The sequence below is a fragment of the Lutjanus erythropterus genome, chromosome 21 (genome assembly GCF_056507025.1).
Source record: "Lutjanus erythropterus isolate fLutEry1 chromosome 21, fLutEry1.hap2, whole genome shotgun sequence".
Lineage (NCBI taxonomy): Eukaryota > Metazoa > Chordata > Actinopteri > Lutjaniformes > Lutjanidae > Lutjanus > Lutjanus erythropterus.
Genome location: NC_139337.1, coordinates 4,254,264 through 4,542,621, shown reverse-complemented (window position 1 = coordinate 4,542,621; position 288,358 = coordinate 4,254,264). Strand labels below are relative to the sequence as shown.

The 288,358-nt window shown below is 38.6% G+C and overlaps 3 protein-coding genes across 5 annotated transcripts; 2 read left to right on the top strand and 1 right to left on the bottom strand.

The window, feature by feature from the left end:
- Positions 1-89,625: 89,625 nt before the first annotated feature.
- Positions 89,626-190,783, top strand: hecw1a (HECT, C2 and WW domain containing E3 ubiquitin protein ligase 1a). Of its 2 annotated transcripts, XM_084746952.1 has the most exons (30): positions 89,626-89,792; positions 105,780-105,837; positions 112,722-113,043; positions 117,676-117,783; positions 124,405-124,499; positions 134,828-134,903; positions 139,728-139,897; positions 155,972-156,114; positions 156,468-156,568; positions 158,017-159,008; positions 160,462-161,035; positions 168,888-168,986; positions 174,094-174,247; positions 176,459-176,562; positions 176,774-176,880; positions 178,289-178,474; positions 179,350-179,484; positions 179,607-179,721; positions 179,820-179,916; positions 180,331-180,414; positions 180,581-180,687; positions 184,333-184,447; positions 185,310-185,423; positions 185,682-185,834; positions 187,064-187,162; positions 187,360-187,489; positions 187,637-187,783; positions 188,002-188,116; positions 188,362-188,560; positions 189,997-190,783. In XM_084746952.1, exons 2-30 carry the CDS (start codon positions 105,811-105,813, stop codon positions 190,106-190,108), a joined length of 4,980 nt encoding a protein of 1,659 aa, XP_084603078.1. In that variant the 5' UTR covers positions 89,626-89,792; positions 105,780-105,810; the 3' UTR covers positions 190,109-190,783. The 2 variants fall into 2 exon arrangements, with proteins under 2 accessions (XP_084603078.1, XP_084603079.1); XM_084746953.1 differs by lacking the exon at positions 168,888-168,986.
- Positions 190,784-201,253: 10,470 nt separating this feature from the next.
- Positions 201,254-209,175, bottom strand: LOC146307215 (uncharacterized). Of its 2 annotated transcripts, XM_084747697.1 has the most exons (11): positions 208,855-209,175; positions 207,480-207,932; positions 207,037-207,376; positions 206,661-206,943; positions 205,740-205,970; positions 205,557-205,648; positions 204,636-204,740; positions 203,511-203,704; positions 203,255-203,419; positions 202,932-203,176; positions 201,254-201,732 (listed from the first exon to the last, which is right to left on the bottom strand). In XM_084747697.1, the coding sequence occupies exons 2-11, from the start codon at positions 207,482-207,484 to the stop codon at positions 201,389-201,391; spliced, it is 2,004 nt and encodes a 667-aa protein (XP_084603823.1). In that variant the 5' UTR covers positions 207,485-207,932; positions 208,855-209,175; the 3' UTR covers positions 201,254-201,388. The 2 variants fall into 2 exon arrangements, with proteins under 2 accessions (XP_084603823.1, XP_084603822.1); XM_084747696.1 differs by lacking the exon at positions 208,855-209,175 and having other exon boundaries at positions 205,740-205,973; positions 207,480-207,591.
- Positions 209,176-215,266: 6,091 nt separating this feature from the next.
- Positions 215,267-260,757, top strand: stk17a (serine/threonine kinase 17a). Its single transcript, XM_084747619.1, has 7 exons — positions 215,267-215,747; positions 237,293-237,505; positions 256,384-256,531; positions 257,592-257,718; positions 257,814-257,862; positions 258,096-258,275; positions 259,773-260,757. Exons 1-7 carry the CDS (start codon positions 215,557-215,559, stop codon positions 260,149-260,151), a joined length of 1,287 nt encoding a protein of 428 aa, XP_084603745.1. The 5' UTR covers positions 215,267-215,556; the 3' UTR covers positions 260,152-260,757.
- Positions 260,758-288,358: the final 27,601 nt, after the last annotated feature.

Here is a 288,358-nt window from a genome sequence, read left to right as displayed (position 1 = left end):
TGGCAATAAAAATACTTTGAGAGATTTAGGTAATAAAATATATTGGTTAGAGCCAAGCAGTAAAACTACTTGGTTAGGTGTAGGCAATAAAGCAACTTGGCTAGGCTTAGGCACAAAGAGATTGGTTAGCATTTTAAGTTACTCAAAACTTAAAATAACACTATATTTACTTTTTGTTCCACGCAGGAATAAGGCCCCAGTCTCCTGGGTGAAAGTCCTGTGTCCAACCACCCTACCTCCTCTGAATGTGGACAGTCTCACTCCTCATACCTCTCCTGTCATACTTACTTCATCCACTTGTGGGCGCCGCCTAAATCTATAATAAACTGACATATCAGTTGGAATAAGCTGCTTGCACTTTCAACCAACACACACGTCTTTCTGGTGAGAACAGGTTGCATTCTCTTGGCCTTACACTCAGCATGTCTTGAGACACCTCTGCGCACATCAAAACATCTCAGCCCTCCGGTGTGGCAGTTACTTGTTCTATGTGTGTTTTACCTCTTCACGCAGGTCGTGACCCGAGTCATACTTCTCTCTGTCGCTACACAGCAACACTCTTCAAACATCAAGTGTAAGGAAGATAAGCAACTGTTTTTCTGCTGCAGGTCACAACTGAGGGCTTCGCCTTTCAGAAGACCTACAAGGTGGCGGGTCATATTGCCCCTGAGAGGGCAGTGATTTTGAGCCATAACCAGGGGTTTTGCCTCATTGCCTGAACTTTACAGGAGTGGAAGACATCTGCTTGGCTGTGTAGTAGAAAATGCCCTAGTGGGGAATAAGGATTTTGAAATTAAATCAGAGGAAGAGCCTGTTTAAGGAGTGACAGCCCCAAAACAATATGCTACATGCTACAAAAACACAGGGACAGATGTGTCCACGATGGGGCTGTTTTTCATGGCTTAAGCAAAACCAAAATCATAGAGGGTGATCATCGTTTACAAAGATGCCAAAATTAGACCATGTAAAATACAAATATCATACACAATCATACAAATCAACAAACAAAATTAGCTTAAAACTGTTACATGAGCTATAAGAGTATTCAGTTTTAGGTCAGACTGCAAGAGATTCTGAGCCTGGAAACCAGATGAATCTGCCCCTGTTCCATTCGGATAGATCTCCACCAGCCTTGGATCCCGTCGAGCCAATCGCAACGGTTTATTTCGTATGGGGAGGGTTATATACAATGACTGAGGAGTGTCACTGGTCCAGATTTGACAAGTCACATGTCACACATTTTGCTGCTCTGATTTGTTGTGGACTTCCTGAAACTTACAAGTGGAGAGTACTGGCAGCGTCAGACTTAGATGACCTTAATTCCGTTACGTAACTCACATGACATTACGCAACATTTACATTGTAAAACAGTATAAACTACTTGGTTAGGTTTAGGCAATAAAACTACTCGATTAAGTTTAAGCACAAAATTACAAACTGTCAAACTAGACGGTGCTGATCAAATACGAATCAAGATTCTGTTACAGCATTGCCTATTTCTCTTCTAAAATGTTTTCAGGAACATATTTTAGTGTACTGCTTAGCTGTAATTACAAGGAAGACTAATGCAATCATGTGCTCTGCTTGGAACCAAGCATCGCTATGTCACATGTTTAATTGCTCTGATAGGTTGTAGGTCACGTTTCATTACTCTGATTGGTCATCGGTCCATCCAAAGTTGGCTTCACCTCTCAGCTGTGGTGATTAAACCTTAACTGTTTTGTCTTTAAAAGACAGATTCTGTGATCCTTTGTGGTACTGTCAATACATGTCAAGGCTTCACCCATGTCTTAGAGTGTAATGGGACATTCTGACTACACTGTTAAGAAAATTAAGCTGAGTAGTGGGCCATGCAGTGGTTTTTACCACTGTCATGTGATGGCTCTGTGTAGCTGAGTGTGTGTGTGTGTGTGTGTTTGTGTGTGTGTTTGTAGCTATACCACTTAATTAGCCGTGATAATTAATCGCGAGAAGAGGCTGTTACCACACTGCAACCTTCCTGTGCTGAGAGGGCATTGTACAACTACACATGGACATACTCCACACACACATGCAGGTGCACACACTCACACACTGCAGAGGAGTGAAATTACACACCAACTGATATTAGCCTGCACAGATAACACCACTTAAAAAAACTGTTTGCTGGTCAGTATAAACATCTGTAATTATAATAATAATAGTTCACAAACAGCCGTGTGTGTATGTGTGTGTTTGTGTGCATGAGGGCCTGCAGCTGTTAGTATGGATGTTAATCGTTGCCCTGACAACAATGGACACCATAATCATTTCTTTCTTTCTGATATGACAAACAGTGTTGGTTTTTCTGAACAGTGTGCCAACACACTGACAGCTGAGCTATTCTTAGCACTCGTGGGGTGAAAGGTTTGGCATCACAGCGGTACAACAGTAAACACCATGAGGTCAGTGAAATCAGCCGACTCTACAGCCTGAATGTGCTCAACAATGGCACTCTGTTTATGAAATTATGTAGCATCTTGTCGCTGACACTTTGACCTCAGAGTGGTGGTTCAGAGAGACCAGTGAAATTGAAAAAAAAAATCCTCCTGGGAGAATGCAGATGTGGGTATTTACTGTCTGTAAGTGCAAATTATGGCCTGCTGGTGGCACCAAAGAGGCAAAATTTATTCTCTGAGGACCATGACTATCTACAGTAAATTCTAATTAAGTCTGTTAGTCAGATGGTGTAAGTGATGCTAAAAGGTAAAGCTCAACTACATACTCACGTATGCAATCATACAGAGTAAGACGTACAGTGAGATTCTCTCTCTGCATTTAACCCATCCTATTATTAGGAGCAGTGGGCTGCCACTGTCAGTCATTACACAAGAGGACGTGCTTTAAAATATGGAAGCCCATTTCTGCCACTGAAACAAAAATATCCCTATGGTAAGTCATATTTATAAGATAAAAAAGTCATAATTGTTAGATAAACAGTCAAAATGAGGAGATAAAAAGTAGGGATGCACCGGTATCGATACCAGCATCAGGTATTGCTCTGATACTGTACTCGTACTCATAAAACTACTTTTATACCTGTCTCAAGTCCCTCGACACAAGCAACCATCTAGAGATCCAACATGACATAGAGCTCAAGAAGGTTGTTGATGTTTACCCTCTTTCTTGGTCGTGCCGTCATTATCAGCTCGTGGTCCTCAATATCATCCACTAATGACCGCAATGTCTGTAAAATCCCATGTAAGTTCATGTAAAGCTGAAATAAATGCATAGAGTGCACCTGTAGACCACAGCCAGTGGTCCAATAAGTCCCAGCAGGTGTAAACTAGTTGAATGCCTTGACTAATTAATCCAAAGATCAAGATAAAAAAAAACCCTGCCACCAGTCTGTAACTACCTTTTCTTGATAATAAGCTGCTACACTTTCTTTTTTGTGTTCTCTTCTTTATTCTCCTGTCAGTCTTCACTAAAACAGCCTGACAGCACAGTACACCCAACTTCAGTCTTTGGGGTTCACAGCAGGCTCAACAAAACTGTTGCACACACTCATACCTGTCCCCCCTAAACAATGGCAGGTAGGAACTAATTATGTCTTAGACAAGAGAGACATGAAGAAGAAACTTAAATACTACACATGTAAATGTGTCATTAAAATATTAGTTAAGTAAGTATTTTAAATGATAATGAAATAATTATCATATAACAGTAAACTTAATTCTGCAAGTCCATCATGTTGTAGAATTATTGCTTCTGAAATGTACACTGTAAACTGCAGCTTAATAAGGAATGCAAATTAGAAAAGTAACTTTCTACAAATAACCCAAAAATGTAATGTGTATAGTAAGTGACACTATCAGCAGGAAACAGCAACAACAACTGTTACATTTAAAAAGTGAAGAACATCTAAAACATGTTTTTACAGTTATTGTAAGAACTGTAAGGGCGTTATTAAGTACTTGTATTGGTACTCAGTATCAGCCGGCACCCAAATGTAAGTACTTGTACTTGGTCTGAAAAAAGTGCATTCTTAATAAAAAGTCAAAATTATTAGATAAAAAGTCAAAATTATGACTTTGTCACAATTATGATTATTTATCTCATAATTTTGTCTTTTTTATTTTAATAATTATGACTTGCAATGGAGATATTTTTTTCTTTCAGTTGTGGTAATGGGCCTCCATATTAAAGTGACAGGGTACAGAGAAAGTAAAAGATATGGTTTTTGCTAGTGTTATCTCTGGTTCCACAAAAACACACTGGGTCTGACTAATAACTGGAAGACAATCAGCCATGCCATTAGAACTCCTACGTAATGACACCTAGTTTACTGTTCCAGCAAGTAGGCCAGCACTTACTAACAACCTAGCAACAGAGACGGTTTCTCCTCCCTGTTGAGTCAGCAACCGACATGAGCTAAAATTAATGTTTTCCATACTGAACAAATACCAGGCATACAAAGAAAAGGCTACTGTGTCTGCACACATCACATGTACTTTTAAGCAAGTGGCATGTCACAGACTCACCGGGACACAGCTGATGGAGGAGCTGAATGGAGTTTCTGTGTGTGAAACACAGAAATTAATAATTCTATAAGTCTAAACTTTCCAAATGTCCCACATTCCATATTAGTTGGCGTTGTATTAAATCTGACTGCACCATAAATTATATTGAAGAAAATAATTATTCAAGATGTTGAAATTTAGGCTGTGATTAGCCCGTCCAATTTAGTTCAAATTGTCCTTTTCATGATGTTCTTTTACCTTTAACTTTCAATCAAAACTGGATGTCCATGAAAGGGACGTCCATGAAAGTTGTCTTTTCAGTTACATGAAAAAGGTGCCTTTTTCACATTTTTCACTTTCAAACAAAATCAAACATTTCTTAGACGACTGAAAAAGCTGTTTTTCAAGGTCTTTTCAGACAGATTTTGTTGGGTGGGAAGTTTCACGTCTGTGTTAAAATCAAGTTATGACTCAGAGGACGGTACCACAGAAAGTGTTTTTCTCTTATGGCTTTGTCCTGCTAAATGCTCATATCTTTTACAGATCATATCCTGTCTTTTCACCATTGTTAAAATACTGTACGGAACAATGAGTGAAATTAAAGAGGAACACAGTGAATATTTAATACCTCAGCTCCTCCGTAATGTTAGTCTCCAACCCCAAAAAAACAATCACTGAACTAACAGCAAGGATCTAAGACCTTCACCTTCTATAACAGCATAAATTATCCCACCATCAAACTTTATTCTTCAAAATCATTTTTTCATTCTTTCAGTTTGGGATTTTTTTTTTAACCACGACACAATTTAAAGAGTAATTAAACTTTAAATCAGCACTGAAGTTACAAAAAAACAGCAGCTTTTTCACTCTTAGAAATAAAGGTGCTAACTAGAACCATGGAGGATTCTGCCCTTTCTGCCCTGGTAGAACCCTTTATGAAGGTAGACAATTCTGCCTGGAACCCAACATAAAAATTTACACCTAGAATCATCTTGACAGGTTTAACGCAAAAACCCCTATGAGAGGTTATACAAAGAACCCCTCTGTGGTGTAATGGTTCCACCTAGAACCCTCTCCTCTATTAAGAATCTTTCCATCTTCTTACACTCTCAAAGATAAGGGTTCCAAAAGGGCTCTTTCTAAAGGGCTGTGGTTCTACCCAGAACCGTTTCTGAAATGGAAGAACCTTTTTTTGACAAAAGGGTTTGTCAAGGATTTTAATGTAAGACTAAGCTTTCATCTAAGGAATGTTTTTTTTGAAAAAAATAAAGTTCTTCAGGGACTTGAGGAAAAGTTTTGCCCCATTCAAGTTCTTTGTACCATAATATCAAAGGGTTCTTGAATGAACAAAGAAAAATGATTGTCATAGAACCAAGAACCTCTGAGTGTGTTCTAGATATAACCCTTGCAATATCAAAGGGTCCTTGATAGAATCTCATGGGTGGGTTCTAGATAAAACCCTTTGAATTTAAAAAGGTTTCTGGAAGAACCCTGCGAGTGTGGTCTAGGTAGAATGCTTGGAATATAAAAGAGTTCTTGATAGAACCTTGTGTGTGGGTTCCAAATAAAACCCTTGGAATCTAAAAAGGTTCCCAGTAGAACCCGGTGAATGTGGTCTACATAAAACCCTTGAAATATAAAAGAGTTCTTGATAGAACCTTGTTGGTTCTAGATATAATCCTTGGAATCTAAAAAGGTTCCTGGTAGAACTCTGTGAGTATGGACTAGATAAAACCCTTGGAGTATAAAGGGGTTCTTGATAGAATCTTGTGGGCAGGTCCTAGATAAAACCTTATGTAAATATATATAAAAGGGTTTTCAGTGGAATCCCCTGGATTGATTTGTGTTTGCACCCTTAGAAGGTGGAAAGGTTCTGGATAGAACCCCCAGAGAGGGTTCTGACTGGAGCTCTGACTGGGTGTTCTAAGTGAAGCCTTTCACAGATGTTTCCAGGTATAACCCTTGGTATGATGGGTTCTAGGTAGACCTATATGAAAGGGCTTCCTCATCAACTTCTACCAGGAACCGCAAAGAGTTCTTCAGCTTGTTCCCATAACACATTTTGGTCCTTGGTAGTTAGCACCTGTATTTCTAAGAGAGTAGAAGCCTTTGTTTTTGAAATTCACTGTGCTGCCCACTCTGGCCCCGCCTGTATTCATCACTCTGACATGAAATAGATAGAAATCTGATCAGAGAACACAAAGCACCGACCCCACCCTTTATTCTGTCACTCAGTCACCATTTTTCAGCTGTGTGTAGTGGGTGGAGACGTTCTGAAACAGTGGAGTGTAATTACTCTTAAACAAGACAGGAACATGTAACCAGATCCATCTCGCAAACACTCAACCCCTGTACCAGCTTTTAAAACCAGCTGTGATCAAAGATGCTTTATCCACACACACACACACACACACACACGCGCGAAAAGTCTGGAATAAGATCTGCTTTCATATCAGAGCCAGCACCTCTCTTTCACACTTCAAACACACACAGCAGCTTCAAGGACTGAGGCATGTTACCTAATTCATTTAATTCAAACATGCCCCATCTAAGCTCTTCCAGCTTTGTTGTGAGTCTTGATCTTGAGGCTGCTTTGTTAGCCGACTTAACATTTAATTCTCAGGTAGAACACAAATCTTTCAATGCTTTTTCAAGTTTGGGATCATGATCTACTGTACTGCTAGCCGGCAAAATGTAGGCCTAAGTATTACAACGTCAAAAAAACTCACTCAGTGCTGTGTGACAAATGTTAGCCTGCTCTATGTTTCACACTCTTTGTCTGTACAATAAATGTAAAGCTACGTCCAGCAGCTGCATCCAGTCAGCATAGCTTAGCATCAAAATTAGAAATGAGGAAAACAGTTAGCCTGCCTTTGTCTGAAGGGTCATTTTTTCCCCAAGACTGTTCCACTACAGTTGGGCCTCCTGTTCTGTGGTTGGCTGGTACTACTGTGCTCTGATTGACCATGAGTGTGACTGTAGACTGGCACTTGAGAGTTTTATCAAGGCAGTTGTAGTAGATGATTTTTAACATTTTTTTAGAGTTACTTGACTCATCATTTTCAGTTTTCAGTTAGGTTGAGTCACAAAAACAAAGCTTGGGAAGATTTACGAAAAATAATGATTTATGGTTAAAATAAACCCTTTGACAACATTAGAAAGGTTTCCTGGCAATGTTGTCATGCAACAGGCATGAGCCAGTCACAACTCAGAAGTTGTAGCCAATCACAGCATAGCAGGGCAGGACTAGGTGGGACAAGTTTTGGGGGGAAAAAATGACCAACAGTCTTGAGACTCGACTTGACGAAATCAAAAAAGACTTGCAACTTGGCTTGGAATTTAACACCAATGACTTGTGACTTCACTTGGATTTGAAAATCCTTGATACCTTCCCCCAAGTCCAAAGATTAAAAAGTCTGTTATTTAAAAAATGTGAATCCATAAATCATTTAATTTCCCTTCATTTCCTCAACTAACGTCAACACTATTCATTATCAGCAAATCAACACTTAATTCCTAAGCTCCACTTTGTTGAAACCAGTCTCACAGCATCCAGTCAGACAGCAGGAGGGAAACAGGAAGAACAATATGTCATCGAGCTCCAGTTGGAAAAAAATTAATCATCTCGTGCAAAAACTGCACGGTGGTCAACAAGAAAATACAGAGACACAACTTCCAACTTCATTTGACAACTGAAGTTGCATAATGAACAGCAACATAGTTAGCAAGCTAATGCTCAGCTAACACCAGCTTAACAGCAAAGTTTCCATGTAAATCAATGAGGCTGAGGCTGAAAACTCACTGTTACATTATGACTTCGTTTGGACTTGAAACTCAAAAGTTTCATTCTTGGGAAGTGACTTGGGACTTGAGTGCAAAGACTTGAGACTTACTTGTGATTTGCAAAACAATGACTTGGCCCAACCTCTGCTTCTTAACATGCTGTTTGATCTGTACTGAAAACAAAGAGTAAAAGTGATACATTGCTTTTTGTAGAGGGTTGTGTGTCCTTTTTGGCAAACATTGGTTAAAACCAAAACCAAACAAAGCTTAAGTGCACTAATAGAATTAAAAGAAAGTGGTTCCAGTTATCATCAAACAACAAATCCCATTTAATATGCAACATTTTAGATTGGCTAATAACAGCTGTAGTTTGTTTGTTGCTATATAGCAATGATTAGCATGCTACCACACTAAAGTAGAATAGTGAACATGGTAAATACACGCCTCACATCAGCATGTTAGCATTTAGCATGAAGCAACCAAATGTGATTTGGGGGCGACTTGCTTCCCACATCACCCATCATGCATCACTTGACCTTGTGGGCAGACAGCACAGCAGTATATTAGTAAGAGGTGTGTTTTTAGATTTCTGCCTGAAAAAAAAAAAAAAACTTTGTTTACATTTCCAAAACATAATTTGTTTATTTCACCCCCATCATCCACCTCCTGATATAACAGTGTGGGTTAGGGAGGTGTAGGTGGAGGCCAGCAGTCAGCTCCATAACTCACTAAAGCTCCATGTTTGCTAACCCACAGAAACTTTTTAGGCATCTGATCAAATTAAATCTCTTTTGTAACTAAACAACCCTCTTATTCTGTTTTACTCAGAAAAGCTTCACATAGGGATAAAAAGACATAACTACTGTGTCTTTAATGTTTTTCATCAAATTGTCATAATGGATGTCACAGTCTTAGTTTAGGTCCTGGGTGTCCAAGAGGGGGTCTGCAGCCCCTAGGAGGTCGTCAGAGTTACTGAAGGGGGGTCTTACAAGATCCATTGAGCGTGTAGCTGCTGTGGAGCTTTTAATCATATCACCTGATCTTTATCAGCTGTCAGATTGTCACATTGTCAAGGAATTGTAAATTTTATTTATTTATTTTTGTTAAAAAGCACTTTAAGGACCACTTGTGCATATTAGCTCAACGTATCTGGTTCAAAGGTCATTTCTGATCTTCACAAATCCCATCAGACATTCTCCCCACAGTCTGTTTGTAACTGTGATGATCTTCATAATGCACAGGAATGAGAGGATGGGCATGAGCATGAAGAAGTCAATGAAAAATGATAATCTGAACATCAATAACTCTGATGAAGATCATGTAATATGATAAAAAGCTCCAGAACAGCTCTGAAATGAACTACATGGTTCAATTACCCAAACTGTCTGCTGTAGTTTTGCTATATCACACTTCTCCTGTGTAATTTCTGGTGTGCTCACTCTGAGTCTGACTTATCCAGATCATCTGCATAACCTGTTAACTTCTTTACAACCTGTCTGATCCTGTCTGATCGTCTCTCCAGCTTCTCAGTTTCCAGATCTCAGCAGTTACCTCAATGAGTGCAATGTTATCACCAATGATAACTATAATGTCCAAAACTACAAAAATAAGACTCAAATTGTAAACAAGCTTTGTTGCACAATTAATGATAATTTTAATAATGATTTATTGATGTAAACCAAAATTAAATAGTTAAATTTGAAGTTGTTTGGCATGGAGATGTTTACTTACCAAAATTAAAACAAATAAATAATAAATCAGAATGCAATCAAAGTGTAAGAGGGTGAAAAACCACTGACTTTTTGCTTGTCTGTATTCCTTAATAAAACATTACATTGTTTGCTAGTTGGCTAAAAAGTTCACAAAATGTTACATTGTTTGCTAGTTAGCTAAAAAGCTAACAAAACGTGACTTTGTTTGCTTGCTAGCCAAACAGTAAAAAAAAATATTACATTGTTAGCTAGCTAAAAAGGTAACAAAATGTTGCATTGTTTGCTAGTCAAATCATATAAGATTAAAAAACACACGTCACAATGCAGAAAAAAAAGAGACTGGCAGCCATTTTAAAAGTTAAACTTTCTCAAGTGTAAGTTTAAAGGTAATTTGCTAGATCGCATTTTGAATTGGAGTTTAAATATTTTGTGCAACAGAATTCGATTTAAAGGAGAAATCTGTAATATATTTACTGTAATAAATCATAAAATGGCTGTGATACGTCATCAGAGACCAAGCAAACATGTTAAGTTGAAACACTCACTTGAAGTTTATACTCCAGGCCAGAATAATTGTTTATGTTTGCCCATGTCATTTTAATTAGTTCAATTAAGTTCAAATTAATGCTGAATGTTCACTAAAGGAGTAAGTGTTTGTTTGTGAGTCATAAGAAATCATTAATAATCTTGTAGAAGGCATAGGTGTTTATAACAATTAAACTGAGCAAAATGTTACCAGAGCCTGGTAGGTAGTGAGATGTTGTGTATTTTCATGGCAGTGGGGTTTTGTTTTCAGGATAACAGCCTTAGCTTTACATTGACAGACAATTGATAGTGATAAACAGATGATCAACTTGCAGCGGAGTACTTGTCTTTGCTTGTTATTGTCAGTTTACAATGTTGTGTGTATCCTGCGCCCCTGCAGCACTCCTGCAGCCTGCAGAGCTTCAGGGCAGGGTTAAACAACTTGCTTCATGATTTCAACTTATTTAATATACAGTCTATGGCTCCAACTTTTTGCACACCCAATTACTACATATTACTACATATTTGGAATAAAAACTAGTTTGAGTTTAGAAGTTTGGTGCACCATAATTTAAAGTTAAACAATGATTTAATCAGGTTTAAAAATGAATTCTCGTTGGCGCAACCCAGTCTAAATCTCTCTTTTTCTAATTATTCCACTTATGCATGTAAGTACTCATTTGAAATGTTGAAGTGTGGACTGTAATGTCAGTGTGCAGCAATAATCTACTGTTAGTCAGAGCAGTTACAGCTACTGCATTCACAGACGGCATAAACGGGGTTACAGACTTTTATAGAGGTGAAGCTGGAGGATGACAGAACCTGAGCCTCCACTTCCTGTGATTAATAAGTGATTTCAGATGAATCACTGCAGTTTGTCCTTGAACTTCACCTCAGCACATTATAACTGGTCTGTTCAGATTACATAACTGATACAGTGGCATTGATCTTTAATGATTAGACAGACTGTAGTGTCATGCACAGACATACGCTTTATTCATTACTGTAGAATTGATCAGTGCTATGGAGGCTTTTATGAGATGACCTTAACCTTAATAGATTTTCATGTGGTATTTTGATTGGATTCCATGCATGTTTTGTCACTATTAATTGTGCAGCAAATATTGAATGTTTGTGTCATGAAAGTGGGCAATCTCCAGGAAGGTGAATACAGATGGAATATCTGTTATTGGCAGATACAGCACAAGAAAATATCAGTATCACCTTCAAAAGCCGTACAAGTCCAGCTTTAATTCCCTGAGCTTTTTGGCGGACCGAGGCTTGCTCCACAGCGATGTCTCCAGGGATGTGTTCGGTTTACAGTATGTCAAAACAGTTGCTCACTCAATCAAAAGCATCCCAGGTCATCCCAGTGTCTTTGGTTTTCTCTCACAGCCTCCTAGCTCCATCTATTGACTGTGAGCATCACAGGTTGGGCAGGTGGGGATCAAAGAGTCTGATCACAGACGAGCACATCAAGCATCCCAGAATGGGAAATCAGTCCGACTGGAACTGGATTTAAATTCTCAGAGTGATGCATATTTTGTTCTCTGATTAGGCCTAAGAGTGTTTTTTTTTTTTCATTATTATTCTAAACTTTCTTAACGTAAGAAATGACTCCTTTCTCTGAGGAGCTGCAGACGATGGAGGTCAGGCAAAGACATTCTGTGGAAGAAGAAATGGTTTAAAAGTACATTATAATACAATATCATAATATAAAACATTTTTGGGAATTGGGACAAAACCACATTTTGAGTGGGTTTTGATTTTTACTCTTCATTTATGCTGGACAGTATATTCTATAAGATCAAACTCTCTGCTATTAAACGTTGTAATGAGACAACCTACTGAATAAATTTTTTATTAGATTTTTCATCTGACAGAGTTGATGTCTGAGGGTGTGAACAAAATAGTCATAGGGCTTTCTAATATCAATATTATTTATTGAATTTGTCAAAAAAATATATATAAAGTTTACCAATGTTTGAGCAGCATCCCTGCCTTTTTTAACCTAGGAAGTGAGACAGGGGTCCTTAGGGTATAGCTAACCCTTTTTATGCCTGATTAAATCGTGTTTTTGTAAAAAATCTGACAGAGCTGATAGAAATCTGGCACACAACTTTAAAGTAGGGATGTTCCTGGTGAATAATTTCCCTGTCGATTAAACGCAAAACTTAATTCAGACTAGTAGACTAGTCTAACACTTAGAAAACACTCAGGAAGCAATTAAAATTAAGCATAATTTATTAATTTATGTTAAACTGTCTGAAAAAATACTGCGTATTGGGAGCGATTCAAAGCTGTTAATCAGTCTACAATCGTCACATCGTATTTTAAATGCTGGTGAAATGTGATACCTTTCTCTATGAAATAAAACAGTTAGCTGTCATTGTGTGTGTGAAAAAAATATTAATAAACAGTTGAACCGACTAGTATTTCTGGTGCCAACTAGTGAGGGTGGCATCGTTTAATTGAAAAGTGGAATAATCGTGCACATCCCTCCTTTGAAGGGCCAGCATTTTCATAAAAAAAAAAAAAATCAATTTTAAGACAAAGATGATCATAAAATTACATTTTACACCCATGTCATCAGTAGGAATTGTTAGATGTAGATTTTGAAGGCTTATAACACATTTTTAAATTACTTGAAGTTGTGAATTCTTGTCTGGGACAAGGATGTTTTCTGGCACAAAATTACATATATTTCATATACAATAAATCCTCAGAGAATACATTTTCACCAAAGGAATCAAAGTGTTGGTATTAATACTTTTAAAGTTTTTTTGGTAAGACATGGTTTGTCTCAAGTCTCTGCAATGGGTGATTCAAAACTAAACCTGAATTGAGGCTGTGACTTTCTGTGGGATTCTAATGAGAAATCAAAGTCCTTTCAACCTCATGCTCTTTGGCAAAAAAATGTGGCTTTGCAGCAGTAATGAGTTTGGTCTGTCCAACAAACAATTTATGTTTCAGGGCAGGAAAATAGTCCAAAGTGGCCAAACATTCAGTCAGAGTGACATATTATTAGCTCTACCTGCAGACCAAAACGTTTCATCAATTTAACTCTTATCTTGGTTGGTGTTTCGAGTGGAGTCTTAACCTGTTGGCGCTGCCAGGCAGAGACATTCCAGGAGATTAAGGATGATTTGGGAACACTTAATGATGAGGAGATTCATCAAACATAATTTGACAAAAACAGAATCATTTTATCAAATGACTATTATTGAGTCTAATCATTTATCTGTGACATTCAGTGGGTGCACTGGTTTAACAGTGTACTGTGACAACCGTACATTATTATTACAATACACAGTCATACAAAGCAAAGCATGTGAAATATATTATAATATACATATTATTGTTTTAGCTAGCTAGTAGTTAATTTTAGCTCAAAAATGGAGTCTGCTAGCTTCAACAAACAACAGGCACCACAACACAAAGTCTAAAATCAAAGCTAACTTCACTGCAAAGCATATGAAATATATTGTGATAGCGTTGTTTTAAATGGCTAATGCTACCTAACATTGACTTGAATATTAACACGGACAATAATAATTGAGTAATAATTGCTTGCTTGCATTTCTAAAAGTTCAACATCAAATCTTAGTTGCATATCAGAGAGATGTGTTCATATTGGGGTTTTTTCGGTTGCTTTTTTATATCCAGACTGACAGAAACATGTGGCTGACAGGGCTATAAAGCTCAAATACAGCATTTTATTCAAGTTCAGAGGTTTCAGCTTAGATCAGATCTCCTGTTTTGGAGGCGAAATATCTGTCATAAAATATAAAACCCTGTCAGAACCAGCAGCTTCAGCAGGGGAGGGAGGAAGACAGAGACTTTATTGAGCTACCACTGCCTCTAATAGTAAATATTACAAAGAAAAATGCAACTTTGTGAGCGATTTCGGCCCGTTTAATTTGTTTTATAACTAATTTGTCACTATGCGTAAAAATCTCTTTGGGAAAGTGTTTTCTTCATGAAGTCTGTTCCCAAATCCTTCTCCACAAAGGCATGTAGTAAAGTCTTCATTGGATGCTGATGGACAGATATAGAGTTTTGATGATGACAGAGAGGCTGCTGAACTGAAGTTGCACTCCAGCAGCTAACATTACACACACCACTTGTTTGAAAATCACAGATCTGACACCAAATTCACACTCAATAATTATCCACAGGCGTAAAACATCACATGAAATCTGCCCATGACCCTGTGATAATAACCCACACATGTTCAAATCATTCATGGTACGCATGTCACTGGAGGAAAAGAAAGCCAGACACACACACACACACACACACACACACACACATTTGAAGTTACAGACGACAGGACTTGAGATTTTGATTGGATTTGATGTATATTTCATTGCAGCATTAGAAATTTCTCTCTTGGGGGAGCTAGCCTCCCTGTGGTTCCCTCGTAATTCAAACAGAGCTGAAGTTAATATGACGCTTCAACAGCTTCTTCCAAAGTTGCTGTTTTTCAGGACAAGATTCCTTCTACTATCTGTCTCAGCGAGAAGAACAAGCCTGCGAAACACAAAGATAGAATCTGGTTCTAAAGAGACTTTAACTTTGGAAGACGTCCCTTTGATTTGACAAACTCAGTCAGCTGAAGCCTCATATTAGCTTCTGCTGAAGTTTAGAATGAGGACAGACTGTGGATTTTGTCTCTCGATCCATGAGACAAAATCACCCACACTGACAGCTCTTTAGGAAAAAGATTCTCTGCAGCCTTTTTGGACAGGAGTGTTACCATGCATGCAAGTACACACTCGACGTCAACTTCATTAGGTACACCTGTTCAGCTGCTCATTAACACAAATATCTAATCAGCAAATCACATGCCACCAACTCAGTGCATTTAGGCATGTAGACATGGTCAAGACAACCAGCTGAAGTTCAAACTGAGCATCAGAATGTGGAAGAAAAGTGATTTATGTGACTTTGAACATGGCATGGTTGTTGGTGTCAGACAGCCCACAACCATCTCTAAGGATTACACAGAATGGTCCAAAAAAGAGAAAATATCCAGTGAGCGGCAGTTCTCTGGGAGAAAACGCCTTGTTGATGTCAGAGGTCAGAGGAGAATGCCCAGACTGGTTCGAGATGATAGAAATACAACAATAACACAAATACCCACTTGTTACAACCAAGGTATGTAGAAGATCATCTCTGAACACACAACACATCAAACCTTGAAGCAGATGGACTACAGCAGCAGAAGACCACACCACGTGTCACTCCTGTCAGCTAAGAACAGGAAACTGAGGTTACAATTCACACAGGCTCACCAACACTGGACAATAAAAGATTGGAAAAACGTTGCCTGGTCTGATGAGTCTTGATTTCTGCTGCAACATTCAGATGGTCGGGTCAGAATTTGGTGTAAACAACAGGCTGCTGCTGGTGGTGTCATGGTGTGGGGGATATTTTCCTGGAACACTTTGGGCCCTTTAGAGCATTATTTAAACACCACAGTCTACCTGAGTATTGTTGCTGACCATGTCCATCCCTTTATGACCACAGTGTACACATCTTCTGATGACTACTTCCAGCAGGATAACACACCATGTTACAAAGCTCAGATCATCTCAAACTGTTTCTTGAATATGACAGTGAGTTCACTGTACTCCAGTGGCCTCCACAGTCACCAGACCTCAGTCAAATAGAGAACCTTTGGGATGTGGTGGAACAGGAGATTCACATCATGGATGTTCAGCCGACAAATCTGCAGCAACTGTGTGATGCTTTCATGTCAGTATGGACCAAAATCTCTGAGGAATGTTTCCAGAACCTTGTTGAATCTATGCCACGAAGAATTAAGGCAGTTCTGAAGGCAAATCTGCATAAAATGCTGCCTTTAAATCTAACAAAGTCTGCATGATGTTCTGTTCATGTCGGTGCATATCAAACATATACGCTGATACCAATCTAGACAAATGTAGCTGTGATTAGAACTTTAATCAGGTCTGAAAAGTTGAGCCCGAAAAGGCTTAAGTCCTACAAAATTTTCAGCCCAAACCCAATTACAGCCAGACATTTTTCTTAACAAGCTTCCCTCCTATGTACCAAACAGAAGGAGTTGGCAGTAACAGGGACAATACATGTAGGGAATTGGAATTGGCAACAACAACATTGGGGAGGAAAAAAATACTGCCACTTCCACTGATAACAGTAATAATAATAATACTGTCCAAACCCGATGTAAGCTCATGAAATATGTGAGAAATACGGCCTGAGCCCAATATTGTTCTGATATATTGGTCTGGCTTTAATATAAAGACCAACATATTAGACACATATACTTGAATAAAAGATAATATACAGAGTGCACTCATTAAAAAAATCTGTCATATTTCAGAGCTTTATTTGATAATAGATCAATTAAGTTTTACTTGATCAATTAAAATCTTAACAACCAATTAAATGATCACTGATTAATCATTATCATCCCTAATTTTTATATACTCCAAACAGTCAGTAAACTACAATATGTTGTCATAATTTCAACTTTGCCTGTTTGACTGTCTCTCTCTGAGGACTGGTCCTCCTCTTGCTCAAAGTAAGTGTAGGATGCTTCATAAATTAGTCTCAAGTCCAAGTGCTCTCAGTCTTAACTTTGAGCACTGTTCCTTGGTGGGATCCTGAGACATTTGATAAATAACAGGCCCAGAGCGGCTGACATTTACCTCTATTTGTTCAAGTTCAAATAAAACTCTTCCTCTCGCTTGCTTTTTTTTGGTCTCCTCTCCTCTCGTGGCGGTATATGCAGATGAGAGTGTCCAATAACTGGACTCTGAGGAAGCGGCTGTTCATTCTACTGATTAGGTTGATAAAAATTTAGCACGGCGTCACTTGAACACACCGTAAAGATTTTATTTGACACTTGCTAGGTGAATTTATAAACATGTATATCAGCAGTTACGGTGGTGGCCGGCGCCAGTACACCTTTTCAATTACAACTCGCTGTTTAACGACGCTGCAAACGCGGACGCCGTAAAGTGGCCAACATAAGTGTTAAGCATGAATTAGGAAGTTGTACTGTTGTTGTAAAAACTGAGTGCTTCCAGAGAATACAAAACGCAGCAATGCAGCAGCTCTCAAGCTGCAATTTTAGGTTGAATTTTAGGCGTTTTCACCAAACAGGCTGTCAGTTGACTGTATGCTGCGTTAAATATGTGAACAAAGTGAATAGAGGATGTTATGGAGATGGGGAAGGTTGAGTAAACATACTTTTCCTATTCGAGCCAGCGGCGAGGCCTCGGGCAAAAGAGCAATGGCAAACCAGCTTCTATCACTTCCTCTCTGCTTCCCACAGGTTGTCACTTTTGTTTCATTTTTCACACTTTCTAAAGTGTACTTTTTATACTTTATACCTTGAGATAAACACCCCAGTATTAAAACTGAGAGTTCTCGAGAACACTGTGCAAAATAAAGGCCAATGAGAAAAGTGTTGAAAGTTGGTTTTTCGGAGTGAGGAGTTGTAAACGACTAAAGAAAGACTTCAGCCTCTCTAACAGGGCACACAGGGAGAGCAGTTAGCGAGCTGAATCAATATTAAAGCTTTATGCCCCGGGAGCAGAGGGAGGAGAGGAGAGCAGAGACGGCTACAGGAGGAGGAGGAGGAGGAGGAGGAGGAGGAGGAGGAGGAGCTGGTGATTCATCAGGAGCAGATCCCTTTCTTGGGTTGGATGACTTTTAAGGACTTCCCTCTGCTCTGCTCCTTGGGAAAGCACAGCAGCTGTCTGCACCATAACCTCCCATCACGAGCTGTGTGAGTCTGTGTGTGTGTGTGTGTGTGTGTGTGTGTGTGTGAGTGAGTCCTCTCACAGTTGTCTCCACTCTGATGAAATTTGCTCACTTCAGCATTTATTAGCGAAGCAGAAAACTTCTATAGAGCATCTGAAAATGGTTCTTTAAAGTGAAGAGAACCCTTATATGGTGTAACAGTTCCACTTTTCTGCACCATTCCACTTTCTAAGGATGCTATCTAGGTTTGATCTAGAACCTACACAACAGAGTGTTCTATTAAGTACTTGTTTTATATTCTAAGGGCTTTATCTAAAACACACAGCCAGTGGGTTCTACACAGAACCTTTTTGATATTTCAATGTTTTTTATCTAGAACCCTCCCAGGGGGTTCTATCAATAACTCTTTTATATTCTAAGGGTTTTACCTACAACCAATCCAAGGGGTTCTACCAACAGCATTTCTATACTCCAAGGGTTTTATCTACCACACAATCACAGGGTTCTACTGAGAGAGCTTTGTATATTACAAGGTTTTTATCTAGAACCCAACCAAGAGTTCTACTGAGAAGCTTTTTATATAATAATGAAATGAACCATTGATGTAAGAGATTTTCAAGGATTTCAACAATCCCTGAAGGTCTCTTTCTTCCAAAAGAGGTTCTTTGGATTAAACAGGTTCTTAATGCAACCCTCAATTGTCTTAAAAAGAACCCTTGACAAACCCTTTCTTCAGAAACAAATGGTTCTGGTTAGAACCTCACTCCTTCACAAAGAACCCTTTTGAAACCCTTATTTCTAAGAGCACACCTTTAACTTTCCCCTGCAATGTTTTATAATTACCTAGTGCCAATGAAACGTATCTGTCAGGTTTCCCTCAGTAAAAATCCATTAGCTCTACCTTAACAATTCACTTCCCTGCACTTGTTTCCCACCTATAATTTATTGGGTGTTGTTTCACATCAGCAGTTCCTCAGCTAATGAGCTGCTGCTCTGATTGGCAGGAATCCTAGAGGCCCAGCTCCTTCACTGTCAGGCCCTTTTCTTAACCCAGAGGCCTTCTCCCTGATCCCTGATCCCCAGCCCTTTATTAGAGAGTGCCACTCCATATGAAAGGAAAACACTTTTGATATTCTAGCACAGACCAACAGAGACTGCTAACAATTACTGTGTGTGTATCCAAAGCCTGATCCAGCTCCATTGTTGTCTAAAAGCTATTAAAAACTCATCAGCAAGCCACATTGTTGCGCTGGGCGACCTGTTCCTTCATTACTTTGAACACTGGAGTTAAAGGTCAACTTCAGTACCCTCTTTCCCCATATTGTTAAGCAACTAATAGGGACAGTTGGCCCAGTTGGTCCTGAAAGTCCTTGTTTTTGCCACTAACAGGCTCAGATTGTTACTCTAAGTGTCTGACAACATTATGTAGTCCCTCCGGGAAGTTGTGATTGCAACAGTTCATGCAAATTCAACCAGTCCTCGTGAGTTCAGTGCAGCCTTGCAATTTTGCCCAAACTCTGCAACTATTCCGCAAATTTGACCAATCATGGTAGTTTCCACTACAAGCTCCACCACTCATAGCAGCCCCCTGCGCAAACATCATAAATGTACATCTCAGTGAAGAAACTTTGTTTTCTTTTTCACTATATTTTTGTATTTAGATTTTTTTTATTTTGTCATGGGAACTGGAAAGAACACACATTGATACTGACATTTATAAATGTTCTGTGTGCTTTTAATTTATAATATTGTGCTGTTTTGACTGAGTCTGAGCTCCAAAAAGAATATACCCAGATGCACTTTACACAAAAACAGATTTTGTTCGAATTTTTGTAAACCTGAGGCTTTTTGGTGAGGTTGCTGTGAATACTCCGAACAGAGTGTGGTTTTATTCTCCCTGCAACAAGTTGCCTATGATTTTTAATGAATTATAAAAAAAAAATTTTTTTTTTTAGAAAAGCTGTTGTCAATTCAGACACAAGAGGACACAACAATTCCAAAAAAGGCTCACGAAATCCTGGAGGTACTGATGGAAAGTATCGCTACAGAGATGGGCCTTTTTGCTCAAGAGTAAGATACCCTACCCCAACTGAAATCAATTGGAAGCACGATGCTCGGTCTAGCAACTTTATTGGACATGTCCAGACATATTTGAGCCACCAGAGCCAAAGGACGGTGACAGGATGGTATTTTATTTTCTTCTGTGTTGGGTTCTTGGAACTGAAGTGAGCTGAAGTGAACTGCTGGGCTGAAGTGGACTGAGGGAGACTCTGAAGCACAAAGCCATGGCTACGTAGTTCTCAGTCTTTTCACATGTCTTCTGCAACTATTTTGTAACAACTTTATTCCTTTATACAGACTTTAATAGATTTTGGTAATGATTTTGCTCTGAATTGTTTCTCTCTGTGTGTAGCATAAAGGGACAAAAAAAAAAATCAATTTTGTTACACAACCGTAAAATGACCATAAAATGAACCCTTGAACCCCTTGAATATAATGACCACTACATGCGGTGCTTGAAAAGAGGCAGAGTGATTAGAGACAAAGCTTCACTGTATTCCAAGGCTACAAAATAATGTTTCATTCCTGCAAATATTTCTTTCCATTCCTGTTTCCTCTGTTCATCAGCGACCAGAACATTCATCCCATTACAGCCTTTTTAGCTTTTTCCCCGCCAGCGTTTTTTCAAAACAGTTGCCAGCCAGTGCCAGCATTTTTAACAAAGGTCACTGATTTTTCAACACGCACAGAAAATTCAGTTCTATGAATATGTTAACATGAATATATCAAATGAAAGAAGAGGTCTGATAGTTTCCGACACACAAAAAAGTTTTATTCTAGCTTCATTCATTTTTTATTTTTTATTTATGGCATCAAGACACTGAAAAAAATGATATTTTATTTTATTTATTTTTTTTTCATCACAATTATGTGTGTGATATCACTGTCACTAGTGCGGCTAACATTAGCTGCTGTGGAAGTCTGGCGACTTAGCAGCCTTGCTCTATGCCTGGGTCACGGTGCTCTCTGTCCCATGGATCTGCAGCTGAGCACCAATGTATTTCATGCTACATACTGTAATATGATCTTCCTCTGCTGTTGCTGAATTGCAGCAGTTCTCTTCTTCTTCAATTGACAAATTTTTGTCAGATCCATCACAGTGTCCCCAACCACCTGGCAATGAAAACCGCATTGAAAATCTCGTCCTTAGCAGGTAAGGAGTTCAGGAGCCACATGTAGCTCTTTAAGCCCCTCTCCTGTGGCTCACTGTGGCTTTGGCAAAAATTATTATTAATATTTTACTACAATTTTCATTTATCATTGCTGTAGGTCTACACTAAAAATTAACAAGTTTGAGAACTCAAACTTTCAAAGCAACATATTGATATAGATTTTAGAGTTTCAAGCCCAACTCAATCTTATGTTGCGATAATTAACTTTTCTTTTAGAACCCCCAAAAAGCTGTAATCATTGAATAATTTCAAGTGGAAGTGAATTCTTTCATTGTCCATCACTGCTTATCCTTGAAGGGTCACAGGGGAGCTGGAGCCTATCCCAGCTGACACTGGACGAGAGGCGGGGTTCACCCTGGACAAGTCACCAATTCATCACAGGGCTGACACATAGAGGGACAACCACTCACACTCACATTCACGCCTACAATTTAGAGTCACCAATTAACTTATTGCGTTAAATGTGTGGGTGGGAGGAAGCCGGAGTACCTGGAGAGAACCCACGTGGACACGAGGAGAAGATGCAAACTCTGCACACAAAGGCCCTGCTCCAGCCACAAACGCCCCAGGGCCTCAGCCAGCTGGGGGATTCAAACTCAGGAGGCGTCAGTGCTCCCCACTGCACCACTGTTTCCATCACCTGGAACAGGGTAAATCTGGACTCATCAGACCACATGACCTTTTTCCATTGATCCACAGTCCAATCTTTATGCTCCCTATCAAACTGAAGCCTTTTTTCTGATTATCCTCACTGATAAGTGGTTTTCTTAAGACTACACAGCTGTTTAGTCCCAATCCCTTGACTTCTCTTCACATTGTGTGTGGAAATGCTCTTACTTTCACTATTAACCATAACTGTGAGTTCTACTGTTGATTTTTTATGATCTGATGTCAACAAACATTTCAGTGATCGATATCGATCATTAAGGATTTTTTTCTGACCACATTTCTTCCTTGAAGATGATGGTTCTCCACTATCCTTCCAAGTTTTAATAATGTGTTGGACAGTTCTTAACACAGTTTTAATAGTTTCATCAATCTCCTTAGTTGTTTTCTTTGCTTGATGCAGGTCAATAATTTGACTCTTCTGAAACAGAGTAACATCTTTTCCTCGACCACAGGATATGTCTTCTGACATGGTTGTTTAAGAAATGAGAAGCTCCTCACTGCATCAGATAGATTTCACTAACTTGTTACCAGCTGAAACATATTAATCACTGCAGAAATTATCCAATGGAAGGATCTGAACTATTTGATTAATCAAATCCAGGTAGTGGTAGTGTATGTAGCCTATACACCAAAAAACATTTTATCAAATAAAATCATAACCTACATCTATGCCTACATGGCTTTTCCTCTAAATATTGACAGTGGCTCATCTTCAGTCTCCATAATAGATAGTTTTAGCTAGCTTTGTGACCCCTTTAACTCTAATAAAAGCAGATTCTTACTCTTTCTCCTTCAAATGTTTATGTTCCCCTCCCTTTCCTCGCTTCTTTCAAGTCACTTTGAGGACACAAGCGGTAGCAAGCACAGACAGAGACAGACAAATGGAACGCACCCCGGAAGCTGCTTAACATGCCTTCTTCAACTTGCCCTGGGCACGCCTCCTCGAGGGATCCCCCGCTGCCATCTTAAGTGGCGTTCCATTACTCTGAAAACTCTAGCGAATTTTTGAGATCAAGCCTTCAAGGGCAGAGCGGGAATGCTTTGTGATTTCCTCTGCACAACGCACCACGGGAGATCAAGTGATAAGTAGGCACGAGTAAACAAACAAGGTTTCAAGGTTTTAGACTTAAGTAAATAACTCATCTGCTAAATAGTACAGGGTACATCGTATTATTCTTCATTATTTCTTAATTCCAATGCATACCTAAATGTAAGTGCATTATGTTCTAAATCCTCTGCTCCCTTCAGACGCAGCTCCTCCTGCTCTCTGAGTAACATCACACATGACTGCTACTGAAACAAAGTGCAGAAGGTGAAAGGAGGACACGGTAAACAACTAAATGCAGCTTATGCAGTGGTGTCAGTGAAGTGAATGTCTTTATTTCATATTAAGATTCAGTTTGACGTGTGGATTTCTTTAAAAGTGGGCACTGCAGCTTTCAACTGTTGCATGACAAAGCATCAAGACATGAGTGGCAAAAAAAAAGAGAACGTGTAAAAATGATGCATTTAAATCCCGTGTCAGTGTTGAGGACAAATGCTTACATAGCTGTCCACCATCCCAGCAATCTTTAATGTCAAGATGCTTCCATCACTGAGCAAAAAAGAGTTAGCACAGAGTTAAAAGAAAAGTCTCTGTTGTTAATAATCATGACCCTGTTAACCTGTTAGGGGGCCAAAGGGCCACAATTTGCTGCTCCCTATACATTCAACACGTTCTCACTCCCAACTCATCAAATACAGGAGCTTGGTCAGCAGCTCAACACTTAAAAGTATGACGGTGCAGGTAACCCTCTAGTGTAGGCCTGGCTAATATAGCTGAAAAAACCAATCATGATAGTGAAGTCTCATATAGGTCAATATCAGTAATTATGGATCATGTGTTGTGTACTTGAAGGGGTGGAAACAGCTAAAGTGACAAAATTAATTTGTTATATTCTCACTGGACCATATAGCCAAAATAAAATATCTCAATATTTTTTGACTAAATACCTCAATATTGACATTGTTTCAGTAGTGTAGGTTTTATTGGTGCTTTCACAAAAAATATTAGCCCAATTAGATTTTCTGATCAGGAATCATAAATATAATGATTAAGTGGGTAAAAACAAATTACAGAGCAGGTAGAAACAGTTTGGTAAATCCAGGAAATCACATTACAATATAATATTTAAACATTGCCAAGACCTACTCTAGTGTTAGTTTTGAATGTGCAATTAGAAATAACAATTATGCAACTCCTGTGTATACTTTCAAAATAAGGGTACAACAATTACTTGTAAGTTTAGGCAACAAAACTACTTGGATAGGTTTTGGAAAAAACGCTGGTTTGTGTTCAAATATGTGTCTTCATGTATATAATGTTACTTACGTTACATTACATTACATTACATGTTACATACATTATGTTGCATACATTACACACAGTACTTTACATAGAATACATGAGTGATGTTACGCTACATAATTTAGAACAAAGGAACACTTCAAACATCTATTTGATGAGATGGGCGCAAAGGAGAGTGGCAAGTTGACCAGCAAGTTCCAACTGTCAGGACTCAACTGTCTAACTAATCTAATAGTAAGCACCAAACGCTGCAAAACATTGTAAATATCAGTCCTCTCTAAAAATAGTCTCTGAGTGAAGACAGCATGTCTCTTTTTTAAAGGTTCTGCTTTTTGTCTTTTTTGGACAGAACAACTGAAGAGCAGAGAAGAAAAGGGGGTAGAGAGTGGAGGATGAGACGCAGCAAAGGGCCGCAGGTGGGAGTCGAACGGGCAGCCACTGCAGGGGACTGACAGCCTCTGTACATGGGGTGTACACTTACCAACCAAACATAGACTAAATACCTTTTATTAAATTACCTCAAAGTTACAGGTCAATATAGTGGGAAGTTCCATATTAAATTCCTTCCAAGTCTTCACTACAGATATGAGTGTGGACAGACATGGATGTAAACTGTAACTTGACTGATGGGTAAAGACAAACTTCTGTGAGGCAGTAATTCTATTTTTTGACACTGACAGTTGACTTTCACTCTTCTTAACTGGCCACTAGGGGCCGCAAGTGATCAACAACTGCTTCAGTTTGAAATCTTGTTTCAGCTCGGAACAACGTATGTGGAGGTCATGTTAAGGTTGGCAGGACTTTCTCTAATCTCAGCTGTTTGCATCTGGCAGTTGTGGTGGCATTGCAGTAGGTGCTTCACCATCTGTTGCCTTGTGAGGATCTGCACTCTACTGAGTGACCTCTCCTAGTTAGTTGTCTTTTTACCAGAAATAATTGCTTGATGTTTCACATTGTCTGTTATGTTAGGTTGTGGGGCTTTTATAGTGCTGGGGGAAGATGGCGCCGAGCCCTTTTCAGGTCTGCCCAAAAAATCCTGAACAACAGTCTTAGTCCACAACACAGGACTACATAGTTCTCTGTCTTTTCATGTTTTCAGCAACTATTTTCTAACATGTATAATAAGAAGAAAATCTCACACAGACATTAAAATGAATTGGTGCATGTAAACACCACCCTATTAAACCACATCACATGTAAACATTTAATCCAAGATCTTCCATCAGAGAGATTTCAATCAGAATGAAGAAATATTGTCCATGCTGACATGGCCAGTGACACAGAAGTGTAGAGAAGGCAACATTTGAAAAGATGTAAATTGTAAAGTGTAAACATTGCTTTACACTAATCATCTGTGACAGACATTTTTCATGTTTGTGTCAAACACAAACACCAATCTGAATGTGACAGACACACACACACAAACACTCCTACGCATAGTTAGTCACTGCTACATGTATTTTGTGCAGCTTTCTGTGCTTCTAGTGGTAATATAGCAGGTTGCATTGTGGGTACATGCCCTCCACCCATGTCATTTCCACACCAAGCAAATTATTCTAATATGGGAGCGTGAAATTATCCCTTTAGGGAGAAACTGCATGTACTCAATCAACCTTGCTAAGACAGCAGAGAAGCAGGCTGACCCTGTGTGTGTGTGTGTGTGTGTGTGTGTGTGTGTGTGTGTGTGTGTGTGTGTGTGTGTGTGCGTGCGTGCATGTGTATCCCTCAGGTTTTCAGCTCTAGCCTCCTCATCCATCCTCACCAACCATCAAACAAAATACACATCAAGCTGAGATGCTGCTCTTGTCTAAGAGGGATGTTTTTTTGGAAGGCTTCAACAGTTAAGGGGACACTCCAGTAATTTAGTACTGAACATCCATAAAGCTGTGAGACTCACAAGAGACAGATAAAAAAGGTCAAAATCGATATATCGCAGGCAAAGATCTGCACTTTTAGTCACGAGTATGGGCCACATTCCAAAAGACTTAAACTTTTCATAAAGCAACTGGATAGAATATTTTGTTGGAAGCTGCCTGTCTGGTAAATACCCACATTTCAATACTCCAGTCACCAGGCTGAAGATGACATTCAGTTCAACTTTGTTAATGATGAACTATAGGTAGAGTAAAACTGAGAAAACATTAAATTATACACCAAACATGCTACAGTGTATTATTTCAAATGTATAATGTAAAGTTAACATAGACATGTGTAAACATGTAGAATGAAATCCAGTATCAACTTGTATCCACATGAGAGGAGCAACAAACAAGATAAAAACTAACTAAAGTTAGTAAGGTTCATCATGTAGCTAAACTATGTATGCTGGAAATAATAAATCACACCTAGCTTACCAGCTAATATCAGTCAATTCAAATTCATCCTCATGCAATCAGATATAAAAATGTTGTCCAAACTTAAAATGCAGAAGTACAAAAGTAGTTATGGCTTGACAAAGAAGGTTTGCTTGCTGCTAGCACCCCTGGGCTTTGTCAGCTAGCTTAGCGTTAGCTGCACAACTAACCAAGCTAACTGAGCTAGTTGGCAGTTTGCTAATTTAGCAACATGTAAAGTTATCACGATGTTCAGGAGAACATCAGGAAACTGGGTAAATGACCTTGGTACTGTATTCCCTGATGGTTTTATAGGCTGTGTTTAATCCCGGTGCGGCCGTGTTTACTAGGAGTCTGCCGAGCCTGGCATTGTTGCCAGCTAATGGCAGCTAATTTAGCTGAAACTCTGCAGAGTTAAAGTTGATCAGCCAGAGAACATAAGAAGAAGAATGTATTTTCACAATAAAATATGATCCACTGTCACCCAAGTCAATGAATAAAGTCATTATGTTGTGTTTTACAGCAACAATCAGTGACTCCTGGCCCCAAACCAATCATATGCTCAGTAAGCTAATGTTAGCTAGCTGCTGAAGCAGTTCACTGTATGCTTCATGCACAATCTGCTGTCACATGCCACTTTCCCCAAAGTGAATGAAGTGATCCTATGTATTAAGTATTTACCAATACTTGAGATAAATTTCAGAATGCAAAGTTTAACCATTTATTTTATTAATTTGTTACTTCAAATTCCCAACCTTTATTGAAGTGCAGTGGTAGGTCACTGAAGTACCTGTTTCATAATGTAATATTGATCTCAGCTTCACTGCTCAGCCATGTGATGTGTTTCAGTCAGCGTTGTGAACTTGAAAACCTCGAAAAAGGCAAAAGGCTTTGATGAGAAATATGCTCGTTTGTGTCTTTATTTAGCTGTTAATGTCATGTGGCAGGGCAACCTTTCTCTGCCACCCTCCACTAATGTGAGAAATGAACAATCTTGTCTTAATGAACATCCTGAACAAACTCTGGTTTGACTGATGCGGTTTTTCAAAGTCTGATACTTTTGAAATGAGACTGCCAGTAGTTGTTAGAAGAAAACGACTTGACTTGTGTAGAATCTCATCAAAATTTCCAATAAGAATCAATTCAAGTTAACAGCCCCGAACACACAAGCACTGATCAATTGTGCTGTGATGTAAGAGTCAAACTGTGTCTTCATCAGAGCTCTAATCAAAGCATAATACCAATTCCATCCACATGAGCTCATAGCCACAGTGAAACATTTTACCCAACCATGAACGTGTGTCTACAATATGTCAGGCACTGAAGCAGAGGAAGCAAAATTACACACATTCTTTACTGCAGTAGAAGTACAGATACTTGTGTAAAAAAGGACTCATTATTCAAGTAAAAGTGAAAGAGTACTGGCTCTGAAATGTACAAAGTATAAATGTAAATAGTAGCCCTCTGAGTGACATTTCTACTGACTGCTTCTTCATGTAATGTCTTTCATGTCGTTTTTGTCTTTTCATGTCTTTTACATCTTTTTGTTGTATGTCTTTTCAGTCCCTCCAGGAAGTTGCGACGTTGCAATCGAAACAATTCATGCAAATTCAGCTAATCCCTGTAAACTCTGCACGACCTTGCAATTTTGTCCAATCACCGTAACTCTTCTGCAAATATAACCAATCATTGTAGTTTTCTGCAAGTTCCAGCAATCACAGCAGTTCTCCAAGCTAAAATCATACATGTACATCTCAATGAACCAACTCACAGGTTAGTAATTGACATTTATCATTGATCTATGTACCTATATTTTTTTTGTATATTTTTATGCTGGTTTTGAGTTAGCTCCTTTGTGGAATACCCCCATTTACTTTTAAAGCATATTTTGCTATAAGTTTTGTGATCTTGAGCCTTTTTTGTGAGGTTAGAACACTCAGAACACAGTGTGGTTTAATTCTCCCTGGAACAAGTTGCCTTTGATTTTAATTACACTATACTATACAATAATTATCCAAAATTATATATAAAAAATTATAATTATTTTATTTTAATTATCTTTTTGCTTATGCAATTTTCACTTGTTCCTGCAATTTCTTTGCAAATACACCTGAAAATATTGCAACATGCATTGCAGTTTTTTAGAAAAGCTGCCATGAAATAACGCATTTTGGGCGGCAACCATCCCCCGAGAAGCCTGTGAAATCCTGGACGGACTGTCTTTTATGTCATTTTCATTTTGTTATGTCCTTTACATCATGTTGGCTTTGTAATGTCTTTAACAAAGTTTTTTTTCTTCCTGCATTGTTTTTGTCTTGTTACATCTTTCTCATGGTGTTTACGTTTTTTATGGTTTTTGTCTTGTTACAATTTTACATGGCTTTCATCTAATGTATTTTATGTTGTTTTCATCTTATTACATTGTATTTGTCTTGTTTTATGACATTATTGTCTTGTTATGTTTTTTTTGTTACGTCTTTTACATAGTTTTTGCCTTGTTACGGCTGTTGAGTGTGATTTGCGATAATTGTGGAAGGCGTAGGACAATGATGACAAATAAAAAATCAATAATTCCCCTCCAATGCATTACAACTACAGTAAGAAGCCTGTAAAAATATAACAAGTAGCGAGTCCAGACATTTGAGTTTAAATGTCAGGACTAAAAGTAAAAGTTGAGGCTATAGGACATGTGATATACTCGTGTGTCAGTCTCTTTGTCAACATATAATGTCAAGGTGCCTTTGAATGAGGCTCCCATCTGCCCGGGGAGGAGAGCACATTTAGTCTGTTTCATCTCCATAAAGATAGAGAGGATGTGGAATTTGCTTCCACAACAGGGTTGGTACTGCTGTCACAGCACTGCAGATCTCATCCTGCCCAAATGTGGAAAACCTCCCCTTTAAAAGCTGTTTTATTCACGGCGGGAGATCTCCCCCACCGACCTGGTCAGCGTGAACGTTCCACCTTAAGCCTTTTTGAGCGAGGCACAGCAGTGCTCAGCGGATCAGGTAATCATTATGGAGCAAATGGACTCAGCTCTTAATTATTAGGGAGGATTTTAACTTCTTCAACTGTGATTTTTCTTCCCAAAGTCTCCCTTATATAGCTTTAAAGTTAGAAAAACATTTCCCCACATAACAAAATGCAGTGCCAAAATGAGACCCTGTACTGTCAACACATGATCACTTTCATCTAATCAAATACAGCAGCTTGGTCAGAGGTCCTACCCTTCAAATTATGATGCAGTAGAAATCCCTCTATTGTTGGTTTTTCTAATGCTGGGCCCCGCTATTGAGTTAGCAATAATAAATATGCAACATCTGTTTGCAATTTCAAAACAAAGGAACAAAAACCACTTGGTTAGGTTTAGAAAAAAATCATACTTCGGGGCTGAAGTTTTTGAAGACATATCTAATTGCAATTATTTTCACTGCTATTGCAATTGCGATATTGCAATGATTTGTGATATTAGAGGAAGGGATCATTTCCACATCATTATGTTCATTTTCATTAAAAAAGATATTAAAAAGATTATGGTGTGTTTTATTCAACAAAGATGTTTTCTGAAGTCTAGAGAGCGATGTGTTGGCCAGCACAGGTCTGCAGCACCACTATATTTAATTTAAAATGGTATTTTGACACACATTTCTTTAACACATATTGCATATCCTACAGTTAAAATTGAAGTAGACTGTACTGTGATTTCAATACAATTTCGATTAATTGGTCAACCCCATCAAAGTTTGAGTTAAAATATGTACAAATGTAACTTAAGTAAGTTAACATATGAGTTAGGTTTAATATGTTACATAAGTAGTAAGTAATGTTATACAAGTATGAAACATTTTATTTGCTAAAATATTAAAACTTTTCTTTTTTTTTCATTTGATGTATGGGCTGTACTATTTTGGGAATGTAAGATTCACTTTAGGCCTAGAACAATTAGTGAAAATTAAAATGATAAAAAAAAACAAAAAAAAAACTTTTATTCATTTCTATTGATGTTTTTGTCAAAGAGTTATTCCATCAAACTGTCGTTGCTGCTTCTATGTTCAGGATTTTTTGGCCAGACCTGACATTTGGCTCAGTGATGTGCCAGGGCCACCAAGCTCCAACGAACCAACAAAAGAACGACACCGCCTCCCCCTTCCCTCACGCTCCCTAATGGGCGGTTACAGACGCACCTCCAGCAGTTCACTTCAACTCTCTTCAGTTCAACAACAACCCAACACAGGCCTTAAAAACATACCATCCTGTCACCGTCCTCTGGCTCTGGTGGCTCAAACATGTCTGGACATGTCCAATAAAGCTGCTAGACGGAGTGTCCATGTTTGAGGTCCTTTTTATGTCATAGTGGTGTTTGACCCTGAGACAGCCAATCAGACACGCCCCCAGTGTTTCAGAGAAAACTGATCATTTCTTCATTACATGGGGCCATAATTGTATATACTTTAAGATTTTGTTTAATCATTCCAGTTGCAGTGGCTGTGAGTGACAAACTCAGAACCCACATTTATTGTTGCTTTGCACAGTTTTTAAGTTGTTTATGCCACTTGCATCATGTGACTTATGTAACATAATATACGTATTCAACTAAGTAGTTTTGCTGCCGAAACCTAACCAAAATGTGGCAGTTTCATAATATTAACCATGTGTTCAACATCACGTGACTTATGTCAGGTGTTTATCATACCTAATATGTGATGCTGCATGTCGGTGGTACTCTGTATGCTTTTATATAACGTTGTGGGCCTCTTCGGTCATTTATATAATAGAATTTGCAGTTCTAACCTCCCGGCAAATATAAGTCCTATATTCACTGTTGTAGCTCTGGCTTTGGTCCGAGGGGAGCTGAAGATTCATGTAATGATTCTCTATAGTTTCATCACTCCGAGTGACCCCTTTCACATTGTCACACTGTTCTGATACACTGTTATTGTGAATTTATCGATTATAGCCGCTTTATTCCCGTGTGTATGGTTTGAATCATATAAGAACTGCACTGTTTTGTGCTGTGTCCTTGTTAGAGCTGCTGTATACACACATACAGCCACAGACAACTGGATGTGTGAAAGCATATTTAGCCAATAAATCCTGATGCTAATTTTCATTCCCTCGCTAAATAGTGGTTACATTACAATACAAAACGTCATTAATTGCCTCATTTGTCAGTTCGTGGATCACCTTGTGTGGCCTCACAGAGTCAAAGCCCATATTTCTCAGCTGTCCTCCTAATTATGTGTTTGTAATAAGGGGCACTGCGCTGATGGAAAGAGGTTTTTGTCATTCTTTTTCCATTCTTTGTTCTTTTTCACTTGCACATGTCACTTCCACTCTCTTATATCGTATGTCAGTCACAGCCCATAATGTCACCTCACTGCAGGGACAATTCAGGTTCCATCGGGTTCATTTTGGCCCGTTCTGTCAGGAAATCAACTGAATCAGTCGTTTTAGAAAATAGCAGCACTTTTCTTTGCTGCGTGAAGCATGGACTTCTATATTCATTTCTACTTCCAATAATACACTCTATTGTTCCAAGAAAATGGGAAATGAGGGGGGTGACGGTGGAAGAGAAGAGCACACACTACCAGGAACCAGCAGGAGGAAGACTCTGCTGCACGATTTAATGGATTATTATATGTGGTTCACTACGGAAAAGTCATTTGCTGCTTTTACATGCATAGTACAGCCTGATTGAAGTGAATAATAGCAAATTAAAGCAGTTTGACTGACGCATTTACATGGCTGGATATGACCTAATTTCCTTATTTCACCTCTGAGTTTGAACAATTTGTTAAGTATTCAGGCTCATAGCATCTCTAACAGTGAGTATAGAATGGCCAGTTTAACATTTAAATTCTGTGGAACGGAAATTCTGAACACATTATATGTTTTACAGAACAGTCGCTGAAAACACGTGAAAGGACTGAAAACTATGTAGTACTGAATTGTGGAGTTAGACCATTAAACTGTTGTTCACAATTTCTGTGTTCAAGATTTTTTGGGCGGCCCTGAACGGCTCTGTGAGTTACCAGAGCCATGGTCTCCCAACAGTCCATCAGCCCCATGAACCACCTCTTCCTCCCTAACAGCTGGTTACAAACTGACTCTCTCAGTCCAAATCAGTCCAGCAGTTCACTTCAGCTCACTTCAGTTCCAACAGCCTGACACAGAAGAAAAAAAATATCATCCTGTCACCATCATCATGTCTGAGCATGTCCAAAAAAGACAATTCTAATTACTGATATCTCTAGCTCATTTCTCAACAGTCAAAATTTTAACTATTGATGTTTGCAATTCACTTATTACTCTTAGAAATGTTTGTTAGAGAATTGCTTTTATAATAGGGATATCATGAATGTGATCCTAAATATTTAAAATGCAGTCCTGGCAAGTAATTGTTGATTTCTTGGCCTGCAATTAAGTAAGACTGTAATTTCAGATATGTAAAAATGTATTTCAAATATCAGATATACAATTATAACTAGTGAAAACTGATTTGTACTCGTCAGAGTTATACGAATGCATATATGAAATTGTTGCTATATCTGACATATTAGAAATGCAATTGTTGACATCTAAAATAGTGAATTACATTTCCATTAGTCATAACACTCGTTCAACCTGTGAAGTTTTAATTGTAGATATTTGTAAATGCTATTCTTAGTTGTGAAAAGGGAATAACTGATATCAGTAATTGGATTAAGTGTATCTGTTCATTGGATTTGACATGTCAAAATGTAATTTCTGTGTTTGAAAATATACTTGTAATATGTCAAAACTGTTTTACAGATATCTTAAATTAACATTTAACTAGTCAAAATAACATTTTGACATGTCGAAACGTCATTTCCACAAGTCAAAACTAAATGTAGAAGAATCTGACAAATGTATATGAGTCCATGCGTCCATCCTTTCCGTCTGTCTGTCACAGATTTTTGTTTGCGCGATAACTTTTGAACAGGTGGACAGATTTGCACCAAATCTTGTGTACTAACACTCTATAACAGGTACATGAACTGATTAAATTTTTGAGACCAACGCTTTCGAGATGGCCGCAAAATAGCCGCCTGACAGACCTGTCTCTAAAAACACACTTATGCCAATAACTTGGTCAATTTTAAAGCTTTTTTATATTTGACTTTGATATATTTTTGAATAACTATGTTGGATACTATTAGGTAATAAAGGTAATAGCTCTTTCCTTGCAATCTTTTCTCATTAACTGTATACTATATCAATAGAGCCATAATTCTCAAACTCCTGGGACACTTGCAAATAGGATTTATAATGAATCAATGGTTTCAATCAGGTGTAGGGAACACAAAAAGTCATAGTTGTATGAAACTGTTGCAGGCGGAGGCATTAGAATCGACTTCTAACCATTTTCATTGGCATATGAAACTCCACTTTGCTGTTCAATCTGTGCATAAATTGCTCACAAGGTAAGGCACACAGAGGTAATATTTAGTCTCTTTATTAATCTTGGATATGTTTTGGGCATAACATGAATGAAATCAATCAGAGTCATAATCCATTCCCTTTAAGAGCCAGGTGTGCCTGCCTCTGACGCATTTCTGCTTAAATGATGGATTCAGTAATTTAGAGAGGTGAACAGAGACGGTGAAATGAGCCACTGTATTTCACTGTATGAACTGTGGCTGTGTGTGACCTCTTGGTTGTGTAGACGAACACAAAACATGATCAGATCCTGACGATCCTGTCAGGATTATACAATCAATGAAACTACAGGGGCAGTGGATGTCGTTCATTTCCAGCCCAGCATCACTCCAGAAGCATGTCAGATGAGAGATGGAAGAAAGAGCAGAGGAAGAAATGGAGGTATCGATAAGAGTTACCAGGATTCTGCTGTTTCATCAGATTCCTCTGACAGCGAAGCAGAGACAGAGGATGGAGGTCCAGGAGTGGACTCTGCTGGTCATCCACTCCTGACCTGTTTCTCACAGATGATATCCTGCAACTCATCATGAACATGGCGAACTTACAGGGGAGACGTCCACCAGCAATGGGAGGGACCTCAATGCCACGGACCTCGGCCAGTGCATACCACTCCCCAAGAGAGAGCCTGCAGAGCCTGTGGGATGACCAAACCGGGCAGGCGGTCTTCTGAGCCACAATGACCCACAGAATATTTAGCCAAACATGACAGGCTGACAAGACCAAGGTGGAAGGGGGGACAAGGTGGCTGCTGTCCGGATGTTATGGGACAAGTGGACCCATTGCCTCCCTATGCTACTCAACCCGGCAACATCTGTGTGGATGAACAGCTTGTGCTGTTCAAAGACGGCTGCAGGTTTCGGCAATCTGGGTCACCAGAACTTTTGCAACATCACGGACAAAGCAGCTGGAGGTCCTGCTGAGGTGGGCCAAGGGAAGGGGCCGGTCCTGGAGATGACTGAGGGGCTCCATGGCCACATCGTGACGTGTGATACTTTTTTAACATCACATGCTGTGGTGGAGGAGCTGCTGAAAAGGAAAATGGTCCTCAGGACCACAACAAGCCGGAGCTTCCCCCACACCTGCTTCAGACACAGAAAGGCAGGGTCTTCTCCCATTTTGGGTTCGCCAGGACCCACACCACTGTCTTCCCCACAAACGGGGGGAAAATGTGCTCCTCACCTGCTCAAAACACAGAGAGCTGGAGGTCAATGATGAGGAGAAGAGAAAGTCTTTTATAATTCAGCATTTCTATAAAGAAATTATTTTTCTTTTAATACAAAAAAAATGAATCATTTATTTATGCATGATAGGAAAAAAAATGTATTTATTCTTTTGTTGAACATGTTTGTGCTGTGGACTGCAGTGAATCCCTCATGGCATCACAAGAAAACTTGCAGGAGAAAGCTTTTCCTTGCAGAGCTGGAGAAACGCCTAGTACCCCCTCAGATGGGCCAAAGACACATACCAGTCACTGCCGCCATGGTGGAGACTGTCCAGCAACAAGACAGAGATGAAGACTGAGACCCAGCACAAAAAAGAGGAGGCAAAGGGACTTTTGCAAGGAGAAGAGAAAAGCTGCCAAAGCCTGCTGCAGGTGTGGGAAGCACATTTGCAAAAAAAACACACTTCCACCATTTGCCACTCCTACTGCCCCTGAACACCCACTCTCACATATGCGTACACATCACAGAGTTCTGTTGTGAATGATGAAAATTTTGGATTTTGTTCAATGACTATTTCTCTTTTTCAAAGTGATATTGGTTTTTTGCTTTATTTCTAGAACAAAATAAGGTAATACAGTATTAGAAGACAAAAACTGAATGGTAATAAGATCATTTGTAACAATAATAATAATAATAATAATAAACAGTAATAGACTTTAAGTTGGACTATATATCAAGATTATTTAATTTGTAAAACTGCAGAAAAAATAATAATGTATCAAAATCAATGCTGTTGCTCATCATTGATATATCCCACTGGGCTGTGAAATCCAAAAAGAGAAAATCCCCCCTGAAGCATATGAGAGATTAATTCAACAGGTACCAAACTGGCATTTAAAGGGTTTAAGTCCTGAACATAAATGTATCTTTAGTACTTATGTTGGTTAAAAATAATTAACTCAGTCAAAGTGGGAAATAATGTTATATATATATTATATATTATATAATATATATATTATATAAAATCTTTTTTTTTTCGTGGTGAAGGTGTGTAACATAACAATTTGTAACGTGAAGTGTAAGAGTTAAAGTGGTGTCCAAGATTTCTGTCAGCTTCGTCATATTTTTACAAAAACATGATTTGAACAAGCACAGTCAGTTTTTTTACTTTTTGACAAATTAATTTAATAATATTTCTATCATGTGTGTCTCCACCATAACATGTCAATTCTGTAGTCTTTCTAAATCAAAGCTAAATAAGAATTATGGTTCAAAAATGTGTAGCAACTTTAAAAAAAAAATCAAATGTCAGCTTGCTACGACTCTGCTGTGAAATGAAAACATTTTACATTACATTAACATTTTATCAACTCCGTAAGACGTCAACCTCATCAGATATTTCATCTGGTGGAGGTGATGTCTACATTTAATAAGAAATTTAATCACTAGAACGTTGGTCTGATATAAGGTTTCATACTAAAAGTTTTATTTTAAAAAAAAAATCTAAACCCCCTTTGTTCCACTGTCTTGTATTGTAGTGACTAGTGCCTCAGTCATTCCCTCTCTGTGCCCTTTATGCCTCATCACACACTATATAACTTTGGTGGACAGGTCACAACAAGTGCGTAACATCTTACACCTCTAAGTCACACACCACTGAACTGGATCATATTTTAGGGAGAAAATGTTTTCTGGTTGTCCTTGTGATGTCGTCTGTCACCTCTGCCTCAAATCTTGGTGATTTACAGTTTCCTGATGGACAGTTAGATAAACTACTGTGAACTGTAGCTGATATTGGCTAATTAGCTCAGTTAGCCGTACTGCCTAGATGAGATGCTCAGAGCGCCGTGGCAGTGCTAGTGTTTACCAAAGGTGACGGCATATTAACTCAAGTAAGAATAAGCATAAAGTAAAAGTCACTCTCTGAAGGACATTTCTTCTGGCTGTTTCTGTGCAAAGCTAACTGATCCTCATGTCTTCTCTGTCATCTTGTTTTGTCTTTTCCGTAGTTGTCATCTTGCTTCATCTGTTGTGTGGGATATTTCCTGATGGATAACCAAGAAATCATCTTTTCCACGTGTTACTGTCGCATCCATTTAGGTTGGAGTTTATGTCCAGACGGAGGCACGTAATGATGCAAAATAAAAACAATCATTTAATAATTAATTTAATAAATAATGTAACAATATTTCCCCTAAAATGCATTAAAAGTAACAAGCCTGTTTTGAAAACATACAGAGAAGAAAGTACAGATGTTTTGTGTTAAAAATTAGGGCGTGAAAGTCAAAAGTTGTCAGAAAAATAAATACTAAAGTACGAGACGGATACTTGAAAACTCTACTCAATTTAGAACTTTAATCGGGCCTGAAAAGTTGAGCCCTAAAAGACCCAAGCCCGACAAAATTTCATCCCAACCCAACCCGAACCCGAGATTTTTGTCAATAAGCTTCCCTCTATGTACCAAACAATAGGAGTTGGCAGTGACATGGACAATACATGGAGGAATTTTTAACTGGCGACGACAAAATTGGGAAGAAAAATGAAGAAAAAAAAACCCACTAATAACAACAATAAATATGATAATAATAATAAATCCCAAACCCGACATAAGCCTATGAAATATATGAGAAACATGGATCGACCCGACCCAAACCCATTGGACGCAGATCTCAAGCCCATGTACAGTAACCAAGTCCAGGGGACCTGGACCCAAAATATGCTAGCGGAGAGTGGCACGTCAATGGGCACCGGAACCGGAGTTTGGTGAGCAGGCAATGGAGCTGGACTCAGTCTTTACAGACATCATGGCAGAAGTGAAGAGACCAAAGAGGACATTGACAGAGCTAAGGTAAGAAGGGAAAAAGAGAGTGACAAAGAGGCCGCCGGACAAAAGAGTGTCAGACTGGCTTTTAGTTGTTGGCAAGAGCTTCGTGAAATAAACGGCTGACAGACAGAAGGCGAGTCATCCTTCTTGCTGCTGGATTAGTCAGCAATATTAGTAGCTTGCTATGTCTTGTAGTGTTGGATTTGCTTGATATGTAAACACAACAAATGCACATGTACAGCTGTTCATATTTATGATGGTGGAGCATAAGTGAACTGCACTCTGAACCTGGAGGCATCAAATCACAAACAAATACCGAATCTTACATAATGTTGCATTAAAGGTGTGCTGAGATTCAAGCCGGACAGACAGGCTTCATTAAAACACTTGAAACTACACGAAAATAGATGAGAACTCAGAGGCAGATTGTTGATTTAATCACCCAAAGCTTGTGGAAGGCTTCTGAGAGGAGGAGGCAGCTGATAGAAGAAGTGAATCAAAGAGAATGCATTTGTGATCAGAGATAAAAATCCCCCATATTAACATTTGAGTGACAAGCCCAGGGTAAACACAAGATCAAGGCAATATTCAAAGGCGGCAAATATTAAAAATTCACCACACGTAGTAAGTCATGTTTGACAACAACATAAGGAATTAAATAAGAGAACTCAGAAAATTGTCAATAGATGTGTTGGGGGAGGTGAGAAGCAAAACAAATCCACTGTGTTGGGTTCAGAACTCACCTCAGAACTACTGAGAACATGAGAAATGAGGGTACTTTATGCTGTAGACTCAGGAAATGGCCCACTGGCACAGGGCAACATCTTAATGGAACGGTGAGAGTCAGACACTCAAGGAATTTGGAGTTCTTGCTGCTGCGAGAGCTAAAATAAGTTGAACCATTATTGATTTCTGCAAAACTGGAGGAATGCTCGGAAATGCATGAAAATATCTCAATTCAGAAGCACATTTACAAGCCAAAGTCAAATGAAAATAAGGCTGTAACCTAGGGTTGGGAGAGGTTGTTGGTTAGCTGGCAAGCTATACTGAGGAAGCTAACTAACAGCAGCCCACACAAAAGAAACACTGCTGCCACCAGTGTAACCAAGAATGATGGGTTTCTCTAACTAGGGAGGGTCAACAAGAAAATAATACACAGGACACTGGGACACAGAGACATGACATTAGTGCATTGAGTTTTGAGTCTTGATCAAGTCATAATCTAACAGCTACTTAGCTTGTATATTACCACACTATGTTTATATTGGCCTTGACTTACTACTCTTTGTGTAGCTTCAAATATCAAACAGAGTTTGAATTTGTTGTGTCTCCATCTGTCATTTTAAATGTGCACATTTGCATCCTGCAATTCATTTTCTGTTGACCACCTCGTAGTTTCTGTAGATAAACAAAATTATCTTTGTTATTTTTTTCAAACTGGAGCTCAGAAATATGACATTAGTTCTTCATGTTTCTCTCCTACTTATCTAGATGCTATTGAATTGGTTCAAACAAAGTGGACCTGAGCAATTAACTGTTGACTTAGTTTATTCAGTAAGTTAAGGGAAATGAATTTATTTGTAATACTTTGTAATGTCTTTTTTTAATCCTTGGTTTTGAAGAAAGGTGTTATTTATTTTCAAGCCAAAAAGTTTTAGTCCAAGTCAAGTCACAAGCAATTATTTTATGGTTTGGTCAAATCGATTTTAAAGTCATTACATTTGCAACTGGAATCTGAATCTAAGCACGATGGTGACCTTAAAAAGCGATTAATGGCAGTTTGAGCAATCATAAGCATGAGTAGGGTTTTCTAAGACCCTGGACATTTGATCTAATACATGCCATTGATCATGAAAATAACTATGACAAAAAACTCCATGAGTTTAAACACATAATATATAAATTCTGCCCCTAGGGGCCCCTCTCATATTAAAGAAATTGTAAAAAGGACTCAGTTCGACAACATTGCGAAGTGGTGTGGGATCACAAGTTGTTATTTTCACTTTTAAAAAACCACCACCGCTGTCAGAAATCATCTTCATGGAGGAGTTATCATCAAAGTTTTATTCACGTTACATGTAGTCACATGTGCAGACTTCCTTCAAATGTATCTTGTGTTGTCCGACAAGTTATAGCGACTAGTAACTAGCTAGCAGGAAATGTTGTGTTACCTTGAGTAAGTTACGTATTTCTCCAGGTTTGACCATTACTGGAAACATCTGACATAATACACAACTCAAGAATATAAATATATGTCTTGCGTGTTTAATTTTAATATTGAAATGGTACATATAGCTTTAAAGAGTTGAGTAGTTCTGTACTTTCTCATTTACCTTAGTGTGTCATTGGAAACTCCACACATACAACATGACTAAGCAACACCAACTTTTCCATCTTCCCTCCCGTCAGCTCATGGTGGAATCCTCTTGCATTAGTTCCAGTGAGGGCTGGCACCTCATCAACACTGCTGGACACACCAGCGCCAAATCAGTTTTAGGTTGGATAAGTCCTTTCCTCAAGGGGCTCCAAATCCACTGAGTCATATCTCTTGTTTGGATTGCAAGAGCTGCACAGGTGCCAGGGGGACAAGCTGGAGACAGGGTGGATACAGTAAGTCTGTCAGGGCCGCTGTGGCTTTGGGGTCAGATAGGGTTAGTTTGAGCTTGTTTGAGATACAGCTGAAAATAGATCTTTTTGAATTAACATTCTTGTTCTGAGGACTTTGACAACGCGGGAAATGAAAAGCTTGTGTTTCTCCCATTCACCTAGAGGACACTAGACAGCAGAGGTGATGAGATTCCACACATTCTGTACTTAAGTAGAAGAACAGATATGTGTGAGAAAAAGAAATGCTCACAAAAGTAGAAGCACTAATTCAACTTCTTGAATCAAATAAAAATGGAAAAGTACAGGCTCTGAAGGATATTTCTTAGCTATCCTGGAGCAAAACTAACTGAACCTTTTTCTGTCATCCGTCTCTTATCGTTCTCATCTTGTTGTCTTTTACGTAGGTTTTAGGGTTGTTGCGTCTTTTTCGTTTTTTATGTTTAGTTTTTCATCTTGTTGCGTCTTTTTTGTCTTCATGCATCACTTCTATTTTGCCTTTTACATAGTTTTTGTGTTGTTATGCCTGTCTTGCGTGACATGCACTGATACACCATGGAATGGTCTTTTTAATGCGTTATTGTTCCATCCATTTAGTCTGAAATCCCTTGTTAGGGTCTTAATGTTTGGAAGGCAGCGCATAGTGCATTAAAACTAAAGTAATGAGCCTGCTTTGATAATGGAAGGGTAGAAAGTACAGATATTTGTGCTAACATGTAGGGAGTAAATGTAAAAAGTTGTCATGAAAATAAATACTCAAGTAAAGGACAGATACCTGAAAATTCTACTTAAGTAAGGTAATTAAGTATTTGTAAAAAGTTACTTACTGTAGTGATCTGTAACTGCAGGTTAAGTGAGTCACAGCTAATGATGTCATCAGTAAGCACCTGTCTCTAAGGTAAACTAGCCTGTACTGCTAATAAATTAGTAAAGTAAAACTCATGACACTGGAGTTATGAGTCTCTCATAACTTTATATAAAATATGGTCAGACTGACGTGATGCCAGTTTGAGAGACAACCTTGACCAACCTTGAATCCACCTGACAGTCATTCACAGACAGTTGATGGAAACGGCGAATGTCACTGAAATGAAATGCCTCGTTTAAACTCTAAAAATTAGAAAATAGTCTTTGCAAACCCAATTTATGGTCATTCGCCTGTCTCCTTGACAACCACAGTGAGTGGTTACGCTCAGCAATCCTCTGAGGATAGCCATTCCCAGTCAGAGGAAGGAAATTGGGACGGAGATCAAAGTATATATTGGTGGCAAATACAATAGCGTTTTATATACGAAATATTAAGATGAAAAAATTTAGATGAAACATTAATGACCCCTGTAGGGAAATCAGGCTGCCACTGTCCAATTCATTGGTGCAGGTTGTGAAGAGAAACCTGATATGGCAAAACTTCAATGAGAGTTTTACTGCTGGCCAGAAGCGAGCAATATAATATGAACAGGTCAGGGAACATCTACCTCCTTCTTTGTTTCCATTCTTAGATCCACACTCACACTAATACTGTCAGACCGTCAGAGTGCTAAGATGCTTTTTAATATTCTTGTATAAACCCACGAGAGACACCTTTCCACTACATAAAGATATCCACCATTTAAAACAAGTGATACTTGTTCAGAAAGGTCGCGCATGTTTGCTTCCAGTAGACCGTCCATGGAATTACTCGCACGCTTACTCACTCCAGTCTGCTGAGCTTCTTCACATTCATGAAATACTGACCAGCAGCTCATTAATGAAATCACCAAGAGATGAAACGCACCGGTGGCATCATTATCACTAACAGTCTTGCAGATATACCATATTTTGAGATGGGTTTGATCTTTTAAAATATTTTTTCTCAGCATAATTGATGAGTAAAAATCAAACTTGTAATGGACAGATTTTCTCTCTGATGGAGCTGATACATTTTTTTCATTTCACAGCATAGTCATAGTGAGCAGTCATTTTATTTTTTCAAAGTTGCTCAGAGTTGTATTAATGCTAATCAAAATACACATTTTTAAACCATAATTCTTATTTAGCTTTGATTTACAAGGACTACGAAATTGACATGTTATGGAGAGACATCTGATAGCGGTATTACTTCAGGAATTTGTTGAAATAAAAAAAAAAAAGTTTATCAGTGCTTGAGCAGTATTCCCACCTTTGTTAAACCAGGAAGTGAGACAGGGGTCCTTAGGGTATAGCTAACCCTTTTTATGCCTGATTAAATCAAGATTGTTTCTTTTATTTTTCCCTTTAGGGGGCAGGGAGATTTGTGAAAATCTGACAAAACTGATAGAAATCTGGGACACAATTTTAAAGGGCCAACACTTTCATAAATAATTGGTTTTAAAACAAAGATGATTATAATAGAATATCTTTAGACCTATGTTATCAGTAGGTATTGTTAGGTTTTTTTTTTATTAAGGAAGACCAAAACATTTCTTAAATTACATATATTTTATATCTATATATAAAAATAATTAGAGAATACATTTTCATGAAAAATTGGAAAGAAAAAGTTGTTATTGATATTTTTTTTTTAAAGGCATGATTCGTCCCAGTACTCAATAATGGCGGATATACAGTATATCCTGAATAGTGCCAAGTGGAACAGAAAGCATTTTTGTATGCAGTGCCAAACAGCCCATCTGACTCAGTCATATATTAACACACTCTTCACTACAGCTATTTTCACTTAACACAGAGGAATTGTGTTTAGAGTTGTGGCAACAGCTGGATGTGATTTATTTTTCTAAGTTCTTAAGGTTGTCCAGCAATGTGACCCGGGCCCTCCCACACAACCTAAACAACCATACATAATAGACTGCCAGGTAAGCAACAAGAGAATTAAAGAAATTAAAAAGAATCAAATAAAAAATGAGCATAAATACCCCACAAACTGATATAATTTAAAATACTAGCTCAGGTGTGCAGGAGGTGGACCCCAATAGCTTGGCTAAAGTTCAGCTAATTCACTCTTGGCTGAGGCCCGGGGGAACCAAACCACATGCCAACCACTTGCCTACAATAAAACAAAATAACATGAAAAGAAATAATCCTAAGCAAACAAACTAATGAAATAAGAATGTGGAGGCAGTGGAGACTTTACATGGAGACTTAAACAGCTGGAGGCTTAACGTGTGGAAACAAAACAGCAGTTGTGCCAGCGGGTGGAGGACAGGGAAAGGGCCCAGTCTACATATGCCTGCAAAGCGCATGAAAACACTAAAATGACCAATTTAGCAGCTACGCTTGAATTAACAGTAATGCAACCCCATGTACACCGCAGAGCAGAGGCACAGACGGCAGGGGAGCAAGAGCCGCAGGGCTGCGGGTCGATCGCTATGAACACCAGACCGGAGAGCGATGTTGTTTGTTGTCTGATGTTTACAGGGCTGTGGGAAAAAATTTCCCCCTGGGGATAATAAAGTCTAAGTCCAAACGCAAGAGAGAAGACAATTTAGATCTGACTTAGAAATCGGATCAGGGTTGGTTTTTTTTCCCCTCACTTCCCTTTTAGGGCTTCCATAGAGGGGAATGTAGAGTTTCATGGTAATTCTCTGTGGGGTTGTTAATGACCGCTATTGAGAATTGGGAAATATCATGTCCTAGTAAAAAAATCTCTCTCTCTGTCTCTCTCTCTCTCTCTACATATACATATATATATATATATATATATATATATATACATATATATATATATATATATATATATATATATATATATATATATATATATATATATATATATATACACATATACATCAGTGTTTCCCCTATAGTGTATTTGACAGAAATTCAAGTTGTAGATTTTTTAAATTCCATTATTTAATTTATATTTTAAAAGGGCCTATAACAGGTGTTCTTTTTATCAAATAAAAAAAGCTAACTCTAATTTGTGTGATTTCAGAGTCGGATGCGTTGCTATCGTTTCATTAAATTCATTGCAATGCATTTATATATAAAACTTCTTGAACCCTACATCATGTTGGTTCTGTAGATGTTTGCTTGTGTCTTGTGGGTATTTTTCGTGATGTGATATCAGGCGTCGGGTATCAGAGTGTACGAGTTTACGAGTACAGTATCAGACTGATACCCAATGCTGGTATCTGTATCAGTGCATCCCTATAATTGATCAAATGTTTTTAGTTTGCTTTAATTTGTTTTTAGTTCTAAACTTGCTCTGTACCAGGAAACACCCTTGTCCCAGATAAGAATTCAAAACTTCAGACAATTTAAAAATGTGTCAAAAAGCTTCACAAGGCCTAACATACTTACTGATAACATAGGTATAAAAATGTGCTATTAAAATCATCTTTGTTTTAAAATGAAAATGTTGGCTCTTTAAAGTTGTGTCCCAGATTTCCACCAACTCCATCAAATTTTTACATTAACATGAAAAGGTGGGAATACTGCTCAGGCCCTAGTAAACTAGCAAGTTCATGAAATGATATTATCTGATGTGTCTCAACCATAACATGTCAACTGTGTAGTCCTTCTAAATCAAAGACAAATAAGAGTGATGGTTTAAAAGTTTGTATTCTCATTAGCATTAAGAGAACTTTGAGAAACTTCAGAAAAAATAAAATGGCTGCTCACTATGACTATGCTGTGAAATGAAAAAAAAATGGAACATTTCATCAACTCCTTAAGACATCAGCTCTGTCAGATTTTTCCATCTGATGGAGTTAACATCTACATTTAACAGAAAATGTAATCACTGGGTCAAGGATTAGTCAAGAGTTTCATCTTTTAAAATATATTTTCCAGCAAAACTGAAGAGTAAAAATCAAAACCCGTCAAAATACAATTTTCTCCCAATTCTGAAGAATGAGTGTAATAGAAATATTATATTGAATAGTGCAGCTTTAACATGCACAGCATGTAGATTGTCAGAAACATTGGAACTTAGCACTGTACTGGTTCATTATCTTATTATGTGCAACAACTCATTATCTGTTGATTAATCAGCAGTTAGCTGCTGGTTTGTTCTCTGCTCATTCCTCAGCAGGAGTTTGAGTGTACCTTGTGTTACCTTTGCAACACATAAGTAGGTCAGCCTTTCAGACTGCCAGAGCTGCCAGATGGCGAGTCTTTTCCATCCAGGTGAGTCAGCGCAGAGTTTTGACAACATCTACAGTCCTGTAATTACGCCTTTTGTACTCATGTCGTGTCCTCATCCTTGGGAACACTCAACAGTTCTCTCAAAAGGCCTCATTCACGCTAATTCACACAGCAGATGCTCTCGTTGAAGCCTGTGTGAATATCACAGGTCAGCGGAGAGGTGAGCCACAGATTAATGCTTAGATTGTCTGTTTAGTAGATTCCTCTAATTTTTCAATTCACACATTTGTGACAAGCCCATAATTGTTTACACTGTGCAGTGTCCAATAAATACGGTATAATACACAACATGAATACTGCTGAAATGATAATAATGGAATGATTAAATAATGTTTTATGGCTGGCTAAATTGAGTTTAAATTGGACCTAATGGGAGATTAGTGTTGCCATAAATGCTGTCTTTTTGAAGAATTCCCTGCACACAGTTACACACATTCACAGTTAGTCGCTGCCACTGAGCAGATTCACTGCAGCAGTTAGAGAGTGAGTGTCCTGCTTAAAGGCAATTCAGCAATGAGATGAAAACAGAACAAGTACTGATTTTTTAAAAGAAATATATAGATGAATTCAGTGAGCGCTTTGTCAGTTCCGCCATCTTGCAGCGCCACCATTGGTGTAGGGTCTAGATGGGAACCTCAACTTACCAGACTCTAATAAGATTTGTCATGGTTTCGTTCAAACGTTCATTCTTGCAAGATCTTGCAAACCTGGGGTTCCCTTCTAGACACAGTGTCTGTTACTTGCTAATAGTGACAGCACAGATAATTGGATTGACAGCGACCTTCAGTAACTGATGAAGGTTCCTTTTATTAACGTTATGTTAAATGTTACATAGCAGTCAGAAATGGATAATGAAGAAGAGAAAAAACGCACCAAAACTGCCACATATAAGTGATGAAATACTGTGTAATATCTATTAAAAAATACGTATGAATTCACATTTTTCATCAGGTATTGAAGATTTTCAGGAACAAAGTTTCTTTCTGTAAATATTTTTGATGCACTCTGACACATGGTGGTCCTCTGTACACTCAGTGAGTCTCTGTAGAGTCTCTGCTCTCAGACAGCAGCTCTCTTCATCAAGTAAAGCTTTGTGTATTTTGCATTCTGTTTTGAAATTGGACTTGACTGTTGGAGCAGCTGAACTGCGCAGGTTCTTCCTGACTTCCTAGACATAGTTGTCAAGAATAACGTTACACGAAAAGTAAATGTGAAAGCAGAAAATTGTAAACCTCGTATGACGACTCACATTCATTCGCGCTCACACTGTAGGGAGACGCCACTGCATCAATGGCGGCTTGTGGACTTCCAGTACTTCGCTGGATTTGTCTATATATCATTCTATTTTCCCTACCCAGACACAAAACTGTTCCTCTTAACCTTGAGGTCACCGCTGCTTCTTTTCTTCATGAGATATAAATCAAAACAGTCAAGAATTAAGAAAAGTCATAGTGAGGAAACTGGCTAGAAGCTGTGGTATGTGGATGATTTAAAATCATGTAGCACATCAATAATTTTAGACACACACAAATTTTAACTGAAATTCAGATAACTAAGCAAAAAAATGCCACTGAATGCTTTAGTCTACTGAGCACTTGCTTTTCATGTCCATGTCTTTTTAATTCCATTTCACTCTCTGCATCTGCAGGGGAAAAAAAAGCTCTGGTTCTCATTTGATGCTCCAAAAATGAAACAAGTTTGTGAGAGTCAGTGCAGTTTGACGTGCATCAAAATGCTCTCAGTGTGTGTTGTGCCATTTAAAATAATAGGTGTACTTCAAAACAGGAGCGTCAGACCCTTTAAATGGGTTTTTGACCTTCAGTTATAAATGCCCGAAACAGTCAGTTACTAATAAAAGTGACAGTGAGGTGAATGACTGTTTTTGGATGATTTAAAATCATGTAGCACACACACAAATCTTACAAACTTTAACTGAAATTCAGATAAATCAGCAAAAGAAAATGTGAATGAATGCTTGTTTCAGTCCACTATCATTATGGGAATATTTGAAGTCTGTCAAGATAAAGTTAAGTGAGACAGGGGTCCTTAGGGTCCTTTGCTTGATTAAAAATTTTTGGAAAAATCTGATGGATCTGACAGTAATCTGTGACACAACTTTAAAGGGAAGAGAAATTTGTAATATATTTAGTGTAATAAATCATAAAAATGACCATGATATGTTATTGGAGATCAAGGAAATACTCACTACTCTTGCAACAATGCTGCAGCCGTAGTGTCCCCCTTTGAAATTTCTATTTCAGGCTGAAATAGCTTTTTTTAATGCCCATTCCACATTAGAGTTCAAATTAATGCTGAATATTTGCTAAATGACTAAGTGTGTGTTTATGAGTCATAAAGAAATCATTAATAATGTTGTAGAGGGTGCAGATGTTAATAACTATTAAATTGAGCAAAATGTTAATGGAGTTTGGCAGGCAGTGAGACAGGCAGTCACCGAATTTGAAGTCCAGAGAGCAGCGGGCTTTTGTTTAAACTTACACTGTTAACTTTGCATTGACAGATAATTAAACAGCTGACCAACTTAAACACAGGACTCATCGTCACTTTTCATTGTCAGTTTATTATGCTGCAACATGCAAAATGCAAAATGCTCAAGTATGTGTGTCCGGCTTCATTCCATTTTATTTGCTGTGGACTGGTCCTCTGTGTTAAACCCAGCCTCTTTATGAACTTAACATGAACCTGACTTGACACACAACCATTTTTATCTTTATTGACTCATTTGTATTCAGTTGTGCCCTTTCCAGCACCAACATCCTCCCACCACTGTTTTGCAGCATTACTTCATGCTGTCAGGTGTTTTGATGATAGGAGGGTTAGGACTTCACTTCTCCACTCTGAGGCGGTGCAGGTTTTGCTGATGAGTTTCGGGGTGCAGGGGAGGAGGAGGTGGAGACCTGCCAGCGACATCAGATAAGAGAACTAACCTGTAGTCTATTTTTACCTGTCATTTTTACTGCCATGTTGTACGGGCAGTCATCACCGCAATGAAAAACGGAACTCTAAAACTGTCAAAGGCGAGAGCTGGCCACTCGCTGGGTAGCAGGAGTGTAACGGCGTGCCAAGGACCGCGGGCCGAGCCAGCCACGGGAAGTGCCAGCCCACTGGTCCAACCAGTAACACTCTGATGCTCCTGTCAGGGCCACTCTGTTCACTCACTGGACTCACACTGCGCAGCTCAGGTTTCAACACGAGGCTTCTTTGTATTAAATCAAGAGTAAAAGGTGTCACATTCAGTTTAACGTCTGCTCTTTTTCTATGAACAGTGCTGCCTTTAAGTAAGCCAGAATTATATAAAACTTGAAGGTCATGGAGAGAATCAGTACACTTACACAAGCGCACACAGCTGGAGGTAAACACAAAGTCAGGGAGACAGTCAGGTGCATTCTACCGTCCTGTATTATTAAGACGGCTCTTTGAAATGCTCATATTAAAGAAACATAACAACCAAAGTGCTGTTTAAAAAAAATCCCTACAAAATAATAAGTTCCTGAGATGTGCCTGCAGACGAGCTCACCGGTGCTGAGGTCCTACCTGACTGCTCATAATAATGTTATCTGTGTCTTAGTGGAATAAACAAACACGAGAGCAGATTTGGGCTGCTCCCTGTCTCCGTCTCTCTGGAGGAGCAAGTTGGCTAATTAAAACATCACGTCTGTTTGTGTGTGTATTTCTGTTCTCGTCATGCCGTCCAGAGTTTCTTCTGAGGTCATTAAAGTTAGAGCATCTTGCATGTAACACTTGAATATATGTCAGGTCCTGTAGGGGTGAAATGATGTGGCCAGCCACAAATCATGACAATAATTATTTCTGTCATCTTCTAAGAAAAAAATAGCGTCATTTTCAGTATTTCTTGCTTTTTTGTTGCGATGATTTGCTGCTTTTCTCTGTTTTATACATGGATGGATTATGAGACAATGGGACATGTCTCCTACATCAGAGCAAGACACAAACTTTGTGGTTGTTTTGCCTCTTTTTTAAGTCACTTTACGTCTCTTTGTAGTTGTTTTGCACCTTTTTGTGGTAATTTCGCACCTCTTTGTAGCTGTTATGCATCTCTCTGTAGTTTGTGTCTCTTAGCAGTCATCTTGTATCTCTGCAGTTGTTCTGAGTCTCTGGGGTCATTTTGTTCCTCTTTGTGTTTGCTTTTGGTCTCTGAGGTTATTTTATGTCTGTTGTCTTTTTTGTTATCATTGTGTCTTTTTAACTGATGGTTGTTTTATCTTGTTTTGTCTTACCTTGCAGTTTTACCTTTCATTTTATTTTCTTATGTTATCCTTGCTTTTATTGTTTTAATTTATTAGTTTTTTTCTTTTATGTTCAGCACTTTGTGTTGCATTTTATGCATGAATTGTGCTATATAAAGTTCTTATCAAAATTATTATTAATATCATTATTATTATCATCGTTGGACACAAAATATGGATTATGCTACTGCTCGACATTGTGCACAGGTTAACCACGACTCTGCAGCATCATTGAAGTTCAGTGGTATCGAAAAAAGTCTCACCCTCTCTGAGAGGTGTTGACATCATAAAGTCGCTGCTTCACAGAGAGGCATTTTGAATTCAAACACAGTGGAGCCTTTCAGCCTTAATGAAGAACTGAATTCGTCATGTTTCCTCTAAATTGTCTAACTTAAGGATGCCTGTATCTGTATTTTTTGTGCTCTTATTTTTAGAAAGTGACTTTGAGAGAGGGCTGACTTCCTGTCACCATGTGTTAGCCTTTAGGCATTAGGGAACAATTGTTTTTATCATACTTGTATCTTTGTAGATGTAACTCAGAGGCTTGAGATGTGAGGATTACATGGTGTTGGGGGTGTGGCACTTGCACACTGACTGGGGCTCCTCCCACCTTTGGATTCATCCAATGGACTTGGATCTAAGTCTATTCAGCACATCTGGTTGGGATTTGTGATTTCTTCCTCGCCCCACGTTTTGTTCAGCCCGACGCTGATGAAGAATCATGTAGTGTTGAATCATTAGTCTGTTTGCACTATTACAGCTGTAAATTGATCAGTTGTGCCTTTTTCTTTTGTGTTTCTTTTCTTAACTTCTATGCATCACTCTGTAATTTTATGTCTCTGTGCTCATTTTGTGTCATTTTGTGTCTCTTTGTAGTTATTTTAAGTTGAGATTTATAGATCAAAGTTTCAGATTTTCTTCTGAGAACCTGCTTAAGGAATTGGATCACACAATCAGAAAACAATCTTAAGACTAAGTTCAAGAACAAAACTGCATGTTTGAACCTGTGTGTCACAAAGCTGCCTAATTATCTGCTACATTAAGTAGGACTAACTTGCTATGAATTCTGGGTAATTTAACTTAAAGACACTACTACACTCCCCTCACTCCAGCAGAAAACATTTGTCAGTTGCAAGATCATTATACTTGCAAAATTCAATTAAGAGTACAACACTACACAAACTTTTAGTTTTCTAAACAGACCTGTAGCAGAGCTGCAGTGCAGTGATTTACCTCCACCTCAGTAATAATTACAGCCACAATTTACTGCTGGTTTTCTGCAAACTCGCTGCTCCTCCTGTAATTTAAATCCTCTTAGAGCAGCATATTTTAAAGTAGATTTCTGTGCAAAAAGCTGCTTGTCCTTCTAGTTTTTTATCAGTTAAATGGAGGAAGTCAGAAATGTGTTTGCTCATCAGACAGATGGAAATATGCTAACACCAACATATAGGCCTGTTTGGGAGCCAACATGAAGACAGGAAATAGTAAAACCATCACGACAGCAAGGGCCGATAGGTGGCTGCTATTCTCTTTAGCCTTTGTATTTTGGGGGACTTGTACTATTAAAAGTATGCTGAATTAGCTATTGCCATATATCTGGTTTAAAGTTTCTTTCTAAGACAAATTAAGTAGTTTCTACATGAAACTGCTCACAACAAAGTCTTTTTTTTTTTTTGGCACTTTGAGCACAATAAGAGTGCCATTTAGTCCCATTATAATGGAGAAAAGGCTGCAATCTCCAAAACTCTGCAACTCACACCAAAACTATCTAGATGGATAAACAGCACTACAGGCCAGATTTTAAAAGACAATAAATTTAACCTAATTAAAAATACAACCAAACAGCCAGCTAACCGTGTTGTTATTTAATTAGTGATCTGGCAGTTGGTAGGTGGGACACCTGAGTATCCACAGCCTGAAGGGACAGACACTGTCCCCCACCAATAAGTGACATCCAGCTGGGACAGGATTCCACTCCATCAAGAGCCTGAGGCGGGTCTCCAGCAGGACAGACACAGGAATCATGAGTACAGCCTGGCCACTTGGCGACCATGTCGAGAAGATTGTCGCTGCCATTATATAAAGCAGCAGAGTGCTGATGCTGCCTTTTTATTTTTAGTTGACGCACACGTCCCACATGAAACATCACTTTCATGTGAAGTGTGGAGCTGCAGAGAAAGCGCAAATCCAAGCCAATCAGAGGCTCCGACCCAGTACAGGGGGGGGGCCCTCTTCAGAGGACACATCATGTCAAGCTAATCAACGTCTCTCTGACCCTGGGGCCCCCATGGAAATCATGTCAGTGGATGGATTTGAATGGATGAAGTACTGCAGCAACTGTCCAATCAATCATTATGCTGCTCAAAGCTATTACATGGAGTTTAACTGATTATTTAACAGTCTCACTTAAAGACTGATGTCTCTACATTGTTGAAAAAAAGTTGAGACAACTCAAAATATCAAACCAACTTTCTACAACATAGTGTGTCAAGTTTGCCGACTTATAATTCTTAGTTGAAATGATTTACTTGTCTTCTTTACATAAACTTCAATCTTTTAAGTTTTAGAGACTCAAAGGAAAAAAATCAAAAAATGGTCAGAGTGAGTGTGAACCTTATTTATCATTAATTGGGTGCCTGAAAATTAAATGTTTTTAACTGAAAATACAAACCATTATTCACTTCCACTTAAATGAGTTTACTCAACTAATTTTTATGGGGTTTCAAAAACTCAAATGTGTATCTAAAAATAAATTCTCACAAGAAAAGATCAGTAGTTTAACTTTTCTAGAGTTTGAGTTCAAAAGATTTCAAAACTATATTACTGTAAGAGGCCTTCAAATATTGAGTTTTCTTTCTTTTTTTCTTTTTTGTTTTTACCGTGTACATGACCTACATTAGCAAACAAGACCATCTGTAAGAGCTCTGGCTGTTTCTCTGTAATTAAGTAAAGATTTGTTATAGGCAGTGTTATAACTCACAAACCTGCTTTTTTAAGGGAGTCTGCAAACCTTCTACCCAGGTGACAAAAGATCAAGTCACAGTCACTGTTCTTGCAAAATATGAGAATTGTATTGCCACTAAAAACTTTACTTGAAAATGGTGTAAATGGTGAAACTAACAACATTTTACAATTGACGTCTGCTGCATATCTTGACAGGTCAGACAGGTTTAGACAGAGGAGTGTAACAGCTTGATTCCTCTGGTTACGGCTGCGTCACGTCCAGCAAAGCTGTCATTCTACACAGTGTTTATGATTCTAACAGAACACGTCGCAGAAGTGCTTCACCACACCGAGTCTATTTTTGACAGATGCTGCTTCAAGCTGCACAGAGCAGATTGAGAGGGCAGGATGTCAGACACAGAAACAAAATAAAACACCATATGCAGACTTGCAATAATACAGACAAAATTATATTATTTTAACTACACTGTAAAAAAAAAAAAAACAATTCAAAATTTCAAGACAGTTCTCAAATTTGAAAAAGTTTTACCAACAACTGATCTTTTGTTGAGATAATTTACTTTACTTCTTTAGGTAAACTTAAACCTTTGAATTTATGAAACTCAAAACAGTGTACTTAAAAACTACTAAGTAAATTTATTGAAGTCAAAGTAAATGTTAAATTTTTTATTCTTTCAGTTTAAACTATTTAATTTTTCAGGCACTAAAAAGACAAATGAGATTTGCAGCGCACTGTGACCAATTTTTTAACTTTTTTTAGTCTCTAAAACTTTAAGATTCAAGTTGAGCTCAAAACTCAAAAATCTATTGCAGTGCGTTGCCTTGAAATTTTAAGCTGTCACAACTATTTTTTTTCCACATTGTGTACATAGCCTGTTCACCCATGGTGACGACAATAAAACACTCTGCTTCTGAACTGCTGCTGGTGGAGCACATCGATGCGTCTGTTTTGCACAGTAAAGCGTGTTAACAAATATCTGCTGTTACTTTTTTATACAAAGGAAGTATTACTTTGCTGAATTCACAAGAGAAGGCAAATGATTGAAATGAAATGAAGTATTTGACACAGACAACATTTCACAAGTTTCCCCTGACTCACAAATCTGACAGTTTTTTAAAGACAGTCTGGTATTTTCTCCCTGGGTGGTAACGGAGTATATTTCAGTTACTGTCCTGTTTAGTTCTGTTCTGTTTTAACAATATGCAGTGTTTCTGTCTGTCATATTAACATTATTTTTTACTACAAATATGTCTTTCATTATGAAGGATTCTGGACACTTATTAGATAGCTTCAGTGTTCTTGCCACATTGTGGTGGTACAATATAAAAGAGCTGTCATGTTGTCCTCATAAAACAAATAATTGTTCTATATGTAGTTTATAGTTTGATTTCATGGTTCTGGGCTGCAGGCAAAGTAAGGAGGGACCAAAGAAAATCTAGCTGAGGACCCCCCGTTGTCTACAGCCGGGCCTGTGGACAAACTATCACAACATCAAAGTGATAAGAGCTTCTGAGCTTCACAGACGTCAGTGTGGTGCTGCAGCGGAGCAGAGCGAACACAGCAGTGAGAGTGTCTCAGCTTGCATATGTGCAGAACAATCAAAAACACGAGCAGTGTTAATGGAGCGCTTTCATTCTAAACCGTCACGTTCTTTCAGTGCGTTCAGTGCCAAAGAGCTTCTTCCTGTGTGTTGTAGAGCCTCTGGTGTTTTTTTTTTTTTTTTTTTTTTTGTCTGTTGAACTAATTCAAATTTCCAATTTCTTTTACAATCGGAGCTGCTGATGGAGCGGCAGTGGCAGGAGCAGGATCGGAGCCTCGAGGTGAGGGCTGGGAGGAGGGAGGCAGAGGGCAGCAGCAGCACAGGGAGCGGGAGTGTTGCCCAAAGCAGCAATTGAACTGTTGGCCTTTCAAAAAAAAAGACTTGTCAGTGCAAACAGTATCAGCCTACATCCAGTATGTTGCAGTATCTGTGTTTGTGTCAAGTTTGATAACTGGATAATTAAAGTCAATTATCAAATAAAAAGAATGAACTGATTCTTTTTTTTATTTTAAATTGTATATCATTGAGTTTTGGATTGTTAGACACTTGAAGACATCACCATGGGCTATAAAAAAACTGTGGATTTTGTCACATTTCATGATATTCTATAGAATAAATGTACAACAGCATATTAGGACTATTGCCCTAAGCCGTGGACGGGGTAATGTGCAGAGAAAAAACTCTGAATTTCCTTGATTAAAGCCATAAAATAAATAGGTAAATTTTTCAAGAAAAAACAAAATCACAGACATTTTGAGATTATAAAGTCCTAAATTTGCAAGAGAAAAATTAATAAATTCTTCAAGATTGAAGTCACAAATTTACAGAAAAAAATGGACATTCTCTGAGATTAAAAGAGGTACATTTCCAAGGAAAAACTCAGTGGAGTAAACTCAAATTTACACGATCGGTCTTTGAAGCTGAAAGTGTACATTACATCATGTATATTTATGAAAAAACAACTTTACTTTTCTGAGATCATAAAATGCAAAAAAAATCCTAAACTTTACACCAAAACAAACCCCAAAACATTGAAATTCTTTGAGATTAAGGTCGCAAATTTACAAGTGGACAAAACTTGGACATTCTCTGAGATTAAAAGAGATACATTTCTGAGGAAATATTATCAAATCAAATATTATCAGAGATTATGAAGTTCTAAATTAGCCAGAAAAAAATCTCAGAAATCCTTGATAGTTAAGTGGTAAATCTTTGCAAGAATATTCATAAATTTAACAATAAAAACTCCCAAAAACTGCTATTATTTGGAATAAAGTGGTAAATTTACAAAAGAGTCATAAATAGTCATAAATTTGCAAGAAAAAAAGATTGAAGTTGCAAATTAAATGAGAAAATACTAATTTTTTATAATCAGCAACATTTTTGCATCCGTCCACTGTGTCATAGATTCTGATGCACATTATAGTCCAGATTTTTCCTCATAGATTTGTGTTATCTTTTTCTTGTAAATTTACAATTTTAAAATGAAAATGTTTCTACCCTAAAGTCCATCTTCTCTTACTGAACACATTATGACAGCCAGTGCTCTCCTTGTGGCATAACTGAGGGAGTTTTTCTGTGATTCCAGCATCTTTCAGAATTTTCTGATGGCAGAAGTTTCTGTTTGTAGACACAATCCCATCACAGTGTCTGTTTTGGTGCCAACACCACTGTCGAAAGCATTAATCTTCAAATCCTTAACACGGGGGCTTTAACCAAACTTGAGGGTAATGCCAGTGCACCACAATTGGAGGCTTAGAATGTTGGTTTTGACCATCTTAACACTCAACTCCAGATCATCTAAAACCACTTTATTTGAAGGTCAAACTGAAAGTGACTGCACATAAAATGTCACTAATAATCCCTCTTTACAAAGGAAATCTGTGAGCACTCATACAGCTGCAGTAAACATCCCAGCTCCACCCAGGTCTGTATACTGAGATAGATGTTTGTAAGATTTTGACATTAATTTAAAATTCACCTTTGCTTTCTCTTCCAAAAGTGTCTGTTTTTGCCATGTTTCCAATGTTATCATAACCAAGAGAAATGATTGCTTGAACTAAAAATACAATTTAAGCTGCAATTTACCAGAAATAACCTTAAAACTAAGCATAACCCACTCTTCTGTGCCTGTGTCCTAACGAAACCACTCTGCTGCTGCAGACCAGGTACAACATGACAATGTCATGAAAGATGAATTAGAGAGTACACTCTTATTCATGAGTGGATGAATCCTAATCTAGACTTTACAACTAAAGGCAAAGGGAGGATCCTGATTGCAGACCATTAAGGTTGAGATATGAATGATACAAGACTTAATTAGATTTTATGACTCTGCGGCAAAAAAGTTAACTTTAATGTTGCCACAGCACATTGCAACATCACCTGACCATGTTGTTGGATGGGTTGCATTTCCTGTAACTTGTTTACATCCATGTTTACTCTTACTCTTAGCAGTGTTCTTCTTCATGACCTTTGCTGACCTACTGATGTTTCTTAACTTCAGTTTGACACTCATTAGCATGGGATCGGGGGGGAGTTGTGTTTGTGTCGAGCTAATGAATGTGAGTCCAACATGAACCCTGCTTTTAGCTCTGCTTTGGTCTCCCGGGAAACAGTGCATGATTGCGCTCATGAAGCCGATGTTCCTGGTTATGAAATCACCAATAATTAATATAATGTGGTGGCAGGGGGGAAAGGGAGATGGTACGGTTGGGCTGCCTGGACAAGACAGTGGACATTTCATAACTTGGTGAGGAGAAGGCATTAGTCTTGGAAGGGGAATTATTCCCTTAGGCTCAGCTGGATTTGTCGTTAGTCTCTTAATTCATATATTAAATATTTTGGCAGTGAAAAGAGACTCGTGGTTATAGGCAGGCAGTGGACCGAGCCAATGTGAGGCATAATGAGGGGGAGCATGCCATCTTTCAAAACTTCAAATGTATTTTTCACACCTCTAATTGGCTCAGTTGCTTTGTCACAATACTGAATCTCGTTGAGTAGACACTGACAGACAACAGAGCTATATTTTAAATTTTGAGCAAAATTATTGCAATTGCAATTCATTAATCCCTGAATATTGGTAGGGATATGTCCCAGCTGTCCCTACCCAATTGTACACGCTTGCTGTCAGCAGTGTGGTGGACCGGAAAAATACCAGTGTGCATCGGGGGCCAGCCAGGAGGGGCTGGCTACAGAATCCAAGACCTTCAAAGACAGTGACCACAGTACAGAAACAGATTTTGAACAGTTACAGATTTCTGTAACTGCGGGTTAGCAAGTCTGCAATCTACACACAACCACAAAGCTTGTTTTTGGCCCAAGCAAAACTCATCAGCAACATTATTGTTAAAAAGAAAAACCTGAAACAGCAAGATTAAGTCAAAATTCCACATGGAGTCCCTCAGTGGTCAATTTTTGGTCCACTATTTAATTTGTATAGGCTTCCACCTGGCTCCACCACAAACCATCTTATTTAAATGTTATTTTAGAATCCGTATTTTATTATTGCTTTTTAATAGTAACAGTATGTACATGTATGAGTAAGTAACACACACACAGCCATAATGGCTCGTTTCCAGTTTAAGTAAAACTCATAAACATCATTCTTTAAATGGAAAATTTAAAACAGCAATATAAAAGTAATCCAACATTTAGGAAAAGAATAGTGTTAAAAGTGTGTTTTACAGTAGAGAGTGGCGTCCACTGGGGATTCCATGTACTAAAACAATAAGCTGAAAGAGGCTATAATGCCTCGTAGAGCTGATGGGAACTGAAGGTGTTAGAGAATTGTCTGTGAATTCATCACTGAGTGATAACTTTCACATTACATAGTCATTGAAACTAATGTTAATACAACAATGTTATTCATGCAGTTTTAAATGTGATTTATGTATTGTTCATTTTCTAATAAAAGGCTGTATAACACAGAGTACGACCTTCTAAGGAGAACCTTTAGCTGAAAAATAAAATACTTTACAAACTCGGACCCAGGTAATGCAGTTTTTATCTCAAGTACAGTTTAGCCACAGTACAGTTTTTCTTTTGAAGGCTTTTACTGAACAGTGGTCAAGCAACATTACACCTCATGAAATACAGTTTAATATAATGGACAAAGACAGCATGCTCGTAAAACAGTGTGTGTCGGAGTGTCTTCGATGACACTTGCAGTCCGCAGATTTATGTGACAAAATGAAGCACTTGAAAAAGCAGCATGTCTCTTAAATGGAGGGGGAATCTTTGTGCAGCAGCTCTTAAACAAAGAGCATGGCACACAAAACAGAATGTGACATTAATCATCGGCACTGAGATAAAAGCATGATATCAGTAATCACCTGCTGGCTGCTCCTCTGTGAGTAAACTTTATTTTATTGTCTTCACTTATTCAATTATAATAGCGGGGCCTATATATTTCACTCTGCTACGTAGGAATAAAACTTAATCTGTTGTAATTGCAATGGGAAATATATGACCAGTGATTAATCATGGTCATCATCATCTTTCTGTGTTATCTGTGTGATTCAAGGACGTCTCCCCTTATGTCTGTCCAAGGGCAGATATTTCATGCCATGGTTGGTGGGGACAATAAATATGTCCCAGCCTGTTATTCTTAAGCTTAGTAAGAATAGTACAAGCTGTCAATCTCCAGCAAATGATGCGAGGGGAGACGGGGAGAGGCTGTGCTGCTGCCAGAGGACTGCTGATTACGATTACAGTATTTTCTCCAAAAGTGCTCCAGGTTACAGCCATAATTAATACATTAAGATTATGTACAAGAGGGGGACACAATTGTGCAAGATCTTATGAAGTCACTTTTCCTCTGATATCCCATAAGGAACGTGATCTCACGTGATCTCTTGGAAACAAATGACAAACAAACTGGAGACAGACACAGACAAGAGTTTGCCGTAGTAAAGTCTGCAGTGAGACAAGCTGAAGGACAAGTTAAACGAGTCTGAATGAGAAAATGTTTCAGGAGACGCATCAACATAGACTGTTTATTCTTCAAGACAGAGATTTTAACTGTCAGTCTGTGAACAGAAGTCTGCTGCTGGCTAACATTAGCCTGCAGAGCTAGAAAGTTTACAATTGTTGGCTGACACTATCAGCTGCTCAGTCTCCTTGTTATCTGTCTGTCTTGTCTTTGTCCTGTTAACACAAGCATGCGTGTGTGTGTGTGGCTGTGACCAGCACTGCTGTCACTGTGATGCTGCGTGCATGACGTGACCATTGGGCGGCGCATGTGTGTGACTACGACAGAATTGGACAGGTGATGCTGATCATGTAGGAGAAACGACAGTGGCCACAGAAATCACCCAAAGGCCAAATCTAGACTGTACTGAAACATTGTGGTTCAATATGGCAGACTCCTCTCCTATGCAGAGATGTAATAAATGAGCCTAGCTAGGGCGATGCCGCTCAGTCTTGCCACCAAATTCCCCCACAGCCCAACATCAATTTTACCCATAATCCACCATTATAAAATAGACATCTGTAAAACTGCTGACAGGACATCCTGAACTGCAAACAAGGTCTACTACAAATTTTTTGATCTATGGAGTTTATATATTTGTAAACCTTTCCACCAGAAGCTTTTTTTTTGGCTTTTTCATCAGAAAGACAACTCTCACTGGACTGAATGGGTACCATCTTTGCATGCTGTATCTATCTATGGGTACATAAATCTATGAATATAAAAAACAGCTCATTCTATTCTTCTGCACAAATGTCAGTGATTCTTATTTTCAGGTGATTATACACTCATGAAAATATTTATATGAATCTAATATTCCATTTCTGTCAGTAGATCCTCCTAAGTGTTATACACTTAACCTTTAAGGTAATTATGAAGTGAAAATGCCAAACAATCTTGGTTCCAGCATCCCCCTGCTGATACTGTGTTTCTTTTCACCACTGTAAACTGAATATTGTTGTGTTTTGGGCTGCTGTCAGACAAAACAAGTTAAGATGTCACACTGAATTCTCTAAAAACTGTAAAATAACTGTTAGCTGCATCTCTAAACTCAATGTTCTCTAACTAATACATGACTTACGGCTTCACTGAACTGGGTTTTTATTTTATTAATAATTAAGGATGTAGAGTGAGTTTTGGTTTGTAGAAAAATGAAGCAGTCCCTCCTACGTGGTGTGTCTTTGGTGCCATTTCTAGCCTGTAGCAGAGATGAGGAGTGGGCTACAGAGGCCTGGTGAGCTCACTTCTTTTTAACTCTACACCAGCAGATGTTTCTTTTTCAAATCTTCAGCTGCTGACTCGAGTGACATCACTTGAGGACATTTATCAGACTTCACACAGCTCCCACTGGAGACACTAAAGGCATTATACGTTTCCTTCACATATGCAGTAGTACTCCTAACACCTGGAACCATAATCAGAGTTCCCCTTTACTAACCAATCCGTTACTACAGACCTAAAGGTAGGCAACAAAAAAAAATCCCATATTAATGATAAATTACTGAGTGCATTCCTTTTCATGAGTGGATGAGCCTGAAATAAATTTTACACGTGAAGGTAAAAATATATTACAAATCATAATAAAGCACCATGCTCTTGTGCTTGACCAAGGTTTCTGCAGGATTTACTCACTTCAAGACCCTTTTAATACCACAGAATTTAATTCAATCGTACCAGCCAGACTATGACAGATATCAGTGAAACCCAGCAGAGATGAAATGGCCCAGAAGTACATGAATTTATTGACATTTATATCACTATTTTTGCCAGTGCTTCCTAGCTGTTTCTTCTTTTCCAGGTTTTTCTAATGAAAACCACTCAGCTTCAGACCTGGAGGGGTTACTTTAAATTTTTTTCTGAAACAGCTGCTAATTACCTGTTAAAAAATGTAGTCAGTAACATAATCGCAAGAAGCACAATGCTAAAGTAATGTAACTTGATTACTTTGTGTTATTTTTGAATTAGCTCAATGCAAACATGGAGACATTGTTTAACCTGATATGATTAATGTTTGTTGTAAGGTTGATTAATTGTCTATCTAGCTGTTCCTTCCTTTGTATTGTGAATGCACATTTATAATAATAGTGGTAATCATGCACATTTTAATTTACTTTTTCACACTACTATAAATAAACCATAAACTTATTCTGTGGCTTGTTTTTACCCACACGCCATTTTTTCTGTAACTATAATGGAATACAGCAAAATTTGAAGGTTTGGATTTGAATACATGAGGAACAGTATTGAGAAGCTACAGAATGATAGACAAACCTCCAAAAAACAAAAGATAATGGACCCAGCCTTTAAAGGTGAAATCTGTAATATATCTACTGTAAAATTACCAAGACATGTCATCAGAGATCAAGGAAACATGTTAAGCTAAAATACTTGCTTCTGACAACAACGCTCCATACTACAAATAAATGCTGAATGTTCCCCAAATGAGTAAGAGTTTATGAGTCATAAGAAATCATTAGCAAGCTTGAAGAAGGCGTAGAGGTTTAGAACTGTTAAAGTGAGCAATATGTCCATGGAGACTGGCAGGCAGTGAGACAGGCAGCCACTGAACTTAAAGTATCTATTTCCAGAGCAGTGGGCTTTTGTTTTCAGGATAACGGACTTAAAACAGCTGATCAACTTACATGGTAGAACTCGTCCTCATGCCCCCGCGGTGCTTCTGCAGCTGGCCCGAGCTTCCCTGAGTCTGTGGAGGAGAGGGTGGGAAACAACTCGTTTAAACCATAGATCGTATATTTCAGAGGATTACAACCTATTCAATAGACCTCCAACTTGCTATTTGGACTGTAGTACTCATTTTTTTGCCAAAATCAACCCTGTCAGAGTGATGAGCTGTGAGTTGGCTTTTCAAGTAGGGATTTGATCGGAAGCTTTGGTCTTGCAGAGCACTGAAAGCTTGATGCATCACACACCAAGCTCCACCAGAGAGCTGAACAATGTTGAGCAGCAAAAGACCCCAGTGTGAAGCACATGTGATCTCCTTGTTAGTGAATGGTCATTTTCCAACCATAGAAGCATAAAGCCATGTACAGGTTTTTCATTGCCGTTGAGACAAAATTCTTTGACTTAAAGGTTGTGTAAAGCTCTGGGGACGTGTCCGCTCCACTGTGTCACTGTCAAACACCACTATGACCTGAAAATGACCTGACACATGAATGCTCAGTCTAGCACCAGAGGACAGTGACAGGATTTGTTTTTGTGTGTTGGGTTGAAACTGAACTGAAACGAGCTGAAGTGAACAGCTGGGCTGATTTGGTCTGAGGTAGGTGGTTTTGTTTGTGCGTTGGTTCATGGGGCTTATTTAGTGTTGGGGGACCATGGCTCTGGCATGTCACAAAGCCATGTTTTAGGTCTGCCTAAAAACTATTTTCTAACATTTACAATGTGTTTAGAAGAAAAACTCCCTTTTCCTTTACACAGATTTTAGTGATTTTTAAAGTCAAGGACAGCAGACCAAAAAAAAAATACTAGCTACCATTTAGAATTTCAACTTGTCAAGGATAAAGTTGTAACTTCCTTCACAGAAAAACAGTGAAGGTCATCGTGCATTTTTGTATCTCCACTTGACATTTGTGGGGCTTTGGCGTGTTGGCTTAGGTCATTTTTTTCTGTCAGAAGAAAAATGTTACGTAATTTAGCAGATTAATTAAGGACCCTTCTAGGAAACTCCAGTACTTGGAGGAGTCAGGAATACTGTAGCACATGAGGGGCTGCTCTTCAGAGCTTTTTGCACACTGCTGTTAAATACAGTCAAACCTGGTGGAAGGCACAAAGACACAGTCGGGGAGTGAAGCCAGCATGTGCAGGGAGCTCAGGGGAAACCTCCAGGCTGTCAGGATAGTAATGCTGCTCAGAGTGAGGCCTAAACTCAAAGTCAGCTAGAAACCTGTGGCACGCGGCACGCAGCTGTAGGAGTCCTGCAGTATGTGCATGTTTGATAAGGAGAGCAGCCTATAGGGAGCAATGCCGAGACGAGACAGAGCCAAATGGCAAAGGACCAAATGTCCTTCCATTTCCCCATTTCTGCCCAGCAGACATCACATGTACATCCTAACCCACAAGATTCACATACAGTAAGTGTCAGAGATACAGCGAATACAAACTAATCATGTCATTCTTAGTCACAGTCATGGAGAGTGGATCTGACTCAGATTTGACTTGATTTGAACAGCTATTTTTCAACTGCGAGGAAGAAAATCCAAGTATTTTTGAGTCGAATTATATATGGTAGGGCTGCACAATTAACTGCAATTACAATAAAATTGCAAAAGGGAAAATGTGTAAGAAAACAGCATTATAATGAGGTACTGTGGCGCTGCCCTAAAAATCTTGTTCTTCAGATGAAAGAAAACGTGTTTGGTTCAGACCTCAATAAATATCACATCATTATGATTTCAGGTTTGTTTGTTTTTTTCAATGAACATGAAAATTATCATTAAAAACTCATCACTTCCACTAATTTTACTGCATGTTGCAATCACAATTTCAGTCAAAATAATTGCAATATGACTTTTTTAACAAATGGTGCAGCCCTAGTCATATTAAATCAATGCAATGGAAGAAACATCAGTGTTAATGTGTCTACTATTTACTACAGCTATTTACTATTTTACTATTTAATTTAATATTATTTAAGGCAAGTACACGCTATAGTTTCAGTATATGGATCTGACTTAAATATGAAACAAGCTGAATGTGAACACAACTACACTTTATTTGAGCATTCACTCCCAGTGCCTCCAATATGGCAGCTTGGTCAGAGCCCCTGAGGTTCAAGCTATGATGCTGTATCCTCTGGCATCATTTCTGGAGGGGCCCCTCTAGCACCATGTTTTAATGGGCCGTACCAGTCAGGTGACGTAGTATAAAGAGCCAGAAAGGAGAGGAGGTGGGGTGGATAGATGGATCAAACAGACACAGGACTTTGAACCAAGAGTTTGGGATTTGTATCCCATCTCAAAACATCTAATTTTTAAGATGTCCTGTAAATTATTAACATATAAGTTACTTAAGGTATTTCAGAGTATATTACAAGCTTTCGTACGTAAATTAATTTGATAATAACAAGCAACTGCCTTCCAGACTCCATTAACATATTGCTCGATTTAACTGTTATTAACATCTACCACTTTTCAAAGATTATTAATGATTTCTTATAAACCGACAGTAACTCATTCGACATTAAATTTAACTCAATGTTAAACAGGCAAACAAAAGCAGGAAATCTCAAAGGAGAACATACTGGCTGTAGCATTGTTGTCAGAGAATCCATTATTTTTTTTTAACTTTGTTTCCTTCATTTCTAATGACATATCATGGTCATTTTATGGTTTTGTATTGTAAATATAGCACAGATTTGGTCATTTAAGTTATTTCTAATTCAAAATTAAGGTTACCGAACAATGTCACATTTGCATTAAAAATAGCATAATTGACCAAAAGACACCAGTCATGACAACAGTCATGAATAGTCAATAAAGCCTCGATGTTCATGACAGGTGTCATGGAACGGTTTCGACAGTGTCATGACAGTCTTCTGCACACCCCTATCTACTTCTTGCAGGCTGTGAAGCACATTTAGGAAATTGCTCTAAAGTTTTTTTATGTCCAGATTCCAGGGCAGGGTTCCCTGAGCAGCAGTTGAACACAGAATGTCTTAAAATGGTCTGGTAGACATCCAGAAGAGAGGGCTATTAATAATAGAGAGCACATTAGAGCGTATGGCCTCTATTATCTTTCTGGACAGTCTTGTGGGGATAATGTCACAGGGACTGGATGAGGGTCTCATGTGCAACTCAATATTCATAAGTGCATGCAGTGATATTAGCCGGAGGCAGCTCAACAAATTTAGACAGAATTCAGGTGCAAAAAAGTAGGTAAGAAGTTTTTTCACAATTAGAAGCAGAAGAAACATTTGTGACCTGCAGTTTACTGAACCAAGGCCCTGTGTTCAGCTCTGCATATTCTTTTAAAAGGTGACTCTGGTATTTTTCAACCTGGGTCCTATTTCCCCATGTTTTTGTTTCTAAGTGACTACTGGGGACAAGAGTTTTTGAAATTGATCCAGTACTTAATGAGACCGCTGCAGCCTTCAGCTGCAAAACAGGCTGCAAATGAAATACATACTGGCAATTATGAGCCCTCTAAAGTATGTCAGCTACAAAATCTCATCTCAAAATTCATTTTACTTGTCATAAAGATATCATTAAATGTTATAAGGTCAGTTTCACATCAGAGTACAGTACCAAGGGGACTAAGCTAGTTTATTTGATGCTAAAATAAGCTAACTTCTGTCTGCTGTTATCTGTAGCTGGCATTAGCTAGTTAGCTTAGTTAGCTGTGGCACTAGCTCCCTAATTAGCTGACTCAGCCCTGGGGTGCCAGAATCCAAAACTAGCAAGAAAACCACCTTGGTACTGTGTTCCCTGTCACACTGGCCACTGTTGGTTTTGGAGGCAAACACTTCAGTGAACTCGTGTAGTAGACAGATCCCCTTCAGGGTGACTCAAGACTCACATCGAGGTCCTACACCATCCTGTCAGGGTTTTATGTCACAGTAATAATGCACTCACTCTATATTATCCATTACACATATGTTTATGACAAAATATAATGTTAGAAAGTTGAGTCTGTACACAAAAAGCTGCTCCTATAGCATTTTCAATAGCATATCACCACATGAAATGTTTCGGGCCTCAGCAGTTCATCAGACATGAACAAAATGAGGAGACACACCTCCATGTGTGCATCCAATGGAGGTCACCTGACAGGTCATGTGATCAATATGTCATACATCGTGGAAATTCATAGGAAAATTATAATACAAAAACATTCACACTTAGTACACTGAAAAAGTGAACTAAATGTTTAGTACACTAAAAAAAAGTGTACTAAATGTTGGGGCCCAAAACGTCACATGTGGTGATATATTATTGATAACGCTATAAGCAGCAGCTTCTGGTCTACAGACTCTACAGACAGTTTTTGGATATGCATGCTGTTTTTATTTTTTAACACAATATAAAGTATAAGCAGATATAATAACACGTTAAGTGTTAACAATTACAATTGCTTCTATTCAGACATTTTGATTTTCACTCTTCAATTATGCTGGAAAATATATTTTAAAAGATAAATGATTCATGATTTGTCCTTATTCTCGGAAATGGAATCCAGTGACTCACAGGAAATTTTAACACCGTACAGAAATTAGACTTTTGTTATGTTGTGTTGATAAACTCATCACTGCTTGTAAAATTAGATAATGAATCTTTTCAAAGAGGAAAAATAGGCTTCAGTTCTGGTGGCCTTGTCAGATTTCTCCTAATCTATCACCTTAAAATATTCTGCAGATAAACAAAGAATCATGTTACTATCTAAATATCCACAGGTTGGTCAGGATGTACCTGATCACCTTGTAAACTTTGGAGATTCAACTCTTGTGAGTAACAGTGGTCACAGTAATGTGTGTCATAAATGGATAAAAGTGTGCAGCCTTCCTGGACTAGACAGACAGTTTTGACCTAATATCCGTTATCAACCGAGCTCTAAAGTGTGGGATATGGTGGTTTTCTCCCATGGTGCACTGGTGCTCGTCCTGCTGGGATGTGGCCATCTTTTAGAAGATCATGTAGGGTAACTGTTGTGTTATCCCTTCCTTCCTGCTGGGAAAAACAAGAGCAGCTCATGTGAATTAGAGCTCCACAGCACTTTCTCCCTCTGCCTCCCTCTTTGTGACTGAAGAGTTTAAGTGAAGCAGACAGAGAGAACAGATGAAGGGCGGGGAATGTGCAGAGGTGGGAAATAACTAAGTACAAATATTTAAAAACTACTGTACTGTATGATTTTGAGGTGCACTGAGTGTGTGTCTGTATACTTTGTGAAAGAATAAAGACTCAAACTGTTGTGTGGTCTCAGTTATAACGTATCTTTGAACATGTTATGACTACCTTTAATCTCCTTATAAGTAATTTTAACCTTGCTAAGAGCAGGTGTGGAGGTAACTAATTACAAATACTCACTTTACTGGACTGTCACTTTACTTGTACTTTCATGAGTAGATTTTCAATACTGTGCTTTTACTTGTAATCAAGTGTGCATTACACTATGTAATCTACTTAGTTACTTTTAAAGTCATAACTGAGTACTGAGTGCAAGCTGAATGTAAAAACTGCATCCAGGAATATTTAATCAGTTGTCTATAAATGGCTGTAATTGCACCTCATCTGACATTGTTTTGTCTGGTGGAGCCATTTAATGAATACAGAAACCAAAATTTAAAATGAGAAAAAATGTGACTGAGTTTCTAGAGGTTGATTTTGAGCACTGAGCAAAATAGAGAGGACATTCATACTGAAGATGTGAACTAGCTGCCATTGATAATGTATTAAATGTCAGTAGCTAAAAAGTAACTCATACTCTCAGTGGTTTGACATGAGTACTTTGTCCTTTTACTTAAGTGTTTTTCTAATACCAGCACTTGTAATTGAGTAATACTTTGGTAGTTCTTGCACTGCAATGCAGATTTTCAGTGGCCAAGCATGCATTTAAACACACTATGAGCATATTTAAATTCTCTATTAACAGCTTTAAACTCAGGATGAGCACCTTTAAATTCTCTACTAGCACCTTTAACACAAAAGATAAGTACCTGTAAATTGACTGGATGTAAACCTTGTACCTTTAAATCTCTGAATAATGCAAAAGTTTAAAGGTTTAAAAAATCAAAAGTAAAAGGTTTATTAAACCAAGGGCAGACACTTTAAACCACACTCAACTGATACTTAACAATATTCAACCATACAAACATACACAGTCAATATTTGTGGACCCACACTCAAACAAAAAACAAAAAGAAAGTGTTGGCAAAGTAGCTTATTTAAAGCCCATTGCAGGCTGGAAAGTTGTTCAAACAAATGCTATAGGATGCAAATTAGCCATGTGTCTCAAACAAACTTCTTATGGTGCATTCATGGTCATAGTAACTTATAACATTCTCAATGCAAATAAACATTTAACACAGTATTACCCATTACATGTCTATACTAGACAAGACAAAAGATGTAACAAAATGAAAAAGATGTAACAAGACAAAAAAAAAAAAGACTAGAAAAAGAAAAACAACAAAATGACCTAACAAGATGAAAAAGACCAAACAGGACGATAAAGACATAACAAGAGGAAAAATGCTTAATAAAACCAAGAAAGAAAAAAAAAACAATGAAAGACATGAGACGAAGAAGATGTAAGAAGATGAAAAATGACATATAAGACATAACGAGGAAAAACTAACAAGATGAAAGACCAACACTAAAAGCTACCATGGCAAGAAGAGACAATCAGTTAGCTTTGTGTAGAAACAGTTGGTAAATTGTCCAGAGGGCGACTTTTTACTGTTGAACTCTGAGCACATTTCAGAGCCCGTACCTTTTCACTTTTATTTGAGTCAAGAAGTTGAATCAGTACTTCTACTTTTACCAAAGTTTTCTTTTGCACATGTATCTGTACCTCTGGGAATGTGTGGGTCTTGAGTTATACTGTACAGACAGTATATTTGGCTGGCTGCGTCATGTTTGCTATGATTATTATTTTATTGTCAGTTGTAGCAGTAACTGAATTATGGTCCTTGTGCACAAGAGGTGAGGTGAGGTGACAGCAGGCCCTTCTCTACACTGTTTCCATCATCTATGACTAACATCAGTGTTTACCCATCTACAAACGAAATACACCTCCGCACATTCATCTCCAGATACATTATTGACACATCCCTAAATGAAGTTGTGGGCTGTGGGCACTGCGCTGATACAACTAATTGGCTGCGGGAAACGAATGGCTGTCTTAAATTCTGGAAGAGACTTCTGCAAGACACTGAAAGAGCTGTAAAGCAGAGAAAAGTAGAAAAGCTCATTACAGTGTGTGCCCACTGCAGGGAACTAATATTTGGTTTCAGTGACAAGTTTACAGTGTATTACAATTCATCCAAAGTTTCTGTTGTTGCAAAGTTATATTCAAGTCTTCAAAATCTAAAACTGAATATGCCTACTGTTAACATATATAAAACTGTGTTATTTAATATGTGATATTTCCTAAGCATGATTAAAGAGAAAAGAAAAACAACTTTTTTTTTCAGTTTTGTCAGGTCACAACTCCAGCATCCTCCATGTCTTTGAATGCACATACAGAGGTCACCATGTTCAGAGGTCTAATCTTTGGTCAAGTTTGAGCAGGGCAACATTCAGGGAAGTGCACAGGCTGTACCTCTGCTCAGGGGGTCACAGCTGCACTCTCCACCAAAAAAAAAAAGTATATTCTCAGGGTTTTGTCACACTTGTGCAATGCTAAAGGATAACTGAATTAAAGAAACATTGCTCGTGGCAACAGGAATTATTTTGATTTTTATTAATAATTCAAGAGAAGCATACATGAAAAAAAAAACATTCAAATGTATTTGTTGTTCATTTAAAGGAGAAATGTGTAATATACTTACTGTAATTAATCATAAAATGAACATGAAACGTGTTAGTTGAAAAACTCACTACTCTGACAGCAATGCTCCAGCCAGTGTCTTCCTTTGAAATTTCTATTCCAGGCAGTAACAACTTTTTGTCAGCCCATAATTAGAGTTCAAATTAATGCCGAATGTTTGCAGAAGACGTTAGTGTGTGTTTATGAGTTGTAAGAAATTATTAATAATCTTGTAGGAGGTGTGGATGTTTGTAACTGTTAAATTGAGCAAAATGATAATGGAGTTTGGCAGGGAGTGAGAGGCAGTCAGTTAACTCTAACTTCAGTGTGTTATTTCAGAGCAGTGGGCTTTTGTTTTCAGCATAACAGGCTGAACTTTACAATGACAGAGAAGTGACAGTTATAAACAGTTGATCAGGACTTGTTGTCGCTTGTTATCATCAATGGTTGCGTGCGTCCTGCACTCCTGCAGAGCTCCTGCAGCCTGCCTGTTTCTGCTGTGTCTGGGGAGGAGGGGCAGGGGAAACAACTCACTTCAACTACAGATCGTATATTAAACAGGATATCAGCCTATTTAACAAGCAGTCTACAGTTTCAGTTGTTTGGACTGCTGGTATATAGGATATAGTACAATACAGTATATATGAATACTTCATACTGCAGGCAGAGCATTTGTAAATGTTTGGGTGTCAATCTCAGATTTCAGTCCAGTTTAGGACTCTTGTTGGATGTCATTTTCTTAATCTTTCCTGTCGCTCTCTGCTTTAAACTGGAAAGCAGAGGTGATGCTTACTGCCACTGCTTGTCCAGGCAGAAGGAGCAGTGTGATGCTGTGCAGCGGTGATAAGTTCATTCTGATGTTAACTGTCAGCTGTATTAAAAATAAATTGAACTTCACACATCTTATCATTCGATCTGCATCAGTAGCTCATCAGTTTGCTTTCCAAACTGCTGATATATCAGTATCATGACGTAACCCCTCTGCAACGAACTCTGCAAACTGGGCCGTCCCGTCGAAAATCTTTATGTGTGTACAGTTTCTATCTCTACATCTTGCCATCTAAAAAGGAAAAGCAACACTAAGATCTTAATTAAATCAGTAGAATATGTCTCAAAAAGAAATGTTCATAATGCTTGTATCACACTGTCATTCAGCAGCAGAGCTGACTGCACTGCTGGCTGTTTCTCTGCTGGTCTGCCTGTTGATCATTGATCTGATTGTCCTGCTGCAACTCATTCTCACTCCCAACAGGTTAAAATTTGAAATTGGTCAGTGGCCCCTCACTTCAAACTGTGACACTGTAGGTACCCTTCTGTTGTTGCTTTTGCACGTGCAAGTTAGTAATGATAAATATAATGTGAGGGTAAACTTTCAAAATAAAGCCACAAAAACTTCTTGGTTCAGTTTAGGAAAGATTAAATTATAAGTTAAAAAGTAGTAATGTAATGTAGGATTAAGTACAAAAAGTACTTAGGTTTAGGAAAAGATCATTGTTTGGGTTAAAATTAGTTATTTAGTTATTAAAGTTAATGTACATAATGTAACTTGCATGAGTTACCTGTGTGAGTTACACAATGTAACATACATTACATAACTTACATACATTTAATAATTTACATATGTTACGTAACTTATGTACATTACATACATTAAACACAAGTAATGTAGTTTAGGTACACCAAATACTTGGTTTGTTAATGATAAGTATGTTAGTTAAGTAAGTTTACATACATTATGTAACTTATGCGAGTTAGATCAGTTACATAATTGGAGTACTGTAATTTGCAGTTACATTATGTAACTTATGCTTATGTACATTACACAAGTTAAAAAGAAGTCATTTTACATCGAGTATACTATGTGAGTTAAAAAGAAATAATGTAATGCGGGTTTAGGTACAAAATCTACTTGTTTCAGTATGAACATTTTTTTGTGTAGTTACAGTAATAATTACGTAAGTTAATGTACACAATGTAACTTAACTAAGTTATTGTTCATGAGTTACACAATGTAACATATTTACATTCATAAATTATGTATGTTACGTAACTTATGTACACTACATAAGTTGAGAAATAAAGTAATGAAGGTTAAGTTACAAAAAGCTGGTTAAAGATGAGTATGACTGTTAAGTAAGTTAGAGCACATAGCATAACTTATGCAAGTTCATATATGTAAGTTAATGTGTGCAAGTTATGTCATGTAACGGTATGTTACTGCACACCATCATACTCACACTGCGGCAATTTTCCTCTGATGTCACACTCAGGTTGGGAACCTCAAATGGACCGCTCTGTTCCAGCTTGTAAGTCGTATACATTTTGGAGCGACATCAGAGCATGCTTCAAGATAAGAGTCATTTTCATAAACTATTAGCTACTGTGAGACAACAGCTAACATTAGCAGTGGTCTCATGTTAACTAATGGGTGATCAATATGTTGTTGGCCCAGTGTCCCTCTATATTTTCACTATCCGTTGTCTTTTCAGTTGCTGATTAATCAGGAAATGGTGAAATGACAATGATTTGTCAGAATCTCTTTGTTTATCTGACTTGAAACCTGAAACACACAGCAGTCTGACATTTGAGCTTCCCATCCTAAGTGTGATGTCAGAGGCTGTCTTCATTAAGAACAGCTCCTGCTTGGACTCTGTTTGTCCATATGGTTCTTTTCTTCTTCATGTCCTCCCAGTCACCGGTGCTGATATTACCACAGCAGTCGCACAGATAGCAGTTGTCGTGGTATGTAGGCCTTTGTTTGTCCCGGCAAAAACCTGCATGTAGCTAACAGTAAGCATCCCTCCACTCCAGCTTATCAAAGAAACACTGATCTGTGGGAACACAAAGAGAGAATTTTATACTAAAAAGACTGTTACTGTGGAAGATCCACACTCAGACTGCTGGAGTCATATATTTTCTTGGGCTGAACTGAAATGCATTTTTGCACAGAACAAAGACTGATTTTTTTGCAGTGTTGTCTCTATAAAGAGATACTACTTCTATGATACTATGGCTGATATGAAAATTAAAAATACTCCAATAACCACATATACAGCATTGTGGGCATTGTATTAATGTATACTTGAACAAACACAAATTCACGAAATCTGCGACCAGTGGTGTACGTACACGTGGTTAAAAGTTCACTGAGTTAAAAAGGGTGTGTGGCTAAGATGGAAGCAACACGTTATGGTGGCACGGGCAAAGCTAACACACCCTTGAAATACTCTCTGCTGAGGGCTATGATCCCCCCACAAGAGTCTACAACAAATGGTTAATGAGTGTGGTTGTGTTCTGTGAATCCATGCACCTTTTTGTTACAGGCCACTCCCACTGCCTCTTTTGCCAGTTAGCATGAACAGTCGATCAGTCGTCCTTTGGCTCATAACCAACTTTTCCACTAAATGTTTTGTGAGTCTGTGAAAAAAATTTTAAAGTTATGCACCATTTTGTGATATGACATTCCCATTGCCACCACCACTTTAGCCGATTGGCATGAACACAAGCCTAAAAGGGTGAAAACTAGCCGCCAGAGGCTGGGGAATTTTGGTGGACCGACCACCCAACCAACCGGCCGATGGAGTTACTGAGATCTGCTGGTCACACTCACAGCAGCAGCCTACTGGCAGCATCCGTAGTTACAGTAGTTGTATTGATATTAATATTAGGAGTAGTAGTAAATTTACTGCTGTAGAATTACACATTAGCAGAACTGATAGGAGTAGCAGTACGCATGGAACTTATTCATCACCTTGGGATTAGCGTGCATGACTTAATGATCCGATTAGCATTTAAGAAACAGTGCCAAATGCAGAAGTTTTGCATGAAAACCTGAGCTAGAGCTGATCATTCACCTTTTTACATCATCCCCACATAATTACTGTTACTCCATTTTCATCTGGCTCAGCAAGTTGTTCCTGGACTGTCTACAAATGATCCATAACGCTGCTGCAAGGCTGTTGACCTGACCAGGGCTTACTGGCTGTCCCTCACGCTCGACTGAAAACAAAAGGTGATTGTGCTTTTGAGGTGGTGGCTCTGTGGCAGGCTCATCCTATAGGCTTGTGTTCTGCAGTTTATTTTTAAAAGCAACTGGAGGCTAACTTATTACTCCTGCCAGGTGCAAACCAGGAGGAGATCATGTAATCACTTGTGTGTGTGTGTGAGTGTGTGTGTGTGATCACTAGATCTACTGCTTTTTTCACAGCTAATATGTCTGATCAGCCTACTTTTTGTGCACAATTATGATTATATGCTGACGGACCTCTGTGATCCAGAATTCTTGAAAAACTTTTTTGATGATTTTTATGCCTTTATATTTTTATGGATCAGAAACATTATGCTCAAGTCATCTCAAGAATGCCTTAATTTCTTCAAACTTTGCACAAATGTTAACGTTACTTGGACTCAAAGGTGAACTGATTTTTTTGGTGGTCAAAGGTCAAGGTCACGGAGACCTCATTAAAAACATTTTTGGCCATAATTCATGCACTAAATATGGCAAAATTACACACAAAATATCTACTAGGATAAAATGATGAAGTGATAACATTTCATATCCAAAAGGTCAAAGATCAACTTCAGTGGGACATCATAAACCTCAGCTCTCTTTCAGCCCTTTCTAGTGGACAAAATGTGCTAAGGTGGCCTCAGACGTGCCCTACCAGTGGAAAAATGTGGTGAAGTGTCCTTTAAAGTGCCCTACCAGTGGACAAAATGTGGCAAAGTGCCATCTAAAGTGCCCTTTCAGTGAACTAAATTGTATTCAAATCTTCTTCTAGGGAACAAAATGTGGTGAAGTGCCCTCTGAAGTGTTCTTCCAACAGGAAAGGCCTTTATTTTTGGTAGTGATAGCTGAAGATAAGACAGGAAAGGTGGTCGAGAGAGAGGGGGTGACATGCAGCAAAAGGTTCACCGGCAGGAGTCAAACCAGCAGCCACTGCAGAGGAGCAGCAGTGTCTCAGTAAATGGGCAACACGCTCTACCAGCTGGGCTATAGGGGCACCCTGGTGGTGCCCTTTTTATTTTCTTCAGCCCCGCCCCTCAGTCAGAGTCCACCGAGTAGAAGTAGGAGTTCTGGCAGTATTAGTATTAGCAGCTACAGTAACAGCAGTAGTAATTTTGGTGGTAGCAATGACACTAAAAGTGATAATACTCGTAGTACTTCCAGCAGTATCAGTTGTAGTAACAGTATGCGAGGCAGGGGCAGTATCGGTAGTCAGCTATTCAAAGAGCAGCGTAAAATATTTGCGTGTGCCTTTGAAAGCAGCGATCAGTGTTTGCCTGTTTGATTGTGTCACCTTCACAGCGATGCAGGATTTGAGAAAGAACAAGACAAATAGAGAAGAGAGAGCAGAGGGAGGACAGAGAGGCAGAGCTGGTGGCGCTAGAAGATGTTTTGTTCATTGCAGCAGATGCTGAGCCGTGCTGCCGCTGGCCGGTACAGACAAGGCAAACCAATACTGTGACTAGTCACACTCACACACACACACACACACACACAGACATACACACACACACACACACACACATACACACTCCTCCTTCTTATGTAAATACAAGATTGTGCACTGGTGTGAGAGAGGGAGATAGATAGAACCACATGATGTTACAGAGAGCATACAGCGAGCCTTTTCAATACTTCAAAAACAGTGAGGGAAAAAAGCTGCAGCGTGTCGGCTGTGGAGAATGACCACACTGCCCTCTAGTGCTGGACTGAGGCACGACACTGTGAACACTGCAGATGATTTCATCCCTCCCACTCCAACAAGATAACAAGTGGTTTCTCTCTATGACACTGTGTTTTTGTCTGCCTTGTTTCTCTCTCCACTCTTATCTACTGTGGGTTTAAAAGTGTGGCATCTTTAAAGGGATGGTTCTATTGTTGGACACAGTTTTATGATATAGACTTTCCAGGATTGTGTGTCTGTGTCTACACTATAAAAGAGTCAAAGACTGTTAGAATTTCATTTGCCACATGCCTTTATTTGAAAAATGTGTGGCCTCACAGGTAAAGGACTATCTGTGACTACCTGTATGGTCTTAGCATATGATTCACATTATTGTCATACTATATATAATGAGCCCTTGTGATCTGTATGGAAACGTTGGTTAAACATGGTAAAGTAGACATTTATGCATTTATGAAGTGTTACTCAAAGGATTCATGTTTTTAACTTATAATACAATAAAGGTCACTAAGAGCATTGACAAAAAACCTATTAAGGTTAATATGAAGCCGTTCCATGTGCAAAAAGTACATGTCCAAATAGCGAGTTGGAGCCATAGACTGTTTATTAAATACATTGTAACCCTGTTTAATATACGATTTACGGTTGAAGTGAGTTGTTTCATAGCAGAGACAGGCAGGCTGCAGGAGCTCTGCAGGATTGCAGGATACGCCCAGCCTCATAAACTGACAATAACAAGTAACAATGAATCCTCCACTGTAAGTCGATCAGGTGTTTATAACTGTCAGTTTTCTGTCAAAGTAAAGTTAAGCCTGTTATCCTGAAAACAAAAGCCTGCTGCTCTGAAATAACACACCCTGGATGATGAGTTAAGTGGCTGCCTGTCTCACTGCCTGCCAAACTCCATTAACTTTTTCTTCAATTTAACAGTTATAAACATCTATGCTTCCTACAAGACTATTAATGATTCCTTTACAACCCATAGACAGACACTAAATCGTTTGGTAAGAATTCAGCAATTAGTTTAACTCAGAGTAACGTGAAATGGACAAACAAAATAGTTCTCATTACAACTTGACACAGTGATTTTTGTCTTAGTCCTTTGACATCTCATACTCAGTGTTACGTTACTTTGCGTAACATTGCGTTACATGGCTGAGGCGACTTGCAAAATCAAAGTAAGATGACGAAACTCTTGTTACCACTTTACAACTTTCAATAACATTTTGGTTTTGCATGGTACAGGGACCCCAATCTCCTGGGTGAAAGTGTTTGACTGAACCATCCACCCACCTCTCCTCCTCCAGACAGAGAGTTTCTCCCTCTTCATACTATGCTGAAAGCCTGGTGTGTCTCATACAGCTACATATGGGTTTACAGTGAAGTCACTTAAGAGCCCAGTGTGTCAGTTTCAACCACTAATGGGTACTGTGTGTGTCTGTCTGTATGAGTCACCAAAGGCTGGTGACAAAATGTCGGGATCCAGCAAGTTGGGACTGAGACTGAGGCTGTCAGACCTCTACATGAAGACCATGTACTGTGTCCACTGATGGCAACCTTTAGTAAAAAATAAGTCATAAGTTGGAGGATAGACAATTAAGTGGAAAATCATTACCCTTACATAAAGCAGTTTTCTCTTCAAAACTCCCTCCAGTGACAATCAGGTCAACCTTAACATGTCCATGTGGTGTTTTTCATGTGTTACAAGACATACCAGGAGCAAAATAAGCAGTAAACTCCATGTCTGAGCATTTCTTACTTTGAAACTGCAGTGAGAAAGGGCAGTCAGGCTGGGTGTATGATGTCATAAACCTAATCAATGCTGACAATCAAGGCGGTGCTGCTGTACATATCATTAGCAGCGATGCCTGGCCCACAGGAGAAGCTGGATGTAGTTAGTTACCATGATTAGCTCACAGAACAGAGGAGCAGCCAGGTGCAGCTACTGACTGATAGAGGTGTGTGGAGAGGGAGGGGACTATTTCCATATTCATGAATCCTTGAATACTAAATGAAGGCAAGGTGTGGAGCTATATGTGAGCTACTTTAATAAGGTACTTGAAATTATTTTACAAAAAAACACACATAATTTATTACATCTTGCAGAGCAGTTTATAATTTAATAAAACACAAGTGGAGGTGGACTTTAATGAATGGCTTAGCTCTGAACTTCATGACATAAATGTTACTATCTTAATCAACTATTACTAATATCAGCTAGTATCTTAATTAACATGTAAGCCCTTAATATATTCTAATGAAACACATTGTAACTTTTACTTAATTAACTGTCTGATAGTATAAATAAAATTAGTATAAATGAATACCTTAGTTAACCTTAACACCATTAGTAAATGATTACTAGATGTATTAATTAAGTGTTTTGAAGTGTTACTAAATAACATTAAAGGTCCACTATGTAATATTTACAGGAGGTTTAAGAGCAGAATACAGCAGAAGTTGAATATAATATTCAGAAGATATATTCCATATATCTTTGGAGGGAGCAGGTCCTCTTCCACAGAGGCCTCCATGATGCAAGGCCATGTGTCTACAGTAGCCCCAAATGGACAAATCAAACACTGGCTCTAGATACAGCATGAGCTTCAGGGCCTCCGTAAGTTCTTCTACACCAGGTATGTCCAAACTATTCCACAAAGGGCAGAGTGACTGCGAGTTCTTGCTCCAACCAACCAACAGCACAGCTGACTCGACTAATCAGCGTGGCCCTTCATGGAATAGTTTGGACATGCCTGTCCTACACGCTTGAATTGGGAAGGTGAGGCAAAGTGTTTGTAATCTGCAAGCTCACAGCTAGATGCTGCTAAATTTTACACACTGGTCCTGTAATCTTTTGTTCTGATGATTTAACCAGGAGAGTTTCATCATGTAGCACTGTATATGAAAAACACACTGCCCAAAATAGCTTCTTTCACTGCCTTTAAGTGGCCAAAAAGTAATAATAATAATAAAAAAATCAATCAGTGCAGCTTTAAGAATCCAAAACTACAGTAGAAACACCACAAAAATGTAATAATACAATAAAAAGACACAACATATAGTCACAATACTACAATGTCAATAATATATTTAAATATTTTGTACATATATGTTATGCATGCAATAATGTTTGTCCTATTTTATATGTAAAAACTGTATTGCATGTGAATGCCACAAAGCAGCCTATTGTTACTACTATTACAGCCTTTACTAAAGTCAAACTGGGCTTTTTACTTGAAAGCACACAGCTTTGAACTTTTTAAAACCCCTAAAAATAAATTCAAAGTTTTTGACTTTAAAGCCTACATCTTTTATCAGTTTTTGTTTTAGCGCTGTCCCCAGGTGCCCCTTGATGGTTCCACAGAATCTCTGGAGAACTGGCTCTCTAATAAGGAGGAGAGAATGCATTTTAATTACTCTCCACAGAGCTTTGCATCACCAGCCCAAAGCAGAATTTACAGACGATAGTGTCAATTTAAAGGTAAACAGACTGGGATCTGGCTGCTTTAACTGCAGTCAAATTAATGTCAGTGCTGTAATTAAACCCAAAATACCTCCACAATCTCCACATCAAGGGCCTTCTCCACCTCACCGCTGTTAAATCAGGATTTTAATTAATCAGGACATAATAATATTTAACTGTCAATAAAAGCAATGAAATGTGTCTGCAACTTTTTAATGAGATTGTATACTGCATAAATATAATATGATCAAACTGTTGTTTTATCCCTCCCAAACTACTCAACATTATCGTCCTCATGCTGTCACACTGCAGACACTAGACTGCATAGCAACATAAATATTTCTATAGGTGCGGTATTAAGGATTTGTATCAGTTTGATGTATTTTCCTTCTTTCGCCGGCCAAAATGGGATGACATGACATCACTTGTAGCCACAGCGGAGTTTAATAGCAGGAAATGTGTCATTAATAAAACATCATGGTAAATGGCTGTTGAAAGGCACTCTGGGAAACACTTCTGCTGGAGTAGATGTGTGAAGCAGGTTGAGGGAAAGTGGCTCCACCAAATAATTATCCCACTTAATCACAAAGTAACTCCTGGAATATGATGATGAGTGATAGCGGTGTACACCAAGTTTTCCTCCAACACTCTACTGGCTATCTGCTGCGAGCTCTTAACATTTAATGAGACATATTGATCTGATTCCACATTAATATGCATGAATGTGAATGTATTATCAGAGGTAATGTCATTAGTAGTAGTGATGATGTGCGCGTGTGGAGGAGGTGAGTGGACGTTCCAGACACAAGACTTCCACTCAGAATGAGTCCTATGTGTTTTGATGTTATTAAAAGTTGTAAGGTACATCATGTTTTGTGCATCATGTGACTTTCTCACCCCTGAAATCTGATTGCCCACACCAAGTGCCACCCTATTATCCTCAAGTCTTTTATATGTAGCCTGCTTTTAATTTTTTACAGGATATGGATCATTTTACAACACAGGGTTGTGTAATGAGACGAGGTTCCCTTTATGCTACTAACAAAAACATACATAAAACGTTATATACAGCAAATGGGCAATTAAATAATAAATCATTTTAACTTTATCATCAATCACGCTTTAAATACATTTTTCATGGTGGAAGGCTGAGGATGAAGGAGTTTCATAGCTTGAGGATAGAAGTGCAACTTCTATTTCAGCACTTAAAGAATGAAAGCTTTATATCATATTTGTGCTGTTATTGGTAGGACTGTTTATCTTTTACAAACAGGAATGTAAGAAAAAAATATCACTAAGTATAAAGTTCGGTATAAAATCATGAATGAGCATTTTTCTCCACTCTGAAACACTGAAGGCGTGTCTGCTCCACTGTCTGTGTCAAACACAACAACGACCTGAAAATGACCTGAAACGTGGACATGGAAACATGTCTAGCAGCTTTATTGGACATGTCAAGACATGTTTGAGTCACCAGAGCCAGAGGACGGTGACAGGATGGTATTCTTTTCTTCTGTGTCGGGTTGTTGGAACTGAAGTGAGCTGAAGTGAACTGCTGGGCTGATTTGGACTGAGAGAGTCACTGAGGGTATATTTGGAACTGACCATTAGGGAGGGGGAGGAGATGCTGTTCGTGTGTTGGTTTGTTGGGCTTGTAAATTGTTGAGAGACCGTGGCTTTGGTTTCAGGTCCGCTCAAAAAATCCTGAACACAGAAACTGTGAACAATAGTTTAATGGTCCACAAATCAGTACTATATAGTTTTCAGCAACTATTTTCTTACATGTGTAATATGTTTTTCTTGTTATGGCCCAAAAGTTTGAGCTAGGAGATGAGGGGTGCAACAATAACTAAAAGTAACCCAGGTATAAGGGAAGATGGGAAAATTGAGACAAAAGTGCAAACAAACTTCTCTTTATTAATAAATCAAGTGCAAATTAAGGTAATTTCAAATTAAGTAAACAGAACAGCAATAAATGTTAATTTAAACTACTAAATCAGTTTACACTATAACACACAAAAGACAACAAGTGTCTTTGCTTGCCAGGGCAGCTAGCAAAGCACATGAGGAGACAACAAGTGTCCCTTACCCGTCAGGGTAAGTGGTTATGGACAATGGATGGATGGACATGTAAAATCCTGAATCAGATTAGCACTGCAACATTACAACCACTTTAAATTTTTAAATATCAAAAAGATGGCACTTATGATGTTTGTATTTATGGAGTCATGGATAAAATAATAATAATTATAATAATGATAATAATAGTAATAATAATTATTATTATCGCTAATCTGTCTCCACAAATTGAATACTTTGCAAATGTGAATTATTCATATACACTTATTTTTTTCCTGCATGAAATAAGTCATTTGAGAGCAGTTCAAGAGCACAAATTGCCCACGTTTTCAGTTTTTCCACCCCCACGACACCTGCTGAGCTTTGTAGCTTTTTAATTGACTGCTGGCTGTACAATATATTGCCTCTTTGGGGCAGCTCATAAATGAATGATAATAAGCTATACGCCATAATAAAATAATTAAAACAGTATTTCAGAGTCAACAACCTCCATCCCAGAATATGTGCATCACTGCTGCTCAGACTGGTCAGGGTCTTTGCTGGTTTTGTTGCATTTTTGCAGGTATTGGAGAGGAACTGACTTGTGTGTGCTTTTGGATTATTTGTTGAAGTATATCAAAAGTGCAACCTCCTGTTCAACGGACTGTCTTTATGTCTGCAAAAATCAAACCTAGTGGTAGGTGTGGACATAAAGAAAAAAGCAATCCTGACTTCCCCTCCTCCTCCTCCTCCTCCTCCTCCTCCCTCTCATGTCTCAGTCAGTGAAAAGATGAATAGGCAGCTGTTGCTCCTTGTACTTCAATGAATCAACCGTAATGGAGAGGAGCTGACGGAGGGGCCGGGAAAATGAAACCAAGAACTGGAAGTGGGAGTGGGAGGAGGAGGAGGAGGTGACGGTCCAAGTCTGGGGAAGAGGAGGCTGGGAGGAGACAGTGAGGGAGTGGAAGTGAGGAGGAATGAAAGGGAAGAGGAGATAATTTGAGGGGGTGGAAAGATGGGCAGACAGGGGGACATCAGGGGACGCAGCCAACCAGGAGGATGTAAATGTTTGTTACTCATTTACATTCATATGGGTCGTTTCTCTCTCCCACTCTATCCTCCCCTCGATCTGCCTTCCCCTCCTACACTAAAGCACGAGCAGAATGTAAACTGAGTCCTTGCACAGTGATTGTGAGGCTGCAAAACAAAGCTAATCATCATAAAACAGTTTTTGCTCAGAGACAGCACATATATTTTGAGTTCACAGACAGCCTTATGAAGTGACTCCAGTGGAATCAATGGATCAACAGATATTCAGTGATGTCATTCACAGGCAGTAACAACTTCTGTCCAGTAGATGTCACCAGATGATCTCTACAATCATTCATCCCACGAGTGCTGTGCTTTTTTTTTTTTTTTTTTTTTTTTTGCTTATTACACCTTACGGCAAGTCATGTCTAATCACAGGCTGTATGAGATCTGAACAGTTCTACATAATTTTTCCCTTTTAAAAAAATTTGAATTTGTTCAACTTCTCAAATAGAGGCCTTTTTTTTATTTCCTTCTTCATTTGGGACAGGCTTATGTTAGGGAGTGTTTATTCACTGATTCATTGTCAGTATGACAGCATGATTTACACCCAAAGTCCATGGAAGTCTAACATATCTATGCAGCTTTAAATACTTTGAGTCACTGAGATGTTGTTTGTGCATAGGGGTGCTACTGTAACAACTCTGGTGAAAACACAGACTCAAATGCAGAGACACACAGAGGAGGCAGAGTTGAGTTCAGAGCAAAAAGCATGGTCTTTACTAACAGTCCAGAAAGTCATGCACATGCAACCAGTCTAAATAAGGCAAACAAAGCAGACAAGGAGTAGGTAAAAATCCTTAAATCCAGAAAAACAAGCAAAGTCCAAAAAAGAGAGACTCAAACACTTGGAGTGATCACTAGAAGGCTATGAACACAAGGGAACAAACACAATCTGGAAGGAGACATGAGGAACAGAGGGGTGAACTACGAAGCGAGATTAATGAGTTAGCAGGCTATGTTGAGTCTAAAGCCAGGATTTTCACTGTCACGAAGGTGGCTCTCTTTTAACCTGGATAGATCACCATGGTAACTGATGCTGAACTCATAACCTGGTCAGGAGCAGGTTATGTTCAGAGTTTCAGATTAAATCGTCTGTAAAACGCGCTCTTCTTTAACTAATTATTGTCCTAACATGGTTGTTTATGAGCGAAATAGCTTTTAAACTGAGGGAGGACATTAACAATGAAAAACTGCTGAGCTGTATGTTCGTAATATCACAGAACGAATCCATATAATGTAAAAATTTAACAGCAGCACAAACTGTCTGCATTGCGCTGTCATGATGGTAACCTCCATTTGGTGATGCAGAGTCATTTCACCCGTTTGCTCCAGATCATATTAACACTTTAAACTGACATGGTATATAATCCACATACTAAAATAATGATGAAGCAACTACAGACACTTTGAATACTTTTTACTGTTATCTGTTTTGTCTCTGTGATATTGCAGCTCAGATTACTGATTAGAAAATTCATCATTTATCACAGACAATCTTAAATCAGTAACACTCATTTTATGTTGGTTTGGTCAAAAACTTCAGTGATGTCCACGTCTCTGTCATCATAGGACAGTGTCAGACAGACTTCATCATGTTTAAATCTGCTGTATGGAGTTTTATTGTTTAATGTGCAGTTTTCATGTTAGAATAAACCGCAGCATTAAGACCGCATTTAGTCCATCAGTAATTTTCTGACCACATTCTTCTTCTCCTGCTTTATTTTGCCGTAATGTATTTTGTATATTTTCTACAGCTCATAATTATAACAACTTGATCATTTTGACTTAAGTGGCTCGCGATCGCTTCATTTCAAGCGGAAGAAGAGTCAAATGACACAACAAACGCTCCTTTTATGTGAGCACAGAGTCTGAAGATGAAAGCCTGGGTTAACAAAGTGAGTTGATAACCACCATCGTGATACCCGTTATCTCTGATTGAGGTTTTAGGCTTTGTCGATCCAGATCATGCAAAGAAAGCCAGGCTGTGTTGAGCTTGCTTCGTAGTACAGCCCTCAGGTGAGTGTATATGCACAGGGATGACTGTGGGGATAATCACAGGCAGGTGAGTAATTGGCAGCAGGTGTGGCTGATGAAGGGCAGGAAAACACAGGAAACTGCAATGATAAGAGAGATCAGTACTTCAAAATAAAACAGGAAACAATCATGACAAAATCCAAAATGTCACAACTACAGCTCCTCTTCACTGCATCAAACTGTGGCGGCCCATTTGATGGTGAATCAGCCACAATCCCAAAATTGTCAAAAGGCTGTCTATACTGCAAGGACTGAATGAAATGAGTCAACAAGCCAATTAAGCTCTTCCTAGTTTTATAAAAGAGAGAAACTTGGATTCAGAAGGCATACAGCTGTATTTTTCTGTTTAACAAGGAAAATATGTGTAAGAATGTTTCATTTCTTGACACTTTGTGAGTTTATTTTGTTTACTGGGTGTAGTGAACATATGTCATGTACGTAATGTAGTGAATGCACTCTATGCATTGACTCTTGCACTGTCTGCAGGACTTCAGCTTGACTCCATGGCACTTACTCATGTTGCTCTCTCCTAACTAGATCCTTGCTTGTGTTGTATCGGCTCTCAGATGTACATCGCTTTGGATAAAAGCATCTGCTAAATGAAAGTGTAAATTGTAAACTGCAGCTCATCGTTCAGACACATCTCCCAACTGAGACTTGGGAGGACAGTGGGAGGAGGGGATGAATGTATTGCCAATTGACAGTTACTGGGCTGACAGCGGCTGTTTGGAAAATTTTTACATATCGCCTACTCCTACCAGACCTCCACAGGAACAGTGATTCATTTTCCCTTTAATGCCCAGGCCACACTAGCTGTGTGTACCTGTGTGTCACAAGTACCTTGCTGATCTGCTGCAGCACGCTGTTTCCACACAGACAGCGTGCGTGAGTGTTGTCCATGCAATGGACTAGTTGCACAGCAGATATTTGGCCTGTCATACCAGAGAACTCACAGCTGCATTCATGATTGTTGCATTCCACTTAGGTGAAGTCATTCCATTGTGCATGCTGGTTCGCTGTCACTGTTACTGGGATACTTCATGGAACTGAGCTGTAATTACTGCTATTAAGTCCACCTGTTTTTTGTTTTTTTTGTTTTTTTTTTTCCTGTGTTTTTCCTGCTCTGAAAAAATCAAAATGTCTGCTGTGGAACCAGGAAAATCCAACTGAGGATTATCTTCTACTGTACATATGTCACCCATTCTTGAAAACTGGGACACATCATGTTCCTATTTTGGGGCAAAAATTCATTCTTTAAATCACACACTTCTCCTTTAAAAGTCTTCAAAATCTAAAACTAACAATACCTTCTGATAACAGAGGTATAGAAGTGTGCTATTATAATAATCTGTTTTAAATATATATAGATATATATTTAAATGAAAATGTTGGCCTTCTAAAGTTGCATCCCAGTTTTCCATCCCCTCCTTCAGATTTTTACAAAAACATGATTTAATCAGGTATAAAAAGGGTCAGCTATACCCTCAGGACCCCTGTCTCACTTCCTGGTTTAAAACAGGCAGGAACACTGCTCAAGCACTGGTAAACTTGTCTGTTTTTATTTTCCAGCATAATTGAAGAGATAGAAAAACCCTTAAAATACACTCTTCTCCCAGTTCTCATGAATGAGTGTTCTCTACTGCACATAGACTGCATAAGAAGAAACCCTTCCTTCCAACATTAATAAACCTGTGTAGCCTGTTTTATCACACAGACTGTGTTACTTAAAAACAAATTTTCTTATTTTCTTTTGTCTTAACACAAAGAACAGCAGCCACTTGTGTAAATTTAAGTGCAAAGTCTCTGAATTCATTTTCTCTGGTAATTATCTTTCCATTAAAGACAACAAGAACAACAGATGGAGCCACAGTTTCCTCAGAAGGACGCTCTGACTGTTCTGTTGGGGCTGTTTAGCCTCGAGCCCTCTGCTCATCACTCTGCCTGTCTGGGACTCTCTTCTGTCTCTATACCGTTTCACAGCATCTGTCCATCTCCTCTGCTTTGTCTTTGTGTCTTCATACCTATTTATGCTCATCTGACTCTTTCTTTCTGTTTGTCCATATGTCCTGCTTTTAGTCATTTTCCTCTGCTCACCTCTGCTTCCTCTGAGATTTTGCATCACCTTTTTTTTAATCATCTTTACCCCTCCTTTTTACTCCTCCACCCTCATTTTTCTTTGTCTTATTTACAGCTTGACATGATGCCTCTTCTCTAATTGTTCAGTGTACTTCTATGCAATACTTCACTCATGTTTGACTGTGCAATATGTGCAATATCTACCTCCTTTGTGCACTGGAGTACTCTGAACTGCTGCGTATGTTTACTGTTTATATTTTATTGCAAACAATCTCCCTATTTTAATATTTCCTATTGTTTATATTTCTCCTATTTTTTTATATTTTCTGTTTTTTATATTGTTCTTATATTTCATATTCCCTCCTATTTATATTCCTTGTTTATTTGCTCATTATTTGTTGTTCTTTTATTAATGTTGTAACACAGAAAATTTCCCCCTTGTGGGACTAATAAAGAAATATCTCATCTTACTTTAATTTCACTACTATGATTAATACAACAATGAAATATTTCTGCAATTACCATAAGCACAAAACACTGTTTTATTTATCAGTAATGCAGATCTAAAATGAATTTTCTATAACATTATAAGTCTAGTTAATTCTGAACATGATGAATGATTTTACACTTTTTTACACATTGTCCTTTGATGAAGAGTCTTATGCCACAAAACTTTATATGTTTGTTTAGGCCACATATTTTGGCTTAATAACAGGCTACTGTTTTATTTATGTACATGTGTAGTTGATTCAAGTTAAACATTTTGAGAAAAATGATCTGATTTGGATTAAATTTACCTGATTAAGGCCTGATATAAGCTGTAAATAAACTGAGTAAAAATGATCCACTGTGTGGGGGATATTTTGGTTATTTCACAGAAAAATCTTTTGTAATATTAGGAAAGTTTTATAATTCATGCTTGGAACAGCTGATGTGTCTGTAGACACTAGTTGCCCCTGATTAGCTTTCTAATGTAAAATGTAATTGATATTATGGAGACAGAAAAGTTTTCAATATTAAATAAACAGGACATTACATAAAACATACATAACCATGACATTGTGAAATAGTCCAATAAAATTTTAAACTTAGCTGTAAATGTAAAATGTAACAAAAAATATTTTAACAACATAATGATAATGATAATTTTAGCTTTTTTGCCACTTTTAATCACAAAATCTGTCAATCAGACTACAATGGCAGTTATGTCATTTGTTGTTATCAACTGGCACACAAAATATATGGCCAGTGTAGAATTTACAAAAGAAAGAAAGGAAGCCCATTTCTGTGAAAAGAGCCTGTAAATTATCATGAGAAACTAAAATCATAAATAATTACTTCAAAATAATGTGTTAGGATCTCAAAAAAAGAGAAACTCCATTGAAAGTCATTATTTTAAGGAAGTTTCTCATTATTTTGAGATACTTATTTATTACTTTGGGGTGGCACGGTGGTGCAGTGGTTAGCACTGTCACCTCACACCAAGAAGGTTCTGAGTTTGAATCCACCCGCCAGCTGGGCAGGACCTTTCTGTGTGGAGGTTTGCATGTTCTCCTTGTGTCAGTGTGGTTCTCTCTGGGTTCTCTATCTTCTTCCCGCATGCAGGTAGGTCAACTGGTGACTCTAAATTGCCTGTAGGTGTGACTGTAAGTGTGAGTGGTTGTCTGTCTCTATGTGTCAGGCCTGTGGTGAACTTTCAACTTGTCCAGGGTGAACCCCGCCTCTCGTCCAATGTCAGCTGGGATAGACTCCAGGCCCCAATGACCCTTCACGGATAAATATAACAAATTATTTTGAGATGCTAAGGCATTAATATTAGATTATTATTATTTTTGAGTAAGTGCCTCATTATTTTTAAATACTAGGTCAACATTTTGAGAAAGTTTTTCATTATTTTGAGATACTAATGAATTATTTTGAGATGCTAAGTCATTATTTGAGATACTAACTCATTAATTTTAGATACTATCTAATTATTTGATATACTAAATCAATATTTAAAGAAACTGAGTAAATATTTTGCAATACCTACAAATTATTTTAAGATGCTAGGTAATTATTTGAGACCCTTACTAAATATTTTTGGGATACTCTGTTATTCTGAGATACTAAATCAATATTTTGAGAAACTTGTTTTCATCATATTGGCAGACTTTAGCTTCCATGATAAAGTGTGTAATACAAAATAAAGGTAAAATATAGGCTAGTAGTATTTACTACCTTAAAGATGTGGTGAACAGTATTTTCCTATAGCATGTAAAAGCTCACGAGAAAAATAATTTTCAGTTGTAGCCTCTTTCTTACCTTTAACCTACTGAAAGCTAATTGTTTACTAAACGCTTATGAAAAATATTCTCTAATAGGTCAGTATTTACCTCCTGAATGCAGAGATGAACAGTATATCCCGGTATTTTTCCAGCTACAGGCTGAAGTGACTGGTGTTTTCCTGCAGGAATCCACGGCGCTTTGCATCCTCTCATCAGCTGCAGCTGCTCTCTGAAGGTGCACGAGAGGAGAGAGTGATGCGGAGAATGACCGCGCGCGTGACACCGCGTGCGTGTGTGTACGCTACACGTGCATCATGCGTGCGTTGGTAGGTGGTGGAGGAGGAGGAGGCAGCGCACGCGAGGAGGAGAAAAACGCGTTTACTGATTGGCTCCGGGGTACTGGTACCCAGCTCTGTCAAGTATGACGGATTTTTCTCGAACAAGACCAGAAGTTACGCCTTCAAAATAAAAGCGTAACAGCTTTAATTCACAGGGAACAGCGTAAGATAGTCTAAAGCGTATGTTTTTACACGCTAATAATAGCAAATGTGTTTTACATCAAAAATATTTGCCAAAAACCGTTCTGAATCTTCAAAACTGACGGTTTTGTTAGAGTCATTTAGGCACAGGCCGGAAACGTATGTAGCATTTTGACTAACTTTACTTTGGTCCAGAGAAAGAGGAAAGGATGTGACTGGAGCTTCTCTCTAGCGTGCCTCATCGGCCCTTCGCTCGGTACGCTGTATGTTTGTGTCCCTCCTGTCTTTTACCGTCGAAATGGAGCTCAGTGGAAATTAGCACGCGTGTACCTCTTCGACTTCTCACCCTTTACCCTTGGAGAATGATCCACCGGCAGGTTATTTTATCCCAGGTAGGTCGTCTCCATTGTTGGTGATGTAGCCTATCATATCGGTCTCCAGCAGCGGGCCCAGCGCTCTGTAGCTCGCTGTGTGTCATTCTCCCGTCCCCCCGCTGAATTGTGTTCAAAACATCGAGCGATTAAGTGGGATTTAACGCTAACAGCACATAACAGAGAATGACTTAAGAACACACGGTTGTCTTGGCTTTTTTCTTCAATATGGAGCACATATGCCCCAAGCAACACTTGACTTAAATTGTCTTTTAGAGGTGGTTCACCTTACCACACACGGATCTCCCGTAGCTTTATGTTCTGTCATTGCTAGCGAGCCACATCATTCCTGAAAGTTGGCATTATACTCAATAAAAAGGGCAAATTGAGTTATTATGATGTCTTGGATGTGCGCCGAAACAAAGAGTCGACACGAATCTGAGAAAACCTTGAGTCATCTTTCATGTAAAATTTCCATATTTGCCAGCAAGCGACGCAACATCAAAGTAGTTAATTTTCTGAATGGTGTTTGGCGTGAGGTATCGGCGCAGGGCCATACAGCTTCGCCCTAGTTAGCTGCTCTTCATTTGGCATGTACTACGAGTCCCAATGTAAGGAGAGGTTCCCCCTCCCTCTTTGTGTGGGGATTCCCATCCTCAAAATCCTCTTAAATGCTGGGGCCACGGGTGTTTTTTCCTGTTGTTTGTCTTTGTTTTGGTGTCATGCAAATCAGTAACCCATAATAAAACAAACAACAAACTAGATGAAAAGTGTGACGTGAGAGACAGCTGCTAATGTAAATTTCAAATGTATTTTCCAAAAAGCAACAAATCACATTTAATAGATGTGACTTTGGGTTAGGGGAGACTGGGGAAAATTGTTACGGGGGACAGTTGTTGCACAGTTAATTCATCCAGTCAGAAACACGCAAAAATGATGACACATACTCTGCACATGGTCAGCAGGATTCCCTCTCTACCTGTGGAAAAGGAATGGTCATTTTCATTAAAAAAAACAAACTTTGAGATATGAAAGTTACTTTTTGGATGTACAGTATATCTCTTCTGCTGTCTGAAGAATAGACATCAATTTCATCAATAAGATATTAGTTAAAAAATAATCACAAACAAACTGCTGATGTAAATGTTGGTAACTAGCATACAAAATTTCATGATTACTAAATTTAAATTTAGACTTTTGCTTCAAAAAATATGAATACAAGAAAATCTTAAATAATATTAATAGATATCACAGCAGTAATGTGATTACTTGGAGGTGTGTCTTTATTTGAGATACACTTGATTAATATGACATGGCGTGGTAACGTTGTAGTTCCACAGGAAGAAAATGTACATGAAACTGTTCACAATAAGTTCTGTGGATTATCTTGAGTAATCAGGTCATGGTTTTTGGAAAGAACAGAACACTGGTTTTAATTTTTTAAATTTTTTTTAAATTTTTTGGTGCTTTTAGCATTACAGGACTAGTGCCATTTAGTTCTATTAGAGTGGAGACATCTCTTCGGCCAATATCTCAAAACTCTGCAGCTCACATAAAAAAAAATCTAGGGTGAACTGGCCCTTTAAGTTGTATCCAATTGAAGCATTGTTTAAATTGGAATGAAACCACTAGAAGAAATAATTAAATAAAATAATTTTGCAGGCCGGATAAGTTTATATTTTTAACATTATTTAGTAGGGGACCTCAAATGGCTCCCAGGCCCTCAGTTTGAAACCCCTGAGCAAGGTGGATAAATAGTACTAAAGGTGAGAGGAAAATAGTTTTAATTTTTGTGGTGAACTGCTCCATTAAGCATATTTAATTTGTTTCCTATTCAGTAGAACTACAAAACACTTGAGGAGTGAAAATTCAATTTCACAAACAAAGATGGTAAACTGGGCTTTGGTGGTTTCTATTCCCCTCCCCTGGATACCAGTGATTTCCCTCTAGCTATTTATAACTCTCTCTCATAAACATGCATATTTGTTTGGTGCCAGTTATGGATTATATTGTCCACAATATTCAGAGAAACTGTCATGTTATAGGGTTTCTGTTGGTGTAAAGTTGGTCTTGTTTATGAAGCAGCTTGAATGAATGAATCTCTGCAGTGATTGGCTGAGGTCCCTGAGGTGAGCTCAGGTAGTCTGTGAGGAATAGCCTCACAAACAATACTGAATGCCCAGAGCATCTTTACTTATCTGCTGCAGCTAACTCCCCATAAGCAAGTTTCCATTTATCTCCTGAACAGGGTTTAACCTTTGACATTGTTTATGTGAAATAGAAAGATTTGGCAAACGTGAATCTCCTTTAAACTAAATCAGCTTGGACTAATCATTACATCCTGGGCTGTGTAGATTAGATTTTTGTGCTGGTGCTGCCTTTCTCTGTGCATTGCGAAAATTAAAATGAGCAGCTGACATTGACAGACTGCTTTCTTTGAGTGACTCAGCCTCTTGCACAGAAGATACGACTGTGTGATATTTCTGCCACACTGGCCCTGATCAGACAGATATAGAACAAACTGACAACACTGGCTGTTTTTCTGTGATAATCACAGAGTCTGAGGCGTGACAAATCACAGGGGTGTAGTGAAACTTAGCTGTGACTAGAGATGCACAGTATTGGATATTTGCCAATATCCGATATGCTGATATTTTCCGACTCATTTTGGCCAGTTGCTGACATTGACACCAACATGTGCATATTTTTTCCCACCTAATTGCAGAGACCGTCAAGTTTCTCCTGTAATGGAATCAGCATATTATTATGTCTGCTCTGTCATGGTGTCCCACTGACAGATGCAGGCATAAAATACAATGCTTTTCAAAATGCACACATTCACTGGGCAAAATAACAGAACTAGTGGCAGACACCTTTATTTGCTGGTGCCTGTTTCTCTTTGTCCTTTACAAATCATCATAATGATCAGGATGACAGCTCTTAAGATGAGCATTTAAATGTGTAGTGTTGAAGGAGTGTGATTTTGCTTCTTCTTGTGTGACCAACACTGAGTAGTCATTGCAAAAAACAAACCTGAAAAACACTTCTTTAGAAAATCCTAGAACTGGCATCAGTTAAGGCTTATGTTTTTTGAGATATTTGTGTATTTTGGTATATATATATAATGTTTATTTGTTGTTGTTTTTTCTTTGTTTTTTCTATCATTTTTTTTAAACATCTGTTACTTCATTTTTTTAATTTTTTTTGTTCTTTTCATATTACCTATATTTGTGAGACCTGTGCTACAAAAAAGGGACTTAAGCTCCTGGGTCTAAATATTTAGACTCAAAATAGTCATCAGTAGTCGTGATTACATTTTTGATTTGCTTCAGTTTATAACTGGGGGAGACCCATGAAAAGCCTTGTTGGGTTTTAATCTCCCTTGCACATTCATGTTACTATTTATATTGTTTTCTTTGTGTTTTTAATATGTTCTGAATAAAATTAAAATTAATCCTCTGAAAACCTCCATACCGCAGATACACTTACGTTGCGTGCACACAGTCAAAGCATCCTCCTATGGTTATATTGGCAGAAATCTTCATTTTTGGCTAATACAATACTTAATTTTAAAGCCCTAATCAGCTGATTCCTGATCAACCAGAGCAAAGTGCACTGAGCTGGGTGAGGAATGAGAGGAAAACAGCCTGTAGAACCAGAGTATTTTCACATCCAGCACAGTGAATTAAGGATTTATTTCAACCAAACCAGAGTTGTTGATTCTTCGAAGAGTGGAAAGACTTACAAAGATGGTTATAGTTAGTTTAGCCTACATGTTTTTCTGTTACATGTGAAGAGAGTGTGTTTAACGATGAGTTTATGAGCTAGTTAATCTCATATTTATTAGGTAAAAGGAAGAAACTTGAATTCAGGTGGTGTATGATTGTTTGATTGTTTGTTTAATAAGGAAAATAGGTGTGAGGATGTTTCATTACTTGACACTTGAGTGTTTTGTTGTTTATTGGACATAGTGACTGTTCATAGCATATGTAACATAGTGAATTAACAACTCACACATCTCCCAGCTGAGATTTGGGAGGATGGGATTTGATGGTGGGGGAGTCTTTCTGCTGATTATTATTTCAAATAATCTAAAAAGTGAAATATGCCACATCACAATTTCTTACGTGACATCCTCAAAGAAAAAATAATTCTGAACAACAGCTGAAACCTCAGGCATATTCAGTCTACTATGATATAAAAAAGAGGAAACCAGCAAATTCTCACGTTTGAGAAAGTAAAGAGGAATACAGCCTGTCTCCAGCCAACTGTTCACACTCCAAATGTGTGAAATACAGCAGCATGATCAGTGCCCTTGTGCTTCGAATTATGAATATGGAGTTACCCTTCTAGCATTTTGTTTTGATGCACCATTGAAGTCAGATGATGTAGTATAAAGCTAGATAAAGTAGGGCTGAGCGATACTGATAGTGTGATATGAGAGAAGATATCATCTTAGATTTTGGATATCATTATACCGTGTTGTGGCATAAGTGTTGTCTTTTCCTGGTTTTAAAGGCTGAATTACAGTAAAGTGATGTCATTTTCTGAACTTAGACTGTTCTAGCTGTTCTATTTTTTCCCTTTACCCACTTAGTCTTTACATCCACATTACTGATGATTATCAGGGCTCAGCAATAAGGACAGTCCACTTGCCCGGTGCAAGTAAAATGCCATGTCAGGCTACTAAATCTACCAACTTACTTGCCCAGTCTGTCAAACTAAAATATTTTGATCATGAATGAATTGTAAGTAAGTTTTCATGCAGCATGGCAGAAAATGCTCTTTTCAGCATTTATTTTGGAGATCTTCCACTTTTCTTTTACTCTCTGTATCTTTAGATTTTAGACATTTAAAGATGTTTAAAGCTAGCAATCACCTGACTGGGCAAGTGGGGAAAAACTATCAACATTGAACCCTGATAATTTATCAAAATTCTAATTGTATAGTCATAATATCAACATCAAGGTATTTGGTCCAAAGTATTGTGATATGTGATTTTATCCATATTGCCTAGCCCTGCAAGACAGTCCGTGTATGGAGGAGGTGGGGTGGATGGATGGGTCAAACAAACTTTCACCCAGGAGACCGGGATTCATGTCCCATGTGAAACCAATCATCAACGTGGACTTCTTTTAACTTGGGTAATGTACGTTACGCTCCTTACGTAACTAACATACTTATTTTAGAAACCACGATCTTTTCCTAAACCCAAGCAGTTTGTTTCCTAAACCTAACCAAATAGTTTTCTCTTAGACCTAATCATGTGGTTTTGCTTCCTAAACTAAGCATGTAGTTTTGTTTCCTAAACCCAGTCAAGTAGTTTTATTTCGTAAATCTAAGCAAATAGTTTTATTTCCTAGACCTAAGGAAGTAGTTTTGTCTCCTAAACCTGAGCAAATAGTTTTGTTTCCTAGCCCTGAATGGATGTAATGTCATCAGTGTTAAAATGTACAGATAGTCAATGCACTGCTAGTTTTGATTACCTCCTTATTTCTTCCAAGCAATTTTGTGCTTAAACCTGAACACAGATAATTGGCCAGATAGCAGATTTTTTTTCTCCCAGATCAAGAGCATCACTGACACCTGACAAATGCTTACAGTTCACCCACATGTTGGTGCAAAGCCAGTTGGAAGAAAAAACTCACAGCTGGAGTGTCAGAGACAACAGTTGACTTTGTAGTATGCTGTTAGAGCAAAATCAGCGTTGCCTGTAGCTGCTCCAGTGAAAGTTCTCCCCCAAGAAGCAAGTGGTAGTCAGCTCAGTGAGTTCAGAGTGGTTGGGTTTTCACTCAGGTTAGAAGTTGGTCTGAATTCAGTCATTTTCTACTGCTTCCTGCCAGTGAAATGTTTTCCACAGTTAGAAGCCCTGCAGGTACCTCCTGCAGTTTGGTTTGAACATCAAAGTTCCAGCACTCTGAGTCAAGTCACGCAGCAGCCTTTACTGTCCTTAAGCTGTTTTCCCTTCCACGTCAAGCCACAGGAAATCTTGTTGTATATCAGAAAGTGTTAATCTAGAGTTCATGATCAAAGACGACTACAGCTGAAATGATGAATCAATTTATTAGTCATTGAAGTGGCAACTATTTTAATAAATCATTAAATATTTCACTGGTTCCATCTTCTCAGATAAGAATAAGATAGTAAACTTGATCTATTTGTGATTTTAACTGTTTGGTTGACAGTTTACAGTTGTATGCAGCCCCACAGTGCACACATACTGAAGTGATAGTCTGCTCCATACAATACAGAACAATCTCTCCAAAACTCATGTTCCTGTTCAGATGTCACAGACAGGAAAGACGCACATAAATAAGCTGCTGGCTGCATTCATCATATAGCACTATATGATTTGAAATGAGGTACACTGTAAAGTGTGTGTTTGATGAGTTAGAAATTATTAACAGAGCTGCAATGATGAATGTATTAATATTATTATTATTATTATTTGATCATTAAATTTATTGCCAGCTATTTTGATAAAGAATTTATCAGTTTTAGTAAGTTTAGGGAAAATCAAAAAGTTAAAAAAGTAAAATTATTCCAGCTTTTTAAATATGAATATTTCTGTTTTTGTTTTTTACTCCTTTATGACAAACTGAATCTCTTTGGGTTGTGAGTAGAAAAGACATATGATGTCATCTTGGACTTTGGAAAATGAATGGGTGCAACTTATTAATTAATCAAAAAATAATCAGCAGATCAGCACATAATTGACTATAAAAATAATCTAGAGTTGCCGCCCTATGAATTAATGCATGTTAATCTTAACCAGTCCTTGTAATAGCCAGAGAAACAAAGATTTGATTTTTGTGATCACAAATAGTTGTCATGAATTCTCCTTTTTTTTGACTTTCAAACTGTTTTCCACTGTCATTCTCATTTTGCCAGTTACGTTCAGTCAAGTTAGCAATAATGAACATCCAGTCAGACTTCCAAATTAGGTCAGGTTTTGAAAAAGATTGTGGTTTGGGTTAACTATACATCTTTGAAACAGCGTACACTGACTGTTGTTCCCAGCCGAACCACAGAATTCAAGTCCTGTGCTTTCCACTTGTATATTTTTTATGTGGCTCTGTGCTGGTATTTAACTTAGAGCTGCTCTGGTACCAGTATCAGAAAATACCTCTGGTATTGCCTAAACTGCTGGTACTGCTGTCGGCAAATACACGTGTCTCTGCACGATCAGATACAGTGTCATTTATTAACCCTGAAACAGGAACCTGCTTCTTCCCACCACCGTCCCGTACACTATTTTGTTTCCAGGATGGTGAAGTCATGTTCTATGGCTTCTGTTCTCTGTAGGCCAAACTATTTGTTTAACCTGCGCCAGGCCATACAACAGCATAGCAATCATACTACATTTATACAGGGTTAATATAAAGCTGTTTAATAATATAAATAAATAAAATAATTAAACAAACTGATATTGGATTAGCACTTGGTGTTGGCCAACATACAGAGTTCAGGTATGAGTATCAGGAAGGTAAAATTGGTATCAGACCATCTCTAATGTAACTGCTGATGATTATTGTATGGATTGGATTTGGAACTGTTACAGGATTTTCTACATATCCAGAAACATGGTTTCAATTTAAAAAGAGTCATCGTCTGCTCTTGGAAGGATATTTGAGATGCTGTATTCATATGTGAAACTCTGAGGAAATAAATTATTAAAATAGTTTCCTCTGAGGAAAAGCTCTCCACAGGGTTCCCAAACTGTCAGCGCAACATGACGGGCAGAGTCCTGTATAAGGGGATGAAAGTAGTGAACATCATTGGCCATGATTGTCACAGCCTCAAACACACCCAGCTATAATGTCAGATAATATATTCTTTCTGATGCCACCCTGTATCTACTTGTGACAAAGGAGAAGATACTAAAAATGTTTTTTACAAGTCAGAAGGATTATCACAACATATACTCTTAATTGTATGAATAGATAGAGTATACATAGAATTGCAAGATCATCAGTATATTTTTAGGGTGAATTTATTGAAAACAACTTTTCAGGAGTGAGAACACATTATTAGTCACTGGTGGAAAAGTAATATGACACTGGTATTATGTGTCAATGTCTAGTCTTCAGTTCAGTCTTTCAGTCTGTATTATTCAGTCACATGGTGCCTGGAAGTAGAGGCTCACTGATATCATGACTTCTGGTAAATCTCAGTCTCTGTTTAGGTTATGGAAGCTTTGAATCAGCCCACTCAGAGGAAGCTTGATAACAGTTGGGGGAGGGGGAGGGGGGGGGGGGGGGCATTGTGGCAGATGTTCATGTTTAGCCCTTTTCTTTTAATAAATGCATCCATCTCTTATGCACTGAGGTTTCATGTCGTGCTGGAGGCTGTATGTCTAGTTAACAAGCCCCTGACGCACTGTCTTTGGAAAAAACTGACCCGAAAAGAAATCAGTTTGAAAGCAGTGCTTCATCTTGCAGTAAAGGCCTACTGTACATCCAAATGAGAGAGGAACATAATCCTATTTTGTTCACTATACACCAAGACACATACTAAATGGTACACAGTAACAGTGAAGAGGTACGCTTCACCTTGTCGTCTTAATCCTCTTCTGTCATGCTCGGTCGCAACTAAGTGACAAAGGTTGTACTTGATAAAATGTTTATAATATCGGTGTGTGCCTCTCAAAAATGGCCTTGGGAGAGGTGAATGAGGTTTACAGAGGGAGTGATGTGAGGCAAAGATACAGCAAGAGGTACAGATACATGTTCCAAAACCAACAGGAATTATAGTTTGGCCCACTCAACAACATGGTGAGCAGCAGCAGCACGAGTCCCCAGGAAGAGCCCCAGGCTCTGAAGCCAATTTAACATACTGATCAAACTGTGTAATGACGGTGTCGCATGATGCACTGCAGCCCTGAAAGACTTTTTTCCCATAAGAAGTGAAAAGAAAGCAGCTGCAAAACAGTGGCTGCATTTTTTTGAGTGTCACACCCAGCGCTGTCATGATACTGGAATTTCAAATTTTCGATACAATACTTTGGAAAATCAGTAGGGCTGCACAGTTTATCGCTATTGTATTAAAATCACAATATGGCCAAACACAACATCCAAATCACAGAATCAGAAACAACCAAATTGAAATTTTTTGAAAAAGGAAAATTCTATGAGAACACAGCATTATAATGAGGTACTGTAGAGCTGCAGAGATGACCTGGATTAAAACCCTGTTCTCCAGGTGTAAGAAAACATGTTCGTTTGTTACAGACTACATAAATATCACATCGTCATTATTTTTCTTTTTTTTTTCTTTTGGTGAACATGAACATTTTTTTCCAAATCATGCAGCCCTACTATTCACTACCATTTTCAATACAAGCAGGAAAATCCGACTCAGCACTGAGGGAATCAAATTTTAGACGAATATTAAAGATAAATAGAACAAGGCAGCAAATGAGACTAGTGACAAGATGAAGACAGCACTGTGAGTAAGTGAGATTAGGTGGAGTATTATTAGTATTGGAGTATTGATACTGCAAAAAATGAGTATTGAAAGCATTTCAAATATTTAGTATGGATATTTATTGATATATTGATATTTTTGACAACACTGGTCTCAACCCCTGTGAACTGACTTGTTTCACTGTCAGGATTTGTTTGATTCAGCTCACTAACATTTGGAAAGTCTAGAAGAGCCACACGATTAAATCATTTTATGCTCATTTAAGTTGGCGGAGGAATAAACCGGAAGCTAGTTGCTCAGCAGAAGCGCTGGCACTAAACATATGTGGAAATTCTGGCACGGAAGTGGGCTGCATGTGCGACTGTGCAGCTGTCATAGAATGAATGGAGGCCTGCCTCCAACACTCTATCCAGTTTTCCTTTCTACATCCATGCAGCAGCAAGCTCTGACACACAGCTCATGGAGGGAGTTGAGGTATTTTATCGTCACTGCGCTCCTTCTCAGAGTCATAGCTCTGAACACACTGTGGATATCATTATTTCAGATGTGTTTCATGAAAGGATCCTCTGATCAGTCTCCTGGCAAATCAGCCGATATTCAGTGGAAATATGTTGAGCTGCAAGGATTTCTCGATTAGGAATCTATTATTAAAATAATCCTGGACTAATTGATTCATTTTCTCAGTAATTTTTTAAGAAAAAAAGTCAAAATTCTCTAATTCCAGCTTCTTAAATCTGAATAGTTTATGTTTTTTTTACTCCTTCATGACAGAAAACTTAAGATTTGGGGTTGTGGACAAAGCAAGACATTTGAGGACATCACTTTTGTCTTTGGGAGACACTGGGCGACATTTTGCAGCATTTTCTTACATTTTATACATAAAGCAACTAATTAACTAAACAGATTAATGGACAAATCAAATAATCATTAGTTGTGGTCTTAAAAATATGTGATTTGGAGATTAGGATTCATGCCTTCTGGTCAATGACAAAAAACTTGAACCAAATGTCAGCCGAGTTGTTGCCATTATCACATGTAACTAACCCAATGAGCACTTTAGCCCCAACATGATTAGTATGTCAGTTGCTCGCCCCGTGTTGTCTTGAATTCCTGAATGTTTCTTTTTTTTCTTGCTTGCCAGTCGCCAGGATGTGTGTGTGTGAATGGGTTTATGCCAGTTTACTTTAAGTTTGAGTGTGAGGTGTGAATAGCACAATGTGACTCAACAAAATACATTTAAATGAGCATAATTACTGCTGTTAATCTAAACATGCATTCACTAAACATGCATGACAAAGAACAGAATATCTGGACAAGCAGTTAATAAACCTACAGCAAACACGAAACATTGAATTGGTCAATTCAAAAGTAGTAGAAAGTAATCAAGTTACATTCCTTTAGCATTGCAATACTTGGATTAGGTTACTGACTATGTTTTTTATTTATTTTTTAACAAATAATTGTGATTGCATTGGAATATTATTACTGTGGCTTATTGTAATCTGATCTTCACTTCCACACTTGCTCCCCTTTTTGAAACTAACTCCTTCACCATAACATTGCCATTATCACCATGTTTTTTTATTATTATTAAAACATTATAATGGTATATTGTGCACAATACAATTTGGCACTCTCCTAGCCAGTATCATAAACTTTTGTTCACCACAGAGCTTATTTTCTGCACAAATCCAAAATCCAGTGGAAAAATCCTGTTGGCTTCTGGTGGAGGGAACCAGAGCAATGCTAACTTCCAGGTTGGACTACAAAAATACATCATCCCTGCAGCACTCTGTAGTCAGACTACCAAAATCTGATCCAGTTATCTCAGCAGAATGTGTTAAGGTTAAGAGCCAATGTTGGCAGCATGTTTTTCATGAAACACATCAGCACATAAAGTGCATATCAGCTTTCACTTGAAGTGAAAAGCAGGGCAGCCGCAGAGCCGAGGCTTCGTGAGGACGGCCGTGATTAGATCATAGACCCGGTTAGCCATCCTTAGGTGAACAATAAGCTGAAGCAGGACGACCTCAGAGTGGTCAGGAGATCATTACCGAGCCGTAGAATCGCTTCATTTCACTTCCAGCAGAAGCTCTGCTCTCTCTACCATTGTGCCTGCTCTACATGTGTGCAGAATTAATAATCGTGGCGTCTTGAACACAATTATAGTGGTTAATTATGCGAGTGTCAGAACAAGTAGGAAGGACAACTGGGGATATTTCCCTGGAGATTACTATGCATGTCTGTTAATGCAGCTAGATATAGGGCACCATACTATTATGGCACTACATGACTAATGAGGACTGCAGGGACTGCTGACTGGGAAACATGAGTTAGTGCACTTTTTGTTTGTGCCCATGCTCTTAAATATTTGCATAAGTGTGTCATATTGTGCACACTGCTGTGTCTACACATCTGAATTCCCACCTTCTTTGTTAGTTCTACAACAGGACCACTGCTGGAGTCTGTCACCTGATACAGTAATGCAGAAGGGACAATAAGAAAATAAGGACATCAAGGAAAGGATCACGTGACTCTGCTTGTTTCTGGGATTTAAAGCATTGCTATTCAGCAGCTCACTCTCAAATCTTGGATTTCAGATTGTCCTTGAATACACTATTAAAAGACTTTTCTTACATTTTCTGTAACAGAAGTCTGACCAGGGTAAAAAGTGACATTCAGTCTGTGTTGTATGATAAGATCTGAGGGTGTTTTCCAATAATAACCTGATCCGTTCACTGGCATGAAACTGATAAATGAAAAAAATCAAAAAGAGCCAAAAGAGTGAAATCTGAATCATAATGTAGATTTAGACCTGAGTTAAAGTCTAAAATAAAACAAGTTAAGCTATCCCCAGAGTTTTAAGTAGAAGCACTATTTTCTGAGAGCTTTTTTCTGGAAAGCAGGTCAATCGATAGGGTGACCAGGTGGCCCACTTTATGTGAAACTGCACAGCATTTTCATCCCTTGTGCCACGTCCCACAGTTTGAGTGGCTCCGGTTTTTCAAAAGTCAAACAACTGCAGGACAGATTTTTCTAAAATCTGGCTTTATCCGATGGCTTTGAAAAAAGCAGGGAAGGCTGTGTTTGTTGTTGATCAGACTGCATCACCGTCTTTGCTGCCTATGATATGCCCAGTGGGAAAAATTGCATGTAATTGCAAAGTCACAAGTGAGGCAGATTTAGGCGGAATAAGATGGAAACTACCACAGAGATACAGAAATTCAGCTACAACAAAGACAGTGAAACTACTAAGGGTAGGGGGAAAAAATTAGGGCCACCCCCGACTAAAGATTTCCCTAGTCGACCAGTACTCGTCAGTTTAAACCATTAGTCAACTAGTCGTCACTCGTCAAATATTAGATAAAGTTACAAACTCACTCTTCAGCTGCTTCATGCCTCCTGTCCCCCGTCTTCATTGTCTCCAGTGTCAGAGTCTGGTCAGAGCTGCTGCAGTGTAAAGTCACCACAGGTGCTGTATTCTCTGTCAGATTGGCCTCCATTGATTTCAGAGGCGTTATGCCGTAGGACCGCTAACAGAGCTAACTTGCTAATGGCATCTACAACACAGTTAACAGTAGTGCGTTGGAAAACAGTGACATGTTGCAACAATACCACAGGCTTAACAACATCGGAATTCAAGTTTTGTTTTTTCCTGTGACTAAAGAGTAAGTGAAAGACTGAGCACAGACTAACGTTAAGTTGACCATCAGGGGGCAGCTTACTCACAGCTGAACCAATTGGATCATGAAACATAATAGATGTAAACGTGTCATATTTATGCTCTAAATTAGCCAACTTATTGAGTTTTATGGTCAGTTGACTGAGTGAGCAGCTGCAGACTGACACAATCCGACAGCACCCTCTGGCTTAAAAGCTTAAAATTTTAATACATTCAGATGCATCGATAATCGTTTTATAATCACATTGTAGCTTTCTGAATCAGAATCAAATCAAATCATGAGGTGCCAAGAGATTCCCATCCATAGATACTACTTATAACTGGGTCAGGTTAAGGCTGCAGCTAATGATTATTTTCATCATTGATTAATCTGTCAGTTATTTTGTCGATCAATCAGTCAGTTGGTTGATGCATAAAATATCAAAAAATTGGGAAAAATGTTGATCAGTGTTCTTAAATCGTCCTTAAGTGTTTTCACTTTTACTTTCATAGAGAACTAAAGAAACCAGAAGCTGTCCACATTTGACATCAGAGAATTTTTCTTTTTTTCTGGAAAAAGTACTCCAAACGATTAATCAATTATCAAAATAGTTTGTGATTGACTTAATAATAAATGAATATTCGATTGCTCATTTAATTATTGCAGCTCTACACGGGCTTTTGCAAAACTGGCCAGTTGTTTTTTAATTTCACACTGGAGGAATACAACACCACATGGTACGTGGGTTTTACAGGAAATGTGTGGCTCAAAATGAGATGTACCAATCTCTCAATGCATTAGCACTGAAATCCAAAAGTGATCACCAGACTGGTAAAATAACAGCAGCTAACATTTGCAACTGCATGGCACACGTACGGATCAGCAGACTCTGGTTACTTGTAACCTGCAGAGTCTGTTGTGTCAGAGGGCACAGCATGGAGATGTTACGAGCTTAGGGGCAGAATAGATATGTTTATTTTGTAAGTTAGATAGACCTGCCTCATGGCCTTGGTAACACATTGTCCCACACAAACACGCTCTTTGAACATCATATGTAAGTAGTTATAAAGCCCTACTTTGACTTGGAAATGATCTTATCTCTAAGCAGCGTCTGGACTTGACCTCAGTGATTTTCCTGCTGGTCGTGTCGGGGTGTTGCAGTTTGGGATGCATATGCCCCCAAGCCTGTGGTGAACTTTGCATCAGCTTAATGAACACTGTGACAGGAACAACATGTTTGGCTTGTTTGTCCCAAAGCTGATATTTAGTCTACTGAATAACACATGCGGCCTGGCTTCAATCTCCTCTAACATTGCTGTGATCTTGTCTTCCAAAAAGTTTTGATGCATGGCCGTTCACTGACTAAACCCTCATTTGTGCTGCATTATGTAAGGAGAGCAGCAGGTGCCTTCAACTAAATTTATAGATGACAAACACACAAGTTACAGATGGGCTTCTTAGAATTTGTGTAATCAAGGTTTTTTATGCTCAATGTCTTTTATTAATGGTATGTAAATGTATAAGTACAAAAATATACATCTAAGAATATTTTTATGAATGTCTTTGTTCGCAGGAGCACAGTCATGCAGGAACGGCAAAGGGTCTTCCTCATACTGTTGCCACAAAGTTGGAACATTCCAGGGTTCAACATTGTTTTTTATTTCACTGGTCTGGTTGGCCAAGTGTGTCAGGAATCTACTTGCCTGATATCAGTATTTACTTGCCCCTGTACAAATTGGCCTATTTATTAGCAGTTAACAACAACTAAAGTTAATTGTCATATTTAATCTGGGGCTGCAGCTAGGGGTGTAAAACACCAATTTCAATATGATATGATATTACATAGATTCTTCGAGTCAAATGATGTATGTCCATTTAACATTCAATTATATTTATGTCAACTCACAAAACACAACTAAATTATGATTTAACAATTTTATGACTCTGGCAGACATTTTTGACAGACACGCCATGTGATTTTCAAAATAAAGGTCTATCTTAGAAATAACAATATAGTTCAATATTTTCACTTTGCATGGATAATATCTGATTGTTGAACATTGAATCGAAATATCATCACACCCCTAGCTGCACTATTTACAAAATGTCAGAAAATAGTGAAAACTGTCCATCTCATTTTCTTTTTAAAGTTCAGGCTGATGTATTTAAATGTCTTGTTTTCTCTAAAACCCAAAGATATTCAGTTTAATATGATAATAAATGAAAAAAATCTTTTTTTGCCACTTATCCAGTTGGGCAAGTGAGTTGCCAGAAACTTGCCCAACATGGCATCTTACTTGCTCCGGCCAGGTGCATAAACCTTATTGTTGTGCCTTGACTGTCATATTGATTTCACATTGTCATTTGATAAATTATCATTATAAAGATATTGATTATATCAGCCTTAAATCAACTAAAAGTTAAGATCCTGTGATAAACAACCAATGAAAATGTTGCATCATGTCCCTGAAAGAGATCACATTTTAAAGAAAAGGACATCACACCATCTTCCTGCTAATATGTTCTTCCTTTGCAGGCTTGCCTCTCCACTGCAGCAAAGCAAACCATGTGACCATCCATAGATGCACATGAAACCTGATGAGATGTTGTCTGCTGCTGTGTCGAATATGTTTTGAGTCGAACATCATACATGATGTTCTGTCTGTTCATTGCTGTATATCTGTGTTTGTGCGTGGAGGTCAGTGTCTTTGTCTCTCTGTTTCCTCTTTGTTCGTCCATCTGTGCTTCAGCTCCTCCTCAATGATTCATATTTTTATCTGGCGCAGATGAAGTATGAAAGTATGATGATGCTGTTGCACACAGATGCCATACTTGACGTTCACCTGCTGCATTCACTGCCTCTGCTTTTTGTTTCTCTGGTTTGTAACACACCGCCCTTCTCCTCCTCCACTTCCCTCAGGTTTTGGTCTGCTTTGGGTTGACTGGTCATTATGCTGATGCAGCTCTGTAGTATCAAGGTCAGTGCCCCCCCTCCCCACCGCCATCACCCACTACCCACCTCCATTTGCCTGCTTACCACCACCCATCATCCAGTTTTCTGGTGGAATATGGGATTTTGAGTGAAAAACAGCCAAAATCAAACCATTTTGTGCTGACATTCTGTGTCTTTAAATGTGATCATGTCCATTGCCAACCTATAAAGTAACTGCAATGTATCCTTTTCTTAACAAAGAACAACATCTACAAAATCAATTAAATAACCAACATACTGTTATAACCCTAGACTTAATCAGTCATGCTGGGTTTTCATTAACATTCATATCTTTGTAGAAGTTGTACTGTGCGTGCAGATATCCTTGGTTCATCACAAACTGCACGCACAAAGAGCTTCAGCATTTAGACCGATCCGTCAAGGCTGGCTGAGCCGTGCCCTGAAGCTCCTTCCTAACTGGAGCATTCTCTGATCTGATCTGAGATCCCAGGATGGAAAACTCTCCCTCACATTTGGACATGTTGGTAATGATGCTGCATCTTGCAGTGATCACAGTGTCTGCTGAACGCACACTCGAGTCTCAGTGGGTCCTGCTACACCTTTAAAACCATGTTTTCACATGCTGGGAAGCTCAGAGGCTCACATTCTTCATACTTTAATGAACTGAATCCTGGTCAGTGTAGTCAAAATAGGATTACCAACCAAGAAACTCAGACACAGGAAAGTGAATTTATTTATTTATCAGTTTATTTTCTCCTGTTTTTATACACTACACTGTAGTATTGCCAAAAATATAGATTTTTCAATACTTGTCATTCAGAATATTTGAACTGTACTATTAAACATCAACTGTTGCAATAACTAGGGCTGCACAATTTGGTAGAAAAGTCATATTGCAATTATTTTGAATGAAACTGCGTTATGTGATACGATTAATTGAAATGATCAGTTTTGCTTTACAGTTTCCATGTTCATGATATTTATTGAGGTCTGTACCAAACAAACATGGTTCATTTTGTCTGGAGAACAAGATTTTCAGGCTGGATCATCTCTGCAGCACTACAGTACCTCATGTTAATGCAATTTGGATATTGCACTTGACAATATCGTGATTTTATTGCAATTGCTATTAATTGTGCAGCCCTAACAGTAGCCACCATTGCTACAGTATCACACTGAATCCACATTGACTGTGCGTTCATAGTTACACATCAAGAATGATAACTAACAGTTACTATAAATATATCATTTTAAAAGTCACACAACAACTATAACGATAATGATAGTGGTGAAAAATATTGTTTGGATGAATACCGGAGAAATTTGATGAATGATAGAACCACTGACAAAGTATGAATGAAATCTGTGTTTAAAATTCTCTCATACCAAGTGTTAGATTCTCCTACCTCATCTCATCTTTGAAGAATTTCATGAATGCATATACAACTGGTTGTCTTTTTTGTCTCTGTGCAACATGAGTGCTACATGAACCTTATAGCTGTAATACAGTTTACATCATCAGTGACGTCTGCATCACATACTGTATATACACAGTCAATACAATGAGCGTGAAGAGAAAAAAGCAGAAGCAAATCCAAAAGTCAACATTTAAAGGTTAGGGTTGTGTCAGTTTTTCCATGTGGTGTTGAAAATGCTACTGAAAACTGATATTTTTCATGGCTTTGTATAGAAGTTAGAAATTTCAGTACTGTGGCAACACTACTACACTGTAAAAACTAAACTGGCCACTGGATACAGGGGGTGTCAAACCAATAAAATAGTAATAATCAACATCCTGTGATTAAAACAACAGAAATACATTATGTATAGTTGTTTTGTCTTTCAGCATATTATATGGTGTTTCAGTAATACCCTACAGTAACTGGGACAGTCTTAACAAAATAGGTGGATACGCAATTAATCCTAATACTAAGCTCTCCACTCATAACACAGCAAATATGCTGTTTACTATAATAATAGTGGCAGATTTATCACTCACATTACTAACAGGCTTTTCATAGTAGCTGATGACCATTGATTATGGCTGAAATGATGTTTTTTGCTGTGACTAGCCAGCTAATTAATGCTAAGCTAGTCACTTGACTGAAACCTCTAGCTGGCCTTTAGTTTACAGCCAAATCATTTTAAATCAAGATCTTCATAAAAGGGTCTCACATATGGCGGTGCTTTTGTTTTGCGAAACATGTTCACATTGTTTCTTCATATTTTTCTTTAGATTTTTGTAGCTTGCACTTGGGAGGAGTTTGTCTTCAGGGCTTTCCGACCCTCAGTTATGTGCATGATGATATGATGTAATGCTATAAAGCTAAAGGTTCATGTCCCCACTCTTCCATAGATTTGAAGACGAGGATTAAATGATGTTTTATCATGTCCCACTGAACATGTTTGGATGTGAAGTGCAATCAAAAACCAATGAAAAGCATGGACAAATAAATACACAGTAGCATCTTGGCTCTCACAGGGGATGTTCCAATCCTGGACCCAGATTTTTCTAATTTAACCATCCCAGAATATCATGTAGTTGGCTAAAGATGATCTTTATTTTTTGAAATAACACTATGCTATTTTTTTTCATCATACTGATCCAACCTTAGATATGTGCCCGTGTTTGCAGCATATTTATTTAACTAAATTCTTATGATTTTGCTTGTTTACTTTTAGCTTTGGAAAAACAAATGAAATCCATCCTTCAAATTCATCAAATGCAACATATCTCTCTTACTGCAGCCACATGCACACCGCTTCAGCATGTGAAGAAATCCAAATGCTTTACACATCTGCCATACCTAGTTACTGTTGTTAAGCTACAATTGAACAAGTGCTGTTTGGAGGAACGTTTGCCGTCACTTTCAATTCTGTGTGGAAAAGACAAGCTCCAGTATAGTCACAATGAAAACCACTCTATAGAGAGGCAGTTACAATGCAAATACATTGAATATCTATTTCTGCAAAAGTGCCAAAATGGTGTTTAACTTACTGAAAATCTTAAGGATTGTAATTTAGAGCATAACTGAATATCTTCAGGGGTTGTGGACAAAACAAGACACTTTAGGACATCACCTTGGCCTTTAGGAAACTAGTGATCAACATTTTTCACCATTTTTTGACATTATAAGAACAAGACAACTGATTGATTAATCAAGGAAATGCTGGACAGATTAATCGATAATGAAAATAATTATTAGTTGCAACCCTAATATATGTTGAATAAATGAGGAGATGCTCTATTAATTCAAAATATTCTTTGTAGAAATGCTTCTGAGGCAAACTAAGTGTGGACATGTCCTTAGACATCGACCATGACCCAGGAACAAACAGTGCCCCAGATTTTACAGCGCACTCAGGCATGTAACTTCATGGAAACGGGTCAAGAGTCAACTTTTGAGACAAGCCATTCAAATCTCCAACTATCACACCAGGGATGAGCCAGTAGTGAAATACTCAGAATGAACAAATAAATATTTGGATATACGTTCCGTTTCCTTAAGTTAAAGGTATGTACTTTTAACTTAATGACTCTACAAACACACGTGGATGTGTGTTTTATTCAAAATAGTCTATACAAAGCTTTCAAGAAAAAGAATACCACTGTGTGAGCTACAAAAAAAGATTTGGATGTACTATACTTGCACTTGTTGAGATCCTCATTTCCCATCAGTGTCAGTCTCATCACCACCACTTCTCTAAAACTGCCCTAATAATGGGCTTCTGCCTATGTAATAGCTTTTGTGTGCACTGCTCCATAAGAAGTGTTGATGTCTGCATGTTCTTTTTGTGTTTGTACACTCAGTGTGATTGTCCAAATGACTTGTCTACCATTTGGTGTGAAGAGTTTTCACCGTGTTAACGTGATATGATCTGTGAAACCGTCTTGAAAAATGTTTTCTGTGCTGGATCCAATATCAGACATGAACATTTTGTCATTGTTAACATTGCCACATCTTTATTTGATGTTGTTATTTAGCTTTTTGTGGCTCTTACCCTCAGAGCATCATATATCAGCAGCCAGCGTCTTGTGGACAACTGGAAATGATACTGCGCTCTGATATTGGATGTTTCCATCAAAAAACGAAGAACACACGCAATGGCAAAGACTTCTTGTCACAGCCTTAAACATTTAACACTTCAAATCAAGAATATAGACGTCAAAGTAGAACATTATGTTGATATATTTCAGGAGTTTAATAGAAATATCTAAATGTAACAGTAACAGCGGTAACTGTAGCAGACAAGAAGCCTTTCTAGGTCCAACAATGGTTTGATATTCACCATTACAATTCATCAGCCTCTGGACAAACTAATATTTACCTCTAGTTGGTTGTATAAGCATGTTTTAAGTCCATGTCTATAAAGTAACAAGCATGAACACGACATATTGGGGCTGAAACTAACAATTACTTTCATAATTGGTTAATTGGTTGATTATTTTCTTGATTAATAGTTTTTTGTTCCATCCTCGAATGTCTTGTTTTCCTCACAACCCAAAGATATTCAGTTTACTGTCAGAGAGGAGTAAAGAAACCAAAACTTATTAACACTGGAAGCTGGAAGGTGGAATCAAGGAATTTTGACATGTAGTTTTTTTTTTTCCTTAAAACATAATTCAAACTGATTACTTGATTAATTGTTGCAGCTCTAATTATTATAATTTGTCTATAGTGACTAGGGGTGTCACAATTCTCTAAATCCACAATCATATTTGACTTTAGTTCACCCAATAATGAAAATTAGGTCATTATCTCCTCACCCTCAGGCCGATTGAAGGTCAGATTTAGTATTTTAGTCCACAAAACACTGCTGAAGTTTCACAGGAAAACAGTGTTGCAGAATCTCCCAAACAATGGAAGTGAATGGTGACCAAAAACAACAGAAAAAAAACATAAAATGCCTCCATACTGCTCGTCTGGTGTAATCCAAGTCTCCTAAAGCCCCAACATGCCAGCATGTTATTTCCACCATGTTTTAAGCCTAGATCTTGGACAGGCACAATGTCTGAACTGTGTGTGTGTGGTGTGACAGTGTGCAAACGACATGTCAGAGCTTTTTTTTCAGTTGTTTTTGAAAACTGGTCACCACTCACTTCCATTGTTTGAGAGCTTCTGCAACACCGTTTATCTGTGAAACTCCAGCAGTGTTTGTGGACTAACAAAATCAACCTGGCCCTTAATCGGCATGAGGGTCAAATTCAAAATCCAAAAAATATTCACATTTATGAAGCTGAAATCTGAGAATTGTGACACTTTTCCTAAAAACTCAAACCAATTAGTGGATTATCAGAATAGATGCTAATTAATTGTTACAGTTTTTCCAGATGGAGGTGAAAAGAAAAAATACTGGAAGAATTGACAATACCGCCTTTGATTGTGATAATTGAAATTGAAAGCCAGTTTTGATCAGTTACATCCCTTAAACCTGTCTGATGGGTTTTGTACTGTACAATCCCACAATTCTTCTCTGTCGCCAGTGTTATATTTAAACATGATGATTTTATCCACATTTATTCTCAAAAAATGTGAATCACAGCCACCACAACAGGTCCTTGAATATACAGTCATAAATTTGGACAAAAAAATATCAGGCTGATAGGTCCAATATGCAAGATTAGCTGCGGACAAATATAGCACACTCACACACATCCATTCAGTGGCCAAGGATGACTAAGTGACTTATAAGCTTCATTTTCAGCAGCTAACAAGTAAGCTGCTAAATCATTTAGATCCACACACACACACACACACACACACACACTGGCTCTGTGCTTTTGAGTAAAAGAGTGAGAGACAACTTTACAACATGAGCTGCTTTTAGCTACAGACTCAAACATGGATGAAAGGACAGTAACATGAGAATTAAGTTTGTTATAGACACAAACCGACATCGCCATTTAAATGAGTAATGCAACCTTGAATGTATCCTAAAGGGGAACTACTGTACAGCACATATTTTAAAAATGTATTTTTATTACATCATTTTAAAAACACCACATGTTAAAGCCATTCCCTGACAAATGCAGGGTTATTCTTGTCAACCCTCCCAATTTTCCCAGAAGAATCAGATTTTTCCTTGCACTATTCGTATTACCTAACAGGATCATAATTCTCCTGTATTCCTCCAAATCTTCACACCGTTTTTTCCTTTTCGTTATCAGAACTTGTTTCTGGCACTGTGCAGTATGTGTAAGCCCTATGAGTCCGAACAGCTACTGTTTTCATCTGGACACCATTACAGCAACACCGGACCAGATTTTCCCATTTCTTACAGAAAACTTTAAAGGAAAGAGGCATTCATTTTATAAAATCTATCACCTCAATTTGCTTTATGGGGCAGGACACAAAACAAACAAATGAAAGAATACTGATGAATATTAGTTTATGTCAGAGTGGAGTATTTAACATAGAAGTCTATCACCTCAATTTGCTTTATGGGGCAGGACACAAAACAAACGAAAGAATACTGATGAATATTAGTTTATGTCAGAGTGGAGTATTTAACATAGAAGTGCTATTGCAGTGTACCTTTTTTATTTCCATTCTGTAAAAGTAACCAAAATGCAGGAAGTAAAGTATCTGAAATTAATTTTTTTAAAATCCTCCATATGTTTGAGATCTCAAAGTTGGCGGGTATACCCAGGGAACATTATAGATTTTTCACAGATTTTGGTGGTCATGTGAACAAAATTACTGGATTTTGGAAAAAGTTTTTAAGCTACAGTGGACTAAAATTTACTCAAAATAGTCACTGTGCACCAGGTGACAGCTACAGAAGCTAATTTGAGAAGACATCCAACAGAAACACCAATGAGGAGTTTTCTCCTTTGATTTTGTTCTGAACAAAACTCTTCATAAACTCTATTTGACTAAAAGCTGCTCCCCGTGCGTTCTCTTGCAGAACTTGTACCAGAATCGGTTCCTGGGCCTGGCGGCCATGGCCTCCCCGACGCGCAGCGGCCAGACCCGGCAGCGCTGTAAGGACGCAGTTCGTCACAGCTACGGCCCGGAGAGCTTCGCCGTCAACGGCCTGAACCAGGAGGCCTTCATGCTGGGGCTGTCGCGCTCCACCAGCGACACTGATCTGGTCTCCCCGGACGCTCGCTCCACCCTCACCATCAGCTCCTCCCACTACACCATAGGACAGTCTGAAGACCTGGTGATCACATGGGACATCAAGGAGGAAGTGGACGCTGGGGACTGGATCGGAATGTATCTTATTGGTAAGTGAGAGATGATGATATTGATTAATACAAGGTGAATCATAATCACTGAAGTCTATCTAATGACTGTAGCCATAAAAGTTGTAGAATAAGTGTTCAAATGTTAAAACAGATAGTTTCTTTTGAAGTATTTAGATCATTTTTAACCACAGTTTGTTCCATTCTGCAATGAAGTGGGACTTCATTGAGAGCATTAGAACTCTATAAGTTATTATGCTGTGTGATGGTTGCTACATTCTGATTTTCTTGGAAGTTTTTATTATTTTAAGGTGGCTGCCTCAAAATCTGTGCAAATAAAACCAAAACTGTCTGCATGTCCAGTAGAGTTCTACTGTTCTAAAACCATTTTTCCCTTCTTAGTACTGATTCAGATATCTGAACTTGGTGTATCAGCCAATACTGTCATGATATCAGATTTTTTTTTCACAGCTCAAAGACTGATAATGATATTATCACGATATTTATGGGAAGTACGCATTTTTCCAAATGAATTGCACACAATACAAATGTAGGGAGGTGGAGTGAGACTCTGTAATCTTCATATCCGTACAAACATGATTTTGTACAGCAGTAGTAACCACACACTGTGGGAGTAGTTAGATAGTTAGTCATGGTGTCCCAGCGTCCTGTCTGTGTTTGTGTGGAGGGGGCGTTAGGGAAGGTAGACAAAGGAAAACAGAAAAACAAAACAGAAATGATTTAAGTTATTGTGGATATAGGGATAATGGTAACACCACTAGTTAGGATTGGTTGGGTTTAGACATGAGGAGGGAGATTGGTTAGGTTCAGAATATCAAGTAAAGCCAGAGTCAGAGTTGGACGAGCCGTGACTTCAGCATCCTGTGAAAAGATTTTGGCTGGAGGGTTAGTAAATCATGTGATATCATAGTATTGGTACATAGACTTGCATACTTGCCAGTACCCGATCCAGCCTTTTAGGCTACATCTTCATAGAGACAGAGACCCTTTAAGCCCCACTGAAAACAATCCACTGACTTATATTGTGTGAAGGTGCCTCTTGTCACTTTCTGTCTGCTAGCAAACAACAGAATAATGTCTAAAAGCTGCTGTGTGCTGGGATACACTACCAACGAGGTAAATAAGTTAAAGAACCCAGAGCTAAGTTTTTATAAGCTGCCAAACCTGACACCCAGTAATTTTATACCCTGATTACAGCTGCCAATTTGACCAGACAAATTGTAAAACACCTGGTTTTGATCGAAACGATGATCATACCTGCTGATCTCAAATAGTTACTCAAATTAAAATATTTCACCTCTGTCCATTCAACGGGATCATTTCTCACAGAAAAGCAGGGTAAGAAGGGAGAAGGAACACAAAGTTTATCAGTTAACTTTTCCTCTCTGGTAGACACAGGGTGCTAAAATGATCCACTGACATGCTGAACGAGCTACAGTCACTTTGTTAGCGTTGCACTTGGTTTCCTATTGTGGCGCCAACCGTTTCCCCCACTGGTGGGTGTGGTTTTCAAAGTATGACACATTGCACTCTGTCTCTATAACCTTTGCCGACACTGATATCAGCTGAAAGAACTTTCATGGCAAGATACCAATGAACATCCATGCTTTTAATAGTGTCTTTATCTTGTAATTTCTGTAACTTCTTGTGTATTCTCACTGAAGCTATGAAATCCTTCATCTAACTAGCTGGTGTTTATAGTGCAAAAACCAAGACATTATCATTTACTGGCTTCCCACACTGTTGGCATTCTTCAGCAGTCAGTTGAGTAGGTTGCCACATGGACACTAGACCTGGCAGACACTGTTTCTGAGTCATCTGTGCAAAGTGTCACGCTACACGGCCAGACAGAGCCTGGGTCAGTTTCATCCAGTGACAGTTCCAATAAAGTTTACTTAAACAAGACAACCATGTTGTCAAAAATATAGTTTAATATTGCAATACAGTTTCATCCAAGGTTTAACTGGGTTTTAGCCACAAGTTGTAAATACTACTGCCATATTAAAACAGGCTCTCTACAGTTTGTAATGGATCTGAAGACAGCCATGTTGAGAAGTGGATTGTGGAACTTCTCAAATTGCAAACAGCTGATTGAAATTTTCATCTATGATTGTCCGATCATTGATTATCAGGCATTGCTGTTATGATGAGCTCAGGAAAAGTCAGGGTTGGACCCAAATGCAGACCATGCAGAGGAGAGCAGTTCAGAAAGGATATTTAATAAACAAAAGACCAAAAACAAAGCTTACATGAGTGACAAGGGAGAGTTCAAAATCCAGGCTGAATTAAAAATACAAGCAAACCGAACACCGACAAACGACAAGGCGAGTGAATGAACCAACAAAGTAAAGAAGACAAGACACAGGATTAAATACACTAGGGAGGGGGAGGAAAACAAGACACAGGTGAGGGCAGTCAGAGACAGGTGAAAATACAGGACAGACAGGAAGTAAAACCAAAACACATGAGGGAGAACCAAGACTACAAAATAAAACAGGAAGTGTCCAAAATCCAAAACCATGACAATTGCAACCCACCTGCCAAACCAAACTGCTGCTATTGTTTGATGATTATGGCCTACAGAACTGCAGTATATGTGTATGATATAATTGATTGTCAGTGTGAATATATTTATATAGATGGTGGATGAACAGATTGTTACAGAGGATCAGACAATAGCAGAGCTGTGGCTTTCTGATTAGTGTCACTGATACAAAGAGACCTGCTGAGTCTAACTTCCATTTGGTACACAGCAGCTGTGAAGACGATTTCATATCCCCTCATGTGTTCTGCCTAAGTTTTACATTGTTTGCATATTTATTCCTTAAGTTTCATATCCTGGCTTGTCATCTCTCTTAGTCACCCCTACAGCGTAGGCCTAGTGGTTACATAATCTGTCGATCAATCAGTCGTGGCAGACGCTAATTGTATATTTTTTCCACTTGGAGAGATTCAGGACAAGTGAGCTGTTACTTTAGTTGAGTGAAAACCTTAGTTAGACTTGCATTATTATTATAATAATTATTATTATTGTTAAGTTAATGTCCTTTTCTGTTTGCAGATATGAGTAAGTTGCTGCATGTGGGCTGTGTGTGTTCATGAGTATGTTGTTAGTTAGCATGATTAGCTGTGCATTCACTGGGTGTGTGAAGCAAGCAGCAATCATAGCATAGTTATCACAAATATAGTGCTGTGTGTTGCAATACTGTGTCATGGAGTGAAACACTGATTGTTGTAGGCAGTAAGAGCGCTCATAACAAGTCACCACTCCAGTGTGCCATTCAGTGCATACATGGCAAATAGTCAGCTGGAGTATGAGCTGTGGCTCTGCCCAGTAGTGACGTGTTCTGCACATTAATGCACATACATGAGAGACAATGCATGTTATTGTTCATTAGTTTGTATGCTATAATACGTGGAGGTCATGCATAATGCTGTATGTAATTCTTCATATAATTAATACTCATTGTAAGTCTTTTATTTTCTGTTGTTATAGAACCACACAACCAAACTTCCTGTCAGCAGTATAAAATGCTGCACAGTATGTGAAGTTTATAATAAGGTTAACTGAAGATACATCCTTCCTGAGCCTTCTTATAGTGACAGCAGGAGTGAATCACACACACCACCTCACCAAATGTATCCAGCTGGTGACTGTTAAAGTAACTTCAGCCTGTTGTTTGACTGACAGCTGTCTGCTTGTGCTGTCACTTTTTCCTCACATCCTCAGCTGGCTGTGACTGACTGCACTGCGAGTCTCTGTAAAACCCCAGAATGTGACATTGTGATTTGCTGTTCTGATTAATTACTGCAATTTGAACGCATGATATCATTAACGATCAATCAATTGCCAGATCCTGACATGACCTATCTTAGAGTCAATATAACAATAATAATAATTAAAACTATTATTTCTGGTATTGCAAAAGCAGTATGATTTGTGATATAGAGGGACTGATAATGTATTCTTTGTTCTTGTCATTTTACATAGAAAAACATTAAAATAAGTATGGTGCGATTTTTGCAGGGATCTCTACCAAAAGATGTTTTTTTCAAGTCTGAAGAATTTTGGAGGGTTTTGTTTCATACACACACACACAATCAAAATCTAAAAGTACATGTGAGGTGTGGCTAGAAATCTGTAAAAGCTTATATGAAAACCACACCCAAGATATACTTAGTTATAATGCAAATAATGCATGAGAATATTTAATTGAAAATGGTATTTTGACACACATTTAACCTTTTAACAAATATTGTGACTGTTGCATTTTGAAACTTGCAGTCAGCCATGTTGCCAATTTGATGAAATTTTGGTCGAATGTTCAGCGCCAATTGAAACTCCTCCACAGTAGAGCCAGTAGCAACATGACATTCACTGTCAGACACTGTTTCTGCTGGACACAGTCATAATGTAAATACATCAGTAAGTCACAATATTGTAAATATTGGCGTGTCAATATAAGATATGTACTGATCTTAAGATATGAGACAACACACCCATAACTGGTAGGGAATTAAAGACATTTCTGCAGGGAGAATCAATGATGTATGTTTCTCTAATGTAACGTTTAATGGGAAATACAATATAAAAATGAGTTCTGGAGGTTTATGGCAGCAGTGTGGTTTCATCAATTGAATCTCTTTCCCCAGATGAGGCTTTGTCTGAGAACTTTCTGGACTATAAGAACCGCGGCATCAACGGATCTCACAAAGGACAGATCGTTTGGAAAATTGACTCCAGCGCCAACTTCACTGACTGTAAGTGACAACAACTCTCTCTTGTTTTTTTTTTTTTTTTGCTTGAGTAAAAAAAAAGTTTTCCCCTCAAGGAAACAAGCTTCTCAATAAAATCAACTGAAGAAACAGCCTGTACTGTGACATTAAATCAATCGTACCTATTCATCTCTGCTTATTATAGATGTTTTACTTGTTTCTGTGTGGAATTTCAGCCAGGTTCATATGCAGCCTGTCACATCGGTGTTTGCATATTCATAAGCCATCAAAATCAAACTGCCTGTGCATTATTACTGTAGATTACAGTCAAATTGCCTTCTGCGATATGGAGACATTCAATTGCTCTACTTAAAGGTGCTGTAAATGTAATGATGAAATAAAACATCACTGAAGGCACAGTGCAGCTGAAAAACAATAGCAAGATGTAAGAAACAACACTAAAATATATCAGTTTGGTTCACTTTGTCAGCTCTAACAAAAGATCAAATGCATTTTTGTGAGACACAACTTAAAGGACCAGTGTGTTGGATTTAGTGGCATCTAGCTGTGAGTTTACAGATTACAAACACTTTGTATCACTAACCCCGTCCATACACGTAGGAAAACCTACAGTATGGACATCTGGCTGTGAATGTGAAAGGCCTTATCTAGAGTCAGTGTTTGGTTTGTCTGTTGTAGGCTGCTATCAAAACATGACGATGCAACATGGTGGCCTTTGTGGATTTTTAATGTAACAAAAGCACGACACATGAACGCTTATGAATATTATGTTCCATATCTGCCAGTAAACCCCTTTAAGACTTACACCACACATCTTTAAAGAGTAACTACACTAAATGCACGTTTTATTGTGTATCATTGGCAGAATGTACAAGAAGTCTTGATAAATTAAGACTGTGTCATAGCTAGTGTTTCACAAACTTTATAAAACATGTTGCTGTTCAGACATCAGTTTAAATAATAATATTCAAATACCTAAATGTTAGCTGGTAAATGCACTTTAGCTTTAGCCACCAGTATTTAAAAGAAGGCACAAATATGTAAGAATTTGGCATTACAGTTTCACTTTCCCGATCTATATGCAGATAAACACATACACTGCTTCATTTCAGTTTGCAAAGACCAACTACAGCTGCTCAACAGTAGTAGCCAGTATGTTGGGACAAGTGGACAAAAATAATGCGCAACATTTGCCAAATTTACAAGAAGGCCCAAATATTAACTATTTGTTGTAGACAGCATTTCACAAATTTTATTAAATTGCTCCTCATTCAAGAACTCTTGAAACTGCCTGTCTTTTAAACGGAGTCTGGCAATAATGCCGTTCTTGGCAAGTGTTTGGTCTATACAATGTCAGAAAATGGAGAAAAATGTTGCTCAAGCTCAAGACGACATCCTTAAATGTCTTGTTTTGTTCACAACTCAAAGACGTGCAGTTTAATGTCAGATCTCCATGTGTCCACTGTGTCTCTGAGCTGTCCACTTGTAATCAGAGCACCCAGTACACATGTTGATATCAGGTGTAAATAGCCTTGAAGAGCAGGTAGACACACCAGGGTTTGGTTGAGCCGCAGGTTAGGTGTTAAAGCACCCTCACTTGTAGACGCTATGTGGTCAGATACAAGTGGTCATAATTGCAGTACATTGACTACTTGTCTCCAGTTGAAGTGGCCAGTTGTCTCCACTGTGGTGTTTTGATTATCAGTCTCAGAGAACAAAGTGGATTGAGGCTGTAAGCCCGTACATTGCTGTGAAGTATCAGTCTGTGGGAGAGTAGCAGGGCTGCTTACAGAAGCACATCATTAGAGGGAGGGAGAGGAGGAGAACGGGAGCAGGGAGACAGTCACAAATGGTGCACAATCACTGCGTTTAGGGACATGGGGAATTGTGTGTATGAGTGAGAGAGAGTACGTGGATGCACACATGAAACAGAATACATTTATCAGTGTAAAGCCATCCAGGTGCTCCCATTTAGTAACGCCAGCCTCTGTATCACAGGCGGAGGTGGCTTTTTCACAAGCTTTAGGCTTTTACAGGACTGGAGGTGTTATGTTAACCTGATCCAAGTATTCATACCCCCCCCCCCCCTCCCAAAGAAAAAAAAACATTTACTCTGTCAGCATGGAAGAGCCACAGAGGCAACAATAAAACTAATACAAATAATATAGCTGCCTTCACTCTGTTCCACTATGCACAGTATAACACTGTTGCTACTAATACTAATGCAAATGCATCTCCTTGTTTACATGCATGAAATCTGATTGGACAAACATTCAAATCAGGCTTTATATATGTTTTTATCCTACTAATTTGTAGTGGGAATTATGTCTGATAGGATTACATTTTCTATCATCATTATGAGGAAATGTTGGTGATTGTGTTTATGTTTATTTAAGGATCCCCAGAACTCCAGACGCACATGGATGTGCCTCTAGGCATCCTGGGGTCCTTAACATTGAAATACAATACAGACATAAAAAATACTATACTAGTACATATAGTGCAAATAATAAATACAACCCTTTAAAATACAAAAACAATCAGACGTGCACAGCAGATAAACATATGAGGGAAATTACAATGAAGTTATAAGAAATACCAGTACAATTGGTATTTGGTATTAGTACAATTGATATTTAAACAAATACTAAAAGGTAGAGCTGCAATGATTCATTGAATTAATTCATTCTCTGATTTTAGCTTCTTAAATGTGAATATTTTTTGGTTTCTTTATTCCTCTCTGACCGTAAAGTGAATATCTTTGGAAAACATTTGAGGATTTCATCTTTGAGGTTTTCCACCATTTTCTGACATTTTATAGACCAAACAACTAATTGATTAATCAAGAAAATACTTGTCAGATTAATCAACGATGAATACAATTGTTAGATGCAGCCCTAATCAACAGATATAAAGTAATACTACAGTAAACTAACTAGATAAACAAACACAAAAAATAAAAAAAAAACTGAGAACAGTAGAAATGATATCTTTGGGCAAATGTTCCAGAGTGTTGTTGACATGTATGACAGTTAATGTATCTGCTCAAAAACAATGTTGTTACTGCACATGTCAGTGAAATGTTAACTGACAGTGTCCGTATTGCTCAGTTGGTAGCGCGTGCGGCCTGTATACTGAGGCTATCCGTCCTCTGCAGCGGCCGCTGGTTTGACCCCTGCCTCCAGACCATTTGCTGCGTGTCATCCCTCTCTCACTACCCCTCTTCCTGTCAAAAAAAAGCAAAAAACTTAATCTTAAAGAAATGTTAAGTGACAAAGTATTTCACTTATTTTTCAATGATGATGTGACTGCCACATTATTAAACATTTGTATAATTATCTTCAGATACTCACAGCACTCCAGGTCCATTGTGAAAGATTTATTAGGATTAATTGGCAGAAATTAAATATAATATTCATAAGTGTGTTTTCATTAGTATATAAGCACCTGAAAATAAGAATTGTTGTGATTTTGGTACCTTAGAATGAGCACTTTATATCTACAGAGGCACCACCATGCACACTGGAGCGTTTGTGTTTTTTGCGAGTTTCTCAGCCACTGTAGCTTTTCCTACATGCTGGGAAGGGGAGGGTGGGTGTGTTTGCAGTCTGCAAACTCACAGCCACAGGTTGTTGCATCTCATTCCCAGGTCCTTAGATACAAACACGTGGGATTCCCGGCCACCAACCCAATTACTATATGCACAAAGGTTATTATGGAAATTTTTCCCCATGAAATAAATAAACTGGTTACATAAAGTAACCATTTAGTGCTCAACAATAAGGCCTCAAACTGTTACGATAATTAATTAGCTGTTGAAGTAAGAAAAATGGCAGAGAATCCTTTTGTCAGCCACTGAAGTATGGAGATTTCAGTATTTTCTTTTTTTTATTATCATAAACTGAATATCTTCGGGCTTTAGACTGACAGAATATTAACAACATTTAACAACATCACCTTGAGCAAAAAACTGGTATGGACATTTTTCAATATTTTCTGACATTTTATAGACATTAGAGATTAAACATGGCTATTAACTTTAGTCTTTGTCATATTTGATAACTGCTAATAAATAAAACAATTTGTAAAGAGTCAAGTAAAAATGAACAAGCAGATTGCGTGACTGGGCAAGTGAAAAAAAAACCCATTAACGTTGAACCCTGCTGTAAACTAGCCGTTTCATGGGGACTTTAACCAAAGTGCTTTTGTTGCCAAACCATAACCACAGATGGAGCTTAAAACGGTTTAAGTCCTGTGCCTTTTTCTCCCACCATCCCCATGACCACCTCCTGATGACTGTTGTGCGGTACATTAATGTACAGTGTATTAGTCACTCTGAACATAATCCAGGCAGCATTAAGTTTGTCAGCACAATATAATTGCGAGACTCAAGTAATATGTAAAGGTAATTTTGAGGAAACAGGCTTGTTACAATAATAATTACCTTTAATGACTAAAAGCAGCTAACCAGGCTACAGTTATGCTTCACACCCACTGTTCTCTTTTGTACATTTAATAGACTTCATTGCATCACCAGCATGTACAGTATTAGGATCCAGTGTTTCCTAATGAACTTTATATATACTTGTTCCTTGTTCTCATTTAAAGGGTGCTTAAGCTAAAGATTTTAACTGTTCACTCTAATGTGACTGCTATCAAGACGTTTAAGGCCGTGGAAATCAGAATGACTACATTTCTGCCTCTCTGTTAAACACCCCAGTCAGACTGCAGGCATACTCGGAGTTGCTGTGTGTTCCCCCTCTTCTTGTCAAACCATCTGAGTGTGTCTGGCCAAACAAGCAGAAAAACACAGAGCTTTACTATGACCTTAATCTCCTCGTGCCCCCCAAGCCTTTTTTCTTTTTTGCTCTACTTCTCCTGTTTTCTGAAAGACTGTTGAGTCCCAGAAATGATAAATGTCATGTATGGTTTACATTTTTTCCTTTACTGCTAATTGTTTGATCATTATTCCAGCTTGAACTGAGTAAAGTATTAAAAACGAAAAACTTGGTCTGTAATATTATGTAATAACTATGTCATATGACATAGTCATCATTAATAAATGAGAATGTACTATTTGAAAATTTTATTCAGCTCTATGAATCATTCAAAAGCCATTGAGAACATGTCAGAACATCTGTGTGTGTATGTTTTAGCTACTGTGAATAATATTGAAGATAGCAAAGTGCATTTTTGCTGTTTATCACATATTGTTTATTACATAGCCAACCATATGGTATATGTACATTTCTATTTATTTTTACATAACTGTACATAACTATGAGTGTTCATGTAAATTCACTGTATAGTATCTACCAGCAGATGACACATGACAACAAGCAGGGAGCCGTTGCTAAAAACAAAATGAAAAAAAGTAAAACTACAAAACTATTTTTTTTTTAAAATCTTGTTGAGAGTAAAAACTACAGAAGCAGAGAACTGGCGTGCTTGCAAATTATTTTTTTCAAAGCTGTTATCTTGAGGTCACAATTTAATTAATTCATTATCTCAAGATAATAAAACTTGTTTCCCCATGATGGCAGGTTAATAATTCTATCTCAAGATAACAAAGTTCGGTTTCTCGCGATAGCAGGCTAATTATTTAATTACCGTGATAACAAAGCTTCTTTTACCATCATAGTGGGTTCATTATTTTCTTATCTCAAGAAAAGAAAGCTTGTTTTCTTGAAATAGGGGTAGTTATTTTGTTATTTCATGATAACAAAGCTTGGTTTCCTGAAACTGGAGGTTATATCAAGATTACAAAGCTGATTTTCTCATGATAATGTGTTTATTTTTTCTCTATCTCAAGATAACAAAGCTTTTTCTCATGATTGCAAGTTAATTATTTAGTTCTCTCGAGACAACAGTTTGTTTTCTCAGGATAGCAGGTTAATTATTAAGTTATCTTGAGATAAAAAAGCTTGCTAACTATTTCATTATCCCGTGAGAACAAAGCTTCTTTTCTCATGATAATTATTTCGTTTCCTTGAGGTAACACAACTTAATCAGTATAATCATAAATAATTCATCATAATAACTAGAATAATAATTATTCCACTATCTCGATAACGAAGCTCACTTTCTTCTAATGAGGGGTTAATTTATGTTGTTATCTCGGGGAAGCAATGAGATGATGCCGTGTCATGTTGTGACTGCTTAGTGGACTGCTCCACCCTGTGGTCAAATTTTGTCTGACAGTAACAGGAGGAGTTACAGCTGTGTGTGTCTACGTGCGGGTTTTGTTTTGTGCTGCATGAATGAATAAGGAATCGTGACCCACAATCTGTCTCGTGTCTTTATCCACAAAGGTTCAGTACAGTACAATGCTCCTTATCTGACAGTCTCAGCTTAAATCAGCTGTCATGACACCATCAATTCATGCTCGCCTGACTTTTCTCATCTGACCTTTTGTATTCTCCCGTGACAACGGGCTGATTGTCCCGTTATCTCAATAAATAAAGCTTGTTCTCTCAAGATAACAAAACAACTGAATCAGTATAACCGCAGTAAAAACAGTAATTGCAAGCACAGCTGCTCTTACTGTCAGTCATCAGAGTTTTGTTGTGTAACAGGCACTCCAGATTCTGGTATGGTGGCTGGAAACTAATTCTTGTCTTGTATGTCTGTGTCCTCCCTCCTCAGCTGAGACCCAGGTCTGCTTCAGGTACTATCACGGCGTCACCGGAGCACTGAGGGCGACCACACCCAGCGTGACCATCAAAAACGGCCCCGCACCTGTGAGTCTCGCCACACCTCCCCAGCTTTGTTCTGCCATATGCAGCCCTCTGAGATTAGCGGTGCTTTACTGGTGCCTCAGTATCTTGTGTCTCAGTTGGAATGACCGCCCAGCTTCTTTATTCCAGTTCACGTCACTCAGTAATGTCAGTCAGCTTTAGTGGCAAGGAAGCTAATTTGTAATTGTAGCTTTCTTGGCTGCAAGCTACTCCTGAAGTAGCTACGCTGCAGCTGCACCACTGATAAAAGTGCAACTCCACACTATAAGCCACAGAGTAGATTTCAGTTAGAGTTATACAGTTGGATTTGGTGGGAGATGGCTCTGCTCTTTGAGAGAGCTTTCAAAGAATCTAAGCAGCACGCAGGACTCAGCTGAGAGCTAATCCCTCAGGATACAGTATCAGATACAGAAATACACATGAACACAGAGCTTAGCATGATAACAATGCTACAGCTTCAGTGACATGAGGTCAGAGTGGTGGAGGCAGCAATCAGTGCTGGCATTAGACAATCTGCAGAGTAATAGTGAGCTGACTAATTGTAAAGGCTGCCTAAAACACTTGTATGAATATGATTGGATAACACCGCTTTGTAACCGGAAGCACTATCAACTTATTTTCTTAGGAAGCAGTGTGATACTAGTCAGCTGGTAGATGAATATATAATGCATGAGTAAACTAATGATTTTGTGACAAATCTGTGACAGAGATAGTAAAAAGACAGCGACTAATTCCTTTAATATTCCCAGTTTCTTTGAAAAGCAGCTAAATTACTGACAGTTGACTGACACTTTACTAGTGTGAATAATGGAGTGAAGGTTAAATAAGAATCAGAGGTAGCACGTTATACGAGACTTATACATATAGAACTACAGTATTAAATAAGAGTAGAGGCTACAAAATAAAATACATTAGCAAAGTTCAGCATGCCAATACATGACCACAGATGAATGATAGAACAAGATGTATGATGGCACCCAGTCTGAAATACAAGAATAAACTACTAAACCATTCAAGAGACAAATAACACTGTTTACTGTGCTCAATTACAGGCCTAACTGCTTATTTAGCTCTGGCAAAAATGTAGGTAGTCAGCCTTGATCCCAGTCCAGGAGTGGGAATGACTACAGCACCTTATAATAAAATACTACAGATAGAGGTTAAATAAAAATAGAAAGGTTGCAGAGGCATTTAAAATGTAGTAGAAGTAATAGAACTAAGTTTGGAACTCAGTTATTTACTCTATCCTGACATATTGTGTGAAATATCACACAGGTGTAAATGTGTTCTCACTTATCAAGATGCATGAAGGTAACCATCTGTTCATTTTTCTTTGACCTTTTAAGTCTTTGGCTGAACTGTCACTTGAGAAGAGTAAAACAGAATGTGGTGTCAGTGCAGGTTTATTAGCTGCAGCTGATTTGTGGAGAGAGCTCACAAACAGATGACATCAGTAACCTTTAACATGAAAATTAACATTGCAGTGTACAACGCGAGGGATGTTGATGTTACTCACTATTGTGGCTTTGGTTGCTGTGGGATGTCTTCATTCATGTTAGATGAATCAATTATTCCCACAGGTAATGACATGAACTGTAGTGGTGTTAATAACCTTCACTTCATGCTTTGCTTGTCAAACATTTGCATACATAAAGTTTTTGATTGGAGGAAAACCAAAGAGGATGCAACATAATCAAACTGAACCAGTGATACTCAATAAAATGTTTTATCCTCAAGAGAAAATAAGATTCAGTGATGTAGCATTTGGTCACACTATCCCACTGCATAGTGGGAAAAAACTGCTTCCTACTGGAGACAAGATTTTGGAATTTCTCTACCCCAATGGTGCTGAGAAATGTAAAACTAGCATTGTTGTGACATGAAGCATGATCATCTCAAAAAAGTACTTGGTACCTCCCAACACTGGTCCAAGGAATGACAACCAGTGAACTGGCGACAAGGTCATGGACATCAGTGATGTGTGTGGGGAGTGACAGCTAGCCCATCTTGTCTGATCCCAACGAAGACCTACTTTTGCACAAACTGCTGAAATAGTTGCTACGTATGGGGCTGCGTAGCTACAGACCAATCACAGTGCCTCTGCTGACCCTTGTCCACTGCTGAAAGTGTCTACAGTGGGCACTTGAGCATCAGAATTGGGCCATGGAGCAGTGAAAGAAGGTTGCCGGCTGTTGACAAGAAGTTGACTCAGCCTCCAAATTTCCAAGATCTTAGTCCAATCAAGCATGTGTGGGATGTGCTGGAACAAGAAGTCTGATCCATGGAGGCACCACCTTGCACCTTATAGGACTTGAAATATTTACTGCCATCATTGTGGTGCCAGATCCCACAGACCTTCAGAGGTCTGTGGGAGTACCTGATTCTGCAGAACACTGGGTAGTTTTCACTTATAGTCCTCTTTAAATGAACCAGACTCAGTCCTCTTAAAGTGGACCAACAGAAAAGGTACTCAGTTCTTTTTGCGTTCACATTGTCAGTTCATTTGAAAGAGGACTCAGATTTCTCAAACTACTCCTTATCCACTATTCTTACTAGCCTTTCCAGTGGCCGTGGTTTTGTCTGTTTTTTTTTCCAAGCATCTCATTGCAATAGCATATGATCTGTCAATGGCAAGCTTACATGGAACCAAAGCAAACCTGGAGTGCTTTGTATACACAATGGAGGGGTTAAGTGAACCGTATTTACATGACCTTCCGTGGAGGTCTCAGTGCGGTTCACTTCAGAAAGGTCTTAGTTCTTTTTGAATGTTCACATAGACACAAACACCGAAAACACTCCAGTCCACTGTTGTGTCTCATTCCCAGGTCATCAAATAGCGATGGTGTGAGTTGGTGGCTTGGATCAGCTCAACAATCAACCCAATCCTGAACGTTGGTATCTGACGTCGTAGGAATTAGATTAAGCAATCAGTTATCTTTCTCCAGATTCTATCATTTCGCCTTTAAAGAAGAAGAAGAAGCAGGTTTAAGGCTTGTGTTTGAAGGTATAACATGGTGACATGGCCTTAATGCTATACGCCCAATGTGTCTCTCTTAGCTCGAGGCATCTGACTCTTTCATTACCTCTGATATCCAAACCACAGCCTCTCTCTGTGTAACCCCTCTGGCCTATGGATAAGCCGGGTTCCCAGTGCAAATGGGATAGTGGTCACATGAAAAACTGCCATGTGAAAACCTTCAGATGAAAATTTTCTGAGCTGTAGCTCCACATATAACTTCTCAGCATATTAGTGTTGTCAATGCCCTTCTAAAGCCTCTATCAGTCAGACCTTGTTATCACGAGGGTGTCCAGCTGAGCGATTGGATTTCACTGTTTGACTTCCCATTCTGCTGCTGTGGGCCCCTGGAAATGCTGATGGGCCCAGAACCTGATCTGTACTTGCTTCCTGAGGACAAAGGAATAAAAATAACCACCATACGAAGAGAGACAGGGAGGAAGAGAGGGAGTATAGCAGAAGAGTCCACTCCAGGTAAGTCATTAAGGATTTTGGAGGCGAGGGGCTGAAGGCAACGGGTCAAACTCCAGGAGGCCAAGACAACAAAGGGAGGAGGACGGCGAGGAGGAGACTACAGGAGACGGACAGACATGACAGCAGTGGAGGGAGATTCGTCTGCTTTGCCTGTTGTTTACACTAGCGCTGCAGACAGACAAGACACAGCGTTTGATTTCGCATGTGTGTGATGGACGGCATGTGTCTCCAGCTGGGACTGCTGTCTCCCAGTCATCCTGAGAGGAGGAGCGGGAGGAGGACGAGGCTCAGCTGGATAGCCTGGGTAACCATAAATATTCACTCCATCCACGTCTTTCACTTTCCTTACACATAAGCTTGTAACATCTCCTTCAGTCAACTTGTACTATATTCTAAATGCATCAGTGTAGAGCTGCAATAATTAATCAAACATTAATCGACTATTAATCAGCAACTATTTTCATAACTGATTCATCATTTTTTGATTAAAAAAAATGTCCAAATTCACTGATTTAATGGTAATATTTTCTTGTTTCTGTATTTCTGTGACAGCAAGCTAAATAACAAGACATTCCACAACATCACTTTGGCCCTTGGGAAACACTGATCAACATTTTTCACTATTTTTTGACATTTTATAGACCGAACAACTAATTGATTCATCAAAAAAAATAAATAAATAAATAAATAACGAACAGATTTACTGATAATGAAAATAATTATTAGTTGCAGCCCTATATCAGTGTTATACATCTTTTTTGCTAATATAGATTAATTGATAAAAAAAAAAATAGCTGAAATATTAAACAACTGGTTCAGTATGTTTAACACATTTTTATCTGTCTCTCCAAGGGTGAGATGAGAATATCGGGATCAGTCTCTGTGTGGAAAACACAGAACTGGAGTCAAGACTTGGGTAGCTTAGCTTAGCATAAAGACTGGAACAGCCTGGTGGCAAAAAAATGCCTACCACTGCAACTCTGAAGTTTACTGTGTTGTCTTTCATTTCTGTGTACAGACAAATGTAAAAAACAGTTTGTTGTTTTAGAAAGAGTTGTATGAACCTTTTCTTGTTAACAGCTGGGTGCAGTGACTGAATGTTGTGTCATGAATGTGGTTGCCAGGTTTTGCCTGACTTACTAAAATTCTGCTTCAAATGCCATCAAAGTAAAACTTTAACTGGAATAGACAGGGTTTCACATTAACCATGGCCCAATGGCCCTTAGCCATGAAAAGTTACCACCTACATGGTGGCCACACAGTAAGGTTAGGTGGTTATACAGTATCTCTGTACTGTGAGCCTTCACCAACACGACATCATCTCCGTTTTGAAACACCTAATTTAGTTTAATATTCTGCAAAAACAGCAAACAAAACTCATTGCAGGCTAGTGAGGCTATGTCATAGCTACTGGAGTCTGGGTTTATTAAGCTTACTCAAACTGGTAACAGAAGAACCAGAAACACAAAAGGTCGACTGTGAAAAAAACAAAACAAAATGGCAACAAAAATTTAGGAGTGAGTGGAAGCAGAACCTGACACATCTCAGGACATTCTGTACTGTGGTGTCTGCTGCCAGTTTCCTCACCTAACTGAGAAGTCTGGCTTGTTTTTCACTGAAAACACCACAATTCATGGGAAACACAAATGTCTCAGTTAAGGAATGCTGTGTTAATATGCATTAAATTGACTTTTTTTGTATTGTTTTTACATAATTGTACATTTGGGCCACCAAAAATGTAATTTGGCCACCAAATTTAGGGTCTCAGTGGCCTGTGGGGTCAGTGCTTATTATTAGTGGTCATCCCTGACAAAAATCTGTATGAATAAACTTAAATGTTAAAATATAATATAAAAGCTGATGCACACTGGCTCTGAAACAAAGTTGTGCGCTCTTTAGTATTCTGTTTTGCTGTCCTTTAAGCAAAAATATAATTCCTGTTCCTGTCATTCCTCTTTATGTGATGGCTTTTATTGTTTCATGTGTCATCCTGTGGAGATGATTCAGATAATTCACAAAATACAATGTGGCATAGGATGGTAGAAACAATGTTAAACTCATCCTCTGTCACATAATGCCATTAAGCAGTCAAGACAACTACGTAGAAAGCTTTTTTCTGTCACATGATGTCACATCTTTGGCGAGCAAAACACAACTTTAACTGCCTGCTGGGTTACGTGCAATAGTTGACAAAAAAAAATTGGACTTGGACTTCGAATACATCAGAAAGTATTTACAGTCTTGTACTGTAAAAACAAAGAAGTTGAGAAAACTCTAAATTTCAGGGCTATAGATTTTTGAGTTTTGCACCCAACTCAAAGTCTTAAAGTGACATGAGTTTGGAAAAAGACACTAGTGTAGAGTTTTTCAAATATATTTTTGGTGCTTGGAGCAACACAGGACTTGTACCATTTGAGATAAGGCAGAAATCAGCCAGTATCTCCAAAAGTAGGCAACTTGCACCACAACACTATAAATGGATAAATAGCACTACAGGCCAGAGGAAAAATGTTTGTTTGTTTGTTTTTTTTTGTCTTGTTTTTTTTTTATTTTGGGGTGACCTAAAAAACATGTTTTGCTATTTACTTTACTAATTTAGATCAACTCTAATCTTTTAGAGCTCCTCAACAGTGTATTGTTGAGTGAACTCATTGAAGTGAAAGTGAATAATGGTTAATAATTTAATATTTTCAGTCGCACCTATTTAAATTTCAAGCAACCAAATAATGAAAAATCAGGTTCACTGTCAACAAGTTTTAAAATACATTTCTCTGAGGTTTTCTAAAACTGAAAGATTCAAATTTATCTAAAGAACAAAAGTAAATTATCTTAACAAATCATTATTAGTTGGAAAAACTGTTTGAAAATATTTTGATTCAAAATTCAAAAATCTCATGAAGGCAGCTGCCTTGACAGAATTAGTTTTCTATTTTTCTTAATAGCGTATAGCCTCTGACTAACCTCAGATTACAGTAAAGTTCAGCCTCTAGATGGTAAATACTTTACTGTCCTGGATTATCCTCATTTCACTTTTTGCTTCAAGTGTCCTGGTTATCTCCAGTGAAGGACATATAGTACAATGACTACTGCTGACTGATGGACATTAAATGATGACAGACAACCACCACTAGACCTGCTCTGAACACTGAGCTGACATAACCTCCTCTACACTACCCCGCGTCTGTGTCCGACCACTCTAACCGAGTTAGATCTCTCAGCCTCCCTGTCTTAAAAGGCGCTGGGATGTAGTGAAATATCTTCTACGCACTCGCACGCAGGTTGGAGCCTCGGTGTGTCTGACCTGTAATCAGATGTGGGTCCACTTTGTAGATGCTGGCTGTCTCTTTCAGGCTCGTCATGGTTGGAGGGGGGTGGTGCTTTCATTGTATAAAATCTCTCTTCTCTTACATCATTTAAGATTCTTGCAACACTTAAAGGATGCTCATGAATTGTACATAGCGTTCTTTTTATATTTCTGAAGCGCCTGAGTATTTGGTCTGTCTCTACCCTCTGCAGTAGGACGGTAGATTATATAAAGTGTGTTACAGATGCATGAAGTTGTCATTGGGTTTATTCTGTGAGATTAGAATCATTGAGGAGACCCACGCTGGCACTTCTCTCTCTGACTGTACTCAGTAAGGCAGATTAGCATCTCATTAAAATGAATTGGTCCAAACATCTGTCATTTCCTTCATCCCTTTATCTTGTTGTTTTCCCCCCTGCCAGTTCATTTTTTTGTTCCCAGCCAGTTGCATAAGCATTCAGAGCTCATATAGAGTTTTGTGAGGAAATACTGCAGCATTTTGGAAGACTGACGCACTGGCTGTTTACATGGTCTTACTGTTTCCATCACACTGTTTAACTTCCTGCGTCATTCTGCTTTTGCACTGATGGATACCAAGTTCATAGTGTGTCTAAGATCACATTATATTCCTAATAAATTTTTTAAAAAGTTATCTAGTTCCATGCACTACATTTTTTATGGCATTTTTTATGCCTTTAATAACAACACAGCTGAAGACATGACAGGAAATGGGGAGAGTGGGGGAATGACATGCAGCAAAGGGTCATGGGCAGGAGGCGAACCCACGGCCGCTGCAGAGGACTCAGCCTCCGTAAATGGGGCGCACGCTCTACCAACTGAGCTGTCCAGGCACCCGTCCATACAATACAATTTATACATATGTCACTGTAATGCCACTTTAGTCACTCAGTATTTTTTTTCTAATTAATACCAGAGTGAGTGTTTGTGTCAGTTGTATTGCTGTTAAATAGCGTAAAGCATCTCATCAACCACTGGCCAGATAGTGATGATTTTTTGGTATTGCTTTTAGTTTCCACACAGCATCATTTCTAACACTTTGTGGCCTCCTGACTTTTGTTCTAGCAGAATTCAGCATGTTTTCATTCCCAGCAGCTTGGTCAGTTGCCCTCCGCTTCAAACTATGACACTGACACTGTCGTGCTCCTCTAGCATCTGTTTTGTACATGTAGGGCTCCTCAGCCAAGTTACCGCTCATAAATATGCAACATCCAAAATACTTTAAAAATAAAGGCTCAAAACTAATTAGTTACGTTTAGCCAGCAAGTCTATTTGGTTAGGTTTAGTAAAAGATAATGGTTTTGGTTAGAATAAGTATGTTACTTATGTAAGTGAATGTACGTATGGTATGTAAGTACGTAGCATTTAGGGCTGCACCTAATGATTATTTTTTAAATGATTAATCTAATGATTTTTTTTAAATGATTCAATTATATAACAATTTACCTAACATACGTATCAGAAACTTATGTCATTAATATTCAATCATAGTCCTGAAAAATAGACACATAAAATGCAATAGAATAATATAATAGTGGAGTATTTTAAAATTTGACTAATTTCCACCCTATTTAATAGACTAAGATATCTGATCAGAAAATACAGGACATCAGATCAAAAAGAGCTGTGATGCAAATGAATTTAATAACTAATCACTGTCAACTCTTCACTGAACTGAAAAATCAGTATTTTGACTTCAGACTTAAACTGGGTATGACGTGAAGTTATTTCATCACTGGAGTCATATGCAGGTAAGATGATCATTGACAGTCTATTTTTGCATCAGTTTGGGCCAAAGAAAATACTTTTTGTTGTTTTTCTGCTGACTGAAATTAATAACAGACAGTCTGTAAATGTTATTTTTCACCATTTCTGATTCATGAACATGGATGATAAAGTGATCAGAAAGTATAAAATGTCAGAATAACACCGTCAGATGATGTATGGTGTAAGGTTAACAACAGTGCTGCAGTTTTAACACCGCACTGCACTGCAGGAAACTCCTAGAAAATCTATTTAAAGTGACTTCTACCAACAGAGACATGTTCCACACGTTGATAATCTTCATATATCGTGTTTGGGTGCTGACAGATGATGCTGCTGTCTCGCTGCTGCAGCTACAGGAGGAGGACAGGTCGCTCGGTGCTTCACTTCCAGCCCTCATGTGGAGCAGTTTGTTCCACTGTGATAAGTCATGTCCAGTTTGTGAGGTTAAAGAGACCCAAACTGTTAAAATCCTACCACACTGATGATCGTGGTGAGTCTTGCTCTCTGCAGCTTGTTCTCCACTTGAATCCATGCTCTGACCAAACGCAGTAGTTCACAGCGACACGTTTTTTTCGTAATTGATGACGGTAAGTATGTCGCCCAAGTAACGTTATGTAAGGTACATTCTCCTAATCCCTTTCATCTTTGAAGAATTTCAGGAATTTCATGAACACATATCCTTCTGGTTTTCTTTTTGTTAATCTGCCAAAACAGGTCATCAGTATCCATTTCTGAAGCTGCCAACACAGCTGGAGTGTGCAGTGTGTGTTTGGCTCCACTGTTTAGAAAATGTTATGGTTCATCAGTGTGGATGCTCACATCATCCTTGTTGTAGTTATAGTTCTTGGTGCGGACAGCCCTTTAGTCTTCCTCCAAACTAATTCAGGAAGACAAATAAGAAAATGCTCCAGAATGAGGCCCAGTACTTGCAAAATTAAATTTGTTAATTCAGTTTTATCTGAAGCACATTAAGGCGTCCATAGAGATAAATCATGCTGGTTTTAGTGATGCCACAATATTTTATCCAACACCATCCTAAGGACATACAGAGGTGCAAACAAATCCAGAAGGAAAAGAAAGAATCCAGAACTGGTGAAAGCTGGGATTGTAACAGTGTGATGTCCCTGTGACTTAAATAATTCAGTAGTTCTCCTCTCAGATATCGGCCATCGTTCCTGTTTTTTGACAGAGTTCAGCGTGTGAGCGACTTCAGGGAAAATGTTTCCACAGTATGGCGGAGCTGACAGCAGTATTTACACTTTCCTCCACTTTTTTTTCCTCTCTCCATCAGCTCATCTGTCTCTCCATCCACCCACCCCCCCACGCTCCTCCCCTTCCTGGCTGCAGAATCAATGTCAGGATAATGAAGACAGAGTATTGATCGCAGGACGCTGTCAGCCTGACTGAAAATGGAGCTTTAAAAAGGCTGCGTCGAAATGGGATTTGATGTTTCTTTTTTCCCCACCTACACTTACATGTATTTGAAATATTCTGTCAGACGTCTTTGTGTTTTGGAGTGAGACTGAAAACATTGTTATCAAGTTTTTACTTTTACCTCGCTGTACCCTCTCTTTACTCTGTTATGTGTATACCATTATTTGGCTGCAGTGACCCACTTTCCTCATGGGCATCATTAAAGTTTCAAAGGAAGGAAGACGCTGGTGTAGAAGAGAAGGAAGGACTGAGTGTGTTTTCATGTTCTTTTCATTTGAGGACAGTGTTTTAACTCTTCATGTATGTCTGTGTCCTCAGGTATTGAAGCCAGTGGTTAGTCCTGAAGTCAACCATGGACTGGGTAACAGGAGGCTCATTAACTTCTCCCTGTCAGGTAGGATACTGACATCTGTCTTATCTTTCCATTCCTCTCCTTTTACTCCTACACTCAAAGCCCTCCGATCAATGCGTTCACACACATTGTCCTCGTCTGACCCTCCTATTGAACTGCACCTCTCTCTGTCAGTGTCTGTCGTTTTAGCATTGTCTCTCTAAAAGCAGTGGTGTGGTCATGTCAGTGGCAACCCAGCTAATTAAATTTGACATTTACAACTAAAACACTCTGTCAACACTAAAATTTAAAGGGACAGTTCACCCCAAAATCCAAAATACATACTTTTCCCCTGGCCTGTACTGCTGTTGCTCCATCTAGATTTTTTGGTGTGAGCTGCAGAGTTTTGGAGATCTCTGCCTTCTCTCTGATATAATGGGAGTAAATGGCCCAAACAGTGTCTCTTTGCAAAATTCATGACCAGGTTACTCAAAATAATCCACACACCTTGTTGTTTCATGTAGGAGCGAAGTAGTAGCTCTTGTAGATTCTGACATTCTGGTAGATTCTGTGTTCCTGCATGACTGCTCATTACATGGTCTGATTATCGTGAGTAACCTGCTCATGATATTTTGGGGTGAACTGTCCCTTTAACAAGAGTAACATTTTGGCAAAGTGGCACCAAAGTCTGCCACTATTTGCAGTTTCATTTGTACACATGAATACAGAAGAGTAAGCGCCATGCATAAGGAGAAAAAAAACAAGAGGAGGAAGAGTTTGTTTAATTTTCTATTTTGAGAATGAAGTCAAAATGTCGAAATAAAATCAAAATACCATTTTGATTTTATTCTCAAAATAATATATAATATATAATAACATTTGACTTAATTGTCAAAATCTGAAAAAAACAATCAAAATACTAAAAGTGCAACTTTATTATTGATATTTCAACTTTATTTTCTACTTCATTCTTGACATTTCAACTTTATTTTTGACTTTATTCTTCACATTTCGACTTAATTGTCTTCCTCTCTTTTTTCCCTTTATGCCTGGTCATAATATCCTCCCTATATGAATCTACAGTCAACTATCTCTGAATTACTTTGATACTAAAGAAAAGATGTGAACACGTGATTATTCACAGTCGAGTTCTGGAGTTACAAGGATGACCTTTTATCCTATTATGTCACAGCAGAAATTAATTTGTGATTGACATTTGAAGTAATGATATTGTCAGTGTGAAGTGTATGTCAGAAGCAAAAAAAAAAAGTAGCTTGAATACCTTAATTGCCTCCATCAGCTGTGCGTCACGATGACTGTATCTTTAAGTGGTTAAAGCAGGAAGTAAGTGACTTGGACACTGGACAGCACTTGAACGTGTATCTTTGTCTCATGTATCTCCCTTGAACCCTCCCCTTGGGCAGGCACACCTCACAATTATACCTCTGCCATAGAGCCTCCTGTGAAAACTGTGAAAAATCAATGATATTGTCTGAAGAAAACAATATGTTTACCTCAATCTTGACAACTGTCAAGGCATATAAAAAGAGAAATCAGCTCTCGGCAGCGTGAAGAGTTGTACTTGGTTTCTCCTGACCATCACAGATGTTGGGAACCCAGATTCAACATACTGTCCCCGGCAGTCATCCAGGATTTAAAGAAACAGAGTCACATAAGTCTTGGTGTGATAGAGAGTATGTGACTGGCAGCAGTTTGAAGAATCTAGATATGAATGCTGCATACAAGCTGAACACGTCGTTAAGTTGCTCTTTACATTATAAATGTGATGGACTTGAGCCTATTAATGACCACCTTTGGATGTAAATTAAGCTCATGCATGTTCTCAGAGAGCAAAATGTGTTATATACTGTATAATACTGGAGAAAAGAATCAAACAGTGATGGTAATGATAATGATAGTGAAAAAGATCAACTACAGAACATACTTAAAGATCACCTTCACTGGATCTTTCCTGATATCAAAATAATTTGAAAATAATTTAATCTCTCTTGTTTTTCGCTGTTAGAGCTGCACATAATCACCAGCATCCCAAAACATGTTGTTCCTTATATCTTCCTCAAATCCCCAAACTTTTTACGGAATATTAACTTGTTCTTACATGTAAATCTACTTGTGTCACCTATATGATTATTTTTCCATGTTAACTATTAGATTGTGGAACACAGAGCTGCAGCAATCAATCGAATACTTTGATTTGAGTACATCTTTGAGAAAAAAATGCCAAAGTTCTCTGATTTCAGCTTCTTAAATGTGAATATTTTCTGGTTTCTTTCCTCCTCTTTGACAGTAAAATGAATATCTTTGTGTTGTGGACAGAACAAAACATTTGAGTACGTCATCTTGGGCTTTGGGGAACACTTATCGACATTTTCTGATCGATAATGAAAATGATTGTTACAGGAAAAGCTTGAAAAATAGGTCCAAACGTGGAATGGACAGTTATACGTCCACGTTTAGACCTATTTTTCAACTGACAAGATTGTGACAGGATTAATTAATTGATTAATTGAGAAAATAATTAAAATAATATTTTTTTAAAAAAGGATTTAACACATAACTTTGCTTTGAAAACATATTTTGGACTTTTAGAATCAGCTGATTGTTGCCTTTCAGACACATTTTTAAGCAGAAACATTTGTGTCCTGCTCTTAAGTTCTATTTTTATTTTGCGCTGTCTATAATTCCATTTGTGTGAAATGAAATCAAGCTAAATGGGCTCATTCTGCAGGAGCAGATCGATGAATGGAGTGCAGTGTGTGCACTCTCACTCCTCCTTGAATCTGCTGCACGTACTGTACTGCATGTCTTACATAACTTATCATATACTGCACTCTTACATCACATATCACCCGAGATTTGGGGAGAGGATCCTCCTCCGGCTGCTTTTACAACTCAGATTATACACACACCACTTGGAATTTAGTTCCAGCCCTAAACAAGCAAAGGCGAAACAACCTTGACACAGTTAAAAAATAGATAAATAAAGGGATATTACAGCAGTTTCAGCTATAACTTTTCACACACCTCCACTACACAACAATGTACTCATTAACAAAGACACACAGATCTCCATGGCAACAGCATGCCTGTACTTCTGCTATGATGTCCATCACTTATAAAGGGATCTTGTCTATTAATAGTATTCTTACAAAAACTTCCCAGCTACTGTATGACAAGTACACACAAGGATCTTTTCCAGCTCAGCTCCTACCCGCAGCCTCATGCACTTTCCATCACAGCCACGTCTCTCCAGCTGGAAGCAGCTCTGGGTTGGATGAAGGAGCTGGATTTATCTCTGTGGCAGAATGATTACAGATCAAATTAAGTGTAACTGGCTCTCTCAAAATCAAAGTGTGCCATTACCTGTATTTTAGAATTACTGTATTGAGGTCACAAGTCCCCAAGTGGTTGTTTTGACCTCTCGAGAGTGACTTCATCCATCAGTGAGTTGTAGAGCCACACCAACGTATCTGTTGGACGATATTACTACTATTGGTACCGGTATTGGCTATATCTATATAAAAGCAGTACTTTGTCTATATTTGATCATTTTTCTTAATATAAATGGAACTTTACAAATACATATATGTATATAAAGTCCTATAAAATCAAAGTATCACATTAGGGGAGATGTAATCATCACTCATTATAAATTGGTATAATTGTCAACAGCTTCGAAAGAATGACAGCAAAGTTTGTCTTATATTTATTGAAAAACATTCAACAGATCTAACAAGTCATCCATGGGGAAAATTAGTGTTATTCACATGAAATAAATCACACTATATGGAAATAACTCAAACAGTGAAGATAAATTTCTCATGTTATTTGCATATTGATTGCATAAAGTTACTGACCCTTATATTTTCTCAGATATTAGATTTCACACAAAAATTGTGTTTCACTGCATATTTGTCAACTACCCACACAGTGCCTATAAAAAGTATTCAGCCCCTTGGATGTTTTCTGCTCTTATTTCTTTCATGAATAGAATTATTATCAAGATAATTAGGCTTTTTAAAAAAAAAAAAAAAATTTACCAAAAAACTCTTTAATGTCAAAGTGAAAACAGATGTATACAATGTAATGTCAATTAATTAAATATATAATGTACAATAAGTGATTGCATAAATATTCACCCCCTTCAAGTCAGTATTTAGTAGATGTACCTTTGGCCACAACCACAGCACTGAATCTGTGTGGACAGGTCTCTATCAGGCACATCTGGACACTTTGCAGAACTGCTAAACCTCTGTCAGGTTGCAGGGGGATCAGGTGTGAACGGACCTTTTCGAGTTCAGCCACAAAGGCTCTAATAGATTGAAGTCTGGGGTTTGACTCAGCTGCTCCAGAACATTCACCTTGTTGTCTTTAAACCATTTCTGTGTAGCTTCTGGACCTTCCAGACACAGGTGTCTTTACTACAATCAGTTCAGACATGTTCACTGCTCTCAGGTTATCTCCGTTTCACTAATTGTGAGATTGCAAGCACCAGCTGGCTGGACCTTAGTTGAATTAGGTCAGTCAATTTAAAGGGGGTGAATGTTTATGCAGTCACTTATTTTACATTATATATTTTTAATTAATTGACATTATTTTGTAGAAATCTGTTTTCACTTTGACATTAAAGAGTTTTTTGGGGGGTAATTTTTTGTGTCAAAAAAGTCAAGTTGTCATTTGCAGAGCTATGTGCACCATGAACTCAGTACATCACTATGCATTTTGCTAAAAATTAGACTTTTTTTGGAAGTCGCTAATAAAAGCCCTGAGACGTGTCAATTTCACTTTTGGTCTGTACCTGTGAACCTCTTAAGTTACACCAGAAGGCAAACATTTTGTCATCCCCTGCTCTTTCTTTGCTTTCAGACCTCCAGGCAGTTGGTCTGAAGAAGGGGATGTTCTTCAATCCCGACCCGTACCTGAAGCTCTCCATCCAGCCTGGAAAGCACAGCATCTTCCCCTCGCTGCCACACCACGGCCAGGAGAAACGCTCCAAAGTGGCCTGCAACACGGTCAACCCGCAGTGGAGCACAGAGGTACACACACAAACACACACAGCAGTACACTTTCCCTCTCTCACATGTGTTGGTAGATTTCCAGGCTATATTTAGACATTTAAATTGTTTAAACTACATTCTCCTTATCCATGCTGTTCCTTGAGCCATCTGTGTTCTTGTCTGTGCCAAATACTGACTTAAAGCCTCACAGACCTCTGCTTAAAGTCACCTGCTGTTATCAAGTGTGGAGTGGAGAACAGTATCACTTCTCAATGTACTGTTTCCCAGGATAGAAAGTGAAGGTTAGAATTCAGTTTGGGGGGAAGATGGATGGCAGAAATGTGTGACTGTGTGTTCGAAAAGGAGGTTGCACTTCAACAGTGGGATTCTCAGTGGAGTGCTAAACTCAAAATCTAGTGAACATATGCCAAAAAGGTAGCACATTTAAGTTATCACATCAAGGAGAACAAAATATTCACACTTGACTGTTTTATTTGGGTCCCATCACGATAGAAAACACTTAAATATTCCTGCATGGAGCCTTCATCTGGGCGTTTAAAGTATACACAAAGGCAGAGTTAATTATTTAATTTGTTTTTTATATAGTTTCATATATTCATACCATTAGCGTCCCAGGTGCTAATTTGCTGTTTTCAGTGTGTAGGCTGCAGCTCGGAGGTTGTTCTTGTTTCCCAAGGACTTGGAAAATGTAGAAAGCAGACGCCGCAGTGTTGCTTTAAGCAGCTACTGTCATCAGCCAATCAATCTGCATTCGGTGAAATCTTCATCCCCCTTCCCATCTCCTCACGTCTTCTCAAATCTCAGCTAGAAGATGTGCGCAATCTGCGAATTCACTACATTACATACGCTGCATACGTTCACTACATCCAATAAACAAAACAAAACTCACAAAGTGTCAAGAAATTAAACATTCCCACACTTAACCCCTTTTCCTTTTTAAACAGAATTACAATCACCTTCTGAATTCAAGTTTCTCTCTTTTACTGAAGTAAGACGAGCTTAATTGGCTTGGTAACTCAACTCAACAGAAAAACATGAAAACTCACTGAAACCATCTTTGTTAGTCTGTCCACTCTTCCAACAATCACCAGCTCTGGTTTGGTCGAATTAAATCCTTAATTCACCGCATGAAAGAGTGCAAAGAGTCTGACTCTGCAGGCTGTTTACCTCCCCACTCCTCACCCAGCTCAGCGCGCTTATGATCCGACTGAGTGGGTGTGAACTGCGCCGCTGGATGAGAGTGTGGCATGGAGCAACAGATCTCACTCTGCAGGCCATAGCATTAGCAAAATAAAATGAACAATATCAACCAGAAAATCAGCCAAACGAAGCAACTGGCGATGGATTCAGCCCATCGTCAGTAGGTGATATACTTGTCCGATCCAATTTATCAGCGCATCATAGCCTTCTGAATTGGAATAGCATTGTGAGGAACCAAGAGATTCCCTATGGAGTCCGTTATCTCCTGTGCCAGTGCAACCCTTGCACCCTGGCAGAATGTGCTGGAGGCCTGTGTTGCTGTTGCAACACAGCAGGCACTCCTCCTCACTCCTGAACCACCGGGAGAGGTTACGAGGACATGGAAGGGTATCATATGTTGCCCTTATCAAGACTGTAAGGCGTGCTTGCAGAGTTCAGCAGATATCTGCCCAATTGGTGGCCTCCCATTGTGCTTTTGCTCCTTGTTGGTCGCTTTGCCTTGATGGAGTAGCACTCCTGCTCCACCTGTGTGACCTCCCCCATGACCCTGATCTTCCTCTGCTCCGTTGTGGCTTTGGACCAGTACTGCACAGGGTCTACGATGTATATAAGGAACATGCAAGGGTAAAAAACAAGGGTGTTTTGTTGAAACCGTGGTATAAATGTGTTCTGAGTATTGATGGAAAGAAAACAGTGGTTCTTGACAATAAAATCTAAATTTTGTCCAGGATAGTTTGTCTCAATATTGGATTTGTATTTAAAGAACGAGGTTTCCATTGTAAACCCTGTGCAGCAGATTGCACACCACACAAAAGGGATGACTGGGTGCTTCTTTGGTTTCAGCACCAGAGTAAGAGGATCAATGTAATCCATGAAAATCATGTTTGCTGTGTGGAAAACAAGATCAGTCAATTGATTTTCTCATTTAGGGACTTTTTCTTGGAAAACCATATGTTTCTGGAAAGTTCATCACCAATCGATCGTGTTGTGGAAGCAGCAGGCTGGTGACATGAACAAATAGGCTTTAAGTAATATTTTAAATACACAGCATTTTAAAAATGAAATTATTTTAAAATACTAATTCAGTATGAATACAAGCTTTGCTGAAGCAGTAGTTTCTTTCTTAAATACATGAAATTGATTTCTTTATGAGGTACATATACTGCAGCTGTGCGCTCTATCCATGACAGATAGTTCAGTGAGTGGTTTAAATATCATCAAGTGATGCTGATGTTCAAAAAGAGTTTGTATTTACTGATTTTCAACCAGATTAGATCTTCCCACACACCCAAAATCTGAGCTGTGAGAGGACATTCATCACCAAAGTCTGCAGTGAACAATGTGCTCATGAAATGACCACAGCTTAGAAAATGTTCTATATTGGAAATAAACAAAATTTATGGATTATTTTTAACAGAAAACTCTCTCTGTCACTCTCACAACCAGTTTCAGAGGATTTTTTTTCAACGGCACTTGATGCTGATAAATGGTTACCTTGCGAGGCAGCTGGAAACGCAAGATCACAAGTTATCTGATTGTGTCCGCACCAAAAGTGGTGCAGCCAATCAGTGTCCTAGGAGGGACAATGGTGAGAAGCATCCATGGAAGCAAATTGTCTTGAACAAACAACGGCGGCTCCTGAAGAAGTTAGTGTAGATACTGTGATAGCATCAGTTATATCAGAACTGGAGAGGATTTCTTCATTGAAAGAAGAGCAAAGATCAACACTGAAGGCTTTTCTCCTTTTAAAAGATGATTTTGCTCTTCTCTCAACCGGCTTTGGCAAGAATATCTTCTGATTGTTTGAAGCTAGACAGATAGACAGATGGTTCATCCAATCACCTGCCAAGTGTTTTTTGAAAGTGCCTGCCCTTTTCCAAACAGTTTCTACAAACAACTTCCCAGATGGTTCTGTGTACCAGACCATCTGGTGAGTCAGGTTAGAGAAATGACATTGAATGAAAAAGACAAGTTAGGGTAGAATAAAAGATTATTCTAACTTTGGTTGAATGACAGATATGCTCAGCCTTCCTGTGTACATACAACACGTGACATTTCAACTTACTTTTACCACTTACCGTTCAACAGACAATGTAAACAAGCATTTCAACTTACAGTTGAACTACTTCAATGCTTATTTGATAGCTGACATTACACTTGCTTTCACGGCTTCGACATCAACTGATATTTCATCTCTTACTCTTCAACTGAGAGTTCAACTTCTTTAAGTGCTTACAAACAAACTGGCCTACAGGGGTTAAACTCAGGACTACATTTCAGAGACTACACTGTTCAGTGCTTCAACCTTAACCGGCAGTTGAACTCCTTTACTGCTTTAACTTAAACTACAGTTGTCACACAGTATTCCCCATTCAGAGAAAGAGCATTGCAAGACAAACACACATAACTAAAATTATGAATCACAGGCGTGCTCGGACTCCCTGTAGATGAATTTATTCCAAGGATTTATTATAACATCCTGAACTCCTGTGTCAGTGCCACTTTATTTCAGTCATCTTAGTTCATTTCTGCCATTCTTTAATGATCTTACTAATGGGACATAGTTTGAGGCTCAGCGTCATGAGCATGGTATTTAAGGTGAGTAATATCACTGTCACCTCCTGTCATGTAACCTAATAAAGTATTCCTCTTGCCAGTGCATCATTATCAGTGTCATTGAGGGCCATTGTCATTCATGCCTCTACGTTTTCTCTATTAGAACAAATTACAAACAGAACATTTTGTCACTATGTTGACAAATGTGAACAAAAGTCGTTATGACTGAAAATTAATTAACAATTAATTAACAATAGCAAAAGAGATTTTATGACACACTGTATTTGGTATCTTAGGAAAAAAACACCACAAGCTAAGATGAATCATAAAAGTAAGATGATGTATTGGTTGTATTTTCCTTTTAACCGTGGCCATGTTCAGATTAGAGCTGAAACGATTAGTAAATTACCTGATCAACAGAAAATTAATATTCAATTTCAATTTTGAAATTCAATGACAATTTCGGTAAAAAAGGAAGAAAATTACCTCAAATGTCAGGATTTGTTGCTTTCCTTTGTTATACATGATACTATAGTGAATGTATTTGGCTTTTGGAATGATTATTTATTTGTATGTGTCACAGTTAAGATATATCTGAGTGTCGTCTGCATAAAAGTGGAAAATAATATAATGTCTTTGCATAAAAAGGCATATAAATAGAAAATAAAAGTTGACCAAGCACTGAATCTTGGGGGACTCCACAGCTCAGGTTAGATTATAGGCACTGACATGTTATGCTCTCATAAAGTAGTTTTGGCTAACCAAGCAAACAGTTGCCCACTTATCCATCTAGCAGACACAGAGCAATGTTTGCATTTTCTTCTGTTATGGCCTTCATCGACTCCAGAGAAAAATATCTGGCTCTTTATCTGCTAAATGTTCCTCCATGTTTTTCTCCATCTACCCGCCAAGCGTGTCCGTCTGCTGTTGTTGCGGGCCAGGTAGTGTTCAGTGGGTTTATCTGGAAAGCAAACACTCCATAGAGCTGAGAATTTGGGTTACAATTCTCTGTGGGTTTATCATTGTGAGCGACTCTTTTCACATTGCATGTACTCTGTAGTGACATGGTGTTTGTTAAAAGCTTTTGGAAAATAAAATTCTAAAGATAAAGAACAGTTGAAGATCTTTTTGGCAGTTTATAACCTGGAAGCAGTAAAAGTGTGCATCTGTATTAGTCTGCAGTTTCTTCTACTGTCCAGAGCTTCAACTCCGCAGTCAGTGTCAATCTTAACCCATACAGTCCTGATGCAGTCAGTTTGAGCAGCTACAGACAGATTTATTTTAAGGATCCTGGTCTGAGTACTACTGCAGATGACCCAGATTTATATGCAGCCATTGGCTCCAATAAGCCAACTTTACTTTGGCTGATGTACAGTGATTTCTCAGCGTCTGTTACAGTTAATCAGCTGTGCTGTCATCAGGAGCCGCTATTATGTGTACTGTGTGGTATTAAAGGTACAACATTATTGGTGACCCATTCTATAATTGTACAACAACTGTGTGTGAGAATTGGGAAAAATTATATCCAATGAAAAAAAATTAAAAATGTATTAATACCCACACTCTAATTCCAATGTTTGGGTAAATATTTATTTTTTAGGGCCAATATATATATGAAATATATGTAATTTATGAAATGTTTTGGTTTGCTTAAATTATTTTAATTTCTAAACATGTTTTATGACAGACAATAGCCTTGTCCCAGACAAGAATTCACAACTTCAAAACAACTGCATGTGCTAAAAGGCTTCAAAATATAACTAACAATACTTGCTGATAACACAGGTGTAAAAATCTGCCATTAGAATCATCTTTATTTTAAAAATCGATCTTGTCTCACAAATTTCCGTCAACTCCGTTAGCTATACCCTGAGGACCCCATCTCACTTCCTGGGTTAAAAAAGGTGGGAATACTGCTCTAACACTGGTAAACTTTATATTTTTTCAACAAATTCATGAAATAATATTTTTATCAGATGTGTTTCAACCATAACATGTCAACTCTGTAGTCCTTCTAGATCAAAGCTAAACAAGAATTATGGTTTAAAAATGTGTATTTTGATTAACATTAAGACTCTGAGACACTTTAAAAAATAAAATGGCTGCTCACTACGACTACGCTGTGAAATGGAAATAGATCTTTCCATCTGATGGAGCTGACGTCTGCATTTAATAGAAAATTTAATGACTAGGAGGTTTGGCCTGTTACAAGGTTTAATAGCCAAGAGTGACCTTTTAAAATATATTTCCAGCATAATTAAAGAGCAAAAATAAGAACCCCCTCAAAACATGGTTTTGCCCCAGCTCTCAAGAATGAGATTTTCTGGTTAATCAGATATTAAAGGGGGAGACATGGCATGGGAGTGACTGATTAAATGGGCATGTTGGACCATAACAACGCTAGAAATGCCTCAGTGCTTTGTCCATAACATAATCTGGATCACTTTCCTGTCTCGCTGAAGTGTCTCTGTCAGAATGCTAGACAGCACAGTCTCTACCTTTTATTATGTCCCTCAGGAGGCTCCATACACTGATTTAATGCAGAGTCCCTGTTGGCAGCATCCACTCAGCTCAGAGCCACTTTCCTTCTTCAAATGGCTCCCATGTTGAGTGGAGCTCGGTCTGCTTGGCAGTAATGTACTGTATAACTCTAATGGGTCTCCATAGCATGCTAGCTCGGTCAGCATAGCGCAGCCCAGTACTGTCCAGATATAAGAGACCATTCTGCGTCATTATGTAATGAAATAAAGTGACATTATTGGTACAATAAAAAATAAGCTATGACAAGAATGGATCCTTGGAAACAGTTATAATACTGGAAAGAACTTTTGAAGACTTTTTGCAGATATACTCTATAAATAGTGCTGCTATAAAGTGTACTGAATAATGAATGAAGGGTTATATTTATCTTTATTTGCTAGATCAATGTTGACCTTGATTGTTGCCATTTACTGTACTTCAAGTGTGCAGGATCTGATATGGTGCAGTTGATGATAATGATTAGAGTTTTACTTTACAATGCTGATATAGTCCAGGAGTTGTGGACAGGCTCCAGATGGCCTCCTTATGACTGTCTTGCATGTCCAAATGAAATTATCTGCAGTGTTTTTAAATAGAGCTTCTATCAATATCACATGTCTAATTTTAGTCTGTATCTGAGAAGCTGCTCGGGCGGCGGTGACCCTCTTCCAGTTGTCCCAGTGTCTCCAGATTGGATTTTGATTTTTGTGTCCGGGAATCAGATCACTTTTCTCTGAGGGTTTTATTCAGTGTGCTCCTTGGCCTCAGGGTACAATATGCTGTCCCAGTGGTCACATTTGCCATTATTTTTTTTTTTGTGAATGTGCACATTTTGGTCATTGGCTGAGCAAGTAAAAAGTCTGCTACACTGTGTGACCAGTTTTGGCAGAATATGGCATAAATGGAATATGATATTCATATGTATATTTTCATTAGTGTGTAATCATCTGAAAATAAGAATTGATGTGTTTTCATTACCTTAAAACTTTATATTTCCCCACTATAACTGAAGAGTAAAAATAAAAAAAAACCCAAAAGAAGGTGCAGTGATGTGCAGCTATGTTTACAGGGAACATAAGGTTCAGTGTGATAGGTCATATACACTATGCATAGTATAAAGACACTGGTAAGGCTGCCAGATAAATCCTGTGCAAACATTTTTTTAGATACATACTCAGTTTGCAATGTGCATACTGTGCAAATTATACAGAAGGGAATAAAGTTAGTGTGCTTTGCACATTTTGTAAAGAACACAATGTTGAAATTTAATAGTAAATCTAGATAAGGGTTGGCACACCAAACCTCAGCCTTTTACAATATGTATAAAGTCCAGCGTGCAGCTCAATGAAAATGACCTTTATCACTGTGAAAGGATCAATACCTTCATGTGGAGAGAGACATGCAAACTGATACTGTGTCTCATTGTGTGCCACGCTACAGCTCATACTGCTGTACGGATGGCGTGTGGGGCTGAACTGAACTCCTATTAGCCACCTTTTTGCATGTGAGAAAGAGTTTGGAAAGAGTTGGCTTGTCACAGCAGTGCAGTGATGGTGTGATGGTGTCACTGGGTTCCAGTGGAGAGCTGATCTTACTGTATGTGCACCTTGTAGTAATTCAGAGGCCAGCTGGTGCAGCTGTGATCCTGACTGTAGAAACATGAATGCTGAAGTGATTTCCTCATCTCTCCTGGTCTTCTCCTTTGCTGTCCTTGTCTCTCTCGCTCAGTAACACTGACATCTGAATTAAAAGTTTCCTGTGATGTCAGGTCAGGAAGGAACAGAAGCAGAAGACCTATAATGCAATAATGGCAGTCTTTTATTCTGTGCAATTTCCTGAGGAAGAAAAAAGAACATTGCTTTCCTGTCTTTACATCCATATGTTGTCATGCTAATGAAACTGTGTCCTGTTATGGCAAATATACAATATAGTGTGAGCATTGTAAAAACAAAAAAAAAACAACTAGGTCAAAGAGTAGTGTATAGATCTGCTGTATATACTATGAAATACTAGAGGTGAGGCAAGGTGTGGACACCAAAAGTGACATAATCACGCCTCTTGTGTAGAAAGTTCCCTCAACATAATTCAGGATTGTTTGTGCCTAGTTAGTTTGAAATAGCAATGGCCAATAGGGAAACTCCAACACTCAACCAGCCAATGGTGTGACTTCATCACTAAGTCAGTCACAAACTGTCTTGTTTTTGTGTCTGTAACATTGCTGTATTGAAAGAAGTGAATTTATCCTCATCTCTGTTTGAGGCTAGTGGCTCCAGGCTACATTAGGAACTACTAGCATAGTACACCGCTATCTATGATCAAACTGTCAATGGAAGAGATGCACCAATCGCAATTTTCCTGCAGATTCTAGTTTTGGACGATTTCAGTTTTCTTTATTTCTTAAAACTGTAATTGACACAATACGCAAGCACTTTTGTAACTTTTCTTTGATGAGAATATAAATTGTATTTTCAGAATAAAACACTATTAAATAACTTTAATATTTTTTTCCAAAAGTGCTTCAGGTTACAGCCAGGCCTCATTAAGGTATATTATTAGGATTATGTACCAGAGGGAGCACAATCTTGCATGATTTCATGGAGAATGTGAAAACAAACCGGGGGCTGATGTGCTGCAAAAGTTTGCTGTAGTAAAGCTTTGCAGTGAGAGAAAACTTAAGCACAAGGCCGAACAAGTCCGCATGAGAAAATGTTTGGCAACATCATCATGGTTGATTGGTGCATCTTTGTCAGCTCTATAGTTGCATTGTAGAATGTGAAGAAAACAATATCTCTGGTTCTGCTGCTTCAAATTCATGAATCAATGTGGCCTCCAGCTCCTCAGTTTAGTTTATTTTTTAAAAGACTGGTAGATATTTTCCAGAAAATATCTTATAGCAAGAACTGAGCTTGTGGGATTTAGGCTGACCCTGTGAAGCTAACTAGCTAGCTACAGATGGAACTTGAGTTGCAGTGGCACAGAGAGAGGTGTTTCATGGTCAAAATTGTGCACCAAAGCAGTGCATTTATGTAAATTACTTCACATTACACCGGTGATGTCACAATGATGTCATCAGGGTTATCTCAGCTTAATTTATCTTGATTACTAAACTTTTGACAGAATTTCTGTGTTACCAATCAGGGGCATGGAGTGAAGGTTATGGGCATTTACCGGGCAACAAAGGTCTAACGAAGAGGCAGGTTTATTTGTCAGGTTGCATTATGGGAAATGTAGGATGTATAGCTTGACCTATACTAAGGGACTACAGTTGGGCGATATGGCTTAAAAATAATATCTGGATATTTTTAGATCATGCCACGAGATACAATATATATCAATACACACATTTTATCTATTTTTCATCTTACCCTAAGTCCCCCCTTTGCAGCAGCCTGCGACCCCTACGGAATAAGCGGTTACGGAAAATGAATGAATGAATGAACATTTTATCTACATGATCAAACTGTAAATTCACAAATAATGCGACATAATAATGTACAATAATGTGACAATCCTATAGAGTATGCAACATCGATTAATTTAAACTACCCAACACTAGGGCAGGGGTGGGTGGACAAAATAAAAATAAAAATACCTCAATTTTGCAACAATAGTGCAGGGATCAATTTTGGTGCTTTCAAAAAATATCAACGCGACAAGATTTTTGATAAATAATCATCAGTAATGTGGATATAATGACTAAGTGGGTAAAGGCAAATAATAGAACAGTCTGGTTAATTCAGAAACTAACATTACTTTAATGCTTAAACCTGAAAGAGACAACATTATACCATATTATGATATAATGATAAACAAAATCTCAGACAATATCTAGTCTTCTATCATGGTATTGATAAAATATTCATATATTGCCCAGACTAAAAGTCATTATGTATCATTCTCTGTTGCACAGATTCAGAGCATTCATTTTTAATCTGTCTTTCACAAGCGTCCCAAGTTTATGGCAGTGCTATGTGGATGCAGGATCCCTTTAAACCTTGTTTCTGATTGGCTATTCCGGCTCTGAGCATGTATATGATTAATTACATTATCCCCTGCTTTTAACAGCATTCTTAAGAGTAAATCTCACAGCTTCCATATGATAAATAGGCTCAATTTTCCTCATTCCTCCTGCTTCTCCTCTCCTTGTCCTATCCCTTTGTCTCCCCACCCTCCTCCTCCGCCTCCTCTTCTCCTTCCTGTCCTCTGTTCCTCCTCTACAGCTTCATTTCACTCCTCTTCCTTCAGATTATCATTATATTCTGCTGCTGCAACATCACACACACCCTCCTCCTCCCAGCATTTCCTCTCTCTCCCCCTCTCTCTCCTGTACAATCACTCCCTCCTTATTGAGTTTGTCCCGCATCCTCCGCTCACAAACACGCACTTTTGCTCTGTCTGCTCCCTTCTGGCTCATCTTGTAAATTATTCACTCCGACTCCCTTTTCATCCTCCTCCTTTATCACCCTGCACACTGATTTCCCCAGCCCGGCCTTTCTTCCCCTCCTCTTTTCATTTTTCTATCTTCTTAGCACCACAATGTCATTTCATTTCATCCCATGCAACCAGGTGCACCTTTTAAATTTCAGTGCGCTCCTCTCCTCATTTCGCTCCCTTTTCTTGCCCTGTTTTCCTCCCCGTTCATGTTTCCTTTTTATCTCTTTTCATCTGTCCTCCAGCACTAGGACTGAAAATGAAATATCCCAGGACAAACACGAAATACCACATCTAAAAACCAAACACAGCCAAGATGATGCACACAGAGCCGCTGACTGTAATGCTTGCTGAAGTACAGCTCAGTTGCGAGGTTTAGCAGGGGACAGTAGCTAAAATCTGCTACAGTTGATACACACACCCACAGTAGTTGATAGTTGACTGTTCAGCAAGTGAACAGCCAGTTCTTGAAGTTGATGTGTTGGAAGCTGGAAAAATGAGCAGTGTGACTGCCTGGGCGACTTTTACAAGGGCTTTTACAAGGACTTTGATGGCTAGACGGCAACTGGGTCAGAGTATCTCCAAAACAGCAGGTTCTGTGGGATGTTCCAGGTGTGCAGTGGTTAGAACTAGGGTTGGGCTGATGGACGATAGCATTGCCCCTCATCATGGCTGACAGTCATCGACCACTGAGCCCTCTACCATTTTAACTTTAACTTTACTTCACTAACTTTAAAAGCCTTCTGTATTTGAGGTATTTGTCTCCTCAGAGTTGCCATAGATTTGTTGCCTAAGTTCAGTTTTTGACATGTGGGAGAGAAAATAAAAAGTTGTTGCTGCTGCTATTCATTGCACCATGTCTCCATGTCATCTTTCACTGTGGACCAAAAGTGGTCCAAAGAAAAACAACCAGTGAACCGGCAACAGGGACATGTTGCCCATCCCACAGAAGCGCTACTGTCACACAAATTGCTAAAAAAGTTTGCTGGCTATGATTAAAAGTTGTCAGGATATACAGTGCATAGCAGGTTGCTGCATGGCTGTGTAGCCATAGACCAGTGAGAGTGCCCATGCTGACCCCTGTCCACCTCTGAAAGCGCGTAAAGACCATGGAGCGATGGAAGAAGATGGCCTGGTGTTGACAAGGTGTTTACTTGGCCTCCAAATTCAGATCTCAATCTGATTGAGCATCTGTGGGATGAGCTGGAAAAATCAGTCCAATCCATGGAGACCCCGCCTCACAACTTACAGGACTTAAAGGATCTGCTGCTAATGTCTTGCGCCAGATACAACAGGACACCTTCAGAAGTCTCTGGAGTCCAGGCCTCGATGGATCAGAGCTGTTTTGGCGGCACGAGGGAAACTAAACATTATTACAGGATTAGGCATCTGGGTTTTAATGCTGCAGCTGACTGATACATATTCATTTGCATACAAACTAACACAACAAACAAACAAAATAGTAGTGAGGCAGCCTTTCATTTACCCTGGTAGAATGACAGGAAGGTATGAAGATGTGAGAAAGTTGATACCGCCCAAGCTTAGTGTGTAGCACCAGAAACTGGTACTTTTATTAACCTTCTAGACAGATTTCTGCAATCATATATCACTGACACTAACTTAACCCTAACCCTTTTTTGTGTCTTTATTCATATCTACTGTGCATTCTATTAAATTATGATTCATGCTGTTTCTTTTCCCTTTGCAGTGCAGACTAGTTTGGTTGAGCACTATAAATGAAATTTACTTTACAAAGAAGATATTTAATAATGTTCTTCAGCCCAACAAGACAGGGCAGCCAAATGACAATAATAAATAAGAAAGGGAGGTATGTTTTCCAGGTCACAGAAACCCAGAGCAGAAGTCATGTAATTTTCTATCAGGGCCATATTGGGACGCTGCTCCTGCTTCAGGCTTGTTCTGTACCACAGCAGAGCCCGTCTGGTGCTGTAAAGAACTGATTCAGAGAGGTTCCCTAAAGCACCGTGCTCAGATGTCTACACATTTATGATGCTATAAAAATACCTTCATAAAGGTCTTTGCAACACCATATGTTGGAAGTGTTCTCAAGTGTCTCTTTACATCACATCTATGGTCCAACTTAGTGATGATAAAATACTTCATTAGATTTACAGCAGTACATTAATTTCCTAACCTTCTTATCCTGGTGTTTATAGACACTTAAAGTATTTTGGGACTTATTTACCAGTCATGGAGTTCTTTTAATTATTATGACTCAGACTAAAACACAGTTGGTTTTGGTGTTTCCACGGCATTTTCTGATATTAAAAGGAAACTATGGAACACAATCGTCTTATGAATGAAAAAGAAAGAGTTTTAGAGATATTGGCCATACCGATGTATATGTTATGGCACTAAGTGACACTTAGCCTGTGGTCGCCAAAGAAGAAAAACATTTGAAAAATCCTAAACAATTGTCTTTTTCCAAAAATCATGACCTGGTTACTCAAGATAAGAAACTACCGGGACTGCAGTAGAACTCATGTAGGAACCACTTTATTTCTACAGTAGAATTCTACATGAAACTGCTCACAACAAGGTTTGTGGATTATCTTGAATAACCTGGTTATGATTTTTGGAAAGAGACACCGGTTTGAATTTTAAAATGTATTTTTTTTTTTTGGACATCACACTAAATGGGAAATATGGACAAACCAAGTGTCACAGGTAAGGAAGGCTGTGTTAAATTATGTTAAATCGCTCGTTTTGTACTGCATTGTATTGTTTTTACAAAATTTTACATTTGTACCACCAAACATGTATTCTGGCCACCGAATTTCTACAGCTGATATCTCCAAAACTCTATAACTCACACCAAAACTATGTAGATTGATGAATAGCACTACAGGCCAGAGGAAAAATATGTATTTTTGATTTGCAGTGAACTGTGCCTTTAAGCTTAAAGTGCTTAACAGTAGTTATGCATAAGGCCATCATTATCCAATACCCTAATTGTCATCTGTAGCCTCAGTGGCCACTGTTCATAGTAACATAATAACATAGTCTCAGGAAAATATTGTCAATCTCATTATTTAAAGGTCCCTTATTGGACTTAAGAGCTAATATATTTGGGTTAAAATGGTTATAGATATACCAATATATACTTATATTTCTAGGCTTGTTGTACCAATATAGATACTTTTGGATTAAAGCTGCTAATACCGTATAATTAGTGCCAGTATTCATTTAAGCATAAAGAATTTGAATAGCAGAAATTTAGAAACATGTCCCAAAGGGCTTTAAGCTGTGCTCAGTGTTTCTGTCTGAATTATATTTTGGTAGCAGTGGAAACGCTTTGGAGGATTTGGACAGTTAAAGTTCTGTGCTCTGAAGCGATGTTTAAGCAGCTTGGACAGCGATCAGACCCCTGCTGAGAGACAACAGACAGAGACACAGAGAGGGAGAGGGAGATAATTTATTTCATCCCAACTAAAGCCACATACATCTCTAATTGGCTTGGAGAAATAAAAATAAACCCTAAATTAAGCGGGTACAAAGCTGGGGAGATACTTTAATCCAGCAGACCACTGCAGCTTCAACGATACACTGAGACCATCAGCTGGCAGGAAAACGAGGGATGTGAAGGTCACATTTTACAAGCGAGACTAAATAAACAGAAACAACATTTTGTGGATTCCTCATAAAGGCTTCCAAAAATAAACCAATTTAGAAAGAGATAGACTAGCGCTATAAAGAGAAATACGTCATTATAAATTTCACAACGACATGACTTACTGAGGGCTTTCACATTTGGTTGTATTATAGTGTACAGTGTTTCAATTTGATCAGTTTCATTTCATGACAATTTATAATCTTGGTTAAATTTAAGAAAAGACTGTGGTTCATCAAAATCATCTTTCCTGTTGTAGTTTCTTGACTGTGGTGTTTGTGCTTCACTGTGCAGAGCAGAGTTTGTTTCCACAGTTGTTTGCCTGAAGGGATGTACGAGCAGAATTCAAATCACATTTAGATTAGAGCCAATAATAGTCCAGCATGCATTTTGCACGAATGCGATGTGAAAACTTGAATCCTCCGGTGTTTACCTGCACCAAAATTGGACATTTTGTATGCAGCATTTTTTAAATCAACTATATTTACTTATGTTTATAGATTCTGGATTTTTCAGTGTGAGACAAGAAGGAGATGTAATTAAAAAGAAATGGGGAAAAACATAATAGAAACATTTTATTATTCAAAGCAGCGTATTTTTCTGTTTTAAAACATCACAACACCTTGACCCAAGCCAGTACTGACTCTTTAGCCATGGTAGTGGCATGGCTCTGTGGAGGGCAATGATACTTTGATCCAGTCTGAAATATTTCAACAACTATTGGACTGTAATAATTTTATAGTTGCATACTGTGCCACGTGAGGAATAATCAATGAGTAGAAATAAAAGCAGATTTTTCTGATGGAAGTTTTGCACTCAAAATTGTAAGTTATGAAGCAAGAGCTTACCATAGTCATGACACACACTGGGTTGCCACAGTTGATAATAAGTACCACTGCTCCCTAACTACTGCGAGCACTGCGATGTCTCTCTGTAAATAAGTAAATTGGGTGTCTGAGTTATTTATTCATAATTAAAGAGATTTTCTTAAATCCTTAATAGTTGGAAGACAGTCTTTTTACTTGTAACTCCCAAAATCTCTTTTTTTTCCTTTTAAAACCTGTCCTTTATTGAGGATATTTCTATAAAAAGGCTGTTGTGGGTCATGTAAAAGGTGCCGCTTCTTCTCAACCTTGTTACTTAGTCTCTGGTCCTCCCTTTGACTGCTGAGGGGAAACAGAAAGCTTAAGGATTTTAGCCAGATAAAATAGATCAGATGTGTGAGAAACTTTGCCCACTTGCTCATATGCATCACCTCCAGTTAGGAAGTGGTGTGAGCTGTGACAGCTGTGCTTTTTATTATCGCTATGGTTACAGTTGGGTAGCAGATAAATTTCAAATGGTGATTAAACTTGAACTAAACTGTGTGTGTGTTGAACCTTTTTAAAGTATAACTGCCAGTCAACTGCTGAAGAGGACTGACTCAGACCATGGTATAACTGTGACTAATCCACTTTAAATAAAATGTTCTTCGTCAGTGTCACTATAAATGTGGTGTTTCTGCTCCAGTATTCTCTGATTAACAGCAATATTTAGCCTAATTTTAAAAAGTAAGGTGAGGGTTTATATTTAGGGAAAAGGTGGCATTGATTCTTGAATCAAGAGAGAGAAAGTTTGGTTTGTTTTTGACCAAATACCTGCAAAACCGATCTTATGGTGTGACCATAGTACACAGACAGATATCAAACATCATCCCAGTCCAGTGACACAGAGCGTGACGATGGTCTGTCCTCTGTGTCCGTCTGTTTCTTCAGAGGTTTAACTTTGTGTCTCTGCCCACTGACGTCCTGGAGATCGAGGTGAAGGATAAGTTTGCCAAGAGTCGGCCGATCATCAAGCGCTTCCTGGGGAAGCTCTCCGTCCCAGTCCAGAGGCTGCTGGAAAAACATGCCATCGGGTAAACCACACACACGCCATACACACTCATGCACCGGGACTGTGTTTGTCATCGGTCCAAATATTACTCCAGTGCTCGATGATTCAAGTCTGTAGAGCTGTGGAAGGTTTCCCACACACAAAAGCCCACATGCACAATAGATGAAATGACGGATGTAGGTGGCTGCAGCCAGTTTAAATCTCATGGGCCGATCTGATTTTAGCTATGACATCATTAGCTGTCATTCCAACAGCCTGCATTTCCTGTACTGCAGATTCTTGCTTGTCAAAATAAATATCGGAGGGAGTCTCTCCCTGCACTTGTACTTCACACACTCTTGTCTCTTTCTCTCTGTCTCTGTCTTTTGTCTGCAGGGATCGGGTAGTGAGTTACTCGCTGGGTCGCAGGATGCCAACAGATCATGTCTGCGGCCAGCTGCAGTTCCGCTTTGAGCTGACCTCTTCTATTCACCCAGGTACATCAGGCAGCGTGCCATTTAGCAGCATGAACAGACATATTATCTCCCCACAGCTTTAAAGAAATCTGTTGCACTGGTGCATCGTGTTATCCGTCTCTACAGGGAAACTGCATGAACCTTTAAACTTATGTTCACTATGAACTGTTGGCTGTTTACTTGCATTGTGGATTATGTAGGTACCAGTTTTTGTTTGTTTGTTTGTTTTTGCCAAATATTTTTATTGAGAGCAGTATAAAATACCAGTGAATGTGCAGATGTACCTTTAAAAAATTTTGAACGTTAAAAAACCTAATAATGAGAAACAAAAATGACACATGAAAGAATAAAAAAGAAAGATTTATATACCCAAACACACCAACATTCACACACCTCAGCCTGGCTCATTAAGAAAGACGAGGACATCACAGGGAGCTGTGGATTCATCTCCGTACTTAGCGTATCAGACATGGGAGTCCTCTACACCAGGGACCAGTTCTAGGGGACGCTGACTGCAGTGGAGAGCTTCCTGACTGTTAGTGCAGGATCTGATGGTGGATGTTTCAATAACAGCGCGTCTGTGGTTTTGCCGACAGCCGTAAGCTCCAGAGTCTCAAGAGGAAGTTTAATCACCAAACTCTTGCTTCTATTGATTCTAAGCTAAAACGCAGGGGAGCATTGTTCTTCAGTAATGAGATCCAGCAGTGATGCTGGAAGATGATGACCTACAAATCCTTAAAGAATGATCAAAAAAAAAGGTGTAAAACTTACCAGTACATCCTCTAATTGTAACAGAGGGAGGGTTAGGAGATTTCCACTGTCACAGTAGGAAACATATGGCTAGTAAAGATGTATAGACCACCTCCCCCTCCCCTCACCCTCCATAACAGTCAGTTCCAAACATACCTATAGTGACTCTCTCAGTCCAAATCAGCCCAGCAGTTCACTTCAGCTCATTTCACTTCCAACAACCCGACAAAGAAGAAAAAAAAATACCATCCTGTCACCATCCTCTGGCTCTGGTGGCTCAAACATGTCTGGACATGTCCAATTAACCTGCTAGACAGAGCGTCCAATTTCCCGGTGGTTTTCAGGTCATAGTGGTGTTTGACACTGAGACTGCAGAGCGAACATGCCTCTAGCATTTCAGAGCAGAGAAAACTGCTCTTTTTTTCATGGTTTTGAGACCTAATTTTATCTACTTAGTGATTTTTTATCATTTGAATTTGTCTGGGTGGTTAATGACACATGTTTCTGTGGTGTGACAAACTCAGAACACATTTAATGTTGCTTTACACAAACTTTAACTGTCAATCATGAGTCCAACAATGTAATAGGAGTGCAATTCTAAATCTGTACATCAGTGTACACAGCAGCAAACTTGTGAATGTCAAGAATATGATAAACACGTCAGTTAGAAGGCAGTGACTATGTGAGTCAGCTGAAGTCTCTTTGTGCTCTTTTCTCAGACGATGAGGAGGTGTCTCTGGTCATAGAAGCAGCCTGTCCTGAGAGGGAAAACGCAGCAAATGAGACCCACGCTGCTGATGCACCTGATGATGACACACTCAGTGTGGGACCTGACATGCCTGACCTCCCCCTGGACATCCCTCCTGAAACTGACACCTCTGCAGCACCGGCCCCCACAGCTGAAGGCTCAGCGCCTGAGGAGGCCCAGCCTGCTGAGAAGGAGGAGACTGAGGTGACACCAGAGACGGAGCAAGGAACTGCGGAGGAGGAGAGCACAGTGAGGGAGGAGCCCCTGCCTACAGAGCCTCAGGTGGAGCAGGAGGAGGAGGAGGGGGCCACAGCTGAGCGACAGGAGGAAAACAATGGAGCGGTGGGAGATGAGGGAGAAAGGGAGGGGAGGCAGCAGGTGGAAGGAGAGGAGGAGCAGAGAGCAGAGTCTGCAGCCCAAGCTGAGGAGGAGGTGGCAGGAGGAGAAAAGGAGGTTGGGGAGGAGACACAGCCAAAGCCGGACTCTGACAATCCTGAAGCAGCAGCAACAACAAACAGTGAGGCTGCTACTGTGGAGGCCCCCGCAGAGGGAGACACCACCTCCCAGGAGACCCCTGTACCAGCTGAAGGGACCCCACAGGAGGCGACACAGGAAGGAGAAAGAAGCTGCGTCCCCTGCACCTGCCAGGCCCTCTTCTCAAACTACAACTCCAATGCTCCATCGCGCCGCAAAAACCGCCCCTGTTCTCTCCCAGTGTCGGAGCTGGAGACGGTGATCGCGTCGGCCTGCGGCGAGCCGGAGACGCCACGGTCCCACTACATCCGGATCCACCACCTCCTCCACAGCCTCCCGTCGGCCCAGCGCAGAGCTCCCAGCCAGGAGGAGGAGGAGAACGGGAACGGAGAGAACACCACCTCCACATCCCCAACTCTTAAAACCTCCAAAGAGGAGGAAGGGCAGGAGGACGAGGATGAGGAAGATACCACCCAGTCCCCCTCACAGGTACAGACAGTGATGGAGAGTAAACACAGTAGCTAAAACTGTACTGAAGTTGCCATATAGTAAGTGCATTGGCTTAAGTCTCCTGTCACTGGCTAGATTTTCTTTTTTTCTTTTTTTCCCTCACATTTATTTATATGGTTTTACCAACAAGATGGTTGTAACAATCAGTATGCTATCAGGGGGACAGAGCCAAGACGAGAAGCAGAGGTCTAGTTTTCTCTCACACCACTTGAATTACATTATGCTTTAAGGTTATTATGAAACTCTTACCCAATGAAACCAAAATTGAACTGCCTACCCCAGCTTTAAGTAACTTCATTAATAAAGAAAAAGATTAAAAAATATCAACCACTTGTTTTATTCCCTCTTGTTTTGTGGCAACAGATAATCTTCTTTGGGTGAATATCTTTTTATACAGTATTTTTATTGATTTTCGAGGATCCAGCAGTTACAAATGAAATCTTACACTCAGCACAGAACACAAATCAATCAATCAGTCAATAAATCATTTAGTAAATTAAGTAAATAGCAATAGCAAAAAGTGGGGAAAAACAAGAAGAAACAGGATTCTGAGAATAAAGTCAGAATTATAGCTTTAATTTTCAGAACGCAGACTCAAAATTCAAGATCATATTTCACATGTGGCTCTAATTCTCTCAGTGCTTTAACAGAGAGCGAAATATTCTGTGAATTTCAGAAGGATTCTGTGTCTGTGTCTTAGCAGCTTACTGCTCTCTCTCTCTCTCTCTCTCTCTCTCTCTCTCTCTCTCTCTCTCAGCACTGTCCATGGTTCTGAAACAGCAGCAGTGCAGTTCATTCATCTGCATTTGTTCAAATATTGTTAGGGACGATTTAGTCCTACAAAATATCGGTAGGGATATGTAAACCTAGTCTCAAACCGAGTCTTTATCCCTATTGTGTAATCAAAATATTTGGATGTGAATATTAGACCAGTTTTATGCTCTATTATGCACTCTAATAATTAAACACATTAAGGTATTGGTCAGTCTGTTGCTCACTGTACCTCAAGAACAATGAGATTGATTTCTATGAAATTTGGGACATTCATGTTCCCCTTAGGAGGAAGTCTACTGACTTTAGTCATATCCAGACTTTTCCTCTCGCACCACCAACAGGTCAAAATTTTATTTAATTTTAGTTTATTATTATCAGTAATAATAATCACATCATCCTTACATTTGCAGCCTGGTTCTCAAACTTTTTTATGCCATGCCACGCTGCAGAGTCCAAAAAAAAGTTTACACCCCACACCCCACAATTTTCTTTTATCAATCATCAACAGTTATAGGGGAAACAACTAATAAAAGATCCAAGATGAGATATTGCACTCGGCCATATTGTGATTTCAATAATGTCGTAATTAATTGTGCAGCCTTAATTAAAAGGCTTACTTATTGCCTCTTAAAATGTTTTTCACTGTGCATTCCTGCAGGTCCCTGAGTGTCCGGGCCCCTGCTGCCGTCGCTCTCTACCCCGCAGCCTCTCCATCGAGCGCCTCTCTGAGCTGAACCAGCTCCTAGAGGGGGAGGGGATCAGCCATGCAACAGTCAGGAGGCTCTCTCCCTCCTGCCTGGAGAGCGAGGAGGGGGATTCCAGCACAGGAGGAGGAAGAAGAGTCGGCGGGAGCACCCACAGACCTCCAGGTGAGAACGAGTGCGAGTTCTGCGACACGTCCTGCTACAGCACCTCCTGCTACAGCACTTCCTGCTACAGCACGTCGTGCTACAGCAACTCGGGCTACGAGGGGAGGAACCGCTTCTGCAGCCACACCCGCCTCTCCTCAGTGGACAGCAACAGGCTCTCCGGCAGCACCGTGTTCTCCTCCCAGGACGAAGACGAGGACGAGGAGAGCGCTTTCGAGTCTGTACCCGACGGCGGCCAAATTGCAGAAGGCCAGGAGCCGGGCGGGGCAGGAGGGGAGAGGAGGTCAGGGAGGTGGAAGGAGGCCAGGAGAGGAGAGCACGGGGAGCCAGCTGTGGCAGGACCCAGCGACAGGAACAACTTCGGTGAGATAAAACATGACCTTCTTATTGAGTGTCTGTTGTGATCTGTGTCTGTTTTCAAACCTTGGGGAAAATAGTCACATGGTGGCTTTTTACACCAATATATAGCTATATAGCTATATAGTTATTTACACCTCAGGTGCAAACAGTATTGTTGGCTACAGACACCTGGGTTCTTGTCTCTGCCATAAGACTGTGCACCTGATGTAAATAGCCACATTACTATTCCATTCTGAGTGCAAATAGCTTTGGCTAGTAGTGGCTACTGACACCTGGGTGCTATTAGCATCTGCAATTATGAAATTACATGAGAAACCACTATATTTAAAAGCCTGTGTGTAAATTACCCCTGAAGGTAATGCCTTGGTCTATTTCTGCATTGCAACTATCAAAAATGGTAGAAATGCCAAAAAACAACTTAAAAAAAATCTCTTGCAATTTTATAAATTGAATTGATAATCCATAATTTAAAGGTACAGTCTGCAACCTTTCCCTATAAAAATGACTCATATTACACAACCCCTTTCGGTCATAACTTAGGCCCACTATAAGTGCGTGGTGGCGGCTGAATCTGCAGAGACCCTGCTTGTATTTCCTTACTTTTTCCTTATAACAAATAGAAATTACCACAGAGTCTCAAATGGTGACCTTTTGATAAAGCTACTACAAGGAACTTTCGTATTTTGTTGATTTGATTCAGACTCAAGTGGGAAACTTGACTTGCAGTCAGAGCACAAGATGAAAAACAACACATGTACAAACAACCAAAGCACAGACAGACAAGAAGAATAGAAATGTCTCCTGTACATATAATATACAGAATACAGTAAAAACAATAAGAACACACAACCCTTAGTAAAATGGCAAATGACACGTACAAATTTAGCAAGGTAATTGCACAAGGGATGAAGTACTTTTTAGTTCTATTGCACTGGAATCTGGGTAATCTAAATCTGTAGCCTGAGGGAGGGTCACAAATTCTTCAAGAGGACGGTGGTTTTTGAAGTCTAACCTGGACATGGCCTTGCAGAGAACCTGCTCGTCAAAGATAGCCGCCAAGGAGGTCTGTGGGACACCTGTTACCCTGCCAGCCACTCTAATAATACGGCTCAGGTGGCTTTTATTCCTGATGCTCAAGTTACCTTACCAGGCAATCATAAAGGTGGTGAGAACAGATTCAATAAAGGACAAGGACGACCTGTCTACATTAAAAGCATTTACTTTTCTAAGGAAATACAAATGGTGTCGTCCCTTCTTGCAGGCTGCATCAAAATTAACGTCAAATTTAGGTCATTATCAATGACTGGATCAATATATTTGTACTGTTCAACAAATTCAATGCCAGTTCCAGTGATAACATTCTGAGATGGTGGGTGGGATACTCCTCCTTCTAGAACAACAACCATGTCCCTGGTGTTTGAGGTATTTAATTGGAGGAATGCGTCATCGCACCAGCTAACAAACTCATCAACCACTTGTACAAAAATAATAGTGTTTCCACCGTAATAACCACATAATATTACATCAAAAACAAAATTATCCAAATAAAAATCTCCTCTTACTTCCTTTTAACTGGCTAACATACTACTCACTGGCTCGTTTCATCTGATTTCAAGGAGAATCCGACTCTATTTTTTACAGGCCTCTATTTGAGACACCCTCTTATTCCTAATTCCCAACATGTATAATGCAAAGTTGTCATCACCATTCCTGCTTCACTGTAAGCAGGTATGGTGTTTAGCAAAACCCAACCTTGCTGCAGAAATATTTCACAATAAAAGTTATCTGCAGAACCTCTATATCTCTGATCTTATCTATATCAGCTGAAATTCCTCACTTTTTTTAGGCTTTGAATGTGAAAAGTCTGCAGGAAGTGTTGAGTTTTTATTGACGGCAACTTAACAGCAGTTTTAAAAGTATTGTGTTAAAAAGAGAAAGTAAGAGCAGCAGAGTTGTACTGCATGAAATGTTGTGGTAGTGGTGGAATTGGAGCTGTGGAAATGTACATTATCCAGAATATAGTACAGGTAATTCCACCTGCCTTTTATTTGAGAATGTACCGCAAGTGACAATCACAACCTAACCTCTTGGTCATATTAACCATGCCTGAGTGCTGTCAAACTGTGTAGAACAGGCAGCAGAATTCTTTAATTTAATAATTAATGACACTGATTAAAAATGTATCAGGGAATTCACTGTGAGATGAGGGGGAGAGTGTCCCCCGTCCCCTCGCTGAGGTCATTAATTAATGGAGACCTGTGTTCCAAAGCCCTAAAGCCATTAACTTTTAACAGATAGATGAAGCCAGACATTTTCCATATTCCATGTGTAACCAGGCTTAAAAAGAAGTAACACTGACAAGCATTCAGTCAGTGTATATAGAAGCATTTGATGCTGATTTAATTTACATACAGCAAATAAAACTAATGTAATGTAACTGCGAATTGTTGTCATTTTTGGTTTTAGCTGCTTCATATGTCCTGCTGTCAAACAGGACTGTTTAACTGGTCTTTCACTGAATATGGCTTCATGTTTTATACTGTATTTGTACATTTTACATGACGACTGTTATGGATAGAAAAGTAGGTCACACAACCACACACACACATACACACACACACACACACACACACACACACCCGCTTGCATAAACAAAATGAAATTCCCTCCTCTGAAATGCAATCAGCACACTGCCAGACTCCCTGCCAGGTTTATTCTTTCAAATGTTTTTTCTTTTCTGTTTCCCTGCCTGTTCCCATCAAAACGCACAGAACGCACGCCAGCTGAGGCTTTTTTCATTTTGAAAATACAATTTTATGCTTATTCTCAGAATGTTCTCACATTTGTTTAGCTAATTTAGTTTAGTTTCGTTCATTTCGCTCATTTCAGTGGGGGTTTTTCGGCCTTCCATTAAAAAATCAGATCTGGATCAGCATAATTGTGTGAATTTTTGATATTGTGGATTCTATTTGATTGATTAGATAACTGCAGTGTATGTTTATTAGAAGCTCTTACTTTATATGTGGTCTTTTAAACCAAATAATTTAGTTGTTTGGCATAAATGATTTTGGTTGTGGGTATAAGGAAAATCAGATTTGGGTCTTCTGCCATCTTTAGCCTGATGTAAACATGGTAGAGGACCAAAATGCAGCAGGACAAACAAGGAAGTGAGTGAGTAATGCTGTGGTAAGTTCTGAGCTGTAGCTATTTAAAGGTATCTGCAGAGTGAGTTCATTGTGTAAGTGTTATTTTTGGCTTAAACTAAACTGTGTTGGCACTGTGGGTGTGTACTGGACAGCAGCTCTGCTGGAGGACAGGAGTGATCGAAAGCTCTGTGCTGAAGTCTGTAAACATTTATAGGCTGTCATTATCATGTAAGGGTTTAATTAATAATGATGATAATAACAATAATAATGATAATAATTATAATACTACAATTTAAACTGTAAACTGGAGTTTTGTTCCTGACCTTACTTAATTCAGGTCATCAGGAGTTATTCATTTCTGTCAGCTCATCTGTCACTAAAACAAAAACAAAATGATTTATTGATCATTTCCAAATTTCCAGACCACACACTGGACAAATTCAATTCACTGGACAAGTCTTCTTCCAAAAGAGCGTACCCAAACCTTTCAGTTTGCAGAGGTAGATAATCTGAACTCCAATCTGAACTCTAAAATGGTGCTTTTTCTTTGACCAATAATAAAACATATTTTTTTTTCACAGTTCTCACATTCCCCATAGTTATATTTGATCAAGTAAAAAAAACCTGTTAGACATACAAAGTATTCTTCAAACCCATATTTACAGCACGCATCATACATGTCTGTTATCGTCTGTTATCCAGGGCCCTTTTTGTCTATTTTCACCCATAATGATGAGACTAATCCAAAGACTGGCGACCCAAACCTTTCACTGAACCTCACAGGACCCTCAAACCATATTTACTTTGACTGCTAAAGTTGTAGTATATCTGTAAAAACCCAGGAAATACTGGATGGCTGATGAAAAGCTTCAAACCTGGGATAACTCCCAAACCCCAACTCCACAACCAAGAACTGAACAAATACAAGCCTAAATTCATTTGGTAAACATGAGGAAACCCATTGTTTAATTTTGCCAGTAGATAAATTAATAATACTACATACAGTAGCAGAGGTCATAATAAGTCATTGTCTGGCAATTCAGTTCTTTACGCTCAAAAGTCAAGACAGGCAAGACCTGAGTCAAGTCCCAAGTCTTAATCTTTGAGTTTTGAGTTTCAAACAAGTCATAATGTGCTCTACACCAGATGTAATGGCATTATTGGCACAGTTCTTTCTGTCTGGCTGTAATTTTCCTCCTGCACCTTTTGCATACTGCAATTAATTTTTTTGTTGACCAACTAGTAGTTTTTTTGTGAATTAAATTATCTAGCTCAGTAACACGATGTTAGTTCTTCACGATTCTCTCCTGCGACTTGATTGAATGCTGTTTGATTGGTTCAGACGAAGTGGATCTGGGGAATTAAGTGTCAGTTTTCTGGGAACAGAAATTAGCATTAACATCAGTTGATTCAGGAAATGAAGGGACTCACACATTTTAATTAGTCTTTTTCTTTGGACTATGGGAAGGTATTGAGTATTTTCAAGTTAAAAGACTCACGTCCAAGTAAAGTCACGAGTCATTGGAAGTTGAGTTGCAAATCAATTTTGATTTTGTCAAGTCGAGTCTAAAGTCATCAAAGTTGAGTCTGACTCAAGTCCAAGTCATGTGACTTAAGTTCACACCTCTGCTTCACAGTAGTATTCAGTAGTAATGTAGATATTAGGGCTGCACAGTTAATTGCAATCACAATGAAATCGCATTATGGCCAAGTGCAATATCCAAAGAGGGAAAATGTGGAAAGGAAAGGAAAAATGTGTAAGAAAACAGCATTACAATGAAGTACGGTAGTGCGTAGATGAACCAGCCTAAAAATCCTGTGCTCCAGATGAGAGAAAACATGTTTGTTTGGTTCAGAACTCAATAAATATCGCATTTTAATCTTTTTTTTTTGGTCAATGAACATAAAAATTGTAATGCAAAGCTGATCATCGTGCAGCCCTAGTAGATAGTAGCATAAAATATTATAATTATTTTTCTTGATTAATGTGAAGTTTGACATGATTTGCCTCATAGGTTTGACAACTTTTAAAATATATTGAAACATATCAAGGGAGACAGTGACAGATTGTAATGCACACCTTTCAGTGCGTCTGTCAGACGTGTATGAAGGCGGGTGGTGACCTCAGCTGCCAGCGTTTAACTTATGCAGCCTGATGAGGTCCTCTCTGAGGATGACAAACAGTTGATCATCATTGTGCCAGTTCTCATTTTTTCCCTGGCGAGGTGTAGAAGATGCTGCTGATGTAACTGCACAGCCTGCAGTCTGGTTTGGTTTGTTTTTTTTCCCTTTTCTTCTCCAACTCCTTTGCTATGAGGCAGAATAAATATTTTTGCTGAAGTCATGTTAAAGCTGGTGTGAACCTACCACTGCTGTCAAACAGTTACTTCAGCTATTCGGCTTACATCATGAGAATCTGTAATGTTATGTTGCAGTGAGCAGAGGCTGTGTTAACGACATTCCCACTCTCAGTGTTGGTGTTTCTGCCTGTTATGATTTTTCTTGCACATTTCTACCTGCTGTGACCGCAATGATGTTTGTGCCTTTTGCGGTGATGTATGAGCAGACTCATGTCTCCTCATTTTTCTCCTGCTACATCAGTGTCCTTGGTGATAATGTTTGTACCCAGTGGGGGGATGCCTCCTCATTAATGTGATAGTGTTGTATGGATCAGTTGATCTTTCCACAGTCCCATCTCAAAGCATGTTGTGCGTCTTTCTATTTGGCATTAACACACATTTTCCCTCATCCGGCACAATTATCATTTTAATAGCAGTTGGAAATGCTCCAATGGCTCCAAAGGGACTGTGAGTAGCCAGTGAGAGTGCTTCTTACAGTGAGGTGATGTGGAGTGAGTGGGTATTGTTTCATGTTTGAGATCATCGGTTCTAATATTTGTGAGGTTATCAGGGGACGGTTGATCAGTCTTCATCATGCTGGATGACTCTGCAAACCTCTGGATTTAGTTTCATGCCAGTGTTATTCTACAAAATCCACACATGCAACTACATTATAGTTTATATTAACAATGGGTCAAATAACTTTTTGTAATGTAAAAGATGTAGCTACTAACAGCTTAACCAAGTGTGTTAGCCTCATTCAGTTCATTGTTTTATTTACACTCTTAGAAATAAAGAACCATGAAGGGTTCTTTGGCTTGTCTCCATAGGATAACCTGTTTAGTTCCTGTTGGAACATTTTATAAAGGTTCCACTTGAGACTCTTTTAGAAAGTTCTACCCTAGACTCCAACAGAAAGGGTTATACCTAGAATCATCTTCGAAAGGTTTCAAGCAGAAGTCCCTTTGAGAGGTTCTGCAGAGAACACATCTGTGGTGTAATTTTCTACACAGAACCCTTTCTGGGGCTTCTATCAAGAACCTTTCCACCCTCCTAACTAACAAGAACTGAGCCAGGGCGTTCTACCAAGAATCCTTTTATATTAGTGTTCAATCAAGCCTTGATGAGCCCTTTATTCAAAAAAGGGTTCTTTTGGTGAAACGGTTTCTTGATGGAACCAATAGTTTTCTGGTAAAAACCTATATAGAACCCTTATTCATAAGTATGTAGGCCCACAACTTCACTGTTTTGTTTCAGTGTCAGTGCCAGACTAGCTGGTGAACATAGTGGAGCATTTAGCAGCTAAACAGCCAGATAAACTGCATGGTACAGCTTAGCTTAGCTCTTGCAAGTTGAGCCAAAACTAAATGGTGACATGACACACTGCAGACCACTGCTTTGTCAGATAAGCATAACATAGTGAATGTGTGGAGGAGCAAGCGAGAGCTAGCAGCAGAAAGTGATGGTGAATGCAGGCTGAGGAGAGTAGACGGTGAGCAGGGAAGTTGTCAGTGTGGCAGTAAATGTACAGTGCAGGTTACAGTTTGTCAGTGAATGAAGACTGCAGCTCCTCAAGACCATCTCACCAACATAAACTATGGTTAAGGTTAGGCTAATAAAATACTTGAGGGAAAGGTTAAGGAAAGATTGTCATGATTGAAAAATGCAATACATGCACATCCATCACCCCAATCTTGACGCTCTTGCTTACCACCTTGCTGACGAGGGATGCCCCGCTACTAACATTAAAATAACAATTTGGCCAGTGGCAGACACCAAAGTTTTTTTTGGTTGTGTATTTAGTTTTTGTTGTTATTTGTCCCACTTTTTGTGCTGGGAAACCAATAAATTATCATTATAAAAAACACTTATGTAATGCCAGTTGTGTCCAGTCAGTGGCTTCTTCTTCAAAACAGCAGCTGGTTATGCTAACTATTGTATAACAATAGTTATACAATAGTTAAACAAATAACATACACAACATTTAATGAGCACAATATTGATACGACACAACAGATAAACATTGGCCATTGCCATCAGTGAATGTCATCTTACAGATAGATCGATTGCCATCAACAAACGTTGTTCAGCCAATGAATTGGTGCACTTCTATCACTAACATAAAGGGCACATTACTCCCGTCTCCTCGCGTTGGCGTTTAGTGTTGCTATTAGACGAAATCATGAGCTGCAGACCTGCACAATATGAACAAAATTGCCATGGATACTAGGCTGGAATTAACACGGTTAACTGTCACATAATCTGGAGTATCCACATCCCAAGTGTGCGCCCTGTCCTAGCCTGACAGATGTTAGTGTATCCCCAGCCTTTTGGTAATTCAACACGTCCTGTCTCTCTGATGTCCTGTAGGCTCAGGCTTCTCCCCTCCTGTCGGCCATCTTCCAGTCCTGCGACCCAGCCATGACCCAAACCATTTTCCTGCTGCCACTGACCAAGCCTTACCTCCAAGTAAGAACCAACACCTCCCAGTCTTACTCTGGAGTCACATCCCTACACCTTGGTTTGCTCTTTGTGTGTGTGTGTGTGTGTGTGTGTGTGTGTTCCAGTCAAGTTGCATGCTGCCATGTATGTTTGCTTTGCAAACATATTCCATCACTTCTGTGTTCGCCCTCATCATCATCATCGTCACCTCATCCTCCCTCCTTGGTTCATGGTTGGATCTGCCCTCAGTGTCTGGATGGCTCGCTGGTCTTCGTTGATTCCTGGGAAGGTCACCTGCCCTTAGCTGTTACATCATCATCCAACTGAGTTCCTAACCAGTGTTCCCCTAACAATACATGGTGTTAAGTTTTCTTCAGTGTCAACGTAATTCAGTGATTGTTGTCTGTACATTAAAGGGATAATTTGGATTTTTTGAAGTGTGGTTGTAGGAGTCAGTGTGTTAGTGGATGGCGGTCAACACAGTCCCAGTTTGGAGAAGCAGCAGGAGTACTGGTGTGGACAGGGTCAGCAGAAAAATGTATTTTAGCCACCAAAAAAAAAAAAAATCAGTATAAGTTTAAGTGTTCTAGAGCTGCAACAGTGATTATTGTGATATTTTCTGGCTTTCTTTGACTTTGGTGAACACTGATTGATATTTTTCACCATTTTCTGGACCAGACAGTTAATCAGCTAAAGAAAATGATTGTCATATTAATTGATAATGAAAATAATTGTTACAAGAGAAACTTGGACATACATTTTGAACTATTTTTCAACTGACAAGATTATGACAAGATTAATTAATCAATTAATATATATGGCAATATTGCTTTCTGGAATTTTCAAATTGCAGGAGGTGCAATATTTGTTAGAGGTAAAATGTGTATAAAAAAATTTTAATTAATGAATCATGATTGCAATATCAGTTAAAATAATTGCAATTAGACATCTGAACTATTACTTTAATGGGTGCACTGCAAACAGGGACTGCTAATATCTTATTTAACATAGTTTTAGTTACATTTTGGTAATAGTTTGTGAAAATGTAACCTGACAAAAAGAGGTTCAAGTTGTAGCCCAAAACTGAATCCAAGGCAACATTATACCTCTGTTCACATCCCCCAAAAAACATCATGGGAACTGTAGTTCTAAAACAAGCAAGCCCAGAGCCCAAAGTGATTTATCCAAAATAGCTTTTTTTGTCTGACAAGAAGTTACACAAATCCAAAGGTGCCTATAATGTTTAGTGTGAAATGATATGAAACAGACAGAGAGGTCAATATAAGAAAATGTTTAGTATGTTTACTTGAAATTGCTGAAACAGTTTTATTTCTTTTATTGCACACTCTATGAAATGCCACAGCCTTTGCTGATAGCACCAGTCATTTCCTACAGAATGTAACAGCACAAAGTGTCCATTCAAGTTCATTCAAGTATGTGGGGGTCAGTTGCAGCACAGTACAATTTAGTCAAGCACTTTGCAGCACGTAAGGAGTGTGTTCAATCATCTGACACCACGGACTGGATCTACTTACAGGAGTGCACAGGCACAGGACTACATTTACACCAAGTGACACTTTGTGCTTGAGCAGGAGAACAAACCCTGATCACTGTCACTGCCTCATTCCTGTGGAAAGAGGAGAAGAAGGGAGTATCATTATTAGATTAATAAATGAAATACACCAAAGCAAAGTTAGGAACACTCCCTAAATATGGTCAGGAATGGAAATAAGAGGCTGTTCTCTGTGTGTGTGTGTGTGGGAAGAGGAGTCGTGACAACCAACAGAGGGTTTTTCTGTCCTGAGGGGGCAGTCTTCCTCTTCCTCCTCCTCCTCCTTCAGCCGTTAGTCAGAGCTGGAAAAGCTGCTACGCTCCTTGTTTTCACACATTCACACTGTGGGTATTTCTGAGCCAAGTGAGATCTTAACTGTGGCACATCAGATAGCCACAACAACAACAACAACAACAGCTTTCCAATTTCCAGTTCCAACCTGCCTCTGTTTCTGCCCTCTGTGGATACAGTTGATGACAAGAATTCTAATCTTAACAAACCACCGACACAAAGTACAGAAATAGCATGCAGCTAAATCCTTCATTAATCAGTTATAAGCTACAAACAATAGATGAAAACCGCATTAGTGTTTGTCCTCTCACTGTTTATTAGAAATGTAATATTCAGCCTTCTGCCCACCAACAAGTTTCATACATTCCCCAGAATATTTTAGTAATTACTGTCTTGAAAACAGGGGTGAAAGTAGATTGAAGTTCTTGCCGGTTCCACTACCACAACCTTCATATTGTTCTCCTACCGCCCCCAGCTTCATGCATCCCTGAAACCACACATTGAATTTTTTAACGCCTGTATGGTGAAGAAAGAACGCCATGTACAGCAAATGATTTATTTACATCAACAGTGTAAGTGCCACACAATAATTTGTGAATGCAGACAAATCTGTTTAAATTAAAAATCCTAACAATTTGTTTTACTTTAAATTAGAAAATAAATTACAACTAAATTAATCAACAACAGTAGTACTTTAAAAGTCTTTGTATTTTTAGAACAGTGAGCACATACATGAAGGAGGAGATGAGTCAGAACATCTCTTACAATGTGCTCATTAAAATGGAAGATAACTACTAAGTATTTTTAAGTCATTTCTAAGTATTTTTTCCATCAAAGCAAGACACTTGGTGTTGGTTTGGTTGTGAAAATCTAAATGCACCCACACCACCATTACTATGTCAGAGTTACTGAACAAGCCATGGAGGTCACATAGCTTGTTTGACCTGACCAAACGTCACAATATATTTTGTCCGTCATTTCATTGGGAGAAAAATACCAGGCAGTGAGCTGCAGCTGAAGTTGACATTAGCCAGAAGTAACTAAACAGTTGTATAAAGGCAGAAGGGTTCCCTCCAGTACAAATCACAAAGCCACAGGTCTGTGCTGGGTACAAATACTCAGGAACAATTTAGAAGTAATTGAAGAAAACTAATTGTTGCTTATGCTGACCAAATGTTATTGGATGTATTTCTTGTTGTTCTTTCTCCCAGTACTCTGTACCAGCACTGTATTGTTTAGATGATGTGAGGAAAAAACAAGAGCCCTTATGTTGCACTTATTTTGTCTGATTTATGAAGAAGGCTAAAATCCTATATATATTTTTTCCTGATGACAAGAAATAAAGCCTAAATGTAAGTATGTATTTGTCATTCATAAAACATTTAAAACCTGTACATGTTTTCGATTAACTTAACTCGTATCAAGATGATAAAAAGTGACACTGAAATGGCAGCAAACATGGTCAGGAATGTTCATGTATCCACAATTAAACACTTTCCCAAGATTTATTAATAATCTTGAATTGTGTGACGATGGATTCACTTTTTTAAAAAGGGGAAAAAAAGTATGGGACAGACTGGTACAGAGTATCATACCATACTGGTTTACTTTCCCCCTGCTTAAAACTAGACAGAATAAAGCAGGACATCAGACTACAATCAAGAAATATAAGACACAATTAAAGAAAATACTTGAACTGAGTTTATTTGATGAAGAAGCAGGCTGAAATAGTATTTGTGATGTGACAAAGAGCACATTTCTATAATAAAAATGATACAGACATGTATGTGATTGGTGCTATGAGTCTCCTCAGCTCTATGGATGATGGAGCATCTTTCATCTTTGTTTTTCTCAGGAGTTGATGGGGGCCAGAAATGGAGCTAAAAGGATTGAAAATATTGAATTTAAATTCATAAGACGACACAAACCCAATTGAAAATCAATGCTAATGTTGCTCTGTGTCTGCTGGATGTGTGAAGAGGCAACTGTTGCTTACAAAGTTGCAGCAATAAGTCAGCGTTGTGTTTAAGCTTTTTCCTCCTTTTTTGGTCTTTCAAAATGTCACTGTTAGCATAAAAAATGTCAAGAAAAAAAAAATTGGCATCATACAAACAACAATGACACAATGAAAAAACAGGATGGAGAGTGACACACGGGAAAAGACAATGGAAACACAAATCTAACAGAATAAATTGATAAATATAATAAAGAGATAAATAAAAAAAAACATGAGGGTGTTTCCCGAGGACTCAGTTAGAGAGTGTTTCATTTCCTCCATTAAAACAGAATTTTGGTTTTAGGTGTGTAAATATACATTTCTGAATATGAAATTTACAAAGCAGTAAAATTAGGCTAATAAGAAAAAAAACATCAGCAATATGATTTCTCTGTGTTTACAGTTTGTTTCAGAATGACTTGATAAGTAAGAGATGTTTTTAGCCTGATGAGTGTTTATCCTGTGATCCAAGATGGATTCACACAGTTTTTGACACATTCTGTTTTGCTCAAGGGGATCCTCTGTGACACTGGAATTGATCTCAAAATTGATCTTGTCTCTCAATTTGCAGCTTTCACCCGCGGTGGACACGGACAGTGTTTCGGGCGCTGTTTCTCTGTGCCCCGCAGTGTGTTTACAAAATGGAGAGATAAGCTCATGTTCTCCAATCTTTTGCTTCGTAAGCTCGAATCCTACCACCAATCAGCTTGTCAGAAAAGTCCTGGTGATCTTCAAGGCAGGCATGAAAGGATTAGTCATCCGCTCAGTTTTGATTTTGTGATGTACGGCATCAAAGTAGAGGGAAAACGCCCTGCCTCCCTTCTCTTCAAAGTAGAAACTCAGTCTTCATCAGCGGCTGGTGGTCAAAGCAAAAAAATATGAAAAATATGTGTGGGAGATACTGAAATTTAGGGCGAGTGAGTATCAAAGGAAAAATGTATATGTTATTTTAGTGATACTGTCTCTGTATGTATCTCAGTAGCTACGGTAAATGAGAAAGTAGTGGTTCTTTGAATTGCAAGCTTTTTGTAGATAAAAATAATGTAATATGTGTACAGTTTAAAGGAAGCGTTGAGATTATTTTTAGACTGATCAGCAGAAAAAAACAGAGCCTTGAAAAATAGAAGTTTGATTATTGGTTAATAAGTAACAATTTGGCCAATGTCAAGCAGAAATCAGTTCTCCAGCTTCATCCAACTAACTGAAATGTCATAAACACATTCCCCCTAGCAGACTCCTTAACCTAACTAATAACTTTCCCTAATTCTCCCGTCTTCACCTCTCTGTTGCCGCAGACTGGGAAGCTCGCATCGACAGCCACGGCAGAGTTTTCTACGTGGACCACGTCAACCGGACCACAACCTGGCAGAGGCCCAGCCACAGCAGCAAGTGTAACCACGGCATCCCCCGCTCAGGATCCACCCAGCAGATGGAACAACTCAACAGGAGGTCAGACTGAGAAAACAGTCTGTAATGATTATCAGGCACTCGAGTATCATCAAACAGCAGGGACTGCAGCTAAACTGAGACATTTATTCACAGTTCTTTGGTACTGTAGCACTTGTTTAATAAATCATTTCAATGTTACCTGTCAAAAAAGTCTATACTTATTTAAATTGAATTGACAGTTCACTCCAAAATCAAACATATTTCTCTCCCTAGTCTGTTCTGCTGTTTATCCATCGACAGAGTTTTGGTGTGAGTCGCAAAGTTTTTGATATCAGTTGTAGAGATGTCTGCCTTCTCTCCAGTATAATGAGACCAAGTGGCACTCAGCTTGTGGGGCTCAAAGCACCAACAAATGCATTTGAAAAAATTCAAAACCAGTTTCTCTTTCCAGAAATCACGACGTGGTTACTCCAGATAATCCACAGACCCCACAGAAAGACAGTAGTTGTGGCTTTGAATTTGTCAAAAATATTTTTTTGTGCCTTGAGCACCACGAGCCGAGTGTCATTTAGGCCCATTATACTGGAGAGAAGTCAGACATCTCTACGACTGAAATCAGAATCAGAAATACTTTACTGATCTCCAGGGGGAAATAGTTAGTGTTACAGTTTCAAGACGAGAATAGAATAGAAGTATATGTGTCTATATTTACATATGTATACATAAATATAGGCATTTAGAAATATAGAAATTAAGATAGAAATATTATGTTAAAAAAAATAAGAGGTGTAAAAATATGTGAACAACAAAAATATACAACAGTATATACAGCAGTGGTACACACTAGTGTAAAACAACAATAATGCTGAAGATGAGGGACAAGTGTGTTAAGAGATCAGTTTATCATGTCGAGCAAAAGCATTATTGTTTCAATCAGATGAACTGCATTATGTAATAACAAGTAAATATAATGAGATGCAGTGATACATTGTTTCAACACAACAGAAGGTCCAGAAAAAAATGTCATTATAACATGAAAATTAATGTTGTTTTAACATGAAAGGGATCTTTTTTTTTGTCTATATGAGGAAAATATGTGCAAATGTTTCGTCATACTGGCAACAATACACTGCTATAGAAAATAACAAAATAAAAGAAAATAATAATAATAAAAAAACTTTATTTATATATCACCTTTCATAAAGTACAGTACAGTATAATAAAGTGAAAGAACAGAGAATAAATAAAAACAAGCAAATTAAAACAAGTGTGAATACTGTGTGATAAAAGAAAGCAACCAAATGAATAACAAATAAACAGCCGGAAGCAAGAACACGTTTGCTGACAACAATAAGATATGCACACTGATACCAATATACACATATAGCTGTATAGATAATATTGGCTGATCTATTTATTGGTCAGGGCTCTAAGCCAAAACAAGGATGACAAAGCTGAGCAATGATAAGCAAACATAAACATATAACTTTTTATGTACATATAAGATGGTGAAAAAATGGATACATGATGTTACTTGAGTATGTTTATTTTAAACTATAATATAATTCATTTATTCTGTGTAGGTACAGTGGGTGTTTCAGACATCATTAAGGATTTAACTGTCCAATACTAAATACTAACAAAAAAATAAAACACACCTAAATGCTAAGTATCAAAATGTCTAAAGGTTCATGTGGTGTAGTGGTTTTGGTTGTGTTTTTGCCGACTAAATAATATTTTAATAATAACAGAAGTGCTGAAAGATGACGGCTGAGGAGGGAGTGGATCTCAGTCAGTGCTGTAGTGGAGTTAGGCTGACATCTGGTGACTGGAAGAAAAACTCTAACCAGCCTTTGTTTGTGAAGAACATTCTGTGCAAAGAGCTCCAGTGCAATGTACATCAAGAAATACACTTGTGAGAAATACACAAGGGCCGCTGCTGCCCATTTGATTGTCCTAAGTGTAATGGCATTGTGTTTGTCTGTGTTGACATGCTTTTTCATCCAATCGGCAGGGCCTTGATCAACACAAGCTTACAACCTATGATTACTGGAAACTCCTCAGTCATGGGGACAGAGATTAAGTGGCACCGGTTCTTTACTGTGCAAAGCCTCAGTAGTTCAAGTAGCACTGAATAGGTCTTGAAAACAGTGAAGAGTGCATGTGAAGGTGGAGATGCCCTTTGCAAACCCATTCATTTTTCACAAGATCAAGGAATAAACATGCGGCATCTTCACACTCGTGTAAGAGGACAACTTGTTGTGTGCGCAGGTACCAGAACATCCAGAGAACCATGGCCACAGAGGAGGATGGTGGGAGTCAGAGGTTAGAGCGGAGCAGCAGCACTGAAACTGATTCAGATGCTCCTCAAACAGGTGCAGTCTTTAACCTCCTCACAGATTTTGAGACTACTGACCTGATTTCATTATTTGGAGACATAAATCCTGCGTCTTTTTTGTGTCACTGTCGTTTCTTTATTTTCTGATGCAGTACTTTTCCTCGCTCTGATGTCATTTATAATATGAAGTGTTGTATTTGTTACTCAACACATACACTGCCTCACTCAACACCTTCCTGAATCTGCAGGCCCCGCCTCCCCTGTCAATCACCAGAAGATCAGCCACCTCCTCCAATCGCCTGCTGTCAAGTTCATCACACACCCAGAATTCTTCACTGTGTTGCACAGTAACTATGTGAGTGCCACACACACACACACACACACACACACACACACACACACACACACACACACACACACACACACACACATACAGTTAGAATTGTCTTTATACAGTATATTGTGCTGAATTTGAGCTTTATACTCAATAAAGGGACAGTTCACCCCAAATCAAAAAATAGATATTTTCCCCTGGCCTGTACTGCTATTCATTCATCTACATTTTGGTGTGAGTTGTAGAGTTTAGGAGATATCAGTCATAGAGATGTCTGCCTTCTCTTCATTATAATGGGACTAAATGGCACTAAACTTCTGGTGCTCAGCACACCATAAAAATACATTGGGAAAATTTTAAACCAGTGTCTCTTTACAAAAATCATGACACTGTTACTCAAGATAATCCACAGACCTTCTTGTGAACAGTTTCATGTAGGAACTACTTTCTTTCTAGTACAAAGAAAGTGGTTCCGGTGGATTCTACTACAGAGAGAAAGTAGTTCCTACATGAAACTGCTGACAGCAAGGTCTGTGGATTATCTTGAGTGACCAGGTCATGATTTCTGGAGAGTTTTTCCAGATGTTTTTTTTTTTCTTTGAACACAAGCCGAGTGCCGTCCATCTGCATTATATTGAAGAGAAGGCAGACATCTCTAAAACTCTGCAACTCACACTAAAACTATCTAGATGGATGAAGAGCACTACAGTTGAGAGAGTTATTTATTTTCACTCAGTTAGTTTGACTCAGTCCTACCAAACCTATGTTTTGGCCAACAAAGTAATAGGTATAGGCTAGGGTCATGATAAACAGGCATCAGAAGCTCGCATGCAATGCATCCTGGTAAATGTAGGCACTGCCAGCACAGTGAGCAGGAGGACTCGGCTTTCTTGGCCAGTATAGCAGCCCTGCAAAATATATGGCATCAACTGACTACAATTACCATCAACGCTGATTGGACATTCGCAAGGAAAGTGACAAATTGTCCCTTTAATTGAAAATTGTGCTGCTCAGCAGCCAACTTTGAAATCTGAATCAAGACAGAAGAGTTTTTATTTGCAACTCCATGTGGTGATACATCTAAGGCAACAAAATGTTAAAACTGAGTTTGTCAGCTTCAAGTAAACACAACAGTAACAGCAGACAGGTTTCTCATGATAAAATAATAAAATTACGTCCTCTAAGTGCTGATGTAGGCATTTAATTTTCTGTATGTTTCTGTCAGTAATTATGTTTTTGTAGACTGGTTAGAAATGCAATAGTATTTACTCTTGTATAAAACAGTAAATTATATAATCAATGCAACATTAAGGAACTGTTTTAGATACACACCCTTATTCCCCAAACACATTAACACATTCACAAAAAAGCATCGTTGAAGAGCCTCAGTACTTTAGTAACAGTAAACTTGTGTCTGTCGTGTCTCCAGGCAGCCTACCGGATGTTCACCAGCAGCAGCTGCGTGAAACACATGATCCTGAAGGTGCGTCGTGACGCCAGGAACTTTGAGCGCTACCAACACAACCGGGACCTGGTGGTCTTCCTCAACAAGTTCGCAGACACTCAGCTGGAGCTGCCACGAGGCTGGGAGATCAAGACCGACCCCCAGGGCAAGGTAGCTGAAATACTGTATGTAGAATGATCCTTTAATGGACCTGAGAGGATGGAAGGTGATACTTTACAGTCAGCAGTGAGTTATACGTTGCTATAATACTGGCAAAGCAAAATGAACACAGGTCACACTTTATTTTACAGCACACTAATGAGATGTAACAAACTGTACTTTGTATCAAATAATGCTCAGTCCTAGTCCTCAGTCAGCATTAGTACAAGTGGCTTTCTTGCTAAGACTAAAACTAAACACAGTGTTGTAACATGCACAGCATCAGAAATAACATTTTACAAAGTGAAATACAGACAAACAAAACAAATACCTCATTGGCTGCATGCTGCAAAAAGGGAAGAGTTATCTTATTAAGAGCAGCCTAATGAGAGTCTCAGATAAATCTCAGCAGATAACTTCACTGAGATTTCAAAATAAAAGCACTATTACTTATGATATACTAAATAAAAAATTTAATCCTGTTTAAATGACAAATGCAGCTCTAATGAATTTTCAATTATGACATTGGTCTGAGAAAAAGTTAAAATTATACTAATTATGTAACAATATATTGGCAACAATTACAGTACTGTGAATTAAAAGGAATTAAAAATTAAAAAGTCTAGCAAGTTTACAGTACAGTTCTGTTGTAATGTATCCCTAATTACTCTCTAATAAAGTCTTATAAGGGTTTAATGAAGGGTCTTATACTGTCTAATAGAGAAAAGAATATAGTAATAGTAATAAAAATTAATACAACTTATATTAAAAAGAGCTACTATGTCAAATTTGATCCAGAATCTGTTCATTCTAACATGTCAGAGATTTGCAAATCAATATTTAACAGTACACATTGTATATCAGTTCATATTTTCTGTGTCTGTCAGTCTTTCTTTGTGGACCACAACAGTCGAGCCACAACCTTCATCGACCCTCGCATCCCCCTGCAGAACGGCCGGCTGCCTGGCCACCTCGCCCACAGACAACATCTGCAGAGACTACGCAGCTACAGCGCCGGGGAGGTACTCACTTATTCACAGTTACAGACAGGTTACATATGAATCCACATAAGTGTCTCTTCCTGAAAGACTTGGTTTGAACAGCTGTCTCTCAGTGAAAACCGTGTCCTTTTGTTTGTCTCCAGGCCTCTGATGTGTCCAGGAGTCGTGGGGCTTCACTGATGGCCAGGCCTGGAAACAGCCTGGTAGCCGCCATACGAAGCCAACATCACGCTGACTCGCAACAGCTGACCGCTCCATGTACGCACCGTCACAACATGTCATCATTCATCTGAAGACACCAACAACCTAACGCACTGATTTAACCTTAGACTGTGTTAATGCTTCTGTCTCACCAGCTTACAACGACAAGATCGTGGCGTTCCTTCGACAGCCCAACATCTTTGACATGTTGCAGGAGCGACAGCCCAGCCTCAGCAGAAACCACGCACTGAGGTACACTTCTGTCTTTCATCACTTCTCCTTCCTTCTCTTCTTCTTTATTCTTTTTCATCTTTTTATTCATCTTCCTTTTACTTTGTTTTTCATCTTCCTCTTCTATTTCATCCTCCTCTTCTTCTTCCTCTACCCCTTTCTCCTTCTTAATTTTCTTCTTCTTCATCTTTTTCCTCCTCTACTTCCCTCCCTCCCTTCTCTTTATTCTTCATCGTTTTCTTCTTCCTTCTCTACTTCCTCTTCCTCCTCTTCTACTGCATATTGTTGTTCTTCTTCATGTTATTATTCAAAAGCCAGAATCAATGTGTCTCTTTCCCAAACTCAGATATTTAGTTGTCTTTACTTTACTTCACAGCATTATATCAGTACATAAAAACAATAACTGATGAGGACTTCTTCTTGTTGACTGTTCAGAGAGAAAATCCACTACATCCGGACAGAGGGGACTCAGGGGGTGGAGAAGCTGTCCTGTGATGCAGACCTCGTCATCCTGTTAAGGTAAAGAAGACATTAAACCCAGTAAACCCATGCTGGCTAACAACATGGATTTTGTTTTACTTTAATGTTCTCACAAATGCCTTAATTCACACACAGCTAACAATTTGACTCCACGCAGAGCAGAGAAATAATGTCCTCTGTGCTTTTCTGTGTCCTGTTCTTGTAGTTTATATGAAGAGGAAATCATGTCTTATGTTCCACCTGTCCCCATCCACCCCGGCTTCAGCTTCTCTCCTCGCTGCTCCCCCGCGTCCTCACCACAGAACTCTCCTGGTAGGTCCACCAGCCGGCCAATCACAAATGTTTCTTTGCCTGAAGACACACTGGTGCTGAACAATTTTCTTTAAAAAACCTTCCTACAGAGTATCAGTGAAAACGTACCTAACAACAGGGACAATGTCTCTTCACAGCTTCCTGTCTAAATGTAAATGCAATCTGTGCACAGGACCATTTCTATGGAAGATTTAAAATTCCTGAATTAAAACAAAGAAGTACAGTGGAAAACAGTACACAGTGTCAAATGTGTTTCCGTTTAAAAATCAAATCACAACACTAAAAACAAAGTAAAGAAGTATATTGCGTTTCAGTGTTTACCAGCAGGGAGCAGCAGAGACCTGCCAATATTCAATACAAACCACTGTTGTTAGTTTACATGAAGAGGGAGGGGGATTTCTCTACAGATGGAAACATTGTCAGCGCCAAAATAAAAGATAATCAGCTGTCCAATCACAGCATGAGGGCAGAACCATGACTTGAGCTTATCATTAGGCCCAACTGCTCGTTTTGAAAAGTGATATATGAACAATCTTGATTATATTCAGTGCTTGTTGACAGATATAGGCGCTAAATACTACAAATACACAGAAAATTAGGATTTTCACCAACAGGTGGTGTTTGTGCAGCGATCGCCGGTGATTGATTCTGTGCAGGCTTGGCTCATCTGGAACGAGTCTATTGCCGACACAAGCTGATGGCAGCCGTGACAGACACCCTTTCACATTAAAATGGTTTCCTGTGGGCGAGCCCCTGGAGGGATCAAGTCAAAAACATTTTAATGTGTGTTTTAATGTGGCGTGAAAAAAAAATGTCATGAAGCACATCAATGCTGATGTTAATATTGTCAAATCTTAACATATTTCTAAAAATCAGGATTTCATATAGAAATGAAGTGGATACACTGTGGAGCCATGTTGACAGTGAAGTGCACATTAATCTGTCAAGCTATCTGAAACACTCAGTGATACACACATTACATACACACATACATAAACACACAAACACATAGAAACTCAATAACAGTAATCATTGCTGTTTGACAGAGCCTGCTGTGCTATGTTAGGGTGCACTAATGTTATCTTAATGAGCTGCAGCAGACCTCAAGCAGGCCACAAGTGTGTGTGTGTGTGTGTGTGTGTGTGTGTGTGTGTGTGTGTGTGTGTACGTGTGATTGATGGGAGGTTCTGTAAGGAGAAATTGGGTCACAGCAGGGAGGCCTGGCTTGTAATTGTGCTTCATTCATTAGCTGCGGTGCTGTTCTCTTTGTGAAAACCTGAACTGGAAAAATAGAGCAAGAAATGTAGTGAACTGAGCTCAGCTGCTCCACATCAGTCAAAAAGCCTCCAGAGGTCATTCAGCTTTTATTGACTCTTGAAATCTGATTTTAAATCTTCCAATGGAGTGAGATGCTCTCACTCTTACTGCAAAATGATGTGTCAGCCTGTCTTAAATATCTGTTAGTCGTATTTCACTCTTTCTTTTCTCTTTAACATGGGAAGTATAAGACAGATAAAGCTTGACTTTCCATTTTACTTCATACAAAGTCGATTCTGCTGATTAGCTGTGCAGGTAATAACAGTGACATATCTGGTCTTTTCTGGGCTAAAGGTACCAGCTGTTATTAAGGGCTGCATTCTGTCTCAATGACCCAGTTAACCATGTCAGTGTGCCAGTATAAATGATAGCAGGGCCCACAAACTGGTGAACCTGAATGGAATGCAGCCAGTATTAATGATGTTAATTACACCTCTACTTTTTCTGCGATGACTAGGGCTGCAACTGACAATTATCTTCATTATTGATTAATCTGTTGATTGTTTTCTTGTGTAATCAATCAGTTGGTTGGTCTACAAAATGTAAAAAATTGTGAAAATGTATTGATCAGTGTTCCCCAAAGCCCAAGACAACATCCTCAAATGCCCTGTTTGTCCACAACCCAGTGATCTCCAGTTTGGTGCCAGAGAGGAATAAAGAAACCAGAAAATATTCACATTTGAGAAGCTAAAAACAGAAAATTTGGTCTTTTTTTACTTTAAAAAATGACTCAAATGAGTTGGTAATTACTAAATAGGTGATTAGTAACTGATTAACCAATTAATCATTGCAGCTCGAGCTCTGACATGTCAAAATATTTGCTGTTAGAAATGACATTGTGTGCACCGGTCACTCATTTTGATTGTAGAACATCAATGGTGGATTTTATGGTGGTTTTCATATATCATTTATGCTATTTAATATTGTACATTTTTAATCACTAAATGGATTTGTCAGTTCCTTGATAGATGCAGTTTATTTACTTCACATTTTTAATATAAAACATATCAGCTTATAAATATAATGCATTGTTGCAATTTGAAATACCCAACAGTAGATATAATTGGCTCCAGTTTGACAAACTGCAACATTAAAATTTGATTAACAGTAGCTCGTCTGTTGGATCAGACCACATGGACCAGCCTTCACTCCCAACATGCATCAGTGAGCCTTGGCCGTCCATGACCCTGTCACTGGTTCACCACTGTTCCTTCCTTGGACCACTTTTGATAGATACTGACCACTGCAGACCAGGAACACCCCACAAGAGCTGCAATTTTGGAGATGCTCTGACCCAGTCTTCTAGCCGTCATAATTTGACACTTGTCAAACTCTCACATCCTTACTCTTGTCCATTTTTCCTGCTTCTAACACATCAACTTTGAGGACAAAATGTTCACTTGCTGCCTAATATATCCCACCCACTAACAGGAGCCATGATGAAGAGATAATCAGTGTTATTCACTTCACCTGTCAGTGGTCATAATGTTATGCCTGATCGGTGTACTTATGTTTTGAGGCCTAAATTCTACAAATCATTAATATAAAGTTGTGAAATATTTCACTCTTAATTCACCATTGTGCACATGTTTTTGCGTGGTCACAGGTCAAAGTGGTGGCACCTTCTTCCTGTTTGTTGAGCTTCCATTCTTGATAGCATATTGCTAACATAGGGTCATCATAGGTAAGATGGTGAGATAAAAACAGGGAAAAGGTCTTTTGTTTATACATATTAGAAGCTCATTATTTAATCACCAGTGCCCAAAGGTTGACACCCAGAAACATCCACGCACAGTAAAATAATAAAATACAGGCAGAGAGCAGAGTCTCTGCAGATACAGACATCACCACCACACACACTTGTTTTTGTGTTAGTTCATACATTGTATTTATTGTATTTTATTTATTTATTTTGTGCATAGTGCACCTTTAAATACATTTTCTTGATAACACCTCTGTACTTTCATTAAGGTGACATTTTGAATGGAGAAATCTATTTCTAACTGTGTATATTGACATGTGGTATTAGTAGTTTTACTCTTTGTGTAAAAAGTTTTATTGATAACATTTTTAAGTCTTACAGAGTCAGGACCCCAGTTACATTTCAGATATTTTGTGACAAACCTTCAAAGCTGGTTATTCCTCTCAGAATTAAACTCAAAGTCAGTTTTAAAATCACTTTATTTTGTACAAAGACCTTTGGAAGTGTTTTAAATAACTTATCTTGTGTATTTTCTGGCTTTGTCTCTGTTCTGTGTGTGTGTGTGTGTGTGTGTGTGTGTGTGTGTGTGTGTGTGTGTGTGTATGTGTGTGTATGTGTGTGTGTAGGCCTGCAGAGGGCCAGGGCTCCAGCTCCTTACCGCAGAGACTTTGAAGCCAAACTAAGAAACTTCTACAGGAAATTAGAAGCCAAAGGCTACGGCCAGGGACCAGGCAAGATCAAGTAAGACTCTGAGAAAACACTTGAAACAGCTTACTGTACCGTCAAAATAAAAGCCCTCATACAGTATTGTTATATACTCCCATTAAATGTATTAGTAAAGCTCCTGATCACAGTTCTGACACAGCTCACGCTGCTTTCTCCCCTCCTAATCTTAATAATTATAATCTGATTTAAAATATACTGTATGCTTATTGATCTGCATCATCGTATGTATGATAACTGAACTATTGTGTTACTCCACAATACTTACAGTAGTGTACACATGTATGTAGTGTCACTATTCTGTGTGGCTCCATGGAGACAGGGCGATAGCTACTGTTGATAACAGTGAGGTAATGTCCTCTGAAAGTTGTGTTTTGGGAATTTGGCTTCCATATAGAATTGATTTAAAGAGACAGTTCACGCTGAAATCTGCATATTTTCCCCTGGCCTGGATCAATTTACTGTAACTAAATGACACTCAGCTTGTGATGCTCAAAGTGTAAAATACATTTTGAAACAATCAAAACCAGTGTCTCTTTCCAAAAATCATGACCCAGTTACTCAAGACAATCCACAGACCTTGTTGTGAGCAGTTTCATGAAGGAACTGTCTTCTTTCTAGTAGATACTAAAGTAGTTCCGGTAGATTCTACTGCAGAAAAAAAGTAGTAGAGAAGTAGAGAAGACCGATATCACTACAGCCGATATCTCCAAAACTGTCTACATCGATAAATAGCTCTACAGGCAAGGGCACAATATGTAGTTTTGATTTTGGGGTGAACTGTCCCTTTTAAGTGAAATCATTTCAGGAAGTCACTGTTTTCCCACCACAATTCTGCTTGTAAAGAACACTTTGAAACTGAATTTAGACCTGCATGTAGGTTGCTGATCAGGAGGGAACACCTGCTGGAGGGAACCTTTAACCAGGTGATGGCGTACTCCCGCAAAGAGCTGCAGAGGAACAAACTCTACGTCACCTTCCTGGGAGAGGAGGGGTAAGACACACACACACACACACAGACACACATACACACACACATATGAACAGTGATGTAACACAGCTATGTGTGTTACAGTGCAGCATGATATGCTATTCTTACAAAACTATATTATTGAAACATGCTTGTTTTTTTGTATAATTTACACTACCTTTAAATCTAGATTATTCATCATTTATTACTGCTATAACTGTTCAAATATGCCCTGAACCAAATATGTAAAACTGTGTCCTTTCTGTCTTTTTGTCTCCTCAGTTTGGACTACAGCGGACCGTCCAGAGAGTTCTTCTTCCTCTTGTCTCAGGAGTTGTTCAACCCATACTACGGCCTGTTTGAGTACTCAGCTAACGATACGTACACCGTTCAGATCAGCCCCATGTCAGCGTTTGTTGAGAACCATCTGGAATGGTAAGCTGTGTAGTAACATAAACTCTCTCACACACACAGTGAATCAGTGTTTTGTGAAACACGCTGACTGTATTTACTATGAAACATGTGAGCATACATTGAGATGTGAGGCAGTGTATATGGTGATCCTTGTCATCTGCAATTTTGTGTTAATTACCGTTGTGATTGTACAGTTTCACTATTCATTCCAACAAATGACAGGACTGTAAAACATCTGTTTACTCAGTCATTCAATACAGAGCTTCATGAAAACACAGTACCCCCTTAATAGACTCTAGAGTAACCAACTTAATCAGTTAAGTCAAAAACAAAAATTCTAAAACACATTTGTATTGATTTTTTTCTTATGTTATTCCTCTGTCCCTCAAAGTAATGCTGTGGAAAATTTTAATACAAAAATATAAATAATTAAGGTAATACAGTATACCAATAATAACAAAACAGATCATGTTTTATTTCAAGTGGCATACATCAGACTGACATTACACCGTCATAACAATGACATGACACCTGCCATGAACATGAGGGAGTCTTTAAGAATGTTTGACTGTTGTCATTAAGTGCCATTCTGTCAATTATGTCATATTCAATGCAAAGTTGACATTGTTAGAGATGTCTTTATGACAACATGGCATTAACCAAGACAACATATCCTGTCATAAACATGCCATAATCAGACTTGAAGAAACTATGTAGTTTTACATTTTATCATTATATTAAACTGTCACATGTGGTTGGTTTTGACACTGGCCCTTATGAGACTATTATAACTGTGTCATGATTTCTTTTCTTGACCTCAACTACAGTGATAAATTTTGGACTTATCATAAAGATGTCATTAAATGTTATAAGGCCAGCTCGATGGCAGAGCACAGTACCATGGTGATTCACACTTCCTAATAGAGAGGTAGCTAGCTTTACTTGTGGCTTAAGTATGCTAACCACTAACTGCTGTTAACTATAGCTGGCATTAGCTACTGATCTTGTTTAGTTGTACAGCAGTCCTACTAGCTGACATAGCCCCATGTCACCACAAGCCAAACCCAGTAAGAAAACCACCTTGGTGCAGCCCTGTGTGCTGTCTTCAACTTATGACTGGTTATGTTGTCTTGGTTAATGTAATGTAACTAAGGCATCTCAAACTAATTCCACTTTGTAAAGATAAATGTCCCAAAGGAGAAGTTTGTTTAACTGATTCCATTGTTGATTCTAATGTTCCCTGTGTTTAGGTTCCGTTTCAGCGGTCGTATCCTGGGCCTGGCTCTGATCCATCAGTACCTGCTGGATGCTTTCTTCACCAGACCCTTCTACAAGGCCCTGCTCCGACTGTCAGTACACACACACACACACACACTCACACACACTTAGACATTTATCGTATGTCTTTAACTTCAGAGGTTTAAACAACAGCAGGAAATGCACTTAAAAATCTAATATTTTCAGCGAGGCTGACATGAAACTGTGCCAGCTACCTGGCATTGTGTAGTTGTGTGGGTTGTGTGTGTGAGCTGTGTGTGTCCTTCAGACCTACAGACCTGTCTGATCTGGAGTATCTGGACGAGGAGTTCCACCAGTCTCTGCAGTGGATGAAAGACAATGACATCACGGACATACTGGACCTCACCTTCACCGTCAACGAGGAGGTGTTCGGCCAGGTCAGTGTGTGTGGATGTTTGTCACTGTGGATGACAGTTTGTGCATGTTTATCTCTTTCTTTATAATATACATAGGATTGTGACATATGTCTTTCCACAAAGACAAGCTTTCTTTGATGACTTACACAGCACTTTGTCTGTTACCAGGTGACGGAGCGGGAGCTGAAGTCGGGAGGCTCCCACCTCCAGGTGACTGAAAAGAACAAGAAGGATTATATAGAACGAATGGCCAAGTGGAGGGTGGAGAGAGGGGTGGTGCAGCAGACAGAGGCGCTGGTCAGAGGCTTCTATGAGGTAAACAACACTTCTCAGATGGTACATCACACCCTAAACCATGATTATTAGAAGTAGAACACATTTTTATTTTTTATCAAGCCATAATAATAAGAAAATAAGTCATAATAATCCACAGTGAGACAAAGTGGCAACACCATATACATACACATTAATGGAACCACACACACCTGAAGGCACCTGAAACATTTGTGTGTTGTTATTTTTCTCCATCGCAGGTGGTCGACTCCAGGCTGGTGTCAGTGTTCGATGCTCGGGAGCTGGAGCTGGTTATCGCCGGTACAGTAGAGATCGACCTCAGTGACTGGAGGAGCAACACAGAGTACAGAGGAGGTGTGTATCTAGAGTACTTATATACCCCTTTTATACCTAGTATTTGGAATTTACCCTTGGACAGAACAAGGTTAACTGTTTGCCCTGGATTTCAAGTCTTTATGCTAAGCTAACAAAGCAAATTTTCTGTCATTTGTTTTACAGTGTAAATATTACATGTTGTTATCATTTTTTTTATTATATATAGTGTTTCTAATAGAACTGGTCAGTACTAGTTCAGTTCTGATGTCGCATGTTATCACCAGGTTACCATGACGGCCACATAGTGATGCGGTGGTTCTGGGCCGCTGTGGAGCGCTTCAACAACGAGCAGCGTCTCCGCCTGCTGCAGTTTGTCACCGGGACATCCAGTGTCCCCTACGAAGGCTTCGCTGCACTGAGAGGCTCCAACGGCCTCCGACGCTTCTGCATCGAGAAGTGGGGCAAAGTCACATCACTACCCAGGTACCCACGCCAGTCTTCTATAAAGCCATGTTCACACTATCATACTCTCATTACAATGTTCCTTAAAGTCTTAATTTCTTCCTCTTCGATGAAAGTCACAGTCCACCCTTTAGACACAACAGAGGACTTTGTAAAGTTGGAAAATGTTCAGGTTTAGTGACATGATCTGGAACATTTAGTGTGTATGTGTGACTCAAGCACACACAGTAGTTTATTTTTACTCAGTTCCACATATACCACATAAACACTGCTGGAAATAGTCCCAATTAAATGCACTATTTCCTCTGAGCTGAGCACCAGCTATAGGAGAGCTATTTTGGTAGTTTCCCTCCTCTGATATTGTACAAGGTGTGTTGTCCTCTGACATAAATTTGGCTAACGGCAGTAAAAAGGTGAGCGTGCTCAGCAGAAACAGAGAGCAGGGTTCAGGTTTCACTGCAGAGCAGGAAAAGTGCCAGACTTTGACTTTGTGGACAGTGGAAGCTTCAGCATCAGCAGTTATACTGTAGGTCTACTAATAATAGCAGGTTTACAGATAGTGGCCTGTGTGTTGATACAGTTGAAGTGGTGTTAAGTGAAGCTATATAGCTTTTTAAAGAAGAAATATCTTAATCTAACAAGAGACCATAGAATAAAACTCACTCAGGGGTTTTGCTGCTACAGCTTTACTTGATCTGATGTGACGAGTTTCTTATGGTGGTTAATGTTAGCTAATGCTAACAGGCTTGAGACAGATGTTACTGTGCACTGAACTCACCAGAGTCACAGTGGGCTCTAACAAATGTTTGGAATTAAGTGTTCAGTCTCGAAAAATCTGTTTTGTAAATATACTAGGGAGTTGCTGTGCAGAAATGATGGTGATGAAATGTTGAAAAAAGAAATCCTAAATGAGCATTTCCCAAATTTGGGGTTGAAACTCAGAATGGGTCACTGACCCATTCCTGTAATTGGCAAAGTAAAATGCATACCGTATTTCCTCAAATAGTGACCCAGGCTTTTATTTATCTCAACCGCAGAAAGTAACAGGCCTTTATTTGAAGCAAGCTTGTAATAAAAGTGGGCATTTGTTCCTAATTCCCCCTGTTTGATAGATGAAATTAGTAATATTGTGGGAGGCAGCACAGACTGACAGACAGGAAGCAGCTCTCAGAGATGTCAGCTCGAATAAATTCAACACAGGATACAAGACCTTCAAAACATGGTAGTAAAGTACAGCTGGGGTCAAGAAACAGCCACCTTACTAATAGTTAAAACTAAACAAAAATGACAATTAGGCTACATACATAAACCACCATGTTCTGAACAGACACATGACGAACACAAACAAAAAATAACGTCCTAAAGTTTGTCAGAGTGCATAAAAAAGAAAAAAAATGAAAAAATTAAAACATGGTGTGTGCCTCTATAGCTTTTCTGTTTCTGTGCCCCTCTCTCAGGGCTCATACCTGTTTCAACCGTCTGGACCTTCCTCCGTACCCTTCATACACCATGCTGTATGAGAAACTGCTGATCGCAGTGGAGGAGACCAGCACGTTTGGCCTGGAGTGAGACGGACAAGGCGGACAAATCAACACTGCATCCCTCTCTGTGTAACACTGGCCGGGCTATGATGCGAAAAACAAGCAGCGAGGGCTTAAAACGTCGTAAAGATCCCTGGATTGTACTCGACAAAGTTTTGTGGATATATGTACGTCACTGTTCTGGTACTATGTGTTAGAGTCTCTCACTTAGCTATGAGGATCTTTATGACAGCACCACAGCAGGACTACGGTTATTTTTATATTAATCACTAAGACTGGAGAGTATGAAACACTACAACAGCATTTTTTTAAATATATTTCTATATATATGCATACAAAGTGGTATGCAAAATGGAATCAAGATCATTTAAAGTTGCATGTAGCAAAACGCGTCATCCATCTAATGATAAAATCTACTTCAAGTAACAGAAAATGCAAACAAAAACTAACAGCAACAAGTAAAATGATCACCGAAAACAAGAACTTTCCATAAAATTTAAGACATTATTATGACATCTAAATACTTGAGAACTTATCTTTAAATTTATCCTGGGTTGAAATGTTGAATTCACAGAAAGGATTTAAGTGATAAAGTACTAAATGAAAAAGAAAACCCTACAGAATGCTTATATACTGTATAAACAAAGAGAAAAAGAATAAAATAAGAAAGAAGAATAAAAGAAATACATGTATTTAATAAAAACAGATCATGCAAACAGTGCACATACAAACAAAAAAGCTTCAGGTTTGTCGTTTGTCACGCACCAAATGAAAATTGAGGTGTTATAATTACCGTTACACTTGAAAAATGTTGTCTACTTAAGAAAAAAATTTTAAAATGATTTAACATGTTACAGATTTGCAGCTTACAACACGTATAAATTCGTGCTTCTTTTCTGTGAATTCAAAGTTGAGTGCGAATGATGTGTGCACATTCTGTCACACAAATTCTCAGGTGGTTTGCTGCTCTTATAAATTCAGATAAATCTATAATCTATGTGGCTTTAAAGAAGTGGTTCAAAGTATAATGCAGATCTTTAAAAAAAAAAAAAAGAAGGAAAAAAACTCATCAGATGGATGCAAAGTCTGGTAGCCATGATGCCAAAGGAACAATCATGTCTGATTTTTAATCTGAGAGCCTACAAGGATTATTATATATTCTATCCGGAACATCGCGGCGGGGCAGTAGGAGCCTGCCTGAGGATCAGAGAAATGCAATGTGTTTTGGTGCCTGACACCAGACTTTTCAAGGCCTTGGGGGTGAACAGTTGAACCTTACAATCAAATCTATAATTATAACTAATGTAAAGAATTATGTAGATATTGTCTGTCCAGACTTTTTGGACAGTAGACCAAAATATACAGAGCTGCAGAAGACTAACCCACAGGAGAGGATTGATTACTTTTTTAGACCGCTTAGCATCTGGTTCCAATTTAAGAAGTCATGACAAATGATGGTAATTAAGGAATCCCACACTTAACAAGATGATTAAAAAGAGACTCTAGGCTATCAGGATCACTGAGGTTTAATGGCAGAAGCAGGAGATAATTCAATGTGAAGCTTGCAAAAGAAAAAGGCAAGACAAGAAAAAAGGGCCCAGGTCGGATCCCCGAGGAACTCCTGGAGATTTCTTTAAGTGACTAAAATGATCTACTACTGAAACAGGAGCAGGACCACTGAAGGAATATGTCACTGTCAATAATATTAAGCCATCCATGCACATTCTCTTGTGATGCTCTCAGCAACTATAGCAATGAAGTTTCTTTTTCAAGCAATGTCAATAATCTGAAAGCCAATGATGTTAAAAATCTTAAACGAGCAGAGACAGAAGAGAAGTCTTTCAGAGATGGGAGCATTTTTTCAGTGGTCTGGCACACTGAAACTACAAACTCGACAGCTACTACAAGACTTTATCCATGTCTGATACTCAATAAGTATCGGTACGGTCCTGGAAGTCCTAGATCTGGACAGCTTCCCACTCTCTGGCTCGGTTCAAAGCAAGGACAGCAGCGAGGCACAGACCTTTCATGTTCTCCTCCGAATGGTCCTTCCAAGCTTTCTTGTTCTGCTTTCAAAGCAGAGACGATGATGTCACGTCTCCTCTATTGAAGTAGCCATCGATTCCGACACAAGGGCTTCTGGGATTCCCTCCGTGGAGACTGATCATATAGACTAAGCGAGCCGATAGTATGTGATTCCTCAAGAACAAAGAATGCGCATGTGGACTTTCTTTGAATCCTGTTGGCTGGAGTGGTTCTTCACCTGTCAGCATGTCTGGTCCTGCTGTTTGAACGGGAGCTGCTTGTTGTCTTCTTCAAGTCCTCCACTGATGAACTTCTTTTCTCAGACTGTGTACCGTTACCGCGGTGTTGCTCTTTGCACGGAGCAAGTACCCCAACTCCTGAACCTTTACTTTCTCAAACAATGTGACTGGTGCAAAGCAGCATGTAGGATCATTGGATCTGCTCCCTGAAGCGATCTGGCCCTTCTGGTACTCATGATGTGTACTGGGGCCCTGGACAAACCAGTGTAATATATGCAATAGATAAGACCTTTACTCCAATCTGTTTCACAGTCCTACCATGTTCTTTCATACAATGACCAACTGCAGTGTACCCTCAGCATCCCCAGCCCCTTGTCTACACATCTAGTCCAGTAATGAAACTGTGCCTCAGTTACTTACTGCCTCATATGTGGCCTGTGGGGGTGTGGCGCTTAGCGGTTAGCATTTGAGCCTGAAATAAGGAAAGTCCCGAGTTCAGATATTTGCTTTCGTTCTTTTTGAAAAAAGCTTGCATGTTCTCCTAAAGTTCACGTGACTGGTTCATTGGAGACTTTGATACCCCATTTACACTTTGCCACCTCATGGGTCCCGGCCACATACCTATAAGATATTAAAAGGTATAAGTAAGTAACTATAAGCAAAATATAAAGGTTGTGGTTAGATGGGAACCCAAGACCTGCAGAAGATCGTGCAAGAGTGATCATCTTAACCCAAACCATTATCTTTCCCTAACCCTAACGTAAGTGTTTTCTCTATCTAAACACAAGAAGATCTTAAAAACAGTGATGTCACATTATAAGACATAATTAGTCTGTACAACATGTGTAATTAGGAAACAACATAAATAGCACCCATTCTTGAAAACTGGGACAAATCATGTCCTAACAAAAACACTTTTTAATGCCAACACACGTAATGGTAAAAATTTATTCAAGGATGTATATGTATTTTATGAACTGTTTGTTTATTGTTTTTAATTTCTAAACCTGCTCTGTGTCAGAAAACATTGTCCAAGACAAAAATTCACAACTTCAGACAATTTGGAAAACTGTTAAACAGATGAAAAAAAACTACTGATAACATAGGTATAAAAGTGTGCTATTATAATTATTTTTATGAAAATGTTGGTCCTTGAAAGTTGTGTCTCAGATTTCCATCAGATTTTTACAAAAACATGATTTAATCAGGCATAAAAAGGGTCAGCTATACCCTAAGGACCCCTGTCTCACTTCCTGGTTTAAAAGAGGCAAGAATACTGCTCAAGAAATGGTAAAGTTTCTATTTTTTGACAGATTCTTTAAATAATATTGCTGTTAGATGTGTCTCAACCATAACATGTCGACTCTGTAGTCCTTCTAAATCAAAGCTAAATAAGAATTGTGGTTTAAAAATGTGTATTTTGATTAACATTAAGAGACTCTGAGACACTTTAAAAAATAAAATGGCTGGTCACTACCACTATGCTGTGAAGTGGAAAAGTTTTGTGAACTTGGTTAGACATCAACCATCTTATTTTCCATCTGATGGACGTCTACATTTAATATATCACTACGAGGAGGTTGTCCCATTACGAGGCTTAATAGACAAGAGTTTGATCTTTTGAAATTGATGGGGTTTTATCTCAGTTCTCAAGAATGAGTGACAGATCTCACAAGAGTTTCGCAAATCCAGTTTTACCATTTCAACATGCCCCATCATAAAAGCAACCAAAAAGCATTAAAGCTGAATTTAATTCTGACATTTTTGTCAAATGTTAACATTTGTTAACATTGTTAACAGGTAACAAAAGTTTTCATCTCTCATAGCTGCATATATTATCTTTACTCCTCTAAAAATGTAGCTACCTGGTTTGTCATTACAACAGTTAAATGATATGCATTGTTAAAGTGGAACATGCATTTACTGCATGTGGCTGCACATAAGCAAAAATGTACTGAATCACATCCAGATATGCAGCACAATACCCCTAAAGACATGATTATACTCTCAAATGGATGCAGATACTATGGATGCATATAGTATTCCACACATGCGCAGTAGATCAGTGTCTACAGGATCAGACTCACTATAAATTAGGGGTATGCGTATTTCCTCCAAGAGCCTGTGTGTAGTCTCCAATGATGAAATTTTCATCATGCGGATGCTAGCACACTCATGAGCGTAAACAGGATAACACTAGCTGAGGATTTAAATCAATATTAGATGATCCAGTACCTAATAATTTTAATGTCCAGTGCCAACATTCAGTGCCCTTCATGTAGCGAGCTGGAAAATAAACCCTCATCTAGACTACAAATGTCACTTCACGCTCTTGTGACAACAGCATTCACGCCACACTGAAGCATCTGTCTTTATAGGCTCTGTATATTCACATTTCAAAGTGTCCAGCAGCTAAACTTTCTGTGCAGGCTGCAGTTTTCCTTCAATATGTGTGAATATTCCTGATCTATTTTCCAGCTACATGATGCTTAAGCACTGAATGGTGTGTGTGTGTGCGCACAGTGAATCTGAATGAGCGAGAAGGGGAAAAAAAAGAGTGCTGGTGGCTGCACTCAGAGCAGCGGGATTTAAGTTTAGCAGTGAAGTTGTCTAGTGGCAGTAAATGTACAGTTTGCTCATGGATGTTTAGTGCTTTAAACTTTGATTCAGGAGAGCAGAATTTGAGTCTTGTTACAGACCTGAAATTAATGTTCACCTTTTCATTACCAACCCCAGGCTACCGCTAACATTAACCAAGTGCTTTGGTTGCCCAGCTCTAATCACACCTTAACCAGAGTTGATTTACCATGACAATAATCTGTCCCTAACTTTCAGCATACCGTAGTTGCCATGTTACAATGATGGACAAAGCAAGAATTTTTTTAATTGTTGGCACTTGATGTAAAAAAAAAAAAACAGACAAGAAAATAAACTGCACGTAGTCACTGAATGTTTTCATCCAATATTGACATTCTTGTTTGGCAGTGGTGTTAAGATATGATACCCTTGAAAATGCCACGTGTAAATGGGGTCTCAATTACAGAGCTTGTTGACCCGTAAAGCATCTTTCCCTGTCATTCACCTAAGGCATGCTGGGATAGGCTCCAGCCCCCCACCCTGACCCTGAACAGAACTAAGCAGGTGTAAGGAACAGATAGATGCGACCTCTGAAGAGTTTCACACACATCCACATGAGAATTTGACCACATCTTAACTTTAAGACCATCATTAACCATCAGCAGCCTGTTGGATTTCATGACATGATCTCAAACTATTTTCTTAAACTACAGTCGAACACAGTTTCTTTATTTTTAATCTTTTGCGTTTGACAAACCACAGATAAACATCTCAAATGGTGTGCGATATCGCCGACATGGTGCTTCATTTAGAAAGCAACAGGAATACAGGGTTTTCCTGTTACCAAATTTAAAAAATGAATTTGATGAGAATCGGACAACCGTCTCGGTCTGTGGTAAACTCACTTTCCTGGCAGTCAGATCAGAAGTGCTGCACTCATCCTTGGCAGTGGCGAGGCCTTATCCACTCATCTGTACAACCAAGAGGACAAGGCTGTGATTATGTTGCATCTTCCCTCTTTCTTTTCTACAATCTTTTCTACTGTTATTTATACTGTATTGTATTTATAAGTAAAGGGAAGTCCTGAAGCTTTCCTTGAATGTTATGTTTGTTTGCAGTTTTTGATGTTGTGATAAGAAGCATCAGTCGAAGAGTTTGCCTTCACTTTTGAAGCCTTTGCGTTTTGATATGTATGTATATCTTTTCTATTAAGCTAGCTGGTTATCTGTCGCTCGGCGCAGGAAATGTTTGTGTTTTCGGCTCAGTATTTCTCTTTTTCTCTGGTGGAATCGACAGTTTCATTATTGCAGTTCTGACAATGTTTCCAGATTTTATTTTATTTTATTTATTTTTTTTTCATGTCACAGACGTCTCACTATGTCATGAATTTCAGAGCCGCATGTATCCAGCAAGTAATCTGTGCTTTGGGCAGTTTCTGACAACAAATGACATGCATAAAATTAAGATATTTCTGTATGTAATTTGTTGAAATTGTAAAGAGAGTGTACGGAAGTCTTTTTATTGGGTTGATATGTTGAATACATGCATTGTAGATGTTAAACACTGATATTTATTCTGGTAAAGGAATGGTTAACACTCCCATAACACTGATATGTAAATGCATCGATAGCAGCTATTATAGAAGTGTTTAAATAAATTTTTGGAGTAAATAATCATGGGATGTCTACAGAAAGGTAAGGTGGTGGCAAATTGTAGCAGCTGTTTGGTATTTGTGTCTTTTCAAGCTATTTATTTGTCTATTTATTTTAATTTTTAAAAAGGGAATTCAACAAAGGGAATATGTGAATGACTTGAGTGATGGGAGGCGACACTGAAGCATGCATATTTTTTTGTTTTGTTTCCAGTTCTGGTGTGTAGATTATACACATATGTACATATTGTTGAAAGGTACAGCTCTGATTTGTCTGAGAACGGGTTGCTAAATACTCAGGCTGTGTTATCACTCCACCACACAATACAACTGTTTATGAATCTCAATAAAAGGTCACTTTGTTACTTCATTGCCAGTGTGTGGATTCATTGTACAGAAAGAAGTTTGACAAAACCACCAAAACCTACCTAGATTCACCAGCCCCCATGCACCCATTTGTTTTGTTTCATTTTTTCGTTTTCTTTTTGTAGTTGTGTCTGTTTGTGGACCTTTTGCATCTCTTTGTTTCATTTTACATCTTTGTGATTGTTTTGTTTCTCTTTGTAGTTGTGCATCTTGTGTTTTTTTTCTCCCATTTGTAGTAGTTTTGTATGTATTTGTAGTTGTTCTGTCTCATTGTGGTCATTTTACATATTTGTTTTTGTTTTGCTTCTCTTTGTTTCATTTTACATCTTTGTGGTCATTTTGCATTCCTTTAGTTGTGTCTTGTTTTTTTTTCTTTTATTTGTAGTCATTTTGTATCTTTTCATAGCTGTGTGTCTTTATAGTCATTTTACATCACTTTGTAGTTGTTTTGCACCTGTGCTGGTTTCATCTTTGTCTATTTTGACTCTCTTAAATCCCTTTTTGCATCTCCTTCTGGGCCCCGTTTCCCAGCCTTTGTAGCGCTTCTTAAGTCGTATCTTAATGTCTCCCTTAAGCTTACAGGCTGTTTCCCAGAGTCTCCTTAGCTAAGATATATCTTCTGAAGGTATATCTTAAGAAGGGCGGTCTGAACCACTCGTAAGCTGTCTCTCCGTTCATGCTAACAGAGTTTTAACTTTATTAGGCCAAAATTATGCTTTTTAAAGGGACAGTTGCAGTTTAATTCACATCTAGACTCCTTGCGCAAATTACATCATTACATCACAACAAGCCTCTGCTTGCTTCATTGTAGACTAGATTATGGCTGTAATACAGCATATCATTACATTTAATCAAATGAACCAAAGGCGTCGCCGTCCGCGTAGCCATTTGGTTCATGTCAACCATTTTATGAGGACAAACTTAAGTCCACTTGATGTCCTCTCAGACAGTCCCATCCTGTCCAAGTACCAGCTGCCACGTGAGGAGATCTTGAATCTGCTTGTACTTGTGTCCCTGTGTAACGGGTCAGCAACTCTTGCGTTGTGTAGATTAATGATGATTCACTGTCAGTCACTGTTTGGCTTGGGCCGCCATTTATTTAGGTACTTCTGAACAAAACAGAAAATTAGCGTTTACAGCCAGCTCTCATTAAACATGCAGCTCAAGACGCACATGAGTCCAGAGACAGCAGACTGTAACAGAGTACGGGGCGTATCCGTGAAGTCTGCATGGGCTTGTGAGTGTGGCGTTCACGTACACAATAAAAATAGGAAATCTCTGTAGTACTTAATACATCATAATAAAACAACAAAATAAGACAGTAAATAGCATAATAATTAAACAGATAAGTTTGTAACAATAAATTAAATTCAGTGTACCTTCCATTAAAACAGTAAGAGGGTTTGTAATGGTAAGTGGGATCACCAACTTATTAAATCTGTTACACCTGCACATTCCCAGAGCTGCCAAGTGCATCTTCGCTCTAAGCCCAGAGGTCCAGCTTCTGGCAGCTTTGCGTTTTTACACATTGGGTACTTTCTTGGAGGTGGTGGGAGATGGCTTCGGGCTGAGCAAGGCATCGGTTTCACGGAGTATGGAGGCAGCGACCAATGTCCTTGTGGGTCATGCACAAGAGTACATCAAGATGCCTGGGAGGAGAAAGGACATCATAGAGACACACCAGGGCTTCCACGCTATGGCTGGCATTCCCCAGGTGATTGGACTGGTGAATGGGATCCCCGTGTCCAACCCATCCATGGACGACCAGGCTTTCATATGCCGGAAGGGATATTCCACCATCAACACCCAAGTGGTGGTGGACCACAGAGGGCTCTTTGTGGATGTTGTTGCCACGTGGCCCGGCAGCACGCACGACAGTTACACTGGAGGGACTTTACATGAAACTGTGCCAAAACACTCGTCTGGACGGAGATTTGGTTTTAAAACGCTGTTTTTAAAAATACCTGTGTGTGTGTGTGTGTGTGTGTGTGTGTGGACTAGGTTTCAAATAGTTTAGCAGATCATCTCTAGGAGGCATAGCAGCATTTATATCATATTTGAAGGAGGTAAAATTATTATGGCAAGGCTTGTAATATTACAACATTATTTATTTACCTTTATAAGTGATCAATCGATGTGTGCAGCATCGATTAATACACTTTCAGCACCGTGGTGAAGGACAGCTCCAACTTACGATGTACCTAAGCAGCTCTTCCTAAGAGCACCCGCTAAGGGACAGTTTGGGAAACACTTGTAGGAAAAGAAGTTCCTTTGCTAAGGTATATCTTTGAGACCTTCGTAGAGCGCTAAGATACATCGAAACTGGGAAACGCAGCCCTGATTGTTTTGCTTTCCTTTGTGATCACTAATTTTCTCTTTTTGGCCATTTTGGGCCCCTTCATAGTTACTTGATATCTGTCTGCGGTCGTTTTGTGTCTCTGGTCAGCTGATGTCTCTTTCATGCCGTTTTGTATTTCTGGGCTATATGCCTCACAGCAGAACTCATCTGAGATGGACCTTCATCTACAGTAAGATACCTTCAAACAACTTCACATTTCCTGTGTCATCACCGAGCAACAACACAGACGTTTCAAAAACAGAATTGATTTGACTATGAAAAAATTATACTCTATCAAACTATAACAGTTTGATGTTATCTTCAAATATTTTAAAATACAAATATGAGAGAAAATAAAAAAGGATTTAGCAATAAAACACACTCATACAAACTTGTATCAGTTTATTACTGATGCCTTTATATGACCTATACAAGTTAACAAGACCATCAGCAGGAAGACTGGCTATTTCTGTATAGTTGTTCTTAATGTTCAGATTGGATGTTCCTTGTAATGAGATGAAACAAGCCTGGGCTTAAATTACAGTGTGTAGTTAAAGTGAGTCCTGTGCAAAATTAAAAAGAAATAGTTACATGTTGTGGTAATTGTGGTGGGAACACTGCTTTTATCCACCTCCAAAATCAACAAAATAGGAAAGTTCATTGTAGTAGCATAAACAATGCACAGAACTATGCAGTTACAAGCTGTTGTGCAAAGCTCAACCATCACCTCGGCTGTTTCAATTACTGCTGCTGCTCCCAGTAATGCATGTCTTGTGCAGTCTGACGAATAAGCAAATCTTTAGCCACAAACACTGCAACTTAACAACTCCCCTGAGGTGTGGACTTTGATGTGCACCTTGAAATTGACCCTTCGCTAAGCACCACCCTCCTTAGTTACTGTTGTTATTCCTGCCAAGTTTTCATTCTTGTACTGCATTTACATAGTTTATGGTGGCAGATTTAACATTGAAATTTAGGTTAATGGTTGAAATACGAGGTCTTTGATTCCTTAGGGAAGTAAACAAAAGCTAAAACGACGACTCTCGCAAGCAGATTTCATAAGTGTAGCAGACTGATGTAAGCTAATGCTAACTCCTTGAGTCAGCTGAGAAGTCCGTTCCAGCTGACATTTTAATGTTTCAATCTGGACACATTTTAAAGCAAGTGCCCTGTGAAAGTGTACATGTAAAGCTACCTAATAGCTGCAAACATGATATAACATTAATGTTTGGACGCAGGGCTTGGCAAAGGGTCAACCAAACGGTTTCTCTCCTGTATGGATTCTCACGTGTCTTGATAGTTCCCTGTTGTGTAAAGCTTTTCCCACAAACATCACAACCAAATGGTTTCTCTCTTGTTTACAGACTGCATTTCTGGCCAACTCTTCTACCACACTGTGAGCAGTTGAAATATTTCTTGCCGGTATTAGGGATAAGTATAATTAAAATATCTTAAATACCAGTAGTGATACCCGGATTTCAATATAGGTTCCTGAACAATACTTTTTTCAAAACCAATTTTATGAAATCCATTTTAAAGCTACTACGAGGAACATTCATATTTTCTTGATTTTGGACACACCTGTGGAAAAAGGTAATAGTGTGTCCACAGCAATAACCACAAAATATAATGGCACAAATTAAAGAAAAAAAAAAAGTCTCCTCCTGTTTCTTTTAACTGACTAATGTACTACTCGTTGTACCTTTGGCTGGAAAAATGTAAACAGGCTTGTTTCATCTGTAGCAAACTGAAAAAACAACTTTCTTTCAAACTGGAAGCTTTAAGATTCCAAAGTGAGAACAATTATTTCAAGTGTTCCAGGTTTTAAGGTTAATAGGTGCAACAAAATACCAGGCTTTCTTGGATGCCTTCGTCACTCTCCTCCTCCATGTTTTCTGGTTGCACTTTTCTTCTGAGGCTGTTGGTAATCCAGCTTACAGGTCCATTAACGCCATTAACTGTCACAGCGAGCAGTGAGCAGTACTGCTGCCCAAATCACACTACCTTGCAAGGCAGCTGGATTCAGGATCGTGCCAGAATCCCACCTACGGTGGAAACTGTTGGCAAATCAGTGCCAGTGGACACATTTCTGATGTTGCAGGGTATTTACTGTCATATCGTCCAACTGTCACCGTCGTCAGTCTCGGGTTCAGAAGGTGAAAAAGGTTCCTGCCAGTCATCATCACTGACTTCAGTCACAGAGAAATCTGGATCTGGCTTTACATCACCATGTGGATCTAAGTTCATGGCTGCTTCTAATCCTCCACGGTCCAGAGGTTCTTCTTCATCCTCGCTCTTCACATGGGCAGCAGCAGATGTCAGCATGTTATTGTCAGCCTGCCCCAGCTGTAGGGGCTGCTCTCTCTCCTGATTGGTCCAGAGTCTCTCCTCCTGCTCCTCTTTAATGTTCAGGCTCTCTGGGTCGTCTGTTTTGATCACAAGAACTTGCTGTACAACTGCAGGGAAAACACACACACACACACACACACACACACACACACACACACACACACATTATGGACAGATCTTAACTCTACAGTGACAATGACATCACTGGTAGCAGTACTTGAGGTCAGTGGGCTGATTTCTTCTTCCTACTGTTCCTTCAGGCCCTAACCTTAATTTAGAAAATCACTGAAAAACACTCTTCACCCAAATAAATCTAAATAATATTGACTACAGGCAAAGATGTCCAATCTTCATCCAAGATTGTTAGGGGAAATTTCATTTTAGGACGTGTAGGATTTAGTTAGCGACGGACAATAAATGTCAGGGCCAATAAATTACTGGCCAATAACAGCTATATTGGTTTATATTGAAAAATATATATTCGCTGATAAATTTCTGCTATACTCATATCTAATTTGACAGATTGTCAAACCACTTAACCTTCAGGCAAGATGCTCTAGAAAATTTGTGAAGTTTCTTGATGAACTTTACTAGAAAACAATAAATGAACATTTACAGAGGTGTTCTTTGTGTTGTCATAGTGATGTCAGTCAGATTTGGTTCAGTCATATCTGTAGAATATTAAATCATCCATCTTCACTCTCTACATCTGAACCTTTCTGACCCTCCTGCTGACCACCTGGTAACATTGTGGAGGTCTTAAGGGGGAGGAGCTACTAGAGCCACAGTTTTAAGAGAGAAAGAAAGGATTGAGTGGGAACCCACCAAACAGAAGAAATTGAGGTTTATTTCCATAGTAGTGAAAATGAGAAAAGCGATCTGCACACACCAGTCTGAGGAAGAGCATTGTAGCTCAAAATTGTCACGCTAAATAAAAAATTGTATACAGGTGATCCAGCACCCAACCCAGTGGGCCTCGGGGATGTGCATGTCCTATTTTTATCTTTTTTTTCATAGTAGCTCTGCGCTTCACGATCTGTAGTTTGATGTGTTATTGAAAAATCCTTGGAAAAATCTGTGCACTACTACTGAATGATAATATAAATGGTAGAAACAGCATCATGCAGTTATATTTTGACATTATTGAAACTCATGTTATTGTTTTATTGTGTTTGTTGGGTAAAGGCTGGACAGCCTACAAACTCTGATCTGAAGTCTAACAAAAATCAAACAACTTGTCAAATCTTTTTCCTGTTTTATCTCTTCAATATGCTACGATAAAGGCAGGCGACTGAGTGTAACTTACTTATGCGTTCCCTGACTGGTGTCTGTATCCGTTCTGACGGGGCTGGTGCAGGTGTGAGCGGAACAAACCGGAGCCCTCTGGAGGCATCCAGTCGGCGGTTTATCCTTTGTGGCCTCCCCACGCCGCTCGGGATTGTCCTCTCTATGATCCTTGCTTGCAACTCAGGGATGTATTTGTAGCTTTTTTCATCTTTCAGGGCGTAGATGCCGTATCTTCTGATGTTTTTCTTGTACAGTCTTCTGAAACTGTGATTAGACAAATTTCAAACAGTCTGTTATTTATTTGATCGGACAGTGAGTGAATATTTTAAGTGTTTAACATACATCTCTTTTCCCTCTGCTGTTTTCATCGTTGGCCGGTTGTGGTGGAAGTTGTAGTCCAGAGCAGCGAGCAGAACTCTGGCCTCATAAACTGGACGACTGAACACGTGGTGCTTGCTGGCGTACATCAAAACATGATTGTGGAATGTCTCTAGGTCTACAGTCGATCTGATTGTACACAAAATATATAGATTTTTGAAAAGGAAGCACAAACGGTCATATGATGTACATGTGTGTGAAACATGTAGCCAGACTTCACCTGCAGCGCAGATATTTATGAACGTCCCTTTGCCAACACTGATTGAGAACTATGTCTGTTAAAGCTTTGTGGCTCTCAGAGTCTCTCAGGATCCACTCCTTTCCAGGTGGCTCTTCCAGGTGTCCATGTTGGCAGCATCCTGTAGTCCATGTGTGAATGTCACACACATGGTGAATAATGCCAACCCACTCTGCCTGTGAAAACAAAGCAGTACTATAAAAATATCCTTCACATGAGAATTCATTTACCAAGAGAGGAGAGAAAATAACACACATTCTTGAGAATTGGATGAAATCATCTCCTACCAAAAAAGCTTTCATATATACACTCCAACTCCAATTTTTTATTTTTTTTGCTAAAAATGTATTCTCTAAAAGCATGGGCATGTATGAAACATATGTAATTTGTGAAAAGTTTTGGTTTGCCTTTTTAATTTCTAAGCTTGCTCTGTGCCACAAAGCACCCTTATCCCAGACAAGAATTCACAACTTTACAACGTATAAAAATGTTCTATTAAAATCAGATTTTTAATGAAAATGTTGTCCCTTTAAAGTTGTACCCCAGATGTACATCACTTCTGTCAGATTTTTACAAAAATATGATTTAATCAGGCATAAAAAAAGTCAGCTATACCCTAAGGACCCCGATCTCTAAAAAGCCAGGAATACTGCTCAAGGATTAGTAAACTTTCATTAAATAATACACCTAATAGATGTGTCTCAACCATAACACGTCAACTCTGTAGTCCTTCTAAATCAAAGCTAAATAAGAATTATGGTTTAATTATTGTATTTTGTATTTTGATTAGCATTACGAGACTCTGAGACACTTTAAAAAATAAAATAGCTGCTCACTTCAACTATGCTGTGAAATGTAATATTCTTTCAACTCCAATAGGCATTTAATGTTGTTAGATTTTCCATCTGTTTGAGCCTACATTTAATAAAAAATGTAATCACACAGGAAGTTGGCCTGTTACAAGGTTTAATAGCCAAGAGTTTGATCTTTTAAGATATATTTTTCAGCATAATTGAAGAGAAAAAAACAAAAAAAACCTCAAAATATGGTTTCATCGTAATCCCCAAGATAATAATTAAGTAATATATATATAGATTTTGTGCTCACAAGAAACTGCTCAGTTGTGTCAGCCGTCTTACAACACCACCAAAAATGATCCACAATGTCTTTGAGCCAGCTGAGGAGAATGGACTGTCCTTCTTTCTTTGCTGCCTTGAGGAGAGACACAAAACAAAACACACATAACAATGTAAGTCATAAATCCTGCCACGAAATGTTAATCACTGTATGCAACAAATCAATTTTTCCCAAAGATGGTTTCTGTCATTTTAGGTAGTTCAAGTGTTCATTTTTCTCATCAGTTTGATTTTAATTAGTAATCTGGTCATATAAAAACAGGGTTTCATGCTATGACTGACAGTTGAGCTCTGCTCATGATTTAATCAGCTGTCTGTGTGGGCAGGAACTGGATCACTGCAGCTCCAACCCTGATCACTGCTGCACAGACTGACTTCAGATGACGTCAGTACATGGCAGTGTTTGTATCCGGGATATTTTAGCTTCATTATTGCACAGTGAGAGGAAGTGGAAACATGTCATCCATCTTAATTTACTGTCACTGGTAAGGACGGGAAGAGAAGGACTCTTTTACAGTAATGATTCTGGGCTTATTACTGTGGGACTGTTGTCACACACTTTGTAAGAAACTTAATAAACAGTTTGAGCAGCCTTTGACCTAGTTATCAGAGAAAGCATGTGCTCTGACATGTATATGTGTTTTCTAAATGATCTGTCGAGTACCAGCCCTCAAAACGTGGCTACTCAGGTTCCATATCCAGTGCTATTTACTTCTGTAACGCACCAAAGCAGCTGTTGATAAAAAGCACGAGCTTGGGTGTTGTCTTTGGTCAGAATAAAAACTTACACACTCTTAGCCATCAGTGGCACATAGTTAAATTCCTGATGGAAGACTATAGTCACTTTATGATGAATACATAGATAATAACATGAGCGACTTCTTCAACTTACAGCAGTGATTTTCTTGGCCAGGTTCTTGGCACCATGCCACATGTCCACACTGTGATGAATTCCACAGGACTTGTATCTTCCTGTGTCTGGGTCTGTGAAGTGGACATCCATTTGGTATTATTAGAATATTTCAATCCCCCTTTCAACACATGTATTCAGACATTCTATCAGATGAGTACCTACTCGTGAGGGCTTCGATCTGGCCGTGAGCATCAGTGCAGATCTCCACCAGCTTTATGACTGATGTCAACGTGTCTACAGTCTCAATAAAACCCTCCTTCTCCATGACGACAGAGTTGCCGGATGTCTCCTGCTTGTCTATGGTGGAAACATGAATGATCTCCTTGGTGTCATTCTCCATGGCAGAGTAGCTGCAGTACTGTGCACAGTGATGGGGCAAGTCATTTCTGCCACCTGCTGAAAAAAGTAAAAAAAAAATTAAAATGTGAATTAGCTGCTTACATACAATCACACTGCAACACATGACGTGACATGAGGCAAAGAAATACATTGCTCAACTGCTTGTGTGACCACATGCCCAGCATATCAGCCAGCAGTGTGGCCGTCCCTGACCCTGGTGATGGGACACATGGAAATAAAACACCAGATATGAAAAGCCTGATGACAGCAGTGATGAAGCTGCCAGCAGCATTTTCTCAGTTTAGCAAATATGATCTTATTTATACAAAAGCACTGCTGAAGTTTGTGGCTGGAGTATGTAGAATGTTTTTAATTTCATTTTGTTTCCTTTGTTTTGTAAAAAGTATCTGTTCAGTCACTGGTACCATTTTAGCACCAATATTGTAAAAAAAAAAAGACACATAACCTTATTGTTGAGTTGGCCCCAACTCAAAGAGGCCAATTATGTGGAGCAGATAGTTTTGTTGCACCTGTTCAATGGGGTAACTGACACTGGTTTGTGGAATTAGTTATGGAATTTTTGTAATAAATGCCCGAGCATGCCTGGGCCAATTAAAACTCAATATCCTAAAAGTGCACAAAAGTGTTAATGACAATAGTTGAAATTTAGATTAAAACTAATTTCTAATACTTTTAGATGCCATAGTTAGGGGGCTTTTGGGATTCTTCTGCGGGGTTACATACCTATGACCACAACATCTTTCCCTTGAAGGCGACAGAGAGCCTCAATCCTCCTTTCCTCCCAGAAGTCCTTCACTGTGTCCACACAGTAACGGTCCTGAATGGAGGAGAAGGTCTTTTGGCTCACCATCCCCATGTTCATAAATTTGAACAAGAGGGCGACCTTTGCATAGCTGCTGCCAGACAACAAAATGTTGGCGGACAACAGAAAATCTCCAGCTTGCATCCCAGACTGCATGACGGGCTGGGAATTCCACTTCCACACGACGTGTCCATTGAGACAAATCTGAAAGTTAGAGAATGAATCACTGCATCTGCCATGTAAATGTCTTTTAGGATGACCAGAAAGTTAAGATAATCCCTGACTGTCAGGACCTACCCATTCCACACTCATTGCTGTGCCCTTGGAAGTGACCCTGACCTCAAAGGGGGCGACACAGCTGCATAGAACATCCATGCTCAGAATGCTGGTACATCTGTCCACAGGCAGAATCAGAAATGTAGCCAGTTGTCCCAAGCAGTCCTCATATACTATTGAAGTCTTAGCACCTATGATGTCTTCTTCAGAGAGGAAACCAGGGGCCTGAACACAGGCAGGAGGCTCAACAGGAGGCTCAACAGGAGGCTCTTCGTGTGCAGGCTGGTCATGCACAGTCTCTTCTACTCCAACAACTGGAAGTTCACCAATAGATGGAACTCTCTTTAACGCTCCGCCCATCCTGTTGAGGCACAGTGAGAAGATTTGTGTGAAAATCTGTTAAAAAAAAAAAAAAAGAAAGAAAACTGACACCACACAACAATAGAGACAGGCTGATAACACACCTCATACAAATTGATGGAATATACTCCTCAGAGCTGCCGTCCTCCTCTCCATCGTCTTTTTGGTCAAAAGAATCTTCATCTGCCCAATCAATTCTGTAAAGGAGGACATATTCAGAAACAAGAACTTCAACAAAAAGAAGCCGTCATAGTAATAAATATCCTTAGGAAGTACTACTTACACACTGTTCAGTGGGTCATTGAAAGTATCTTCCCTCATGTCCTCCTTAATGCTCCTGTCATGTAAACTGTGGAAATAAAAACATTAAAGAAAAAGAAACGAAAATAAAAATCCTGAAACTGGTAACTGTCCTTTCCTAATGTGAAGGACAGCATGATTATTTCAATACGATGACTTGCCTGTCCGTCCCATTAGACGCAGCATCACTAGTCCCTGATGGAGCTGTGACATTTTTTCTCTTCATGGCATTCAGTGTCTTGAGACCTTTTTCATAGCTGCAGAAACAACAGAAGAAAAGCAATTAAAACTTATTGCATTGCACCTTTTGTTAACAAATGAAGCACATCAACTATATTTGTCGCTTTCAATAGACACTGCACTGAGTTTTGATTTAATTATTTGCAACAGATGTTTTTCACAGCAGCCATCTTCAATGAAATAGTAGTGTAAACACAGGTGTTACAAATGATGCTGATTCTATTCTATTCAGGTCAAACAGAGTCAGGGTGTTGTTTTTATACATGTTGGGACTTAAATTAGTATAATTTGATTTACCCTAATAGTTCATATCAATATTAGGGCTGCACAATATTGTAAAAAAAAAACTACCGTGATTATTTTGGCAGATTTTGATTAAATACTTTAATTAGAAAATGTGCAGTTTGACTACTTGAAGAGCTGCAACCATCAATCAATTATTAAACTAATCACCTACTATTTTGATACTCATGTAATTATTTTGAGTCATTTTCTGATAAAAATGATAAATTTTCTGATTTCAGCTTCTCTAATGTGACTATTTCCTGATTCCTTTAGTCATTTACAAGAGTAAACTTAATATATTTATGAAAAATTATGATCAGTGTTTCCCAGAGCCCAAGATGATGTCATCAAATGTCTTGTTTTGTCTGTAAGTCAAAGATTTATTGTCAGAAAGGAGTAAAGAAACCAGAAAATAGTGACATTTAAGGAGCAGAAGTGAGAGAATGTGGACGTCCCTTTTCTTAAGACAACGACTCAAACCGAATGGAGCCTTAATTAATATCATTGATGACACTTGTGTTTACTCTGCTATTTAGAGTCAATATGGCTGCTGTGAAAAAGGTGTATCAGAGATTTGGCGCATAATTGTGTGTATAACCGAATGAGGATTTTTTTTTAAGTGTCCCTTAGCTTGATAAAGTCAAGCTGACTAACCTGTCGAGGAGAAAACAGGCAACTCCAGCGTCATTCTGGAGACATTTGTCCCTCATCAGCGACCTCCATCTCTGAAAGGCCACTCCAATGTTTACTCTGGTTTTCTGTCGTCGTCTGTCGCGTTTTCGTTTGATTTCCTCCAGTTTTCTCTTCCTTGACGGCGACGTTTCGCGTTCTCTTGCTTTTTCTTCTGCTAAATAATAAGTGTGGTCCGCCATTTGCCTGGACGTGGCTTTTCAAACTTCTCACAACACTCTGTGGTTCGTGTTAGCCAGCAGCAGCAACAGCAGTAGCAGCCCGGGCGGAAACACAGAGCTTTGAAAACCATGACGCAGGCACTCACGTTCGCGTCCTGATTCGTCACGCCCCTATCACGTGACCATTTTCCCGGAAATAAACAAACGCCATCCGCTCACAGCGGCTAATTCAAGATGCACAGTGAATTGCAAGCGTTGCTGCCTCCAGAATATGAATATTGTGCTGAAATTTATGTGGATCCCAGCTCATAGGGGGATAAAAGGAAATGAATTTGTTGACACATTAGCAAAAAGGCTCTAGTAAATTAAGAAATTATGGACATCAAACTCAGTAAATCAGAGGCAAAAGCAATAGTCAAAAGAAATATCATTAAAGAATGGCAGCATACCTGGGATACAGGAAAAACAGGAAGGCATCTTTATTCAATACAACAAGAAGTGGGTTCATCGAGGATAGTGAAAAGAAGCACTAGAGAAGAAAATGTTATAACACAGTTGAGGGTGGGACATACAAAACTCAATAAAACACTTTATTTAATTAACAAACATCCTTCAGGACTGTGAGGGAAGTAATGAAACAGGGTATAGGAGAGCTAAACTTAAAAAATATTTTTTCCTTTGACTTAGGGGGTTTAATCCGTTTTATGAAAGAAACGAATCTGATTAAAAGAATAGTTTTTTTTCCCTTCTACCTCTGGTCCACACTCCAACATAGTAGGTGGCAGTAATGCACCTAAAAGCTGGTTGCCACCCGCCATAAAACAGAAAAGAAGAAGAAGTGCATTGCTGTCTATGCTAGCAGCTGTTGCGCCGTTCACATCTGCATTTCATAATGTTTCTACTGACATTACTCACCTACAAGTTATTATTCGAGTGATTTGCGACAATACCTGTGTCCAGCTTCCAGAGACCAGGGAACAGAACTAACAGTTCAGTTCAGTAGGCATTATTAGTTTGACAGGTGTTGCCAAAGTACAATTAGTATAATGAAGACAGCTGCAATAATTAAGGAAATAAAACAGATAAGATAAAATATATAAAATTAAAATTAATAAATAATTTATAAATTATTATATCATTATTAAATAAATTATAAATAAATAAAATTATTTACACACGTATGTATATACACACACATTTTTTTTTTTACATAATTTCAAATTAAAGTGCATGTATGCATGTCCCTCTTATGTCTTTACTGCAACACTGACCAAATCCCATAGTAAGTAAGTTTTTTTCAAAGCCAAACAATTAGTTTCTATGGAAACAGCAGTTTCCAAGTGAAGAAAGTGAGCATTTATTGTGTCCTTACCAAACAGCTTGCCAGATGTGTATTTTGAACTACATTATACAAATAAATTCATATTACAGTTGAATTCATGGATATTGTGTGGGGGACAATATAATTTTGGAAACTGATCCAGTTCTGAGTGAAACTGCTGCAGTCATCAGCCATCTATCATATTTGCATGCATGGCAATTGACATCTAGGCTGCAATCTAAATTTTCCTTTGTGTTGTTTAGAATTGTTTATATCATTTTTTTTATAATGATGCACAAAGTTTGATGAAAATACATGTCTTAAAATTTGATATTAATTAGAAAGGGAAAATATATAAAAGCAGAAGGAAGTATTAATTCACCAAGCAACTCTGTAGGCTACGTTGTAGGAGGCGAGTTGAGCATTTACAGGCACAGATGCTGTTTTAGTGAACACAACATACTGTGGTCTCTCTTCATTACCCACCGCTGTACTGGTGAAGACAAGGGCAAGATGTGCCTTGTCATATTTTCTTGTCTTTACTTTGGCAATTGTGACATTTGGTGTAGATTCATTGACTGCTTTACGTTTACCTGGCAGTCCTGTTACAAACTTCTCCATGCTTTCCTAGCATGCACTGCAGAATACATCATTTGATTACATTTAGCCTCGCCGTGCTGCAACCTCTCAGTCGCAACCCTGCTAAGGGGCATGCCTCCCAGTTCAGGAACCAGTGACTGTACTGTAATGCAGCCTTTAAACATGTAAGGACAATGTATTGTGATTTTTTTAAAAAAGAAAATCAAAAAAATATTTAAAAAATTAATTGATTTCACAATAAAAATACCCCAATTGTAACAAAGACAGAGCATTTAATTGACCTCATTTACAAAATTTAAAGGTGCAAATATGAGAGAAAATAAGAAAGGATTAAATAATGAAAGACAACTAAAATAATCCAGCTACTGTGTTATGTTATACTATCATATAAACTTCAACTGCACATTTTAACTAGTCATGGAACTATCAACAATACATTTAACTATCCATGTAAATATGCAGTTATGAGCTATTACTGCTGAACAGTTCAGCTCAACCAGCAGTTTCACTTAGTGCTGCTGCTCTCAGTAACACACTTCTGCCTTCTGCAATTTGACCAACAAGTAAATCTTTTGCAACAAACACTCCAATTTTACAGTTTCTCTCTTGTATGGATTCTCATGTGTCTCTTGGTATCTTCCTGACATCTAAATCTTTTCCCACAAACATCACAACCAAATGGTCTCTCTCCTATATGAACTCTCATGTGTCTCTTGACATCTCCCTGGTGTACAAATCTTTTCCCACAAACATCACAACCAAATGGTTTCTCTCCTGTATGAACTCTCATGTGTTTCTTGACATGTTCCTCTTGTGCAAATCTTTTCCCACAAACATCACAACTAAATGGTTTTCCTCTTGTATGGACTCTCATGTGTCCTCACCGAATGTTCTTGCTGCCAAATCTGGTACCACCTTCTGAACAGCTGAAAGATTTCTTGCCAGGATTACATCTTGTATCCCTTCCACAGACTTCATCAGTTTTCAGAGTGTTTAAAGCTGATTCAGGTGTCCTGATTTCAGTCTCACAAGAATCTATATCTGGTTGTATATTCCATGTGGATCTATGCTCCTGGTTGGTTCTGACCCTCTATAGTCCTGAGGTTCCTCTTCACAATCTTCTTTCTTCACAGGAACAGGAATAAATGGAAAATTAGTACTGTCAACCTGCTCCAGCCTTTGAAGCTGCTCTCCCTCCTGATTGGTCCAGAGCTTCTCCTGGTCCTCCTGGTCCAGACTGGAGCTCAACTCGGAGGAAATCTCTTCTTCAATCGCTAACAGCTGCTCGACATCTGCAGGGAACACAGGTTACAGGGATCGGTATCATTGCTTAAGATCAACTGGATCAGTGATGATTCCTTTACAGATCCTCAGTGGTTTTACTTTTTATAACAAGAACCAGGACAAAAAATATATTTTTGCAACTATTTTCCCACAACCAAATTGGAAACAAATAAAGAAGAATTATATAATAAAGACAGTTAATAAATGTTATGCAATAATGTGACAGACAGAGTCCACTTTAAGCAGGGTAGTCAAACTCAATCAGGGTTTATCCTCACTCAAAATGAAGCTGAGGTGGTACCATCCTGATAATGTGTTTGTGCATGTGTACCGTGCCTTCACCTGGGCACCATAACTTATAGTGTATTTTAGTAGTTCTAATTATGATTGATGATGTCTTCAATTATGATTGATAAAAATTACATTGATCATGTTATTAAGCATATTTTACTTAAACAATAAAGGTGCCCTGTTTAACACTAAATGAAATACAACATAAAAACATATTAAGTTAAACAGTTAAAGGTATAGTTCACCCAAAATGAAAATTCGGTCATTATCTACTCACCCTTGTGCTGACTAAAGGTCAGGTTTAGTTTTTTAGTCCACAAAACTCAAACATTAAAAAACAACAGAATAGAAACATAAAATGCCTCCGAACTGCTCGCCTGGTCTAATCCAAGTCTCCTGCAGCCCCAACATGCCAAATTGAACATGCCTGAGTCTTCACTGTAGATCCTTAGGTTGGAGCCACATTCATGTGCACATAGACATTGTCTGAACTGGGTGTGTGTGGCTGACCTCTTGCTGGCAAGAGCATCACCGTATACAGTCATCAATGTCTTGAGACTTTTCTTTAGGGGTGTGCTGATACCGATACCAGCATCAGGTATCAGTCCGATAGTGTCCTCATGTACTCATACTCATACTCATAAAACTACTCTGATACCCCACACCTGATACCACATCATGATGAGTAGCCGCTTTTCTTGGTAATAAAGTGCTACAACTTCTCTTTGCATAATCTTCACCAAAACAGCCTGACAGCACACCCAAGTACACCCAGGGGTTCACAGCAGGGTCAACAAAACTGTTGCACACATGGTACCACACTCATACCTGTCCCCCCTAAACAATGACAGGTAGGAACTAATAAGCTCTTAAACAAAAGGGACATGAGGAAGAAACTTAAATACTCCACATGTAAATGTGTCATTAAAATACTAGTTAAAGTGCTGTAAGTGATAATGAAATAATTATCATATATAACACCATTTATAATAGTAAACTTCATTCTGCAAGTCCATAATAATGTTGTGAAATTATTATACAGAAATATATCATGTACACAGTAAACTACAGCTTAATAAGAACACAAAAACACAAAATCAGTAAAGTAAATTACTACAAATAACCTAAAATGTGTGCAGTAACTATGGTTACACTTGTAGCAGGAAACAGCAACAATGATTTGTTAGATTTAGAAAGTGAACATCTAATGAAAATAAAACATGTTTTTAAAGTTATTGTAAAACTGCAATGGCATTATTAAGTACTTGTAGTGGTACTCGGTATCAGCAAGTACCCAAATGTAAGTACTTGTACTTGTACTTGGTCTGAACAAAGTGGTATCAGTGCATCCCTACTTGTCTTACCATTTGATCTGATCTGATCAACCTGTTAGGAGGACGAGATTAATATCATTAATTTGGATTACGTCAGTATTAAATGTGGTGAAATTATTTAACCAAATATAATGCTTTCTGTTTGTTGTTAGGTTTATTACTTGTGTATCCTGCTATTCTGCCTTTAATCTGACCAATAGCAGTAAATATGCACTTTTAAATGTACTTTTGTCAGTATGTTATTCACTGCAGTACTAATTTTTGCAGGTGCAGCTGCTATATATTGCTACTTTAAAGTTCCATGAAGTCAAAATTGATGTTGAAGTTGTTTTGTAGATAATTTTGAATGGTATTTCAGAGTAAAGGAATTAAAAACTGCTGATGACTCCTCAGAAACCTATGAGTGATCTCATGGACATGTCACCCATGATTTAATATATTTGCTATGGAGAGAAAAAAAATGAAAATAAAATAATTAGAAAATGATGAAATAAGAACCTATTTAAAAAATAAATTTAAAAGTCTTTAATATATGGAACTCCCATAAAAAATAATTTCTTTAATTAATAATAAACATTTGGTTCATTGCAGTTTATCCATTGTTATTATTATTATTATTATTATTATTATTAATGGCAACACACTTATTCCATTCTTTGGTGAAAATATATATTTTTACTGATTTATATAAATATATGTAATTTATAAAATATTTTGGTTTGATTTAATTTTTTTAAAATTCTAAACTTGCTACCGCTATGCTGTGAAATTAAAAGAATGTCAATATTTAAAAAAAATTTGAAAAATTAAATCACTAATTATATAAAACCAGCCTCAGAACACGGTTTTGTTTTATTCTTAGGAATGAGTGACCACTTAATAATTAATAATCTGTTTATTTAATACTGGACATTTTGGAGGCTCATAATTTTGAAGTCGGAACAGTTCTTTCCGTTTTCCACTCGCTATGAAAGGGTCTGTCTACAAGGAAACCCTTTATTTGCGAAACTCTAACTGAGATTTGTGTGCATTGTTTCGTTATTGTGTACCTTGAACAAATTAATTATGTTTTACTTTGGTTAAAATATGGATAGGTTTGAGGACGGAAAACTTGGTTGGGGTAAATGAAAGATCATATTTGTGTGTGTGTGTGTGTGTGTGTGTGTGTGTGTGTGTGTGTGTGTGTGTGTGTGTGTGTGTGTGTGTGTGTGTTTTCCCTTAAATTGATCACTCTCGCGAGTTCTTTCGCAGGTCTGGGGTTCCCTTCTAGAAATGACTTTATGAAAGCGGCATAAAGCACCACGCCCACTACCGCTCCATCTAATTGGCCTGTCCACCTGTCAATCAACACAAGCTCCCATGGTTACTGAAAGCGCAGCAGCCGCTCGGTCCGTCAGTGCGGAGCAAGTTCAGGACCGCTCACAAACGGAAAGCCACGCTCAGACTGGAGAACTTCAAAATGAGCTTGTCAGTCGCGTTATTTGACAGACTATTAAACCGTACGGATGCCTTTAACTCTCACGCTGCCGCACAGTGATATTTCTCTGTCGCACGAATGTTTTTTGAAGTTGTCGCCCAGCGTTTAGTCAGCTTTGTTGTTTAATATCAGTGTAAACTGTTTGTTAAAGTTTTCCTCCGGACTTTTGCTGACCAACCGCACCGAATAAACGACGCCATGATCCCCGAATGTCCACGCGCCGGTGGGGACACGAGAAGCCGGAGCCGCCTCCAGCAGCACAGTCCGGCGGCTGCCGAACCGAGCCCGGGCCGCAGCGTCAGCGGACTTCTGTCCGAAATCCAAACCACCGTCAACAAGGAGCCTTTCACCGACCACTACACCATCATCCCCGGGAAAGAGCTGGGAAGGTAAGACCAACTGCTGCTAACGTGTAGTACCAGAAAACAAGGTATTCACGTGCGCCATTCACTTTGCCATAAAGTTGATAAAAGAAATTGGTAACTGTCACCTTAATTTTATTTTCCTTTTTATATTTAAGTGGTTTGTGGACAGAACATGGCAGTGCCAGATATAAAATGATATACATTTGTCTCGCTATTTAGGGTAAATGCATATCTTTCCAGCAAAGTAGGCAGATTTATGAGCTGTGTTGTTGTGGTTTACTTGACAGAGCAGCTCACTGACTGACTGACACTGACACAGTCTGTCAGTCTACTGTATCTGTACTTTGATTGGGTTCCAAGAGCAAACAGGATTTATTTCTTAACTGCATTTGTTTACTACAAAAGGACAAAATCATATCTTCCATTTAAAAATTGAGCAAATGATATAAACCCTCTCTTTTAGCCTACTTCACTAAGTTACCCCTCTTGTCTTGCAAAGGTAGGGGAGACCAGGGGCAATTGTAACATTTTTTGTAATTTGCTTCATAACTTGCAGATTACTTGAAATACATCAGTCATTGTTTGATAGGAAGCATTTATATGTCAGTCCCTCAAGGATTTTATAGACTTTTTTTTAGGGATTGTTTCAGCCTATAATGCCTGATTTTAGGGCTACAACTGTTTATTTCCATAGTCAAGTAATTGGTGGATTATTTTATCAATAGTTGTTTGGTCCATAAATGTAATAAAATAATGATTGTTGTTGTTGATCAGTGTTTCCCAAAGTCCTCAAATGTCTTGTTTGTCCACAAGCCAGTTTACTGTCAGAGAGTAAAGAAACCAGAAAATGTTCACATTTAAGAGGCTGGAATCGAGAATTTTGTTATGTTTTCTTTAAAAATTACTCTAATTGATTATCAAAATAGTTGGCAATTAATGAAATAATCAATTAATCATTGCAACTCTACCTGATTTTCATGGGAGTTTTTCTAAAGAATTGTGATGCATGTTGCAACATTTGTAGTCGCTTTTTGAAATGAAATTGCAAAAAAGTTGCCTTTTTTTGTACAATTCATTAAAAATAAATTGCAGCTGTTTCCAGGGAGAATAAAACCACGCTCTTCTGTGTTATAAGTAATCCTACCAAAAAGGCACAGTATTAACTCAGTCAAAACAGCAAGCACAAAATCATGCAATACAAAAGTGCATTGATAAATATCAATAACAATGACAAACCATGTGTTCTTCACAGTATCTGTGACAAATTTAAATATTAAAAAAAAAAAAAAACACGAGTCGTAAACCTTGAGCTGGTTCATGAGATGTGCATGTACGACTTTTGCCTGTGTGACTCCTATGATTGATAGTATTCACAGGAAGCTATGGTGATTGGTCAAATTTGTGGAAAAGTTGCTGTAATTGGACAAAATTGCATGGTTGTATGGAATTAATCTGATTTGTATGAATTTGCTTTAATTGTTGTGATCACAACATCACAACTTTCTGAAGGGACTGATATGTGCTCTAATTAATAATGCAAGGACAAGAATATTAAATTTGATGCAATAAGTCAGACCATTATAATTGCCTCCACAAACTAGAAAGATTCTAGCTGTGGTTGGGGACAACTGACAGAAACGTTTTTTTGTTTTTTTTTCAAGTGTGTCAGAAATGTACTTGCCCAAAGTTATTTTTTTACTTGCCCCTGTACAAATTGTTTTATGTATTAGCAGTTATCAAATAACAAAAGACCAAAGATAATTGTTATATTTAATTTAGGGCTGCAGTGTCTATAAAATGTTAGAAAATAGTGAAAAATGTCTGTCCCAGTTTTTTGAAGTCAAAGGTGTCTGAAGAAAACAAATTATGTTTTTAAAGTCATTGTAAGAACCATAATGGCATTATTAAGTACTCATGTACTCAGTACTCCGTGTCAGCAACTACCCAACGTAAATATCTGCATAGGTCAGATTCCTAGCTTACTTTAGCTAGTTACACTTATGAAATCTGCTAGCTAGTCATAATTTTAGACAACAAAACTCACAGTCGTCAGCTAGAAATGAGAAGCTGCTTTTGTTTGCTTCTCTGTGGAATCAAAGACTTCATGTTTCAACAATTACTCACAATTTTGTAACTGAGGAGGGTGGGGTTTCGTGAAGGGTCAGTTGCCCCCAGTCTCCCCTACTTAAAAACAGTTTGTGTCTGGCAGAAGTGCCGAATTGCTATGACTTGCAGTAATTATCTACTGCTGCCCTAAATACACCAGTACTGACTTTAAAAAGCAGTATGAATCGTATATTAGGTGACTTCACTGATATTAGCTGATTATGAGATTGGCATTTTGTGATCTTTTTCTAGGTTTGTTAGTGTGACCTAATACAACATATTCATTAGACGGTGAATAAATGCACTGTCATGAGATCAAAAAACATTGGTTGATTTATCTTTGGCACTTGGAACAGCAAACCCAGTCTATTGTTTGATCAGGTTTGATCTGGCAGCTATGTACCAGTTTGAACAGCTAATGTTTCACAGGATTTCTTAAAGGTTAATTATTAGAGGAAATGCCCTCCATCTTATTGGCTAAACTGATCTGGGATAGAGCCCCCAGCAAAGTCACAAGGCCAATCCCTTTTTGATTAGAATATGCTTTTACTGTGACTAATCAGCTGCAGAATGACTTGAGTCACATTGTCAGTGTGACTTGCTTCTCTTTCTGTCAGCTTTTTGACAAAGCTAACAGTATCGTGGCTGAGTGTGTTGACCCAGGTACAACCTTTGAGATAAGGGCTGAGTTTAGACTTGGCTGAATCAGTTATTTCGGCCAACGGTCTCCTGTTACACAGTTCTATTAGCTGTATACTGTATGCTTGAGTCGTAGAAGGCTGCAACAAAGGCTGCGTGTGTGTATGTGTGTGGCTTTGCATCGCATGACCTGACATTGTGACTGAGATTAGTTTCCACAGAACAACATGAAAGGTTACATTAATCTGCATCTACCACTCTGATCTGCAGCATTGTGTTCAGCAGATCAGCTGACATTAGTTCATGTGTTCAAGTTCAAGTGTTACACTGGATCAAACGTGTTGTCTGATTGTATTGTCTGATATGAGCACCGGGGGGGTTGGGCGATGTCTGCCAAATTGGCATACAACAATGTCCACAGTGAAACATTGCTGATGGACGATGACATTGTTGTGGTGGGGTTGTGGGCTGGTTGTCCCATAGCAGAAAAGCTGACTTGCTCACCAGCTCGCTGCTGTAGGTTTCACTACTTCCTGCTGTCTCTCTGGCAGTGGGTAGGTCAAACATCCGATATCCATCCTAATACCGGGTTTTAAAGGGTCTTCATCTTTGCACCACCTGTCCATGGCTTAGTTGTGTTCCACCTCTGAAGCTTGAAATAATGTTAGCTGGCTAGTTATACTGGGAGAGCTAAGTTAAGAAAACAATATCACAAATAACAACAGCATAATTAAGAGAATCACACTAACACCAGACTGCAGAAAAGAAACACTGCTGCTACCAGAGACGGGCACTTCTCTGGGCAGAAAAAAAAAGAAATAAGATGTAAACAAAGTACCTTGTGCATTTCAGCCATTGCTACATATTATCCCTGTTAATGTGTAATTTTATCGTCAAATTTTTGGCACTGTAGATTAAGAAAGAATAAAGTCTTTGGCTAAGTGCAAGTGAATCATGTGACATGTCCTGTGGGGTCCAGCTATGCACTCAAACTTCCGTATTTTATTTGTGCTGCTCGTGACCAATAGCTTGAGGACATAATGATGGTCCATCTAAGGAAGGAGGATAACCATTAGCAAACTACTTGAACCCTGCATTGGTTCTTTAGATGTTTTATCAAATTTCTTGTGTTGAGGGGCTACGTTTTGGAAAGCAGTACCGGATGTGGTGTATCGGAGTAGTTTTATGAGACTGTGTGGAAAGTATTGGACTGTATTGATGCATCCCCACTCATCATGTGTCCAAAATGAAGACTCGCAGCAGGAAGACTACCGGCTTCAGCAGCTTAACCTTCCTGTAGGGGTGACAACGCAAAGCTCCAACAAAATAGACTGGAATCAAATCAAACCAAACCTGTTTAGAATTTAGTCCACCTCGGAGCTCCCAGATCAGATGACTTTTTTCCCCTTTCAGTCAACATTGCTGGCTGGAGCATTGTTCTGGTGGCTAATCGGTGTAATAACAGATGAAGGGGATGCCGTCCTTTGGCCATACAGCTTGTGTTTATTCCTCGGCTGACTCTTGGCCACTTCTTTGGTTGAGCCCTCTGAAGTCAGTGGTGGAATTCCATTCATGAGGCCTTTTCAGATTAAATGCTCTCCCTTAAACTGGGCTTTCTGTGCCCATGTGCTGCTCTGTGCTGACTATTTACCTGGACTGTGATCACCATCAGACATATTAAAAGAGTAGTGCAAGCTGGAATATGGATGCTACTTAATCACTTTCTTTGAGAAAATTCATCTCTTTATTTATTCGTCTGAAATTGAATCTCCTCTTTTTCATGTGGAAGGTTCTGTCACATTCTTCCACTCAGGGCCTAAAACTGACACAAGCATGCAGAACATTCTGCCTGTAGCACAGCGTTCTAGCAGCCTGTGTGTCTATATAAAGTGCGAAGTGTGATGTGCATGGTGAGCAGTTTCCGGACTGAGATGTGCATAGATGCCCAACTCACGTCTCTCCGCCCAGATGCCCTCATAGCATTCCTGCTCTGTGGGGAAACTCCCTGCACGTGTAGGACCAAACCACAGATTTTCCTGCCTTTTAGGTGGCTCACTCCATTCATTACTGGGCCCGCAAAGGGGCATGTTCAAGCTCCAGACAAACCTCAGTGTGTATGTACATGAGACACCACTTCCTCTGATTAGTAAAGACGTTTTTCACCTTAATTCTGACTGTAAAAAGAAGTTATTAAGAGAAAAGAAATGTTTATACATATGTTTCATCTCTGGCTTGTCATGCTATTTCTCCATCTGTACTGTTTTGGTGTTAGTTTCAGAGATTTGGAGATATCAGCTGTAGAGACTTCTGCCTTCTCAACAATATGTGAAACTAGATGGCACTAGTTGTTTTCCAGAAATAATGACAGTTACTTAAAACAATCCACAATCAACTTTATGGAGTCAAATCTACTGGAGCTACTATAGAATCTCCAGAAGTACTTTCTCTTTGTGTAATGTTTTTTTTGGTGCTTTGTGCTTTGTGTGTAGCATTTTGGGGTGAATTGTCCCTTTAAAAAAACAGAACATTTCCCATATGTGAGGCAAATGTGTGCACTGTGGAGCCCTGCTTTACTGCTGATGCTTTTGTAAAGTATGGGAAAGAATGGGCTGCAACTAATGGTCATGTTCATTATTGATTAATCTTGTGATTATTTTCACAATTAATTGATTAATTGTTGATTCTATAAAATATGAAAAACTATGAGCTCTCACACACTGTAATGAGAACTTTTCAAAGTGATGTCCCTAAATTGTTTGTCTAACCAGCAGTCCAAAATCCAACACTCTTTATTAACTGAATGATTATCTACTAACTAATCTGCACCTGATTTTCTTTTGATCAGCTAGGCTAATTGTTGCCACTAGGACTGACAAAAATGGACAAAATCAAATATCACAATATTTTTGACCAAATACCCTGATATCAGTGTAGCAATATTGTGACATTGACATTGTGGGAATGACTATTGGTTGCTTTCACAAAATATTAATGCGATGAGACTTTTGATAAAGTATTATCAGTAATGTGGATATATTGACCAAGTGGTCAAAGGAAAATGCTAGAACAGTCTGTAGGTTTGGAAAATTTACTGTAATGCGGCCTTTAAAACCAGGAAAAGATTCCATATCACAATTTATAACAAAATCCCAAATCTAAGATGATATCTAGTCTCATATTAAGACAATAGTATAATGTTGAAATACTGTTTTTACAGCCCTTGCAGCTCAACTTTCCTAACATCCAGCCAGCTATTGGCTGTTCTTTTTTCAAGTGGTCAATTTATGGTTAGTCTATAAAATGTAAAAAGAAAAAGCCCTTTATGACTTCCTGTGTGACCTGTCTTCAAATGTCTTGTTCAGTTCGACCAACATTGTAAAGTTCAATATTAACTTTACAGTGATATAAAACAGAGAAAAACATCAAATCTTCAGACTGGAGAGGATGGAAATTGAGGATGATTGCCATTTTTAACTATTTTTGTTTTAACACTGAATGAACTGGATACTGTAAAAAGGATGAAAAGAATTTGTTAGTGCATTAAAACAGTTGCTGTTTGACCCCCACTAGCAGGCTACTTTTCACATTTTGGGGTTGAGGAAGGTCGGGGGTGGGGGAGTTTAAGGTAATACCCTCTATGACGTCTCTGTGGTGGGAGTCCCAGATGGCCAGCAGCCAAGCTCCTTTAGTGACTACGACAATGGTGAAGCAGTCGTTGAATTCCATATGGTTAAGACCCAAAGCTTTTTCCATGATGGGTCTTAGTGACAGAAATGGCCACTCTCTTATTAGTCCATATGGTCGTGGGCAGAGCTCTTTAGTGACCACCCTTGTCATCTGGCTGGGATGTATCACTTGGAGTCATTCTCAGGGCTATGGTTACAATTATTTTTAGACTAAATTTACTGATAGCTTACATTTTCATTCTTTTTAATTTTGAATTATGTCATATAAAGGGATGGTTCACCCCAAAATTAAAACTACATATTTTTCCTCTTACCTATAGAGCTGTCTTTCCATCTAGATGGTTTTGGTATGAGTTGCAGAGGCTTGGAGATATCAACTCTGGAGGTGTTGGATTAAATGGCTAAATGGCTTTGCTTATGGTGCTCAAATGTAAAAAAACAAACAAAAAAAACCCCAAAAATCCCAGCAATGTCTCTTTCTAGAAATCACAACCCAGTTACTCAAGATAATCCACAGACCTAGTTGTGTGCAGTTTCTACCAGAAAGAAAGTAGTTCCTGCACGAAACTGCTCCCAACAAGGTTTGTGGATTATCTTGAGTAACTGGGATATGATTTCTGGAAAGACACTGTGATCAATAGCACTACAGGCCAGTTTTGATTTGGGAGTGAACTGTCCTTTTGAATTCTATATAAAGACCATATTTCCATCCAGAATTTTGTTCATTTCAGTAAACTTTAAATCAATTCTAGACTATGACAGACTAAATCTCTGCTGTATTTAAGCATGATAATGATAAGTGACAACACAATGTGAATCTCAATATTAAAGCAGTATCACATGAGAGGGAGTGCTTAATGTCTTCACAGCTGTGCTGATATTCAGTACAACAGCATGACCTTAAGTGCAATATTTCTTTTATTCAGCAGTTTATTACAATCACCACTTATTAGTTAATAGTAATAATTGGCAGCAGATTATTATTATTATTTCTTTGTTTACTTACTCGTTTATTTGGCTCCACCAAAACAAACAGTTCTGCAACCGGATTGAACCTGGACTGTTGCCAAGCAACACAATCATTTTCCTGCACACCAGCGTTAGCTTGCTACCTACTTTGTGTAAGTCAACATGTTAAAGCAGTCGAACTCTAGTCAATTTGTCTGGATGGATCCCTAAAACTACCTCAAGACTGTACCGAAACTGCTTGAAAAGGTCAGTCTTTGTCTGCTTCCAAACAGGCACTGGTGCAGTTTGTTTGTGGTCTAAAATCAAATTTACCAACCACATGATTTTATGACTGCACGTGTGAGTTTAGCATGATTTCAAAAGCTGAATTACTAATAAATCCATCTGCTGATTGGACTAAAAAGTGTGTGACAGCGACCCCACAGTAATAAGCCCTGAGTGGTGTACAAGGCACCTCCTGTCTCTGTGGTCTCAGCATTCTTATCCAGAATGAACTGTTAATAAAATAGCTGTTAATAATGAAAAACAACACAAGGCAAAGGTGAAATAAATACCTTTTTTTCTTTTCATCACTTACTCAATTAATTGTTTTCCTCCCATGCACTGGTAAGCAGGGTTTTTCTGATACTGATACCAGTATCAGAAATGCCTCAGAACAGTGGTGCTCGAGTATCAGGGAAATATGCAAGTCTATGCACTGATTTGATATCACATATTTCTTTAGTCCTGAAACAGGGCTCTGCTTCTTCCCACCAGTGTCCTGTACACCAGTGTTTTTAACCTGAACTAGGACATACAACCACGATAGCCATCAAATCACATCAATACAGGATTAGAAGTATACAACTGTTTGGCTTGACAACCAGCAACTTTGTTGATGTGAGCATGCACTGATATGAATTGCAAGATTAAAAGAGTATAATGGAGCCATTAAACTGAACTTGCATTTAGCTGTGCTAGAGCAAGTTAATCAGATTGTCTACATTTGATGTGGAAACTAAACAGCTTCACTTTCTTTTTTTGCTTTTTGCACCATGCCATCAACACTGTTTCATGACCAAGTTCAGAGGGTTTCTCATTAATCTGTGTAAAATATGTTTCACAGTCCTGTCAGAGTTTAATTTGAAATACTGACAGGAGAGATCAGTCATCACAGTGTTATCTAAAACATTTAGCCTACTTCTTTATTAGCTGTATAGTATGTCTATTGTATACTGTTGGCAGTGATAGAATCCAGACTAATTGTAAAGTCTATGCACTTGATAGCGTACTTTTCCGTAGAAATCACTAGAGATTGTGAGCAAAGTGTCACCAGTTGATCAGTTTTTTTCTCCAGAACTGCATCTGACTTGCGGCCATCCTGCCTATGTGTTTGTGGCTTTGAGCCAACCCTGGTGTGTACATGGGGAATCTGTTGATGCTAGTGGGAGTGTTTGGACCCGAGCCAGTGAAAATCTTTTCTTCATTAAATGCATCCAGGGCTGCCTGGCAGCCCGTCACCGAGCTCAGCTATGAGACCACAAACAACCTCCATAGTCCACATGATCAGACCCGGGGATCCAGAGGCTGACATTGCTTTCACAAATTTGAATTAGTCTGGGAATTTTTAGTTTATTATTTATTTCCAAGTGGTGCAAACAAAAATGAATCTGGGCACAATTTGGTAGACCAATGAAGTGTGTGATGTTGCACCGTGTGACACATACAAGTTAGGGCAGTGTTTGTTTGTTGTTTTCAAGCAGGGAAAAATGGTGGCCTGGTTCTTCCATTACTACTAAACAGTACACTAAGATGTGTTTATGAAGACATTTTAGGCAAGAAATGGTGAATTCAGTGACAGAATCTTACCATAATCTTATTTGATCACCACTGCTATTGGCAGAGTTTTGTGAGCCTGGTCTGTTGCGCTTGAAACATGAATTTTCACATCTGTCTCTGTCAGTCATTGCATCGAACCTGGCCTTTATTAAATGTGGTTGTGATTGGCCTGCAGAGACACAGGATGGGTGGAAATCTCAGAACAGGAGGGTGGCAGATTTGTCTGGTTCCCAGGTTAAGGGATCAACTGGCATGGTTTTGGAAAGCTGATACATTTTAAGTATTGATAGCAAGTACTTTGTAATGGGTGGAGACACACATCTTGCACATGAGATACTCTATCAAAGATATCCACCAAGCTTGACAAACTATGACTCAGTTATAACATAGTCAGACTTCAGATATACGTGAAAATTCACAGGTGCATAAAGCAGTTTAATTCTTGACTGTTTTAAGTATGACTATGGCACAATGAATTCTGGGTAAATTAAAACCTTCTTCAAATTTAAAAAATAGCTAACAGAGTGACCACATCCAACCACAATCCAAACAATATAAAACAAAATCTGATATGGAAAGAAAACAGTGTTAATCCCACCGTCAAAAAAGATATTAAAAATATGGTATAAGACACATAGATATCATTGCTCTCTCCATAACAGTGTTTGAAAACCACAAATTATGGGCCATGTTTTCCTGTTTTTTGTTGTTGGGTGCTATTGGGTAAGGTGGATTTAAAACTGGCCCAAACTGACAAGTTCATAATCATCATGTCACAGACTGCAACATAAATTCTGCTTCTTAAAAGCTGTAATGTAACTTGTTGCAACACAGAGGTCGTGTTAAGTCATGGGACTCATCTGCCATGAAGCAGCATGAAAAACATCAACAAACTTAAGAGTCATTATAGTGTATAAAGGCAAAGCAGGGTTTGAACCTGGTAATTATTAGTTCACAGATATCTGAGCATGATCAAACCAGTTGAACTAGGGACTGTCAGCAGTTCAACTATTCCAAACTCTTTGTATGAACTAGTTAGTGTGGTGCAAGCTGTTTTAAATCAGTGATGCATAAATCTTGACTCAGTAAACACTTCCACTATAACTAAGCCACGTTGGACCTATGGACAGCTGGTGAAGCTCACCATTAGATGCACTTTGTCCAAATCTTCTCAGTGTGTTAATGCACACACAATACTGTGAGGCTCTCTGCCGCAGCTTGGCTTTAGGCTGTACCCTCTCAAAGCCAAACACTACATCCATTACACTGCTTCTTTACAGTAATTGTAAGCATGCCATCACCTCTGGCTCGCTCTGTGTGTACACACTCACACACATGCAAACTCACACACGCGCACAAAAGCCATCTCTTTCAGGGTGTAGTCTGTGAATGAGGCTGCTGGCTTTGGAAATGTGCTGACGCTGCTTTAGAAAAGGCTGTGGTGGCCCAGTATGGTTTCTAAAGAGCAGGCCCAGACTCCCAAACCAAACAGCATCTATCTGCTGCTCCCAGGCGTGACCACGCCCAGACCAAAACACACTGCTTCCAGGGGTCTTCGAACTGTGAGGACTTAGAAGAGGATGCTAAAATACAACAAGTAAAGAATAAAAATCATATTAATTCTGTCTTTTCAACTAACAGTGTCACCACCACCCTTAGAACAAATTAAGTCCTCTTAAAACAAAGAGATCCCTCAAAGAACCACAATGAAGCAGCCAGGTTTCAAGAAGCCACAGAACTCCATGTTCAACTAGCTGTCCGGCTACAAAACTGATCTGTAGAAAAAGTAGGGATGCCCTGATGCATCAGGATTCAGCCCGATACTGTCTTGAGGTAGTCATACTCATACTCATAAACCTACTGCGATTCCGCCACACCTGATACCATGTCACAAAAAGTAGCTTGTTTTCTTTGCAGCACCGTCATTATCAGCGGAAGACTCCCTGTCCTCAATGTCATCCACTAATGACTGCGGCGACATGCTCTAAAGTACTGTTTAATTTGCATCTGTCTTTGGCAACTGACCGTAAAATTGTTTAATGGTCCTTGTAAAACAGATACAAACGCACAGAGTTAATCCACAGATGAAGGAAAAAACATAGCTGCCAAAAGTCTGTTACCTACTTTTCTTGGTTGTTAGCATTTTCCAGTCCTTCAAGATGTGGGTAATAAACTGCTACTCCTCTTTGTTGTTCTCCTGTTAATCTTAACCAAAATGTTTTACAAAAATACACAGATTTTGGTGCTTTATGTTGCTGGCACAGCTGCAACAGTGACTATCATTAGACTCCTCTGCAGATTTTCAAATTACTTTTACCCACTAACATAAATTAAAGCTATTTCTATATGCATGTATTATATATTTTCTATATATGCAGTCGATGCTTTTATCTAACTTTAGATGAATTCTCAAATTGACCATCATAGTGTTCTGGAACTAAATCAGAGTGATTGATACAGTTGATTTGAAAATAGATGTGTATAACTCTCAGCCTCATTTCAAAGAGGTAGATAAACTGAGCCTACATGAATTTAACCTCTCACTACACCATTGAATTAAATAGTGCTAAAATACATTGACAAGATGGACTAAATTGTCCAACAACAGAAATATTCTACAATGTTGGGTCCCATTATTTCAGGTTCAAGTATCATTTTGCCATGATACTAAACTTTGTGTTGGTATTAAAGTCAAAATTCTGGTATTGTGACAACACCAGTGGGTGTGTATTGTGCTCCTTGGTTAGTTTGCTGAACAAGAGTCTGTTGCTGTACAGCTGCCAAGGCTAAATGCATTCTTGCATTGTTAAAAAATGTAAAAAATAATTTATCTGCCCCGTGATTTGGATCCACTTCAACACAAAGTAGTTCTTCCTACACCCTTCCATCAAAGAAAAATCAGGCCATTATGTCTCTGTAATCCTGCTGAGAAACAATCCCAACTGAAAACAAAACCTACTTGACAGTTAATTAATTAAAAAGCATTATTCTGATGACATTTGCATCATACCAAATGACCAAATGTGTCTGTTAGGTTAGCATAAACAGATACTTCCCACTCATTCTCATCTGCAAGCATACAGATATATGTCTGCATGCATGCTTGTCATACATTCACAACCAGGAGAGCTAACTTAATGTGTCTTCTGACCCATCAAACTTAATCTTCACAAACTAAGACATTCCTGACGTTTTAATGGTGCAGCCTGATTTTGTAAATCCTGTTTGAAATTAGCTAGAGGTCACTATGATGATTAGAGGGACTTGACACAAAAACTGTATTTATGAATAGCTGGTGGAGTTTATAGAGGCAGCGAGTCACACTGATGGCATCTGACCCAGATAATGATCTTTCTTGTCTCCATCCTCTCCTGCTTCCTTCCCCAAGTATGAATTCTTCTTTAAATCCATTATTTCTTCCTCAGTAATTTATGTTGAATCTGAAACTATAAAACCAATTATTCCACAGTAACTGTTTATTTTTTTTCACAAGTCATCCTTCAGCAGGCTAAATATCATCACAACCACTATAACCTTGCCTGAACAGAGTTTGTTTGAATAAATGAAGGATTTACAAAATGAAAAGGAAATGCCTCGACTGCTCAGTTGAGTGGACAGAAAGAACTCTTTGAGAGTTGTGTTTGAGGAAGGCGTTATGACAACATAAACGGTCTCTTTCAGAGCGTCCAATGGAAAGAGATCTGAAGCTGTGTTGGGACGGCATTTAAAATCAGAGAAGTCTCACTCACATACCTGTTCAATATCTCAATGCATGTGATGTTATCTCAGGAAAACAGGCATTATATATTACTAGCCTACCCACTCTCATTATCAGCCTCCACCCACACAGTATCACAGACGGAGTGGGAACAAGGAGAAAAGTAAACACTAAAGCTTTCCACTGGAACTCAACACTGACATATCATCAACAACACTAATGCAGCTATATTTGCTCCATATGTATATTTGAAGTGGTTTGATTTTTGCACTTCAATTATGCCAGAAAATATATTTTAAAAGATTAAACTCTTGCTAAACCTTGTAACAGGCCAACCTCATAGTGATTAAGTTTTTTATTAAATAGAATTATTGGCAGCCAAGGACTTTTTTTCAGTCAATTTTTTCAGTGCTGTGAAACACAAAATCATTTATAGCACAAAGGACACACCTAAGGTGTACCATGAGTCTTTACGTTGAAGTCAACTCATTTTATAAATCCATATGAACATATATTTAATGAATATAACAGAAAAAAACTTCTGTATGACCTCTCTGTGTTGGCGTTGACAACCAACTTGGACACGCCTCTGCATGTGATGTCAACTCTTTTTAATTGAGTAGCCCAAGTGGAGTGCTGAATACTAAATTAACAGACATTTTTTTAAGTATTAAAGAGAACTGTGCATTAAATCACGTCCATCAGCACAGATGTCAAATGCATAAGATGGAAAATTGGACAGAGTTGACGCTTTCATTTCATAGCATAGTTGTCGTGAGCAGCCGTTTTATTTTTTTTAAGTTCTCTTAATGCTAATTAAAATACACATTTTTAAACCATAATTCTTATTTAGCTTTGATTTAGAAGGACTACAGAGTTGACATGTTACGGTTGAGACATATCTGGTAGCAATATTATGTAACGAATTTGTCTAAAAATAGAAAGTTTACCAGTGCTCGAGCAGTATTCCCACCTTAAAAAAACAGGGTATAGCTAACCCTTTTTCATGCCTTGAATCATGTTTATGTAAAAATTTGACAGAGTTGTTGTAAAAAATTTTTGTCTAAATATCTTAAGGGATTAAATCGATCGCAACTGGACTGGTAAAATTGTCTTAGAAGACGTTTCGCCTCTCATCCGAGCAGGCTTCATCAGTTCATGCTCATCAGACTAGATAGGACAGCTCTAGTCTGATGAACAGTAGTTGGAATTCAATTATTTATCCTCTAAGAGAGGCCGCCTCCAGACCAAGAATGGTTTCACTCCCTATTGTGAGGCCTAACGACAGTCGTTTGGGTTGAGTGGGGTGAAACCCCAGTGAGCCAACAACCGTCGTTGGGGGGGTCTCACTCGTTAGTGTTCCATTCCTTTCATCCCTTCCCAAAAAATTCAATAGTTTAGCCTCTAGAAACCAACAACCCAGTCCAGCCACACCTGGCTCCAGGTGCCCCTAACGACCATCGTTAGAACAGAATGGAACACTAACGAGTGAGACCCCCCCAACGACGGTTGTTGGCTCACTGGGGTTTCACCCCACTCAACCCAAACGACTGTCGTTAGGCCTCACAATAGGGAGTGAAACCATTCTTGGTCTGGAGGCGGCCTCTCTTAGAGGATAAATAATTGAATTCCAACTACTGTTCATCAGACTAGAGCTGTCCTATCTAGTCTGATGAGCATGAACTGATGAAGCCTGCTCGGATGAGAGGCGAAACGTCTTCTAAGACAATTTTACCAGTCCAGTTGCGATCGATTTAATCCCTTAAGATAACTATGACCTGGATGAATGAGAATATTCACAGGCATATTTGTCTAAATAGTGGGAGTTGCTAGTTCTCTGAAGAATTACCAAGATGGTGTATTGAATCAAATCTCTTTACTTCATGCAGCATGGAGAGAAGACTCAAGCACAGTCTTCTCTGAAGGTCTTTCACAGTGTCTGGCTTATATACAAAAACAACAGTTGCTGATTCCATACCAGTGTTGACTCAATCATTCCTTCTTCAGATGTTAACAATGTGTAAGCACAGTAGTCTTTCTGAGTACAATGTTCCATTGATTTTACACTCAAACTTACAGTTATCTTCCTTCTTCACAACTTAGAGACAAAGAATCCCATAATAAATACATTGAATTGTCATCAAAATTGTTCATCTTCCACAATTGATAGAAATCTGGGACACAACATTAAAGGCTCAACATTTTTCTAAAAAAAAAAAAAAAAAGTATTTTAAAACAAAGATGATTATAATAGCATGTGCTTTTAATTGTTTGAAGTTGTGAATTTGTGTCTGGAACAAGCGTGTTTTCTCACAAGTTTAGGTTTTAAAGATTAAAGCTGACCAAAACATTTTATAAATTACATTTATTCCGTATAATCCTTAAAGAATACATTTTTACCAAAAAAGTGGAATCAGAGTGTTAGTAGTTAGGAGATGATTTGTCCTAATTCTCCAGAAAGGGTGATATTGTATTGTGCGCACTCACTCACACAGTGAGCATACACTTGCTGGTGTACGGTGTCCATATGTGTGTAAAAGGTGACCGAGAGGTAATTACATAGCTAATGAGATTGACGGGAATGGGTGGAGGTCGCATGTGTCAGTGTTGTCTGCAGTGTCATCATCACAGAGTGGGATGTTGTGAGCAGCTTGATTCTTTGACCTGGTCTTAAGTTTTTTTTTGTGCGAAGCTAAATGATATCGGCTGGTTTTCTTGTGAAACCTGCAGCTGATGGCCACTGTTAGAGAGAAAATGTTGAACATGTAAAATCAACTATAGTATGAGTGTTTGGGCGATGGCGTTCTGCATACTTCAACAGATTAAGGCTTCAGGTTTTCCTATTCATGTCACATCCACATTTAAATTCTATATTTTGTGATGGTGAAATAGTGTAGGACTGGCTCTTTTTAGACATAATTTAAGAAATCATTTTATTGTGGGGGAAAGAAATATTCAATTTGTAAGCATCTGTTTGAATTTAAAATTTTCAATGTACAGTAAAGAGGCAACATGGCGATGTAAGTATTTTCACAATTTATTGGTCCAGCATATGGTTCTATAGGCTATCCAGCGTATGGTACTATAAAATGTCAGAAAATGGTGAAAAATGTCGGTCAGTGTTTCCCAAAGCCCAAGATGATGTCTTCAAATATCTTGTTTTGCGTACGACCCAAAAATATTAAGTTTACTGTTAGAGTGATGTAAATAAACCAGAAATTATTCACATTTAAGAAGTTGGAATCAGAGAATTTTGACTTAAAATTGCTTAAACCGATTAATTGATTATCAAAATGGTTGGCGATTTGTTGCAGCTCTAGTAATAAATATGACACATTTTGACAGGCTGTGAAATGAATCCAGAATAAGTGATTTTTTTGGATAAGTCTTTGCATTTATATTGCATTTTTCAAATTAATTTCAAAGATGGAGAAACCAGTTGCACCAGTAGATTGATGTAAAACAATTCTCTGCTGTAAAGTCCGGTTTTATTATCAGAAAACTTGTATGAATGTAGGAATCTGTAGCTCCCAGCTGCGTCAGCCCCATGACTCTCACATGAGGCCAGCTGAGGATGAGGCAGCCCAGTCTGAAGCTTCAGGCTCAGAGCTGATACAGGTTCTTTATGACTCTCACACAGCCTTATTCATTGTATTTTAATCTCACAGCTTCTGTTCTTGCTCTGAGCGATGGTCTCATAAAGATTGGAATGAATTACTCATCTTAGATATCTGTTAGGCGCTTGTTGTGCAGGCTGCCTCATTCTGACTATAATTAATGTTTTAAATGCTCCTGTAGCACATAGTGATGAATACTCTTCTTTATGAAAGTCCTGAAAACCTTCAAGTTTTTGTAAGTTTATTTGAAAATCCAGTCAGAACTTTTAATGAGTTTGACACTGTTCTCTCAATAACAGACATTAAACTGAAGAAACTAGGATTGAGAACCACTGACCCACCTACATAATCCAATTTGTAGTTTCTCTCCTCATATTTCAGTGTCACTCATGTCTGTTTTAGGCCTCAAGATACTGCGACTTTGGCACTGAAATCGAAGCCTAGAACATTATCTCACTGTATTATATAAATGTACCGTACAAAAGTCAGATTGAAGTTGATATTGCATTTTTTTGCATTTCCTTAAAAAATGCATTTGATTAATAAACCAGCCCATATAAAGGAAGAATTCATGGAAAGACCAAAAGACCTAGGTGGGCTCTTTCTTCCAAACCTGCACTCATATTACTGGGCTGCAAATTTTAATGCTGTCTCCTTGTGGCTAAAGGATTGGAATAGTTCAGCCCCCGCGTGGTTGCAGATTGAAATGTTTACGAGTAGTCCAAACTCACTTCCTGCTTCGCTCTGCGCGTCCTTACCATCACTAGTTAATAAAATCCACGGAAACATAATTGTAACCTAATAACTACGTATTGTTAAGCAGTTTAAAAAATGCTTTGGTATCCAGAATATCACCATTTACTCACCTTTAGTAAACAATTACCTTTTTCATCCATCTTTATTGGATTTCAAACCTGGCATGATAAGGGTATACATAGTATTGGGGACATGTATGTTGATAAAACTTTTGCTAGCTTTGAACAACTAACCAGGAAATTTGGACTGCTCAGATTATGGACAGATCCTTCTATATCCTATATTCTTGAACAATGGGAAAATGATTCAGGGGTCCGACTGTCAGACGAGGAATGGGACATGGCACTTTCTAGGGTTCATTCCTCCTCTTTATGTTCAAGGCATGCCTTCAAACAGTTTAAATTAAATAAAACAGTTTTCTTAAATGCAATATCCTTATAAATAAACTGTATTTGTGCTGACTGTTGCATCTGTCACTGCCACTGTATTTGCTGCTGCTCACTGGCCGAGCTTCTGAAAGAGTCCCAGCAAGGAGTGTTGGTGATTTACATCTGAAGATCCCACCCAGAATCAGTGGTGATTGAGTAATCCATTTAAGAGATCTGATGGCATTTTATTAATGGTAAGGTGGAGCTACTGGTGCCATGCTTCAACATGTCATGTATCTGCTTATGGAGAAGCTGTGTACCAAAATTCATCTCTTTAAAGACAACAGAATTCAAGAAATGTGATGTTTTGCTGTCACTATAGTGCCCCCTGTGGGTAGAATTATATGAAACACTACATACTTGTGTGATGTGGCCTGTATGTACAACATTCAGAAATCTGGTTGCAATCCAATTTGGCACTGAAGAGTTATGGCTGGCTAAGTGCATCAGGCCACGCCTCCAAACTACAGACAGACAAAACACAATATGAAAAAACAAACTGATGAGTTTTGTTCAGGGTGCTCTAAATATGACAAATTCACCAAATTTGGTGAAGATTGGGCGACGGATGTGCCCAAAGAAACAAAAAAAAACAAAAAAACAAATTGGCAGAAATATTTTATGGGTGGTAATGGTGGCCTATATCATTAAACTGACTTCATCCAAGGAAGCTACTATACAAATATCTTTCTTCTACTCCTTATGGTTCACAAGCGATCCAAATTGTGGCTTAGTATTTGATATAATGATTATTATATGCACACTCCCATAGACCACCATTCAAAACATTACAGTAAAAATTATATATCTTAATAAATGTAACAAATATTGACCTGAAAAATAATGTGCCCATGAGTCAGTATGATTTATATGTTAATATTTGAATGATATGAAAAATGTGTGAGAAGAAGTGATACAAAAAACATATGGAAGACAGAACAGTAATTAGTCTAGAAAATAAAGAACGAAGATAAAAATGTGTGATTACTGCAAGCAGTCACATAATTAAGTTACTACTAGCTACTGTAAATGCTCACATTTTTCTGTGAAGAATAACTCATGAAGTTTAGAACCAGTGTAATATTGCATGTCATTTCAAACAGTATTTTCTTTTCTGTTGAGACAGTGTGCAGTGGCCAGCAGGAACAAACAGCAACCAATGAAATCAAAATGGAACAATGGCTTGTATCCAGCAGACTCCTAACTGGCTGCCTGCTGCGCTGCTCCACATTAAACTCCCTGGATGGTTAACAAGCCTAACATTTGCAGGAGCTTAACACCAGTTCTCTTTGGTGACTCATAGACTGAGAAAAAACACTGATAATTGATAGATCAAGTTTCAATGTCCTCTCCTTCTTATAACCACTCTTTCTGTTTCTGTTAAAAGTAGGTTAACTGAATAGTAGCCTGCATATGTGCTTTTGACAACTCCTAAAACTGCAATGACAAAACTTTTCTGTAATCTTTATGTATAATCTATCTAAATGTGAAGTCACAGAATGAGTCCCTAAATTGTAAGAAGTGGAGAGCAGCAGTTTTGGCGTGTCAGCATGAGTGAGTCTTGGCTGCAGATCGGTCAGGTTCAGCCAGGGTGCTGCTGCTGATTATTGGAGCATGGACTGCCAGCAGTAGCCGGAGGGGCAGCCACGATGTGGGCTTGTCATCTCCATCACCAGCTGCATTTCAGAGGATTTCCCCTGGGCAGCTTGCACATGTGTGCACACAGCGCAGTGGTCCTCACACGGGATCACCTTCTAGTCTGAAATAGAACTGGGTCAGGCCAGACGGTTGTGGTAGAAAGAGGGAGGGCAACACTGCCAACAACATCCACACAGGTCCACGTAATGTTTTTAATGTTTTACACTCAGCCAGCACTTGAAGCCAGCCTCTGCCTTGTTACCTGAGAAACTGGCAGCCCTGGGAGTCCTAAGCCAACTTAAGTCTGTCTATCCTGTTAACATTTTATAAAGTCTATTTCTGCTTTGTGTTTGTTTTTAGCTGTGTTTGTCTATCAGTTTCCTCCAGCTGATTTGATGCAGTCTTTGATGATAGCTCTGTAAAAGCTTGTTTTCATCAGCACAATCCCAAGTTAACTTGCTGTTGCTACTCAACTCTGACCAGGGAACCAGATGAATCTGCTGGGCTCATGTTCTTATTTGCTGTACATCTGGCCCTCTCTCCATTCAGACAAAATTCTACCAGCACTGAATCTGGTCAGACCAAGCACAACCATTCATTTAATATAAGGGGGGTAGGGCTGGGCAATATATTGATATTATATAGATAGTGTGACATGCAACAAGATATTACTGGTTTTAAAGGCTGCATTACAGTCGAGTGATATAATTATCTGAATGTATCAGACTGTTATAGCTATTCTGTTATTTGCCTTTGCCTTAATACTGAAGTAAAGCTGCAACTAATGATTTTTTTGGCAATTAATTATTTTCTTGAATAAGCAATTGGTTGTTTGGTCTATTAAATGCCAGAAGATGGTGAAAAATATTGATAAGTATTTCTCAGAGCCTAAAGTTGTTTTGTCCCAACCCAAAAATATTCAGGTTACTGTCAGAGAAACTGAAGAGACCAGATAATATTCACATTTAAGAAGCTGAAGTCTGAGAATATTTACTATTTTTCCAGTAAAAATTACTCAGAAATATTAATTGATCCTCAAAATAGTTGGTGATTAATTTAATAGGCTGAATGGGTTTATAATTGATTCATCATTGCAGCTCTTAAAGTACTCATTGTGCAATAAAATGGTCCCTGAGTATTTTACTATTATATCTGATGTTTTGGGATGAATATTACTGCTGCATTAATGTGTATGTTGCATTGTACTGTTATAGATGTTTAAGGTTGAGCTAATATTAACTTTAACTTGATATACTCTTGGGTAATTGACTATGCAGTCAAGCTGCAATGATTAATTGATTATTAATTGATCATTAAATTAATCTCTACCTATTTTGATAACTGATCATCTTTTTTATATAAAACTTATGATTTCAGCTTCTCAAATGTGACATTTGGACAAAACAAGACCTTTTATGATGTCAACTTGGGCTTTGGAGAACAGAACAAATGGTGAACATTTTTCACCATTTTCTGATTTAGTTTTTAACTATTGATTAAGGAAAATTTACAAAATGTACCACATTTGCACTGCAGTTTGTAGTGATCCATTTATTGATAACACAGACACAAGCAAGACACAGCAACTCAACCAATAACTAAAAACAGAAATAAAATGATTGTGCACAAAGTTTTTATTCAGATAGTACAGAACTTCCATTGCAGAAAAGAGTGAGTCAGTGATGCAAGTTACTGAAACATTTATTATCCTATATTTATTATATAGAATGAAAAAGCATTCAGGACAGTTGAAGGACACAGAGGAAAAAAGTTAATTTCAAGCCCTGACCTCAAATCTGGAACAGCCTCCCAGAAAGAAGTCAAATCAGTTCTCATCTCCCTTTGTTTTCTTTAGCTTTAGCTATTTTAGGACTTTTATGTAGTGGGTTCCACCCTTAATTCTCCCTCTTTTTAGCCATGCCAGCAGCGTGGTTGTAGGGATGTTTGCAGTGTTGGTTGGTCAGTACACCACTTTGGTCCTGACTGAAATATCTCAACAACTATGTGATGGATTACCATGAAAGTAGGCATTCGTGGTCCCCAGAGGATGAAAAAAAGGATGTCTGAAGATTTCAACAGAATTCAGAAAACAATTGAAGCACGAGCATGGTCTTCTATTAAAACTGTGGAACCAAGGAGGCCACAGTTCTGTCCTCACTGTGTCTGCAGTACTGATGTTTTCCTTATCTTCCAGGGGGAAGTTTGCTGTGGTCAGAAAGTGTGTGGAGAAATGCACCGGCCATGAGTATGCTGCAAAGTTCATGAGGAAGAGACGGAAAGGCCAAGACTGCCGGATGGAGATCATCCATGAGATCGCTGTGCTCGAGTTGGCCACAGCCAGCCCGCGGGTGGTCAACCTCCACCAGGTGTATGAGATGGCTTCTGAGATGGTGTTGGTCCTGGAGTTGTGAGTATCCTACTTCCACAGGACCCCACAACAGTCACAGAAAGCAAAAATATTTGCCACATTTTTAAACATGATAGTAATTCTGGATAGTCACAAGGCTGGTTATTGATTGCCTTGGTTAACTCTGAGATTTCATATCCAGCTGTGAGTGTGTTCACATGAAAAAAAAATTAATTACAAGCAAAATCAACCATGAATGGAGTACTTAATATTAATCTTCTGTTTAGTATAATGTTGGACAAAAGTGAAAAATGTCCATTTCAGTTTCCCAAAGTCAACGTCGCCACCCTTGCTTGTTGGCACCAGCAATACTAGTCAAACATACCATTTATCAATATTTTATCAATGCACAATGCCAGTTAACTCTTTTCTCTAAGCTATTATGCAGCTGCTAGCTACTAGGGCTGTGGTCCAATCAGACAGCAGCCATTCACATCCAGCGCGTATGACCCTGATGGCCCAGTCAACCTTGGATGTCTTTATCAGCAGTTGGACGAATGATGTTTCCTAAAACCAGTGCAGTTCTGGAGTGTTTTGATACAGAAAATGAAAATAAGGTAGAATGTAGTCTGTGTCAGAATAAACTGTTATATAATCACTCAACTGGAGTAACGTGTAACCACATGCAGCGCAGACACAGACATTAACCTGCAAGCAGAGCAGCTGTTGCTGCTAGCACTGCTAACATTAGCAACACTGTGTGTCAGGCTGGCAGCTAACATCCAGGTAAATGATGTTGTTAACATGCAGACTCTGTGATCCTTTTTGTCCTGAAAAGGTAAAGCATTTAATGGGATGTTGTCAAATATATGCGCAAAGTTCGTATTGCACATTTCACCAGAATTTAAAATGCAATTTAGCAATGGTAGACTGGGATTAAGGGCTTCATATGGCTCTTAATACACGCAGGTTATGCTCAATTTTAACTGCTTTCTGAGAGTTTTCTCACTGTTAGACTAGTTGACTAGTCAAAATTATATTTTGGGGTTAATCAACAGGGAAGTTAGTTGCCAGGAACATCCCTAATAAAAGATTATTTGTTATGATCCAGCATAAAATAAAGAAAATTGACTTGACATCTCATAAACAGTGTGATTTGGCAGTATTTTACTCTAGAAAATGAAAATATGGGCTGTGTCAGAATACACTGATATATAACCACATGTGTGTGAATATTGGTTGTGATTGGTTATGGTTCTGTTGCTGACTATGCAGTTGGAGTTTGATATTTTTAGTGTCCAGGAGTGTCTTAAGAATCTTGGCTGTAATTGTTTGTGCCAGAGTGTAACTGGTGAGTACACTGAGATTTGGTCAGCCTGTGACTAAACATAGAAAAGCCACAGACTATAAACAATGTGATATTGTCAAAGGAAAAGTGTGAGAGAGGAACAGGAGATATAAAGCTGTTTTCAGTCCTGCACAGCTTCAGGCCAAACTTTAATGCTCCAGCAAACACGAGCTATTCCAACAATGTGCCTCGCCTCTGTCCTTTTGTATACACACACACACACAGATTGTGTTGTAGAATATGTGTGGATTGGGTTTCCTGTGTACCAGGATTAAGGCTGAGAGGTGAAGGGGATGTCAGACAGACGGACTGACAACAGTTTTGATGTGTTAAGTCCATCAGTAACACTGAATAATGAGCAACTGGAGCACACACTCTCACACTCACACACACACACGTGATGCTGTATGGTGTTGACTACAGTAGCCGCACCAGTTGTCGATGATCTCATCTCTCTGGTCATGCCCTGGCCATGCTTGACCTGGTTCCCATAGTGTGTTTGTGTGTGTGTGTGTGTGTGTGTGTGTGTGTGTGTGTGTGTGTGTGTGTGTGTGTGTGTGTGTGTGTGTGTATGTGTGTGCAGGCATCAGCTCATGGCACGTCAGGCTGATCAAGAAGGTCTCTCTCATTTCCTCTCTCCCTCTTGCTGCCCCTGTCACTCTCTCCCTCCACATGCCATATTGGATTTTGCCTGCATCCCTCACCACAGTGACACACACACAAACACACACAAACACACACACACACACACACAGATGAGTCTATGTTCAAACAGTTGAGGGCAAACTGTTAGATTAGATGGTATTGACACATTCTGGCCGAGCTGTCATGTGTCTTGAATGACCTCTACACATCCAGACACTGACAGTGTAGCAGAGCAATAAAACCGCACAAATGTCCTACAAGGCTCTTGCACCGTACGGATACTTCTTCAGTGGTTTATTCCACAGCAGCACATCATATTAAAAGTGGTGATATTGAAACTACATTGTTGATCCTCACACCTATTTTCCTTTTTAAACAAAGAAATGCAACCATTCGCCTTCTAAATTCAAGTTTCTCTCTTTTACCGAACTAAGACGAGATTAATTGGCTCATTAACTCCTTATAAAACACACTTCATTCAAACTCGACAGAAAAACATGTAAAACTCACCTAAACCGCCATTAGTCTGTTCACTGTTCCAACAATCACCAGCTCTGGTTTGGTCAAATTAAATCTTTAAGTCACTGTGTGAAAGAGTGCAGAGAGTCTGACTCTGCAGGCTGTTTACCTCATACACTCATAGACCAGCTGAGTTGGTGTGTACTGTGTGTATTGTGGAGCAGTGGCTGTCATTCTGCAGACTATTGCATTAGCAAAATAAAATGAGTGAATGAAAATGAAAGGCAATACATTCATCTCTGTGCCAGAAATCCGCTGTAGAAAATAGGTAATTATATTATATGTCTGTGGAAAATATTCTTGCATATTTTTTGTCACACTACCACATAGCAAGTTGACCTACTTTATTAAAGAACTTGACACTGCTCAGTGAGGTGTCATATTAAAAATGCAAGTGACTGTGCTAATTTGCATTGCAATGAATTAAAATATTTATTTCATTTTCATATAATCATTGCGATCTTTTGGACTAATTTGGCAATCATTTGACAGCAGGTCTGTTATGCTGCATATGTTCTTTAGAGACCAACAAGTGTTAAGTTTGAAAAAAAGACATAGTGGATAGGGGTGGGAATCTTTGGGCACCTGCCGATTCGATTACGATTACGATTCAGGGGCTACGATTCGATTATAAAACGATTATTGAAGCATCTTTATGTATATTGATGCACTTTTTCACAAACACATTTCTTTTTGTCTCACGGAATAAGCATTTGTCACTTGCAATTTTTAAAAACAGCGCATTTGTAGTAAGAATTCATTTCGATTATATTTTATTAAACTATTGGAAATATGTGCAAACTGGAAAGTACCAACAGTAGCCACTAGTAGCCGCAGCAACAGCAGCCTGCCGTCTGCCCGACTCCTCCGTCGGGTGGAATCGAGTTACGGCTTCTCATGTTTGTTGTGTTGCCAAAGTATTTTATTTTAGCTCGACACAGCTTACATATAACGTGGCTCTTGTCCAGTTCGCTTCCGCCGTCGACGTTGTAGAAGCCGAAGTGTTTCCACACGGCTGCTTTTAAATTAGAAGGAGCTGTTCGGACCTCATGGCGAGGTGGCTGCCGGTCGGGCATGTTTGTTTTCCGCTGTGCGCGTGTCGCTCCAGGTGCGCGTCCCAAAGTGTCCCGGCGATGACGCGTACCGCGCTTCTTAGTTCCACATTATTTAGAAGCTTCTGTATCACTTTAATTAACAGATTTAAATAATCGAAATTTGGACGTTTGTGAATCGATTCAGATTCGTCCACGTCCGAATCGCGATGCATCTAAGAATCGGAAATTTCCCCCACCCCTAATAGTGGATATTCTTTATGACTTTGAATGTCGTGCTTACTTGAATACAATTCCCAGACTGTGGTTTCTGACTGAGGAGAGGTTGAATAGAAAATGCATTTTCACCATTTGGCCTTGTCAAGTTAGTGTGACGATTCACAGTTAGAAACTTTCAGGCTTGGTGTTCTTCTCTTTCTGAAACAGGTTGCAAAGTGCACAATAGCTGTCATCCATCTGGTTTGTGGTCAGCAGCTTGGTAGGCTGTGGTTTTAGTATCTTATACCACCAAAATAGCTTTAATATCTTCCATTTGTCTTTGTTTGTGTGTGCATATTTCATTTGTCTTGAGTGTAGGTAAGACGCCAGCCACTGCTGACAGTTAGGCTGAGCAAAAAAAAGAAACTGAGACAAAGACAGACATTTTAATTACCTCTTTCCCTTAGAAATTCACTCATAAAATGATGGACAAATCAGAACACAGGCCATTAAGCTTTAACTTCCCAATCCCTGACCTGCAAACAGTAAAAAAACAAAATTGTATACAAAACAAACACCAGAAATTTAAGACAGTAGAGACTATTCTAAATGTCAGTGTCATGGTGTGCTCTGCACCACATTCTTTCCCCGAAACCTTTCAAGGCATTTTTCTTGCTTTAAGCCCTGTAATCGATTGAGAAAAGACTTTATTTCTGAGAAGTCATGTTTTTTCCTCTTTTTTCTTTTTTTTCCTTGTCCCCTTTTTGTATCAGTTTAGTCTAGTGGACAGCTCTAAATACTAAATAGTTATACCCATAAGCCTTTGCTGCTTTTGCTGTGGTGTAGAAGCCTGTCGACAGTGCAAATCAGAGCTGTAGTGAATTCTAAAAGCTTGTTACAGTGGAGAAGAAGAAACCGCTCTAAAGTTGCCAAAAAACTGAATTCAGTGAAGCGACAGACTGTAAAAGCAGTTTTCTTCATATGTAGCAGAACATGAACCTTGAACTGGTGATTCATGCTCCCACAGCCTCCAAAAATTGTCTGTGGAAAAAGTGAATGAGACCGTGATGCTCCAAATAGCCCCGTCCACTTCACAACTCTGTTAACTTTTGCAAATAAAAGCAGTGGATTTAGTTTAAAGATGAAATGAATAACTGTGGGTGCACAAAACATTGGGTGCAAATTTTTACCACAAGTCCAGTATCATCAAACTTTATGTGGTTTTCTTGCCACAGTCTGCCTCTCTGACTCTGGTCTGTGTCTTCATACAGTGAGACGGAGACAGAGCGGAGAGGCTGCCAGTGTTGTGAGGATTGTAGTGTGTTACAGGATTACTTGCTGTCAGCAGCACATGCTATACAATGCAATCTGTCCTGTTAAGGAGATCCCATAAATGCCCCTTTAAATGGTCCAGCAGCCCAATCCTCCCCCACCTCAGTCCATAATCCCAATCCCAGCCATTGTTCATAAAAAGGATAATCCCAGAATTAACCCTGAATGAGGATAGTGCTCCTTGTCACAGACACACACACTCAACAAGAACACAGACAAAACTACGTGAAAATTTTACTTGTTTTTTTTTTCGTTGTAGTTGTTTGTTTGAATGAAATTGCCTAGAGCTGCAACAATTAATCAGATTGCTATTATTCATCAATTATTAAATTAATTTCCAAGTATTTTGATTATAATCGGTATCAGTAATTTTTTAGGAGGAAGAAAGGTTTTTTGATTTCAGCTTCTTAAATGTGAATATTTTCTGGGTTTTTTTTGCTCCTTTATGAAATAAACCTATCAACATTTTCAACATTTTCTGGCATTTTATAGACCAAACAACTAATTGATTAATTGAGAAAATAATTGACAGATTAATCAGCACTGAAAATAATCATTAGTTGTGGCCCTAAAATTGCTGCATTGATACGTCTAATTAGGCATCTTTAGAAGGCAACATACAGTATATTTGTCTCATAATTCATGGTAGCACTACATGTTTGGAGCATAGATGCACTCTGTGGCCACTAGGGTTGGCTATCATTGCTGCTTTATTCAATACCTTTTTTTCAAGTTTCCTTTTTATGAAGAATGCTTGCATTGATTGGCTGCGAGCAACATCAAATAGTCTTTATTTCATCTGGGTTTAGTTTAATCAGCCTACACAAACTGCTAACATGATGCTTACAGTAGAACCATAAAAAGACTATGAAAAAAAAAAAAATCAAAAGTTAAGTGACTAAAATATGACACATGAAAGGATGTACTGTACTCTTGTGTTTGCAGCCAGTTTCCTCAGCTAGCTGAGAAGTCAAGTTTGTCTTTTTTTTTTTGGAAACGATGCCTTCAGGAAACACCACGTCACAGTTCATGGCAAAACTGGACACAACAAGTTAAGGAAGGCTGTGTTGTGTAAAATTGCCTGTAATAAATGTACTGGCCACCAAATTTAGGGGCTTTGTGGCCCATGGGACCATTTCTTAATAATATTAACATTTTTTCCCGTGTGGTGTAGGAGTCGACCAATTAACAGCCCGGCTGATGATCAGCTCCAGTATTCAGTAGTTTTCCAATCATTTGGGTAATTTTTAAAAAAAAAATTAAAGAAAGAATTCTCTCTAATCTCACTGTGAACTGGGACTGGGACTGAGGACAGGGAATTACTGTTAATGTAACTGCTTTTGGCTCAGTTCTCAATGTAAACATGAATATTTTTAACAGTGCACCAGGTTAAAGGGTTCCATGAATAATTTACACCATTAGTTCTCTGAGAATCTCTTTCATATCCGAGCAAAGTTGGTATTGTAACTGAAATATCCCTAAACAAATCAATATTGATATCGAGTTGAATTGATTCGGGACCTTGTGAATACAGCCCTACTGTTTACAATAAATTTACCCTAGTTTGCCCTAAATGTAATCAAATATATATATATATATGTGTGTGTGTGTGTGTGTGTGTGTGTGTGTGTGTGTGTGTGTGTGTGTGTGTGTGTATGTCTATCAACTCCATCCCAATATATACATATATATATACATATATATATATATATATATATATATATATATATATATACATATATATATATATATATATATATATATATATATATATATATATACATATATATATATATATATATATATATATACATATATATACATATATATATATATATATATATATATATATATATATGTATATGTATATATTGGGATGGAGTTGATAGACTGGATTTGTTTTTTATTATTAAATTTAAAAAAAACAATATCAGCTCTATTAGGTACCAGTAAATTGCTCAGACCCTAATAATCACTTATAAACAACCAAAGGGAAAAAAAAAAGGAAAAAAAATCAGTTCAACTCAGTGATATGATGATAATAACAATCATATGAATGAAGGGATGAGTGTTGGATCCATGTGAGAGTGCAAGAGCTCATGGAGGCAGCATTTAATCCATCTAACCACAGAGCCCAACCCCACTTTTTTATTTTCCTCTGTGCTTTTTTTTATATGGGAGGGAAATAGAGCAGAATGCCTTCATTCTTTCTGGGGAGGGATGTTGACAACATCCTCTTGTCTTTTTTTCCCCTCCCCATCTTTTATTTGGCCGACAGCTGACAGATATTTCGGGCAGTGGGGCAAGTGGCGATGACGGAGGCTTCAAGGGGAGATGGAAGGAGGAGGGGGCCAGATTTTCTACGAATGAGGGTCAGCTGCACATAGGAAACTATTCATGCCCTGATGGGAGGGAGGGAGGGACTGGTGAGGAAAACAGGCAAAGGGGCCATAGTTTTTTTTTTTTTTTTTCAAGCTGGATGGGAGAGGAAGAAAGAGATGAAGAGTGAGAGAGATGACAAAGGAGAGACACAGAGGCGAGAATAGTGTAAATGAGAGGGCGATGGAGAGAGCGGTTAAACAGAAAGAGGAAGGCATCCACAGAGAATGAATGAGGGCGATAGAGTGCTCCATGGCCTCACTGCTGGCCGAGCTCCAGCCAGGAGTTCATTATGTCAGTTGAGCTGCACGAGCGCACGTGACCAGCCTAAGCATGGCCACTCGCCCAGAGACGGAGTCATACAAGAAGAAAAACACGGGAATGACTTTAGGGCTCACATTGACTTGTTATACTCATAGTTTGTAACTCACTCATTCTTGAGAATTGGGACAAATCATATCCTACCAAAAAACTTTAACAATTATACCACTAACACTAATTCCTTTTTTTCATGAAAATAATAATTATTATTAATAATTTCTAAATTTGCTGTGTGCCAGGAACATTGTTGTTCCAGACAAGAATTCACAACTTCAAACAATTAGAAAATGTCTTAACAACCTTCAAAATCTAAAACTAACTAAAAAAAAAAAAAAAAAAGATTAAATCAGTGGGTGGGGGAAATATTTGGTTATTGGATGCATCGTGATGTGGACATGGAAGATTCTGAATTGATTCATAAAAGTGAAAAATCGATTTTCTAAATGTCAATTAACATGATGCTGACGGAGTGAAAAGGTGGAACACCCAGACAATCTACAGGTAACGGAGAAATGTTTTTATCTTCTCTAAAAGCAGCATTTGCAAACATGTTTTAATTTAGTGTCTAAATGATTGTGTTTGTGAGACGAAGGTGAAATGTATTGTAATACTTTTTACCATCACCCAGAGACAAAGTTATTCACAGAGTGGAGCAGTGATCAGCTGTAACAATTTAACAACTTCAGCCAACTCTGTGATGAAGAAAATAACTCTACTCAGTCTTTTTCACAGTAAAAACTCTGTACCTGCTCTGCGTGTTGGACACTGATGTCTTTCCGCAGAGCTCACAGTGCAGCCAAAAGGCTTCTCTTCACTGCTGGGGACATAACGCTAATAACACCACACACAGCAAAACAATTCACCTCCCCCTCATTTTGTTATTGTCACACAGGCAGGGGACTGTAGGATTCTTTCAAATTGATTAATTCATTAATTAATGTAGTATTCTTCTTCAGTGTATTCTTTTTGTGTTATAACTGATTTTGTGTGTTTGACAGAGTTGACAGAACTCAAGTCCTCAGCCACAAAAAATGCTTTAATAAAAATTAACCACTTGGAGGCTGTTGCATTACAAGGTTTAATAGCCAAGAGTTTGATCTTTAAAAGTATATATTCCAGTATAATGGAGTAAAAGAGAGTACAAATCAAAACCCTAATAATACGGTTTTGTCCCAGTTCTCAAGAATGTGAAATGTATAGATTCTTATATTGAAGTTTTCTGTTGACTCCTGGTCAGCTTAGTCATACATAAAGGATTAAGTAGGTGTTCTACATTCTTCTTCCTCTCAACACATCTCATGAAAAGACCAAAACTAATAAGATGTTAGTCCATCACACAATACTTTCTGACATCTCTACTCTGTGGCTCTCAGCCCCAGACAACTGAAGAAATCTATAGGAAAGGACATGTTGTTGGGGACTGTTTACAGAGGTGGGACCAAATTTTTGTTCTGCATTGACAAGTAAGCCTCAGGTCTTTGAGAAACTCATAACTAAGTCATAATTTGTTCTTCACCAAATTTTAGGCCATTTTAACAACAGAGCCTTGACTTATTGTTCCATGTGCAACTTTAGATGTTGAACAGAGTTGGAAGTTGTTGCATCTCTGTCTGTAATGTCTGACCCACACATTTTTGTTGACCAATACATAGGCTAGTTTTGTATGAGACCTTTGGTATCATTTTTTTTCCTACTGGCAAGTAAAACAATGTTAGTTCTTCATGGTTCTTTCCTGCAGTTTGACTGGATGCTGTAAGTGTTGACTTGCTGAGAATGAGTGGTATTAACATTAGCTGACACAGGAGATAGTTCCTTAGCCGAGTCAGTGGTGTCAAATCGTTAAATTTGTGAGTCTGACTCACATGACTTGAATCCACATTAGCTAATATTTATTATCTTGTAATTTGTGTTATTATTGGCTATTTTATTGTTTTGATGTCATGTTCTAGTTCATTTCTTTTTCTGCTTTCCTTTCGTGCTGCTTTTGAGTTGTATTCGTCACGCCCCAAGCTAATGCACTAAAGCACAATAACAGCTTATACAATACAAAGAAGACTGTTTGATATAATGCTCACATGGTGCATATACAATGATGCATTTGTGTTTAATCAAATAACTACAAACCCTGGGAAGGGTGGTCCAGAAAAGAAACACTGATTAGTCCCTGTGACTCTGGGCAAACTGGGTCTCAGGGATCATGTGTGTAGTTTTTCACAGTAGGGGCCCTCAGCTCATTTTGACCCTGGGGCCCCATAGTTAATTTGACCCTATATGTAATTAATGGTGATGTCAGATTTCAGGCATTTGGGCAAATCTGGCTTCATTGCTAAACTGTATGTTGCCATCTCTCAGCAGTAAATGGAGCCATTACTGTGTGGGAAAGTCCAGTTTGCTGCACATGAATACATGATGAGTGCAGGATGAAGGGCCGCTCCAAGGCATTCACTTGACCTCACTCTGACTTTATCATTCCCCTCTCTCTGTCACGCACATTTGTCTCTTTGTCTCTGCTGGCCTTTGTGGAGACACTCTCCTCCACCGATCTGCTTCTGCTGGTGCATTTCTTCATTGTGATGGGACAATTAGAGTTTGACTGATAAGTCCAATCCCTCCACTCACTCTCTGTGAGACCTTGTGAGGCATCTTTGTTAAGCCCATAACAATAATTACATTATTGACACATCAGGGTCAGCAGAAATTGTAGACATTGTGTTTGCATGCGTGTTTGTTTACATAGCACCACCACGGCCCGTGACACTAGCCGCATTAGCAAACACCGAGTCAACACAGGTTGACCTACAAAATAAACAGTAAAACAACATGAAACGTGGAAATACCCAAAACTTCCAAGTTTAATGTCATGTCATGAACAGCCATTATTGATCCATCCTTGATTTTGAACCAGTACTGGCCCTCATATTGCCTGTTGAATTTTTTGAAATATTGATTGATTCATTAGAGTGTAAACAAGAAGGCAAAAAAGAAAAAGAAAAACATAAAAATAACAGTTTTTGCACTTGCTTCCCAGCCCCTGCAGTTAGATTTCAACAGCACTGTATTTCAATTATGGTTACTAAGACAGGCCTAATCATGCTGTCATTTTATCAGTGACATAAAATGGTCTTAAAATGACAGTAATAGCATTTAGGTCAATTATTCTGGGACAATATTGCCCAACAAAAGTAGTTATTGGGACAGCCCAATCTTCATAAAGGAATATCCAGTTGGAGATGGGATGGGATGGGATATTGACATAATGACAGTCTTCGGGTATCAGACACTTGACACCAATCTGCAATATGATTTAAATTCCTCAACACTCTGTGTTTCCTCATGTTTTCTACTTGTAAACACTATGCTTAGTTAGTGCAGATTGTGAACTGAATATCACTTTTAACTAATGTTCTGTATATGCATGTAATACAAGACAAAAGTGTTCAGATTTACTGTGCTACAATTACAGCTGGAGTGAAAAAAAAGGACTAGTCACAAAAATGACAATAACCAGCATCAACCAAAATAAACCACCATGTTCTTAACAAACACATTACAAACACATGCAAACACATTACCAACACTAACAAACAGTAACATTTGCATTTTGGAACATGAAAGAGCAACCTTAAACTCTCAGCAATGCATCATGGAAAATTATGTAAATTAGGGCAGTCTTACAACCTAATAGTAGCACATGTGAATGTTAGAGGTCAGACTATTACACAAACTATGCAAGCTTTCCAGACTGAAGTTCAGTCCTAAGCCTCATGTAATCTTACTACTTCTACTATAACTACTACTACTACTACTATGATAATAATAACAGTAACAATCATCATAATCATAAACATCAAGACAAAGAGTGTTGGTAGGGGCAGAAATCCAAATTCATGTATCGGAACTGAAAAAATGTGGATCAGTATCTCTATATCCACTACTTTTATATGTGCCCTGTCCTTCAATGAAAGGCTGCCTTAAGATAACAGTAGACCCTATCCATTCATTTCAATCATTTTTTTATTTCATGTTAACAGGAGGTATCCTCACACTTTTCATGTACAGCAGGTCCAGACTGTACTCTTTATAATATTATTTACGGAGACCCAACAGTTCCCACCAAGAGCAAGAACATTCCCTCCCATTGTTTATAGTTTGTGTTTGTGTCCATGGTATGAATGACTGAAGCAGGTCAGATATGAAGCAGAATATTTAGGTCAGCTGACGTTCATGTTTTCAATTTTTTGAAACAAAACAATCTGAAGCTGAGCGTGACGGGCGGCTGATCAGAGCTGAATCAATCGATTCCCACAGTGCTGTGCTGACACCGATTTCATTAATTACATTAGCAACTCGCCAATCAAACTCTGACTGCCCTCTGACCTGTCACTGGGCTTCAACTCAGTGCCAGGCTTCATGGCCAGCACACAGACTACAGGCCAGTCTGCTTTTGTTTGGGACCATATCAATGGAAATGCTTTCTTTTTTTTTTTTTTAATAAATGTTGTGTCTGTTTCTGGTAGTGTGGATGACCCAGTTAATGAGGCGTCTTGGTCACTTGGGTCTTCATTCAAAATGTTTCGTCAGCAGATTCATTTATAAAGTAGATTTCTTGATTCCTGGCAGTCTGTCCTAGAATTTATGTTCATGAAATGTTATGCATATGCAGAATGTTATGCCTGAGGATCTGAGGCTTGTAGAATTAGTAACATCTTTGAAAAAATAAGGATTGCCTGCTTTCCTGGGGCAAGCAAATCTGGCAACTGTTAAAGAAGAATTAAACCATGAAACTTTTTTGATAATCAATTTATTTTCAAAGTTTCCATGCAAAATGTCAGAAAATGGGTTTTCAGCCTCTCAATTATAGAGACTTCCTGACATTCTTTGTTTATTATCATATCAAACTGAATATCTTTTGGTTTAAGACTGACAAAACGAGACACTGAGATGGACATTTCTCACTATTTTCTTTTTTTTTTAGAGCTGGTGCAGCCCTAGATTAAACATGACAATTAAATTCATTCTTTGTTGTTTGATAGATACTAATAAATAAAACAATTTGTACAGGAGCTAGTAAAAATTTATTCTGGACAAGAAGATTTCTGATCCACTTGCACAACCAGGCAAGTCAAAAAAAGGCATCACCGTTGAGCCCTGCACTTCTTAAAACTTTTTTGTTGTTGTCGTTTTTACTGAGTGGTTCAGCATGTGCAAAACACAACACACCACTACAAGTTCAAGGACACAGAGGGAGCTTGAGTGAAAAAATCAAAAGCTGCTATTACTTCAGACCTAAAGTAAACAGCAAACAAACTGGCTCACAACAATCATTTTGGCTGATAAACAGGAATAGAGAGGCAAACCACGAACATTTTTGTGAGTACCATAACTTATACTCATTTTGAAAAAAATGTACATGTTATAATTTAAGACATTCTGGGACATCCAATACCTAAGGAATGGAAGTTATGTAGTGAAGTAATGTAAGTGATTATGTCATTGACAAATATTTAACCAAGAGATTGTTGATAGCAAACAAGAAGGCAATAAGAAGCTACTATAGAGCAGTGTTTTCCAAACTTTTTTTCTGGGATCCACTTTTTAAAAATGACAAACCATTGCGACCAAATTTGTGATCGGCCTTATCAATACATCCTAGGATGGATGATTTATGACACAGTGGAAAAATCACATGGACTTGTTGATATATAACCCTCAAGATAATTGACTTGTATACACCCGTCTTTGACAACAAACACTTATATGCCCAATAAACCTGTGGTTGTACGTTCAAGAAAAACCCCAATAAACTTTAAAGTTTCAAAAAAAAATAATAATAAAATTAAAATTTATTATATTGCTTCATTGCAGTTGCATTGCAATCCTATTTAAAAAAAAAAAAACAACAAAACTTTTTCATCATCAAATTGTCCAGCTAATATACATGCCGTTGTCCAAAATAACCGTATATAACACTGACGTCACACAATAACACAGCAAGTTAAAATGACTGATTTTCCCAGCTGAGTCTGGATGATTTGGAGAGAATGATATTTGGCTCATATAACAGTGATTTCCCATCAGAAAGGCTGTAAAGCACTGAAAATATTCTAAATACAGCATACACTTAAACTGATACTGATTGTACTGTTTGTAATACTCTGATTATGTAGTACATACAGCCACACTTCAGGCATACAAGATGAATGAATCATATCCAGTTTTTAATTCAAGGCCAAATCACCCAGAAATTAATCTCATTGAATCCTATTGAAAACATACTCTGGTAGATTCTCACACTTGTGAATATGAATATGAATATGAATATATTGATGTATTTGCTCCTGTGTATTGGACCGACCTTCCACAGTGTTTGGTTGTTGTGTTTTGTGTTTGTCAGACTGGATTAATTTCTGTCTGATCCTCCGAGGAATGAACTCTCATTCCAACGGTTTAATGCACGTGCAGGAAGCAGCCATACGTGCAGGTGTGTGTGTACAAGTGTGACACAGATTAGAATACCAGTCTCACACACACATTCCCTTAACTGACCTAATTATTTATCACAGTTCTCCTTCTTGTGCTCTCTGGTTTTTGGCACTTTCTCCATTAACACGCCGCTTTCTCATTAAAGTAACAGCTTGAAATTCTGTTAAATGAAGTCTGTTTAAACGAGTCTGACATGAGTAACTATGGAAACATAAACATCTAAACTAGGCTGGACCCGGTCAGGCTAATTATTAGGTTCAACTTCACCTCAGGGTGGTGTGACAATAATGAGGAAACACTGTGTTTCTGAGTTCAGAGATTGATGTTATAACATTAAAGGGACATTTAAAACTGTTAAGTATGATCCTTAAAACTTAAAAAAATGAAATATAGACAGAGAATTATATCAAAAGATACTAAAAATCTCAAGAAAACTCAATCCTGATTTAATATTCACACAAAATAATCTGCACAACATTCACCCAAATTGCTTGTTTTATACCAACAGTTACTGCTTTCACTTAATTGTACAATTTATCAGTTGTTCTGTGCTGTTATCATGTCATGCGTTGAATATAATATGAAATATCCATAACATATGGCACTTAGTCAGGGGTTGCCAGTTTACTTAATGATAGAAAAGGGGCCCTTAAAGCGATAGTTCACCCAAAAATGAAATTTCACTCAGGAGGATGGGTGAAGATCTCCAGTTCACAAAACACTCCCTGAGCTTCAGTGGAAAACAGTGTTGCAGCCAAATCCAGTACAATTGAAGTGAATGGTGACCAGTTTTAAAATGTAGAAAAAAACACAAAAAAAACACAAAATGTCTCCATACTGTTCGTGTGGTGTAATCCAAGTGTCCACAAGCTGCGACATTAAATTTTGACCCAAAAAGACACTATTTTCACCATTTTTTAGCCTTAATGTCAACTGTAGTCTCTCAGATCTGAACCTCGTGCACACGCCTGAAGCAGGTACACAAGCTCTGCCCAAGCAGTGTAACTGCAGCAAAGAAATGACGTTCCTCTTCTATGTCAAAGTCCTTAGACATTTTCCTCTTTGCTGAAAGTTTGCGAAGTCAACTGTGTGTAACAAGTCAGTATTTCTGAGCAGATCTCTCTCTGTTGTCTGAGTCGCTTCCAGGTAGCATGTAAACACAGATGTGAAGGTATCACAAGATCTATATCTTGTGCCGCGCTGCTTGGGCGAGAGGATGCACAAGGATCAGATCTGAGAGGCTACAGTTGACATTTGATGACAGTCTTTTTGGGTTAAATTTTAATGTCGTGGCTTACAGACAGACATTTTGTGTGTTTTTTGTGTTATTTTTTTACATTTTAAAACTGGTCATTGTTCACTTCAGTTGTACTGGATTTGGCTGCAACGCTTTTTTTCCGCTGAAGCTCTGGGAGTGTTTTGTGAACGGGAGATCTTCACCCATCTTCACATCACCTAAAAATGAAATTTCACTCAATATCTACTCACCCATGTGCTGAACTATCACTTTCAGGAAAAAGGTTGGGAACCACTGCTTTATACTATCATATTGTTTTTTAGTGCACTGCTGCCTGAGGGGTCAAAGGTCACAGACGTTCAGTGTTACTGTTCAGCCTCACCCCTTATGTGCCGAGATTTCTCTGAATTGTCTGAATCTTTTCATGATATTATAAATTGTAGAAGGTGAAATCTCCAAATTCCTTGAAATTATGTGTTGAGAAATGTTATTCCTAAACTGTCGGTCTATTTGACCATATTGTCTTTGATCTATTTGATATCTTGTCTTTGCATTGTATTCAAATGAATACAAGTTGAAAAGGATTTGTACAACATAGCATTCTTTAAAATTTACTTTTTACATAGCATGCAATACAATTTGTAAAGCTTCAATAATTAATCAATTATGAATCTAATATTACTTTCATTGTCAACTATTTTGATAATTGATCAATCTCTTTGAGTCATTTTTTGGGGAAAAAACCCTCAAAACTCTCTAATCCTGGCTTCTTAAATGTGAATATTTTCTGGTTTCTTTACTCCTCTCTGACAGTAAATGAAATATCTTTGGTTTGTGGACAAAACAAGACATTGGAGGACGTCATTTTGGGATTTGGGAAAGACTGATGAACATTTTCTAACATTTTATGGACCAAACTACTAATCGCAGAAATAATAGTCAGATTAATCGACAGTGAAAGCAATTGTTAGTTGCAGCCCAAAACATTTGACTTGACTGCTCTGAGCACCTTCTGTACAGCAGGATCAGGAGCTGTGTGTAGCTCAGGTTGTAGTTTTGTCACACCCACTTAATGTGGAGTGTAGAATGGAGGCTCTGTGGGGAACTCAATGACTTTCATTCCCATGCATCAAGTCTAACCTGCACACTGTTTTTCCAGTGTTTTTATTCTCTCTAGCTGGGTTAAAGGCCTTCTCTTCTCACCTTGAAAAACCAAAACACACTCACCCACCCCTCCTCTTCTTCCCCCTCTCCACCTTCCTCTGAGATAAAGCCTAATTCAGCAGCACCCTGAGGGGATGCCTTGTCTATTCCTGACTGCCGTCTCTCTCCTCTTTTTCTTTTCAATAAGTATAATTGAGTTTATCCATCTTAGGTTATCTCAGGTCAGAGGAAATTAAAGGTTCTTTAAGAAGGGCAGCAGTATTTCACTTTTCATTCTGCTGTTTGTTTTATATTCACAAGCCTGTTTTCTCATGTGAGAGGTGGAGTGAAAGTGATCAGCAGTACAAATGGCCTCGTTGAAGTGAAGCTCATAATTAGTTTGCTATAATTGGAGGTGCTCTGCTATTTCTGCCACCACCTCCAGCAAGTCAGAACACACACACACTTATGCACACATTTTGAGGCTAGAATGTGATTTATTTCTATGTTGTCTCGTGGGATTGTCCATAAAAAGCCTGACGTAGTCTCCTAATCATTTTGGCGAGGTTGTGGATGAAGTGGGGAACTCAGACTGTAGTTTGGGTTTCCTGCGGCTGCTCCTGTTTCCTCCCACAGTCCAAACACAAACTCTAAATTACAGATGAATGCGTTTGTCTGTCTTTGTGTGTGTGATGATGGGTGACCTGTGTTGCACTTCCCCCACCTCTTGCTTAGTGCATGCTGGGATAGGCTGCTGCACCCCTGACCTTGCACAGGTTAAAGGGATGAGTAGATGATGGTCAGTACGCCCCCAGTTTGGAGCAGGAGTCCTGATGTAGGAAGCTAAACTATGTACTGCTGTGGACAATATATGGAAAATATCAGTTTAAGTGTACGCTATATTTAGAATATTTTCACAGCTTTTCCTTGCTGTCAGACAGACTTTTCTGACAGGAAACTGTTCTTATGTGAGCCAAATACCAATCTCTCCAAACCAACCAGACGCCTTAGAAAAAACAGTAATTTTACCTCACAGAACACAAAGTTGCTGGTCTATTGCTACATGATCTGTTAGTTTGTTTGTGTTATTGTTTGGCTTTGGTGGATCCAAACTGTTCCTTTAAAACATCAAAGTTACAAACAGACAAACTAACAGACTGAGGCGGCGAGAGACTAGCAACTCTCTGTTCTGTGAGGTAAAAATTACTGATTTCATTTATAAAGTTTGGTTGGTTTGGAAAGAGTGATATTTGGCTTTTATTTAGGTGTCTAAAATATGTTTTACTGCTGACCCTGTCCACAGCAGTACATTGTTTAGCTTTCTAGGCCTAGCCTCTAGCCTGACTGGAGTACCTAGCTTTCTCCTAGGTACTTCTGCTACCTCTCCAAACTTGGGGTGTGCCGGCTACCATCTACTGTAGGTAATGTACTCGTCATCACCACATTTCCATACACGTTTGCTGGCTCAGCTTCACTTAGTTTGACTCAGCACATCAGCCCAACACCGCAGGGATTTGCATTTCCATTACAACAAGGCTGCTTGCTTGAAGGTGTGTCTTTTAACTTTTTTAAGTGAAGACAAGCAGCTCAGCTCAAGTCGAGCAGCTGCAAAATGGCAAATATACACTGGACTTCCTATAACTTCTTCACAATAAAAGTCATGTTATCGTGTTTTTCAGAAGCTTTTATTATAAAGCAGGAAGTTTTCAGTTTTCATCACCGGTAACATGTTATGTGGCACAAAGCGAACGTGACAGTAAAATACAGCAGATAAGTGAAAGTTAAAAACCGCAAGACAGGAGAGAAACTAAACTTCAAAGTGCAGAGATTAGCTTCTAAAGAACTGAGAGCTGAACATACAGACACTTTCAGAAACATCTTTCTCTCTGCTCTCAGCATGACAAAAGTGGTAATGGACATACAGATCAGCCCGGCATGGCACGACTTGCCACGGCCAGTCAGTAGAAATCCCCATATGGATAATTACATCATACAACATCAATTCAAATAATCTGAACCATCCCTTTAATAAAAAAAAAGTCTATTTCTGCAGCAGCTGACTTCAATACTGGACCAATTAATCACTTAGACACAAAAACATGGGAAAATAGGGTCCACATTGAAAAAGACAAAAGTTACGCTTTAAGCAGAGGAAATGTATAGATTTTGATAAAGCTGGTGAATCTACTGTATGGTGCTTTTACACTGAAGATTTTCAAAGGGTCAAGTGAACATGTTTGCATTGTAATCTGATGTATGTCCTATGTCTGTGTGTGTGCAGTGCGGCTGGAGGTGAGATCTTCAACCAGTGCGTAGCAGACCGGGAGGACGAGGCCTTCAGCGAGGACGACGTGAAGAGGCTCATGAGGCAGATCCTGGAGGGAGTCGCCTTCCTCCACAAGAACAACGTTGTCCACCTCGACCTGAAGGTCAGTGGACAAACACAGACATGATCCTCCCTTACCACCATTATTTCCACATTTCTTATCTAGTCCATTAATTTTGTCCTATTTTATGATTTCTAAAGTGAGCCAGTCAGTTCTAATGAAATTGATTTGGTTTCTGAAAAAACAAAGAAGCAGAAAGGATTACCAGCAGGAGGACCTGTGATCAAGATCAGCAGACAAATGCATCTTATTACCTAAAAAAATCAATAATAGAATATTTTCACTGCTTTACCTCGCTATCAGGCATCCTTTTCTGACAGAAACCACATTGTAAATGCCAAATATAACTCTCTCTCGCTCAACCAGACTCCTTTTGCAAAAACAGTAATTTTACTCAGAACACAGAAGCTGTTGGTCTACCACTGCCTCATTCTGTTATTTCGTTGGTGTCATTGTGTGACTGTGGTAAATCGGAACAATCCATATAAAACACAGAAGTCACACAATAACACAAACAGGCTAATAGATTGAGGCAGTGGAAGACCAGCAACTCTCATGTTCTGTCAGGTAAAATGACTGATTTTGCCCATGGAGTCTGGTGTGTTTGGAGAGAGTGATACTTGACTGTTACAATAAGGGTTTCACATTGAAAAGGTTGTCTGATGGCAAGGTAAACCAGTGAAAATATTTTAAATGTAGCCTACAATTGAACTGATATTGATTTTGTTTTGCTGCCGACCCTGTCCACAGCAGTACATTGCTTAGCTTCCTACACTGTTAATCCTGCTCCTTCTCCAAACTGGGGGCATGTCGACCACCATCTACTGTAGGTAATACACTGACTGTGGAGAAGAACCACATACAACCACGCTTCAAATAATCCTATAACTATATCTTAAGGTCAAAGGCACTACATATAATATCATCAATCAGAAATAAAACAACTGATTCTGAGAGAAAATGGCATGAAAACAGACTGTAAACCTATAAAACTGTACTGCAAGTAAGCACATGAAGGAGCAGAGATAAGCTGGTTCAGATTAGACAGCTGTAGACATGCGTCTCCTGTCTGACACTAACATGTTCTGTGATGTCCCATCAGCCTCAGAACATTCTGCTGACCAGCAGCTCTCCTCTGGGTGATATAAAGATCGTGGACTTTGGTCTGTCCAGGATGATCAGCAGCCACCAGGAGCTCAGAGAGATTATGGGAACTCCAGAGTACGTTGGTGAGTCAGTACTCAACCCCACTTCCACCATCTCTTGCTTATTTTTGCTCTGATTTTATTCTGAATAATAAATCATGTATTATTCTTGTTTTCAGCTCCTGAGATTTTAAATTATGAGCCTATAAGCACAGCAACAGATATGTGGTAAGACACCTCCTCAGTTTACGTGATTAGATGCTCTTCTTGTACTTCAGCTGGACACTCGGCCTCTTTTCTTCAGAGGTCTCAGGGTCTTTGCTTCAGATTTACTAAGTGTGAGGCTTTATTCAGACCAATCAGTCATCTGTAACTTCATAAAATAAATAATGTATAAAAAAACAACTTTTACTCAGCCGGTCCTCACCCCACCTCCACTGTTCTCCGTGTCGTGTATTTAGGAGTATTGGTGTTTTGGCCTACGTGATGCTGACAGGAATCTCTCCATTCCTGGGCGAGGACAAGCAGGAGACGTTCCTCAACATCTCCCAGCTCAATGTGAGCTACACCGAGGAGGAGCTGCAGCACCTGGACCAGGCTGCTCTGTCCTTCATCCAGGCGCTGCTCCGCAAACAGCCACAGTCAGTCCACACCTCACACACACACACTTATGTGGTACTAAAATAGTACAACAAAGAAGGAGCAGGCACACACTGTCCATTCAATTACAAACGGATTTTTATGTTTCACACAAAGTGAAAAGGAAGGAAGGGAGGATGCATTCATTAATTTAAAGACTCAGCCTGTGATATAGTCTCTTCATTTCAGATTGAAGAACTTTCAGACTTTGAAGGCCAGCTGAAAAAGTGAAAGAAACAATCAGAACCCTCAAGCTTCATTTATCATATCAGTGTTAAAATTTACAAAATAATGCAAAGACTACACAAACATAACAAAGTGATACAGGTACAGTAAAAGTATTAAAAAAGTTCAGCAAAGCCAGGAAATGAATAGTAAACTCAGTCATTTAGACCATCAGGTGACAGAGACAGAGATGTTGTCCTCTCGTACACTGGAAGATTACTGAGGGAAAAATAAAGCAATTCAATGCCGCAGTTTTATATTCTATTCAATACATAGAAGTAATAATATTTTTTATTTTTTCTTGTAGTGTGTTGTTTGCATTTTCTTTTTGATTCTCTTTCATTATGTTGTAGGACAGTGGTACAGTTTTGTATTACTTAGCTACCCGGAGGGTTTAGTTTTACATATTTTTCTGTTCCTCTTGTCACACAACTCAGTGAATATGAAATTTGCTTGCAGAGCAAAAGCACTGTATCAACCAGCAGTCATTACTGAGCTGCTGAGCTGCAGACAAAATCATTATTTTACAATCCTAACATTGTCCAATAAAGTGAACTAAAACACAGGTTAATGACAGTAGCTGTGATAATCAACATTTATACTGACATTTAAAATGACTTATGATGGAGAAAGTTAGAAGCAACAAAAGCTTTGTCATATTCAAGCTTCAAGTTTTAAAAACGAAATGAATAAAATTATAAATAATTGTTTGAATTAATAAATAAGTAAATAAATGAATGTACAAATGAATATATATATATATATATATATATATATATATATATATATATATATATATATATATTACAAGTGTGTAAATTCATATGAATGAATAAATTAGTTAACACAAATAAATGTAAAAATAATGTTAATATTTAATGTTAATTTGTGATTTATGTATTAATGATAACAATTAAGCATTACATAATTATTTAATTATTTATTGAAACATTTTATTATTTAATTAGATATTTATTAAACAGTAAATGTATTCATTTATATAAGGATTTAATTAGATAGTTATTTATGTATTTATATATTTAGTGTAGTTAAACCCTTCCAAGGTACACATTTTACTTTCACACACAATTACATACTGAGCCAAAAAGTTTTTTTTTTTACACTGTAAGGTCTTGTGACCCTCTGTGAAGTTTTGGTGACCCCTAGTGGGTGTCTGGACACTCAGGTTGGAAAAATCAGATCAGTGTTGAATTTCACAGATGTCTCAGTACAGAAGCAGCTGTATTCATGTGTGTGTACATGTCTGTGTTCAGGGACCGGGCTACGGCCGAGCAGTGTCTCAGACACCCCTGGCTTCAGTCCTCAGAGCTTCAGGAAACCCCGACGGCAGAGGAGACCCTCCCAGCTGAGGACCAGGAGGCGTCCAGCTCCACCAGCAGCTCCACCAGCAGCCCCGAACCTCCTAGCAGCACAACCACAGCTGAGGAGGAAGAGGAGGAGGAAGGGGAAGGCCCGGTTACGGAGGAGCTGATAGTCATGGCTGCCTACACCCTGGGTCAGTGCCGCCAGTCCTCCAGCTCCACCTCAGAGAAGGAGGCGCTGGCTGCAGAGCAGAAGGCCATTTCCAAACGCTTCAAGTTTGAGGAGCCTTTCAGCGCCTTGCAGGAGGTCCCTGGAGAGTTCATCTACTGAGCCCAGCCAGCACAGGACACTTAGTGTTGTCACGGTAACAAACTTAGACCTTCTGATTATACAAACTCCCCTCCACATATACTGTATGTGTATAATCAGATGCTGTTTTACAGTCAATCTGATATTATTTAAGCAGTTGGATTTTACTCACATATTTCTCCCATAATGCATCACCTTGGTTGACACCCACCCAGCCCATCTTCTTAAGCAGTTACAGTAGATTCATGTCTATTTCAGTTGGTTTGCTTTTGTATTTTCCTTTTCCTCCTGAACAACTGGCCAAACGTTGACAGTGACACACTGAGATTTCTCCAGTAGAGTTTGGAAATTGAACTTCAACTTTTGGTGTTGAAGAGTGAGGTCGTCTTTCTAGAGCCGATAATTTACACCAACTTTCAACCATCAAACAAGTCGGGTTGAGGGAAACTGACAGAGTAACTCCTGCCACAGATACAACATGATCTGTTTGCTGATGCACGGGACACACTGCCTACCTGAGCAGTGAGTGTGTGTCACGGAAACCTCTTACTTTTCATCTCGGTGCCCATGTTAACAGGTTAGGGCAAAAGTAGGCAATAAAAATGATCTGCTGACAGTCCTATCGACATCGTACCAGCAAAATGACACCTCTCACTACAGTCCTTCTAATTTGTCCGGCAGTAAATGTAAATTCACATGTCATTGCAGATTAAAATAGCATAAAATAAGAATATCATATTGTTTTTTTAGCGATTAAGAGTCCAAATCATATGGCCAGTCAGGTAAACAATTATGTGATGTTGGTGCCTATCAACAATCAGCATTGTGATATGGAAAAAAAGATCATTTCAATTAGCCAACTAGTTTACTGAATGAACCTGACATATAGAACTATTATTATTTCATCTTCAGGTGACGTATTTCTGATATGTGTCACTCTTATATTGTTAAGGACACTTTACTTAGCTGTTTTGGGAATCTGTTGCTGTAAACTAATTACATCTCTGTGGTGAAGTGGAACTGCTGTCTCTATTGATAGATTTGGGCTCAATTGTCCATCTTTTCTATGAGCCAACTGAAGCAGAAAATGGATCAGTTTTAGTTCCACTTCCTATGTTACTTTATGCTGTTTGCAAGGTTCATTATTATAAGGTAGATCAGCTCAATTTATGTGAATTATTAATGTTAAAAATGCCCTCTGCTCCTGGCGGTCTTTCAAGTGGACAAACTCCATTCTAAAAGCAGGTGTTCTATGCTAGGACCATATTTTTTTGCAATAAAACTTAAGTTGCACCATCACCAAAACTCTTTTCTGATTCGCTTTGCTCTATACATACAATTGGCACACATGGCACTTAACAACATCATTAACTCAACTGTGATAAAGTGCCACAGACATACACATACTGTCTAGTTTGGCACTACCCCACTTGTTTTCACCCCACAACAGGAAAGAATAAATAGGGAGATGCATAAACAAAACCTTCAAAAAGTGTTGCATTTATGTCAGTTATTTCAAAAGTGGACTATACATTTTCATTTTACATCATTTATTTTGAAATAATTTATCAGGATCTGCACCCAAGGTTTCAATGTGTAGAATATGTCAGAGACATGAAAATAATCGAGTGAAGGGCAGTATTTTTCCAGTGCGTGCTCTCTCTCTGTCTTTCTTTCTCTGAATGACATCACCTCTTTACCTCTCTTCACAACTCTTGTGCAAACTCAACATTGAAAGCTGGAAAGTGTGTGTTCAGTGAGGTAGCTGTCTCACACACAGATAGAGGTAGACAGTGTGTCCCAGGCGTGAAACTGAGAGTTGCACTTTGTCAGGTGGAAATCTCTCTACACTAAAGATTGTGTATATAGCACATATACTGCTCCAGTCGTCAAGGGGTTGACTTGCAGTTGGGACTGTTTGTCGCACTTATTACTAAACAGTGAGAACTGAAGTAACTCACTTTTCTTTTCTTCCTTTTCCATGATTTTTTGACTTCAGAAGCCAAATCTTTGTTGATCTCAGTCCATTTCCTCGTCTGTGCTGCTTTCCTCTGAACAGAACCAGCTCCTGCTCACTCAGCCCTCTCTGTATTCTGTCTTATTTTGTATTTGGTGCCATGCTTGGAGAAAATATTTGATGATTATAGCTCTTGCTGTTTCTTTTTTTTTATTATTTCAGGTGTTTCTGTTTAATATTGCAGATATCTCTTGAGGAGTTTTCTAATTCTGTGTACATAATGCAAATTTGTGTTGTTTTTAAGAGGTGTATTCAACAATACTGTTTTAAGAGCCATTTCGCATATTCCTCTTACACAACTGACTGGGCTTCCCATGGTTCAGTTCTTCTGAAGCAATAAAGACAGATCATTTGAAGGTGTACATGTAGACAGCGAGCACTCTACACTACCAGTGGGTCTGTACTGTAAATTTATGTTTATGAAACAATAAGCTCTGTTACTATGGGAACAGATTTGTACATGAATGTCCCGTACTGTAAATAAACATTTCAAAAGTGAATTGAGAGATTTGACTTGTAATTTGTTATCAGAGCACAGAGATGAAAAGTGTGTTTTGGTAGCAATACTGTATGTCAATAACATAATCACTGAGTTACTGATTAATGGACTGGTGTCATTAGTGTATCAAAGTCATTGTAGGTAAAAATAAAAAATGGATTCAGGCAAGGGTTAACATTCTGAGAAAAAATATCCAAGAACTCTGATATTAAATTAATAAATTTATGAGGTAAAAATCAGTAAATAAAGTGGTAAATCAACAAGAATAAACACTGATATTCTCCGAGAATAATGCGGTTTATTTACAAAGGAAAAAAATTGAGATTAAAGTGATAAATTTACAAGAAAAAAAACCTTGAATCTCAAATATGTCGTTGCCGTGGCTGCTTTGACATGCAGTACGTTTGTGTTCAAGTTTGCTGTCTGCTGTAGTGCAAAATGTTCTTTGGAAGATACAAGTTGGTCTGGCCTTGACCAAAAAAACCCTGCTTTTTCCAAGTTTGTTCTCATCACTCTGACAGCTCCAGATACATTTTAAAACCAGATTTCAAAGAACTGAAAAATAAATAATTTTTTTCAAATCACCTATTATCAGTGTTTCCTAATCCTGGTCCTCAAGGCACACTGCCCTGCATGTTTTAGATGTTTGCCTGCTCCAGACCACCTGATTCAAATGATCAGCTCATCATTTAATCCTCTGCAGAAGCCTGATAACAACCTGATCATTTGATCGTGTGTGTGTTGGAGCAGGGAGACATCTAAATCATGCAGGACAGTGGGCCCTGAGGACCAGGGTCAGGAAACACTGTATTAAATCAAACCGACAGACACATCACAACATCCAGGTTGGCATTCATGAGACGATGGAGTCTGCTCAACTGTCTGTAGACACCAGCCTAAAACCATTCTCAAAAGTCACAGACCCTGAGCTGGAGCGGAAGTAAGGAACTACAACTACTCAGTATACTACTCAATATACTCACTTATTTTTAAAGTAATGATTTCCTACAATCATAATTAATATCCAAACCTTTCATCTGCGTTTTGTCACCAGTATGGCTGGAAAGACCGGCGAAATCCAGGACATATCGACAAAAAAAAAAAGAAAAGACAGGTTGGAGAGGTGAGTATGACCACTGAGCAGAACAGAGGAGGAGTTGGGAGTAATTTAGATTGAAATTTCAAAGAAACAGAAACCCCTTTTCCATTGAATACAGCTATTAATAATGCATTAAACATCAGCAGTTAAAAAGTAACTAATACTCTGAGTAGTTTCTGACAAGATCACCAGCAGTTTTACTTGAGCTTCTACTTGAGTACAGATTGTCAGTACTCTTTCTACCATTGACCAGACATCAGTGGGCGACTGGAGAAAGGTCTGACACTGGGAACCACGTTTGAGCAGAGCTTACCAACTCCAGTCTTAGAAAAGCCATCAACTAAGCAATAAAGACCATGAGACGCTACTGGAAACTCCAGAACGTTTTCAGTAGGTGGACTGTGGTGTTATTTGCCAGTGTTCTATTACTGAGGTCAATGATGGACCTTCAAGCTCTTCCTAAATGTCTCTACAGTAACCTGCTGCACTTCCTCCAGGGACCACTAGATGGAAGCAACAGTATGTATGTTAAAGGCTATGTGGAGGCTGTGATGTCAGTTAGAAGGCAATTTTCACTGAGGTGCAAATGAATTCTACAAATCAAAAACTGGGATGGTTTTGGCATTTTAATTGAAAAGAGTTCAACACTAGAATAGCAAAAGTTTGATGAAAACAAACTGCCACCTGGCTACAAATAGAGACATCACTGACTGGTGAACAAATGTTTTCATTCACTATTTAAATATGTAAAGTTTTGACTTCACAGTGTGACAAACTGAGTCACAGAGATGCTGAGAAACAACACTGTTATCTTTAAAAGAATCGTGTTTTTTCCTTTTCAGCCTGACTTTCTCCTCAGAGGAGAATGGGGGATTATTAGGGCCAGACATAACTGTATTCTTTAATCTTTATTCTAATTTATCTTCAACATTTTGACCTTACTTTTGACATTGCAGCTTTATTCTTAAAATCCCCAGCAAAAACTTCCTCCTCTGGTTTATTGTTTCTTATGCCTGGCACTAAAACTGAGGGTTTTACTGTATTATTGACATTTCCTATTCAGTCTTGACATTTTGACTTTATTCTCAACCCCCCCCCCCTACCAAAAAAAAAAAAAACAAACAAAAAAAAAACATCCTCCTCTCATTTGCCTGGCACTAAAACTGAAAGGTTGACTTTATTCTCAACATTTCACCTTTATTTCCCACATTTTGACTTTATTATTATCATTAAGTGGTGCTCATGAAAACAGACTGATATAGCCACAGTTAACAGAATGAAGGATGTGACTAGCAAAAAAAAAACCTACGGGCAAAGTAAATGCCAAGATAAAGTGAATCCAAAATGTGTTACTGTGTTCCAATAGTTCACTTGGTAGAACATCCGACTCATGTACTGAGGCTACAGCAGGAACACAGGTTGATTCCAAACCGAGGCTGACCTACATGTTGTCGTCCTTCTCTCATTCCTTCTTTTCTTGTCCATCTTCAGCTGTACTATGTAGCAAAAAGGCATTAAAGACATTAAAATCTACTTAGAGAAGATATATATGAGCTTACTTCATGTTTTTTTTTTGTCTTCATAGCTTGACCAAAATGAGTGAATGAATAAACAACTTTGGCACACATTTGTCTTAAACTACAAATGTTAACTCTTTTGAAGATGGTAAAATTTGTGAAACATGATTTTCTTAACTTTTTTTTATTATTATGTTCTATGTAACAAAAGTAAACATGTAAATTCATGCTTGGTCACATAGAAAAAGGTCTAAACTTGTGTGTCTGCATGGACAGAAGTGATATGAGCACAAAAAGACACTTGAGGGAACAGTCTTTAACACAGCTAAATTAATCTTGACAGTTAACCTGCCACGGAGCAGGCTAGTTCAGTGATGTATGCTACCATGGTTACTGAGGAGGGTTTCCTTTAAGCCACAGTCATGGGACAGATCTCTCACTTAAATTAGCCAGACATAACAAAATAAACCAGGCTTTTCCTTTATCCACATTGATAGAATACCCCTCTGCTCCGTTCCACTGCAGACCTCTCTTGTTAGCAGCTGGGTGGTCTCGCTCAGCAGCAGCTGTTTGCGGAGAAGAGACGGTTTCTCACAAGCTTTCATAATGAACCCTCTCCCAGCTGGTCCGGGGGGGTTCAGCCTGCTGATATTCGTAAGCGTGTGTACCTTCTCGGAGAGACTTAATGCACAATCTGTACCCATGTGTCAGGAGGAGAGATGTTGCCTGGCAGCCGTGAAGACACAGATGCACTTAAGCACTCAGTGTCAGGATGAGCCTCCGAGTAAAAAGACAGATGCTGCAGTTAATGTGTATGAATGCTCGTCTTATAGTGTCACTAATTCAGCAACACTTGATAGTGTCAAGTCACTAATTAAACCTGACACCAATTACCCTCCTGTGTCGTGCAGCTCTGTCTTGGGGACACGCACACACACACACAGATGTATGTACATTACACAGTGTATTATCAGTGTTAGCAGGGTGTCAGTGGGTGTTAGTCAGCCTCTGTCTCCTGACAACACTGCTCTTCATTAGAAGAAAAAGCTGCTGTTTCACAGCGACCTGAGAACTGAGCTCTTTATAATGATACACAGCAGATGCTTAAATAATGCATAATGAATGCATGACTCATCGCTTCACCTTGTAAAACACCACAGGGCCAAGTTGATTCAGGAGCACATTTATTCAGAAAACCCACACAGTTTACAGCCTCTGTGTGTGTTTTATAACAGCATCTCTACAGTTATTGATGGTTTTTGTTTCTTGAAGTATGAAACGATCCTGGTGAAAATTCATGGAGGTCTAACTTGGTGTTTCAGTGTCAAGTTCTTTCAAGCCAAGAGATCTGCTCCTGCTGCTTTAAAGGGGTGGGTCACATTTTTTGAGGCATTTTATCAACAGTCAGTCACTCCCAACAGGAAGTTGTGAAGTTGCAATCACACCAATTCACACAAATTCAACCAGTCCGTGTGAATTTTGTGCGACCTTGCAATCCACCAATCACAGCATTCTCCCACACACACATCATACATGTATGTCTCAGTGAACCAACTCCGTGTTCTGTTTTGTTATTCACTTTTGTCACAGGTACTGAAAAGAACACAACATTTCTCACTGTTATTGACATTTAATGTTCTGTGCACTTAAAAAAATTGTGCCGCTCACTTTTTTTTTTTCAAGTTTTATGATTCATTCATTCCTATTTCTCCCTCATTATAGGTCACAGTGCACATGTTAGGCCTGAATTTAGACTTTAGATATGTTACAGTATACAGCTGAGTAGATCTGCATTAAGAAAATATAACATCTGATTTCCTGTGACCTAACGAATCAGCAACATCATGTAACAGAGAATAAAGCTATGGTGACTTGAGGTCAACATTCATGTGGTGGTCTGAAGACAACAGACCTAAACCAAGACCAAGTCATGACCAAGACCGAGACGAGACCAAGACTTTGAGGGGTCAAGACCAGGAACAGACCAGACACTGAAGGTAAAACTGATTTGAAAGTTCTGAACTCTAATTTAAACAACCACAGAACACAAATAAAGACTCCTCTGTTATTACTATATATGTGTGTAATAATGGAGACAAGACCACTCCTTCAACACTTGAATACCTCTAACTGCTACCAAACATTCTGGACTTTAAATTCTTCTGAAGGATCAAATCCACAACCACAGAAATGTCAATAGTCTACTGGAAACTAATATGAAATCCAGTGATGATCTTTCCTATGAAGTGTTATTATTAAAATGTCATCTACAGGCTCAGCAGATGAGATTAAGTTTGGTTGCCAAAAGCTGCACATTTGATGCAAATTGAGTAATTATTATAATGAGGGCAGTAATTTGCCAAAAACTGTGAATGACTATAATTTAGCCTCTAGTTAAGTAACAAAAGTGATCTAACAGGCTAAATCCACATTTGTGACGTCCAGAAATCCTGAAGCCCTGAACGTTTCATAACAGCTGGCAAAGAGGATTTTATGAACAACATGTAACTGTCATAAAACTGTTTGTAGGTTAACCTCACTGCCACCTTGCTAATGTTGGCCTCATCATGACAAGCTTGTGTTTCTTACTGTTTGCTTCTAGTTGTAGCTTCTAGCTTAGATAGATTTGCTTTCTTTTCGTTTGTTTTTAAAATCTTTTTTTCTGTTACTGTTGTAACATACACTGTAAAAATGTTGAGAAAACTCAAATATTCAAGGACACTTAGTTCTATGGATTTTTTTAATTAACATATTTTAGTAACAACATACTAACCACATAGAAAATCCCTGCCCTGTGACCTCATCCATCCAATCAGTAACTTCCCAGAGTGCAGAACTGAGAAAAATGACAGAAGTTTTCTTGTTGTCGAGTCAAAAAAGTTGCAGGCAGATAATTAAATATGTATCAGTATTATACCTTTATAGGTTATTGTTTCTACATATTAATCTCTGATTTAACCTTTGACCTTATTTGGAAGTTCCCGTATTGTGCCTTTGCAGAGTTTATCAAAAAATATTGGCTCATACTGAAGCAAAAGGCAGCAACTTTAGCTTTAAAAAGCTGTTTAATGATTAATATGATCAAATCCTCAGTCTGACAATGATGCCAAATGAAATTACACCTTTTACTGTTATTCTTTACATTGCATTGCATTTGAATCTATAAATATTTATATTCACATAACATAAAATTATAATTTTAAATATAAAAGGCAATATACTGCAACAGAAAAAAATTAAATACCATCAAACCTTCTCTGATAAAGTATGACACTGATTGCCTAATTTTAATGCGTTTTCATACCAGAGTGATTGTGGTGATGAGTCTGAGAATTATCACTCTGTTTTTCTACACTGTTGTTACATACAGAAATATAATGCACACAATGGCACAAAAATGATTCCAACTAATTTTTTGACAAAAAATTGAGTTACTGCCTTTTTCTTTTGTAGGGCAGTATAACACAAAAGACCAAATACATATCATCCATGTGAGATTATTAAATACAGCCCATCAAAAATTTGCAGGTACAAGAAAAAAAAGGGTTAAGAGAAAACTCAACTCAAACTCTTAAGTTTTGAAAATGAATCATATTTTGTTCTTTTCTTCTTTAGATAAACTTGAATCTCAAAAATGTTGAATAAACTCATTGAAGTGAAAATTATTAATTGTTAATTATTTAATATTTTCAGTTGCAACTGTTTCACTTTCAAGCCCTCAAATAATGACAGATCAGGTTCACAGCTCTCTGTGAGCAATTTTTGAAGGAGGAGGCAGACTTTATTAATCCCAAGGTGAAATGACATTTTTCACTGCAGTCATTTTTTATAAACACACAGGCCCTGAAATACACACACATGCACAAGCAGGACCGATAGACATGCATCAGATAGATGTCAGAGCGAGTTTTTCTTGAGAGATTCAAGTTGATCTAAAGATGAAAAGTACATTTTCTCTGCAAAAGAATCTAGGTCAGCCAAACTGTGTTGAGTTTGTTTCAAGTTTGACTCAAAACTCAAAGCTCTAGTAAAGGCAGTTGCCTTGCCAGTGCAATTATAATACTATACTAATGAAAATGCTCTCTAACAAGGGTTTTTTTCATCTGCTTTTTATTAAATATGTTAATAAGAGCTTAACAGTGGAGCTAGAAATGTTTATTAACATTAAAATAAACTTCCTCCTACAGACTAATCTTATCTTATCTTATCTTATCACTAATCTTAAAAGTTCACAGGAAGCAATATTACTTTGTCCAAGGAATTTCCAGTAGACTACAATCAGTCCTTTGTCATCCTGACCTATAAGATCAGTTGAGATGTGTTTGTTGTTTGTGTTTGTTTTTCTTTTCAACGTCAGCCTTTAAAATTCACAGAAGAGCTTGAGATTCAAACCCATGCCCTCAGAATCTCTAGGCAGTCCGCTATCATCCCGAGCTGCTGGATCAGACTATCAGACCCTTTTACTTGGAGGTTTTGACTTTTCCTCTGGGTGTTGCACTTCAAAACTCATCACACTGCTTGATGATCACACCCCAGACCTCAAAACTCCGTCTGACACACCCAAACCCTAGTTTTCAAGCTTTTTAGTCTTTTCTTCAGAAGTCGAACTTCAAATTTAACTGACTCTCATGAGCATCAAACCCTGAACCAAAAAGCTCCTGATCAGGCCTTCAACAGCCAGAGCTATTTGGTCAGTCTTTAAAACTCTATCTCTTAGAGCTCTTCACTCTTTCCTCTGGGTGTAGGACTTCAAAAAACACCTTCTTGCCTGAATCCTCAAATTCAAAACTCCATAGCAGTTCTCTTCCTAACTGAGCCATTCAAACGGAGACAGTGAAGTGGTCTCTCTTACAGCTTTTTGCTCTTACCTTTGGACATCAGCCTTCAAAAGGCAACATGCCAACATGATGATCAAAGCAACTGGACTTATTCCTACGACAGTTATTGAGACCGAAGCTTTTTATAACCTGAAGCTTTTGAGGCTTTCCTCTAAGTGCTGGACATTATATGAAAGAGCGTAAAGCTACGATGTGGTCAACATTCAGGTGGTCTGTGTCCCTGCAGACTGGGTGCTTGGTGAGAGTTGACCTCCAGGAGGCACCATTCACTCCTCCTCAATCGACAGTCTGTTAGAAACATAGAAAATTAATTTTATAGGTTTATTGAGGCCATGAAGATGGTGTCTGACCACTGTCAATATGTGTAAATTTCTGACATTTTTGACTGCCATTAGTTATTTTATTGTTTTACTTAAATTTGACTTATTCTTGAGAACTGTGACAAAGCTAAATTTTTGGGGCTTTTGATTTTTACTAGTAAAATATATTTTAAGAGATCAAACTCTTGGCTATTAAGCCTTGTAACAAGCCATCCTTCTGGTGATTACATATAATAATTATCTACAAATATAAAAATAATGGCCATAAGTGGTCACTTCTCATGACAAATACCAGACTATGAGATTAATGCATTTATTCTGTCAGTTTCAATTTTTTTAAAAATGAAATAACACCAAAAATGTACATTTTGTAAAGTGTATTTATATGTCTATCAATATGCAACCATTACATGTAGTAAACCATAATGATTGTATATACTGTCAGCAGTATTTTTCTGTAGGATAATAACCATCGGTGATCTGATTCAATTCTTAGATTCATCTAGAATTACTCAGAGTGAGAACAGAAGCAGACAGAGAGACAGACAGTCATTTTAAACTGTTAATAATTTCAAACCTTGAGCTGCTTCAGGTGTAATTGTCTCTGTATGAGGTTTTAACTACAAAGAACTCAGGCCGGTGAAATTGGCGAATCACCTGTGAGCAGTGGCACAGTGAAATTTGAATACTGAGATGACCTCACTGCTGTTGGTTTATTCAGCCAATCACCTGTGTGCAATGACACAGTCAATTTTAAATACTTCAAAAAAAGTTGAGACAATGTACCTCTCAAACTACAGCTGTTTAATGAAACATCATAATTGCTACAGCTATAAACTGCATACAGTGAGCGAGAGGACAGGTTGCGATTTTATACACATTTTATTTCTGTGGTATGAAAAATGAGACCACCATCGCAATGGAAAAAACTGGGATCATCTGCTTTCTTCCAGTCACTCTAGCTCTAATGACTGCATGCAATACACACCCATTATAAAGTCTGAAACAGACTGAAAATCAGTGTTTTTCACAAAAATCCCATTCACTTTGAATGTGAAATTTTTCACAGCTTTTTGCGATTTTTGTGGAAGCGGTTTTGAATCGTTAACAAAAGTTATAGCACACTTGTCCTGAATTTCCAAAGTTTTGATGTGTTTTTTGTGTACAGTGGATTATATTTAGTGTGCCTTTGTGCTTTGCACATCAGGCACACTGAAATACTTAAAGACAGTGTTGCTGTTATCAGCACTTATTCATGTTCTCTGCTTCTCATTCACCTGGCGACAAAAAGCTTCACTCCTTGAGACTGAAGGATATAAATCAAACATTAACATTCAAGTTATGACAAAGAGCCAAATCATCTGAAGTGACAAAATCGTCTTCAAGGTCACATTCATCCATCAGCCTGCTGCTGCCTGCTCCCATCCCAGCATCATAAATCAGCCTTACACAAATGGAGATTATGGAGATACTGTGCGCTTTCCTTCAAACTATTTTCTCGTTATTCTGCTTTTGTCTCTGTCAATTGTTGCATGTATATTTTTGTTACCTTAGTAAGTGTTTTTCCTCTTCCTGATTTCCCTGCACAGCATTAGGCCTATACATTGATTTTAATCCCCTGTGATGGTAATGTAACCCACTGAATTACACAGAGAAAAAGCTGACTAATGTTCCTGAATTGTGCTGCAAATCTGTGCTGCAGGGACTGGAGTGTTTACATCCTCTGATACCCAGTAATTACTACATCAGGGTTCATTTGTCTGGGGGCACTGCTGGAAACAGAGCAGATGAAAGATTGAAGCGGTAAAGAATCAGTGTGTGTGTCTGGGCGTGTGTGTGTGTGTTTTCTCCCTTGAACATTTTTCCTATTAGCACTTGTGCTGATTCTCTGCTGAATCTTGATGGCAAATAACAAGTGGTTGCAGCACCAGAGCCGCATCTCATCAGCCTCTTTCCCATCATGCTTCATGGAAGTGCAGCAAAAACATTTTATGGAAGATGTGCCAACATTAAAAGAAACTGCACTGACTCGTTGTCATATGGATTTTGTTTTTAAGTGCATTTACTGTTATAATTGAATGAAAAAAAAAGTTGAAAAGCTGCTTAGATCATGTCAGCAATGATAAGCTCCGCCCATGGTTCCACCTGCAAGCTATGATTGAACAGCTGAACAAAACAAAGCTCCTTACAGCTCTTCATCTCACCAACTAACAACAGTGGTTTGTATTTAGTGTGCCATGCTGCCCTCTGCTGGTAAACACTTAAACACCTCTTCGCTCTGTCTTCTGTGTTGTGTTTCGTTTGGAAAATTCATTTCATTAGCAGCCACAACAGCATTTGGCTGATATTGTTTTCACTTGGGAGGCTACATTCAGACTACTGTGTTTTTGTTTTAAGACAGCATTTTAAAACAAAAGTGATTTCCATCTAGGAAGCCATTTTGGCACCTTTTCAGGAATAATCTGCGGTGCTGGTGTAAACAGGAAGCAGTCATACCAGGATAACAGGACGAAAATGATGAGGTGGGGAAGCATGACTGCTCCTCACATAATCCTCCTGGATCCTCCTGCTAGCAACTAACAATAGCCACACTAACATTAAGCTTGCTAAAGCTAGCAGCAAACAGTAGCCACTCTAGCGGCAAGCTAACCAAAACTAAGAGCCAATAGTAGCCACACTAACAGCTGGCTAACTAAAGCTAGCAGCTAACAAAAGCCACACTAACAGCTGGCTAACCAAAGCTAGCAGCTAACAAAAGCCACACTAACAGCAGGCTAACCAAAGCTGTCAGCTAACAGTAGCCACACTAGGAGCAGGCTAACTAAAGCTAACAGCTAACGGCAGCCATAGTAACAGTGGGCTAACCAAACTAGCAGCAAACAGTAGCGACATTAGTAGCAGACTAACCCAAGTTTGCCGGTAACAGTAGCCTCACTAATGGCAGGCTAACCAAAGCCAGTAGCTAACATATAATAATGAACTTTCAAACTTTGGTGCATTAAGCAGCTGTCAGTGCCGGAGTGATGCTGAACTGTAGCTCAGTTGTTGGTCAGTTGTTGCCATGGCTTTTGGCTTTTAGTGTTTGTAAGAGATAGGAGTTTTATCATCTTTAAGTTACTGTGAGTAAAAATATATCACCAGCTGTCTCTGATATGACAGTGTTTTATTAATTTAGGTTTTCTTTATTATTCAACAGACATTTAATGTCCTGTGATATTCACTCATTTACTCACTTGCTGTATCATGTACCCATCACAGCATGGTCTCTCGCCCAGGGGGAGCTGCAAAGCACAGCTGTGCATATAATACTGCGTGCCATTTATTGACGGTAACATCCAGCTTTATGTTCTCCTCCTCTCTGTCAGAGTCACAATCTGCTGCTCTGCAACACACACACACACACACACACACACACACGCACACACTGCTCAGGGTCTCTGTGTGTTTGTCTTCTGCTGAATGGAACAACTGCAAAGTACAAAGGCTCATCTCCCACATAATGCGATGTTAATTGTAGGCGTCTGGTGCCAGTAGACTGAAATCATCAAACACACTGCGTGAGTTTGGTGTAACAGCCTTGGATTTCACACAGGTTGCTCTACTGACCAGTGCACCACGCTAACAACTGACACAACTTCAGGTGTTTGGACAGCTGATGGCAAACACCGGTTTATAGAGAGCAGCTCAGCAGCAGTTTGCTGTACTGTGTGATCTATTGTTAGTGTTCCAGGAGCCACCAGCCTCACTTTGACAGGCACAGCCCGCCTTTCTGATATGACATGTTCCCACATCAGTGCTTTGGCTTTTTGTTCAAACCAGCTCCTGCAGAGCAGATTTATGACATCTCTGGTGTTGGTAAAAGCCTGGCTCTTACATGGTTATAGTCCTACCTATCTGAAAGAACATAGTGTGTCCTATGATAATAATACATCAGTATTTACCAGTGTGAAATATGGAGTACCTCAGGGCTTTGTCCTTGTCCCTTTGCTTTTTTCTCCATATATGTCACCTATTGTTCAAATTATATGCAGTTATAGAGAACATTTCTTAATATGATAAATTAGATACTACAATAGACTTAAAGGGATAGTTCATCCAAAAATGAAAATTCAGTCATTATCTACTCACCTGCTGATTCAGGGTCAGATTTATTTTTTTAGTCCACAGAACACTGTTGGAGTTTCACTGGAAAACAGCATGACATAATCTCCCAAACAACGGAAGGTAATAGTGACCAGTTTTCAAACATAAAAAACAACTGGATAACAAAATTCCTTCATACTGTCTGGTTTGCACACTGTCACAACACACACACCCAGTTCAGACAGTGTGCACGTGTACATGAACATAGCTCCAAGTTAAGGATCTATAGTGCAGATTCAGGCTAAAAACATGGTGTAAATAACATTTTCTTTGTCAACTTGGCATGTTTGGCCTTTAGGAGACTTGGATTACACCAGACAAGCAGTATGGAGGCATTTTATGTTTTTATTCTGTTGTTTTTCTGTTTGAAAACTGATCACCATTCACTTCCACTGTTTGGAAGATTTTGCAGCATCATTTTCCTGTGAAACTCCAGCAGTGTTTTGTGGACTAAAAAACTGAACTTGACCTTCAATTGGCATGAGGGTGAGTAGATAATGAGTGAATTTCAAAATCAAAAATATTTATTTTCCCCCTGGCTTCTAGTGCTATTTTTTTTATTTATTTAACAGGGACAGTGCAAAGCTACTTAGCCACACCAGAGTTAGCTATAAACTAATTTTCATCTGTAGTCCCTGGGCAGGAAACAGAGAATAATGTCTGTTTTCTCTCCAATATAATGGGACTAAATGACACTCTGCTTGTGGTGCGCAAAGCACCAAAAAAAGATAATCTACAGACTTTGTTGTGAGCAGTTTTATGTAGGAATTTGTGGTGGATTCTTTAGTGGTGGATTCTATTGCAGAAATAAAGTAGTTCCTACATGAAACTGCACACAACAAGGTCTGTGGATTGTGAATTGTGAGATTTTAAATGTATATTTGGCACTTTGAGCACCACAGGACTAGTGCTGTCTAGTTCTGTTATATTGGAGAGAAGGCAGACATCTCTATGGGTGATATCTCCAAAACTCTGCAACACCAAAACAGTATAGATGGATAAGTACCACTACAGGGCAGAGGAAAAATATGTAGGTCTGTTGTTGATTTTGGGGTGAACTGTCCCTTTAAAATTCAAGAATCACTTTTGATTAACACACTACAGACGTCACCAAGATCACCTTTTCCCACCAAAGCAGTTTAAATCAGGCATTTCCTATCATTTTTGGACGCAGAGATTTTAATTCCCATCTATGTTTCATCCAGACTTGATCATTGTAATGTTTTGTGACCCACTCTGCTGCGTGCTCGTACTTAAAGTCTTCATTTTCAGATTAAGATTGAGGTGCTTGTGATGACTAACAAAATTGTAAATCATCACATACCTGTCTGACTTAATTAAACCTTAATTATGTCCCATCTTGTGCACTATGCTGTCTGAATACAGAGCTCCTGTGTGTCCTCAGAGTTAAAAAGAAGTCTGTGCCCTGTACCCTCCCTGCCTGCATTAGATGGTATGACTCTACTGAGGCCCTTAAATCCAAACTGAAAACTCATTTCATCACCCTGACTTACAATTAATGCTTATTCTTCTATCAGTTCAGACCCTGCACTTGTCAACATTATCATTTGGGTCGGTCTCAGTCTCACTGAAGTTTTTGACCTGACTTCTTATGGTCCATATTTGTCCTGCTAATGAGAATAAATCTGTAACTGTAACCCTGGGTTGCCAGGTCTGCAGTTTTCCTGTGAACCTGGACTAGTTTTGTGTGTTGTGCTGCGGGTAAAATCTTTTGTCCACAGGTTGAGCAGACCTCTTTTGTATGCAAATTACATTAATAATATCTATGAATAAAGATCCATACTTTTCTTTTTTTTTCTTTTTTTTATGTTTATACCCAAATCCTACCAAACTGACTCATGCTGACTCATTGGACCGCAGACTTCTCTTTCTCTGGCCACATTAACCGGCTCTGACTGGGGGATCCTGAGATGTTCCTAGGCCAGGGTGGAGATTTAATCCCTCCAACTAGTCCTCAGTCTACCCCATGGCCTCCTCCAGTTGGACATGCCTGGAACACCTGCCTCGAGAGGCGACCAGGTGGCATCCATACGAGATGCCCGAACCACCTCAACCGGTGCCTTTCTATGCAAAGGTGAGACGACCACAGGTGAGAGTAGGAACGAAGATTGACCTATAGATCGAGGTTTGCCTTCTGGCACAGCTCTCTTTATGTCACAACTGTGTGGTAAAATGAGTGCAATACTGCTCCCATCTTAATTCTCATCTTTATTTGTCCATAATGTGATTTTGTTGGTCTTCTCATTACACATGCCATTCATTGCACTTCTGTCTGTCCTGGGAGAGGGACCCGTCCTCTGTGTCTCTCCCTGAGGTTCCTTCAAGGCTCTGAGGACAGACTGTGCAGACTGTTAAGCTCTCTGAGCTAAATTTTGCCTATATATAAAATTTGACTTGACTTGATTTGACATGAGGCATTTTCCATCCAAAGCCTGTCACCTCTACCAGCTGTCACACACTGAAGCATTGATCAGAGGGCCTGACAAATCTCTGCACGAGTAACTGAACAGCCATTAATAGTCCCAATCTGCTCCTCTCATGTTAAGTTAATACATGAGAGCCTCTGGGCTTAAATTTATGTTTCCATCCACCCACTTTTTATAATAAAGGCATGAAAACATTATCAGGCAGACAACATTACAGAGAGTAATGATAAAAATCTGATCAGCAGCTTTTTATATAAAAATAAGAATGTGCAAATATAAAACGGAAATAGCATCTTGTGTCAAGAGATGGGATGTCTATTTTTGGTTTTAGACTCTACAAACAGACTGAAGAAATCTGTTTTTGTGAATGTGTTTGTCAAGAGACACAGCTCTTTTTTTTTTTTTTAATCAAATCATCAATTTTCATTGTTGCTGACTCTACATTCAAAAACTGCTCACTGGAGAGATATTGGAAAATCTATTTTATCTACAGTGTTCTGTTAGACCATCATAGTTCTTCCTTCGGGTGTGATTTTAGTGATGACCAGGGGGACATTATGTCTCAGAATGTCTTCACTTCATTGTCTAACGAAATAATTGAACAGAATAATACATTTCTGCACAGGATGTTCCTTACCCCACTAAGATTAAGTAAGATGTGTCCTGACTCATATTCTAAATGTAATTGAAACAGTAAAACATGTACAGGGTCGATCATCCATATATTCTTTAATTGCAGGTCCAGTGTGTAAGATTTAGGGGAATTTATTGGCAAAAATGGAATAGATAGCCCTTCATAATAGTCCAGAATATCCAAATGGCTATCCATTGTGTGTTCACCAAAAGTGGTGCAGCCAATCAGCATCCTAGGAGGGGGCTACTGACACTACGGCCATGATAGCATCAATGGAAGTGACTCCTCTCGAACAAACAATGGTGGCTCCTGAATAGGTTAGCGTAGATACTGTGATAGCATCAGTTTTCAGCCTTCTCTCGACTGTCTCTGGCAAGAGTTTGATCTTATTTATTAATGTTAGACCATATTAGATGGTTCATCCAATCACCTACCAAGAGTTTTTTGAAAGTGCCTGCCCTTTTCCGAACGGTTTCTAAGGACAACTTCCCAGATGATTCTGTGTAACTTGTCAGGTTAACATTTACAGGCTTAGAAGAGGAGAGTAAAATGAGGTGTTTGCAGTCTGCAAGCTCTAAATCCTCCACACTGGTCTTTTAAAACTGCAAAGAACTGAAACAAGCAAAGACCTCCGACTGAATGAAACATTACAACTGGAACAGCACACATATATTTTCAAGGACCAGTGTGTAGGATTTAGTGGCATCTAGTGGTGAAATAGCAGATTGCAAGCAACTTGCCTGCCAAATGTGTATAAAAAAAAATATAAAAAATGCTAAAGGACGTATCTAGTGCCATTGTTTGCTTTGTCTGTTGTGGGATACTGTACAAACATGGTGGTACAACATGGCAGCCTCTGTGTAAGAGGAGCTGCTCCCTCTGTAGGTATTAAGGTAATAAAGACAATTCTTTTTGCAGGTGATTGTACACTAATGAAAACATTTATATGAATACTGTATTCCAGTTCTACCAATATATCCTCCTGTATGTGGTACACGTAACCTTTAAAAAACACAAGGAGAACCTCTGATCATCCAAACAACCTGGTTAGATGTACTTTGATTCCATGTAAAAAAAAAAAAAAAAAAAAGCGAGACATATGTACTATGATTACAGTTGAATTATTACAATTTCACCTACATATTTTCTCTTTTTTGATTTGTTTCTAATTATTCAGTACAATCCTCCATACTTTTTCTTACTATTATTTTTCTTCCACTGGATTTTCAGCATGTAACTAGTCCCGCACCGTTGGGAGCATCTACATGAAAAGCACATCAAAACGTCTGGAAAATTCAGGACAAGTGTGCTGTTACACTTGACTTTTGTTAATGATTTGCTAAACTGTTTCCACGAAAACTGCAAAAATTGCGAACAGTGAATGGAATGTTTGACAACTCTTTGATGCCATGGGGCTTCACCATACTTTAATGTAGAAAAGTCATTCAAAGTCTGAACGGTTCACCAGACAGTGGCCTTTATTCACTCTGTAACTTTGTCTGTCTGTCTTTCTCTGGGTTTTTCGTCTCCCTCTGCTTTCAGGCCAGCAATCAGATTTCAGGATTTAATGACTTTGGCATTGAAGTAGACGCAACTTTAACCTGTTGCTCTGCACTGAATAATTCACCACATCTGTTGCACTTCATTCTTGCTAAATGTAGCTGCTTTTCCTCCTCAAACATCGTCATGTGCTGCTTTTTGCATGATAGCATTTAATGGGCAATGTGTGTATTTTCACAAGTTTTTGTGTCAAAATGAGTAACAAAGACAAGTATTGAGTGAGACAGCTGACAAACAGGCTGCAGTGTCAGTGCTGACTTTTCTGCTCCCAGTTAGAGTTCTGGTTAAACTGGTCTCATTATTATGACCTGTTCACTGGTCACAAAAATATGACTCAATTACATGTGAAAATACTGGTGTTAGAAATGCACTTCTGCTCAGGGGTCACCCTCATTGTCACCCTCATTGTGCGTTTTCCTTAACCGATAGATTAATTGTTCAAAATGCCAACAATCGATTAATCATTAATAATTTATAAGATGCTTTTTTTGTTCATTTCTTTGTCATTTTAAGTTTAAGTTTCTTTATTTAACAAACGGCTCCACCAGACAAAACAATGTCAAATGAGATCAGATCACCTGATTGGCTACTAAAATACTGATGAAAGGTTTGGATATTAATTCAAATTGTACTCAGTACTCAACTATGATTTTAAAAGTAACTGAGAGGATTACATAGTGTAATGAATACTTAAGTACCAGTAAAAGTACTGAGTTGAAAATCTACTCATAAAAATACAAGTACCCAAAAAACTATTTAATGACAGTAATCTGAGTATTTGTAATTAGTTACCTCCACCCCTGGTTGAAACAGACACAAGTTAACAGCAGGTTTTGTTTGATTTCACATGATGTTACATCACATCACCTTTACAGCATGAATGTATATTTAATCAGGGCTGCAAAGTTTAAATGTCAAACATTGGTGTATCAAGTACAGATCTGATACATCTCATTGGTTTGTGGGAAATAATTATCTGCAGTGGTGACATTAATATGAAATGATGAATGACTTTGTGTCTTTGCTGCATGTGGTGCTCGTAAAGGTCTGTGTACAGTTCACAGCACAATATTCTACACTTAGTTTCTCTGTAGTTCATAAAGAAAGATTCATTTAATAACCTGTTGTCCTTTTTCTTCTTCTCTTCCCAGATGAGTGCAGAGTTTGAGAACCAAAACTGAGGACGATGAGTTTCTTCACTTCATCCACATCTTCACACTGTACTTCTTTTAGAGCTTTTCTTTCTATATACGATCATGTAAGACGCTCTGGAAACTCAGATTTTTCAGATTCACCCTTTTAAGTTTGGACACAGGTCATTGAGCAGGACAAATCCAAATCTGAAGCTGAAACACATGTTGATAACATTCAGTGTGACGTCTCGGATGTCCATCACAATCAAACCTCCATCAATCTGCTTAGAAATCATCAATGAAAGATGCTTCACAAGTTGTCTGTGATTTATCAGATTTCTAAGCTTTTGTCAATATCAAAATAATCCAGTTATAGTTGTCTGTACAGGGAGCTGCTAATAGCCTGAAACTTTTGGACCTGAAGTCTCAGATTTTGTTGGTGCAGAAGAGTCTATCAGGGTTCCTACACAGTCTGGAACACTGTGGGATTTGATTTGAGGAACCTGCATCCAACAAAGAGTGAAAAGCTCTAATAAAAAGGCTCCCTGTCTCTGATTCATTGGCTTAGGAAGTTAAATCACTGCTTTTAAGTTTTGAGGACTCAGGTTTAATCCTTGTTTTTCAGGACTGTGTTCAATGGAAAGAGTGAAAAGCTCTAAGAAACAGAGGTCAGCTGTCTGTTCAGAATCACAGTGGACTGTATTAGGTTTCATTCTTATGAGGCTCAGTGAATTTTGAAGTCCAGCACCCAAAGTGAAGACAGAAAAGCATTCAGATAGGACATCTTAGTGCAAAGCGGACTTGTTGACATGCTGGGTTGATTCATGATAAACCAAAGTCGTCAGCTCACTCAGTTATGTATTGGATGCACGATGTCAAAGTGCTGGGTTCAAACCTGAATCCTGACAGAAACTTTTGAAAAACAGAACTTTCTTCAACAACTCTAAAAGAATCCCAAACAAGCTGAACTTGCTCCAGAGAGATCAGCTCAGGAGGCTAAGAGGCTAAGACTGAAGTTGTCTGATCAGTGTTGGTTTGAATCCTGCTTGAGGACATGTGTTATTGTCTTAAAAGACACCAGCAGAGCAACGCCCCCTACAGGCTGCTCTGATTCACAGTGTATGTGGAGATGATTGTTCTTAAACCATGAAGATTAACATTCATCTGCAACCACTTACCTGAATGATGATCAAACAGTTAACAACAGGATTGTTTCACTTTACATGATTAAACCAACAAAGACCAACAAAGTCATTTTTGAGCATTTTGCAGGTTGTTTATGAACTCCTGCTGTTCAGCCTGTCAGTGTATCAGATTCATATCTCAAAAATATACTATGCCTACACTCTTAATGGCATGTTTATAAACTCATGACCACAGGTATGAACACCAATGTTGGCAATATTGAAAAGAAAAATTGTCAGCAGAAATAGCTCAACAAGACAAGCAGCTAATATCAGGTATGTGAGGCCGAAGGATCAAATACAAGCTCACCTTCCCTGAGATTCTCTTTTCTTTTTTCTGAAGTTTTCTGAAGAAATTCAACTACAATTGAAACTCAAGGTGTAAGCTCAGTCTAAAAGGCAGGCGTGTCTCTGTTGGAAAAGAAAACACATTTGTTACATTTTCAAGTCAAAGCAATGTGGTTGTCCAGACTCCTATTAGACACCAACCAAGGCATAAGCATCTTTTCCAGTAGCTCAGGTAGTAAAAGGATGGCTTAAGAATTTAAGATCGTGGGTTTGATTCTTATTGCCCACAATGACGTTGGAAGGATGTAGTCCATAGAAATGAGTGAAGACCCATGAGAACCAGACTGACTCTGTCCAATCGGATAGCTCGTGTTTTAAGAGGAAGGTTTGGGAGTTGAAGATTGTGGGTTCGATCCTTACAAGACTCAATGACTTTCGAAGGCCAAAGTCCAAAGAAAAAAGTGAAAACCTCTGAGAACGAGAGGTTCTTCACCTAACATGATAGCTCAGGTTGTAAGAAGAGGGTTTGGGAGTTGAAGGTTGTGTGTTCAATCCTTATCACTGAATTTTGAAGTCCAACACCCAAAGTGAAAAGTTAAAAGCGCCCGGAGAAAAAGTCTCAGTGCAAAGGTGATGCTCGTGGCGTTGTGGAGGTTCATTGTGACTCTGGAGTCAGCAGGCAGTGCACTGCCTGGTTCAAACCCCTGCTTCAGCTTTTCGGACCCGGCACGGAGGGAAGTGCGGGGCCTCTATCGAGATACAACGAGGGGGTTATGCTTAATTTTTCACTAATTTTTGTCTCCTTGTCACCCAAGTGGTGCATTCCAGCCAGGTGGGAGATGACAGCAGAGGACAGAGTCCCCACATCACTAAGAAGATGTAAGAAGCTGCTGCATCTGCTGCATCGACGTCTTCTTGGGCAGTGGACCACTGGGGGGGCATCTGCCTGTAAAATTCAAAACCCAAATGAAAAGCAACTCTTAAAGGGGCAGTTCATCCACAGTCAAAAATACTTTTCTCCCCTCTGGTCCATAGTGCTGTTTATCCATCTAAATATTTTTGGTGAGAGATATCAGCCGTAGAGATGTCTGTCTTCTCTCCAACAAAACGGGACTAAATGGCACTCGGATTGTGGTCCTTAAAGCACCAAAAAGTAGATTAGAAAAATTAAAAGTGTGTCTCTCCAAAAATCAGGAGCCAGTTACTACTAGAAAAGAGTAGTTCTTACATGAAACTGCTCACAACAAGGTCTGTGGATTATTATTTTGGTTTTGAAAATTTTAAATGTATTTTTTGGTGCTTTGAGCACTGAAAGCTAAGTGCCATTTGGTCCCATTATATTGAAGAGAAGGCAGAAATTGCTATGAGCGGTATCCCCAAAACTCTGCAATTCACAACAAAATAATCTAGATGGATAAAAAGCACAACATGCCAGTGGAAGAAATGTATTTTTGATTTAGGGGGTGAACTGTCCCTTTAAGCAACACTTTTAGTTAACAGAATGTTTGGCTTCAGTGGAAATTCTCTAAACTTTTCACATATTACATATTACAACTTAAAAAGATCAGAATGTAAAATATGTCCATGTGTTGAAGGGGGCAGCACGTCCCCAGTCACTGCTGGCTGCTGCTTTGAACTACATTTGGTTATTGAATATTGGAAAAACAAACTTGATAAAGCTGATAATGTTTGTTCATTTGTTGAATGCTTTAATTTTAAACTCTGTCCATATTTTACAGATTGCTCCTTTAACAAAGAGGCGACTCAATTGAAAACATTTTGTCTGCAGCAGTTGGTCAAACTGAGAATAAATATCTCACCACAGTGAAGATGTCCTCTCACTTGGTCGTCCTCCAACATGTCCTCCATTGAGGCTGCATATCTACAAGTGTAAGAGTGTGGTTGTCTGAGCGACTGATCCACAGTCAGTGTGTTTCCTACAGTAGATGGTGTTCAGTACAACACACTTCCTAGAAGTGTGAGGGACACCAGCACAGAGGCTAAACAGAGTCCTGTTGTGGACAGAGTCAGCAATAAAGCAGATTTTAGCCACTTGAAAAAAATGAATGTCAGTTCAAATATTTTCAGCACTTTACCTCGCTGTGAGGCAGCCTGTTCTTTTAGGAAACCAACGTTACAGAAGTCAAATATCTGTCCAAGTCCCACAGTCAACTGTCAGAAACATCATTTTAGCTCACAGAACAGAGGAGTTTCTGCTCTACTGCTGCCTCCACCACTTAGTTCAATTATACAGAGGTGGAGAGAGTACTGAACATCTGTACTCAAGTACAAGTACTGTTACACTGCTAAAATATTACTCAATTACAAGTAAAAGTACTGGTGTTACATATATATTTAAGTATAGTAAGTACAGTAAGTATTTGTCACAAAAACGAGTGTTAGTTATTTCTAAACGTCCTCTAGAAAGGGTTACAAATTTTGTGCAGTTTCCTTAAATCATAGTTGAAAATGATTATTAATAATTGATATGATACAAAGCACATTTTTCCTTTCTGTTTTTTTTTAGTCATTTTAAGTCTTAGTTTAATTTTCCTTATTCAACAAACAGCTCCACCAGACAAAACATCAAATGAGGTGAAGTTACTGCCATGACTATTCAACCCATCAATACATTTTGAATTAGTTAAATTCTTAACAGCAATTAATTGATTAATAATTAATCATTAACATTCTTACTCCAAATGTGTGCTGCTGCAGTGTTTTGTTTTGTTTTTCACTTGTATGCCATGTTTTTATTGGCTTGTTTGTGATCAGATCACCTGATTGGCTATTAAAATTCAGATGAAGGGTTTGGATATGAACTCAAATCATACTCAGTACTCACTAAGATTTTAAAAGTAACTAAGTAGATTACATCTTGTAATGCATACTTAAGTGCAAGTAAAAGTACAGACTTGAAAATCTACTATAAAAAGTAGAAAAGTACAAGTATGCCAAAAACTACTTAATTACAGTAATTAGAGTATTTGTAATTAGTTACTTCCACCCCTGCATTTATATCAGGGTCAGTGACACAGCAGACAGACTTTTGTGTCCAGGTGCAAAATTTCCTTTTAAAATAATTGAATCAGTTCATTGCAGATATCACTGTATACTGTGGAGGCTGTTTAGTTAAAACACATCTGAACATTCAAATAATATATTTTATGTTTTAACATCTCAAACCCCCCAAACTGTCAGGTGGTGCAACCGTAAGAGAAAACTATTAAAAATCATATTTTAATGATAGTTAAAATAAAATACTGTGACATGATTTTATGTTTGAAACCCTTCAAAACAAAAAAAAAAGACCCATAGTGGTAAAGCTGTTGAGATTATTGAAAAACTTTATCCATCAATTTGTATGTTGTCAAATGTCAGGGTGTCATAACTGTAATAGTTGTACTTTAATAGTGAGGAAGAGAGGTTCGAACAGGAAACAGGAGACTGCTGCTCCAAATACTTACTTTCAACTGGTAGGTAGTAGAGCTGCACAATTAATCACAATCACAATGAAATCACAATATGGACAAGTGCAAAATCCAAATTGCAGAACCAGAACCAAATCACATTTTTTTGAAAAAGTAAAAATGTGTGAGATAACAGTCTTATAATGAGGTAGTGTAGAGCTGCAGAGATGATCTGAGCTAAAAATCTTCTCCAGGTCAAAGAAAACATGTTTGTTTGGTTCAGATCTCAATAAATATCACATCATCACTTTTTTCAGTGAACATGAAAAACATGAAATCGTTTCCAATAATCATATCACATATTGCAAATTCGATCAAAATAATTATATCTTGGCTTTTTTTCTGCCACATCATGCAGCTCTTGTAGGCGACTGAAACACTTGTGATGTCAGGTGGTACAGCTGATGTAAAAACAGTCAAATGTTAGTTTATCATAAATGCATGAACTTCATAGTAAACTTACCTCATTAGAGATTTTTGACTTAAAAAAAACACTTTTTGAAATAAAAATGCAATAATTCATCATATTTCCTGTCATTACTGTCAGGTGGTACAACTGATCACAGTCAGGTTGTGAGACCAGGTCAAATATTTCATACAGAACTTCAACCATTACAAAACAGGTTGAAGTGAACAAATTATTGATAACTGATAGCTATTGTACTGATACATTCATTGACATGTTTGTATAATTATTTGGGGTATTTAAATGTAAAATTGGATGCTAAAAATTCTAAATACCTGATCAATAGAACAGACAAATACTTGATGCCTGCACTATATTTTAAAACAGCCAGTCTGACACATAATAACCTTGAATTGTATATTATTGCTCAGATGTTAAAAGGAAATGTGCCCACTTAGAGTTTCTGCAGACACTGAGCAACATTACACTGTAGCTGAAGTCCCGTTTCTAGTCATCTCACAAATGTTAAGTCCAGTTAAATTTCCAGTTAAATTTGTGACTTTAATTAAAGAGAATATTTCATTTTTTTCCCCAATAATTTTGTGAGTATTTGCTCATAAATTTGTGACTTTAATCTCAGAGAATATTTCAGTTTTTTATGATAAATTTGTGACCATCTGCCCATGAATTTGTGACTTTAATCTCTGAGAATATTAGTTTTTTCTCATAAATTTGAGAGTATTTACCTGTAAAGTTGTGACTTAAATCTGAGAGAATATTTACTTTTATTTTTTCACATTAGACATTAGAGCTGAGGCTATCCAGCCAAACTCAGTACATCCAGGTAGTGTCTGCCAGTCCCATGCAAATTTCAACAACGCAAACAAAGACAGAAACTGGCTCTTCAGAAAAAAAACACCACTTGCATGCAGAAAATACACAGAGACACCAAGTCTTTATTTTTTTCACGTATCCTTTCAGTCCCTCGCCTGAAAAAAATCTATACTCACAGAAACCTTGCACACTGAGTCTGACACATTTTATTATTCTATTCTAATATATTGTAAAAATTCACAATTTCAGACAATATGAAGCTGTGAGGCAGTGAGGACAGGATAATTTTTTCTCCTCATGCTGGGGGCCGAGCTGTAGACAGAAGTGGACACCTCATCTGTCTGCACCTCCTGTTGCTGTCGCTCTGTCTGCACCTCCTTCTCTCTCATTTACTCCTTTGCATCTCTCCACTGGAGGGACCTCCCCAGGCTGTCGCCACTTTCTACCCGTGTCTTTCATTTGGCACCGTGGCTACCTGAAGGGGCTGAGCTGTCCTCCAGTGACACAGACAGAGAGGGAGCGTGACCACGTGCTGTCCTCATGCTCTACTTCATCCTCCTCCTGTAGTCATCATCATTCAGCAGATGAAATAAAACACAGAGAATCAAACCTGTCCTGAAAACTAATGACGGAGGAAAGTCATTAACCGTCAATGACACAATATGAGGTTGGACTGTGTGACGATTAATGAAAAAAGATATGTACTGGATGTGCAAAGGCCTTCAAGGGAAAATTCATCACTTCTCATGTGGATGTCCAGTCAGTGTTGCTGCTATATTGACAAAGAAAGCTGAGTTCTCTGCACAATCTGTTGTTCTTCCTGTACGCGGTGATGTCACAGTGATGTCACAGTGATGTAGTAGGGTGTTAAGGAAGAACTACAGGCTGTTTCAGCTGGGATTTCTAGTCTCCTCTGAGTAACCAGGGAACATACTAGAGTATTTTTGTCAACAAATGCTACGTTTGTTCAACAGAGTAACAGCTATAGTCCAGGGTGGTGATACATGATAAATGTCTGTCACCTTGTATTAAATTGACTACACCTTCAATAATTAATTGATTAATTTACTATCAAATTAATTGCCAACTATCTTGATAATCAATTAATCAGTTTGAGTAAGTTTTTAAAGAAAAGGAAGTCAAATTTCTCTGATTCCAGCTTCTTAAATGGTTGCTTTACTCGTCTGTATATCTTTGCATTGTGACGAAAAAAGACGTGAGGACGCTGAACACTGATCGATATTTTTCACCATTTTCTGACATTTTATGGACCAACTAATTGATTAATCGTAAAATAATCAACATATTAATCTGCAATGAAAATAATCATTATTAGCAGCACTAATCTTGATGTATGTTATTGCAAACATATATGCATGTTAAATATTATATAAATTAGAAATAAATGCATTTAAGCTTATCATCACTATAGCTGTGCATGCATTTTGGCAAACAGAAGTAGCGGCCTTCTCCAGTCGTCCAGATGAGTTATCAAGCTGCAAATGTTGAATTAGATGTTTTACCAGCACCAAAATCACCAAAATTTCTGGTTGTTTTGTACACGATATGTCAGAATCGATATTCCACTGTTGTACAGAATTCTGACAGGATCACAAGCAGAGGAATCAGTGGCATGTCCAGCTACAAGCTATGAGATGTGTCAACTGGACTGAGGACACAAGTTCTCATGTTTGGCGCCCATTGACAAGCAGTTGTGGTCCGCCATACTTCCATTGCCAAAGTGCGCGCGCAGCCTGCTCATTGTCTACAAACTATAAAAGGGTCTAGTCTATGATAATATAATCATAATAATACTGTGAAAGTATTTTAATTATTTAG

Coding starts and splice junctions, on each gene's coding strand:
- hecw1a (XM_084746952.1), top strand. CDS start 105,811: ATGCTGATGCAGCTCTGTAGTATCAAG. Junction 156,115..156,467: donor CTGGAAAAACATGCCATCGG/GTAAACCACACA, acceptor TTTTGTCTGCAG/GGATCGGGTAGTGAGTTACT. Junction 174,248..176,458: donor ATGGAACAACTCAACAGGAG/GTCAGACTGAGA, acceptor TTGTGTGCGCAG/GTACCAGAACATCCAGAGAA.
- LOC146307215 (XM_084747696.1), bottom strand. Junction 203,705..204,635: donor ACACAACTGAGCAGTTTCTT/GTGAGCACAAAA, acceptor TTGTTTTCACAG/GCAGAGTGGGTTGGCATTAT. Junction 201,733..202,931: donor ACCAGTCAGGGAACGCATAA/GTAAGTTACACT, acceptor TTTTCCCTGCAG/TTGTACAGCAAGTTCTTGTG.
- stk17a (XM_084747619.1), top strand. CDS start 215,557: ATGATCCCCGAATGTCCACGCGCCGGTGGGGACACGAGAAGCCGGAGC. Junction 237,506..256,383: donor ATGGTGTTGGTCCTGGAGTT/GTGAGTATCCTA, acceptor GTGTGTGTGCAG/TGCGGCTGGAGGTGAGATCT. Junction 257,719..257,813: donor GGGAACTCCAGAGTACGTTG/GTGAGTCAGTAC, acceptor TCTTGTTTTCAG/CTCCTGAGATTTTAAATTAT.